At 40.0% G+C, this 288358-nt stretch overlaps 1 protein-coding gene and 1 long non-coding RNA gene across 2 annotated transcripts; one reads left to right on the top strand and one right to left on the bottom strand.

Annotated features, from left to right (window-relative positions):
• The first annotated feature begins 49184 nt into the window (after window positions 1-49184).
• Window positions 49185-278524, top strand: ARHGAP42 (Rho GTPase activating protein 42). Its single transcript, XM_084894676.1, has 24 exons — window positions 49185-49802; window positions 110514-110609; window positions 133487-133548; window positions 187781-187852; window positions 217515-217616; window positions 222728-222838; window positions 230547-230651; window positions 233044-233173; window positions 238434-238534; window positions 241365-241474; window positions 243700-243778; window positions 244728-244767; window positions 256301-256363; window positions 257316-257390; window positions 258039-258123; window positions 258958-259016; window positions 260863-260968; window positions 265873-266032; window positions 267592-267736; window positions 269014-269394; window positions 269778-269934; window positions 271905-271967; window positions 277854-277933; window positions 278282-278524. Exons 1-24 carry the CDS (start codon window positions 49649-49651, stop codon window positions 278368-278370), a joined length of 2625 nt encoding a protein of 874 aa, XP_084750802.1. The 5' UTR covers window positions 49185-49648; the 3' UTR covers window positions 278371-278524.
• LOC311627944 lies at window positions 187871-189098 on the bottom strand. Its single transcript, XR_014795953.1, has 3 exons — window positions 188930-189098; window positions 188219-188327; window positions 187871-188081 (listed from the first exon to the last, which is right to left on the bottom strand). It is a non-coding gene; the product is annotated as an uncharacterized lncRNA (long non-coding RNA).
• Window positions 278525-288358: the final 9834 nt, after the last annotated feature.

Here is a 288358-nt window from a genome sequence, read left to right as displayed (position 1 = left end):
AACATCGGGGGGATTATAAAATAATTTAATAGTGTGTCTTTTATTCAAAATCTGTAAGTACCTTCTGAACTTGTGATATTGTGTTCATCAAATAATTCTACATCAGCACAAAATCCATGCCTCTTCAGAAGACGTAACAAATAGAAATTAAGTATAGTTGCCAACCGCCATTTGTCCAAATCTATATGACCAACGTGTACTTGAATATATGCACTTTCACAAATAAGTTATCAATGCTGTTTGTTTTTTCAAATGCAGCATGTTAAGATATGGTATCAGTATGCTTTTGGTTGCAAATAAAGGAAAACAAGACACAACTTAAATAATATAGAAATTGTATTATATCACTTGAATGATAAATAACAAGGCTCCATAGTTGGAATATTCTGGGCTTGATAACATTACCAAAGACTTGAGTTCTACTCTGCCATCCTCAGAGATTGGCTTTGTCCTCAGTCAAGCTCAGTCAAAATAGCTGCCACATTTTCAGGAGTGAGGAAACTTCATATAGATATAAAATTATTTTATATTTCACACACACACACACACACACACACACACACACAATGAATAAATCTCATTATTTAAAAACCCAGTATTATTGCCTTTTATATTTAACTGGTCACAATTATTTCACTTCCCTATTCCTAAAATAAATATTTTGCAAGGAGAATAGAGTAGCAAACTGGCTTAGAGTAATTAGGATTTAGTATCATCTTCCTGGAGCAAAATCTTGATTTCATTAATAAAAACAAAAATTGAAAAAAAGAATGTGTCAGCTACTAGTGTCTTGACACATCGTTTGAGACCATCAAAATACCTAACAAGTTGAGAGTCTCGAAGCAGCTTGGTTTGTTTCCTTGACATTATTTATTTAGTAATAATGATTGAATGGCTACTTTGTGCCATACTCTCAAATTAGCCATCTGACCTAACAATCTGACTGCATTAAAATAAACCAATCTGACTGCATTAAAATAAACCTTATGGTTACATGTAGAAATAGAAGGGGAGATTACATCTTGATTCAGTCTTTTTTCACATCAGGTGTAAGTATCCCATGCAGAAATCACAGGAAAAGCTGTGAGCATGACGTCAAGAAAGCTAGAAATAGAGTCTTTCAAAACCCTTCGTCTCTAAAAAAAAAAACCTCTCGAAACGTCTTTTTGTTTCTTTCTTCGCGGTTTCCATATCTGTGGCAAGTGAACCGCCTTCTGTTTCAACCAAAAGCTTCCCATTTCTTATCATCAGGTGGTTAAGTTGGACTAATTCATGTGGGTTGGCGAATCTTGTAAAACATTTTTGCCAAAAACCTCAGACAAATCACAGCACTGGCTAAGATGGACTGCGCTTGACTGCAGGCTCCAGGAGGCAGCCTTCGGGGCAGGGAAGGGAGAAGTGCTGTATAAGGGCAGGAATCTAGTGAGAGCCTGTGCTCACTGGCCTTCTCCTGCAAGAGGAGAAAGAACATCCCAGAGCTTCTTGCAAAGCTCTTTCCTACAATTAAACACACTCTGTAACTCCCACAATTAGACTTGGCATGCTTCTTTTTCAACTATGAGGTCAGAATCATGGAATTCCTGAGATCATCTGGAAAACACAAATTATAAAAGAAAAGATATGAAAAAATGCTCTTTATCTTCAAAATAAACATATCACATGTAAACAATTCTAGAGGGGAAAACACACAAGCTGGCTCCAAGCGTGCACAAACATCTGACAGTTTAACTGAGAATAAACACTGTCAGATTACATATTATAGAAAGATATTAATACTTCTGAGGCGATTTACAATTTACCGACACAATTTGGAGAATACCAAATTCAATTCATGTAGTGGAAATCTACAGAATGTAAAAAGATCAAGAAAGCTCTTTCTGTTCTTGATATAAAAAGGTCTCTGAAATATATAGATAAATGGAGATGAAGGGGGAAAGAATCAGTAAAAAAAAAATAAAAGAGGTATACAAAACAATATGTATTTATCATTTCCCTATATATGCATAAACAAAGTTTGAAAAATTAATTTTTAATAAAAAATGAAACTATGGAGGCAAAGTAAAAATAAAATAGAAGACTTGCTCTGAATATATAAATAGTTACATTAAACATTAATTGTCTAAATATACCCATTAAAAGACAGAGGTTGGGAAATTAGGTTTCAGAGGGAAAAAAACAAAACAAAACATAACCCAACTTGTTATCTACAAGAAACTCACTTCATAGACATGGATTTATTTCTAGGTTTTCTATTATGTTCTATTGGTCTAAGTGTCTGTTTTCATGACAGTATTATACTGTTTTGATTATAATAGCTTTGTAACATAGTCTGAAATTTGGCAGTGTGATGTCTCCAGCTTCATTTTTTCAGTGTATTGTTAGGCAGAGGTTCTCAAAGTGTGATTCACCAGCATTAGCCTTATTAGAATGGCAAATTCCCTAGCCCCTTGCCAGACCTATTGCATCAGAAATCCTGGGGCGGAGGCCCAGCCATCGTGGGTTAACAAATCTTCCAGGTGGTTCTGATACATGTTAACATTTGAGAACCACTATCCTAATGGATGGGGAACAGACCCCCTGCTTCAAAATCATTGGGGTTAGTGGGATAGATGGATTTCTAGACCCTGTCCTAAACCCACTGAGTCAGATCTCTGAGGTCAGGGGCAGAAACTCCAAGATATTCTCATTCCCGCTGACATCTGAAAATATGTACTCTGTACCCTCTCTCTCAGAGACCTACTGAGAGGGCATCAGTTATAATTTCTCCACAAATGGCCCCTAACGGTCCAGGCATGTTCAGAGAGTTAAATAGTGTGATCATTACTTCTCTTCTCCTTCCCTCAAAGACTTGTGACTTTTTATTTCTTTTCTCAGTCATTCTGGCCTAACTCTCATTAACCAGGCATTCTCTTTGTTAAATATAATTCCTCCTTTTATCACAAATCTAAATGGTCCTATTGATGTTTGATTCATAACTTTTCTAAAATATCTTTTTGCTTTCTATGGAGGCTACTATTACTCTATTTCTTGGCTAGAAATGACATCACACATTCTGTTAAAAAATCTTTTCTGGGAAAACAGTACAAATAATGCTAAGATGTTGTGTCATGAGTCAATTGGACTTGGGCATAAACCATGAATTATTGGATCCAGGGCTGGAATGCAGATCTCAGCTTCCAATCCCAGTTTCTTTGCAGTAAGCCATGTCCTGTTATATGTCTAAGTTTTGGATGGCTGCTCTTTCACTATTTGATGCAGAACAGAGTCTGGTATAAAACAAACCTATCTTGGACCACACCCATGCATATTCAGTAACTGTAATACTGATTCAACCTCAGAATATTCTTCCACAAGAAATGTTAGCATATATTATGAGTGGCTAGAGCAACCTTTTTGGCATTCGCATGTGTGCTATTCAATGTCACTTAGGACACTTTCAGTGTTGTGCAACCATCACTTCAATCTAGTTCCAGAAGGAAACTAAAAGGGGAAAGCAACAACCCAGAACCTATTAAACTATCACTCCTCCCTCCCCTTGCTCTTCCCTCCACACATGCCCCTCGCTCTGGAAACCACTACTCTGTTTTCTGTCTCTTATAAATTTGTCTATGATGGACATTTTCTAGAAATAGAACTATTCAATATGCTGCTTCTTGTGTCTGTTTTCTTTCACTCGGCATAAAGTTTTCAAAATTCATCCATGCTGGAGCATGGGTCTGTACTCCCTACCTTTTTATGGCTGAATAATATTCCCTTGTCTGGAGACACCCCATTTTGTTTATCCAGTCATCTGTTGGAGGGCATTTATGTGGGTTGCTTTCACCTTTTGGCTATTGTGAATAGAGCTGCTCTGAACATTTGTGTACAAGTATTTGTTTGAATACCTGTTTTCGATGCTTTGGGGTATATACCTAGGAGTGGAATTGCTGAATCCAATGGTAATTTTATGCTTAACGTTTTGAAGAAACTTCCAGCACTTTTGAGCAGAGTAGGTCTCTCCTTACTCTAACTGAAACCTGCTGTTGGCACCGAAAATGCTTCCTCATCTAGAGCCAGTCTCTGGCAGCCCTGCCTTCGGGGGTGGCAGGCCAAGTGACTGGGCTGGGGAAGAAAGCCAGGATGCTACGCTATGCTGCTCGGCTGTCATAACAAAGCACCACAGACTGGGTCGCTTAAACACCAGAAATTTGTTTTCTCACAATTCTGGATCAAGGCTCTCTCCTTGGCTTGTAGATGGCTGTCTTCTCCCACTGTCTCCAGATGGTCTCCCTTCCGTGCTTGTCTGGGTTCTGATCTCTTCTTATAAAGGACACAGTCATATTGGATTGGGGCCCATTCATACCATTAATAGAGCAGCCTTGTGCATGGTGATTAGAGGGGGGGACGGGGGCGGAGTAAACTGCTTCGTTGATGAACAGTTTTTTGAGGTGATGGGGAGAAAAAATCTCCTCAAGATATAAGAAAACATATTCTTGACATCCATTGATGCATTCATGACATCACTGTAGCATTACCACAAAAGCACTTCGTATTTTTGGATAGCTTTCTTTTAAATACCCTTCTCTGCTGTTATTAAAATAATTACATTCCATGTTTCTTAGAGTCACAAATGTTTTGATGAAGGAAACATAGGGTAAGGAAGGTAAAAGGACTTGAGGTAGTGCAGCTAGTTAGTGACAGCGCAGAGATTATAAAAACCCAGTCTCCTGCCTGTCAGCCTTCTGCTTTATTGCTCGACCTTCTTGAACAGGCAGGAAAGATGACAAGCCCTAGAGACAGAGAGGCATGGGTGAAGCTGCAAGGCCTAGTGAAGGACTGGACACTTAGAGCAAGGGAGAAAGGAAATGGCGTTGCTTACGTCAAGTATAAGAATATAATTTGAGGGTGGGCAATACCTAAGTCTTCAATAGGTCTGCATTCAATTTCACAAAGTCAACAGACAAGACAACAAACCCAAATTACATGCCTTTTGCACATTGAAAAGCTTTCTTTGCAATATTTGAACTTCACCCTAAAAATAAGTAAAGGCATTCCTTCACAGGATATGAGTGGGTATTTCATAGCCAGCGATGACTGCCACCAACCCTCAGCTCCGTGCTGTGACCAACAGACTAAAATTAGATCAATGACTCGACCTTTCACAAACGGCCTCAGGGGTGATTGCAGGTCGGCCAGGAAATAATGTATTTCGTGGAAAGATTATAATTAGAGTTCCTCATAAACAACATGTTCTTTTTAAGTCTACAATTATGCCTAGAGTAACATCATATAATCAATCACTAGATACTTTATTTTATTTTCCCCAGGTGTCCACAGGTTTTATTTTGCAAGGTTCTTTAGATTCCCAAATTGGATCCCTAGGGCAACTGTCTTTATCTTTCTCTCTGTGCTTTCTATAATCTCCCTTCAGTACAAAAAATATACAGGAGACTCTTGCTCCATGTCCCTCTGCAAATACTGTCAATAGCAAACAGGGACCCTAACTGGTTTGGCTCAGTGGATAGAGCATCAATCTGTGGACTGAAAGGTCCCAGGTTCGATTCCGGTCAAGGGCATGTATCTTGGTTGTGGGCACATCCCCAATAGGAGGTGTGCAGAAGGCAGCTGATTGATATTGTTGTCATTGATGTTTCTAACTCTCTATCCCTCTTCCTTCCTCTCTGTAAAAAATCAATAAAATATATTTTAAAAATAGCAACAGGGTTCAGATTTTCAGTATCTCTGCCTATTCAATGCCGCACATACACACTCACACACACTTGCCAATAAATATATTGCAACTGAAAATCTCTTCAGACATTGTATGGGTTCTACACGTACAAGCCTGGACACCCTCTGAAGGCAAGTGTCTCAGGTGTTATTCCACTGATCCTCTGCTCTATGTGCTATACGATGGTAGACCCAGGAGCAGCATTATACTCACCATTTGTCTTTCTACAGTTCATTACATGTTGCCTGGGAATTAATCATTCCCATCCTGGTATTGTGAAGGAACATTGTGAGGCAAAGTGCAGAGGAAGGAAATTTGAAGGAATATTCAGTTGCTTTACTGGTCTTCAACCACCTATAATCCATTTTTTAATTTGCCATTGAAGTTGGCTGCCTAAAATACAAATCTAGACTAACCAGTTTGGCTTGGTGGATGGAGTGTTGGCCTGTGGACTGAAGGGTCCCACCTTGGTTGCGGGCACATACCCAGTAGGGGGTGTGCAGGAGGCAGCTGATTGATGTGTTTCTCTCTCATCAATGTTTCTGACTCTATATCCCTCTCCCTTCCTCTCTGTAAAAAATCAATAAAATATATTTTTTAAAAAATAAAATAAAATGAAGATCTAATCAACTGTCATTTCCAAGCTCAAAAACTCTCAATACTTACAGGATGAAATTCCACCTCCTTACACATCAGTTTAGGTCCTAACATGAGTTCTTATCTCACAAAATTCCCACCAGTGTTCTCCCCACACCCACTATTTTCTCATTCACTCAACACACACGCACTCCTTTGCTTCTGCCCACACCTCACACATATTATCTCCTCCATTTTCACCTGTGGGAGTCCTCTTCCTGCATGAGCTATCCCACCAGTTGGAAGTCATCTCATCCTTATACATACTTCCAAACTATGCCTAAGAGCTTAGCGTTTCTCAGGTGACACACTTTTTTCTAACATGCCAGTGTGTGCAGCTGAGTCTGGGGAGCCCAGAGCAGGAGTACGCAGACCTCCGACTTGTGGGCTGAGATGTCCAGACACACATGTGAGGTACCTCGGAGCATGGGATGGACCCAACAGTGCAAAGAACGTGCAACTATTTTTCTTCCCATGAAGGGTTTATTTTAAATGTTTAGGCACCTGGTATGTGGGCCTCTTATTCTGGGCTACCAAAATATGAAGGCAGGCACAAACAGAATTGGGAGTTCTGAAAAAATTAGCCAATTCCCTGCTTCTGTGAGCACAGAATAGGCAACCGCTAAGCTGGATTGTTCTCTTTCTTCTTTGTCTTCTCCTTCGAACTTTTTCAAATATAGCTTCATGGGGGCATGAAAAGTCAGGTTGGAATGTGGCATTCTCACACTCCTCTGTAGGTCATGCTGGATACGGCAGGCAGCATGAGACTTGGGCCCTGGCTCCAGGCCCCTGGCTGTGGCTTTCCCTTAGTCACTTTTCCCTCTTGGCACTATCCCACACAATGTAAGTGTCCCGTATATATGTGCTCAATATTGAAAATTTCACCTGCGCATAAAAAATACTTATAAATTCATCATTCTTGAAGATTTACATACACGAAACTTTAAGTTTGTTTCTCACAGTGCAACATTGGAAACAACTAAATAATTATTGATGGGTAGTTAAAGGAAGCATGTTATATTAGTAGCCATCCAATGGAATGCTATGTTATAATTTTAACTGTATATTTGATATAAAAATGTTCACATTATATTTACATTCAATTAAAATTTTGGTTAAATGTATCATGCATACTATAATCCTGCAGGGGTCCAGAACAAGTCCCCACAAGATGTGCCTGCGTGCTGTGTGGATTGTTTTGAGCAAAAGCAACTTTAGCCACGGGCTCAGGAGGAACCTCCCCTAAACTTTTATTTACCATCCATCAGCTCTGATCATGCTGAAATGACCCTTTGAAGCACGCAAGGCATCTGACCTCGTCCCTAACTCAGAATGTCTTATACACCCATGTTCCCCTTCTGTCTCTGAACCTCTCATGCATGTGGGACCTCTGGCTTTTTCATGTATGGGGGGTTCCCATACATAAGCATGTATTATCTTTGGTTATTTTTCTCTTGCTAAGCTGTCTCATGTGCATTTGATTATTAGGCCAGCCCGAATGACCTTGAAGGTAAAGAAAAGTTTGTTCCTCCCCCACAACCCAATGCTTATAAAATATATACTTAACATTAAAAATAGTCACATTACATTGTTAAATTTAAAAGCTGTGTAGTATGCACAATGTGCCCACATGGCTGTGTATGGTGCAGTGATAAAGGCACAGGCTTTAGAATTCATCAAACTTCCTTGGTTTCCCCCAGTTAACTATCTATGTAGGACCCTCTAAGTAAGTTTATTTATCTGTGAAATGAGTGTAGTCGTATTTACTCCAGAAACCTTTATGAATACTTAAGGAGATTATATAATATAGATAGATAGATAGATAGATAGATAGATAGATAGATAGATAGATAGACTGCCTAGCATAGTACCTGAAAGATCAGTTATTGTATGTGGATTTTATTTAACTTGATATTCTCTCTCTCTCTCTCTCTCTCTCTCTCTCTCACACACACACACACACACACACACACACACACACACATTCAAAGTACCTGAAATAAGATTGACTACAGGGTTAACAAAGAGCATGATTCTAGGCAGTAGAATTTTGAGGTTATTTTGAACTTTTGTTTGTTTTTGCTTAATATATTTTTAAATGTTTAATAATAAACTATTTTGGGTATTTACAAAATATGTGTTTTTAAATAAATTAAAAATCATCATACACAGAGACTACTATGATTGTTTAGATGTGGGGTCATGAATGTTTGATCTAAGACTGTGGCAGTGGGAATGGAAAATGAGGGTAAAATGTGAAAGATACATGGCTTAGAAGTGAGTGAGTATGAAAGGAAGGAACAAAGATGAAGCTAAGAGTAGTGGAAGAATTAACTTGGGAAAGCAAGTGATGTGAGAGTGGTGAAAATGCCAGATTTGGTTATGAATACTGCATACTGGTTTGATTGAATGACAGAGAACCAGGAGGAAATGTGTAGTATGACTTGGCTGAACATTGGAAACAGTGAGTTACTGAGAAGAATCAAAATAATATTCTGTCAGAGAGAGAATCCGGTGGAATTTTCTAGAGAAAAGAATAGCTTGTTCCCAGTGGTCTTTATATATTCTCATTTGTCTGAAAACCCAGAATTATTTCTTTTAGAAAATGTAAATTGGCATTAATGTAGGAGAATATATGTAATAAGTGATGCATACATATACATATATTAACATTATTACAATATTAAGGGCTTTTAGTTGCTTCATTATTGTTTTTTATGCCACAAAGAATTAACAATTTAATGTTATCCCTCAGAGCAGGGATGGGGAAATCTGGCCCTCAAAATCATTTGGTCTAGTCCTGCCAAGGCATTAATTAAATGTTGAGTTAATTAAATGTTGACCAAATATAGCAGGCTAACTTTTAAGCTGATAATTTTGTATGGCCTGTGAATGATGTTATAAGTACCCAAATGTCCCTTGGCAGGAAAAAGAAAAAGAAAAAGAAAAAAAAAAGAAAAAGGTTCCCCACCCCTGCCTGAGAGCATTAATAGTAACTTCACAGATTGAATATATTAAACTTTGAAAGTGCCAGCTTAGTCCTGTTGAGCAATTTATGCAATGGGAAAATCTGAAAGAAGGCAGCTCTGTAAGGGGTTAGACTCTGCTTTACGGATTACTTCCTTGGAGCCAGGATCATTATTTAGCTTTTATCTTCTCCGGTGTTCTCACTGGCTTATTCTTATTGGTATTCACAACCCACTAGGCATTAAAAATGGGTGGAGGTGGGGGTGGGGAAGGATGGGGGGTTTAGGTTGCTATCAAGGGAGGCCTTTATTTTAGAACTGAAACTGTTATCGTCATACTTAGCCACTTAATATTAATTATAGGAAGAGAGCAAAGGGAGGCCAGACATTCTAAGCATGGTCATCTGGCCAGCTTCACCAGGGAGCTGCTGCTTCCGGCTCCTCAGGAAACCTCTGCTTCATTCCCTGTGATCCCTGGGGGAATGGATCCAACCAAGGGAGGGATGGGTGAACCTGGGGTGACGCAGGGAAGGTGCTTGTCTAGCCAGGGGACCAATGGATTGGTTAGAGAGGGTGGACCCCATCAGAAGCATGCCAAATCTTGGAAGGGTACAAATCCTCAGACAAAAAGTTCCCTCTCTCTTGCTCCCTTACTCTCTCTCGCTCTGTAACCCACACTCACCAGTGCTTTCATGTGTCCTCTCTCCATGTGGCCTTAAGCAGCCCCATTGCCCATGGCCATGCGGACCCCATACATAATGGACTGCAGCTGGGAACACAAGCTAAGCCAACCAGATGCTGGACTGGATTTTCGTATGGAACAGAAACTCTGGGCAGCGGCCTTAATGATGGCCCTGCTGAAGACAAGACTGGGCTTTGTCCATGGCGGGACAGAAGGAGAAAGGGCCTTGGAAGGGAACCCCCTTCATGTTAGACCACCAGCAAAGCTTCCCATGATACCTCAGTCCCCCGTGGGGGCCTCAGGAAATTCTTTTCCTTGAGGCACCCCAAGAACTCCACTTCCATCAATAACAGAACAATCCCATTTCCTGGCTGGCATTCCAATCAATCTACACAGCTCCTTAAAAGGTGGTTAAACGCGGCAAGCCGAGGGCAGCAGAGACTCACTGGCTTGGTGGTGTGGCACGATGTTCCCGTAGCCAAAGTGGGCTGAGCTCTCACTGAAGCCCAGCTTTGCTCCTCCGCCAAGTCTCCGCTGGACTCAAGGAGGAGGATCAGAGCCACTGGCCCTGTTTTCCTCAGACCACAGCTCCACTGTCGCCCCAGATTGACCTGCCACATGGTGCAGGGGCCGCTCACCCAGTCCCCAGAGGGTTGCCATGGAGACTGTGTGCTGGCTATCGGCCCAACCTCACCAAAAGGAACATTTAGGACAGGAATGCACAGTTTCCAGAGACAAAGGGGAACTTTTTAGCATGCAAGATATTCCTTACACCAAAATACTAATTTTAAAAACAACAACAACAACAACAACAATCTTCTGCTGCTCTTGCAAGGCATTCAAAAACATCAACAGCCCTAGCTGGTTTGGCTCTGTGGATACAGCATTAGCCTGTGGATTGAAGGGTCCTGGATTTGATTCCAATTAAGGGCACATGCCTGGGTTGCATGTTCGATCCCCAGTAGGGGGTGTGCAGGAGGCAGCCCATCAATGATTCTCTCTCAACATTGATGTTTCTATCTCTCTTTCCTCTCTGAAATCAATAAAAATATATTTAACAAACAAACAAACAACAACAGCAACAAAAAAATCAACAGAGTATCAACAAACTGTGTAATTCTGACCGATTCATTAGCTGGCTGAGAAACACTGGTTGTTCAGCCACATTATTTTTATACATATTATACCAACATGACATGATCTATATTACATATAACAAAATATAATAAGTGCATGACTATGCAACTGCCATATAGGTAGATAGATATTTAAATGTTTGCCTAGTTATTTTAGAGTTTACAAATCCCTGGTTTAATGCCATAAAATTCCATTTAAAAAAAAAAGGAAGCTGTCCACTCAGAATACACAGAGGACCCAAAAATAGGTGTTAAAAAACATCAAAATGCAACCCAGAATAAATACTCTGCCATACATAAACCACTGTTTTACAAAAGTATGGGTTCCATTAACATGCCAAGAAAGTATACATTTATTTAAAAGCACTGCTGATATCATAGTAGGTCTGTGTCCATTGTATAGTTTTCCAATCAACATACACAGAATGCAAGTATTTTGTGGAAAAATCCGCAAAATGTTTCTACATGAGGAGGGGTTTGTAAAATGAGGGAAATAAAGGTGATTTCAGTTTCCTTCTTTATGCTTACCTTAATTCCCCAAGTTTTCTAAAATAAGCATGAAATACACTTGTTATACTGAAAAACCATTTTTGCTAAAACAAAAAAACAACTTGGAAGTCCATGTGACAGGTATCAGGACTCAGGTGATGAAGCACATCAGGTGAAAAGATAGTTTGACTTGAAGGTGAGCACATGGCCCAGCCCCAGAAACAAATCACCAAGACCCGGGGAGGAGGTAAGGCTTCAGAGGAGTGTGTAAGGGAGGGAACAGCTTAGCAACAGGAGAGTGAGAAGAGAGCATTCTCGGGAGATGAGGCAACATGCACAAGGAGGGTCTGCCTGGTGGCCCAGGGGCCCAGTGGAAATGGCAGCGCACATGTGCTCCTGTAGGAAAATAACACACACCGCTCAGGAATGTCCCGGCTCAGAGCCGGGAGTGCACTCACTCCCAACATAGCTTTTAGAGAATGGACATCCTTTAGAAATGCTTTGACCCAGACAGTGGCATATATTCATACTGAAAGGTCAATGGGATGAGAAAAAAGACAGCAAACAGCTCTAGGCTGGCCAGTGCTTCTCAGAGGGGAGAGGTGCGGCAGACCTTAACCTACATGACTAAATGAAGTCCTCACAGGAAATTCCCGGGCACTTTGAGGTAAACTATACAGCCTCTTGTTCTGCCTAAGGCCCCTCCCCTTGCCAGAGCCACCCAAGGCCAGTTTCACCCACCGGAGCAGGCAGTTCGGGGAGCTCTCTGCAGAGCAGAGGCCCGGAAGGTGCTCCAAGCTGGTGGTCCAGCCTGGAAAACAGATCAGGAAGGCAAGTGGGTATTACTGTGTCTCCGACAATAAACTCTGAGCCGACACTCTGAAAGAGAGCCAACTTTTCATTAGTGGTGGAGGAGGAAGTGGGGGTGGGGGCAGGGGAAACGGGCTTGGGATGAAATCATTTAAATCCAGCAACGGCCACTAAACCACCGAAGAGCCCGGCCAGTGTCACTCAGGGGTTTAACATCGACCCATAAACCAAGAGGGCACTGGTTTGATTCCAGGTGAGGGCACGTGCCCAAGTTGTGGGTTCAATCCCCAATAGGGGGCACGGTGGATGATGTTTCTTTCCCATCAATGCTTCTGTCCCTCTATCCTTCTCCCTTCCTCTTTCCCTAAAAATCAATAAAAACGTATTTTTTAAAAAACACACCAAAAACCAAAGTTATCCAATATCTATTTTCCACCACCTTCTCTTTTATCTTTATTCTCTTATTCATTCACACATTCAGAACGCATTTATTAAATATTCAATGTCACCCACATGATACAGACCACTAGCTGGTCATGGGAATGGCTAATGAGAGAGATGCCTAGAAATAGTACTCCTGAATGACTTTATTTGTTATTTCTACTCCTTTCTCTATAGTGGCAGTTCTCTCACATAGACCAAAAAATTGCATCTCTGCTGGAATGCTTAAACGGTATAATGAACATTAAAAAATGAAGTGAGACTCACACAGATTGATCACATATAGTGATGAAGTTAGGCACTGCTTCAGTTTGCAATGAGGGAGAGGAGGAAGAGGAGGAGGAGGAGGAGGAGAGAGAAACCAAGTGAACAACCAAGTGAACAAAACAGTTTAATAAGAGTCCCATTCACATCACAGTCTATGTGTCCGAGTCAGGAAGTGCACAGTCTGCAAAATCCACCATGAAAACGTTACTGAGAGAGGAAGTTGGATATCTGATTGAACCACAAAGGATTCAAGGTAGAGTCCAAAAAGAGGAGCAAAGTACTGCACTTGGTACTTCTTAATGAAAGAGAGCTTTCCTTTTTCCTTGCATTAAGCACTTCGCACCTGGTAGGCCTTCAGATATTGGTTAAATAAAGAGGCCATCTACCAAATGCATTGCATTACTTACGCCCCAAGGAACTCAGGTGCAAGCAAAGGAAAGGAAATGCGAGACCCCCAAACTGACCAACATTAAGTTCCTGCCATTAGGGGGAATGGAGCTTGCAATGAAAAAATACAGTGAATTTCTTACCCCCTGACATTTGATTCGGAGAGTACATCTGCTATAACGTTCTCCCACCGATCACTTCATTCACTCTTCACAGGAGCCCTGTGAGAAAAGGATGACAGCTGTGATTACCACAGAAGAAAAGGGAAGTTCTAGGATTCAAAACCAGAACTTGAACCCTTGTTTCCTTCTAGCTGGTGCCTGTTTGTCTTCTAGTCTTCCGCTTCCTCCAGGAGCCCCGCCTTCCAGGCACAGTTTCCTCCTTGTGAATGTATGCTTTCCTCTCCCCCGCCTTGCCCAAGGTCTCAGCTTAAACCCCGGCTCTGGAAGAGAAACATGCTCTGCATTGTTTTGACTTGGCGCGGCTCCAGAGGTGGCCCTGTCCTAAGCAGGAAGGATTAGCTGTGAGCCATCTTGGAAAGTAAGTACCATGGCCTGAAGGAGAGGCAAGAAGCCCCAGGAAACTGGAGGTTGGATACACCATAAAACTAATTATGGGGTACAAAGAGGCATGGTGAACTTGCCCTTGATTCTACATGCTATCCATGTCCCTGGAGATTCATTCTGCAGAGCAGACCACAGCAGCCAACATCTCTAGGCAGTGGGACGGACAGAAGGCATGCAGGCTGCAGCATCAGAGTTTAAGAGATCCTGTTGGAAAGCAGGACCCCAGCCAGAACCAGCAGGTGGAAAGAGCGAGATTAGGGTCCAGCCAGGGAAATAAGACAACTGCTCGGAGCTTAGCATCCTGCCAGGTCCCCAGACACGTACATTGATATTCAGGGCAGTGCTGCCGCTTAAGAGAATGCAAGGGGACTCAGTCGGGATAAAGAAGCCTGGACTGCATCCACACACTGTTCTTGACACGTGACCTTGGTCTTTCAACAGCAGAATTCAAGTTACAAGATGAAAAACAGTGGCCAAAGCACACAAAAAGAAACACAGAAAAACTATTGAGGAGATGGGGCGCAAAAGTGGGAAAACTGTAAGAACCAAGACAGAAAATAATTAGATATTGTCAAAAAGTGATAAATCGGAGATTAGGAATATATTGTATATATTCCTAAATATATATATTCTAAATACAGAGGTGTTTCTAAATACAGAAGTGAATACCAGAAAAAACAAACAAACAAACAAACAAAAAACAACAACAACAACAACAACAAAAACAGTACCAATGGTTACCCCAGGGCATGGAACTGGAACATGGGAGATACATGGAATAAAACTGCTAGCTTTTATTATGTGCCTTACAATATTATTTTTTAATTGTGGTAAAATATACATAACATAAAAATGACCATTTTTAGTGTACAATTCTTCTCTCTAAAATCAGTAAAAAAAACATATCCTTAGGTGAGAATTGAAAAAATAAAAATAAAGAATGCACTTGTTGGCAAGGGCATGGTAATTCACTGCGTGAACAAAGTAAGTCTCTCCTATGAGAACTGTTGGTTCCGGAGGCTGCAGGTCTGAGATCAGGTGCCAGCATAGTGGGCTCTGGCGAGGCCCCTTCCAGGCTGCAGATGGCCTTCCTGGTTGCATCCTCTAGATCACTGGCTCATTGTGAAAGGATACCGCTCGCAAACAGCCAGAGGAAGAGGTACATCGGACAAGGAATGTGGAAAGGGCAGGAAGCTTCCATGTCCTCTCAGCACCACTCTCCCCACGCCTCCATGTGGTCACCAACCCAGCAGAGTGCCTCAGAGTTCATTTCTGCTGCATATATCAGAGTTTCATTCCTCTTTATCTTACTTAATAATAAACACAAACATGTAAATTGACTGTACCTCCACTACGCCACCAGCCAATCAGGAGTGATATGCAAATTAACCCAACAAAGATGTCAGTTAATTTGCATACACATGCTCCCAGTGACTGGGGGACTGGATGCTTGTGTCATTGCCATGGCAACATTGTGTCATTGTGTCATTGCCAAGGCAGACATTCTGCCCCACCCCCAGTCTCTCAGGGTCTCTGGGCAACGTGGGAAGGAGAGGCCTGAGTGGAAAGGGGCTGTGCTGGAGTGGAAAGGCGGTGCCAGCAGCCAGGGAAAGGAAAGCCCATTCTAGCACGAATCTTCATGCATCGGGCTTCTAGTAGCTACATAATATTCCACTGTATCTACACATTTGATTTATTCATCTGTTGATGGGCATTTGGATTGCTCCCACCTTTCAGCTAATGTGAATGATGCTGGTGTACAAGTATCATCGAGTCCCAGCTTTCATTCCTTTTGTTAACATGTATAAACATTCCTTCATTAAAAATTTTTTTTCAAAGAATAGTTAAGAAATGGAGGAAGGAGCTAAGGAATAAAGAAATAATAAAGATCCCTAGTCGGTTTGGCTCAGTGGATAGAGAGTTGGCCTGTGGACTGAAGAATTCCGGGTTCGATTCCAGTCAAGGGCACATGCCTGGGTTGTGGGCTCTATCCCAGTGTGGGGTGTGCAGGAGGCAGCCAATCAATGATTCTCTCTCATCATTGATGTTTCTATCTCTCTCCCTCTCCCTTCCTTTCTGAAATCAATAAAAATATATTTAAAAAAAAAAAGAAATAATAAAGAAAGAAATTAATGGGCTGAACCTTTAAGTGAAGAACCCAGGTTACCAGGTGAGGAGAGGCGGCAATGGTGACTCACACTCCTCACGGCCACAGCCCCTGACCTACACCCAGAGTAAGCTGCTGACACAAAGAATGGGATAGGCTGTCTTGGTTCTGCATCCAGACTAATAAGCATATCTGCCAATTACTTAACCTCTATCACACTCAAGTTTCTTATTTGGTAATGTTTGAGTATCTTTCCCTCCTTCCTCCCTCCCTCCCTTCCTTCCTTCCTTCCCTCCTTCCTTCTTTCCTTCCTTTCTTTCTTTTTTCTTTCTTTTTTTCTTTTGCCAAGCCTGCATTCAGCCCTCTTTGATATCTGTTACTTTCAATATCAACAAACATGAAGAAACTCAGTAGGCCTTTAAAATGCCTAGGTTCTAGAGATAAAGAAATGAATAAACATGATCCATAACATTCACGAGGTTTACCCTTGGGGGAGGGGGGAAGATGACCTTGGGTAACGATAAGTATCGATACAAGAATATGCATGCTGGGTTTAGTGGGCACATCACACAGGATGGTCTGATGTTCTCAGGGCCGACATATATTACAATGAACATCAAGTTGTTTCTATCAGTGTCTGTTCTGATGGGTTAGTGCCCATGCTGCCCACATTAACTTCTGTATTTTGAATACCACAGATTTCACCAGAATATTATTTTTTAATATATTTTATTGATTTTTTTACAGAGAGGAAGGGAGAGGGATAGAGAGTTAGAAACATCAATGAGAGAGAAATATCGACCAGATGCCACCTGCACACCCCTGACCAGGGATGTGCCTGCAGCCCTTGACAGGAATCGAACCTGGGACCTTTCAGTCCGCAGACCGACGCTCTATCCACTGAGCCAAACCGGTTTCGGCTCACCAGAATATTATTAAGAAAGATATCAGAGAAGGAACACGTGAGCAGAGTGTTGAAAGATCAGTGTCATTAGCCAGACGGGGGAAGTCTGGGATGGTGATGGTGTTCTATGTGATTGAACACAGGGTCCAGAAACCAGGCTCATCCAACAAGGAGCTTAGAGAGATAAGTAAGGGCCAAGGGTCCATTATGAACTACCTCATATGCCAAGAACTGACTATTTTTTTTTTAGAAAGTGCAGAGAGGCTTCACAAGTCGTGGACTGCAAGTTATGGAACATCTGATGAAAGAAGAAGCCAACCAGACCTGCAGCAGGAGTTCAGGTGAGAGATGAGGAAATGATATCACCACCAGAGAAGCAGCAATGATGGAAGCAATCAAAGAATGTAAAGTGCAGCGGGCCTGGTCATTGCAAAGTCATTTTGTACATTGGCCATTGGTGAGGTGGAATACGTATCACTGAAGGCTGAAGATTAAATGGCTTAAGGCCCATACCATAATATTCAACCCTGGGTCTCTTCTACTCTTAAGAAACCTGGGAGTACCTTACATGTTTCCCAGTAACCTTTAATTCTGAAGACCTTCTTGGGTTGAATTAGTTCAATTTATAGATCTTTTCACTATTCTGTGCACACTTTCACACGGAACCAAACTTCCACTCTCAATAAATTATCCTTTAACTTACTCCCCTGCAAGACATTCCCAAAGCTCTGTCGAGGTGATGTGTTTCCTTACTGTGCTAAGCATTAAAATCAACCTAGTCTTATCCACAGGTTGTGTTAGGGACATTAGGGACCAAGAATTTGAGCAGCCATATAACTCAGATCTTTTCCTTATTCACATACACACATCATTAGTATGTGGCATTTATGTATGTAAATAGCTGGCACCACTAGGTTTTAGTTATATGTTATAATACTGCTCAGATCTCCTCTACAGCAAAAGCCTTTGATTTCACACTTATCCTGGACTCCTATAGGCAGGCTTCACTCACACTCAATTTGACTACCAAAAGCAAAGCAATGGAACTCACCACAACCCTTGTCACCTGTCTCAAATTCTACCTTTGCCAATCCAGGGAGCTTCCTATCAAGAACCCTGGCAACCAGCTGACCTCAACCCTTTAATAGCTTGGATCATCTGTCAAGGGTCTTGAAATTTCTGCCCTGGGCTTCCTTACATAGGAAAAAGAATAGCATGAGTATTTATTTTCCTATTCAGATCTAACAATTTCAGTGAAGGTCCTTAGGCACAAGTGGCTACAAGTCATTTTAAGCTTTAAATTATGAATTTGAGATTTTTTTCTGTTATAAAATATAATTGTTCTAATGGATGCGTGTACACGCTCAAAGGAGCATTAAAGAAGCTATGCAAGTCGGCTGTGCAAACCTGGACAAGCTGCCCGAGGAGCTAAGACTGAAAGTGAATTGGCCATTTATAGCAGAGGCAGCAGCAGTCAAGGGATTAGAGTTGAAATCATCATCGTCACCTCTAACACTCACAGAGCACTCCGTGGCTGCCCTGTTCCAAGCATTTTCCTAGAGTTCAAACTACTTAATCCTCTCAACCACCATCGGAAGGCAGTACTATTTCATCATCCTCATTTAACAGATGGGGAAATGGAGAGGCAAAAGTGTTCTGCAGCTAGCTCATGGTCACCTATGCCATTTCTAGAGTTCAGGATTCAAATCTAGGCAATGAGAGTCCATTGAATCACAATTAGTTCTTCCTCCTAGAACAAGATGATTGGGGGCTAGGATGGGGGAGGAGAGTGCTGCCGGGGGGCGGGGGATGAGGGATTGCTAAAGGGGCTGGAGAGTCAATAATGATTATTATTATAAATATTATTATTTATATTTATTATTATAAATATTATTATTTCAAAGGCACAGAGAAATAATAAAGGAAGATGAAGCTTTATAGATTTATCTTTATCTTTGCGGTGTTGTCATGCATAGGCTTCTTAGATTTTTTTTATTTATTTTTTTTTTTTGTGAGTCTTCTCAATTGTTTTAGAAAAAGAAAAGAGCATAGTTCAGGATGGACATGTAATGCTAGCATGGAAAAGGGTTCCTGTCCCAAGTTGAGACCAGCCTGAGACTGGTATGGTGTGGAAGGATGACTGCTGGATGGGAGTTAGAAGACTCAGTGTTGAGACACAGAGCAAGCTCTGCCTTCTGGAGAATCTCCTAAATCTCTGGCCCCCATTTTCCTCAAACAAAAAGTAAGAGTTTATAAAACCAACATTTTAACTCCCATGGCTGACACTCTTTTTTAAAGGAAGTGTTTATTGGGCCAATCACAGGGAAGGGTGGGGAGACACAGGGTCCTGGGGCATAACATCGAAACCACCATAAAATCTAAAGCACCAGGTGGAAAAGGCAACATACCCACCCTTGAGGAGTTGGCCAACACTGTTTACACATCATATTTGGGGGATGGGTTGTAAGTTGTTCTGAAAGAATTCACAAGTGCTGCAGATAAAGGGGGTGGGGGGAGATGAGGCGGGAGTGCTGGGTGAGGTGCAGAGTCCACAGGGAGGAAGTGTTTGCTGCTCCTTTGGATTGGTGGGGGGGCAAGTTCATGTTTAAACAAAGAGGGGAGGCCCCTGGGGTTTGCTGGCGCCTGGCTGTTCTCTCTTTCAGATAATAGAGGAAAGAGCCACTGGAAGTTAACTCAAAGTTCCAACAGACATGCAGCAATGTGACCCCCAACTATTAGTATCCTCACTGCTCTCTTTCTCTCACTCTCCGGCCCACTGTGATTTAATCAAGAACATCTCAGAAATTTTATCCTTGTCAGGTTGGAACTCAGTGGTCTCTGAAATCCCACCAAGTTCCATGTTCATGATGTCTCTTCCAGCTTGTCCTTGCATCTCTCTCCTTGCCTGCTGCCTGCTGTGTCTCCCATGTTTGTCCCTTTCTCCTCCTCCTCCTCCTTCTCCTCCTTTTTCTCCTCTTCCTTCTCCTTCTCCTCATCTTCCTCTTCCTCCTCCTCCTCTTCCTTCTCTTCCACCTCCTCTTCCTCTTCCTCCTCGCCCTCTTGCAATCTCCCACTGTTCTGGCACCATCTGTTGTTTTCAGATGTCCTGATAGCTCAAGAATGTTTTTACATGGGAAGTTTCTTCCACATGGAATCAAGCTCTTCACAGGAAAGACACTTTATTAATAATAAAAAATATATAAATGAATTCTTCCATCATGGTACTTTTTCTCTTCAATCTCAATTTTTCTTCTTTATGGTGTTTATGGTATTAGGAATAAACATATGTATTATAGAAAGATTATAGATTAAACAAGCCAAAGCAATGCACATACCTTTCTAGACTCACATATATTAACTATCTTTTATTTTCAAGTCCCAATTCCTGACAAATTTTCTAAAATCCTGTATTAATGGTAAGCAGAGTTGCTTCTATAAAATTACAAGAGTTAAAAAGAGAAAGCAGACAGGTAGAAGAAATGAGCAAACTAGAGGATAAATTTATTTTGAAAGGGGGCAGATCAAATTTTGGTTTTAGGAACTTATGCCTCACTTTATTCCATATTCATTTTAGTCTTGTAAAAAATTAAAACTGCAATGTAATTATGCATGAATACCCCATCCCACTTCCAAGAAATGCACACAGTACAGTATAGATACAATCCCATTCCCTGTTTGGAAGTGCTGTGTTCTCCACCTCAGAGGCGTGCTCCTAAACTCAAAGTCATCAAACCTGTTATTGCCCTAACCCTTTTTACAATTTGGGATTAGAAGGAACCTAGGATTCTATTGTCTCTATCGGTATTTCTCTGTGGCTAACATAACCCTGAGTCTATAGTATCTCTCTCTTGAGGGAAAAACATTCATCAGAACTACAAGAAACAGATCACAAAAACATTCCAATTTTATTCCTGTCTCATGGAATTCAGGGGAAGCCCTGAATGTGAATGTCAGTAAGACATTCCTAGGCCCTTAGTGGAGAAGTGTTAGGTCAACATGTTTTCAGCTGAGCCTGAGAAATGTGTTTACGTAGAAACTTCCTATTCAATTCTGACTGCTTTCCAGGAAGCAGGCTCCCTCTCACCACAGGGCTCTCTCCAGGGCCTGCCTGGCCTTGTCTCTCAGCTGTCTCAACATGTGAGCCCCTCTGCGAGAAGGTCGTTTGGTAATGTTGGGATGCATCATCCATTTCCCACTGGAAAGGCGGCCCTGCTCTCATGTGAAGCAGAGACTGCTGAGCAGCCTCTGACCTACAAGTCCACACGGTGTCCTCTCCTCTCCCCAACACCTCCTCCATGGAGCATTTGCTTTTTTTTTTTTTTTACTTCCTGTCTTGCCTTCTCTCCTGGTGCTTATTTTTTCTTTAGTCCGAAATGTCTCTACTGCTTCTCTCTGCTTTATCCAACTTCAATCATGATATCAAGAGACCACCCCACTTCTTACGGTTAAAAGGAGCAAAAATGAAGTCTCCCCAGGTTCTTGTATTTGTCTTATTTCCTCAGCCTTTCCACTCCCCCACCCCCAACCAAAAAGAAAATGTATAAAGCTTCTCAAGGCCAGAAACAATGAATAAGCCCTCATTTAGCTTTACATCCCAGAAGCTCTTAGCACAATGACCTGCAAGTAATAACTTGTACTTAATTAGCTGTTGGATTGACTGTGGAGGCATTGGTTTGGGCAAATAATAAAATTCACAATAAACATCATGCTATCTATATATATAAAAGCCTAAGCAGGCTTTGTGGGGCAACCAGGCTGGCAGAGGTGGCAGCTAGGTGTGACCAGGCCGGCAGGGGGCAGGCAGTGAGGGGCAATCAGGCAGGCAGGCAAGTGAGCAGTTAGGAGCCAGTGGTCCTGGATTGTGAGAGGGATGTCCAACTGCCGGTTGGATGGACCTAAACCAGCAATCAGACATCCCCCAAGGGATCCCAGGTTGGACAGAGTGCAGGCTGGGCTGAGGGGTCCTCCCTCCCCCATACATGAATTTCATGCACCAAGCCTCTAGTATGTTATAATCTAGTCCCTTATAGTTCTACTCTTTCCTTAGTTATAACTGTCATTTGTACATAATATAGCATTTCCTAGGCTCCACTGCTGAAAATAGCCATTTATACACTAAGAGGCCAAAGGATTTAATGGTCATTTAGAAGGCTGGAATTTTCTACCAGTTGGATGCCCACAATGTCTTTAACATTAAAAAGCATAAAGTCACCAGATATCCACAATACCCACACACATCTTTCACAATTTAGCATTTCTAAAATTGTGGTAAATTTTATAATTGATGCAGATTTATTGTGGTAGTAGTTGAATTTGTCACTCTACCCAGTGAATACTGACGACAGCAGTAAGAGTATGCTTGCTAATCCTTGATTAATTTATTCCAAAGAATGAAATTACATGTTACTGCATCATAAAATAATGCATCTTCCATTTAGTGCCAACAATTGTTTTCTGCATTTTCTAATTTTCTGAACTGTGTTGTGAACTGATATCTATTTTTAGGGCACTTGCCAAGTTGAGTTCCTCCCAGAGCTACATTTAATATCTTACTTAATTTAGGGGTTGATCAAATGCCAGCAGCTCCGGCCTGTGACTACCTGTAACACTGAAACTAATTTAGCTAGAATCAATATCTTCTGCTTTTCATTCCCTAGAGAACTGTCCAAATTACGGGCATTCTACAAGTATATTAAGGTATTAAGACCTTGTTTTAGCCTCCCTGATATGAAATAGATATCGTGGTACCTAGAATATTAAATTAAAAACTGGTATAATTTTTAAATGGTTTAAATATTTTATTTTTGAATTTAGAAATGCATCTATTAAAAGACATTCTATTATCTTACTTGATAATGCAAATTGTTAAGAAAATTATGAATATTTTTTCAAAGAAAGAGAGACATGACAAGAATTCACCAGAGAAATATAATTGGCCAATATATATAGAAAGAGAAAAGTACAATATCGCTATTAATCGAAAGCCAGTTGACACGCTGCCGTTTTTCTTTTATTGATCAAGTTTTCGAATAATTTTTTTAAATAATAGCTTTATTGAGAGATAAAGGTCACCATTTTAAAGTGCACAATTCAGTGGTTTCAGTATATTCATGGTGTTCTAAAACCAGCACCACGATCTAATTTTAGTCCATTTCCATTGTCCCTAAGGAAGCCACCTGCCCATTAGCAGTCACTCTTCATTCCTCATTCCCCACAACTCCAGGCCATAACTAATTTACATTCTGTCTCCATGCATTTGCCTGTTTTGGACATTTCATATAAATGGAATCATACTGTTACCAGATAGGGACCAGCCTGGAGTGGGTCTGTCTCAGGCCGGCCCGTAGTGTGTGTAGGAAAGATTTCACAATATGGGTCCAGGTGATTTTTGAGAGTCATTTATGGATGTGAAAAAGAAACAGTGATTGGTTGCCTCCCACAGGTACCTGTTGGGTCTGGGGATCAAACCTGCAACCTAGGTACATGCCATTGACTAGAAATTGAACCTGAGACCCTTCAGTGTGTGGGCCATGCTCTAACCGCTGAGCACACTGACAGGACTTGCGGTCTTTTTTTTTCTTTTTCTTTTTCTTTTTTTGACATTTACAGTTCCTTCCAACCTAGAGAGTCTATGATTTCATGAGTTACTTTTGGATTACCTGAAAATTACTTTTAACCCTTTAATTTATTAAACAAATGAACCATAGCGATCAGTTCTACTGACATAATGACTTTTCCTGATTATTGTACAGTGGACAGTTACCGTACTATAAATCTCATTAAGTTACTGAAAAGTACACTGTGCTGTGATAATCGCAAATTAAGAGCATTAATTGCGGGACAGAGGATAACTTTAACTTTATTTTTTCTTATCATAAAAGTAAAAAGAAAAATTCTTATTGGAAAAGAAATCAGAAATGCAGACTATTATAAAGGAGAAAATAAAAATCAACCATAATTCCACTGCTAGAAATAACCTCCCAACATTGCATCTAATACCAATGCAAAAAAAGGTATGTATATATGGGTATATTATGTAGATATTTATTGTGGTATAATCATAGTAAAAATTTGAAAAATACCCCGTATCTGGGGGACTGGTTAAATAAATCATGTGCCATCCACGTAAGGGACCAACATGTTAGAAAGTGTAAGGCATTTCCTTGAATTGGCATTTAATCACAATCAACTGCCTAGCATACCTTAATTGTGATGGAACTTGGCATTGCATTCAAGATTAAAGATGTGGTTTAGCCAATCTCAAATTCCATCTTTATGAGGTTGGCGGGGGCACTTTTGTTACTAAGTATAGAATCAATCTGAGTTTAAACAAGAAAATGAAAACCCCAGTAGGCATTTCAACAGAAATTTTCATTAATTTATCTGTTGGAATTGGTGAAATAGTTATTTGAACATTGATAACGTGGAAAGAGGACACGGAGGTACCACAGAGGTAACAATTTCAGGAAGGCCCATCACTTCAATGTCAAGTGGAACAAAGAGAAAAGGTTGGAGTCATTGGCACCTAAAGCTTGGAAGCAAGGACCCACTGAGCTGGAACTGAGGTCTCAGAGAAGAAAATACTACCCAACTGGTGATGGGAACTCAGGAGCTCAAAGAAAGGGCCTATGAAGGGAGAACATTAATGCTTGTTGTTATTGTTTTTTAATTTTATACAGTTCTTGTGTTGATTAAATGAGATTACACATGTGAAGCTCTTAGCTATTATTGGTGGGAGATAATGTAGGCCAGTAATTAAGTCAGACTGCCTGGGTTCAAATCTAATTTCTAAGCATTACTAGCTATCATAAAAGTATCTTTGCTTTCTTGTTATCATGATGACTGTAAAATTTATTGGAATTTGCTAAATCCTACTAGACTATCAAACTGTAATATTTATGAGAAAATGGCTATACATTCTTCAAACAACCCTAAAATGTAAGTGGTATTCTTTTTATCATTTCACAAACTAGGAAACTGATGTATTGTGAGATCTAATAATTTTCCTAAGACTACATAGCTCATAAGTGGTAGAACTTGTGTTGAATCAGGATCCTCAATAGCACATCACCATCTAGCACATTAAATATTTTGACTATCCCCCCCTGCCCACTAGGATATATCCTCATGAGAAAGGCTATTTATTTGTTTGTTTATTTGCTCACTACTATTTCCCTGCTCTTTGAAGAAAGCATGGCACATAATAGGCATTGAATAAATATTTGTTGAATGAATATGAACCAAGCCCAGAGGAACAACTATACATACATCTCACTTTATAATGGCCACAATGTTAAGAAATGATAGAGTAGGTATTATTTTGCCTGCATTTGGTACAGAAGACAATTTTGAAGAGATAAAATAATTCCTTAAGTCACATACATGGAAAGCCCTTGGACTCTGGATTATCTGCCCACTGCTCTATTCTATACTTTTCATTTGGGACAAAAGATCAAAAGAGAGAATCAGAGACTGTGAAACAGAGGAGACACGCTCATGATACTTCGTTGTGAGCTCAGCATACCTGTGGGCCAGTCAGAGTTTGATGTCCTATAGGCTGACTGCTATGGAAAATGCTGTAGCGGGAATGATGCAGCAGAGCAAAGGTCACCCTAGCTTCATCGCTGATCTGAATAGTCTTAAAGATGCAGTTTCAATTTTAAGTCAAAATTACTTAGTCACATTTCCTGTGGTTCTTCCCAGAAATCGTGAATAAAAACTTTATTTAAAAACCATGGGAACAAGACAAAAATGAGTGTACTCAGATTTCCCAGATAGCAACAGGAGTGTAATTACTAGTTAAATAGTCAAAAACTTCAAAGCAGCATTTAGAGAAATAAGTGGTTCAACACAACCCGGCTAGGCTATTGTACTTGGCACTTCACATGGGTTTTGGAAAATCTCAATTAATGAGTGTTTATAAGCTAGCATGAGGTCATTGGGTAAATAGTAGGTAATAATAATTAAGCATTATTACGCAAAATACATTATTACATATAAACTCTCATGAAAATTGCTAAAATAGAAAAAGAAGCCAAGTGGCAAAGCCCATGAAAAGAATTTTAACACGTATATAGCTTCCTTAGTCTGAGCTCTGAAAGAAGTTTGAATTGGTTAGCTGCCAAGAAACATTGAAATATCTGGGAGGGGGGATAAGATAGAAGCTCAAAGAGATACAGAGGACAGCTAGAAATAAACATCCTTTTCCTTGATGCCGATCTTTTACGTTCATCTGGAGCAAAGACTCCAGAATCATAATTGAGGCAAGAGGGACCTACCAAACCAGACAATAAAGAAACGAGTTTGTAGCCGTTGAAAGATCTAGTTGATAGCAAAAGGCATGCGTTTTGTTTGCAAAAACTAGCAGGCGCTTGTTCTTAAAATAGCTGCCTCCCCTGGGAAAGAAGTCAGTCACTTTGTTTTCACCTAAGTTGGAAACAAATGTCAGTGCCAGCATGTTTGTTTGAGCCGTGAGCTGGAAGGGTTTTCCAGCTTTCTAAAATTGAGTGCAATCTTCCGGGTGTAGCTCTAAAAGGGTGTAGAGAGTGGATCGGGATGGTATGGCTGTCACACAACTGCCCAGTTCCTCAAACAATCCTCATGCCACACAAGTTCTTCTCCTTGCGTCCCTTAGGAAATAGACAACCGCCTCTATTTTCAAACAGGTGAAATACCAAGAAGCGTAGGAGAGTTTATTGTTTGTTAGTCCACAGCGATTTGTTCAAATTTGTCCAAAAGCTGGCCAACACGGTGTTCCCACAGGGTTCAGGAGCCTTCTTTTCTTACCTCAAAACATGTGCTTTGAAGGTTTGTACATAGAGGGAAGCCCTGAGCCACAGGTGAGCATAGTGTCAGGTCCCTCTGCTAATGCTTTCCCTTCAGCCCTTTCCAGGCCGCCACTTGCTGTATCCATCAGCCAGTTAGTTCCTCGGTGCCTGACTGAGCAGTCCGGCTTTAGGCAGCAAGCAAGTCTCTGGTTGTAAGAATGTGAGTAACTTTCTGGAGGTAAGAATAGAGGAATGCAACTGAGAATTCAAAACTGAAATTGAAGTGATAAACTTTTTAACCTTTGTCGCTGTTGGTTTTTCTCCCTTCTGATATTGAAAACAAAGGTTGACCTGAGCCTGGCTGGTGTGACTCAGTGGTTGAATGTCAACCTCTGAACCAGGAGGTCATGGTTTGATTCCTGGTCAAGACGCATGCCTGGGTTTCAGGCTCGACCCCCCAGTAGGGGGTGTGCAAGAGGCAGCTGATCAATGATTCTCTCTCATCATTGATGTTTCTCTCTTTCCCTCTCTCTTCCTCTCTGAAATCAACAAAAATAGATTTTTTAAAAATTGACTTGATTTCCACAAACAGAGTTGTCATAGACTACCATTAGCTACTGAAAAGTAAGATATGTTAGAAGTATTTTGGAAACACTGATAAAAGATAAAATAACCAAGATTAGTATAAAAAGCCCACTCCTTACGTAAAGTTAAGTTATATTCATGGAGATTTTGAAAACATTTAAACTAACACTCCTATTACTTATTGTTGAACATAAATTGGCATCTCTGCACACAGCATGGGATCCATGGATTTCTCCCGCCCCACCCCCAAAGGACTGTTAAAACTGAGTTTACTTTAAACACATGCCACAGTTTTAAATTCTCACGATCCTGTTTTTCTTAACACCAAAAACATCGTCCCATCTTCACAGTAAAAAGCCACAAGGCTATTTTAAGTACTAGGCTATCTTTTTGAGAAGCCTCTTAATTATATGGTTAAAAATCTTTTATTGCTTTATGGAATATTTCTAAGTTATGGTCATTTTTTTCCCCTAAGTCAGACCTCAAGATATATGATACATGAATTTGCTTCACTAAAACTATATACTTACAATTGTTCTTAGTCTGATTATTTGATAAGGTTTTCCGTAAAAAGTCTACCTCCTGTTTCAACATTGTAAGCCCACTTCAGGCAGTTGCTTTCTCTCTCTCTCTCTCTCTCTCTCTCTCTCTCTCTCTCTCTCTCTTCTCAGTCCAATCTAATACTGGTGTCCTTGTCTATTATTTTCTTCAGAAAACTATCAGTGACTTTCTCAGTTGTTACTCAAATGCATTATAAATTTTTGAAGTGGTGTCTTTTTAAAAAAATATCTTTTTTATTGATTTTTTTTTTACGGAGAAGAAGGGAGAGGGATAGAGAGTCAGAAACATCAATGAGAGAGAAACATCAATCAGCTGCCTCCTGCACACCTCCTGCTGGGGATGTGCCCGCAACCAAGGTGCATGCCCTTGACCGGAATAGAACCTGGAATCCTTGAATCTGCAGGCCGACACTCTATCCACTGAGTCAAACTGGTTAGGGCTGAAGATGTATCTTGATGCTTCTGAAGCTTGTTAAAAATCTTTATAAAGCAAAAAAAGTTAATTATGAGATTATATCATGATCAAGATGTTAAATTTGAATATTTAAATAGTTCTTGATAATTAGGCGTTGGAGATCCTAAGATTTGGGGGAGAACAAGCCACTGTGTTATTTCTCGTCTCTAGGAACAGAGAATACAAGTCAGGTGCATACACTTAGGTTTTTGACAAGACACTGCTTGACTGCTTGCCTTCTGAGCTTCCCCTATGACCAGACCTGCCTGAAGCTATCTTTTAACAGAGAGCAGCTTTCTTACCCTGGCTCTGCCCTTTTTCATGTGTCATTGTGACCCAACTTTCTGCCATCCCACCTAGATATCCTGGAAGAATATAAATGGGAAAGTGAAGTCAATGCAATAGTACTTTTTTAAAAGCAATGTACTATATTTTAAGGAGGTTTATTTTTATTTTCTGGTGGTGTTACTGTTCAATTTTGTTATAAAATGATACCAACAGGCCCTAGCTGTTTTGGCTTAGTGGGTAGAGCATCCACCTGTGGACTGCAGGGTCCTGGGTTCAATTCTGTTCAAGGGCACATGCCTGGGTTGCGGGCTCCGGCCCCAGTGGGGGGCATATAGGAAGCAGCCAATCAATGATTCCCTCTCATTATTGATGTTAATATCTTTTCCTTTCTCTCTCTTCATCTCTGAAATAAATAAGAATATATTTTAAAAATAAAATAAAATGATACCAACAATTATAATTATTTTTTTTACAGAAGATTTATAGTAACCAGAAAAGTTGCAACAAAATAGTTCTACATTTTGGTGTTTCTTTTCTACAGTGTTGTTCTATATTTAAAATGAGGTTTGTTGTCATTTTTAACTACTTGAAAATGTTCCAGATTTCTTCCTACGTCATAAAGTGAACCAAATTACTCTTTTACTTTGAGATGTTAAGTTTATGCCAACTATGTGTCCCTTCTAAAGAGAAGGAAGAATTTTTTAAGTGGTTAATGTGTTTCTGTATCTGAAGATTAGCAAAAGGAACAAAATAGATTAGACTTAGTGCAGCTGTTTACTAGCAGTATGAGTTTTGGCAAAACAATCCTCCTGAGCCTACAAAATAGGAAAAACAATACTTCTTACAGAGTTTATGATACCAGAGGGAACATCTATTGTCAAATTCCCAGTCATTCATTTATTCCCTCAGGGAACTGAACCTCCCTATCCATATAGCTCCAACACACTGCTTATTTCTGAGAGACTCGCCAGACTCTAGACCACAACCTTTAGCAAGTGAGAATAACCTGGCCAATGAGAGTATCACACCCCTCTCTCACTGTGATTGGTCCCAGAGATGGGCACATGATCCACAAAGGGTCAATTGGAGTCCTTACAATTTATCTTGGCTTGATATTTAATAAGGTTTTCGGTAAAATCTAACTCACTGACACACAGAGAACTCTCCTCTAAGGCAGCAATCACTAAGGAATATGTGAAGTCAAAGCTAACTCCCTTTGAGCTCTCAGAGAGAAAGGTGAACTGAGAACTATAGAGTTAGAGATAGACATAGTAAACACCTTAACCCTGCCATGTTTAAAGCCATCTCTATCCCTGAAGTTTACAATTAAGTTCTCTCACCCTCTAAAAAAAAATATATTCCCCTTTTCTGCTTACACTAGTTCAGGTTGATTTTTGTCACTTGCAACTGAAAGGTTTCTGACTATACAGAGGATAAAGTGTGACAAAATATACAAAGTCTAAAGAGCTGTATATTAAGATTTAGCTATCCCTCAAGGAATACAATGCCAGCTCCCAAAATTATGAGTAAAATTGGTATCAGAGAAATACAGTCAGGACTGCACCCGGTGGAGTCGCTTGATAAATGTGAATATATTAATTACATGACCTTCAAGCAGATCCCATAACCAAAAGTAACAGGAGCACGTTCCTCTGCAGGATACTTCCGAGTTTCTGGCAATAACACATGGGTAAAGACAATGCAAGCTGAGCTCTGATAAACCACACTACACGATGAAATTTCAAAAGCTGCCTGAAATAGCAATCATTTAGATATACTGTCTACCACAAAATTGCTCCTATTCCCTCAAATAATGTTGTATAAACATGGTTTAGTTTTCAGTGTGAATGTGGAAAGAACACAAACTGCTCTGATATTTTGTATTTTTGTCTCTTCTCTGACTATGATGGCTTCCCGTGCCTTCAAGTATTAAGTTGGGTTGCTACCTTAAAAGGCAAAAATTGGTGACTATATTTGTCCCTGTTGAAACAGGGAATAAACAAACAGCTGTGGTTAGTGCGTAGGACTTTAAGATGTTCAGAATGCAGCTTGTGGTTTAGATATCTATCTCAAAAATGGGATTCCCAGGAGAGGAATCCATTTAGTAATGAGCACAGCTTACAGGTAGAGCAAGGACATCAAGGAAAATTAGCGGGGAGGTAGCTCAATTCCTTTGTAAGTACAATGTAGGCAGTAAATACATGATGATGTTAAATATCATCATGTTGATGTCCAACCCTCTGACATGTTGGTTGGACAATTTTCTGACACATCAAAAAATAAATAGGGCAAATCTGGTTTTAGTCTGTGTGTTTTCCTCTTTATCAAGTGGAAAATAACCTTCAATTTTGTCCCAAGGTCCTGTGTGTGAAACACAGAAGATGGTATTGACGCAATAACAATAATGTCATGATTAATGTAGTTCAATAGAATGAATATTTGAACACACATTCATTGTGACAGTGGCTAGGTGAGAGAGTAAGCATGCAAACCGATTAATACTCTATTCTAGGGGTGTCGAACTCAATCAGAGAAGGGGCCAAAATCTAAAATCCAGCCTAAATCGCGGGCCGAATGGTTTACTGAACAGTCATAAACTGACAATGTCATAAACTGACAGCAGAGTGCAGTGATGACAGCGCGGTGTGGGCCACATTGCAAGGCCTGGCGGGCTGGATTTGGCCCGCGGGCCTTGTGTTTGACACATGTGCTCTATTTCCAATGAGAAAAATCAACTGTGGAAACCTAAAATATAAAATGTATAGAAGAGAAGTTTCTCTACTTGGCCATGTGGAGAAGGAGGGCTCTGATACAACACATTTTGACTCCTAATCAAGCACTCTTTCCACTGTGGCATGAATTTCATATTGCACGTGTCTAAATTTATCCATTCCTTCCCTGATGAGATCAGATCAGCAAACAGAATGTTGTGTATTACCTACCTCCATGAGGTCCATACAAGATATAAAGCTTGCTGAGAGGAAATAGTAGGTACCTCTCCCTGGGAATGGCTGGGAAATTTTCTGAAGGAAGTAATTCTGGGTAGGGTTTTGAACAATGATTTTTTTTTTTTTCTTGGATGGTGTATTAGGATTCTCCAGAGAAACAGTACCAATAAGATACAGATGGAGATTTATTATGGGAATAGGCTCATGTGATTGGGAGGCTGAGAAGTCCTGAATTTGTCTCACAGTGTACATTTTATAAGCTGGGAAGCCAGATGAGCCTGTGATGTCATTCAGTCTGGTTCCAGAGCCTGAAAGTGGGGGAGGGATGAAGGGTGAGGAAGGGAGCAATGGTGTAATTCTCAACAGAGTCCAAGGGCAGGAGAAGATGAATGTCCCAGCTCAAACTGAGAGAGCAGGTCCACCCTCCTCCAATTTTTTTTCTTCTATTTAAGTCTTCTGTAGATTAGATGATGTCCACCCACACTGGGCAGGGCCATCTGCTTTTCTCAGTTTTCCCATTTAAATGCCAATTTCTTCCCGAAACACCCTCACAGACACACCCATAACTATATTTTACCAGCTCTCTCAGCATTGTAGCTCCACCAAGTTGACATAAAATTAGCCATCACAGACAGAAATGGGCATTCCAGGAAGAGGGGTCTAGGAAGAATAATAAAACCATGAGTTTGGCATATGGTTTCATGCTGCTAGAGAGTAAAATAAGTAACTCTGAAGGGGGTGGAAGAGAAATTGCCTTCTTAGATTGTTTATTCTAAGTAGAGAAATGCTCAATTGGAGCCATAAATGAGTTAATTTTTCTCCAAAATCACTGAGCTATTCAAAAATCTATGGCTTTTGCCAAAACCAGTTTGGCACAGTGGATAGAGCATCGGTCTGCAGACTGAAAGGTCCCAGGTTCGATTCTGGTCAAGGGCATGTATGTTGGTTGCGGGCACATCCCCAATGGGGGGTGTGCAGGAGGCAACTGGTCAATGTTTCTCTCTCACCGATGTTTCTAGCTCTCTATCCCTATCCCTTCCTCTCTGTGAAAAATCAATAAAATATATTAAAAATAAAACAAAAATCTATGGCTTTTGGGGTGAAAAGAATCTTGTTCTGATAATGCACGTGAAATAAAAATCTAGTTCTGTACTTTGCCAGCCCACTTTTGTTCCATCAGAGCTATTCTCTCTAACAGTATTTGTGTAGTGCTACCGTCATATTGGTACATCAGGGACAGATTGGATAGAACCCATTCTGTGCGCCCAGCTCCTCATCTTAGCCCCAGCCCCACACTACCCATCACCCTGGTTAGTTCAATGAGGGGCTATACATAGGCCAGAAAGTCAGTCTCATTGTCAAAACAAGCCAAATGTACTTCAGGCTTCCTCCTCTTCATAAGGGCAAAGAACTTCACTCCAGTAAAGGTGCTAACCGAAACCCAAAGGCAAAACCAAAACACGAAGACTCTCTGGGCTACAGAATTTATCCTGCATAACCCCAAGTTGAAAGTTAGCCACAACCCCAATTCACCCACAATGCTGAACCATACTTTGGCTGGGGGTTTGAGTAAAGGTTTTTCAGTTTTCCATTTTATTTTTAGTCCCGATGATGCATCCACCAAAATGTAACCACAATGTTCTTTCATGTTGTTTGAAAACTCTCTAAGCTTTGACCTCAACAATTAGATCTCTGGAAAATTAGCAAAAACACAGACTTCAACAAATTCTCTAGAAGACAAATAAGGCTTTTGAATTACCATACCGAAATCAAATTACATGTAGACGAATACTACAATTATTTTATACTCTGAGCTTTTTTTCAAGCACGAATGTGAACACGTGTTATGTTGATAGACTCTTTCTGCCTAGGAACCAAGCTTTACATCATTCCTACATTCAGAAAACATTTATTGAGCAGCAATGTTATGCCAAGCACTGACCAAGTACAAAGAAGGCCTTTGACCTCAGAAGAGAAGAGGCAGTGAACAAAGTAAGCAAACACACACACTCAAGTGTCAGCGAAGTGTTAAAAGATCTTATGAAAGAAATGAGTGTAATACACAGTTTTAGTATAAAGTTGACCATGGGTATCTGACAAGGAGCCGTAGGGGAAAGTAGCCATTTGCTAAGTGGACATGGCAGGGTGGTAAGGGTGACAAAGGATTGAGGAAGGTTACTCCAGGCAGAGGTGACAACAGGAGCGAAGGCAAAGAGACATAACTTGGCTTAGTCCAGTGTTTCTCAAAACTGTGTCGTATTTAGACCTACTATAAAGGGATACATTCCTCTTATACCCTAGGGTTTATAAAATAGTTTTCTTAACTATGTAGAAACATAATGCTAAGGGTAAATCCTAATGTTTATAGCTATTATATAATTATAAACCCAAAATAGATGGACAGAATAATTTCAAAATATATGCAAACTTGATATCATTCCAAATAACAAGATCAATTTAATGGCATGAGTAATACATCTTGCTGAAATCACATTGCCGTGATTGCTATGAATCTTTTGAGTTTATCATGCCTATACTCTTTTGTACTAAATAATGGTTCAATTTTTTTAACCCTCACCTGAGGATAAATTTTTAGAAAGGAGGAAAGGTGTGTGAGAGAGGAGCATCAATGTGAGAGAGAAACATTGATTTGCAACCCAGGTATGTTCCCTGACCTGTTGGTGCATGGGACAATGCTCCAACCACTGAGCCACCAGGGCAGGGTTATTGATTCTTTCACACTTTCTTTTTTTTTTTTTTTTTTTTTTTTGCTAGAACCATTTCCAGATCTTTATTCATAAAGCAAGCTGTGACATCACTTGGTCTTCATTTGTAATGCATATATTATTTAAAATATTAAGTCTGCCTCTTTCCTTTATTTGTTCATCCTGGGCAATGGGACAATTTTGTGATAATACTCAATCAGAAAGTGATCATTCTAATCTTTATTGCACAAAATGTGGTGCACAGAATAGCAGCACTGCCATCACCTAGGAGCTTATTAGAAATGCCTTGGTCTCAAACAGGACTTTCTGAACAGAGTCAGCCCCTTAAGATCTCTAGAAGATTCTTATGTGTACCCAAGTTTGAAAACCACTTATCCAAATGATTCAAAATATAGTTGTAGTATTTTTTTTTTTAATAATCAAAATTAAAACAGAAAACTCATCTAGACCTCTTGAACTTCTGATGATCCATCTCACTAGCCCATTAGGGGAATTTAAAGAAATTGAGCTTGACTCAAGCATAATCTTGGGAGCAAAAGACCTGAAAATCAATAAGATTGGAGAGATAACAAAAACTGGTTTGACAAACTAAGGAGTTTGGACACTATCCATTAATCAATGAGGAAACACTGAAGGATTTTAAGCCCTGGAGAGAATGATGAGACTTGTTTTTTTCCAGAAAGATTACTCTGGCCCCAATCATGGATTAGAGAATGGCTGACTGGAGCCATGGAGACAAGTTAAGAGCTTATTTTAATTGCCAGGCAATGAGAGCTGACTTATTGCTGAAGCTGGGGCTGGACAGGAGAGGGTGGACACCAGAGATAACAGGGATGTGTCTGGGTGACTGATTGCATATTTTTCTCAGCTAACTAAGGCAGAAATTGCAATTTGAAGAGCAGGTTTAGGAAAAAGGATGAACTGTAGCAAAGTATATAGGTTGACCTTGTAGTACAAGCATGTCAAACTCAAAAGCTAACATGGGCCAAATAAACAAGGCATGTGGCCCGCGGCCCACTAGTTTGACGTGCTTGGTGTAGTACCTTTGGGATAGCCATTGTAGAGAGATCTAGAGGGCAGCAACGACAAGGGATTGCTTGGAGATGTAGATTTGGGAGCAGTGAAAACAATCACAAGAAGAATCAGCAGGGAATGGCTTCTGGAAAAGATATAGAAATTTATTTATTTATTTATTTATTTATTTATTTATTTATATCGGTTACACAATGTTTAAACAGATATAGAATTTTAAATGAGTGCCTTACGTTGCCATATAATGAACACCTTTAAATGGGTTATTGGTGTTGTTTATGAAATATCTACTTCAGTTTTATTCTCTTGACCAAAACTGTTAATAGCAAGAAGCACGAAATGTTACTGGCAAAGTTAGACTTCAGCCTCATGAGTTCAACTAAGAAATAATTTGGAGCCAAGAACTCAAGTACTAGCCAAAGTTTACTTAGAAAGTCACAGAAGTAGAGGAAGTCAGCCAGCTGGGCTGCATGGACTCAGGAAACAAGTTACAGGGGCAAAGGAAGGACCCTTGGAGTTGGGAGAAAGAAAGGGGGAGAAAAGACAAGGGCATACTCACAGCTCCCACTGGGTCCTTCTTCTACAGGTTTTTATCTGTTTCCTAAAGGTGGGGACTTTTAGCAGAGGTCTCAGGTGAGGATCTCAATATAATATTCATCAGCTTTCCAGGTGTGTCCTTTCAGGGTCACAGATGGCACTTGGGTAGGTGTCAGTCATCCCAGCTGGTTCTAATGTCCAGCCATGGTATTGTCCTCCTCCCGGCCCCCCCTTCCCCCTCCCCCCCCCCCGACCTTGCTGCTTTTCTGGGTCTGGTGCTGAAACACAACCAAGGCCAAATGTTATCTCTAATTTGACAAAAACTCTATCTCTGTGGTCAACAGACCTGAAGCTTTGTTATACGATTATATGATGCTCATCAGAACCTCATTGTCCTGAGGGCCTAGTGCTTAAAAGAGTTGGTAGTGCAAAGGCTTGCATGGAAGTCATGTAAGGTTCCTCTCTGGCCCCCCTGATCCTCCTTTAGAGGGTCTCTTAGGGGTGTCGAACTCAATCAGAGAAGGGGCCAAAATCTAAAATCCAGCCTAAATCGCGGGCCGAATGGTTTACTGAACAGTCATAAACTGACAATGTCATAAACTGACAGCGGAGTGCAGTGATGACAGCGCGGTGCAGGCCACATTACAAGGCCCGGCGGGCTGGATTTGGCCCGCGGGCCTTGTGTTTGACACATGTGGTCTACATGCTAGGGTAGGAAACATCAGGGAGGGTCCGAACCACATGATCAGCAATATGAAAGGTCAGGGGGTCTAAACTGCATGACTAGTGATATGCTAGGAGAGGAAAGGTCACCCTAGAGGCAAGGTCCCCCCTATAATACTTGTGCTCCCAGTTTTGCCCTTTGCAAGGCACCCAAGGCTTTCCACCTTGATGACCTGTAACTGGCCTGTTGTTCCTTCTTGGCTCATGTCTAGCTAACTGCCTCCTACATAGAAAACTACATGGTACTTTCCATGTTGTCACAGTTAGGAGTCCTGCCTCCCACACTAACAGGATTAATCAAATTTTTTAAAGAAACGATTTAGCTACTGATTGTTTTTACTCATCTTTGAAGGTGATCTGAAACAGCTTAGAAGAGAACTGTGATTTTTTTTTCTTGCTTGAGAAGAAAATATTCTAATGTTAGGTGTCACTTTGGCCTACTTTAGAGAAGCCTCATCAATAACAGTCTCCTTTGTATATAACTAAGCTCTCTGGAAGGGCAGAAAACAATTATGGTAATATCTCACCAGGAGGTCCAGAGGCCTGTCCCTAGCTTCTGATTATGCTACGAAACAGTCTTTCATGTTTTGATGAGTCATCATCAGTCCCTTGGAATCCACCTGAGACAGAAGAATACCGGGAAGTCCCTCTCTGTTTTTCCTCTTTTTGTCAAACATGACCTTTCACTATTCTGCTCCTTGTTTCATTCCCTCTTCAGCTGTCCCAGTCCCAGCATGAAAGGCAAGTCAGGTCATGTAAGTCCTGAGTTATCCCTCCTCCTTCTGAGTTATTCCTCCTCCTTCTAATAGACAAGATTCCCAAACACTTGTTTCATGCTGATACCCAGTGGTCGGCAAACCTCGGCTTGCGAGCCACATGCGGCTATTTAGTCCCTTGAGTGTGGCTCTTCCACAAAATACCACAGCCTGGGCAAGTCTATTTTGAAAAAGTGGCATTAGAAGAAGCTTAAATTTAAAAAATTTGGCTCTCAAAAGAAATGTCAATCGTTGTACTGTTGATATTTGGCTCTGTAGACTAATGAGTTTGCCGACCACTGCTGATACCTACCTTAAAACATGACACTAGGGAGTCATTGTTACAATAAAGGTTTTTCCTTCCCTGTGTTACCCAAGTTTCCCTCTCAAAGGAAAAATATGGGTGGGGAAAAGCAATACATCTATCACCCATCTACATCTGTGATTCTTATGTAGCCCCAATCCCATCTTCTCTGTGTCTTGCTGAACTCAACTGGACAGCATAGCAGATGCATCCGTGAGTGGTCTCCTATTTTGTCACACAAGTAGCCTGTGAGCACCGGAGGGAGCCCCTGCCTGTGTTTAAGGAACAACTAAGGGCACCGTAAGTGATACTTTGGATACTATCCTGACCGAGAACAATTCCTCGCCTTGCTTCCCTCCAGCCCTTACCCTCCATTAGAGAACTACCTTGCATTACGGAAGCTGAATAAGCCATATCCCTCCTGCCTGTTCCACTTCCCAGGATTTAACCTGATTCCTGCCAGCCTGACTCAGCTAAACAGATTTTTATTTATTTTTTATTTTTTGGATGACCTGGTTACTTTCCCAGAATGGGTACTCACACAGTCTCCAAAATCAAGCGCTGTATGGTTTTAAAATAGTCTTTTCAATGATCATTGCAAGTTATACTAGCCTTCATGAAGTATCCACAATTCAATTAGATATTAAAAAAAAAAAAGTATTCCTTAGAGTTTTAAACCCCAAAATATAGGAAAATTCAAATCCTATTAAGTTAATTTTTGCATTTACGAGTATATGTATTTAATATAGTCGATCTATTAAAGCTCAGGTTGTCATTAAAAAAATACCATAGATGAAGTGGTTTAAACAAGAGAAATGTATTTCCCTACAGTCTGGAAATTGAAAAGGCCAAGGTTAAAGTTCCTGCAGAGTTAGGCTTTGGTGAGAGTTCTCTTCCCAGCTTGCACACAGAGCCTCGCTGTGTCCTCACATGGTGGGAAGAGAGAGTCTCTGGGCTGTCTCTTCCTCCTTTATAAAGGCACTCGTTTTATAGGATTGAGATTCCACTCTTATTACCTCATTGAACCTTAATCACCTCCTGAAAAGTCCTGTTTTTGACACAGTCACAAGGGAGGTTAGGATTTCCATGTTTGGATTTTGAGGTGACAAAATTTAGTCCATAACAGAGTTCTAAGAGGCAAGTTCCATTTAAATGATCACTCTGGAAGGCTTCTTCGAATCCATTAAGGAAATGAAGCTTCACAAATGGGAAATTTCCTTATCAATGTATCATGGAACCTATTTTGTGGGTTGGAACTGGAATTGTTAAGTTGGACCGAGATAGAGAGAGATGATAGATAGATAGATAGATAGATAGATAGATAGATAGATAGATAGATAAATAAATAGATAGATGATAGATAAATCTGCATTGTACAAAATGAATTAATTTCTTTCTATATGTGTTGAGAAAAATAGTATGTACTATTTTTATGAATTCAGATTCAGGGCTCATAACCATCTACTTGACTAATGAAACAAAGCAGAGTGACTATGAAAAAAATCATTCAATGGGTCTCCTTCAAGTTATGAACAAAAAAATAGCATCATGACAGAACTATCTGGTCTAAGTAACCTCAGACAACTGACATAATAACAGTGTTCCTTAAGTGGTGAATATATATTTTAAGCTCAGGGAGATTTAGAATGCAGCACATGGAAATGATTTAAAGGAATCAAAACTATAGTGTTGATTTTTGGACATACACAAGGCCAAGAGACATATGAAAACATGCTCAAAGTCACTAATCATCCAAGAGATGCAAATCAAAACAACAATGAGATTCCATCTCACACCTGTCAGAATGGCTATCATCTACAAATCAACAAACGACAAGTGCTGGTGAGGATATGGAGAAAAAGGAACCCTCTTGTACTGTTGGTGGGAATGCAGACTGGTGCAGCGACTGTGGAGAACAGTATGGAGTTTCCTCAAAAAACTGAATATGGAACTCCCATTTGACCCAGTAATCCCACTCCTAGGAATATATCCTAAGAAACTAGAAACACCAATCACAAAGGATATATGCACCCCTATGTTCATAGCAGCACAATTTACAATAGTTAAGATTTGGAAATAGCCTAGGTGCCCATCAGCAGATGAGTGGATTAAAAAACAGTGGTACATCTACACAATGGAATACTATGCTGCTGTAAAAAGGAAAGAACTCTTACCATAACAACAGCATGGATTGAACTGGAGAGCATTATGCTAAGTAAAATAAGCCAGTCAGAGAAAGATAAATATCACATGATCTCACTTATTTGTGGAATATAATAAACAATATAAACTGATGAACAAAAATAGATTCAGAGACATAGAAGCATCAAACAGACCATCAAACTTCAGTGGGAAGGCAGGGGATGGGGGTGGGGCAAGATATTAATCAAAGGACTTGTATGCATGCATATAAACATAACCCATGGACACAGACATGGAAGGTGAGGGCATGTGTGTGGGGGGTGCTGCTGGGGAGAGGTCAAGGGGGGAAAGGGAGACATATAATACTATTACTTTAAACAATAAAGAATAAAAAACTATAGTGTTAAATGTTTAGATAAAAATAATTTGTTTTATATTTTATGTTCTTATAATGATTATGAGAGTTTGTTATTTTAAATGACTCCAATTAAAAAGCTTTAGTTGTTTGACTTGCAGAGTTAAGTTGAACTTTTTAAAAATTTGGGAGAATATTTAAGAAAACTTATGATTGACCACTTTGTAAGTTTGCTACCAAATTTGTAAGAGTGTTTATCACTTAGAAAGATTTTGCTTAGATTTTGAAAAGAAAAAAAAGTAAATGTTAGATATTTAAATGTTGGCCAATTAAAAGGATGTTAATTGGAAGGGGGTTTAAATTTGTAAATGAGACTAATTATTCTTCAAAATTTCTTTAAGAATGATTTAATAGTTGCTATACTTATAGATAGAAAAATATTATTTGTGAGTTGAATCAAGGAGGCTATGGTAAACCAACTTTTTAAAATAATTTTTATGCATCGGTTATTAAAATTAAGAAATAAAACATTCTGATAGTCTGTTCTGTGAATAAATGCTATTTTTAAAAAATATATTTTATTGATTTTTGTACAGAGAGGAAGGGAGAGAGATAGAGAGTTAGAAACATCGATGAGAGAGAGTCATAGATCAGCTGCCTCTTGCACACCCCCTACTGGGGATATGCCCGCAACCAAGGTACATGCCCTTGACCGGAATCGAACCCGGGGCCCTTCAGTCCCCAAGCCTATCCATTGAGCCAAACCGGTCCAGGCAATAAATGCCATTTTAAATGCACCAAAAATAAACCCCAAAACTCATGTCAACAATGAGAGTAAGGGCAAAAGCCATCCCATAAAAATAATTACAAACAATGTAGTTAAAAGGTGGCTCCTTTATTTATCAGTTCCCATTGGAGGCCCTGACTGCAGGTGACCACCTTCAGCATTGGAGTCTAGATAAGCATGTGCTCACCATTTCCCTTACCTTTTCTCCCCTTGCCTCATCTTAAAACTATGTCCTCCACACCCTTTTACCCTTTTTTTTAAGACCCCATTTCCATCTTAACTCCTTCCAGGAATTGTTCTAGCTCAGCTGTTCTCAAACCTTAGCCAGCCTCAGGATCACCTGGATGGCTTGTTAAAGCACAACTGCTAGGTCTCCTCTGGAGAGTGGGGGTCCAAGAATGTGTATTTCTAGTTAGTTCCCAGGTGATGCTGATGCTCTTTGTCCTTATGTATCTGGTATTTCATTCATTGATTTAGTAAAATTATATTTACTGACCACACACTCTATATGTCAGACCGAGCCCCCCAGCCTCCCAGGACCAGTCTGAGGGCAGGCAAGTCTTGGATGGCAGCTGCCCAGCCGCCCAGGGCCACCTGAGGCTCAGGTAACTAGGGCTGGCCAAGACTTGCACTGCTGGCAGTGGCAGAGTAGAGGTGTGATGGGGTGTCACTTTCCTTTGATTGCCAGGTTGTCTCCTGCCTCTGAGGGCTCCCAGACTGTGAGAGGGGGCAGGCCAGGCTGAGGGATCCCCACTCCAGTATATGAATTTTCATGCACCAGGCCTCTAGTAAATAAATAAAATAAATCTTAAAAGAAGAAAAACACTTAGAGACCTCCATTCCAACCCTTCCTGTGCTCCCCTACACATCTTCCCAGATGCCTCTACCATAGAAATAAAGAAACAATTTTTAGAAGACTATATATAAGGCATTCATGCATTCAAAGCATATACTAGATATCTTCTGTGGGCGAATGGTGTGTAAGAGGTATAGAAGGGTGTAAGGGATACAGAGAACAAGACATGGTCTAAAAGGTTGGAGTCTAAATGCGAAGGGTATAAATATGGAAAAAAGAGCTATGCAAAATGTATCATAAATATGCATGTGTCCTAACAGAGACATTCATTGCGCTATGGTCTGGGAATCAGAGCAGGTGTGCTATGTGGCACTGAGTTGGCTCTAACTTCTGACGGTCTTTTGAATAAGTGATGTCCACAATGTCCTGTCCTCAACAGTCCTGTTTGGCTTCTGTAGACATGTGCCTAAGGCTTCTCTTATGGGGCCAATCATCTCACATTTGATCTTCCTCTCTGACTACTGCCTCCTATTTTTTTTCTAGTAGGATTGTCTTTTCCAAAGAGCCCATCCTCTCCATGATATTTCTGAATTAGTACAGCTTCATTTTTGTCCCTTTTGCCTTCAGTAATGTTTCAGGCTTAATTTACTTTGGGACCTACTGATTCATCTTTCCCATAGCCTGGGATAGCTATAGACAGCTCCAACACCATATTTCAAAAGAATCATTCTTTTCCTTATCAGCCTTCTTTGTTGTGCACCTTTCACACTTGTACAGAATAACTGGAGTCAGAGTCAGCAGTGTTTATCTGAGAGGTTTTGTTGTGAGTATTTGTGTGTGTGTGTGTGTGTGTGTGTGTGTATGTGTCCTTATCCTCATAAAATTCCTACTTCCAGGGTTTGAGTGAGGAATAGCAGCTAAGTGGGATCAGGAGTACTGCAGTTGCTCAACGAAAGCTTGCCTCCCTCCTGTGTGCCCTCGGTTGCTATGGAATCCAACAGAGGCCACCCCTCAAAAGGTTTCAGTAAGAGATAAGGAGGTACAAACTTCCTCTTCAAAGGCAGCTGCATGTCTCTAAGCACACATGGCCGAAGTATCAAAAACATTGCCTACAAGTGAGTCTCACTGTCAGTGTGGAAGAGTGTTCTCATGCTGAGTCAAAGAGGCACAGCCATGTGTCATGCAGAGAGCCAGAAGGGACCTAAGTGAAGTCATGAATGTAAAGAACGTAGGACTGTGTCCGGCACACCCAAGCATTTAATAGGGGATAATAGACATTACAACTATCATCCCTAATTTTATAAATGGGGAAGCCAGAAAGCCTGAAAGGTAAAGCTTCTAAAACACACAGCTAATAAAAATGGCCTTTGTGTGACTATTTGATTAATGTCTCTACTCAGACTCACTAGACTGAAATTTAATTAGAGCAGGAATGAGGTAAGCTTTTGTTAATCCAAATATTCTCAGCATCTACCATGGAATAGGCATGATATATATATATCCTATCTAATAAAAGAGTATATGCAAATTAGCCATCACTCTGCTCAATCCACACCCACCAGCCACGCCCACCAGCCAATCAGAGCAAGTATGCAAATTAACCCCAACCAAGATGGCTACAGCCACAGAGAGCAGTTGAGAGGCTTGGGTTTCACCAGCAATAGAGGAAGCCAAGCTTTCCACACACCCTGGCCAGCCCAGGCCTCCACTCCAGGCTACAAAGTTTCAATTATAGACAGTAAACAAATCCAAACAGAAATGGTGGCAGCCATGGAGGAGGCCAAAGGCTTGGCTCTGCTCGAGGCTACAAAGTTTCAATTGTAGAAGATAAATAAATTCCAGATACCAGGCCCTCTGCTTGGGTGGCAGGGGGCGTGGCCAGCCTGCAAACCACCACAGGACCCTCACCCAGGCCATCCCATGCCCCAACAGAACCCCCACCCTGATCCTGAAGACCCTTCAGGGCAAACCAGCTGACCCCCACCCATGCACCAGGCCTCTATCCTATCTAATAAAAGAGTAATATGCAGATTGACCATCACTCCAACACACAAGATGGCTGCTCCCATGTGGTCAAAGATCCTGCCCCCCATGTGGACACAAGATGGCCACCACAGGATGGCCAGCAAGGGAGGGCAGTTGGGAGGCACCAGGCTTGCAAGGGAGGGCAGTTGAGAGGGACCAGGCCTGCAAGGAATGGCAATTGGGGGTGATCAAACCTGCAGCAGAGGGCAGTTAGGGGTGACCAAGCTGGCAGAGAAGGGAAGTTGGGGCAAACAGGCTGGCAGGGGAGCAGTTAGACATCAATCAGGCTGGCAGACAGAAGCAGTTAGGGGCAGTCAGGAAGGCAGGCAGGCAAGCAGTTGAAAGCCAGCAGTCCTGGATTCTGAGAGAGTAGTCAGACATCCCTTGAGGGGTCCCAGATTGGAGAGAATTCAGGCTGTGCTGAGGGACACCGCCCCCCCCCCCCCCGCCCCCATGCGTGAATTTCATGCACTGGGCCTCCTGTGTGTGTGTGTGTGTGTGTGTGTGTGTGTGTGTGTGTGTGTGTGTATGGTAGATAAATACAATATATATCATGTTTTAATGCATTTTATTTTCTCCAATTATGACCCAGGCTACAAAGACTGGGATAGAAAACTCAATTCCAGTACCTTCTAGCTATGTAAATTCAAGCAAGTTAACCATTTGAATCATAATCTCCCCCTTTCCCCCATCCCACACCACCACTGAAAATGGCAGTAATTCATACTTATTCACAGGATTGTGGAGAAGCTTAGATGAGGCGACTTACATAAGCATTCTGTCATGCCCAGCACAGGAGGTGCTCAGAAAATTTCAGTCTCTATCTTTTGCTGTTAGCTTTAAGGTTTTCCATCAGAGTTAGCAAACATTGTGGTTTGCCACAAGAGGGCAATGTGAAATGGAAATAAAAATCTATGCCTAAACAACAAAAATCCCAAACCCCAAAACTATTCCTAATTCTATGTCTATGTCTATCTCTATGTAGCTCTAGCTCTAGCTTAATCTCCTTTTCTTCTTTGGGTAAACATAGTTAGTTGATGAGGATTTCATGCTTAGAATTCTGTTTTCTTTCTTCATCCTGTTCTTCAGAAATCTGTCATCATCATAAAATCTTAGCTCTAGAAGGGACTTCAGAAGTCATATTGTCACCTGGAACAGATCCACACTCTGTAGTTATTCCAGCTCTTCCTTGGTGATCTCTACCCGCTGCTCTCATGGCCCTTCTGGGAAGCTGCACCCTACACCTCGAGTGTTAATGATGCACATCTCTCCCCCAGACACCTCTTAGTGACACTAACTGTACCTCCAGCTTAGCATGGGAAACTAAGCCTATTGCATTCATTCTAGAAAACACTTCTGAGTCATACAGGCTCAAACAATGGAGAATTACTTACGTTGGATTCATGGCAACAGTGGAAAGGAAGATGGGAAGAGTTGTATGCGTTTGAGGGGAGTTCTTTATTTTATTTTTAGCTGCAAAAAATGTTAGCAGGTCACATAGACTGCTGTCACTAGTGATATGACATGTATACTATCCCATCAGAGAATGCAACATCATACATCAACCAATCTGACATGAATTGTGTGGGACCAATAGATATATAGATAGATAGATAGATAGATAGATAGATAGATAGATAGATAGATAATGCCTTAGGATAAGGCAGAATAAACAATACTGCTACGAATGGGCTCTATTCGAATTTCCTTTTTCTGTTAGCAGAAGGCTATCTTAGAAAAATCTCTTGATTAAAAACTTTATGTAGGCCCAAATGGTTTTAAAAACAATCAGATTCTTATGTTTTCTTTGCTTCTCTCTGTTTAAAATATGCTTTTATTGATTTCAGAGAGAGGAAGGGAGAGGGAGAGAGAAAGAAACATCAATGATGAGAGAAAACTATTGTTCGGTTGCCTTCTGCACAACTCATACTGGGGGATCAACCCGGCCCTGACTGGGAATCAAACTGCAACCTCCAGGGTCGATACTCAAACAGTGGGCCACACTGGCCAGTTTCTTTGCTTCTCTTATTAGTAATTAAATCATCTAAATGAAATAAGTCAGGCACAAAGTTACAGATATTGTATGATCCTATTTATATGAGGTACCTAGAGTAGTCAAATTCATAGAGACAGAAGGTAGAATAGTGGTTACCGAGAAGGGTATTGGAAGTTGTTATTTAATGGCCACAGAGTTTCAGTTAGAGAAGATAAACCCAATCTAGAAATGAATGGTGGTGATGGTTGCGCAACAGATGGTTGCAGTCTCAGAATCTGAGTCTGGGAAGCCCAAGTCTACAAAACTAAAAAATAATAATAACCCAAGAACTTATATGCATATATGCATAACCCATGGACAGATAGTAGTGAGGTACAGGCCTGGGAAGGAGGCAGGAGCAGGGTGTAGGGGGTTAATTGGGGGGAATTGGGGCATCTGTAATACTTTCAACAATAAAGATAAATTAAAAAGTAATAACAACAACCCAAGAATAACACTTATGGAGCATATGTTGAGCACCAGGCTTAAGTGCTAGGTGTGATCTAGGTCAAGGAAAAGGTTTGAGGCAGGTTTACAAATATCATATATTGGTTTACTTTCCCCAAATCACCATTTTGCTCTTTACAGGAAACAAACAAAGCCCCACACATCCCACTTCAGAATTAAGAAAACAAACAGAGACATTTCTCTGTGCCTGTCACCAAGCCAAAGAGCGTGTCAGCCAATAGTATTTGTGAAACTCACTGTGCGGCTGGCAGGGCCACGTATTATAAAGTGGAAATTTTCTGGAGAGGCTACATTTCAATCCATTAAAAAAAAAACGTTTGCCTTTGTAGACACTCTTTTGTTTAGAAAGCCTATTTTCAGAAAGAATCTGGCTCAGTTATTATGGTGGGAAAAATCATACATGAAAACAACAGTTCAAAACTGACCATAAATCTACCTCAAAGCAAAACTATTTCTGGTGTCTCTCAAGTAGCTGAGTTAATGTGGCCTAAGACAAAGCCTGACAAGCAGGTATAATTAAAGGATGAATCACAGGGCTAAGTCATGGGTAACTCTGAAAGTGCCTACAGGGAAAACAGTTCATTATAACACAGTAAACTTTAGAGGTTAAAGGATGAAGGGTAGGAGGAAAAATCCTTTTTTCCACGTGAATGCAATGATAGGCTCCAGTGGGGACATATTGATAATGGCATCAGCACATTATTGGTGCATTATTGGTGCAGAGACTATTCTGCCTCGTGTGACATGGGTATTCTTTCTCTCTGTTTTCTCTTCCGAGAATTGCTAGGGGTCAGGCACCAGGCTTTGCTTTATTCATTTTCCCATATTCTCTGCCCAGAGCCTAAAAAGGTAGACAGTAGGTATAAAACACGCAATTACACACATGAATGGGTAAAGGATTACCCATTCCTTAGAATCCAGAATAAACCTGTCCTACACTTTTAAAGAAAAATGAAAATTGAGAAGCAACCTAGTCAATGGCGCTTACCAAAGACTTGCTTTTTCAAAGAATTAATCACAGGACTTTTATTTAATGAAAAACGGGAAGGGGTTATTATATTTTATCCAGTTTCATATCGCAGCCACTGGCATTGGATTCAGTTTCTTGGAACGGCAACATGGCAAAAGTTGAAAGGAAACTATTTATTTGGCCTGACTGCTGTTTTGTCTTTTGGCTATATGATGACTAGATGTAAAAACTCAGGTGGGAACTGGCCCCTCTGCTTCTGTAGCTCCAGTAACTGACGAATACCAGCATGGTTACTCTCCCCCACCCCCACCCCAGCACATACCAGATAAGGGGGGTTTAACTGACAGACACAAGTTAGACCTTTAGCATGAAAGTGGCCATTCTCCCAATAATTTCAGGTCTAACCATCCAGGAAGGTCTTTAAGTCTAATTTTTTTCCTGGCTCAGAAAAGTTTAACTCAACTATACTGTTTACATCATCTTATCTCTTAGTTTAAGGTTTATGTGCTACTTTTAATGTTTATGTGTACTTAAAAAAAAACAAAAACTATTTGGAACTCAAGTCTTGACAGTCTCTGAAACTTAATTGGGAAAAATGTCAAGCACTTTAATGGAATTTTTCCCATGATCTGCAGAAGAGTTCTGTGTTTTTTGTTTTTTTTCAACAGATGGTTCAAATGGACAAAGCAGCAAAGACAGAAATTAAAAGCAGATTCTTAAGAAAAATAACTGGTTCTCAGAAATCCTAGAGATGATGGCAGGACTAGAGGTAACACAGCAGTCTCTCTAGCTGTCAAGCTCTGGAGAGAACAGATATTTATTAGGTGAGCCCCTACCAGAGGAGGGGGAGCGGCCTCTCGGTGGGAATTAGCTCTTCATTTAGAACTCTGGCCAACTTCAACAATTCCAAAGTCTTCACGCTCTGGGGCAGTTTCATCCCATCCAGGTGTCCACACAAGCTATAGTGTTAGGAGGCAAATAGGTTTTCTCTTGAGATGGGGCCATCTAAGTCCCAGGTGGCTCTTCGGGGTATGGGGGAAGACCTATTATAAAATCTTCCCACCTTCTCAACAACTTGGAAAAACAACTATACACAGCCCCGGGCTTCTTCTGAAGCTTTCGTTTTGAATAGAAAAGCCCTGATTTTTCTTGGATCAACGAAGTGTGCGGTGGGAAAGGGACAGGAAAACGTTTCAATTTCTGGTGTCTATGCATTCGTCTACCAGTGTTTCCCAAACTTTTGACATATGTGTACCCCTTCTATAATATTCGTAACGCCGAGTGCCCCTCGTACTCATGAGAACGTAGAATTAGGCGCAGCTAATCACGGTGCAGCGCATATCCCCACCAAACTCCGGTGCAACGCGTACCCCACCAAACTCCTGTACCCCTGGGGGTACACGTACCACACTTTGGGAACACACTGAACCAATGCTTTCAAGTAGCATCTTCCAACTAGGCTTCCCCATGTTCTCTCCAACTTTGGGGACAGGGAATGCTGGTTTGTATCCCCGAGGAGGAGTCCAGGGAGAAGGTGGGGGGGGAACCGAGGGGTAGAAGAGAGCTACGCTGGGGGTTTGAGAACCTACTGTGGAGTGGGGGACCCCGAAGAACTGTCACCACGGAGACTGCCAGGAGCCCATCGGCGGGTGTGGGGCAGGGTGACCGCCCAGGGCGCAGGCTGGGAGCGCCGTGCGGGCGGGGCGGGGGCAGGAGGGTGAGCGGGAGGAGAAGGGGCGGGGTGGCGGGGTGGGAGCGCGGAAGCGGGGGAGGGTCCCGGAGCCCGGGTCCCATTCGCCGCGAGCGCTCCGAGCCTGCGTCCGCGGAGGCGGGGAGGGCTGGCCCGGCGGCGCTCCCGGCTCTCAGCGCACACACGCCCTCCGTCCCGGGAGCGGGGAGCGGGGATCGGAGCTGCCGGAAGTGTGTGCGGGCCCGAGGCAACTTTCCTGCTCCCGCCGCGGCCCGGAGCCTCCTGCCTCGCAGCAGCAGCGACCATGCGCCGCCAGGGCGACACCCTGAGCGGACCCGCGCCTCGGCCCACCCCCGGCGCCGCCCGCGCCCGCCTCGCCCCCGGGGCGCACTGAGTCCCCCCCTCTGCCCCCCGCGATCGCGCGCCACGGGAGCCCGGCGCCCACGGCGGGGCGCGCGGGGCCCGCTTCCTCCGCGCAGTCCCCCCGCGTCCCGGCGCGGCCCCCGCCCGGCCCGCCGGCCCCGGTCCCCGCCTGCCCCCGCCCTGAGCGCCGGGGGACAGTCCGTCCGGTCCCCCGCGGCCGCGGGCAGCGCCGGGGCCATGGGGCTGCCCACCCTGGAGTTCAGCGACTCCTACTTGGACAGCCCGGACTTCAGGGAGCGCCTGCAGTGCCACGAGATCGAGCTGGAGCGGACCAACAAGTTCATCAAAGAGCTGATCAAGGACGGCTCCCTGCTCATCGGGGCGCTGCGGAGTGAGTGCGGCGGGCGCGGGAGGGCGGGGAGGGCCGGGGGTCCGGGCGGACCCCGCGGGGCGCGGGTCCGCGGAGCTGGGAAGGAGGAGACGGGGCTTCTTTTGTTTGAATGGGTTTGGGGACAAAAGCTGAAGAGCTCCCCTGCTGGTGGCCGACAAAGTTTGTTCTGGACTTCCCTCCAGGCCGCAGAGAAGGGACAGCTCTCACCTGGACACTGGGATGGATCCGGAGTGAAGTTGTGCAAAAGCCAGCTTTTTGTATAACGGGCTGGGGGGAAAAAGTTGGGGACTGTTGGCCTTTTAAAAGAAAGTATTATTATTATTATTATTATTATTATTATTATTATTATTAATTTGAGCACTTTAACAATAATCCTTAAGGAAGGATTCAAGAGTTTGTCTTAAGGCTGAGCAGAGCTCATCTGTTTAGTGGTATTCAAAGAATAGGATTCATTCCCTATGTATATCAGTGGCTCTTCACTGGGCACCATCTTTTTGAGTTGGCTTTAAAAAAAACACACACATGCATTTGTAGAGTTTGTGGCGATACTGGTGTGAACAGACCTACAGCGCTACTGGTCCTATAAAAGGGAGATGATGGAAGACCGCATGGGCCAGTGGATTTTATCTCATGACAAGTTTTTACAAGCATCCCAATGTGGGGTTTGCATTGTAAATCCGGTGATGGTGGAGTCGCTGAAGGCCAGTCAGAATCTCTGATCCTCCAAAAGAGTAAAGCATGCCCTCAGGGGCTTCTGCCACCTCCCATCCCACACCCAGGAACTGGATCTGCACTTTGAATTACTAGGACCTTAGGAAAAGAAACTCATAGTTACATCTTAATAGAAGCTTCTGAGAGCCTTAGCCAATGAGCAGAAGTACTGGTATCTCTGGCCTCTGATGGCTGGCGAAGTGTTTTCATCAAGTGGGGAGGCCTGTGGGTGACCCAGCAATCCCTAAGACAAATATAGGGGAAGCATCATTGTATAGGTCAAGTACAAAGTCAGTCACAACCTGGGGGAGGTGTATGTGTGTCAGAAAAAGGCAACACTAGTATCTGATCTGTATTGTGAAGCACGTGTTAATAATCCCAAGGATGGAGTTCAGCAAAATGTATTGAAATTAGCCCGCCTCGGGGTGGCTCAGTGGTTGAGCGTAGACCTATGAACCATAGGGTCACAGCTCAATTCCGGGTCAGGGCACATGCCAGGGGTTGCAGGCTCCATCCCCAGTGGGGGGGCATGCAGGAGGCAGCTGATCACTGACTCTCATTATTGATGTTTTTATCTCTCCCTCTCTTTCTGAAATCAATAAGAATATATTTTCAAAATTTATTGAAACCACTGTGCTTCCAAATCCTTTTTTCCTTTCATCATCCCAAATGCTAGCACATTTACTTATCACTTACGTTACTTAATCGGGTAAGAGAAATATGTTTTATGCCCACATTCATTCAATTTCTGAAGCTGAGTCTACTGCTGGTAACAATATTTACTGGTTTGTGAAAAATATAACTTATCTGCGTTCTTCCCATTCTGCGTATAGACAAATGCGAGCCCTCCCCCCCTTCCTTTGGGTTTTCGAATCCTGCTGGAGTTCTTGGGACTAGCCTCCTTGTCGCTTAGCAGTGGTTCTCAACCTTTCCAATGCCGCTACCCTTTAATACAGTTCCTCATGTTGTGGTGACCCCCCAACCATAAAATTATTTTCGTTGCTACTTCATAACTGTAATTTTGCTACTTTTAATGAATCATAAATATCTGTGTTTTCCGATGATCTTAGGTGACCTTGCCAGTGATTCATTAAATCTGTATTAAAGGGTCCTGGCATGAGGAAGGTTGAGGACCACGGCTCTTTAGAGAGCGTGATGCCTCTTCAAAAACGTTTCCCCACCTCAGAGTGCTAAAAGCTGGGCCAACTCTCCTGGAGGTGCCAAAGGATCTACAAATGACATTTCAATTCACTGCTGGAGATCAGTGTGAGTGTTTCAAAAGTTGACAATCCTTATATTACTGCGGTTACTAGTTAATTTCCTAGTAACATTGTATGCTTTATTATGATTTTTGAGTCTAGCCTTGCAGAAACCAGGTGATTTCCATTCTTCCAGATCCGTTCTTCCCTTCCTAAGGGAAGAAATCTTGAGTGCAAGTTTCAAGAACGAATAGACCCTGCCTTGTGACTTTGGCCTTACGTACTCAACTATACAACCTGCTGTCTTTCTAGGATCCGTAGATTTGTGGTGGGAGTGCATTATAGTCATGTGCTGTACAGCAGCATTTCGGACAGCCGCAGTGGGGCCAGAGGTTATAAAGGAGCTGGAAAATTCCTATGGTTGGTGACGTAAAGTTGTAGCGTGGCGCATTCCTTGCGTGTTTGGGGATACTGGTGCGAACAAACCTACTGCGCTGCTGGTCCTATACAAGGATAGCACAAATAATTATGTGCAGGACATAGTACATGATAATAAATGACTGCATTACAAGTCATGGATTTACTACACAATAGCTTTTGTCCTATTTCAGACTGTACCCTTTGTACTTAAATGAAAATTTGCTGCAAAATAGAATGCCACGTAGCACCAGCTTCATGTAGCTCCTGTTCTCTGGAGTGCATATTGTCTCTTGTACTTGATTTAATCTCACATGGCTTTATAAATTTAGTGCAGCTTAAGAGTACAATGCTTGTAGTCTGTGGTGGTGTAATGTCCCCAGCTTCTCATTCACTTACCACTCACTGACCCACCCGAAGTGATTTTCAGTCCTGTAGGCTCCATTCATGGTAAGTGCCCTATACATATGTACCATATTTTATCTTTTTTAAAATCCTCACCCAAGGATATGTGTTTATTGATTTTAGAGAGAAAGGAAGGGAGAGAGAAAGAAACATTGATGCCAGAGAGAAATATCGGTGCCAGAGAGAAACATCCATTAGCTGCCTCTTACACTTTCGGGATCGAACCCGAGACCTGGGTATGTACCCTGAGCAGGAATCAAACCCATGACCCTTTGGTTCATGGGCAATGCTCCAACCAACTGAACCACACTGGCCAGGACCCATATTTTATCTTTTATACCATATTTCTACTGTACTTTTCTGTGGTTAGATAAACACATAAAGTGTTCAAATTGCCCACAGCATTTAATACAGCAACATGCTGTACTGGTTTGTAGCCTAGAAGCAACTGGCTATATTATATAGATTAGGTGTATTGTAGGCCATACAATCTAGGTTTGTGTGAGTACAGATGCTCACACAATCTATAATAATAAGAGCATAATATGCTAATTAGACCAGACATCCTTCTGGATGACCTTCTGGATGACTTTCCGGATGAAGCCGGGGCTGCAGGTGGTGGGAGGGAAGCCTGGGTCCTGGGTGCTGGGGGAAGGAAGGTCTACTCCTGCACGAATTTCGTGCATCGGGCCTCTAGTAATCAAATAAAAATCTAATGATGCATTTCTCAGAATATTTCTTTGTCGTTAAGCAAAGCATGGCTGCCGTGTAACATTTGATTATTCCTTCTCTCATTGTGGAAGGAAAGCATTTTATTCCCTGGTAATAGAATTCCCAGCCTCAGCTGCCAAATAGGAAAGATTTGGAGCAGAGGAACCCTTGAAGTCACATGATGGCACTGGTTTTTTCCCACCGAGCCACCTTCTGGCCCCAGGATGCTCTGAGGCTGGGCTGCAGCTGCTGACTGCCTGCTGTCTGGAGTGGCCAAGTCAGTGCAGCCTGCTTAGGAGGGAGCCCTCCTCCCCCCAGCCTGCCCACTCTGACTGTTTTCCCTTTCTGTCTCAGAAAGCCTTCACCTTCTCTATCTTGAAACCAAGCCTTTCCTTCTCTATACCTACTGATTCAGTAATGTTTCCATGATCCTTTTCAGGTTTTTGTTTTGTTTTGTTTTTAAAGTACTTTGCTGTTGTTTTCATTAACAATTAATGGTTTCTTACTATAACTTTCTTGTACAATCAGCACATTTCTAGGCATCTGCTATTATTTTCATCTTAGTTAATAACTTTTCTGGTGAGAATGTTGGCATGCACTTTTGATTAATTCATGCGTGACTGCTCCAGTAGGAGTTATATATGCTCCTTGATCTCTGATTCATGATGTAAGGTGTCTTTGGTGGAGTATTTACAAGGATCCTTATAAGTGTAGACCTTTAGAAGATGATTGCCATTTCAAATATATCTAAGATACTTGACATATTTTCAAGTGAGTGATTGCATTTCATATTCACATCTGGTCTTGGGGAAATGGATGACAGTTTATTCAGTGGATTGACATAGGCCTGAGTTTAAGTTCTGGTGCTGTCCAATGCTGTGTGATAATTAGTAAGTAACTTATCTTCTCTGGGTCCTACCTTTTCTGTAAAATGAGGGAACATCTATAAAAATCTTACCGCTAAGATTATTTGTTCATTTTATTACAAGTCACATGACCATTTGGTGAGTGATATGAGAACATTTGATACTGAGTGAACTGGGTTTTAGTTCATGCTGTATGACTCAAAATCTCCACCCTTTTCCAAATGTTATTCCACAAACTTTGTTCTTTATTAGGTACTAGTCTTTTTTGTTTGTTTGTTTTTTAATATATTTTTATTGATTTTAGAGAGGAAGGGAGAGGGAGAGAGAGGTACAAACGTCCCATCAATAATGAGAGAGAATCATTGATCTGCTGCCTCCTGCATGCCCCACAATGGGGATTGAGCTTGCAACCTGGTCATATGCTCTGACTACGAATCGAACTGTGACTGCCTGGCTCATAGGTCAGTGCTCAGCCACTGAGTCATGCCAGCTTGGCAACAGGTGCTAGTCTTAAAATTTGAGTTGTGAAATCATAGGCTAGTTTTCTTTATTTATTTTCTCTTTTCATGTTTCAAAGAAACATTTCAAAATGGTTATTTTATATATTTCCCCTTTTCTCTTTCTTTATACTTTTGAATTCAAAGAACCATAAGTCGAGCTTTGTTATTGCAAAAATAGACACTCTCCCTTACACCCCCACCCACCCCCCCAAAAAACACAAACAAACAAACAAAACCAAAGAAGAAAGAGAGAGAGAGAGAAAGAGAGAGAGAGAGAGAGAGAGAGAGAGAGAGAGAGAGAGAGAGAGAGGAGAGAAAGGATGACAGAAATGGAATTTGACTCTTTGGAATTGAATTGCATGGATGGGGAGGATGTATCAACGAGAGAGAGAGAGAGAGAGAGAGAGAGAGAGAGAGAGAGAGAGAGAGAGAGAGAGAGAGAGAGAGAATATGACAGAAATAGAATTGGACTCTTTGGAATTGAATTGCATGGGTGGGGAGGATGTATCAACATTCTTTACTCCACCCTGTCCTACAGCATCTGGGCCATCTCTCCTTATCAGTCTCCTTCCTCTAATTGCCTTAGGTGGAATCAGCCAGCCTTTTCCTCTGCCTTTAGGATACTGTTTCTCAAACTTGTATGTCTGTGCTGCTTTTAAAGAAAAAAAAAAAAGTTAATGGATTCTAAGATAGATTACATTTATTATGATCAATAAATATATACAATATGAAACTATAATTTTTATGCATATTCGTACAATCTTATTCAAAGTTAATGACTTTACAAATTAAATGTAAATAATACTGTGAAATCAATAAACACCTTTTCAACTACATTTAATTAATCTCATGGATGATGTTTTGCTGAATCAAAATTTCGTGTCATATAAATACTGCTGATAATATCTTGTGTGTCGATGATTCACTTTCTCGCTATTTTCACTGATTGAAACTGTGGTTCTCTAAAATCTTCTTGGCCTAATAAGGACTACCTTCTCTCTATCACAAACTTTATTTATTTATTGGTCATATTGCCTCGGTTCTTAAAGCTTAGTTCCTGGTGCTAGTGATCCGTGACACAATAACACGGTCACCTAAGTTGAGTGGCAGAAGTCGGTTGCTTAGAAGTTATGTAGAATAAGCAGTTGACACACCAGTAAGAGCTAAGCACACAATTTCTTAAGGGTGTCTTCCTTAGTGTCCACAGACCTCAGTTTAAAGCACTCTGCTATGTGCCCTTATAACCTGGGGGTTAAATAGCTGTTTATAGTAAAAGAGGACCCTACATGGAAAGGCTACATTGAAATATCTTAGAAAGGGTTAGGTAGGTACCCCTGCCTTCCTTCTGCTGTGTTTCACAAACTCACCTTTAGCCAGGTATATCACCTGGTTTTTTTTGTGTGTTTTTTCCCCCACTCTAAGCAGGTCTCTGTTTTGTGTGTATGTTTGAGGTCCTCTTTGCTACCAGTTTTTGGTGGTACAGTGAAGGGGTTAAATGAAGGTAAGAAAAAAGACAAGTTTAAGACATTTGACAGACATTTCTTTTTAAATACAGTGGTGCCTCACACAACGAACTTAATTCGTTCCAGGAGCAAGTTTGTTATGCGAAAAGTTCGTTATGTGAAACGTGTTTTCCCATAACAATACATGTTAAAAAAATAATTCGTTCTGTAGCATAAAATATGCTAAGATGACATAAAAAAGATAATTTTTTTGTTATTATTTTTATTTATGTAGATACATCTAAAAACATAATTTTTTTTTAAAAAAACACACTTTTTTTTAATTTTAAGACAGACTAAGTAGAGTCTACCGAATCTTGCACATCTTCATCCATTTTCTGCTTTTTGGCCGATGGTTTCATGAAAAACCTGTCCAAAGTCGTTTGTTTTTCTCTTTTCTCCAACATCTGCTGGAAATAACGGACAAGAGTATCGGAGTAAAGATCGTTGATCCTGTTTGCTTCAGCTGAATCCGGATAGTGGGCATTGGTAAACTCCTGAACTGCTTTCCATTTGACCAGGATGTTCTTGATGTCAGCAGTTGGGATTGGTTGATTGTTTGATTGTTGCTCCTCGTTATCAGATGACGCTTCCCTTTGAGCATTGTCCTGTTGCTGGACCAGAAGTGCTTGGAGCTCTTCAGTTGTCAGCTCTTCTTCGTGTTCCTCGGGCGAAGCAGTCGTGGAAGCTCGGGCAAAGCGGTCGTGGAAGCTCGGGCGACTTCGTTGTGTGAAACGAAGTTCGTTGTATGAATCCTGAAATGAAGTTCGTTGTGTGCAGCGTTCGCTGTGCGAGGCGTTCTTTATGCGAGGCACCACTGTATATTTTTATTGATTTCAGAGAGCAATCAAGAGGGAGGGTGAGATAGAAACATCAGTGATGAGAAAGAATCACTGATTGCCTGCCTCCTGCACATCTCCTACTGGGATTGAGCCTGCAACCTGGGCATGTGCCCTTGACCGGAATCGAACTCAGGACTCTTCAGTCCACACGCTGACACTCTATCCACTGTGCCAAACTGGGGAGGGCATGAAAAAATTTCTATAGTTATTGCGCTATTTACTTGGTCATCCTTCAACTTTCAGTGAGAACTGCCATTGTTTTAGGCTAGTTTTGGTATTTAAATTTGCACCTCGGTCTTTGTTTTTCTTTAGCTTAAGTGGAACTCATGGATCATTGTTTACCCTGTAAGACCTATTGCAGCTTATTCCACCAGGGCCCTTTTGCTTGCTTAGTTGGCCATCCTACTCAAAGGTGTGGATGTGGAGTTGCTACATCCATTCATTTGGTTCTTACAGTCATGAGAATTTGAGTTCAGTGAGCAGAAGTTACTGTGTTCTTCACATGAACTGCACTGAATTTTAGGAACTGCTGGATTAGGAGTGTGGTACTTTAAGGGCGCTGCTTCAGAGACATGGACAAGTTAAAGCAGTTATACTCGTCCTAACGTTTAAAATGGGAGCCTTGGGGCTCATCAAAGTGGAGTTAAATGGAGCAGGCTGAGTACTTTCCTCTACCCCTCTTACTGATTCTCACCAAGAGCTTAGTAGGTGCCCTTTAAAAGTGTGTATCTTTATTTCCATTGATTTCCTTTTTCAGAAGGTAGTCCTTGAGGGGCTGTCCTGTTGGATGGCCAGGGGAGGGGTTGCTGGGAGAACAGAAAACGTTTCTCGCTTTTAGTGGAGAAGAATGACTCACCAAGAACCACCTTTTACACCCCTCCTATGAGTTAAGATCCAGGTACTCTGAAAGTGCAAAAACTCAGGTAACTGCTAAACTTTTAAGTCAGGGAAAAGCTGCTTTAACAAATATCCTTTCAACTATTAACATTTTTTAGAATGAAATAACTCTGTTGTTGCATAAGTATTGCTCATGATTATATAAGAAAAACGATAATAAAGTTTATGTTCAGCGTTGCTTTGATGCCAAGTGCAATTTTATTCAAGAGGTCTGTGCATAGAGAGGAGCAACTCTTCTCTAGATTCGCAAAGAGAGAGATTAGATTAACATATTAGAGTATTAAGCTACATTCAGTAAATATTATGCAACAAGATATGTTTCCTGTGGACAGATGAGATGGGGTGAAGGAAAGGGGGTTATTTAGTCTTGAATCTCTTTCATGAATATTGTTTCTTGTCAGAGTTGATGGCTCCCTGTTCTGGCCCCAGCTGTTCTGGAGGGCAATTTCCACTCATTTCAGCTTCCAGGCAGGTGCCAGCCTCCCCAGTTCCACTTGCCACCCACCAGTTTCAGCTTGCAGCTCTGCCCGCCTTCCATTTCCCTCTAACTGGCCGAACATCTGCCAGCATCTAATTTCCTGATAGTGTATCCTCAGTGGATCTGGCCTCATCAACCAAGGTCTTGCTACCTGCTTCTCACGGACTTTCATCCTGAAAATTAAAACCAGTTGCTGAGCATCTGGCTCTTAGGAGCATGGAATCTGTGCTTCATCTTTGCAGCTGCTATATTTCGACTTTAATGGCTGGGTTTTGTATAAATGCAGCAACTTCCCTAATAACTGCCCTTAGAGCAAAGGAAAAGAAGCAGGATGCTTACAGGATAAGTCAGTGGCTATGTAGTTATTTTAACAGCTTTGCCTTTGACCAGGTGAATTTCAACGTCGGCCTGGATATTACTGACAATTTGGTTCCTTCTCTGTGGGATTGCCTCTAACTGGAATGCTTTGATTATTCGGAATACACCATTGGTCCTATCTACAGTATTCTGATTTTATTATCAAGAATGCAGTTGTAATGCTGAAGAAAGTGTTATGGCAAAACACACATGTACAACACTCTGTGTAAGGAATGTGATGTGCTTTAGAATAAAGTGAATTGTGGAATAGTAAGATACTTTTGAGGGGCTAAAAATCTCCATATTTTCCAACCTTTTTCCTTTGTTGCAGAAGCATACAAGAAGAAAAAATAAGCCCTAATTTTTCTATGGATTTGAGTCTTTCATTTGAGAGTAATTTGTCTAATTGTAATTTTTACATGGTGGGAAAAGGTAGGAGAAGACTAATAATGAACTCTTCGTAGATTATTTTATATTAATATAGATTTTTTATTTTTTTGGCCATGCCTGCTCTTTTAAAAAATTTATTTTATTTTATTGTTGACAGGAATATAGATTTCTCCAATCTTTTCCTGCTTTCCCCCCCTTAACCTAGCCACTGCTCCAATCCAGGCCTTCACCACACTATTGTCTGTGTCTGTTGGTTATGCATATACTTATGTGAGTTCTTTGGTTAATCTCTTCCTGTCTCTTCCCCAGTCCCCTCTGAGCTATATCAGTCTATTTCATGCCTCCATGTCTCTGAACCTATATCAATTGTCAGTTTATAATGTTCATTAGATTTCACTTACAGATGAGATCATGTGATATTTCTCTTTCTCTGGCTGGCTTATTTCACTCAGCACAATACCCTCCAGGTCACTCCATGCTATTACAAAGGGTAAGAGATCCTTTTTTACAGCTGTGTAATGTTCCATGCTGTAAAATGTACTACAGCTTTTGATCCACTTGTCTCCTGATGGGCACTTGGGCTGTTTCCAGATCTTAGCTATTGTACATTGTGCTGCTGTAAACATAGGGCTCTATCTATTCTTTCTGATTGGTGTTTCTGTTTTCTTAGGATGTATTCCTAGAAGTGGTATTGCTGGGTCAAGTGAGAGTTCCATTTAATTTTTTTTTAAATTTAAATTTTTATTTTTTTACTTTTAGTAAATTCCTTACTATTTTCCATAGTGGCTGCACCAATCTGCATTCCCACAAACAGATTTAACATTTTTGAATTCTGTGATACAAGTCTCATTCCTGATGGTATTTTAAAAGTGCCAAACCATGACTTTTTTAAATGTTGTTGGCTTATCTGATTAGGATGATTATTGGTGTGATGGAGAGGTATTTTATGAGCGACAGAGACCATCCTGGCCTAGTTGTCAATGTCAGGTGAAATGAAAAAAAAAACCACAAAAAACAAAAAACAACAACAACAAAAAACCTGGGAAAAATGCAGCATGTACATGACTTTGCCGCATTACTAGCACTCTCCCAGACCTCGGTTTTACTCTGGGGGAAAACAATGGGTAGACACAAAATGACCCTTTTGATTTGGAAGTCAGATTCATTTCTCACTATGAGGATGAGTATGTCTATGATATTTCCTCACACAATTCTAAAAAAGCAATACTGCTTGTGAGCTTACAGAAATCAAACCCAGTAGTATCCCCTTGTGTGCAAACATATATTGGAGCTGATCCAAATGAAAGACCCAGCTCCATTTCTCTCTTTGCTTCACCGGAAAAGTGATGATTTAATTCAGAGCTCTGGTATGTGCTCCTGTGTGGAGGGGAGTGATAAGCGGCTCACAGAAATGAGCGCCCTGTATAGTGTGTTATCATTTCGCAAATGGAAGCTGTGTAAATTGATTTTTACTTTGCCATGGTGAGAATTTCCTCCTTTTCATTTAAGTAATTTTCTTATTCCTTAAAATGTCTGAATGAAAGATTTGCGCACGCCCCCCCCCCCCCCCCCATACACCCTGAAGCTCAAATAAAAGGAATGGGGGTGCTGGTGGGAGAGATTAAGAAGCAGAAGCAAATTAAAATTACTTGAGAAGACAATTTAAGTATTACCGTTTTGGAACTTCTACTAGACTTTGTGTGCCTTCCGTGAAAAAGTTATTACGAGACACAGGAGAATCAAAGGCATAAAAGATTCACCTGCTGGTGAGGTGCGAGGAACCCGGGCGCTCCTGACGTCTCAGCTGTAGCGCGTTAGGATCCGCCGCGGGGCCCACTCTGTGCCTCCGGAGGGTGACCTGTATGCGGTACATCCACAGGCTTCCTTCTCTCCTGCTTCCAGTCTAGTTGGCCATTGAAGAACCCAGCAGGTCTGAGATCTGAGCCCCAGAAAACCTGGTCACAGCAGGAGAAGGAATACCACATAACCAGACATCCTGAAAAGAGAGGCCATGGGGAGATAAAAACATAGTCCGCAAGTGAAAGAAAAGCAGGCATCACCAGAAAAGGAAGTAAACGAGTCATAAGCAAGCAGCCTACCGGAGCAAGAATTCAGAGTAATGATCATAGGATGGCTAAAAAGAATGGAAGAGAAATTTGACAATAGCCAAGAAGAAATGAGGAAGAACCATGAGGAACTGAAGAAGAGCCATGAGGAACTGAAGAAGAACCAAAAGATTCACCTGCTGACTGTTTCAAAAGTTGGTGGAAAATGTGCGGACAGTGAAAAATTGTCTACGTAAGAGACAATAGGGGTGACTTTTTAAAGGGCCCACATTTGGAGAAGGCCTGGGAAAGCTCTGTACTCAAGAAAAAATGATGTCAACATGGGAGGCAATAGGCAGAGACGTTAAAGGCTTGTACTGACTGCTTGTATATCCCGGTTTTCCTTAAGTAACCGTTTCTAACACTATTATTACTTCCTTTGGATCCCAGCTCCATCACTGTCCCTTTTTCTCAGGGTGTGATGCTCTTGAATTCCCCTCCATTTTCAGTCATTTCCTCTGCCCCCTGAGATGGAGGTGGTGTGCAAGGATTCCTTCCCAGCCCTTTTCCTGTCTGCTTTTCTTGTGTGATAACATCTGCTCCCAGCTCCCAGCCCAGACCTCCTTCTGCTGAGCCCTGGCTCTGCTTTTCACCTGTCTGCTGCCTGTCTCCCCCTGGCAGGCTCAGGCACCGTGTGCCAGACTCTGTGCGTCAAAACCAAGTGCTTCTTCTCCTCCAGCTCGTTCTCTTTGTGTTCTCATTTGTTCAGCCATAGCCTCACCCTCCTGGTCATCTCAGAGAAGCATCTGAGTCCTTCCAACTCTTCCCATCTCTCCAGGTTTTGAGGTTTTGTTTGTTCCTTCGATTTGAGAGAGAAGAGAGAGAGAGAGAGAGAGAGAGAGAGAGAGAGAGAGAGAGAGAGAGAGAGAGAGAGAGAGAGGTATATTTGTTGTTCTACTTATTTATGCACTCATTGGTTGATTCTTGTATGTACCCTGATGGGAGATTTGAACCACAGCCTTGGCCTACTCCAGTTTTAAATTGGAGTTTTTTCACTCCACCCAGATCCACATATTGTGTTAGTGCTACAATTCTGTATCATCTTACATTTGATTTTCTCTGCCTGCATAATACTCCTTCTCTGTGTGTGGTGAATGAGAGAGAGAAATAACCTTTTTTCAAAGCTGAGAGAGAGAGAGAGAAAGAGAAAGAGAGATAGATAGAGAGAGAGAGAGAGAGAGAGAGAGAGAGAGAGAGAAATAATTAAAAAAATATATATTTTATTTATTTTTTACAGAGAGGAAGGGAGAGAGAGAGCTAGAAACATTGATGAGAGAGAAACATCGATCAGCCATCTCCTGCACCCCCCCCACAGGAGATGTGTTCGAAACCAAAATACATGCCCTTGACCAGAATCGAACCCAGGGCCCCTCAGTCCGCAGGCCGACGCTCTATCCACTGAGCCAAACCGGTTTCGGCAGATATAAATGATTTTTCCCCCCTAACTTAGAACAACAGAAATGTCCTAGCATTCTCTCACAGTTTTGGAGGCCGGAAGTGAAAAATCAAGGTGTGGGCAGGTCCATGCTCCCTCTGCAGGGTCTGTCCTTGCCTCCGCTAGCTTCTGCTGTCGCTGATAACTGATATTCCTCGCATGGATCACTCCAATCTATGCCCCTGTAGTCACGCGGCATTCTCTTAGTGTGTCTCCGTTGATCTGATTTTACTTGGTCTTTGGATATAAGCTTCTAAAATGCCAAGGATATCTGGATTCCCATCGGTGCTGACTACACTGTGGATGCTCAGTAATTGCTAAACATGAATCAGTTTGTGTTTTTACTAAGAGGAGCATGGTGTGGAGGAGGGTTTTAAATGTCTCTGGGGTGAATAAGCCAGGGAGTGGGGACTGTAAGTTTGCTCTTTAATTTTACTTCCTCCTGCCCAGCCAGTGTGGTTAAGCGGTTGAGTATCAACCTCTGAACCACGAAGTCACAGTTTGATTCCCAGTCAGGCACATGCCCAGGTTTTGGGCCAGTCAATGACTTCTCATCATTGATGCTTCCATCTCTCTCTCTCTCTCCCTTCCTCTCTGACATCAATGCTAATATACTTTTAAAAATAATATTGCATTCTCTAGGCTTCCTATGTCACTGCTCTGGCCTGGCTGTACTATTAGGACTGGCTAACTCAGGACAGCAGCGAGCACCAGGACTAGAATTTTGTACTAAGTAGTGGCATGGGTGCTAGTCGTTTGTCCTAGACCAAGTTTTCATCAAAAAATGGAAATAGCATTTGCCCCATATTCCTTTTAGGGTTTTTGTGTGGACCCGTGGAAAAAATGCATAATGACATTTTATAAAAACATACTATTTTGGTTTACTTTAGGCAGGATCATTGTAATCCTAATGATTTCAGCTTTCTTCAAGACTTCGCTTTATCAGGTTTTTTAAACAAATATTTTTAGCATTCTGTATAAACAAGATTATTGAAGTGGAAATGCTTTAATTGAATGGTAAAGCCTGGGCTTGTTTGTCCCCCAAATTAAATCAGTTTGGTAGGAAATGCTTATAAAATGTGGCATGGTTTTGATTTAGCCTTTTTTCTATTAAACAAATGAATAATTATCTACTGTGATCTGGGAACCAAGAAAGTATTAGTTTAGGCTGGAATTTAAGAATTAGGAACAGGCAGAATAGGCTTGGAGACTTTATGGACATAGCTGCTGATGCTTTAGTTCTGCCTAAACTTTTATAGTCTTATTGGTCTATAAAAGTTATTAAAAATGATGGTTACAACTTGCACTTGTCAGAAGTGGGAAGTTTCACCAAATGTAACTGGCCAAACTGCAGGAGAGGTCTTTTTCTTCCACGTTGGCTTCTGCCGTGAAAGCAGACAGCGACTCAGAAAAAGCGCTGTCCCAGGTGTATCTTGGGCTGCACAGATGTTTAGTGAATGCAAATTATGTTTGAGGTGAGACCATCCCAGCGGTTATTAGCGAGAAAAGGAAATGATGACATTGATAGGGCTGGAGGGACTGGGAGCAGGGGAATTTCGGGGGGAGAAAGAGAACATTTAATTAAGAATTGAAGACTCATTTGGCTCAGTGCAGAAATTGAATTGAGCCTGTTAGCGAGTTGATCCAGGAAAGGTGGTATTGTTACGGGATAATGGTGAGGATTGCCATGTCCTTTGCTAGTGGGAGGGGGGTTCTTGGGGTACCGCTGGGATTTCTGGAGGCTCCCATGGGAGGATGAGATGTGGTAGAAAGCTTTATTTGTGTGGAATTACACCCTGAGCTGGGATTCAGCAGAGCTGGAAGCAAAGCCAGTGTCCAGAGTTTCTGTTCCATGGCGGAGCTGGGTCCAGTCCAGCATCAAGCTAGTTCCACCCTGTCAGTCCATCGGGTGTGGGGTCCACATGGCTGTGGGCCATGTGGGTGAATACAGAGCTGAGAGCCCCACACACCAGGAGTCAGGCACAGCAGTAAGAGAGGAAACGCCTTGTAAAGGAGCTTGTATATCTCAGATTTTGTGGCCTTGCAGTGGCCACACCCTCCTGGTTGATGACCTGTTCTCAGGTGTGACTGACAGTTAAGTACCTTCCCTGTGTCACCCAGACTTTACTGGGCATGCCTATAATATCTACCTTCCCTTTCATCCTTTCCAGTTAATTAACAACTGGGTTACACACAACAATAGATATCATTGTGATTGGATTGGTTTCAGAATCACCAAGAGAGGACAAACAGATTTTTATTATTTTAAAAATATGTCCTGAGGCCTCTGTGAGCTTCAGGGGAGTTCTGCCCTGGGGCTAGGGGAACAGGATGCAGTGAACAGGAAGTCTGGTCTTGTGGGACAGCTTGGAAAGTGAGGCAAGGGCTGGGAAAGGCCAGGGTCAGGGGTTAAAGAAAGAAAACACAGATCTTGGATAATCTTGAACAAGGAATACCCTGTTTCCCCGAAAATAAGACAGTGTCTTATATTAATTTTTGCTCCCAAAGATGCGCTAGACCTTATTTTCAGGGGATGTCTTATTTTTCCATGAAGAAGAATTCGGTACACATTTATTGTTAAATGAAAATAAAGGAAATTTATTACCTGTGTATGGTACGGTAGTACGGTAGTTGTCAACACAAACCAGACAAACTGTGAATCCTATAGTATCAAGAATTTACTCATTTATTCAATGACAATCATGTCATCATCTTCTGGAACATCATCATAACAATCCAATTCCTGAATTTCCTGGTGAATTTCTTGTGACTCCATTTCTTTCAGAATCAGTGGACCAAATCTCTCATGTTTAGCAATAGCATTCTGAGACAGAGCCTAGGGGTGGGGGGGGCCTTATTTTTTGGGGGGATGCCTTATATTTCACTCAGAAGGAAACCTGAAGGTAGGTCTTATTTTCGGGGAAATACGGTAGTAATGAGTGAATGAATGCTTCCAGGATTGTCAGGGTGCATGTCCTTTTCTTCCCATAATTGCCTTGGTTCCTCTGACTACTCTAAGGAAATTAGAATCCTGTAGGCATTCCTGGCTGGCTGACTGTGATGCTTGGGCACATCCACTGAAGAGAGGGAGGAAGAGGAGGAAACAATGATTCAGAACCCACCATGTCATTTGCAAGACACTCTTCCCTCTTTTAAGTCCTTAGTGTGTGTGTGTGTGTGTGTGTGTGTGTGTGTGTGTGTTTTGCACGTCTGTCAGAATATATTTTAAACGGATCTCTACTTATTCAAATAATATGAACATTAAATCTGCCTAGAACCGTGGTTGGCAAACTGCGGCTCATGAGCCACATGCAGCTCTTTGACTACTTGAGGGTGGCTCTTCCACAAAATATCACGGCCTGGGGGAGTCTATTTTGAAGAAGTGGTGTTAGAAGAAGTTTAAGTTTAAAAAATTTGGCTCTCAAAAGAAATTTCAATCGTTGTACTGTTGATATGTGGCTCTGTTGACTAATGAGTTTGCTGACCACTGGAACTAGAAGAAAAAGGGGTCGCTTTTTAGCCAAGCTTAGCATTGTCACTCACACATGTGCAGTGCTAATAACGTTTAATCTTTAGTCATTGGAACATTTTAGGGTTACATAGGTTTCTTGAAGATTTAACATGAACAGCAATCAGCCTAATAGTAGAAAGAGCCTGGGCTTTACAATCAGAGCAATTCGTTTCAAGGCCAGTTCTGCCACTTACTCGCCACATGGCTGTGAGCTAGTTAGTCTCTTGGCTTTTGTGAGGTTTTCCTCCTCTGTAACATGGGAGCGATACTCATTTCACCAGCATATTTGCAGGATTAAACAAGGTAACAAAGTATCTAGCACAATGTGGGGTACTTGGTAACAAATATTAATTTGAGACTAGAAAGAAAAATTAGATTGGAGTTAGAAACAACAATCACCGCTGGGTTTAATTCGAAAAAGAGTAAGAGGTGGCTTTCCCCAGGGGAACCTTTACCTCACCTGGGCAAATGCATGCTACGTAGAGATGATGTAGACCATACAGGAATGCTTGGCATTATGAACGTGGCTGGAAGTGAAAGCAAGCCATCGCTTCTGTGGAATACTTTAGCTATCTTTTTAAGGATCTTTCCACATCTGAGATTTCATGGTTTTGTAAAAAACATGATGTTCATCATATTTTATTTAGATGATATGCTTATTTTGATATAGAAGACGATTATATAGGCATGAGTAAAGAAGGAATGATAGGCCAGGTACAGGTCACCAGTGTGGAAAGCAAAATTGGAACACAAATATTGTAGGGTAAGTGACCTCACCTCCAGGGTGACCTTTCCTCCCCTCGTCTATTGCTGGATCCTGTTGAGACCCCCTGACCTTTCATATCGCTGGTCATGCAGTTTGGATCCTCCCCTAGCATATTTCTAATCAGGTGATAGACCCTCCCTTGGAGGAGGAACACAGGAGCCAGAGAATAGTCCCCTATAGCTCTCAGACAATCCCTTGTATGACCACTCCCTTAAGCATTAAGCTTTCAGGACAATGAGGGTCTGGCCCTCATCAAATAATATTAAGAACAACGTCCCAGGCCTGTTTACCACACAGACAGAGTTTTGGTCAAACTGGAGATGACATTTGCTGGGAGGCCTCGGCTGTGTTTCAGCTGCAGGCGTAGAGAGGCAGCAAGGCCCGGTGGAGCCATGCCATGGTGACATCAGGACCAGCTTGATAATCGATGACCCCCTGCCCTGGCACCGACCAATCAGTAGAGATCACAACCCTGAGGAGACTTACCTGGAAAAGCTGATGAATATTGGATAGCAGTTCTCTCCAGAGACCTCAGATAGAAGCCCTTAGGAAGGAGGACCCGGGGATGCTCGCTCTGTCTGGAGCAGCCTGCACCTTTCCCACCTACCCTTTCCCCAGGCGTGTTCTCTTGGTCTTTCTTGCTCCTGAGCTCCAAGGGCCCTTCTCTTGCCTCTGTAACTTGTTTCCTGCGTCCACACAGCCTTTTACGCTCACTTCCTCTATCTCTATGACTTTCTAAATAAACTTTCCTTTGTATTTGAATCTTGGCTCTGAATTCTTCCTTAGCCAGAACGCAGGAACCAAGGTCTAACTTTCTGGTACCATTCATCCTTAAACGGTTTGCCCGTTTTTCTCCCTAGCAAGTTGGCTTTCTAGGAGTTGGCACCAAATCTTGGGCTGGGTATGTGAAACACTTTTCATACATGTCCGTTAAATGACTGGACTTACAGGAAGTGTGTCAAACTAATATTTGGAGATGCAGAAGTCCACAGGTTGTCACTGGCCACTTAATGTTGGCACCAATTCTGAAACTTTGTATACAAAGACAAATATCTTAGTGAAAAAGTTGGTGGCATATTATATATATTTACCAGAATGAGATTAATTACAGCAGGCTTATTCAAGGAATTGATATCAGCATTAGAGAATGAGTTTTCTCTTCATCAGTGACAATAATATGTATTAATTCAAATTCAGGAGATATTGCCAAGAAAGTGAAACTGTGCACATGATTTATGTTGTTTACTATTTGTTAAAAAGCATTGTATATGTTATTTTGAGAATATTAGTCCAGAATGCTAATTTTCATTGTATGGGAATGCCTTCCATTAAAATGCCATTTGTTATGTTATTAAAACAGCATTATTGAGGTATAGTTCACTACCATAACATTAATCTTTTTTATAATTTGTAATTCAGTGATTTTTCATGTTTACAGGGCTGTGCATCTAATTTTAATTTTAAAACATTTTTAAGCTTTATTGAGGTATGACTGACAAATAGAATTGACAGATATTTAAAGTGTACATTATCATGATTTGATATACAAATACATTGTGAAAGCATTCCTGCCAAATCCTTAATTAACACAGCCATCACCTCACATTTCATCTTTTCTTTTGGGTGTGGGAACATTTAAGTTCAAATTTTAGCAAATTTAAATAATATAAATCAGTGTTATCAACTATAGTGACTATGTTTTATGTTAGATCCTCATACCTTATTCATCTTATAGCTGGAAGTTTGTACCTTTAGCAACCTTTCCCTATTTCTCTTACCTTCAGCCCTGGCAACTATCAATCTACTTCCTGTTTCAATGAGTTTGACCTTTGAGTCTTTTTTTTTTTTTAAGATTTCATCCAGTATTTGCCTTTCTCTGTTTCTCTGTCTGGTTTATTCCCTCATGGTCCATCTATGTTGTTACAAATGGCAGGATTTCCTTCTTTCTCATCACTGAATAAAGTTTTATACATACATGTGCATGCCACATCGTCTTCATCCATTTACCTGTTGATGAACACTTAGATTGTTTCCATATCTTGGCTATTGTAATTTTGCAGTGGACATGGGAGTGCAGATCTCTTCAATATCCTGTTTTCGTTTCCTTTGGATATACCGTATATCCAGAAATGGGATTGTTGGATTACTTGGTAGTTCTATTTTTAAATTTTTGAATAAGTTTCCATACTGTTTTCCATAATGGCCGAAGCAATTAATATTCCCAACAGCAGTGCACAAGGGTTTCCTTTTCTCCATATCTATGCCAACACTTGTTATCCCTTATTTTTTTGATGCTAATCATTCTAACAGATGTGAGGAGATATCTCATTGTGGTTTTGATTTCCATTTCTCTGATGATTGGTGATGTTGAGCATTTTTTGCTGCACCTGTTGGCCATTTGTGTGTTTTCTTGAGAAAAATGTCTATTTGGGTCCTCTGCCCATTTTTAAAACTTATTGTTCGGACTTTTTTTTTTTTTTTTTTTTTTTCCTATTTCATTATGAGTTCTTTATGTATTTTGGAAACAGTATCTAATTTTAGGCTAGTTTCATAGACCTAAAAATTAATCCCATACCCAATAGTAGTTACTTCTCATTCTTTCTCTTCTTTAGCCACTGGAAACTATTACTAATACACTTTGTTTCTATAGATCTGCCTCTTCTGGAATTTCTGGATAAATGGAATTATACAATTTGTGGACTTTTGTAACTGACATCTTTCACTTAGCATATTTTCAAGGTTAATCTATACTTTAGCATATATTGGTACTTTATTTCTTTTTATTGTCAAATATTAAAGTATATGGATATGCCACCACATTTTATTATCCATTTATGAGTTTATGGACATTTTGGTTATTTCCTTTGTTTTTGCTATTATGAATAATGCTATAACCATTTCATGTATCTGGTTTTGTGTGGCCATATGCTTTCATTCTCTTGAGCATTTCCCTCAGAATGGAATTGCTAGGTCATATGATAACTCTGTATTGGAACTCACCATTATAAACAGAAATTTAATAGGTTTATAAGCATGTATATTACATTTTTTAAATTATGGGAAGCATATGAGAGTTAAATGTAAATTTAAAGCAAAGTTTTAACTTCCCATAACAAATTAAGATATAGCCTTTGTATTTGCTGGGAAAAACAGAATCACCTGTTGGATATTTAAGGAGGAAACATTTCCATGTAATGTTAAAATTTCATAATGTGAATATAGGATAAAAGCAATTTTTACGTATATGTAAAGAGTGGCAAGATGAGTGGAGAGGGAAAAAACACGGCGTTAATGCAAGGAACAAAGTGCCATGAGCCAGGAGGATGTGAAGAAAAAGAAGGGAAGCTTTCCTGGTGTATTCATTCTGCACACTCATTTTGCTGTACGTCAGATACTGGTCTGGGCCTTGGAAATACAGAACAAACAGAGGCCCTGCTCTTCTGGATTCCCGTTCGCAGAGGGCACGCTGCTGATACTGCATGGTGTGTGTTACTGCTTGGCGGTAAGACTTGGTAGGTGCCATGCTCACTCTTTATCTCCTGGGCAGCCTTTCTCTGTTTCCCAGAGTAACGTGTGCATACCTCCATGTTGGCAGTCAACACAGCTTAGGGGTCTCATGTGAGAATGCGAATGTCCATTTTTTATCCACTCAGCTCTATTCAGGAAATTGGGGATCACCTACTGCACTTGGGGCACTGTACTAGATGCTGAGTGTGTGTGTGGCTAAGTGGCCCAGTGAGTCACTCTCTTTAAGCTCTGGTTTTCTCATTTTCACAACGGGGATAATAATAATAATAATAATAATAATAATAATACTGACTATTTTTCATTAAGATTAAGTCTCTTGAGATATACCTAGCAGAGTGCCTGGTACATAGAAACGAGCAAATGGTCAATATTATAATCATACTGTATCTTTTAACAACAACAATAAGAACAACAGAAGTAACCTTAATATTAAAAATGCTCAAAATGGAAAACATTTTCTATGTCTTCCTATGATGACAAACCTTATTTTATTTTTCATTTACTCTTCCATGTCCACATGAACACATTTAAAATATTAAATACAATAACACATACCATTTATATAGTATACATTTATACCTTTACGAGTACACCAAATATTTCCCTTTCTTTGGCACATTTTTCATTATTAGCATACTTAGAGTTAAAAGTTCTCAGGTTGAAGGTGATACTTATGGGTAAGTAATTTAAAGCAGCCTACATATGAAATGGAAGTGAAGCCAGAGAGGGTTGCGTTTTGAGTGAAGAAACATCTGCAGTTTGCTACAGTCACCAAAAGGAAATTGGATCATGTGTCAGCTATGTGATTGAATAAGACTTTCATCTCTTAAAGAATTTTTTCTGCCTAAAATCCACATTCATCCATTATTTGAAATGAAGCTTGCAGTGCATACATTATGACACAGAGTTTGGGGACCCTCAACATGCGCTGTTATTGGTGAACTTAACTGGAAATCAGAAATAATGATTTTTAAAGCTTCTTCAGGCTCACACATTTAGATTGCTTCATTTTCGCAACACGGACAATTTAGTCAATTCTTTCATGATCTTTTCAGACTCTAAATTATTAGTTTTTAGGAATTATAAATCACTTCATCTTTTATATATTACGAACAATGTACTTTTTTTTTTTAATTACTTATTAAGCTAGTCAGAGAGAAGAGACTTAGCTTTAGGCTCTCAGTTTTCTTTATCTCTGCTGCTCCAGCCCCTCACATTATATGTACCCATGCCTTGCCCAAGCATCTCAAGCTCAAAGGTTAACACGGGCCAAATAAACAAGGTTTAAGTTTATGTGGGCTACAAAAAACCCCAGAAGTTTCAGTTTTTATAGAAACAGGTTTATTTCCATAGAGACATGCTGAATACAAAGGGCTGAAATAAATGATTCATCATTAACAAAATAATAGAACATTTTAATAAAAATTACTATTTTTTCTTGAACATTAACTTACCAGACACTGAATAACTGCACAAACTAATAAGCGTAACGCCAAATAAACCTATTTTTTTTTTTTTTTGTTCTCTAAAAGTGAAATATTTCCTGTTGTGCACACCAAACAAGTCAGTATGAGACTAATGATGTGGCAATAGGCTGCTAAAATATTCTCTGCTAGTATTAGTGGAGAGAAATTGTGGGCCTGCGTGTAAGGTGCATAAGGTAAATGAATGGAACATAGTTGTAGTAATCAGTCATTAGCGAATGTTGTAGTTCATTATTAATATTATGTATAGCAGGCTGTTATAAAAATTGAGTTACAAATATTTTTTTAAACATTTCTTATAATCGTTGTACTGGATGGGCTTCAAAATATTTGTTGTGGGCCGCGAGTTTGACAAGCTTGCTGTACGCTATTGTTTGGGTCTCTTTTTTTGTCTAGTACTCTGCCATGAACATATTTATTGCCATGCAGCTGTTGAATACATGACTGTGTTGTGTTTGTGAAAATTTAGCACAGAGATATTCTAGAGCTTAGGACTCTAAGTGACTACTTGTCAAATCCAAAGGACACTGTAGTCATCAATTTACTGGACTCTGTGTATTTGACCGTTAACCACTCCTTGCTTCCTGAAGTTTCTTGTTCCTTGGCTTCTGTGGAGCTACATTCTCTTACCAATTTAAAAATATTTATTTATTTATTTATTTATTTATTTATTTATTTATTTATTTATTTTACAGAGAGGGAGGGACAGGGATAGAGAGCTAGAAACATCAATGAGAGAGAAACATCGACCAGCTGCCTCCTGCACACTCCCCACTGGGGGTGTGCCCACAACCAAGGTACATGCCCTTGACGGGAATCAAACCTTGGACCCTTCAGTCTGCTGAGCCAAACCGGTTAGGGCTTTTACCAATCTTTTCACCAACTTTCCCACATTTTCCTCACAGTCTTACAGAATTCCGTTACCTCTTCCTTCCTCTGGAATGTAGGTGTTTGTGTTGTCCAGTGAGGACCTTTTCTCAACAGATATAAGCTGCTGCTGATATTTATCCACAACCAAAAGATTAGCATCTGTAAGATAATGGGGGAAGAAGAAGAGTAGGTAAGTGAGCTTTCAACACAGGGCAGTTGATTAACCAAAGGAAAAATAGAGCTGTTAACCTTTACCCAGGAATCAGAGAAATGCAAATGAATATAGAAGTAGGCTATCCAGTTTTTAACTAATAATTACCTAAAATATTTTTTTAAATGTCTTTTGCTAATTAGGGTCTACTAAGCCTCTTACTTTTACTATGCTGCTGATAGGATTGTAAATTAGTGATGTTTCAAAAACCTTAGAGGGTTTATTGGTACTGAACAGTGATCCCAATTATGGTCCTTTTTTCTACACCAGGTAATACTGATTTCCTATTCAGCGTTCTGTGTCCTTTCATCCTTTCCATAAGAACTTGGAGTTTGTCCAGGAATAGAACCCTCCCCCAAATCAGGAGTAACTCCTGATTAGGTGAGTCACTGAAGGTAACCCATTTCCTTAAGTTGGTGACTCATTTCTAACCAAGGAGATATGAAGGATGTCAGCTGTGCTTCTCTTTATTTTTTTTTTAAATTTATTTTATTGATTTTTCATAGAGAGGAAGAGAGAGGGTTAGAGAGTCAGAAACATCAATGAGAGAGAATCATGGATCAGCTGCCTCTTGCACACCTCCCACTGGGGATGTGCCCGCATCCAAGGTACATGCCCTTGCCCGGAATCGAACCCAGCACCTTTCAGTATGCAGGCCGACGCTTTATCCACTGAGCCAAACCGGTCCCGGCTGTTTCTCTCTATTTTTAATAACTAACAGCATCCCTCTGAATTTGTTGTGGTGCTAAATACAGTTTGTGAATTGTGGTCCCAACCTATATATAAATAATTAAAATTAAACTTAGAAAATAATAGAGATGACTTAACTAATTTAGTAAACTTTAACAGTAGTTACTTATCTAATCAATTAAATATAGCTCTTATGATATAAATCTACGAGAAAGGCAAGGTACAGAATTGTGTACATGCTTTTGTCATTCTGTGAGGAAAAATATGCCTGGGGAAAAACATAGTGAAATCTACCAAAAAAAAAAAAAAAAAAAAAAAATGCTGTATGTAAATACACTAGGGTGGCACTCTTACAAAGATACTCCTCCCATGCCGGCCTGGTTAGTCTTCACTCTTTAAGAACATTTCTTTCCAGACCATTAATAATTCTCTGTAAATAATTTGCTAGCTATTTCATTAATAATCTTCAAATCCTTTATCTACTTTCCCTTGCCTTCCCTCTAATTTCGGTCTATTTAATTTGCTTTCTCTTCTTTTATCCAGCTCTCTTGAGCACTTTATCTCTTCAGTTTTTTAGAAATGGCACATCAAGGCTATCAAAATACACAAATATGGGTCTGGGCTGTTTTGTTCGGTTGCAGTAAGCACACCATTTTCATGGACAAATTAATCATACCTGGTGTTCTGTTAAAATATAACACTTCAAAGGATGGATACCGAATCGAGTTTTATTTTCACTTGTAATTAAACTTACAAATTGTTGTATGTATTTTTTTGTGTGTGTGATATTTGAGATAATTTACTGCCATCTGAAGCAGCCATTCCTACGAACCCCTACTTCTAGAGTTGATGGGGTCCCTTATGTTTCTTCCACCACCAGCTGGAAAGGGAATTCTAAAATTCTGGTGTGAAAGGAATTTTGTTGAGCAGATGAGACAGCTTCTAACACCTGGAGATGGCTGTTGGGCCTGATGAAGGGTTAGTAACATTAATAACAGTTCTCCTGGGAGCCAGATTTATGTTGAGAATAGATTTCTGTCAAGGGTTAAGACACAGAAACTTGTCGTGAGTTTGATTTCCTTTGTAATGTTTTAAAACTATCAGAAGCAAATCTAGCTCCTGTGAAAATTCCTCATAGGAAAATATGACCTTATCTTTTCGGTAACAGATACTGAAGCAGATGGGTCAGAGTTAAAAGGAGAAGGCTTGAGACTCAGAGATCATGAAATGGGAGTTCTACCATCTAATAAGAGTCAGCATCAGCTAGACCTGTGGTCGGCAAACTGCGGCTCTCGAGCCACATGCGGCTCTTTGGCCCCTTGAGTGTGGCTCTTCCACAAAATACCATGGCCAGGGCGAGTCTATTTTGAAGAAGTGGTGTTACAAAAATTTTAAGTTTTAAAAAATTGGCTCTCAAAAGAAATTTCAATTGTACTGTTGATATTTGGCTCTGTTGACTAATATGTTTGCCGACCATTGAGCTAGGCCAACCTGGGAATTGATCCTGACTATGTGATTCAATATACAACCTTGGGCAACTCTTTAGATTTCTCTGAGGCATGTTTCTCTACTTTAAATTTAGGATAGCCATTTTCCCACATAGATTTATTATAATAATTAAATCCATTCATTTGTCAGATGATCATTAGTCACCTACTGTGTGGATCAAGCATTGTGCTAGGAACATAGTATTTTTAAGTAAAAGATTAAATAAAGTGCTAATTGGGCTTCTCTTTAATTTCTGCTCCAAATACTTGCAAATTTTAAATCATTTAGTTGAAAGGAATTTGGTATAAAACAAAGTATCAGGTACTTATTGGCTATACTTCAGGGATTTCTATAGGGAGTCTGCAAAAGTGTGTTCCTTTGGATGTATTACTGTAAATGGTGTGTCTGTATTCACTGCCTTTCTGTGTCAAGCTTAAATTTGAGCAAATTATGTTCTATTCTGTTTATTTTGATAATCTATGGTTTTGTGTTTTGAATGTGGTTTATATTTTATTGTATTTATTATCCATCCTTTCTAACAAAATTGTTATGCTACAATTTAAAGAAAAAGAAAGAATAATCTAAGCCAAGAATTTTACTGATGGGCTCTGACCAGGTATGGTTTTGTAATATGGTATCAGTAACCTGCACTTTCTGTTATTTAAATCATGAGTAACAATAGTGGGCAGAATGATGCAAAGGTTCCCGAAATCCTGTTTTTGTGGAAATAGGCACAATCTATCTAGCAGAGTTTTTAAGTGATCTAGAGACTATGAAATGCATTGCTTAAAAAAGGTTAAGTTGTATTTACCTGTGAAGCCAATTCTTTAAAGGTGCAGTGTGAATAGTCCTAATTCTGCTAAACATTATACAAACACTTCAAAGGATGAACACTGAATCGAATTTTATATTCACTTGTAATTAAACTTACAAATTGTTGTATGTGGTTTTTTTTTTGTGTGATATTTGAGATAATTTACTGCCATCTGAAGCAGCCATTCCCACGAACCCCTACTTCTAGAGTTGATGGGGTCCCTTATGTTTCTTCCACCACCAGCTGGAAAGGGAATTCTAAAATTCTGGTGTGAAAGGAATTTTGTTGAGCAGATGGGACAGCTTCTAACACCTGGAGATGGCTTTTGGGCCTGATGAAGGGTTAGTAAACATCAGTCAGAGAAGAGAAGAGATACCTGGCTGGGCCTGTCCGATTCCTTTTTCCTGGTCTGGTTGAACTGAAGCAGATGGACCTAAAGAATTCTTATTTAATGTTTACTTTGGATCCCAAACTCATAATATGCTTGTGCACTCTTGTTAACTCTTGTCTCCACTTGGAGATTAGGGGAAACTAATTTCCTCTCTCTGTCTTTACTTGTGTAAGCCCAGGACAAGACTTAAAACATGGTGGAAGCAATAATCTGCCTTGGAGGGGACTTCCCCGTCCCCATTTCATTTCCTGTTGTATTTAAGTTGCTTCGTGGGAATATATTTCTCCCAAGATGGTAACGAGAAAGAATTACCAGAGCAGTTCCTGATGGCTGTCCAGCATTTATTAGATAATTGCTTCATTTTCACGACTACTGGCCATGCTAAAATGCATTCTTTCCTTTTTATTAAAACCAGAATTGAAAGGGCTAATGAAATGTCAACACAAAGAAAGCTAAAAGTCAACAGGGTTTACCTAATATCTACCAGGAAAAATACCAGTTGTATAGCGGTATTACAAGAGTCAGGATGTAGTGATTCTTATTTTGGAAAAGCGTACAAACTAAACAGAACACAAATATGTGAAAAGGACTAACGTGGGTGGTTTTAGAAGGGTGAGAGGTCACTAGAGGAATTGCAGTTAGTGCATCTTGCAGGGTGATGTCCACGACTGGACTAGTATCTTGGAGAGACAGACTAGCAGTACAGGACAGCATGGGCAAAAGCATTGAAGCAGAAATGAGTTATCCTGTAACAGGGCTGACACATTGATTGCTTATAATTTACTGAAGCTGATAGCAAGTGAGAAGTGAGAAGAGACCTGGAAAATGGGTACCTCTGAAAGTAGTATGGGTATCTTTGAAAGTTAACCTAAACTGACAGTCCATTAGATACAAGCTGGGAAAATGTGCCTGTTCTGTATTTTGATTCACTGTGGTTCCTGTCTCTTGAATTGAGCTGGGTCCATGGGCAGTATGGAGTCATTGTGTGTTGACTAAGGGCCACCAGTGCAGCATAGAGCAGTGTGTGCATTTTATTAAAATAAAGCTTTCTCTTTGTGTGCATTTTAGTTGAAGACTATTTGTAGTCTCTTGTAAGGGATGTTCTAAGCTCAGATAATTGAAACACCAGAATTTAATTATATTTAAGTTAAAAGTGTTTGTGGATCCTGGGTCAATGGAGTTCTCTAGGCAATTAATGAAAATAATGAAATAAAATGCATAACTCAAGAAATACACCAATAGACGTTTTCTAGTTATTGAGTTTACTAATTGTTGACTTCTGAAGCATCGGGTTTTTCTCTTGACTTACTTACATGTCTATTATATGAAATAGAACTGTATTTTTGTGGTTTCATATCCTTTGGGGTTAAAGCATGTTTTCATTAGGGGGGAAGATAATATTATTAGAAAGTGACTAGAGTTTCTTTATAAAAATGCACCAGCCCTAACTAGTATGGCTCAGTGGACAGAGCATTGAAGAATACCAGGTTCGATTCCGGTCAAAGGCATGTACCAAGATTGTGGGCACATCCCCAATAGGGAATGTGCAGGAGGCAGCTGATTGATTTTTCTCTCTCATTAATGTTTCTAACTCTCTGTCCCTCTCCCTTCCTCCCTTCCTCTTTGTAGAAAATCAATAAAATATATTTTAAAAAATGCACCAAAAAAAATAGAAATCTAGCAAACAATTTCTTTTCTTTTTCTTTCTTTCTTTTTTTTTTGGTAGAAGAAAGTTACTAAATTTTTTTTTTTTTTTTTTTTTTTTGGTTAGATAAGTCTTGTGAGAAATTTCAGGAAGGATAAGAAAGCCCTCCCCCCGCCCTCCATATTTAACTTAACTGTTTCCGGGTTATTCTGACAGTGTATGTGTTTAGTTGTGTAAAAAGAAATACTGAATAATCAGAGAAAGACAGTGGACATTGGTACAGAGCTCCTGAACTGAAGGAGGGCTAGAGAAGGAGGAAAATATCAGGATGAGGTCTAGAGGTATTTAATTCTATAGAATTAAGTATTCAGAGGGGATTTCAGCAGCTTAGACATCTGTTGAATACCAAATATCACTACATATTTATCATCTGAGGATGATTTTGGGTTACGTAGAGGACAAGTTCAAAAACAGAAACCATGGAGATGCAGTCCTGGTTTTGTTTCATGCAAGAAGGGAAGGAAAACTCATTTGGATTTGATGTGGATTTAGCATGTACTGTTCACATGTGCTATTTTGGCACTCAAGGTCATTCATACAGGGTATTACATATTCAAATATCCCAATGGTTTTCAAACTGTGGGTTGTGATCCTAGAGGGTTCTTGAAATCAATTTAATGAGTTGAAATAGTATTAGGGAAAAAAATAGAATAAAAACGATAACATAGTGAGTATATTAAGAGAAATACTATTTAATGAAACCTGTTTCTGTGCTATTAGTACACATGAATGAGTAGATAATGTTGGATTGCAAAATACAGTCCTTACTGTGAATCATGGTCAAGAATGTAAAAGAAATAATCAAAATGCCTTGACAAAAAATGAAAAATCTAAGAGGTGCCGTATTTCATGAGTTAAGTCATGTCTGTCTAGCTGGCATGTATGTGGTGAAGCGTAGGTAAGTTTTCTTTGGGAAGGTGAGTGGGCAGACAACTTGGTGAAGAAGGGTAGTTCTCAGGTGTCACAGAGATGTTTGAGGTCATAGAGTTCTTGTCTTGTCCTTTATGGGTCCTGTCAGCTCTTCAAAGCAGATCCTGGTCAACTTGTCTGTACTTAGTTCTTGAAAGTGGTCAGAGCCACTGTGTCCAGCAACTGACAGTAAGGTCAAGAAAGAGAATTTACCTAGTTCTTGAAAGCAGATATTTTCTCTGCTGGCTCCTACACTCTTTAAGGAAATTATGTCTTTTTATTTTGTTCTACTGAGAGTATTTCAGAGTTTTGGAGGAGCATTGCTTGGTTGTTAGGAAAAGGAGAATGTAGCTTAAAGTGAGCAAGTTTGAAACAGAGCTAAAGGTCATCAGATAAGGTTTGCAGATGACTATTAATAAATTTCTCAGTTAGGGATATGCTTATACAGGGTGGGCAAAAGTAGATTTACCATTGTGAGTATACAAAGCAGAGTTCATTCTTGTATTATTCTTTATTAATTATCATTACTTATTTGTTTTACAACTATAAACCTATTTTTGCCCACACTGTATATTCAGTGCACAGATTATCTAAAAAATGTAAACTAATATTGAATCCTACATTTGGTAAAGGATTATGTAAATTAGTTTTTTGGGAAAGTAATGGCTCAATATTTTATTTAATATAACATTTCAATGTGCCTTGAATTTAATTGACATTATGATACTTGATTAAACCTTTAAATAATTATGTAATGGACTAGAGGTCCGGTGCACGTAATTTGTGCATGAAGTGTGTGTCCCTCAGCCCAGCCTGTACCCACTCCAATCTGGGACCCCTGAAGGAATATCCGACTACCCATTTAGGCCCTATCCTATTGGGATGGGGCCTAAAAGAGCAGTCGGACTTCTCTCTCACAATCCAGGACTGTTGGCTTCCAACTCCTTGCCTGCCTGCCCTCCTGATTGCCCCTTACCACTTCTGCCTGCCAGCCTAATCACCCCCTAATCACTCCCCTGCCGGGCTGATTAATGCCTAACTGCCTTCCCCTGCAGGCCTGGTCACCCCTAACTACCCTCCCCTGCAGCCCTCCCCAACTTCTCTCTCCTGCTGGCCTGGGTCCCCCCCAAACTGCCCTTCCCTCTGGCCTAGTTGCCCCCAACTTCCCTGGTCACCCCCAACTGCCCCCTCTGCAGGCTTGATCACCCCCAACTGCCCTCCCTTGCAGGCCTGGTTCCTCCTAACTTCTCTCCCTGCTGGCCATCTTGTGTCCACATGGGGGCAGCCATTTTGTGTGTTGGAGTGATGATTAATTTGCATATTACTCTTTTATTAGATAGTATAGAGGCCTGGTGCATGGGTGGGGGCCAGTTGGTTTGCCCTGAAGGTTGTGCTGGATCAGGGTGGGGAGTCCCTTGGGGTGTGGGGCAGCCTGGGTGAAGGTTCTGTGGTGGTTTGCAGACCGAGTATGCCCGCCCCCCCCCCCCCCCCCCCCCCCCCCCGCCTCTCCCTCGTGACCCAAGTGGAGGCCCTGGTATCTGGGATTTATTTATCTTCTATAACTGAAACTTTGTAGCCTTCAGCGAAGGCTAGGGCAGGCCAGGAACTTGGCTTCCTCCATCGCTGGGGAAACCCAACCCGCCTGTTCACTCCAGCTCCATGGCCACAGCCTCCTTGATTGAGTTAATTTGCATACTCACTCCTGATTGGCTGGTGGCCTTGGCTTGTGGTTGTAGTGGAGGTATGGTCAATTGCATATTATTCTTTTATTAGTTAGGATGGTGTTCTTGATGGAGAAAGATGGAAGTTCTGTTGCTTCACTACTAGTACACATTTTTTTATTTTTGTGATTCATTGAATAGTGATTCTTTAATAGATTGAGAGAACTATATGTATATCTTTCAAAGAAAACTGATATTACTGTAAAGGTATTGGTAAGACTCTTGGACTAATTGAAAAACTAAGAATAAGTGCTTGGTGCTGGATAAACTTTAAAAATGTCATAACACAGCTGAATAAATTCAGATTTCTTGCTTCCCAAACTAGTTCTCTAGCCACCACTCAATATTGTTTTTTATTTTTGCTGGAATATTGGCCATGTTGAAGATTGCCAGAAAACAATTGAATTTTCAATGTTCATGTTAGTCAGGTACAGATTTTATTGCCGACTAATGACTGCAGGATGTATCCACTTTGAGCTCAGTTGGAACTTTTGGCCATGATCATTATTTAACATCAGTCTCCCTGGCAACAAGTAGAAAATTATAAGCAAACAAACAGATGGGTTCAGAACTTAAGTGATCATCAGTCCTAGGAGTAAGCAGCTGGCTTTCTCTGGGAGGCGTAATATCATTTCCTTACCTTGTGTGTCTGCCTGCCCTCCTCAGCAGGCTGGAGGTCAGAGCAGGGCTGCAAATAGGGCTATTTGCCTCCAGGTTCCGGTATCTGCTAATAGCGAGCCTCATCCATATCTCTGCCTCCTTCTCTCCTTTCCTTCTCCTTTCTCCTCTTTTTATTCTCTGTGTGTATGTGGGTGTTTGAGCCATACCAGCCCTGCCTGTCATTCAGACATTGCACATCCTAAGCCTTTTATTTTTCAAAGAAAAATGAAGCCATGTGTCAAATTCACAGAGACAGGTGCTTGAAAAGAGAGAGAAGCAGAGAAAGCCCATCAGCAAAGCTATTTATTACATTATCCCAGGCACAACTCCAGGTTGTAGTTTCACCCACAGCCTTGCCTCTAAAGATGAATTTGGCGGGTGCAGTTCCTGCTGTTGGCTGAGTCATCATGCCCCACTTGGCCTGGCCTGTTAGTCAATGTTTATAGCCTTGGAACCATTGTTCCTTTGGAGCAAGATCACTATTCCTCATCTGTCTTTCTGTGGGGGAAGTGGTCTCTGTGCTTTGGTTGAAATGGGCTCTATGGCATGGTTTTCCTAAATTGGGAATCTGCTGGGGCTGGGAACCTACCCCAGAGGTCACACCATGGTTGTTGTCCACATGGTAAGATGACCTGGTGTATGTGAGACTGTGATATTCAAACAAATCATCTCTTCATTCAGTTCACCAGCTTTTTACTGAGTGCTCAGAAACCAGATGATCTGCAAAACTAAATGGATTATTTGGCTTAAGACTTAAAATGAATGGAGATTTAGGTTGGCCTCAAGGGATTCCATGTTTAAATTGTTTTTGTTAACAGTTGTTAATAATGCTACAAAAATATTGAAGGATAAGTCATGCAAATGATTCTTCTGGTGTTGGGAATTTAGTGATTTTTGTTTTTGCCTCCATTGTTCTCTAATTAGAATCAATATCCTATATAACAGCCCTACCCAGTTTGGTTGTGCATAGAGTGTCAGCCTGTAGCCTGAAGAGTCCCGGTTTCAATTCCCACCAATGGCACATGCCCAGGTTGTGTGCTCGATCTCCCGAGCACAGTGTGGGTGTTCAGGAGGCAGCTGATCAATGATTCTCTCTCATCTTGATGTTTCTATCTCTCTATTCCTCTACCTTCCTCTCTGAAATCAATAAAGAAATATATTTAAAAATAAATAAAAGACTAATATGCAAATCAACTGAACAGTTGAACGACTGGTTGCTATGATGTGCACTGATCATCAGGGGGCAGACACTCAATGCAGCAACTGCCCCCTAGTGGACAGTGTGCTCCCACAGGGAGAGCACCACTCAGGCAGAAGCCCTGAGCTGGGCTCATGGCTGGCGAGCGTGCAGGCTGGAGCCTCTCCCACCTCGGCAGCAGCGCTAAGGATGTCTGGCCGCTGGCTTACTTCAATCGGACATCCCCCAAAGGCTGCAGACTGTGAGATGGACTCCCTTAAGTGCATGAATATCTTGCATGGGGCCTCTAGTTATGTAATAATAGTAATAGTTTTTAATAACACAACTAGCTTTGTTCTCATGAGGAAAAAGCCCAAGATGAAAATTCCAGATTTCATAAAAGTAAAAACATGCCTAGATTCTTAATCTTATAGAATTTTTTAAAAACAAACAAACAAAACCAAAAAAAAACTTTAAAATGAGAACTTTTTGTTTTAATTTTATTTAACTATATTGTTTGAGTTAACCTTGTTTATTTTTTAAAAGTTTATTTTATTTTATTATTTTATTTTTTTACAGAGAGGGAGAGTATAGAAAATTAAAAATATCTCTGAGAGAGAATCATCAATCAGCTGCCTCTTGCACCCTCCCTACTGGGGATGTGCCCACAACCAAGATACATTCCCTTGACCAGAATCAAGACCACTTTCAGTCTGCAGGAGGGCTCCAGGATATGTGGGGGCCCTCTCACTCAGTCCCAATTAGCCAGATCCCAGCAGCAAGCTAACCTACTGGTCAGAGCATCTGTTCCCTGTTGGTCAGTGCACGTCATAGCAACTGGTCAACTGGTCAACTCTCTGTCCCCTGGTGGTCAGTGCATGTCATAGCAGGTGAATAAGTGGCCTTAGCATATTATTAGCATATTATGCTTTGTGAACGGACGACCAGACACTTAGCATACTAGGATTTTATTATATAGGTCTAGAGACTTGGTGCACAAAATTCCTGCACTGGGGAGGGGTGTCCCTCAGCCCAGCCTGCACTTTCTCTAATCTGGGACCCCTCAGGGGATGTCCGATTGCTGGTTTAGGCCTGATCCCTGTGGGTTAGGGAAGTTTTCTGCCATTATTTCTTGAAACATGTTCTCTCTCCCTTTCTCCCTTTTTGCCTCTTCTGGCACACCTGCTATCAAATATTGTTTTGTTTCATGTCCCACAGCTCCCTTAAGCTGTCCTCCTATTTTTTAATTGTTTTTCCTTTTTGGTCTCTGATTATATGATTTTTTTTTCAACCTGATTTGGTCTTCAGCTATCCCTAATCTGTTGCGTATTCCTTCCAATGTCTTCTTTATTTGTGTTATGCCATTCTTTATTTCCAACTGTTCTTTTTTTCATAGTTCTATATCTTTTTTTCATGCTTTTGAGCCTCTTTACCATCATTACTCTGAACTCCGTTTTAGATAAATTTCTTATCTCCATTTCATTTATTTCCTCTTCTACAGAATTCTCTTGTTCTTTCATTTGTGGGTTGTTTCTTTGTTTTCTCATTTTGGTTGCCTGTTTGGATTTGTGACTGTGTATTAGGTAGATCTGCCATGTCTCTCAATCTCTAGTGTAGGACAGTGTCAAATGCTGTTTTGACTAATTAAATCAGGCAAGGACTAAAAGCCTCCAGAGACCACCTCTGGCTGTAAACTGATAGGATTACTCTTGATCTGCCCTCAGGCCAATTGTCCACTGTTATGACAAGAGTTGTTTTTCAACATGATGGGGTAATTGTTTTTGCCTGGAGGCTAATTTTATTCTCAGTCTCTTAAGGGGCAAGGCATTTTCCAATAGTGTGGGTCAGCTGTCTTCCCCCAGGCAATATGTCCCTATTGCAATTGTCTGTGTGAGAAAGATTATCCCTGCACCATGAAAGGAATGGCTCAGCACAAGAAACTAGGGTGTCTGCCTTCTGAGCTCTAACCCCAGAGCCCTCAATATTGGCTTCTGTTCACGCAGCTCCAGCCCACTCTGCTATTCCTCTGTCAGAGCACAAGTTGGGTGGCTCCACAGGGAATTTTATGCATTGGCCCTTTAAGAGGGTGCCTGAATTTCCTGCTGTCTCTCCCTGGCAGACAGCTACCCTGCTGCTTTTCACAGCCAGATATTATGTGGGCACTCTTCTCAGTTCTGGTGCTCTCTGCTGATGGGCCCAGCTTGGGGATTAGACCCTAGAGTTCTCAGTGGCAACACCCCATAGCTGAGATATCTTTCTGGTATTTCAGCTGCTATCTGTGGGAGTCTGGTCAACCCTTTTGCACCTTCGTCCCTCCTACCAGTCTCTATGGGATCTCCAGTTTTGGTCCTCAGTTATCAGGGTTCTCTCCAGCTAGTCTTCCATTGGTTATTCATTAAGTTTTTCTGTATTTTAGTTGTATTTTCTGTTTGGACCAGGGAGCATGTCCATGCCAAAAAGTAGTACTTTTAAAAGCACTTTTGAAATGAGTTACTTATATTCATCTGGTCTACAGCAGGCTCCACTGGATGTTTAGGATCTCTGTTCTCCATGCCTGGTGCCAGCATCATGAACCTCAGTGACACCATTTCACACTGTTAGGCAGCAAAGGTCTTGGGAAGTACGTTACTGGGGACACTTGCCCTGAGCTTCGGAGCCCAATCTAGTTCCTCCAGCCATTGCAGCCATTGCTTCTTTCTTTCTTTCTTTCTTTCTTTCTTTCTTTCTTTCTTTCTTCCTTTCTTTTTTTTTTTTTTCTTTTCTTTTTGTTTGTTTGTTTGTTTAGAGATTGCTCTCTTGACTTGGGTTGACCTTCTCATACTGTAGAAAAAAGTGCAGAGTTTGCTTTTTATTGACTGGTAATCCACAGGTAGAGATATTTTAGAGTAAATGCCAGGAGTTTTTTCAATTGGCATTTTATTGAGATTCACTTTTCCCCTTCCTCTCATTATACAACTAGAAGCCTAGTGCACAAAATCCATTTATGGGGAGAGTCCCTAGGCTTGGCTGGCAATCAGGGCTGATGGGGCCTTCCAGCTGCTGGCCGGGGCCTTCCTTCATTCTGTGCTGTCCCCTGATGGTCAGCGCACATCATAATGAGTAATCGAACTTCCGGTCTCCCAGTCGAACTCCCATTGGGACACTTTGCATATTAGCCTTTTATATATACTAGATAGATAGATAGATAGATAGATAGGTGATGGAGGTAGCTTTTACGTTATGAGAACTGTACTAATCATTAATATTTGTTAAATTTTAAGATTCAGGGTTTATAAAGCCTACAGAGTCTCTGATTAGTAAGTTTGAAATCTAAATCTCAAGTCAGATTAATTTGACCTAATACACACGTTTATTAGTTTTCTGCTTGGGGAAGTTTTGCTGTGCTGTGGATTGCGTAGTTACATTTTCCATCTGGGCGCCATGATCTCCTTCCTCAAGCACACAGCAGGAGAGGCATTGAAGCACGTCATTGGTTTGACATGCTCTCGACCAGATCATCTTTCTGCTCTCTGATCAGCTTGGCAGCTGAGCTCTCTTTAAGAGAAAGTCAGTTGTCTTACATTTGACCTCGGTGGTACGCATGGCAGTTAAACCTCATGTATCAAGGTTGTCTGGGTGGGGATGAGGGAAGAGCTCGCCTCTGACCGAGGATGGCCTCCTTCAGCTGGAATTTAATTATGGCTGGAAAGCCAGTGCTGCTTTCTTACAATGAGATTTTTAGTTGGAAACACTGAATATGAACATCAAAGCTTGAGTTCCCTTCCTGTCAAGGACTGTCAGAATGGCATATGTCTTTGATTAAGCCTCATGCAAATGATGTAGGCCATGTCAAATAAATTGGAAAGTTTGAATTGCATTTTTTCCTTGAAGTGGGCTGCTTAAATAATAGTTTGCTTTTATTCTTTCTCTCTCTCTTACTCTCTCTCTCTCTCTCTCTCTCTCTTTCTCTCTCTCTCTCTCTCTCTCTCTCTCTCTCTCTCTCTCTCTCTCTCTCTCATTTTCTGGTTTTGAAGTAGCAGGCCTCAATACATTTGAAGATCTTAAAAAGGTGGATATAATTTCTCTCTGTGTCTCCTCTCTTTATGTGTGTCTGTCTGCCTGCCTCTCCCCCATTTGCCTTATATACATACATGATCAAGGCAGCCTTTATTTTTTAAAACATCAAATTCCACGAGTTATTCCCACTATTATACAAATACTAAAGGTCCAGTACATGGGATTTGTGCACTGGTGGAGGACGTGGCCTGCAGGGATTGGCCCACTGTGGGAGCGTAGCTCATCCTGGTTGACCGAACGGCTGTGGACCCGCCTTCTGAGTGGCTGCTCCCTGTTCCAGAGCCGATGTATTTCTGAAAAAGGTTACCTTCTTCAGATACTGCACATAAACACACACAAGCAAATATCAGGACTCACTGGGAAAAATAAGGGTAAGGGCAGATAATTTAAAACCTCTGCAGTTTTAGAATATATATATTTAAAAAAAATCCAAACACCGGTTTTGATAAAAAGACCAGTAGGTGAAAATGCCAGTCATTTGTACCCAGCACCAGGAGATCCCATGCAGCCTTAAACTCCAGGGCTCTGCGTCCCTCAGAAAAATCTCTACGGTGTTGACTTTTTAATTATTTTGTTTTTAATATAAATACTCAGGGCCTGCACGTGCAGCTATACCAAATAGCTTAAAGCTGTGGGAAGAGTAGTGGATGTTGAATCCATTAAGTCAGCATGGATTTTCAGCTCTTAAGACGTAAGACATGTTTGAGCTGTGAAAAGGCTTATCCGTGGTGGCTTCAGAATGTCAGCATGTTGGACAAAAACATCGCACGTGAACCACGGCGACTTTCATATCTACTAACGAGTGACTCAACTCACATTACCTACAGAGAGACAGTTTTGGAGAATAGACTGACGCTTTCAGTTTTCTAATTTTTGCAGGTTTCTTCTATGGATGCTATGAAACCAAAGATAGAAGCTTTTCATTGGACGCATTGAGTTCATGAGTAGAAAGACAAAGAGGGAGTCGGCTCCAGTGATGAAAGAGACAGAATTGAAATGTGGAAGTTCATATTAAGGGCAGTGGGAAAGACTTTTTTAAAGAAGCCAGCGGACCTGACACTTTCCTCTTCTCCTCACTGTGAGGTGGAGGGGTAGACCTGCCAAACAGTCTCCCATCTCCCGTCTGATTTTCTCCTGTAAATATTTTTTATGGTCCCTTTCGTTTGTTGTGTTCAGAGTTTAATGCTAAGCTCGTGCCAGGTCAGAGGAATTTCTGCCCTTCCATTTCAGTTTCCCTTAGTGAGTGGAATCCCCCTGTCAGTGGCCTCCTTCTCAAGAGGCTTGCTAATCTCTGGAAGAGGAAATGCCCAAAATGACTCTACTAGCCAGGTCACTGCCCGTCATTTTATCTTTTATTGCTTACTTGGGAAATGACCTGCATGAATTCCAGTGGCTCAGGGTTTTAAGGGCCAGGAACTGGTAAAGGTCAGTGACAGGACAACATTTTACTTACACTATTTAAGTGTTGTTTGAAATACTGTTGAGGACGCTGTCTCTGCGTACCTAGGTAATGTGGAAGGGCCATCCGCACAGAGCTCAGAAATCAGAACAGTGAAGGAAAGCAGTAGGAAGGAGGGGTTAGCTCTCAGACCTGTGACTTGTCTTTCAGAAAAGCCAGGGCCCTCCTGTTTCCCACTGGGAACCATGTAGAATGGGGCAGTGGAGAGGAGGTGCTGCAGTCAACCCACAGATGGCTTTTTTAAAGCCTGAAGCCTTGGTGGGCTTGAGAAAGGAGTAGGGCTAGGGAGCTGTCACTATTTTGTGCACCTTTGTGAGCTTTTTTTGTTCTGGTACTTCTCCGTTTTCCACAGTCGCCTCAGCTTTTCCTCCTGTGGATCCCTGCCGAGGGTCACTTGAGGATGACTCTGGAGAGAGGGAAGACTTGGTGGGAATCCCCCCGCACTGCCTTCCGGGAATAAACCTGGGTTGGGAAATCATGGGGTGCACAGAGAATGCCTGGCAGGCAGGTCATGAAATTGTTCCCATCTTAGTAAATGTGACAAACTGGACTGGATTGTAGACAGCTTGTAGCCCTGCTGTATGTGTTTTTCTGAACACGTATTTTCTCAGTTGATTAACAAAGCAAAACAAAATAAAAAACCCACCCAGCCTGTGTGGCTCAGAGGTTGAACGTTAACCTATGAACCAGGAGGTAGCAGTTTGATTTCCAATCAGGGCACATGCCTGGGTTGTGGGCTCGATCCCCAGTGGGGGTTATGCAGGAGACAGCCCATTAGTGATTCTTTCTCATCGATGTTTCTCTCTCTCTTCCTCTCCCATCCTCTCTGAAATCAATAAAAATATATTTAAAAAGCACACACACACCAACAAACTAGTAACAACTTTTGTAGGATTAGAATGATTCTAAACCAGTTAGGGCCAGTTCTCTAAATTTTTTTTTTTAAAATATATATTTTATTGATTTTTTTATAGAGAGGAAGGGAGAGAGATAGAGAGCTAGAAACGTCTATGAGAGAGAATCATCGACCAGCTGCCTCTTGCACACCCCCTACTGGGGATGTGCCCGCAACCAATGTACATGCCCCTGACCGGAATCGAACCTGGGACCTTTCAGTCCGCAGACCGATGCTCTACCGCTGAGCCAAACCGGTTTCGGCCCAGTTCTTTAAATTTTGTCTGACTCTTGAATTTAGTAACAAGCATAGAGGCAAGGAGGAGGCAATTCTCATTGGTAAATTTAAAGGAAGTATGTACTTTCGAACTTAAGAGACAGCTGTTTGCTAAGCCTAGACCTAGTTTGAGATCTTTTTGGAAAGTGTTTATAATTTTCTAAAATGCCAAAATTAAGACAAGGAAACACAAAATAAAAATAGCAGTGACTTTTTTTCTCTTTTAAGTTGGATTATCTTAGAGTCCTCTTTTTTTAAAAAAAGGGGTAGCTTTTATTACTTGTATCAATATAATTTTAGATTCGTTAACTGGGTTATGTTTTGTCTCTGAATTTTAGCAAAGTAATTAAAAAAACTAGGAACTACTGACCTTTGATAGCTAAAATGTTCTTGGATTTTATGTCAAATCCAGGATACTTAAACAACCTTGTTTGAACATGAAAAACTCTAGATTTGAAAGTTTGGAATCCTGAGAAATACATTTTTTTATGACTTAAAAATAACTTCAAATTGCATTTTTTCCCCTGAGAAGGATAAAATAGATACATTATGACTGTTTTCTTTCCTAATTGAGTTTCATTCGCGTGATAGACTTTAATAAAAATACTGTAACCTAACTCAATTTATTAAAGCTGTAAAGATTAAATATTTGGCACAACAAAGTATGCTATACAGATCTTTTAAACTATTTCTAGAGCTGTTAAAGACTTCAAAGGTGTAATTAATAAAGATTTAAAAAGTATATCTAGTGTATAGTCTGAGCGTGTCTATGTGGGGTGCCCCTGCAGCCCCTCACTTTGTAAGCCCCTCTTCTCTTGTTCCATGTTGTAAACATGAGTTGCTGTGGCTGATGCACTGAAAACGCTGCCAGGAAGTAGGGTGAGCAAAACTTCTTTTCCCATGACCCTCACTCTAATGTTGTTACTTAGAAATGCCTTGATAACCACATTCATTCCTGACACACCCCACCCCCAACACACACACAACTGCTCTTGCATTTGACCCGTAGTCCAGCTGCAGCCTTTGAAAGCACTGGTGGGGAAGGCTTTTACCTAAAGCAGTGACTGTCTATGAAAAGATTTCGTGTGTGGTGTTTTTTTTGTTTTTTTTTAAGGTTTCATCCTGAAAGCTAAAAGTTGATTTCTGTTGTGTTTTTCTTTTAATTTGGGACTAACTAAAGCTAGTATGTATGTGTGTGTGTTCATTCTTTTTGTATGATTTTTGGAACTGTTACTCTGACAATGAAATCTAAAATTATAAAAAAATACTTTAGATTACCTTGTCCCATGATTTTATCATGAATATTATTTATTATTTTTATTTATTTATTTATTTTTGTTCATTCTCACCAGAGGAAGATAATTATTTTCATACACACACACACACACACACACACACACACACACACACACTAGTGGCCAGTCAGATGGCCAGACACTTAGCATATTAGCCATATATATATATATATATATATATATATATATATATATATCTTTTTTTTTTTTTAAGAGAGAGAGAGGAAGGGAGGGAGAGGGAGAGACACTGATTGGTTGCCTTCTGCATGCTCTTGACTGGGAATCGAACCTGTGACTCTTTGGTGCGTGGGTCTGTATTATAACCACTGAGAAACACTGGCCAGGGCTTGAATATGAAATTTTTAAAAGACCACGTTATGCTGGTCACCATCCATCCTCACCCCCTTCCATTTTTATATGGTGCACCTAATATTTTCCTTTGGGACAGAGTGGGAGAGGGATATCTACTTAATAAACACTGGGCTCTGAATTTCTCTAATTTCCCAACAGTAATTTCCTGTGCAGTAAGCAGTGGCATTCTTTTATCTAGAGAGAAAATTGAAACTGTGAGAAAGAGTTTAAGAAATTTGCTCAAGGTAACACAATGCTAGTCGGTCATGGGACTAGGATTGAAGCCCATCTCCTCTTTGCTACTTAATGGTATTTCTGTTCAAGAGGTGAACATTATCCTGAGCTGTAAATTGGCAGCAGGGGGGGGGGGGGGGGGGGCGGGGTGAGGGAGAGGAGGGGAGGAGAGAATGGTGGGTGGGGAGGAAAAGTGCCTAGGAGGCAGAGTTTTAGATGGATGGTTTCTGAAAGAGGAGGCCAGGGCCAGAAAGTGGAGATAAGGGGTAGGGTAGATACACTGCTCCTGGTAGCTGCCCCATCTGCTTATTCCTGTGTTCCAGTGTCTCACTTTGCTGCCCAAGGGAAGATTCTGCCACTGCTATAAACTGACACAGGGCTGGGGAAGCTTTGGGGGAACCTTTACTTACCTGGGGTATTAAAAAATATATGTAGACCAACATAAATTGGTGGACAAAAATAGATCCAGAGACATAGAAGCATCAAACAGACCATCAAGCCAAAACTGGTTTGGCTCAGTGGATAGAGCATAGGTCTGCGGACTGAAAGGTCCCAAGTTCGATTCCGGTCAGGGGCATGTACATTGGTTGTGGGCACATTCCCGGTAAGGGGTGTGCAGGAGGCAGATGGCTCTCTCTCATAGATGTTTCTAGCTCTCTATCCCTCTCCCTTCCTCTCTGTGGAAAAATCAATAAAATATATTAAAACAAACAAACAAACAACAGACCATCAAACCTCAGAGGGAAGCCAGGGTGAGCAAAAGGGGAAAGAGAGATCAACCATAGGACTTCTATGCCTGCATATAAGCATAACCAGTGGACACAGACAGTAGGGGGTGAGGGCCTTTGCTACGGGGACAGGAGCAGGCTGGGAGAGGTCAATGGGGTGGGGGGGGGGTGTGGGGGAAAGGAGATATATGTAATACTTACAACAGTAAGGAATTTAAAAAAAGGAAGAAAGTAGAGTAAATGGGGTACTTGTCTTAAACTTCATTTCCACTGTCCAGAGGAGACAAAAGCTGACAGGGTTATGTATGAAGTATAGTTATTTCTGGAGTAAGGACATGAGGCCTCCTTCTAATCCTGTGGGCTTGGGTTGAAAAGCAGAAAAAGCCACTGGCCAGGTAGCTCATTTAGAGTATCACCCTAATACATCAAGGTTTCAGTTTTGATCCCCACACCATTAGGGCACATATAGGAATCAACCAATGAATGCATAAATAAGTTGAACAAATTGATGTTTTCTCTCTCTTCCATCCTTAATGTAAAATCAACCAATCAATAAAAAAAACAAGTTAAAAAAATTAAAAAGCAGAAAGATTTGACTGGAAGGTTACTTTGCAGACTATATGACTATGAGAGAAGTAAAGGAGAAACATTTTTTTTAAATTAAAATTAAAAAAAAATTATAGTTTACACACAATATTATTTTATATTAGTCTCAGGTACACAGAATAGAGGTTAGACAATCATATACTTTACAAAGTGTCCCTCTTGGTACTTCCAGTTCCCAGATGGCACCTTACATAATTATCACAATATTATCCTATATAATAAAAAGCTAATATGAAAATTGTTTAGAACTACTTGTTATCACATGATAAAATGAATATAAATAAAAGTTAAACTGGTAAATTTGGGTGACTTTAAAACATTTTTTCCCCTCACTGAATTGGTAAGATTCCTGGAGCACTTCACCACATGCATAAATATATGTTTTCATTAATCATTGTAAGCAGGGGCAGTAGTAGTTTATGGTGGAGCAGGAAAGAACTATTGCTCAGTTTGGAATTGAAATATTGAGTGCTAACCTAGCAATCAGACATATGGAAGAGCTTTAGTGGGGAAGGAAAGAGATTTAAATAAAAGATCTTCCATGTAACAAGTGCTAACTGTGATTTTAAAAAGGTGCAGCCTGTGGAGCATGGCCTCATTTCCTCTGAGGAAGGAGCGGTATTTAAGTAGCTTTGAGTTTAGGCCATGTTCATCTTTAGGCCGATTCCTCAGCAGCTCTCTTCTCCTTGGCTGGGTTCTAATCCATACTTGTAAGCAATTAACTGTGAAAACTCTAGTCTTTGATTACTTGATTCAGGTTAGCTTCTTATTGCTTCACTGGGAAATGCATACATGGGAAACACTGATTTATTTTCCACTGTATAAAAAATGAGATTGTTTCTGTTGATGATCTTTTAGTTCTAGCATATTACTTCCCATACGTTCCCACAAAATTACCCCTGGAGGAGAGGAGAGGAGAGAAAACACATTGCATTCTAAACACCCATTCTGTCCCCATAGCACTATTTACTGTAGAGCTCCATCCTGCCTATTGCAAGCCAACATTTCTTTTAAGTTATTTTAAAATGTATTCCATAATCTGGTATTCTATATGTATATTTTTTAATTTATTTAATACTAGTAATAAAACGTGCTCAGGCTATGATTCCACTGGACGATACACATATTGTATTTTAAGAAGGCCACTATTAGAGGGTGTTACTCTATGCTTTTAGTCTTATCTGTTTATGCAAACTAATAAAGGCCTTATATGTATCAGGTCCAGATCTGATTGTTGAACAGTGATAAAAATAGGCAAAAAATTGTGTTTTCATAGAAATTATATTCTAATTGGCAGAAACAAAGTGAGTAATAGATGTCATAGGATCACATGATTATGCATGCTACTGAGAAAGATGAATGAAGGAGGTTATGTGTAAGAGAGAGAGAGAGACTTGAAAGAACTGAGGGAGTGAGTCTATATTTAGATAATTTAAGTACCAAATTCTTCTTAACTTGAGGAAAAAGCATTTCATTTTGAGCGAATTCTCATTTATTTCAGTGCTTTTTAACTAGTGGGTATATTATCAGCATTTATTTTGCACTGCCTTTGAGTAATCTGGAGTTAATCTAAATTAGAAAGTTTAATAAATTGACAAATTCTCCTCATATCTAATTGATTGGGTTGAGAGATGGTACTGTCTTCAATGTCTTCAATTCTGCAAAGTTCACTTTTCTTTAGCAGTCAAGTTATCTGACATTCCCAGTTCACTCCGGTTTCTCACTTTCTAAAGTGTCTCAGTGATAGGAAGTGGATCTTTGTAGGCAGAGCCATGTCAAATTGCATATTGAGTAAATGAACCTATGTGGGAAAGTTTTGATAAAAGGAATTACTTTGTTAATATTTCAGTAAACTCATTAATTTGTACTTACCTGTTTTAGGATTTGTGGCAGTTGCAACTGATACAGGGTTGAATTTTACCCTTGCTTAATCAAATTATTCTCCACAGGTAGTGCAAGTTTATAGCACAAAGCTTTCTTTGCAGAGTAATAGTCAAGATATTTAGGAAGAAAATCTCTCAAGTATTTTAGGAACTAGCATTTATATGTAAGTGGTATGTATGTTGATTACATATCAGCTTTATTACTCAATAAAGCTGAAAACCCAAGGACTTAAATTTGGTCAAGACTTCTTGGTTCAAGGGGCTGTGATTAAAGAAATTCATTATTTCATTAATAATTTAGATGTTAAATAATTCTGATATCCACTGAAACTTTTTGTAATGCTGCTATTGTAGTGGTTATTAGTCACTCAATAGGCATGATTTCTAGGGATTCTCATAGGGAAGTCTAGACAATACCCTTCACTATTCTGACGTAACATAGGTTACTAAATTAATTAGCTGAAGATAGTACGTAGCCCCACACCTAGAACACGGGCCTATGGCAACTAGCGCACAAACTATTTTATTTGTCATAAAGGTCACTGACCTTGAATCGGTGGCTGGCTCTTACACTGCACAACCTCAGGACTGCCTATGACTCTTGGATTTTAGAGAATTTTCTAGACTTAAAAAGTTACCATCAAGGGAGCCTGTGGAGCAAACAATACACACAGTTTCATCTCTCAGCTATACATCTCTTCTCATGAATCTTCGTCCTGAACATACAGAAGACCCCAGTACCTTGTTCATTATCTGGGGAGCCCTTGTTCACATGCTGTTCAGGAACCCACTGTCTGGGCATCTCTAGGGGACGCGGGTGGCTTACGTAAGCACACAGCTGCGGGAGCTCCCCAGGGCTCTCCTTTCACACTGCACTGAAGTCTCTGCCAGAAACCAGGCCAGGGCACTGGGTGGCCTGGAGGCTTCAGGCCATTTGGATGCCCAAGACTGAGAAGCTAAGCCAGGGAGAACTAATTTCTCATTTCACACTCTGAGGTCAAATATTTCCCAAACGGGCCGTTGAGGGGGTTAGGTTTCTGTGACGTTCAAAGAGAGGACAAGGCGATTGAGGATTGTGTGCTGTTGGTTTCATTCGGTTACTAGCTCCTTGAGATTAGTGATAATTCTTCCTTGACAATGTCAGATGTCCCAAAAGATGCCATTGTTCAGTATGAGTGAAGTATAAAATATGAAGTTTCATGGAGCCCAAGTTGTACACTATTTTTTTTTTTTTATTGATTTTTTACAGAGAGGAAGGGAGAGGGATAGAGAGTTAGAAACATCAGTGAGAGAGAACCATTGATCTGCTGCCTCCTGCACACCCCCTACTGGGGATGTGCCAGCAACCAAGGTACATGGCCTTGACCGGAATCAAACCCTGGACCCTTCAGTCCCCTTTGTCCACTGAGCTAAACCAGTTTCGGCTGTACAGTATTTTTATTTTGATATCTCTAAAATTGGGTTAGGGGGTCTTTCTTACCATTTAACATTTTTGAATGTATGGGCTATGGTAAATGAAAATTATAATTAAAAATGTATTAGTTGAGAAACTAATATTAATAGGCTTTGAAGTAAGCCGTAAATACCAAATAAGGAGAACTGAAAACCACATAAACTTTAAGTGTTTTAATTGAATGGTGACTTAATCACGGGCTGGCTACGTTCTGTCAAATAAAAGCCTTCATTGTGTGTGTCATTTATATAAAAAGTCCCGTGATTTGTAGCAATAAAATAATTAGAGACAACATGCTTTCCAGAGTGTGGGAAGCTTTCGAGCCAGACTTAGTTGCATGAGTTGACACAGTTGGATTTCCTCAGTTCTGGCTGTTACATGAGAACCTTAGCCTTTCAGAATCCCAGCAGGCAGCTGCTGACCGTAGAGGTCCCTGAAGTATGTGCAATTGGCGCTCAAGCAGCATGGCGTTTATGTGAATGAATTTTCGTTTTTTGGAATAGAAGATTGAGATTTATTTTTTGTTTTCTGAAGTCTATATTTAATTACCCCCAAATGAAAAATAACCCTTTAATCATATGATATGTATCTTCTTTAAAGCCACTTAAGTATTTTTATAGTGACCATTCATGAAAATCTACACTGAGCGGCCAGATTATTATACTCTCTGAACGCATAATAATCTGGCCACTCAGTGTATATCCTATATAATAAAAGGCTAATATGCAAATTGTTCCCTCGACCAGGAGTTCGACCAGCAGGCAGCCTGGCCAACCTCCCATGTCCCCTGGACCTGGCCAGGCTGGATCTCACCCTCCCCCCCCCGCCACCCCACCCCACACACACACACACACACACTGAGTGGCCAGATTATTATGCACTCAGAGATCATAATAATCTGGCCACTCAGAGTATAATACACAGGAAATTAAAATGGTTACATGATTGAGATATAAGAACCATAAAAAGGAAGGATTTTATTTTTAAAGTGATAACATGGTAAATAAGAAAAGGAAGATTATAAACGACCTGGTAAAAACTATTTACTACGGAGCTAAGCCCAGTGTGCTAGAATTGTAGATATAAGAGGGATATTTATTTAAAGTGGTATAGAAAGAAGGTTGATGTGACACGGAAGCTTAGGATTCCAGCCCTGGTTCTGTTGCTGGGACGAATCACTTAACCTTGGCTTCCTCGTCTGTAAAATGGAGATAATTACCTACTCAGGCCTGTTTCCCCTGTGGGGGTTCCAGTGAGGGTCAGGGGTATAAATTTGATTAGAAAAATCTCATCATGTGTATTTAAAGTGGTAAGATGGCCTCAGTGAGTCAATTTATTAAAAACAGACCACTTGGAATTAAAATTAGATAAAAAAGTAATAAAGTGTATCTCACTAAAAATCATCAGCTCTATTGTGACAGAGCTGATGGGGTGAGGGGTTGGCTATGGAGACATATGAGTGAAATCTACCACGTTAAAATGCGGTTTTCCTGAAATCTCAAAAACCGCTTCAGTGTTTCAAAATGGGATCGGATAGCAGAAGAATGAACTCTGTCAACATGTAGGATAAGAAGTTTATTGAAAACAACTTACAAAAAGCATTGTGTTAATGGAGAATTATGATCTTTGTGCCCCTGCTTCCCGGGCAGCCCAGGCTTGACCGTTTTACAGTGTCGTTTTTTCTTTTCGGAAAAACGGGGCATGATGCCAGCATGCTTCTCATGTCGTCCAAGACAGAGGCTTATGTATTCGCCTTTCAATTACTATTCATTATAAACTGTTTCCAGTCTTTAAGAGGATGTTAGTCATATGAAAAAAATCTTTGCAATAACCATCGTGGTCACGGATGGCCATGACGCTGCATGACACCATACTTTTGTATTTGGCTAAAGAAAATAAGCGAAAACACAACAGTAAAAACCCAAGTATTACCATCACAACAAACACAGAAAAAGCTGTACTCGCATTTTAACTTGTCATTCTGTTTAAATCATGCTTAGAAAATTGTTGGAGGTTGCCAAAACCGGTTTGGCTCAGTGGATAGAGCATCTGCCTGCGGACTGAAGGGTCCAGGGTTCGATTCCGGTCAAGGGCATGTACCTTGGTTGCAGGCACATTCCCAGTGGGAGGTGTGCAAGAGGCAGCTGATCGGTGATTCTCTCTCATCTATGTTTCTAACTCTCTATCCCTCTCCCTTCCTCTCTGTAAAAAAAGATCAATAAAATATATTTTAAAAAAGAAAGAACATTGTTGGAGGTTCATGTGCGTTAGCTTGCTAAGCTTGTTTCTTTGGCTGGTTAAAGATTTCATTATGGGATCTCGGAATGTTTTAAGGAATGCTGGAATGCAGATATCTAGCATTCTTGAGATGATTCTTGAGAGTTTTCATATCTCAACTATTGGCGACAATATGAGTGTTGTAGCCCTTGAGTGTTGCATGTTGCTAAACAGCCCATGGGAAAATGCACTTAAGTAAATGGTAAACTGACCTTTTGGAATGGAGGCAATTGACTGTGATGATGTTTGTTGTCACTTGAGTGTTGGTGGGCAGGCACAGAGAGGGAAGCTTAATGCAGGCCTAGTAACTCAGAGCGAAGAATGTCATGTCTTTTTAGTCCATGGTTTCCTCCTGAAAAATAATAGTAGTTACAAGGTGATGGTTTATCCAGCTCTCATTAGGTGCTGTGCTGGTTTCATGTGGTAATCACAATTGTATGAAGTAGGCATGTTAATATTATCTTCAAGCCCTAACCGGTTTGGTTCAGTGGCTAGAGCGTCGACCTGCGGACTCAGGGATCCCAGGTTCAATTCCTGTCAAGGGCATGTACCTTGGTTGTGGGCACATGCCCAGTAGGAGGTGTGCAGGAGGCAGCTGATTGATGTTTCTAACTCTCCGTCCCTCTCCCTTCCTCTTTGTAAAAAAAAATCAATAAAATATATTTAAAATTTATTATCTTCATTTTACAGATAGGTACATTGTAACTTGAAGAGCCCAAGTAACTTAACTTGTCCGCAGAGCAACATCATTGTCTAACTAGTAGTCTCACACCAAAATCCTCGCTCTTATATTTTAGGGGGACCTCTTTGTATTAGAAAATGATGCAAAGAAATAAAAATCTTTACTTGCTCTCTTCTCTAATGACTGAAGTTTGCGGAATTAAAAGCAAACAAACTGGTAACTAACTGTTGTCCCCTTCTAACTTAGTTGGACCACCAGAATCACTTTTGGAGGAGGGTTTCTTCTAAAGCAACACGGGCTGAGATTTCCGGGCAGCACCTGAAATAGCTGGGCTGCTTCTGTCAGTTTCCACGTCTTTGCTTTTTGCCAAAGATCTTAAAAGGAAAGAGCCATTTGATTTGATCTCATCTTTAGAGCTCATTGATTTGATTTGATTTGATGTCCAGATGGTTAGGCGTGTGTTGGCGGGCTCCGGTTTTCCATTGCTCCTCTTAGCATCTTTTATGGCTGGAGGCAAGTCTGCCTCTAATCACCTGGCTTCTTATCTCTAATTGCTCTTTGCCAGTCCTGGAAATGCCTTAGTTTACCTTTCCTAAAGACAGCCTGTAATTCCTGCTGCTGCTGTCAATGGACAGCGTCCTATGCTGGATGCAGTAAAGACTGGAGAGGTTTTGTTGTCCTCCGTGGGCTTTCATGTTCCATGAGTGTTATGGGATGTAGGTACAAGTAAGTAAAATAATATAAAAAATTGTAGGGTATGTCAATAGATATTCAAAGAGGAGTTAAGTCATAGTACTATAGTACTTCTCAAAATTTTCTATCAGCCGAGGGTAGAATAGACATGGCTTGGCTCAATCTAGTTGTCTCAATGGGAGGAACAAGATATAAGATAATTCATATAAATTCTGCTTTACCCACATATGTGCATTTAAAAAATGTAAAACAGTATACAACTACTTAGCTTCCCCTCCTCTCCCCCCCCCCCCCCCCCCCCCAGTTTTCTAATAAAAGTTGTGGCACCAGGAAGATACACTAGCAGTACCCATGGCTTTCTGAACCCCTGGCCACTGCTGTGCATGTTAAGGTGTGCCCGTATTCAGTATCTGAAAATCAGCACATGCCCTGGTGTTATTTTTGTTTTAGGGTGGATTTCAGGTCAGTTAATGTAGGGAGGCAGGGCTTAAAGGCTCCTTAAGAGGACGAAAGGCAGCTACCTGCATCATCTTCAGGTATAGCCAGCGGCTCTTGTAAGGTCTGATGCGTCTTCTCGGTGCTGCTGTGAGTACCGTACACGATACTTCTTTAATTGAAGACATGAAAAGGTCACAGCAGGGTCAAGTGCTGTGTCCAACATGAAGAGTGACTAAGTGGATGCTGAGAGAATTCAAGTTTAGCTTGATTTGTTTGGCTGGAATACTGAGGGTGCAAAGAACAGTTTGAGAAAAAAGAGATGGCCCTAAGAACAGGGGAAAGACGATATGCTTACATTGCCTAGCAGGGATCAACTTAGTGTGGTACTTTTTAAAAAGGAAATTAAGCTAGTAAACTAGTCAAATTATGGTTTAACCTCAAATGTATTTGGTATATGATACCAAGAAGGGGCTGATGATGGAAAAAAGGAAATCAGTTTTGAGAGTTGGCACTAGGCTGATATGAAAGATAAGGTAAATATCAAGTACTCTTCCAGAGTTGCCAGCTTGGGTAGACTTCAAGTAGTCCAGAGAGAAGTGGGCTGGAATTGAGGTACAACACTAAAACACTTTCCATCACCAAATCCTGTCTAATAAAAGAATAATATGCAGCCGAAACCAGTTTGGCTCAGTGGTAGAGCATCGGTCTGTGGACTGAGAGGTCCCAGGTTCGATTCCAGTCAAGGGCATGTACATTGGTTGCAGGCACATCCCCAGTAGGAGGTGTGCAGGAGGTGGCTGGTCGATGTTTCTCTCTCATCGACGTTTCTGGTTCTCTATCTCTCTCCTTTCCTCTCTGTAAAAAATCAATTAAAAAAAAAAGAATAATATGCAAATCGACCATCACTCCAACACACAAGATGGCTGCCCCTATGTTGACACAAGATGGCCACCACAAGATGGCCAGCAGGGGAGGGTATTTGGGAGGGACCAGACCTTAAAGGGAGGGCAGTTGGGGGTGATCAAACCTACAAGGGAGGGCAGTTAAGGGTGATCAGGCTGGCAGGCAGAAGTGATTAGGGGCAAACAGGAAGGAAGGCAGGCAGGCAAGCTGTTGGGAGCCAGCAGTCCTGGATTGTAAGAGGGATCCCAGATTGGAGAAGGTGCAGGTTGGGTTGAGGGCTCACCCTCCCCCGTGCACTAATTTCGTGCACTGGGCCTCTAGTCTGTTAATAAGACTAAGCTGTGAATTCCTGGCAAACGGGGAAATGAGAGATTAGACTGGGAAGAGGTCTTGGGTGGGCAGGGAGACCACGAAGCCCAGGTCATGTGGCAGGCCATCTCTGTGTTGCCAGGAAGCTTAGGAAAACTTCAGTCCTCCTTTGCGTTGGGTAACGCTATTCTCCAGTTAAATCAAAACAAGGCAAGGATGTATTTTAGGAAATTCCAGCATCCAAACTGAAAGGACCACTTAGGAGTTAACCCACATACAGATACCAATAATACTATTTAAAAGAGAACAAATATTGAGGTACAGCAAGGTGGCTAAAGACAAACCCTTGGAAAAGAGTGTGAGGAAGAGAAATCTCAAGGGAGGCAGAGAAGGACTGAGGCCGGAAGAGAATCCTGAGAAACTGCATTCTGCTATTGTTTTCTCACTGTCTCCCCCCCCCCCCCCCCCCCCCCCCCGCCCTCTTCCCACTCCCTCCCCACCCCATCCCTCCTTCAAGTTGTTTCCCCAGGGTAGGAAGACTGGTAGTTTATTTCATGCTTTGAACTTTCTATTTTTAACTTGGATTGTAGCAATAGTGAAGTCTTTGTGGTTTTTTGTTTTTAATTTTCATGGAATTTGTAGCTTTAAAGAAACTGTGGATAAAATCTGGCCAAGTGTTGGTTCCTGTTTGTTGTTTTTAGGCCAGAATCTTCTGGAACTGCTTGCCAGACACATATCATATGGGGTTGCAGACTGTTTGGTTTTCAGGAGAAGCCAACCCACTATTTTCACTGAAGCTCTCCTGAAGATGGTAACTTAATGCACAGATTAAATATGGTGTGCTCACCGTCAAGATATTTCATATTCTGCATTTGCCATCATAACAAAGAGCGGTTTAGTAGTAGTGAACATTTGTTGAGAATCAGCATTTCAAGTTTCCCTTCCATACCAGACACCGTGCTAAGCCAATTTCATGTAATATTCATGACAATCTTGCAAGGGATTAGTATCTTCCTTTGGTACACGAGGAGCCTGGGATTCAGAGAAGCTAAGCGCTTGCTCTAGCAGTAAGTGGTGGTCCCTAGATTGATGTACCTGTCTGACTTCTGTGCACACTCGGTCCACGACATGAAATAAAGATTGATTCCAAAGAGGGACTTCTTCCCAGATCTGAGCACATTCATCGCGGAGGATTTCAGTTTATCACCAAACACAGATGCTTTGATTTATACTGCCTGCTGGAAGGGTGGATGTATCCACTGCAAAGCAGGATGCAGAGAGAAGACCCTGCATCCGTATCTGGTGTAGAACTTAATGAGGCCATGTAAGCGAGGCTAATTTGTTTCACCAACTTGACAGTGACAAAACAACCATGTCGTTCCACCCACAGTACAGCAAGTTCACTTAGTGGCTTAGAGTAGTCTTTGCCTTTTGTATTTCCAGGGGCAGGAAGAACAACATTGGAATCACTGGCCTCTGATGGTCTCCCTTGACCTCCTGTGGACATGGCTATTGCTCCATGGCAGTTTTTCTCATGGCCTTTAAGGAAAGAGAATTCCTGACTGTTTCATTCCTATAAGTCACTCGATTCACTTCACTTCAGCTCAACACAGATTTACTGAGTGATGATTAGTAACAAGCTTTGTCTTTAGCCTTCTTTATAAACACTCTTCTTTAATTGTTAATACTGGACAACAAAGATTTTGTAGTCATTTATGTAAAATAGAAGATAAAGTAGGCATTTAAAAACTTGGTTCAAGTCAGAGCTCTAGAAATGATTTTTATTGACAAGTAGTTCTCGTTGTGTTTTTCTTATACTTTGCCACATACATGATTCTTTTCATCTCACTTTTTTTTCCATCTAGGAATCTGATATTAGTAGTTCCCTTAGAGAACTCTAAGAACATAACTAAAAAACCCACAACTTATTAGTAATTCCTTGATGTATTTTGCTGTGTATAATATATATATTTGTATTAAGTTAATGCTTGCCATTGCACTCATGTGTGTTCCCAGTACCATAATCATTTCTGTAACTTATCTATAGTGGAACCTTACATTATGAAGGCCTTGGTAGTTGATGTACACTTTTCTCTTTCTCTCTGCTCTCTGCTCCTTCTGATCTCTTTTGTGTATTGAACGAACTCAGAACAAGTCTGTAAGCTTTGCTAGAAATATATGATAAGATATTTAATTCAAGGGTCTTGGAGTTTGCAAACTGGGAACACAGCTAGGCAAAATTCCAGGAATGTTCCAAAGAAGAAAGAAAAGTTACACGTTCTGATAGCTAAAAGTACCTTCTTGAGAATTATCATTTCTGCATTCTTAGCCCTAGATTGTCCAAGATGGTTATCAGTCAGATGTCAGGCAGTCAGGATGATGGGTATCAGGAGGTCTGATCACGTTCCAGTGATGTGGACGTCAGATAGACGTACACGTGAGCCCTTCAGGGAATCACTGGAAGGTTACCTGGAAGCCAGATGTATGTATATCCAGGCATTCATGCGGGACTGGAAAGTTCAAAAAATTCAAGTTCCCAAGCCAGTTAGAACAAGAATGGAGTCTTTCCTCATGCTGTAACCTACATAATGTTAATAATTTTAGCAGTTTGGTTAAAATGACTCTTTTATATATTTCTTGTCTTTTCTCTTTCCTCATATGTTTGCTTTCTATTGGGCACTAAGGACAAAGAGACATGAAGAATATATACTTACCTTCAGGAAACGTAACACCTAGAACATTTTCCAGCTATTTTGTGGGGTTAGAAAGCATTCTCTTTGACTTTCAGCATGCTGTTTTGTAATTACCATTTAATATATGCTTGCCCTAGCTCATTGCATGCTATCAAGCCCTCTCTAATAATCCAAAAAATGGAGTCTTACTATCTTAGAATTTCTACAGCAGGTAAAGGATAAGGTAGATGCTGTCCAAAGGCCACACCTTCCTTGGTTTTAATGCCCCTTGGTTTTGGGGAATTAATATGGTATGCTTTAGGAAGCATAGAATTTGGGAAGCATCAGATCTCTCCAGGTTGGAGTAGTACAGGTCTTAGATTCTGGGCAAGGTAAGTTATTTAAGTTTTCAGAGCTTCAGCCCTGATAGCGTTGTGTGAGAATTTAAGAAAATATTTAATAATTTTGAAATGGCAAAACATCTTACCAGCACTATTGCTATCATTGTAAATGTATATCAAAGCTACTTGTAAATAGTAAAACATCTCTGTTGTTATTATTGTTTTGGAAAGTGGATAACCCATATATAATATTACAAGGGGCTGAAAAAATTCACATTAGGGTCTTACCCAGAGTGTGATTGGGAAGAAGGAAAGGTGAAAGGCACTTGGAAGGATGGAGTATTTGCCCTCCTTTCAGAAATACAAGGTTTCAACGACTGAGCTCTTGTATATAAGATATGGTGTGTGGAATACTTGGCAGTATTCACAGAGGGTACAGTCTCCTTTAATACGTTATTTAAATAAGGTGGATAAATCGTATTTATGGATAACTGGATGAAAGGTGAAATAGAGAAAGCACAGCAGGGGAGTCACAGCATATAGCGGGAAGTGTAAAGGAGATTAAGGAAGGCTTTTGGAGGAAATGGAGTCGTGAGAGAGATGTTGAAAGAGAGCACGGGAAAAGAGTATAACTCAAGAAGGTGGAATAACCATGTAAACAGAGGTACAAGAGACTGGATGGTTTGTTTGTGGTAATAACCAGTAGCCCCGCCAGGTGTGAGTCTTGGTAGATGTGGTTGGACAGTTAGGATATGCCTTTTTGAATATACTGGACATTTTCTTAATGTGTCTTTGTCTAGTGCATTGTCACCTCTTTAGTCCCATTTCCATTAATTCCTTTGAGTAGCCTTGCCCGGTGCACTCAAGCAGATCGGATTGTGACTTTATTTGCTGTCTCTGTGCAGTGTGGTTCCATGGGGATTCTGGGCCAGGTTCCCCGGGTTGAAATTCCGACTCTGTTGTTTACTAGCTTGTGCAGCCTTGGTGAAGTTATTTAACCTCTGTGCCTCAGTTTCTTCATCTGTAAAATGGGAGCGATGATATCTAATTTGTGTGGCTGTTGTGAATATTAATGGCTTAATTTACATTAAGCGGGTGGAAAGCATCAGGCACATATTACTATCTGTGGTGGTGGTATTATTAACCTCTAGTGGCGATGTTATCAATTGATCTGTGATAAGATATCATGTCCCTACTGGGTTCTGTCTTTTTGGAAGGAAGGTTATATCCTGTTTTTACTTTGAATTCCCTTGCCTCTTACTGTCTGCCTTCTGCATGAATGTGTGAAGGTGATAATTCTACATGAAGTCTCTGTGAGTCTTGCTTAAATCCAATCCCAGGGCAATTAGATTTCAAGAAGGACTGCTTATACCGGTGGACTGGCTGGTTGTACTTGTTCTGACATAAATATAGCTCACTTCCATAGCTCACATTGTAAAAGTAACTCTATTAGCAATTCTGACATAACAGATAGACTCCAGCTCTTAAGTCTGTGAATAAAGGAGAGCTATAATTAAAATTTACTGCTTTATATATCTCTAATGAAATGAAGTTTTAGTGTTTCATTAGCATCATATAAACATGTGTGCTACAGGTTAACCCTTTGATATAAAAACATTGCAGACCAAAGCCCAGTTTCATTTTTTCCAAGTTATAATATGAATGCATATGAAGACATCTTCTTTTTACATTGCAGATGAGGCAAATGCAAAGGATGTAGTGTGAGTGGTACTTGTAGCATCTTTACTTGTACAATCTTACGCTCTAGTAAATGTTATTCCTTTACCTTCGCCATAGAATGGGGCCATGGTGGTTCTGACTGGGATATTTCTTGTGTTTGTCCTCAATTTCTAATAACTGTGTAGAAATAGGGAGAGACATGTTTACTTAAACTAGATTTCTTGCTTTGATGACTTAGTCACTTGATCTTTTTTTTTTTTTTTGCATTTAAGATAAAATGTCAATTCTATCATTACACAATTTGATACTTTAATATTCAACAGCAAACTTTAAAAAACTTAATTTTTAAATTCAAGGTCTATATAATCACATGTGATTTGATTTTATTTAAATGGTTTTAGAACCAAAACATTGGTTTTATATATCTGATCCATGCTTAGAAACTTTAGATTTAGGAAGTAGTTGCTCCATGTGGTTTTTAAACCAATTAAAGGTGTTGGGTTTTCCAGGCCAGAATCGCACACAGTAGGAGCCACGATGAAAAGCATGAGCTGGATGCCTCATTTTGCAGCTTGGCCAATATTGCTGCCGGAAAATATTATAAGGTTCTTTACCTTGATAATGTTTTTGATCTCATCAAATTTGTTTCGCTTTAAAAAAAAAAAAAAGAAAATGAGAAAAATTAAAGGTAAATCAAGAAAGAACATACTTTGAAGTTGAAAAAAAATTTTATTTTGAATTTTCCTTTTATTTTTGGAATTATCATCTGAACTAGTTACTAAACATGTTTTCTTACATAATTCTTTCTCATTATGCTTTTGAAAGGACTGTGAAAGGATCATTCATGCATTCTTGATTCCATCCAGGATTGAAATAGACACCCACCTCTTACATAGAAATATTGACTACTAATCAGATTATCGCTGTTACAACATGACTGTAGTGCACCAAGATGGAATTAGAAACTGCTATCATTAGACTGTTTTCTTGATCACTTTCCCCTTGAAGCCATTTATCTAAGGTCTAATAGCTCTCATCTTCATTTCTGAAATTTTATCTTGCTTGCTTTTTTTTTTTCCCCTGAGGTGTTTGACATGGAAATAACCAAAATGTTTTAAATGCTTAACTGTGTGTAACTGTTCTAAATACTTCATCTATTGATATTTACTCATTTATTTACCTCTCATAATAACTTGAAGAGCCCTGGCCAGTTTGGCTCAGTGGATAGAGCGTTGGCCTGTGAACTGAAGGGTCTTGGGTTCGATTAAGGTCAAGGGATGTTCCTTGGTGGCAGGCACAACCCCGGTGGGGGGTGTGCAGGAGGAAGTTGATGTTTATCTCTCATCAATGTTTCTGATTCTCTATCCCTCTCCCTTCCTCTCTATAAAAAAATCAATAAAATATATTAAAAAAATAATTTCTATTCCCTGAACAGATAAGGACACCAAAGTCCAGAGAGGTTATGACACTTGCCCACAGTCTTGCCACTGATTGGTAGAAGCAGGAAGCTAACCGGGGTAATCTGCCACTGGAGCTCCGACTCTCCATCCCTTGCCCATATTGACAAGGATCGCTCACAGTGTGGGCTGCTGTGTTCTTGTTTGGGGACGGGAATTACTATGGTGGATTCTCGGATGTTTTGAGATCTCTGTGAAAGGACAAAGCAGCTTGCTTTTCTTAGTCAAGGAACAAGGCTTGGGAAGCAAAGAACAGTCTAGGAAGAAATGGGCAGTCATTGGGGTTTGTTAGTTAAGAGTTCCCTAGGACAAAGCTTAAAAGGGAACTCAGAGAGCCTGTGGGGGGAGGAGAGAGAAGAAGGACATCTGCTACTGGGTTCCTAAGCATCCTGATCTACTCATGTAACTCCCTCCCCCTTCTCAAGTCTGCTGTGTAGGAATTCCATCTGTATTGTACATAGAAACATAAAGGGATGTTATATAGAACTAGAGGCCCGATGCACGGAATTTGTGAAAGGGGCTTAGCCCTCGCAGCTCCAGCTTTGTCTGGAAGGTCGTCTGGCTCTCTGGTCTAATTAGCATATTATGCTTTTATTTATAGATGCTTTTTCCAAGTCTTGGGAGAGTGCCCACATACAGCTTGGCTTACAGTTATCCTACAAGTCTGCTTTCTTTCTTTGTCTTCTTATAATGTCTGATACAGGTGTTATGACTTCTCTACCCTTAGCCAGAGGTGTGTGCTGTCAGATAAATGCATGTGCTTGCACAGTGCCCTTCTCTCTGGAAGGCCAGTTAGCATTTCCACTCTCATGGGCTGGATTTGAATGATCATAATGGAAGCCATTTGCTGAGTTGCCTCAAGAGTACCAGGCACATCCTCATTTAGTCTTTATAACAACCCCTTGGGCTAAGTATTAGTTCCCTGTAGTATAGATAAGAAAAATGGGTCTCAGGAAGGATGACTGATTGTCCCAGGCTTCATGGCTAATTGGTGAAGTCTAGTTCTGATGGAGCCTTTGTTTTTCTCCTTGACTGATAATTCACTAGGAGGCTCTCTTTTCATCGTTCATCCTGACAGTAGAAAGCAGAGCCATTCTTAGGTTGATAGACTTTTCTAATCTCTTACATTGAAAGTACCTCTCAAGTAGAATGTGAGCTGGTCCCCAAATTTGACCCTTTTTGTGGAAAGAGGTGTTAACCTACAATAGCATCTTTTTTCCACAGCATGATTTAGTTCCTCAAACAAACAAGATTTAGAAAATAAAAACAAAAAAAACCCAGTCTCTTGTGTGTGTGTGATTATATTTGTTGTTGTTGTTTTATAAAAGCCCCTCTGAGACTCGAGGCCCCTGTCTTCAGAATTGTTCGTGGTGTGAGGGTGTTGGTGAGTTGTTGGATCACATTGGCGCCGAAAGTGACCTTCCTATTTGGAGACCTATTTGTGTGTGAGTGCTGCGTACTTTGATAGGTCCTTAGGCTCGGAGTTTCATGAATGGTGATTACCATAGTAAGTCATGGGGCCATGTGTAGGCATGGGGCCATAATTGTTCTCTTAAAGAAAAAAAAAAATCTGACACTTGTTGAAAGGGTAAGGAAGACTTTATTCAGGACTGTTGTTACAGATACCAAGTGTCACAGTAGGGGAGAGAGAACAGGTTCAACTCTTCAACTCTAGCAGGTGGGGGAGGGGGGGCGTGTTGTGGGTGGAAAATTACTAAGAGAAGGTATCAAGGACAGGAAGATTCTTGGTGAAGGCAGGCCAAGAACTTATTCATCAAAGGTGGGAGATGAGGAATTTGATCAGATACCAGCTATCCAGGCTGCGGGTTCTCTCTAAATTGACTTGGCAAGATTCTTGTTAAGACGGGGGCTAAGTAGGCCCAGCAAAGAAGGTGAGCCAAGATAGAGGCCTCGTCAAGAAAGGGCTCAGCCAAAACCGGTTTGGATCAGTGGATAGAGTGTCAGTCTGTGGACTGCAAGGTCCCAGGTTTGATTCCGGTCAAGGGCATGTTTATTGGTGGTGGGCACATTCCCCGTGGGGGGTATGCAGGAGGCAGCTGGTCCATGTTTCTCTCTCATTGATGTTTCTAGCTCTCTATCCCTCTCCCTTCCTCTCTGTAAAAATCAATAAAATATATTTAAAAAAAAAAAAGAAGAAGAAGAAGAAGAAGAGGGCTCAGAGGAGACTGTGACGATTGGGCAGAGAGAGTCTTTGTCAGGCCACAGAGATGAATTAAATATGAGGGTTCGGGTATTGGACTCGAACCATTCAATGACATTCTGATAAATGTCTTCTCTCGGTTGCAAACTTCAGGGACCTTTCAGGCTTCTGCGATGCTGCCCTGCCAGACTGATTTATTTTAAATTTTATTTAACAAACTTAAACAGTGCTTAAGTGCCAGGCTCTGTTCTAAACCTTTTGCAAATATTAGCTTAATCCTTAAAACAACTCTATGAGGTGGCTGTACCGTTGCCATTCACTTTTTACAGATGAGAAGCAGGCCCACAGGAGTTAAGTAACTTGTCCAAGGTCATGTCAGCGGTGGGACTTGGATTTCAACCCAGGCAGCCTGGCTCCAGAGGCTGCGTTCCTATTCAGTCCGTTAGGTTGCATTCCAGGCTTTTCCTCTGAGGGATTTACTTCTCATTATTCTGGACTTTTCTTTATTCTCTTCAGGAATAAAGAGTAATTCCTCTTCTGGAGATAGCCACACTCTGGGCTCTGTTCAGCTTGAAGTCAGATTGAAGAGTATGTGTAGTTGGAGGTCTCCTGTAAATCACAAGATTATTTGTAAACAACCTTTCAGGTGACCTTTCACCTTAGAAGAAGATCAAATCCAGTAGTTCATTGGTAAAAATGTATTCCCTACCTGCTTCCCAGTCTGTGTAGAATAACATCAATGACCCTTTCGAATCAAAGGTCGGCTGCCCCCCTCCCTTTTTTTCCCCCCATCAGCAACCTCAGTAGCATTCTTTATTTTTTTTAAATAAATGCTCCATTTATAGGGAATGGATGATAATTCTTTAATAAAGTCTTTGGGAAATTGGCCTCCAAATAATACATAACTGGCACCAAAACTTTCTTTAAGGGGCAGATCTCCTTTGAGCAGAGCAGATCCAGTTCCTAAAATATTTCTTTAGTAGTCTCTTTAAATTCTGCTTGCATTTGTCAAGTTGGTATTTTAAAAGGCTCTGGTTAATATAGTATTAACATCAAAGATCTATGTGGAAAATAGTATTCCATGGTAACTTCAATTTATGACTTTTAAACTTTTAATTACAGATCTGTCTATGGCAGTACAGAAATTTTCCCAGTCACTGCAAGACTTCCAGTTTGAATGTATTGGTGATGCTGAAACAGATGATGAAATTAGTATTGGTGAGTACTATTGTTCTTCAATATCCTAAGTAATAATTATTCTGAGTTTTTGTTTCATTTTATTGTTGATAGTATTATAGATGTCCCCCAATTCTCTCCTCCCCGACACTGTGTCCCCCCTCCTCCTAGCCCCTGCCCCACCCCAGGCTTTCACCACACTATTGTCTGTGTCCATTGGTTATGCATATATGTATATGTGTTCTTTGGTTAATCTCTTCCCTTATCTCCTCCCCTCAACTCCCTCTCCCGACTCCTTTTTATTTCCTAAATAATAATTTTAAAAGCCCTACTTATGATACTGATTTATTGAAACCAAACAGATTCACACACCCAAATATTAAACATGTAAGACATTCTGACTTTGATAAAGGTAAAGGACAATTTTTGGGGACCCTTATCAGTTATTATACGCCAGATATTCAAGGCCAATCTGAGCGTGGGAATCCTAATCAGGATGTTGAAGGCCAAGTTGCCATAGGCAGGTGCAAGGACTAGATACACTGAGCAAGCGTGCCCTTCTGTAACCCAAAACTGATGTCACTATTTGGCAAGAAACCTGTTTTGCTTAAGTTCGTATAAAGCTTGTTACTGAGCAGCCAGTGGGGGGCTGCTGTTCTGTGAGTCTGTTTTACTAGGAGGGCTGCTGTGTTAGCAGTCCTTGCTTTACTGGACTGCTTTGTCCAATGGCTACATGGTAGCAATGGCTACTTGAACTGCAATAAAGACTCTCTTCTACGCCTACAACTTCTTAACGTCTTCTCCGTCCGATACCAAGGAGGTCCAGTTCTGGCAGGGGAACTGAGGCCCAGTAGTTGGCTTGGTGAAGCAGTAGTCAAGGAGTGAGAACTCCAACATCTGGCGCAGTGAACAGGGTCGAGAAGAAGCTTACTCCCCATCAGTATTAGACATTGTTTTAAAACTGCGCTCTGTGGTTTCTTCCATAAGGAAACTACTTAAGTCATTCTATGCGTCAGCTCTGCCCTTTGAGACGATGTGGATAACAATGCTCATCTCTGCCTCAAAGTCAATCATTCATTCAAACTAATACATACTGGGTGTCTCTTATTAAATGACAGGGTATTGGCTTAAAGATTTCTTTTTTAACTTAATACAGATTTCTCTTTTATTATGAGTATATAGGGGAAAGAATCAGGCATGATGTATTACACCAGTATTATTAAGGACACAGGACATTACTGAGGTTTCAGGTGACTTGAACCCTAATACAACTTTGCCACAGTAATTGAGCAATCTGATCCTGGAGTCACATGGTTTCATTTCCCACAGAGTGAATAGGTTGGGTAATGTGATCTCTGAATTTTTTTCTGTATCGGAGTTCACTGTTTGGAGATCAGGTTCAAGTAGCATTCTTTCTCCCACATTTTAACAATCCCTCCTTGTCCGTGTGTAGACGTGGGGTCCATTCGTAGGCTAGGTTAGAGACATGGCCACATAGTCAGAAGACCTGATAAAACATGTGTACATTTTAGAGCACATGTGTCAAACACACGGCCCGCGGGCAAAATCCAGCCCGCCAGGCCTTGCAATGTGGCCCTCACCGCGCTGTCATCACTGCACTCCGCTGTCAGTTTATGACATTATCAGTTTATGACTGTTCAGTAAACCATTCGGCCCGCGATTTAGGCTGGATTTTAGATTTTGGCCCCTTCTCTGATTGAGTTCGACACCCCTATTTTAGAGAATAATACTAAGTGTACTCATCGTCCAGGTATAAAAATAGAATATTACATGTACCTGGAACAGCGGCTTCCAAGTTTTTATGTGTGTATAAAACATGAGGAGATCTTATTAAATGCAGATTCTGATTCGGAAGGTCCCAGGTTGGGTTCTGGCTCTGCATTTCCATCAGACTTGAAAGTGAGGCGGACGCCGCTGGTGCATGGACCACACGTTGAGTAGCAGAGATTTATGATCCCTGACATGCCTTTCCACAGTCACATTCCTCTCTTTCCTCTGCTGTTTCTTCTGTAGTTTTCCCAGTTACATGCATTTTAAAATAATACGTTTTTATTATGTTTTAAACCTGTGTAGCAAGTCCCAGCCTAGGACAGCGCAATGTCATGTCCACGAAAGAAAGGTTTTCTGGGGAAGATCAGCTGATGGAGTGTCTGATTCATTGTATGACTTTAGCTGCTTACATTCAGGAGCGTTTCTCCCGGAAAAGTCACTGGGCAGAGTGCAGAGTCCATAGACAAGCCCTGTCTGCACGTAAGGCTTAAATCATGCATGTATTGTCATGGTCAAGTTGGCAGTCTTTCAGAGGAGCTGTGCCAGGCACTCACTTTCTTAGCTGAGTGTTAGTGACTCTGAGGGGGTGTGGAGGTGGCTGGGCCTTTGGTATCAGAGATGGCTTCTTCTGCTGTCAGATCTCTAAGGAGAGGTGGCTGAGCCATGCCTGCTCTTGGCTGAGGGGTACTTAGAAGCCTCTAGGAAGAAGGGAGAGGATCAACAGGGAAAGGACATCAGTGATCATACACCACTGACATTTGGAGCAAGAGTTATCATTTCATGTACCACTTCTTGACACTTTTCCTAAATATCTATCCCCCAATGCAGGCTGTGTAACATACATCTAACCAGAAAAAAAGCCTAAATTATATTACTAAAATATTAACATAGTACTAGCATTATTATGTAGAAAAAAGAAAGAATACCCCTAGGCTCTCATAACTACAAATATTTTGACTTAGAAATGACACCTATAAATTCTAAGAAGGCAGAGAGTTCAGATCTCTTTTATTTTTAAAGAAAGAACAAAAAAACATTTTAGCTTTAGCTCCTGACCTAGAGCTTGACTCATAGTAGCACCTCTGTTAAATTGTTTAATAAGTGACAATTTTCCTTATAATACTTAATTTTTTCAAGAATGTGTATGCTTTTTAATGGCATTATATGTCTATAATTTAGAAATTATATATATCCATATATATATTTCTTTTTTTCTTTATAAAGAGGATTATAGCAATTACTCCTGAGTTTTTGTAGGTATAATTTTAAATAATTTCATAGCTTTAAAATATTCCATCAGTTTCATATACTTGAATTTATGAAGTCTCTAGAGTACATTCCCGCTGACTATAGTTGGTCTTTTACTGGTTATTAGCAGTATAGTAAACATTTCTCTTAATTTCCATGGTGCTTCTTACTTAAAACACCTTCTTGAAGGCACACTTGTGACTGCAGAGGCAGGTTTTATGTCACTATGCCATGTGACCTTCCTGGCAGATGTCAAGTGATTTTCTCAGGTTGTGGTGGATTTGATATCTCCACATTGGTCTGTCTTTTTCCACTTTGGCTAATGGATGTTGTTGTGGCTCTTGCAGATTAGATTGAAGGGTGGGAATTGATCAGTAGGGAAAGGCTTATTATATGCAACAAATATTAAATTTAATTCTAATGCTTAGAGGGCTTTGAGGAGTTTGACCAAGGTGAATAGAGTTAGACCAAGGTGAATACTATATAGGAGTAGGTGTGATATTGCTTGCTACTTTTATATCAGGAGACGTTTTTAGTTCCTATTGCAGAGAGTCTGACTTAAACACCAATGTTTTGTTAGGAAAACCAAACTTAGAATAAAAATATTTATAAACATACATTATTTCTGAAACAAGGAATGTAAAAATGTAGATATGTTCCCATGTCCTCTCCATCTAACACTTTTTATCCTTTTACTAAGTCCCATGTGCAGTCTGAACAGTTAAAAAAAAAAAAAAAAGGAACTATGTACAGAATAAAGAAATAGTAGACTTTCAGGAATCATCCCTAACACGAGGGCTTATGTACCAAGGACAGGCATCCAGGAATGCATCGCTGGGACTAATGGGGGCTGGCGTGGGTGGAGTGCAAGAACCGTCCGGTCCTCACCCCCTTTGTCACGCTCAGTTCTACGTGGGAAAGGACAGAGCGGCAGTTGTCTGTAACATAGCTTGTTGAAGCCCCGGCTTCAGCTTCTTTATTCCTCTGATTTAATAAAAGAGGAATGAAGTAGGGACAGCTGTGACTCTTAGCTTTTTGTAATAGCCACGGCCCTCCCCGCCAGAGTAGTCTTGAGACTTAACCAAGGACGTGACCACTAAATGTGATGACTTACCAGAAATGTTCGTTTTTTTTGTAAGTGAGCACTATCTGTAGCAAAATAACTCATAAAATCAGGACGTTTGCAGACTTTCTGTAAGTTATGGTGCTGGGAATGGATGGGAGGGCATTGGAAGGTGAGGAAGATGTCTGCTTTCCATGTGCTTACAGTGGGATAGGGTGGGAAACAGGTTTTGAACAAAGTCAGGGAAAGAAGGTGCTGTTTCTATGTCAGGATCATTACCTAATTAGTGGAAGCTGTTCCAGGACATTTTTGTAGGCTGGCAGGCCTGTGTTTGGCCTGGAAATTGCCCCCACTCTTCAGCTGCCCCCTCCTGCTCCCACCATTCTGGCCTGTGCTTGCTGGCTTTTCAGTTTGTTTGTTTTGGTATCAGTTGAGACGGTGTTGGCATGGAAGGAAGCAAAATGGGAATTGTGGTCTGGGACGCAGTGGGGAATTCCTGTGGCTCAGAGAGCAGGTTAGTTGTTTCCAGGATTAAAGTCCCAAGCAGGGCAGCATCGCACACTCTCCTTTTAGCATCTTCCTTTCCATTCAAGAGCAGCCAGAGGTCATGCATCCTCCCTTTTCTAAGGATGAATGAGCTGCAGGTGAGCTTTGATGGCGCCCTTTTATCTGCCCACCGCAGAGCTGGCCTGGTGGGAAGCAGCGTACTGAGTCCATCCAACTTCACTTCCCACGGCTGCTCTAACGGCCCACTTTCTGTACTGCTTTAGTGTTTTGAACTCAGTAAAGACACTTAGATCAGGAGTAAGTTAGGAGTTGAGCAGCTGAATACTTGGGGCTTGGAAATTTGTGGTGAAGGGGAGAGGAGGGGTTATAAAGAAGTAAAGATTCAGTCCTCCTCAAATAATGATATGGATAGACTAGATACAAAATGTATCGTAGTTTAACTATGGTTGCACAGTAATATGTATGTAAATGCCGAAAGACAGTACTAACTGCTTCAGTCCTGGAACATGTACCTCCATGGACATCAATTGCCAAAGTGAGTCAGTGCCTCGCCTGAAAGCCTTACTAGAAAGAAATAAAAGGCTATCTCCACACAAAATAAAATGCTATTCCTTTGAAAACAGTCTACCCCGGTTCATTTAAACCAGTAGACGCTCAAAGATATTACTGTGAATCAGCATAGCAGGCAGGTTGTTTTTCTATGTTAACTAAGCACATGAGAGTATCCTATATAATAAATAGGTAATGTGCAAATTGACCCTCACACCCTCACAAGATGGCTCTCTAATGACCAGGTTGGCAGGGGGGTTAGCGAGGGACTACCAAACAACTGAACAAGCAGGCTGTGTGGGGCAACTAGGCCAGCAGGGGGGTTAGTGAGGGATGGCCAAACAACTGAACAGCAGGCTGTGTGGGGCAACCAGGCTGGCGGGGGGATGGGAGGGGCAGTTGGGGGTGACCAGGCCGGGGGGGGGGACAGTTGGGGGCGATTAGGCTGGCAGGAGAGGCAGTGAGGGGTGACTAGGTCGGTGGGGGAGCAGTTAGGACCAACCAGGCCTCATGGGAGGGGGCAGTTGGGGGCTACCTGACCGACAGGGGCGGGCAGTTAGGGGTGATCAGGCCAGCATGCAGAGGCAGTGAGGGGTGATCATGTCAGCACGGGGAGAGCAGTTGGGGAGCCAATAGGCCGGCAGTGGGGGGCAATTAGGCTGGCACACAGAGGGGGGCAGTTAGGGACAACCAGGCAGGCAGGTAAGTAAGGGATTAGGAGTCAACGATCCAGGATTGTGAGAGGGATATCCCAACTACCAGTTTAGGCACATTCCCCCAAGGGATCCCGGATTGAAGAGGATACAGGTTGGGTTGAGGGGACTCTCTCCCCTTGTGCATGAATTTCGTGCACCGGGCCTCTGGTAGGATAATAAAAAGCTGTAAATCATAGTATACTACTTCAGGATTTATGTCCACACCAAAGGTGAGCTATGCAAGTTGCTGTATTTTGTTCCTGTATTTAGTGACTATAACTTGAAATCACTTTAAACCAAAGCCTTATTAAAAATGGGTACTAGTGCCGGGACCGGTTTGGCTCAATGGATAGAGCGTCGGCTTGGGGACTGAAAGGTCCCGGGTTCGATTCCGGTCAAGGGCATGTACCTTGGTTGCGGGCATATCCCCAGTAGGGGGTGTGCAAGAGGCAGCTGATCGATGACTCTCTCTCATCGATGTTTCTAACTCTCTATCTCTCTCCCTTCCTCTCTGTACAAAACCAATAAAATATATTTTTTTTTAAAAAAATGGGTACTAGTAAAAAATGTCTAGATTTTTAAAATATCAGATATTGTTAGTCAAGCTGAACTGGTACCCATAAAAATACTAGTATGAGTCATCAATAAAAGGCAAAGCTTGCTCATTCTATGTAATCTTGGAGACCAGTGGAAAGTCCAGCTGCAATTGTGTGTAAACAGCCCGTGTAGTAGCTGGTGTTAATTCTCATGCAAGTCTTGGACAACGTGAACCTTGCACTCAAGAGATTAAACATTTACCAAGAAGGAGAGTCTGTTTGCTAGTAAATATTTTAGGTGGGGACTTCATTCCTTCAGACACACCTAAACAGAACATTCCTGTGGGAGAGACACACAGCACACAACCCCTTGTCAACTAAGGTTATGGCTCCCAACACTGAGTGGAGAAATATGGCCATCAGTTAGGTAATTTAAATCAAAATATGTTTTGTAATAATTGCGCAGGTATTTCTAAAATAACGAATGTATTCTTATTCAGGTATTTGCTTTGTTTGAATACAGATATGCAGATATGGGAATACTGATGATTGGTACCTAAGAGTTCTTGGAGTGATGAGCATATTACATCCTAAAAAACACTTTTATGCCTTGGCCTGTGTTGCTGCTCTGTTATTAAAGTGTCTGCCACACTGGTCAAGGGCACATAGTACTTGGGTGGTTACAGATTCCTAGTTAGGTGCATGTTGGAGGCAACCAGTTGATGCCTCTTTTTCTCTCTCTTTTTTTCTCTCTCTCTCCCTCCATCCTTCTCTTCCACTTTCCCGAAAATCAATGGAAAAAAATATCTTCCAGTGAGGACACCCACACACACACACACACACACACACCCACACACACACACGGAGAAAAAACCCCCACCACTTTTATAGGGAAATCTATGTACAAATTGTATGTGTGCAGAGTGATGGAAAGTTGAACCCAGTCCAAGTTTTGAATCCTACTGCATTATCTGGAACGTGCCATGCATTTTGGATTCTTTTCTGTTCCGTCTTTTGGAGATTATGTTGAAAGGTGACACTACAAGAGACAGATTTTAAATAGTTACATTTTAAGTCACAGGGCCTTTGTTGTTTGTTTTTGAGCTAGTAGAGCTTTGCAAATATTTGTTGTTGATCACCTCTCTGAGGCTGGGTGTGCGTTAGTGTGATACAGTGGTAAAGGGACTTCACCCTGGGCCGGAAATCATCTAGCGGTATTGACAGAAGCCTGGAGTGATCAGGGATGCCTGCTCAGAGGGTGTGAAGTGAAAGGCATTTTTTAAAGGGAGGAGTTGGAAAATTTTCCTTCATTTTCTGTGTTAGAGAAATTACTGTGGGAAAATGCTAAATCTTATGCCACATAATTCCGTTCACTGTGAGGATGCATCTGTGAGGTACAACGGAAAGGTGTTGTTTGTTTGATCCAGTTTTCCAAGTTATAAATTAGGAATATACTCCAGGACGGGAAGCATTGCAGTTTGCTTTGTGTGTTTTTAAAGGATTTATAGCATAAAAAACGCTTTTTGTTTCAGGTTAAAACAAAACAAAACTGCTATAGTCATAAGCCCAGGAAATATACTTAAAAGATCATAAGTGAATTTAGCTAAAAGAGAGCCTATTGTATTCAATTTAAGCTAATAAAATGCAACTATCAGCTACTAAGCTATTAAATTATTAAAAGCTTCTGTAAAGATTTTCTTCAAAATTTAGTTATGAGCTACACATACTCACCCATACTGATTACTACTCATCATTGTCTGACGCTGTTGTGATGCATTAGATTGGGACTGGCCATGGAGCTCTTCTTAGGCAATTTTTTTTGGGAAAGTTTGCAACCCAAAAACAATGACCATTACTAATCACGACTGAAGTCTTCAAAAAGAGACCTGTGATTTTTATTAAATTCTAGGGAAACATATTACCTTCTCAGAGGCTGAATCAAAAGAAAATGCATCAGTTATTACAGATCCTCATTACAACCCACTTGAAATTGTCGGTTATATAAATCAGGAAGTCCTCTCACAGTGGAACCTTCCCAAATGCCTAGGTTGTTTATACAAATAACATTTTCTTTTGAACTCTGCAGAGGAAGCGTGTTTTATTTTTAACGACTCTCAGCTGGGTAATTGAAATATTATTTTCCATTTCTTTACCACCCTTCTTTTTGCACCCACACAGAAACCACCCGCAAGCCAGGACTGGAACAGCTGGGGAGGTTGTGTGCTTCAGGTGGAGCTCTTCTCTTAAAAAAAACATGCCACTTATGAGGTGTTTTCATTATATTAGCTCTGTATTTTAAAGAACATAACTTGATTTAATTTGAAGTCCACAGGCTCAGATTTTTTCATGTCCGGCTCTGAGAAAACAATATGAATCTTATGCCACTAGCCACATGTCTCAAAGAAAAAAACTGACTTAATTTACTAACATCCAGTATTCCCCTGAAACCCATTTTTATTTTTTTTATTTTTTGTGATTTGTTCTGGTGAACAAAAAATAGTTTGGTCTTTTCCATAGAGAACTCAGTCTCTTATCTCCTTCAGCAAACATTATGCTCCCTGAGGTTAAAAAGTTTCTCTCCCATTTCTATTCCTGCATAATACTTTAGCGCTTTGCTTGTAGCAGAGGCTTAGTAAGTAGTTGTTGAATAAAAAAGATCTCCCTGGAAAACCTTGGGAACCTTTATATAGAAATAAAGCACATTAATGTACATAAATATTCCAGGTAGACCAGGCCTCGGTGTGTGAGTGGGGAGATGAAGGAAGGCCACTCTGAGGAAGAGGTTGTTTCAGTCGGTCATGGAGAAGTGGTCCGTGAAGAGGGAATAGGAACTTTCCAGACACAGGGAGAGATGAATGTAGGCTCTGAGGAGGAAAGGAGAAAGCCAAAGGGAAAATGGCATGTGTGAGCAGGTATACAAGACCTAATAGGCCAAGTTAGGAATGTGGAGTTTTAACCTAAAGGCAAGGAGAAGAAGACATTGCTGGGCATTCATCAGAGAAGTGATGTTGTATTTGCATTTAAAAAAGGTTAATCTGATCTCCTCCTGGAAGACTTAAGAACGCTGCTCCAGATGAGCTTTCCTTAAAATGTTTCACTTGGCTGTTTCTTTGTGTTTGTGCTCAGGAGGAAATGGGATTTGGGTAGTCTGACTTTATAATGTAACTTATGGATGCCTGTGTTGGTTTTAATGCACTTGCATTGAACAACAGAATCACAGTTGGAGTACATCTCTTTATTGATGTATGGATAGAATGGCCTTAGTAAAACTGGAATTTTGTGATTGGCTTGTGATGTCAAGCCTAAGCCATGACATATTCTTGACCCTTTTTGTCATAATTTTTGGCATAGTAACAGGAATATGTCTTCATTGCCTATTGGTCAACATCAAACACCAAAAAGGTGAAGTGGTGGCCTGTGTGGGGTCAGGTGAACTTTTGTCAGTAATGTCCTGGTTTGCTTAGAGGAATTTCTCCACACGTGTGGAAGATCATGTAAATTCAGCATCTGCTTTGAAAATAGCTTAGGAAGCTGGTGTTAGGTCACAGTGGAAGTGTTTTTACCATTGGCCTGGAATTTATATCTTGCTATTTGGGAACTGCGTTTCTTAGGGGGTAATTCTCATACTTTGTGTACAGGTGGGCATGAGGAGTGACTCAGGTTATTGTTTTTTGTTTGTTTGTTTTGTTTTGTTTCTTTTGAATTATTAGAAAGTACTACTTCTGGTTAGTATCTTAAGACACAGGTGAATCGATTTTCTAAAGTCACACCAGTAGGAGAAACCTGTTCGCCCGACTCCTCGGTCCTGAACTTGGAGTTTACTTGTTCATTCATTCAATAAAGCTGTATCAAGTACCTGTGATTTGTCAGAAACCATTTTGGGTACCGACACATCCGTGTGCAGAACAGGGCGGGGGGGGGGGGGGGTTGGAAGGGAGGAGGAATCCCCACCCTAATGGGCTTGCATTTGTTCGAGGAGTTAGATGATAAAATATTTTAAGTTTATTATATGCTAAGTTAGGTTGTGATAAATATTTATAGATAAACAAAAAGAAGGGACATTTAAAAATTTTTTTGAGTATTCCATATACATATGTTATTTTAAGATAGTGGTATTAGTACAAAGTGCTTATAATTAGAACATTGATTTATCCTTTATTCTCTGTGTAATCAATCAAATTTACTTGACCATGTAAACATTGACCCTTTTTCTGTATTGAAACCATTTGATATAAAAAGACATAAAAATGGCCAATACTTCTCAGGCCTGCTGGCTGTGACAGCCCTAGATTTTTTTTCCTGAAGTCTTTAGGATATTAAAGCATTTATCTGGTTCTGTATTTAAGCACTGCTTCCCTCTGCTCCAGACCACTACACTTCTTCCTTTGCTTGGGCATATTTAGCCTGATTATTCGCTTGAACATTCATTGTCTTGATTTGTGCAATATTAAAGAAAGCTAAAGTGTAATATCCTCTTAGCTGGAGCACAAAGATTGAAACCCAGAGCGTAATTATAGAGAGCTTTGCCATGTAGTGTAAAGTTTTATGCGCATGCTCTCGGGAGACACTCAAGGCTTTTGATTGGAGTTGCTCTTTAGGAGGTTTATTCTGGCATCAGTATGTGTGACGAATAACAGCGCTGAAATGTTTGCCAGTTCAGAGTGAGTTAGAAATTGCCTTCATCACCACATACTTTATGAAACAAGAGAGAACATTTTAAAATGTGAATGAAATAATAAAAATTCAGTTTCACTTTTGACATAAAATGTTTGGACCAGAAAGGCAATAATAGTCCTGGAAACTGTGTCTGAAATAAGTGAGTTAGGATGCAGGACATGGATACCCAGGGGTTAATGGAAAGCTTATTGGCCAAAGGCAAGGGCCAGCATATGAGCAATGAAGAGAGACTATGGGATGAGAGGCCAAATATAGAGGGAGAAGGTGGGAGGAAGCAAGAGTTGAATAATAGGCCTAAAAAAATAAAAAGAGGAGCCTTGGATAGTTATCTAGGAATATGTGCCTGTGAGAAAAAGGCTAATTCCAAGTAATTCTCTGTTAGAGATAAAATTCAGGATAGTTGTTGTGGGCTATGGAGAGAACTTCAGGGTTATTCTTGATTCTTCTTGATTCTTGAGACTCAGATAATATGTTATTTCCTCCATTACCACAAGGGTCAATTGTACTACTTCTGCCATTGAAAGCACACATGACTTTCAAGCAAGGTGGTAGAGATGATCCTTACAAACTTTATTAAAATACATACTGTTTTCTGCCTGGCCAGTGTGACTCAGCGGTTGAGTGTTGACCTATGAACCAGGAGGTCCTAGTGTGATTCCCTATCAGGGCACATGCCCAGGTTACAGGTTCAATCCCTAGTGGGGTCAGGGGTGTGTTCAGGAGGCAGCGGAGCAGTGGTTATCTCTCATCATTGATGTTTCTGTCTCTTCCTTCCTTGTCCTTTCTGAAATAAATACAAATATATTAAAAATATATATACATACTGTTTTCCTTTTAAATGTAGTTTGAATTCTTAATTATTTACACAAAGCATACATCCCTTCCTTTCCTCCTCCCAAACTGCCTACAATCAGAATCAAGTATGAGAATCTTAAAAATACGATTCCCAGGCCCCATCCTCAGACCTGAACTGAGGTGGGATCCACTGGGTGGAGACCTTAGTAGCCTGTAATTTCATGGATATTATTGGTGTCTGATGCAGCTTGTGAGAAACCACTACTCTAAACAATATACTTGTGGTTTGTACCGAAGTAGACACATTGGGGAGGCCATTTATTGCCTCATTATTTTTTCACAGCCTGCAAAGAGGTTTTGGTTTATGCAGAACAAGTTGATATATACCCTGATTATGAGAGATGGTATTAATGGGCCAGTGAAGGTGCTGCACAAATCTGCCAGGGATGAAAAAAAAAAAAAATCAGTTGTTAAAGTCACATACTAGTGTAAGGTGTGACTTAGTTCATGCTGGTATAGACTTTGGAGTCTCTAGAATTCTCTGCCAATAATGAGTATCTTTTGAGTACAAAGAACTTTATGGGTAATTTAGAACATGCAAACATGAGTAAAGTATTCTTGTATCCTTATTAGGCTTATAAAATACAAGGGAGTAACAAAGGAGCTTTATGATACAATCACTGTAATACTAAGGAGAATGTGATGAGTGCTGTAGCATAGTAAGACCAAAAATGCTATGAGAACACCAATGCTGGGATCAGAAGATGCTCTCACAGAAGAGGTTATTCATGCTGAGTCCTAATGGTTAGGAAGGAAGGATAACCCATTACTTGGTGTTAAGAGCCCATTTATCAGTATATATGTGGCCTGAGTACTTCAACAGAATTATGGGTTAAGATTTGAGACATGTGCCGAAACCGGTTTGGCTCAGTGGTAGAGCTTCGGCCTGCGGACTGAAAGGTCCCAGGTTGGATTCCGGTCACGGGCACGTACCTGAGTTGCGGGCACATCTCCAGTAGGCGGTGTGCAAGAGGCAGCTGGTCCATGTTTCTCTCTCATTGACGTTTCTATCTCTCTATAACTCTCCCTGCCTCTCTGTGAAAAATCAATTAAATATATTTTTTAAAAAAAAGATTTGAGACATGTTAAGTTTCGAGATGCAGATAAAGCCCCTTGTAGAAATTCGAAGGAGGTGACTGTATTTGTTAAATTTAGAATAGTGAGTTGGGGAGGTGGGATTATGCCTGGAGCAGTGGGAAAGTGTTTTCTTTTCAGGTGACTTCATTTGGGTTCAAAGAGTAGCTCTGCAAATCATTAGCTCTATGACCTCACGTCTTGTTTATTCTCTGTATTTCAGTTTCATTATTTAAAAAATAGGAGAATGGTGAGAGGAGATTTGGGTGTTTGACTTGTGACCCCCTTGTGGTGTATTGTGAAGATTAAGAAGCTGTGCACAGCGCTGCATGTATCAGTGAGCCTCCTTCCCCCACCCATGTCTTCCTGCCCTTCCTTTATGGCAAACGAGTTCACTGGAATAAGTTCATAGACTGAGGGGAAGGACAAATAGCTTGTGAGGAGAGAAAAGTGATGATAGAAACGAGAGGGAGAGAAACAGAAAAATGTAGCTGAAGATGGGAGAGGGTGAGATTAGAAGCTTCACAGCACTTCGTTAGCTTTGAGAGGAAGAGGACCCCTTTCCCGAGACAGGCAAGTTTGAAGAGGATGAATAGAGACAGTGTTGATCAGAGGGTCTTGAACTTCTCTCAGAGAAGCAGAAGGCTAGGCCATCTGGTATGAGGAGGGGAAGTGTGGGGCTGGGTTCTTGAGAAAGGAGAAAATTCTTTTTAGATAACCACTGTGGGAAATAAGATTAGGAGTAAACTAGAGTTGAATGAAAGGATTGCCAAAAAGCAAAAGCCAAGGGTTAGATAGCTTGAACTCTTGGTGTCCTTGTGGGTGTATGAAATTTCAGAGGGGAAGGTCATGGAGGTTAAGAGGTTGTGGAAAAGAGAAGCTGGAAATTGGACACGGAAGCGGATGTTGAAGTTTCAGGAGGGTGGTGGCAGGAGAATTGGGTGCAGAGGAGGAGCATGAACGGGTGCTTTAGTCTTTGTGGAATGTGAAGGAGTGCTGGGAAGTCTGTTCCTGATGGTAGTGAGAACGGGGTGGGGGGTGGGGTGATACTTGGTGTAAGTGGTTGTTTGTCAGCCACTTACAGATTATTTCCTTCAAGGCAGAATACTTGGCGCCCGATTGCCATTGGAGCACAAACAGCTCTGTCACTGGTTGCCTTTAAAAATGATAAGCCTGTTCTTTCCTGTAATGTAGCAGGATAGTAGGCTGGCACTGCGCTCCTCCCCGCCCCACCCCCACAATAATGGTTTGCTGGAAGAAATTAGACTTCTCTATAAAACAATCAAAGAATTACCTGCTTTTCTTTTCCTGCTTTTAAGATTCCTTCTTTGCCTTTAATTTTTTGTATTTTAATTATGTTGTATGGGCACGGGCTCATTTTGTTTGGGACTCTCTGTGCTTCCAGGACTTGTATGCTCATTTCCTTCACCAGAATAGGGAAGTTTTCTCATTATTTTTTTCAAATAAGTTTTCAATTCCTTACTTTCTCTTCTCATGGAACTTACATGATGCGAGTATTGGTACATTTTAAGTTGTCCCAGAGGATCCTTACACTATTCTCATTTTTAAATTCTTCTTTTCTTTTTGCTGTTCTGATTGAGTGTTTTTTTGCTTCTTTATATTCCAGATTGGTGTTTTGTTTCTCGGCTTCATCTATTCTACATTTGATTCCCTGTAAATTTTGTGTATCCATTATTTCTTACTGTTTTTTGTTTTTTTTTTGTATGGTTTCCATATCCTTTTTTTATGCTATTGTAGATCTCTCTCCAAGTTAATCTCTCTTTCCCTAAGTTCATTGAGCATCCATATAACCATTGTTTAGAACTTTGTATCTAGTATTATTTTGTTTAGTTCTTTTCCTGGAGTTTTGTTCAGTTATTCCATTTGGGACATGTTTCTCTGTCTCCTCACTTTGTCAGCCTCCCTGTTTTTGTTTCTATGTATTAGGTAAACTGCTATGTCTCCTGGGCTTGTTGGTATGTCACGGGAGGGATTTATCCCAAGGCCCATCAGTTGCAAGGACTAACTGTGATCACTGTGGAAAATGAGCTGTGGTGGGACCGAACCCATGGATCATAACTTACTTCATTGGGGCTCCAGTGCTTCTGAGTCCACCCCTTGAACATTTTACCCATGGAGGAGGTAGGATGGTCCTTCAGCATTGTCTGAAACTAACTATCTACCAGATGCACTGGCTCTGGCACCTCCTGGGAGGTGCAGACCAAGGTCAGCTGTTGCTTGTGTTCTGCCTGGGGCCACCTATCATGAGCTACAAAGGATCTGCAGAAGGCTGCTGCTTGTGCTATGGTTGGCAGTACTCAAGAGAGGCCAACCTGTTAACCAAAGCAGGCTGCCATTTTTGCTGGCCTTAGGGCCACCTAGTGAGAGGTATGGGACACACTGAGACCAGATGCTGCTGGTTTGAGAGATTTTAGGAAAATGAGAAGTATGAGCCAAGACAGGCTATTATTATGGGAAAGCCACTGGATACAGCTTGGGTGAGCCTGCAAGTTGGATGTGGCAGAGTCTCAAGGAATCACCGGGGCTGGGTGAACAGTGTGTGAGACAGGTTGATGGAGACTGAAATCTGGCACGGGCCTACTGGCTCTGTCAGATAGTATAGTTCCTCCCAGTATGTCCCTGGTGCCTTTCAAGCTGGTACTCCTGCTCTGGAGCTCAGAGGAAATGAGTCTGAGTACATACATGTGTGGGCCCTTTAAGAGGAATGCCTGGGACTCTAGCAGACTTCTGTCTCACTGGCTGCTTCTCACAGTCGGAAATTATGGCGCTGGAATCCTTGGTTAGGGAGGCTGGCTTAGGGATGGGACTCTCACTCCTTAAAGGAGACCTCAACAGCTGAGATATCCATCCCAATTTTTATCCACCACATATGTGTGTGGGACCAGCCTCTTCTTTGTCCCTACCCCTCCCACCGGTCTACATGTGGCTTTTTCTTTATATCCTTAGTTGTAGGACTTCCATTCAGCTAGATTTCAGGTGGTTATGATGATGGTTGTTCTATAGTTTAGTTGTCATTTTGATGTAGTTGTAGGAGGATACAAGTACTGCATTTACATAAGCCATCATCTTGATTGGAAGCAAAATAACTTGTCATTGCTAAAATAATACATAATATGCTCTTCCATTTTGGAACATCTCATTATTGTTGAAACCTAGTTCATCTGAATGCAAGGTAGTCCAACAGATGGATGCATTGGTAGGCTATAGAAGAAGACTTTAAATGCAAGTAGTCAGGGTCTTGTCTTCAAGATTAATATATATATATATATATATTTTTTTTTTAATTTTTAAAATTTTATTTTTCAATTACTGTATGCATATGATATTTTGTATTTGTTTCAGGTGTACAGCATAGTGGTTAGACAGTTATACTCTCTTTGATTTGTATTTGGTGATTTAAAAAAATCTAACCACCAGGAGGAGATTGTGGAGAACGTAGTTTAGATGCCTCAAAGATAATTACATTTCTGTGTGTTTTTCTTACAATCCCAGATTCCATGTGGCTATGAAGTGTTGGAAAGATGACATCTCTTTCTACTAGAGTGGTATCACAGTGCTCTGCCAGCCTTAGTGCCTTGTGACTTATTTTTTTGTGGGTTTAGGAAGCAATTTATTGGCTTTGCATCTAGGCATCTATGGAGCTTGAAGCCACAAATGGAGTGGAAAATCTTATTTGATGTTGCGGTTCTCAGAAAGTAATAAGTAGAGTTTGTGGTTGCAAATGATGGCAGTTTTGCAGACACAGTGGACTGACCATTAGTGCGGTTGTTGTTACCAGTGACACAGTATCTGTTGAAAGTTTTGGTGTCAGTTTTTATGTTACTTAGTCTGTTTTGTTTTGTTTTTTCCAGATACAGTATTTATTATTCTGGCATACCACAGGTTGATTGTGTTTCTTGCTTTATTTATGGGTTATAAACTGTTCCTGAACCAAAACTTTCCCTTGGATAGTTCAACCAATATGTAGTCAGTATGCAACCTTTGATCTTTTAAATGCTCAAAGAATTAAAATTCCAGGGTCGTTCCAGGCATAAGCTGCTGATGTGACACCTGCTAGATCATTGCTTGTAGTGCAATGCTGATGTGACATTGCTTGTAGTGCAATGCTGATGCCACTTGGCTATGGCTGTAGATTCTACTTTTATTTTTCTCCATATGGCTAGATCTAAAAGGATATGACAAATTTACTCTCTCTGGTTCATTTTCTTATTTCAGTGTTGATGTTTTATTATAGGGGTGGACAAAGTAGGTTAAATTATCAGCCATCATTACCTAAAAGATAAATCATAAGTAAGGATGTGAAATAATAGTAATAATAAGAAGAAAACAGATACTACAAATAAATGACATAATAACTAATAAATAATGATCTAATAATAAACTCTGTTTGGTATACTCACAACTGTAAATCTAGTTTTGCCAACCTTCTACTCTTCATGAAAAAATCAGTGCAGAAAGGATACTACAAAAGACCTCAGCAGAGCCTACATCTCACACCCAAATAGAAAAGTGACCGTTGGGCCATCATCTGGGTTTATAAAATATGACTCATTGGTTTAAACTGATTTTTATAAGTTTTCTACTGATATTTAACCAAGTCTAAGGCCTACTGCTAACCCAGTTCTCCCTATTTTTTTTAGCATAGCTGAACGTCAAAAGTGATATTTGTTCACTCTAATAAAGTGAAAACTTGGGTTGTTGACATAACATTCTATATTTATGAATTTGTGACCTCTATTTTGTTTGAGTATGTGTTTATGCTATTTGGGTTTGAGGAAAGACTCTGGGAGAAATATTTAATACCTCATTGTCTGATTATGATATAAATGTTGGTTGGATGCAAGAGGGACATGCTTTCTCAATTCTTCTAGTTGCAGAATCTGTAAAGACCAAGTTGATCAATTGTTGAAACAATTAATAGTATAATGGTTAGTAGTTAAGGTAGTGGAGTTATGTTAACAATGAACAGGGAGTTGTTGTTCTTTTTCCTCTCTCATGGCTACTCCCAGATCCTAAACAGGTTTTCCACATTCAAAAATAGTAGTGTGGCCTGGCCGGTGTGGCTCAGTGATCGAATGTTGATCTATGAATCAGGAGGTCACAGTTCCGGAGCAGGGCACATACCTGGGTTGCGGGTGTGTGTGCAAGAGACAGCTGATCAATGATTCTCTCTCATTATTGATGTTTCTATTTCTCTCCCTCTCCCTTCCTCTCTGGAAAAAAAAAAAAATAGTATGATGAATTTAAGCCGGTTGAAAAGATTGTTAGGAAATAAATATTTTATTTATTTCTTTTTATGATCCTTTTTTTTTTTTTTAATTGTTGACACTGTTACAGATGTCCTCCACTTCCCCTCCCTTTGCCCACCTCACTGTTCCTCCCCTGGCCTTCCCCACACTGTTATCTGTACCCATGGGCTATGCATGTGTAAGTTCCGGAATGTTTTGGACTTTAGTAGTATAATATTGGTAAATAGGAAAGCCGTTATCATACTTCTCACGCTGTAAATATAATCTGACTCTTGGCTTTGTGAATATTTGTACTCTCAGGACCTGCCATAAATACACCTGAATAATTGATTCCTTTTTGTTCCGAAAGTGTTTTTCCAATATCACATTGTGGCGATAAAAAGGAAAGCCTATAGCAATATTCTTGACCTCAGTAATTTGTTGGGAAGTTAACATTTATATGTGAAATTATATTTTGGTTGCTCTCCAGTAATCTCGTGGTCCAGATGGTCAGGAAGGGGAAAGATTATTACTGGTGAATGCAGCCAGGAAAGTTTTGTGCAGGTGGCAAGAATGTGGATAGCTAACATAATTTTCCATAGCTAACATAATATTCCTTTCAGAGTATTTTATGAAGACCAGAATAAGGGTTTTATGTTTCTCATAGAGCAAACAGGCTGTGGAAATGTATTGTTAATTTCATGAATTCATGTAACGACCAACTATTGTAAGCCCATTGTGTTGTAAGTATTGTTTTGGGAATATTGTTCTCATGAAATCAAGCTCCTGTAATGCCACCTATAATTGCAGGATCAGCTGTTAATATTTGAAGTTAGTGTGGACCTCCAAAATCAGACAATGAAATGGTTATTTATGTAAATATTAATATTGATAAATAAAATAGGGAGTATCACAAATAGTAGCTTATAAAAGAAGTACTTGGGTATTAGGAATTTGCATGTAATAAATATTTTATGAAGAAATGGCCCAAGCAGTCACAGCATCAATAGCTGTTTGCATATGGCACCGTGATGGTGCTGAGGGGGTCATTTTGTATGTATTTTCTGCCCAAGTTCTGGGGAGAATAGATTCCCTCCGGTTTTCATAGTCTTGAGGGCATTTGTGGGTCCCTGACACCAGAGATTCTAATATTGTCTTCTCATTATGTTAGAAGTTCCTGCTACTTGGAGGGTGGAGGAGGCAGGGAGGGGAATGCCTATTCTTCAGCCGTTAATCCTAAAACCCACATTGAATCATTTTATATCTGCTTCACCGCACTGTTAATTACTATTTTCTTTCTGTTACCCTGTGCTTAGTAAACTATTAATGCAGTACTTTAACATCATTATAAATGAAAAAGATTAGGAGGAAACATTAATATGGGTTTTAAAAGTTAATAGGCCACTGTCACTAATTCATGAAATATTTACTGTTCCTTTTTTTTAGAACAAATGACAAACACGACTATCTTCATTTAGACCCAGGAACATATACTTTCATGGAACTGAGACTTCAAATACACTTTTAATATTTAAAGAGAACAATCTTTTTTTCCAAGTAATTTTCCTGAAAAAATAAAAAGAGGGAACAAAACTTGTTAATTTGGGGAACACTCACAAAATTGCTGGAAGGAGACTAGTTTATGTTGTGAGGAAGCAGACTTGATTGCTTTTGCATGTCAACATTTTTTTCCTTCGACATTGCCATTATAATCAACTTCTAGGTACTGAGTCTATAAATCGTATTAATATTGGAAAGAGACCAGAATCAAGTAAAGCAGAAGTATCAATTTTTGGACAAAGAAGTTCAACAGTGCAATGAGAACCCGAGCTTCCTTAGTTGTAATCAAAATCGGATTTAAGGCAACTACACAGTTTACTCAGAGTAATGGTTACCTGGGGAAGCCTGTGGACTTTCGGTCTCTCCACCACTTAATTCCCCATAAAGACCATTTTGAACTTTTAGTCATTTCTCCCATTTCTGTAAAGATCATAAGTATCTTGCTACTTCTTTATTTTTTTGGTATTGATGATTTTTTTTTTTTCAGAGAGAGAGGGTAAGAGAGAGAGAGAGAGAGAGAGAGAGAGAGAGAGAGAGAGAGATTTGCTTTCTACTTATTTATGCATTCTTTGGTTGTCTCTTATATGTGATCTGCAGATCCTCTCTTGGCCCTTTGTACAACTATTGTCCTGGACTATACAGCTGTGTTGTCTTGAGAATTCCATTTGCTTCTTTTCTATATTGGACTTAGTAACTTTAGATTCCATAACCTTTTCTCTTGGCCCATCCTTTATTAGAGTATGTCATCCATACTCTAACAAAGCATTAATTATTGCCAATAAAAGGAAGGATGTGCTGGTAAGGGTTTCTTTTCCTTAAGTAGTTTGTGAGGAACTGAGAGAAATGTGGGGTTAAAGTGTTTCTTTACTTTCAACTATCTATCTGTATCTCCTCTTGTTTTCTCACATTCAAGAGTACCAGCTGCCTCCAGTTCCTGTAGCCCAAACCGACTTACCTCTTAGATCCTTTCCCCCTAGGCATGTTAATGTTGTCTTCTCTCACCCAAAGTTTGGTTGAGATTTCTTTCAGATTCACCAAAAGAGATCTTCAGCAGCAGTAGATAGCTGCCAGAATGATGATGGAATGTTGTCTTTACCCATAGATGCCAATAGAACAAAAGTAGAATATGTTATTATGCCCTCCAGTTAAAATCCATATATTTGAAAAATGTTTTCATTTTACTGTTTTCAAAACTGGGTTCCATTGGTAGAGTTATTTTTGCAGAAATTAAAACTTTTAAAAAAGTAATCATTACTCTAAGGCCACTAATGTGTTTAAAAGAGTGATCTGATTCCCAGGTAATCCTTTGATTTCTATTTTGGTAACTGAATAAAACCTGCTGTGAAGTAATGGGTAGGGACAGCATTTCAAACCAGCTTAGTTTACTGTAAACCTAGCATTTCTGAAAAGAAGAAGAAAAAATAAATCCTAGATTGGACTTTTAAAATTATTATTATTATTTTTAAATGTATTTGGGTGTTCCTACATTGGCTGAATATATGTTTACCAGAATTATATCCTCTTTGTGGTATTGATCCCTTTAGTATTATGAAGTGGCCTGCCTATCTCTTGTTATGGCCTTCATTTTGAGGTTTCTTTCGTCAGATATAAGTATTGCTATTCCAGATTTTTATTCATTTCCATTTGCCTAAAAATTATTTTCCCATCCCTTCACTTTTAATCTGTATAAGTCCTTGTTCTGAGGTGGGTGTCTTGTAGACAGGACACATTTTCTTATAGATTCAGCCATTTGATGTCTTTTGATTGGAGCATTTAGTCCATTTACATTTAAGGTTACATTTAAGGTTACCCTGCAGGCCTGGTCCCCGTGCCAACTGCCTTCCCCTGAAGGCCTGGTCACCTCTAATTGCCCTCCCCTGCAGGCCTGGTCCCCCCCCCCCCCCCCCAAGTGCCCTCCCTTGCAGGCCTGGTCCCTCCCAACTATTCTCTCCTGCTGGCCATCTTGTGGCAGCCATCTTGTGACCACACCGGGGCAACCATCTTGTGTGTTGGAGAGACAGTCAATTTGCATATTACTCTTTTATTAGATAGAATAAGGTATAAAAATTGATATGGATAAATTACTTCTCACAATTGCCATTTGGAACTATGCATTTTAAAAGAATAGGCTACTGTAAGTTCCTATTTATTTACTTTTGGTTTATTTTTTTAAAGTTTCTGAATACTTGTTTTTTCCCCCAGTTTAGGGCACTATAGATCCTATAATTTTCTAAAGCAGTGCATGCAAACAGGTCACCTGGGGATTTTGATAAAGTGCAGATTCTGGGGTTGTGCCTGAGAGTCTGTATTTTTAATAAATTCCCAAATGCTGATGCTGGTGGTCATTTCACAACACTGACTAGCAAAGGTTTAAAATATTGTAGATATAGCCAAAATCAGTTTGGCTTAGTGGATAGAGAGTTGGCCTGCGGACTGGAAGGTCCCAGGTTCGATTCTGGTCAAGGGCATGTACCTTGGTTGCAGGCACATCCCCAGTAGGGTGTGTGCAAGAGGCAGCTGATCAATGATTCTCTCTCATCAATATTTCTAACTCTTTATCCCTCTCTCTTCCTCTCTGTGAAAAATCAATAACATATATTTTAAAAAATAAAATAAAATATTGTAGATATCGGAAGAATACAAAATTTGTTGAACTTCTAGAAAGATGCAGTGGGAGCCCTTGTATTACTGGCTGCTACTAAGTCATCTAAATAGTACTGGATTTATTGCTTCTTATAGATTTAACATGCTTTTCATTATTTTTAATATTCTATTTAGAGGTGATTCCAGGACTATATTTCTATTTATTAATGTGAGAGTTTTATATACTGTATTAAGTATATAAACTATATTCCCCTAGTGTCTTTAAAGAAAAAAAAATATTGTACTTGCTGTGTGCTTAACTTTGATTTGTGGCATACAAACATCTTATCTATAGCTGCTATTCATTGAGATTCTATTGTATTGTATATACTGTGTTATCGTTATAAAACCATAAAACCATACAATAAATATAAATTTATAACTAGTTTCATTATAATGTTTGTTCCTGTACAGTTATATATTAGCAATGAAATGAGGTTAATACTTCTTTTAAAATTTGTCTTCTCAATAGCTCAGTCGCTAAAAGAATTTGCAAGACTACTCATCACAGTAGAAGAAGAAAGGAGACGACTGGTAAGTCTGTTACTCATTTCTTAAGAATAATGCTCTGTTTGGATTTTTTAAAAAAGAATAGATCTTTTTAGTTAGGCTTAACCATAGCAGACCTTATAATATGATGTGTGTACTAAATGTTAAAAGAAAAATGTTGTATGATGATCAAATGTTGCTAATAAGCTATTTCTACTTATTTCAGCTTATGTATATTATATGTATATTTTGTTTTCCAGTTAATTTTCCTAATAATTAAAACATTGAATCAACTGCCATTATGAAATCCATTCTAATTGAACAAATTTCTACATAACCTTAGTGTTATAATAAAGACACATTACAAGTATTAAAGGCCATTCATGAATTGGGTGTTGAAGGCTGGATGATTTTGCTGGGCTGGGAAAAAAAGGGAATGCATTCCAGGTTGACGGATTAATCTATGTGACAGTATCAATGCTTGGTTATTAGTAATATGTTTATCTGTTTACAAGTATAATTCATATCCATTGTGTTCAAATTTCTGTGAAGGCCCCTGTCTATGACCCAGTCTTTCTATATGTATATGGAAAAAATAGTATGATTTACTCCAAGGATTGTTGTAAAGTAATACCTGGCAAGTAATAAATATTAATGGTGCTGAAGATGTTGATTGTCAGTTACAGTGAGGGCTACACACTTCTTTAAGACATCACCTTTGATATCACTGTACTTCAGCATCTTGTTGCGGAATTATAGGTAAACATAAGTAAACTCAAATGTGCACTAAATGTGCTAGAAATGCAGCACAGTTTGGTGTCATTTGCTAAATGGATAAGGAAGAGCAATGGCTAGAAATTTTTGAACAGCAAATCAGAAGACCAGTATGGAATTTAGGAGAGATACATTTGGTGGCCATGTTGACAAAGAGATGAGGTGGGGAAGAACTATCAGGGAGAAGGGGTAACCATATTTTCTTAGAAAACATCAGCTTGCGTCTGATCTCAGTATCAGAGAAAGAGCCATACAGTGTGATCTGGACCACAAGTGGAGGTGACTTTGATTGGAGTCATGAGGCTAACTAGGATACCTTTATGTACTTTATACATAATCCTCACTCCAGCTGTCTGTGGTTATGTAATAGAAATCAAATTTCCGTGGGGAGATGGGGGTAGTGAGTGCACTATGAGCCAAAAGAACAGATGCTGATGGAAACAGGGAAAGAATGGTTAGAGATATGTGTAAATAAAGAGTTGAAAATGGCATGGAAGCCAGGGGAATATTCAGTTCTGGGTGAGTGAGGTTGTGATTCAGATCCTGTACAAGTGATGCAGAAGAGCGATAAACCAACTAGCACGAGCTATCATTTTAGAAAATGTATTAGTTGAAGATTGTGAGAAAGTGTATTGTAGTTTGCATTGGAGAAAAGAGCCAAGGGAATGTTCTTATAGCATTGAGGAGACCTAGAGGCACCTGGGGAAATCTCTTCCTCTGAGCGGGGAGAAAAGGAAGAGAGGATTGGTTGAAAAGGAGACCTTCGGACAGTTGTTTGGGCAGATGGAAAAGAGTGCTAGGAAGGAGTGGTCATTTGCTCTGAGAGGAATTTGTAGAAATAGTTTAGAACAGTCTCTGTCTCTCTCCCTCTCATTTTCTTTCCCTCTAAAAATCAATCAAATATATTTGGGGTGGAGGGAAAGAAAGCAGAGAGGACAAATATTACTAGTTATTAATGCTGAAGTTTCACTATTGACAGAGGAGAAGATTTTGAGAGAGGACAAGGAAGTTGTTATCAGGAGTAGGAGTTGAAACATACTGAACTTGGAAATGGAGCTGATCTAGATAATGAAGTTAAGATGTAGCTGAGTGGGAAGTCAGACCTCTGAGCTCAGAGATTTGGATGTTTTATGTGCAGGATTTTGAGACATCCAATATGATGACCAATATGATCACAGGATAAAAGACACAGACTGAAGAGAAGAAATGCTGAGGATTGGGGTAGATTGTCTTAGAAGTCATGGAGATGGGGATTAGATCAACTCTGGTGCTTCAGAATTCATCATTGTTGCCTTCAGTCATATTTCTCTTGTTGGGGCAAGGAAGAAATTCTTTGTTAATGAGTGAAGTCATATTGTGGTTTTTCTTGCTTTTCCTGTTGTTTCAGAGAAGGTCTGAAATAAAGAATGCAAAATAATGAGGAAAAACCTCTACAGATAAAAGCCTAGTTATGTTTCCACAAAGAGTCTATTAAAGTAATCAATAACACACGAATCTAAATACTAGAGTGATTAATCAACACTTTTAGTCACATGATGTTAGTACAACTGAAGGAATAGCTGGTAGAAGATCTTGTAGGATTTGTGTTTTAAAAATTAGTGATTCCTTTTAGAAGTAGGATATTTTAAGAATATATACTAATGAAGTGTAAAGGAGTTTTGTAATTCATTACAAAGCCTATGTTTTTCAGTGATAAATCATGACTTATATGATTGAATTTGACCAAAACCTAAGTATGTCAGAACAGTGACAAAACAAAAATAAAAGCTCAAGAAGATGAAAGAAGACACTTAACAGTTTGAACAAATTCTCATGTCACCAATGAATTACCATAATTAGATAAATATGTCATCTGGGTGATCGAAAAAGGCTAGTTGCCGAAAAAAGGAGACCAAAGAAAATATTGATCTTTTTAAAGAAATGGAACCTTTCCGCTTTTTATTAACTTGAGTTTCTTTAAAAAAAAAAAAAAATCTGCTAAAGCCAACTAAAAATACGTAGTTGTAACACAACAAAAAAGTGAATCAGGTAAAGTAATAGGAAAATAATTTGTTTCAGTTACTAACATACCAATAGAACCACCTAAGGAAGCAGGAAGTCTTAGTTGAGTCTTTCTGGAAGAGGTCTCTGTTACCTCTTGTTATTTGTATTGAAATGCTGAATTTGACTTGATTGCCTCCTGGCCTTCGAACTTGACATTTTCTTTCCCTGAATTCCTGGAACCTTACTCTCTCCCCCTTCCTCCTTTCTCAGTAGTCTCCCTCTGGTTCACTGTTCTCCAGTCGAAGGGGCTTTAGTTTCTCCTCATGTGTCCCTACAAGCTTCTTTGGGACTTAGACCTTTGTATTTGTCCTGTCATCTCCGTGAACATCCTGATCATATCCTCCCATTGGCTTCATCTTATCATTCAGACTTCACCCCATAGATCACTTCTGGGGCCTGCGTTTCTCCATACAGCCTAAATTAGTTCCCTGAAGCCCTCATATATTGTGACAGAAATAACTGTTCGTGCAGCTTGCATTCTCCTGGGGAGAAATAGGCATTAAACACATTATGTCTGATGGTGGTAAGTACTAAAATGAAAAAATAATGCAGCTGGTAGATGTTGCCATTTATAGAGATGAGGAAGGAGAGGGGAAAGAAATAGTGAAAAGTTTGAATCTATTTAGATGCCTCCTGGGTATCTAAGTAACCTTGCCTAGAGAGCAGCTGATTATGAGTCCAGAGAGGTCGGGGGTAGCAGATGGGACTAGAGGTATAAATTTAGAAGTTGACAACATGTAGAGGGTATTTAAAGCTATGGGATGTATGAGATCACCCAATCTGTGAGTGTGCAGACAGAAGAGAAAATGTGGGAGAATTGAACCCTGAGGTGATTGAGTCCAGAGTTTGATCAGATGAGGTAAAATCAACAAAGGAGATTTAGATCAGTAGGAGAATCAGGAGAATGCTGTTGGACAGCTTGCTTAATCCCATTTATTTATTCACTTTGCTACAATAGGGTTGTGGAAAGATACTAACTAGAAACTTACAGGATGTGGATTCAGTGATTCTAGCTGTTCTTCAGGATAGAGGGTCCAAGTTATCTGACCCGCTCTGTGCTACTCCTCTACCCCTGCCTGGAGGCCTTTACTTTGTGGGTACTTTTAATCCCTAACTTTGGCAAGTTGTGTGTGTGTGTGTGTGTGTGTGTGTGTGTGAGAGAGAGAGAGAGAGAGAGAGAGAGAGAGAGAGAGAGAGAGAGAGCGCACGTGCCCACAGTGAAATAGTTTTTTTTTAAAGATATATCTTTATCACCAATTGAGGAAGCCTCAACTTCAGAATATTTTAGCATATGTTAATTTGAAGAATTTATACAGATGTAGTTATTTCTTATAGTTTTCATTTTGATGAATATAAGAAACTTTTTTTTTAAAAAAAAACCATGATCATTTCCAGCCTTTAGCACTCAAATTTGACCTTCGACGTGTAAGTTTACAAATTTTCTTTAGGTTTGCCAGGATTTAAATTCTTTCTATTTAGTGCCAGATTACTTTTTTTTTTTTTTTTTTTTTTTTTTTTTTAATTCTTGGGTAATGAAAATACTTTTCCTGAAATGGGCATTACTTTTAAACAAACAAACAAACAAACATTATGAGAGGCTGGGAGGGAAACTTATAACCTTAACATTCACTTTATAAGAGAATTATAACTACTATTTTCCTTTTTAAAGCATAAGCAGGTCAAGGGAAGGGTTAATAGGAAGTAGACTCAAAATAGTTTTAGATCTAATGTAAGTTACTTGAGTTATTGGCACAAGATTTTGAGCTCTTATTAGTCTCAAGAGATTAAAAAAAAATGTATCTGAGATACTCCGTATGTTAGACACTAGTCATAGGAAGGTACAAGAACCTGAAATGTGTTAGAAATATAATTCAAGTCAAGTAAATCATTATTGGGAAGCACTGTTGTAGATAACAGCTGACCCTGAGCGTTTTCAAGGTACCAGGCACTGCTATGGTAATTGCTTTATATTTTAAACCAATTTAATCTGCATAGCACCTCTCTGAGGTGACATTATTAATACAACCCCTTTTTTAAATAAAAAACAAAAACATTCTTATTGAGTTTTAGAGAGAGAGGAAGGAAGAGAGAGAGAGAGAGAGAGAGAGAGAGAGAGAGAGAGAGAGAGAGACATTGATGTGAGCGTGAATCAGCCATTGGCTGCCTCCTGCACACCTCCTACTGGGGAACAAGTCCTCAATCCAGGCAGGTACCCTGACCAAGAATTGAACTGACAACCTTTTGGTGCACTAAATGGCACATCACCAATAGAACCACACCAGCCAGGGCTAATACACCCGTTTTAAAGAAGAGCAAACTCAAAGAATACAGTTAGTAAATGGTATGCCACAGTTTACACCCAGGTTTTGGGCTCCAGAGACTTCACATATCCAAAATGTTCCAAACTAAAACTGTTTTCATTAAAAACTGGAGAACAATAATAGCAAACATGTACTATTAATATATTGATAGTATGTGAGGTGCTCTATTACTAGTACCAGTAAGTGCTTTAGGTGTATTATTTCAGTGTCTTACAAAAATTAAGGAAGAATGCAGACATTTTAAGTCCTGAAATTGGATTACTTTTCAAGTTCTTTATCATATTTAAACAGGCACATATTTCAGCAAAAACTTAATCCATTAATCCAGTGACAGTTCCCATATCAAATTTTGGCACATGAGAACCAAAAACGTTGAGTAAATCTATTTTAAGTCTTTCTTACCCCTTCTGTGAACCAAGGATTCATGAACTTGGAGAATATCGTAAATGTTGAGAAAACTGCATGTTCCTATTTCCCCTGATGAAAGATTTTTGCTTAGTCTTTGCCATCCATTTTTGCATTGCTCGTATGCCCTCAGTAAGTGCTATTGATTAATCTGTGTTTTTAGCATTAATATTGTTATAAACTGAAGTCCAATGATCTGTGAATAATTATTATCTGAGACTCATGAAGCATGATCTATTAACACTCCACATGCATGAGTATGGGTTATATTTCTGGTATGTCTTAGGTGACATTTTATTAGATATAAACTTTAGGTATGCTGGCCTGCATACCGACTTTTTTTTTTTTATACAGTGATTTCACCTGAAACGTATAAAAGAAACATCTCATGTCCATAGTTCTGATTTTCACGTTTACTGACTGATGGAGGCTTTCCATGACTCCCCTGATTCCCAGTTATCTGATGAAATACTGAGTTAGCAGGCCACATCGCCACCATAGTGGATTTTCTTTTTATCCGTAATTGTCCTGGTACTTATTTGTCTTTTTAAAAAAAGTTTGCAAAGTGCTTTTATGTATCTTTTTAAAAAAATCCTTACAGCAGTCGGAACCTGAGTTCAGACTGTACATGAATGACTCAAGATAACAGATATCACTAATAAGCAGCAGAAGACGTAGGACTCAGGGTCTGGTCTTTGGACTGGAATTTCAGCTCTGCTTTGTTATATCCTGTGTCTTCCCTTTTGTATATGAATTTTAGACTTAAAGAGGCAGAGGCCTGAGTCCTGATCTAGTTGTACTTCCCCCAACCCCTGCCCACCCCTGTCATAGTTTCTTATTTACCACTTCTCAGATTATTTGACTTAATTCATTATGTGTAAGTCTGATAGAGAAATAAACTTTAAGTAAAAAGTCAATTTAATGTGAAGGACTTGAATAGGGTGCTTGCTAGGATTTCAGAAAACACATCAGTGTTCATTTGGGGCGAATTTTTGTCTTTTGCTTCTCTGACTGGAAAAGGACTCTTGATAAAAACTAGGAATTCCGTCAAAACTCTAAAAATATCTCAGAATAGATTTGACATAGTGGTCAGACCGTGGAGGCTATCCTGGCAGCTTGCCTTTTAGTCATTTTGCTGCTCGTTAACACTTCTACCCCAGAGTATAAGAAAGGGGATGAAAAGAGATAAAACCAAGACCCTTACGCTTCTTATTAGCTCTTGAAAAGCACACTTGGAAAGGAGCCTGCACTTTCCCCAGTACAATTAAGGTTTGTGTGCTATTGGCAGTTGTGGTCATAACTAGCTGTCAGCCGAGGGAGCTGAGTGAGAGCTCATTTTTAAAGTCTGTATTTTAGAATGCCATTTTCCTTACCATTTGGATATGAATCTTTTTCTTGTGACTGACACCATTCTCACAGCTGGTATTTCATGAGTATATATCAAACTGCTAGATTTCAAGATTTGAATGAGTACGTGACAGTAAGCATCCAAATCTTTATATTTTCCTGTTTCCCAAGACCCCTTTATTTTTTTAACATTAACCTTGACTGTATGGAAGGATTTAACGGGAATGTTTCCACCAGATAGTACTATTTTAAAAGCAATAAATTTAAAATAGGATCCTGGAATGAAGGACTGTCACATTCTTTTCATGTCTTTTTCCTGTCAAGAAATAAACTGACCTGAAGATGTCATTTTCAGTTTGTTACTCGGGCATAAATCTTTGCGTGTTAGGTGTTTGCCACTTAAGGCTGTTAGTATTGATATGAGCAGCAGTAGCCAACTGGACATACCTTCCTGCCTCCCATCTCTTTCCTCCCATCTCTAGTTCTTTTCCTTCCTCTTTCTGCCTTTGCCCTTTATCTCAGGTGTATAGGTTTTACTTTGGAGTCAAAATTGTACATCATATTGAAATATTTCCATTTTTACCTCCGAACTTCCAAAAATACATTTACCCTATGGCGTCAAGCCATCATTTTTCATTGGTACAGTTGGGGATGTGCTAGGTCTGTAATAAATTTATAAGCCATGCTTTGATGATGGTGTGTGTGTGTGTTTTGATAGTAAGCAAAAAAGATGCTTTGATATAAAACGTAAATACAGTATACATAAACTCATTTTTTAACCATTCCCTGAAAGACTTTTAAGACCTAGATGGGACACTTAAGTTGAAAGGGTGGAGAAAATAAACCAAAGTAGACATAGAGTAGACTAGAAAACAGCTAGGTATTATGAAGGGAAATTTTAAATAATGTTAACAAAGCAGTGGATGATTGGGAAATATCAGTTGACCAACCAAAATAAGACATTGAGGTATTCAGTGAGCAAAAGGTTTTTGTCTTTGTTTATGATTAAACCATTCACTATCAAAGGAATTGGAAAATTTAGTTACTACTAAGATAAGAGAATTATAGCTCTCTTAATTAAACTTTTATATTTTGAGATCATTATAAATTCACAAACAATTTTAAGGAATCCTGTGTATTGTTTGCCCGATTTCTCCCAATGGTATAGTTTTGTAAAACTATAGTACAATTGTTTATTACATTTTACTTTAGTTATAATACTGATTTAAAATAATAAATTATTCATAAACTTGCTATTTGTCTTAGAATCAAATTCTTACAGGGCAAAAGTCTGCTCTTAGTGGATTCTTATCAAGATGCCTTGTATTATTGCTCAATGAAGATTTGTTCGGTGTGTGTCACCCAGGACATTAACTTGCAAGACAAACGGGCTTGGTTGGGAAGACACTGAGGCATCTCCTTTATCTGAGGGAAGGGTCATACTGTATGTGGGATTCCGGAACAGCAAGAATCATGAACTCAGGCCTCTACCAGGCTTTTTTTCTTTCTTTTTTTTTTTTTTTTAATCTGTGCCTTTCATTTGCTTATCAGCTTCATTCTCTTAGTTGGCATTTCTACATGGCAAGTCATAAACATTGCCACCAGTCTGGACTGGGCAGAAATTGTTTTTTGGGGCGGGCTGAAGGGCTGTCTAGTTTCCCATGGTAACCTTAAAAAAAGAAAAGTTTTCGAAGGCCTCTGCATGTGTTTCTCTGAACATCAGCACTTTTTTCAAAAACAAGGGGATTATTGTGATTTGGATAATTACCCAACTGTTGTTTATTACAGTATGTTAGTGGCCTAAGAATTTCCAGTTAACATTGTCATTTGAACAGAATATGATGGTAGTGAACTCTCTGAAATTTTGTAGGGGTTAAGAAACATTATATTCATTCATCTATACATTAAAAAACTTCACTTTGCAAAACAGGAACCAGACAAGGATGTGTACCATTACTTGAATTCAGTATTGTTTTGGAGGCCCCCTGATCTGGGGAGTAAATAAAATCAAGGGCATAAAACATCTAAGACTTAATTTTGTTTCTCCCATATAAAATCCTAAATTATCTGCAGAAAACTTATTAGAAATAATCAGAGCCTAGCCAGGTCGATAGATATAAATAAAATTATGTATTCCACCACAAAAATTTGCTACAAAAGAATAAGATACGAATAACTCAAGAAAGGATGTGCAAGACTTTTATATGTAAGATTACAATGCCTTATCCTATCTAATAAAGCCAGAATATACAAATTGACCATAACTCCACGACAAAGATGGCAGCACCCACAGCCAATAAGGTGGGAAAATGCAAATGGACACGACAAGGTGAGAGGCAGAAGGCGGCTCTGGCAGGAGTGAAGGCAGTGCCGGCAGCCAGGGGAAGGAAGGACCATTCTTGCACGGATCTTTGTGCATCAGGCCTCTAGTTTTAAGATATTAAAGGAGAACTAAGTAGAGAAACAATAGAGTGAGTCTGTGAAAAAGGATGATTTTAACCAACATTCTTTTTTTCTCCCAACTATTGTATACTAGGCAAGAGAATTTACTATAACACTCTAACTTAACAACCACCTGATTAACTTTTTACTAATGTAGTGGTAAACCACAGGCCAGCCCTGAAGATAATGTATTTTCACTTTTTACTTGGAAAATATGGTCACCTTATGAATATTTTATTTGAACCATATTCCCACACTTCTTGCCAATCCTTTGGATCTTTAAGGTATTTTCAACAGAAACACTGCTGTTTGAAAAACGGATGTACTTTTCAATGTATAACTACCTTGGTGGCAGAAAAGTGCACCCCGTAATAATTTCTATATTTCTATTTTAAGTCTCCCATGGCAAAATAAATTATCCTCACTGATCTGTTACTTTTAATTCTGTTCTCTTTATATTTTACCCACAGTATAATTTCTGCTCGTCACACATAACAGAACACTATTTAAGGGATGTAAACAAAATGTATTTTCCATAGTCAGCATGAAACCAGAACACAAAGTTGGGGAAGTCTTGATTCCAATCAATTGTTGACAACAAGTGAAGCACTAAGCCCCTTGGGATTCTATTTTCTTTTTATAAATGCAGTGTTCTGTGTTTCTGAGACCTTTTGGGCCAGATCAGTTTTTGTATTGGATGTCTGTCTTGTGCATTGCATTGTAGGATGTTTACTGACATCCATGGCCTCTGTGTTCTTGAATTACCCTTCCCCTCCCCGCTACATTATTACAACCAAAAATGGCTTCAGACGTTTTGCCCTCTCAGAGGACATCCACATATAGAGGGTATTTAAATCCACTCTTGAGGTGGGATGAGGCTGTGTAGGAATGAAAGTAAATAAAGTGATGAGGATAATTGACAAAACTGTAAATATGTAGAGAATTTTGAGTTAATAATTCCAAGAAGAGGGAAGATCTAAATGTCATCAATTTTGAGATTTTAAAATCATGCTAAAATACATATCTACACTAATAAAAGAGAAAGATGCAAATTGACCGTACCTCTGCTACACCCACCAGCCAATCAGGAGTGAGTATGCAAATTAAGCCAACAAAGCTGGCTGGTTAATTTGCATACGCAGGCACAGAGAAAAGACTAAGGCTCCGTCCAAGCGAAGACTGAAGACTGAAGGCTCCTCCCACAGCCAGGGAGAAGCCTGAAGGCTGCAGGATTGGCTCCACTACAGCCCCGGTCCTGGGTGCCGGAGGAAAACCAGTGTTGGCAGTCAGGGGAAGGAATGCCTATTGCATGAATCTTTGTGCAATGGGCCTCTAATATAACTTCTAATCAAATCCACAAATCTGAAATTTTATGCCCATTAAACAACTCCCAATTTCCCTCCCAATGGCCCATGGCAACTTCTGTTTCTAATGTATTTGCCTATTCTAGATTCTTCACACAAGTGGTATTATGCAGTATTTATCTTTTTGTGACTGGCTTTTATCACTTATAATGTCCTTAATGTTTGTCCATGTTGTAACGTGTATCAGAATAACTTATTTCCTTTTCAGTGCTGAATAATAATTCACTGTATGTATATTGCACATTTTGTTTATCCAGTTTGTCGATGGATGTGTGGGTTGCTTCCACCTTTTGGCTATTGTGAATAATGCTGCTATAAATACAGGTGTGTAAATACCTCTTTGAGACCTGGTTTAAATTCTTTTCACTCCCCCCCCCAATCCCCCCAGTTTTTTTATGAACCCATGTACTGTTTTCCATAGTGGCTGCACATTTCCATCAAAGGTGCATAAGGGTTCCAGTTTCTCTCCATTCTATGTAACATCTACTCTACCCTTTATTGTTTTCTGTTTTTGTGACAGTAGCCATCCTAATGGGTATGACAACTTTGGGGTTTAAGTTTGTTTTCTGATATGGTTGGAGTGTGCAAGGATATATGCTTTACATCTCTGGATTCACAAGGTTAACAGACAGTGAATGTTTTAATGCAACAGGAAATGCTGACTGTTTCAGAAGATACTGAGGCTGAGTATGCTTTGTTGCAGGGCAGACAATGTGAAAACATAAACACAAACACTTTTTTACCACGTGTTTTAAGTTATTAAATGACCAAGAACAATGACTACTGTGGAAACAAGAGTCTATTCTAAAGTATGTTTATAACAATGGATGATTCAGTCATTTGAAGATTCATTATTTTAATTGGCAACAGTTAGGTAATAGGAATTTCCTTTACCTTTTAGTGTTCTCAGGCAGAGTTTCACTGCCGGCTCCAGAGAAGCAGATTACAACAATAAGAACAGTTTGATATTTTCATGCAAACCTCTCTTTGTGTTGTGACTGGAGCTTGAGTGGGGGTGAGATGAGTCACAGTGGAGGGTTCAGGCAGCTACTTAGGGTCTTATCCTGGCCCCGTCCACATGTGGGAACAAGTGGAAGGTTGGGCCTAGAACAAAAGGAGGAGGAACAGCCATTAGGAACACGAGCAGAGTTCCACACTGCAAAAGCCTCAGGAGGCCCATCTCATCAGAAGTGCATCGGGGCCGTGGGGAGAGACATGGGGCCTGTCATTCAGAGCAGAGTCACTTACAGCTGGAGGAGAGCAGGGATTCTTGGCTTGTCACTACTGACACATTGGGCCGAGTGAGTCCTAATTGTGGAGGACTCTCTTGTGGTGCCTTGTAGGATTTCTGTCTACCCACAGAAGTAAGGATATCTATTATGTTGTCGCAGCATAAATGGATCTTTGCTAGAATTAATTGACAGAGTTGTATTTGAAGGTCTGAAGATTTGCATATTGGGAATCGCTACCAGGTGACACCCAGAATATTCTGAAACAAAGGGAAAAGTGGAGAATTCTTAAAGTAAAAGGATCATGTTTGAGGAGAATCAGTTCTGCATTCTTAGCTTCTGGATTGGTCTGAAATGGAAAACGTCCAGATATCTGGTGGCCTGGACACATGGATATTTCCCCCTAAGTTTTCAGATGGGTTATCTGTAGGATATATATCTCCAGGCATTGATGCACAATGGGAAAAATTTAAAGTTTAAGTTCTTAGGCTAGTTAAAGTAAAATGAAACATATTCCTCATGTTTCAGACAGTTATTATTTAAGTGGTTTTGTTAGCTTGACTATAGTGACTCCATTTTATTTCTTCATTCCTTTATGAATTACTTTTGTTAAATAATCATTAAGACTGTATAATTATTTGTTAAACAATGTCAAATTACCACAGAGCTTTACAACTCTGTATCCAAATATGGAATAATGAAGCAGATTAAGGTTAGATCCCAAATGACTTGATTTTTAAGTCATGGAACTACATCTTTTCCTGATTCTCAGGAATTCTTAATTTACAAATGTTCCTTTTTAGTTTAGTTGCACAGTACTGTTTTTCTATCCTTGGCATTTTTCATTTGTTTTTGCATATTAATATTTGGATATTTCTATATGATTTTTCACATTTTCCTTGATAATAATTTGGGGCAGGATTTCAACCTGCTCATACTCCCATGATTTTTTCCGGCAGTAGATATTGAAAAGTACGTAAAGCTACATTAAAGTCTTGAGTTCTTGTTCACATTGCTGATCCTTAGGAAACACCTATTTTCCAAAGGATTGTAGTTGTAGTTACTTTCTCTAATTTTGCAGATAACTCTGAATTTTTAAAGACCACTTTCACTCCAACTTCTAGGCTACCATTGAGCTTATTTGGTAGTTGTGAAGTGGGGAGAGTTAAAGAGAGAGGAAGACTAAAGTCACAGTATGATGTCTTAAAGGCATTTCAAGGCTGCAGCGGTCATAGTTGCCCATTGGAGATGCCAGTTGGAGAACATTGTTCTCATCTGTAGAAGGACTTTTGGACCTTTTTTGTTGCTATTGGGAATGATAATGATAAGGCATTTGTTCAAATTTCCCTGGAAAGTTTTAAAGAGGCTTTAAAAAGATATGAAGGCAACTTGAACCTACATCATTCTTTAAAAAAGAATCTCCATTTGAAGAAGGAAAGCAACTTGTTAATGATTGATATAGCTGATGGGTTAGTTTGTGCTCAGTCAAATTTATGATATTGCCAAGTAGTATGTTGGTATTACTTTAATCCATCCATGCTTCATAATTGTACATCAGGATGCCCAGTGTACATATAGACAAATATTTGGGATTTAGAGCAGAGTTAGGCTTTTTAGTTTTAGCAATGTGGAGGTTGAAAGTGGTTACTTACTACTTTTGTGATATATTGTTGATTACAGCTTCAGTTTTTAAGTATGACTATAACTGTTAATTTTCATATTGGTCCAGTGCATAAAAGTTTACTGTATGGTTGCCAGGAATAATTTGTAATAACCACATGGTGTTTTAGAACTACTTTTCATTAGCTGTCAGTCATCAGATTTTTAAAAAATCGTTATTATTAATTGCTTCCCTTTTCAACTGTCTGGGAGATAGATGTAAGAAAGGGTCTGACTTCACCTTGGAGTAAGGCCTACTGTCTAGTTCCATAAAAAGCTTCACATAAACCTGAAACATTTAGAAAACATTTAGAGCCAGGTCAGGAGTCCATTAGTCAGTGCAGCTGGTCCTGAGGTCCGCTGCGGGGTCTGGACTACTTGTCTGGACTACTGGTTTGTTGAATTGGGATGGAAATACAAAGGGGATCTTGGAGGTGGAGAGAGGTGGGTATGGAGGGAGGTAACCAGACCTTGTGGTGACTGTCAGGACAGTTTGCTTTGAAAAAAAAAAAAAAAAAAGCAGGCAGATGCTAGGCCCTTTCAGGTGGCAGATCCAAAGCCCTGACTATGCAGGGAACTTGATGTGAAGAGACTAGCCCCTGGAGCCAAGTGTGGCCCAGGGAAGGAGACGGGAGTGGGCGTAGAGCAAGGCTTCTTTGTTATGTAGTTTGGAAATACCAGCATTTCCCAGTTTCCACAGAATTAAATTTTGAGTACTAGTGAACTGTTGGGTGGAGACAGAGGGAGGATGGTTTTTGGCAGGCTGTTCAAAACGAAAGAATCATCTCATTGTTTGATCAGTGTCAGTAAAATGTAGCCAAAAACACAGTGCTTGTATGCATGGGCAAGTTAGATTCCCCCTCCCGCAAGAATAGCAAAAAAGGAAAAGAAAAAACAAAGAAGCAGCAGACATATTCTCCCCCTTTTGTTGACTTCTTTTCAATCAACATTCTTTTTTGCCATCTTATTTTTCTACTTAATATTCTTTCCCTATATATTTATGTTTCTTTTACTTCCAATGCAGTTTGAAGCAACACTTTGTTATGACAACTGAAATGTCTTGAGCAATGTTTGTGTATTCATTCTTATTTTACCTTGATCAAAGCCACATTCTTCAGTGGCAAATGATGGGCTTATTTCCAGTGACTCTAGATTTAAATCATTTCAGAGCAGGAACTGTATTTTTTTTATCTTGATTTCTTCATCTCGCTAGGTGCTGCCCCTCATTAGTTTCTCTGCATTCTTGGTGACGGTCCTCGAAGTAGTCTCCTAGGGAAACTAATGAGTAAAACATCTGTCTGTGTGAAGTCATTTTGCCATTTGTCTAGAAGATACTCCTTCTGTTGGCGGGGGCATGAATGGCACAAGGTGTTAGGCCTGTGGCGTCAGACCTGACCTGGGTTCAGCAACTGGGTATTTGAGTTCTAGCTAGGAAAGAATTCAGAGCCGGGAATCAAAATAGAAGAGAAAGCTTATTTAGAAAGTCAGAGGTAGAAAAAATGAGTGGTAGAAGAAATGGTCTTAGGAAACAAGTTACAGGGGCAAAAGAAGGCACTCTTGGAGCTGAGGAGAGGGAAGGGGAAAGGTAACACAGGTTTGGGGGGTGAAGGGAAAGGGAATAGATGTGGGCATGCCCCAGGGGAGGGAGAATGTGCTGGGTCCTCCATTCTAAAAGCTTTAAAGGATGGAGAATTTAGGGGAGGTTCCAGGAGAGGATCTCAGTAGAAAATTCATCAGCTTTCCAGGTGGGGGTCTTTCAGGGCCGTGGTCTCCACTGATTGGTCAGAGCCAGGTCAGGAGTCCATTAGTCAGTGCAGCTGGTCCTGAGGTCCGCTGCAGGGTCTGGACTACTTGTCTGGTTTGTCTGCTTTGCCAGGCCTGAGCTGAAACACAACTCAGGCCTAGATGTTATCCCTGCTTGGGGAGGAAAGGTTACCCCTGGGGCAAGATCCTTGTTTTCCCGGATTTTCCCATTGCTGGGCACCCGCCCAGGGCTTTCTGCCCTGATGGTCTTCTGTATCTGGCCCATCATCCGTGCTCTGCTCATGTCGAACTGCTTACCACATTTCCACAGGACTAGGAACTATCTGGCAGGTAGCATTTGGTTCTCTTGAGTTGATGCTACCAAATTCACTACTTGTCCAGAACACAAATATTTTTAGTAATTTAGCTCTGGAATAAAATTTGGAATTTCCTCAAAGTATAACCGTAATTCATTCTGAATTCACTTGCAAATTGTAGTTTGTATCTTTGGAAAAACCTAAGCATTTCTGATAGATGAGTATTTCTTAGTGTTTTTTTGTTCTTTGTTTTTCTATCATCGTTGCCCAGATAAGTTTCTGTTGAATCATTGGGGAATTATGAGATTGGCTAGGAGCTGGATGCATGAAGTTTTGGTCTCCTCTTATAGTAGTAATGAATAAAACAGATTTCTATTTCATTGTCATTTTTCACAACTCATTAATTGCCTTTTTTTTTTTTTTTTTTTTTTTTTTTTAAAATACTATCATTATAAAACTAGAGGCCCAGTGCACAAAATTTGTGCACAGGTAGAGTCCCTAGGCCTGGACAGTGATCAGGGCCAATCTGTGGGCAACCAGGGGGGCACCAACTGGCACCCATCTTGGCTAGCCTGGTGCTGCCCACTCGTCAGCTCCGCTCCCCACTGCTGTTGCTGGTCTCGTTCCTCTGCAGGGCGATCAGGGGGCCCCCTGCTGGCACCCACCTTGGCTGGCTTGGGGCTTGTGGGCTGGGGGCAGCTCCTGCATTGAGCGTCTGCTCCCTGGTGGCCAATACCCATCATAGTGACCAGTCATTCCACCTTTTGGTTGATTTGCATATTAGGCTTTTATTATATAGGATGCTTTGTCCTGTGCGCATGTGAACTGTGTGGAAAAGGGTACACTATTTTCCTTTTCCCAGAGCAGAAAGTTTTACAGTTAACAAATGTAATCATTTATGACCAAGAGTTGGAAATCTTTGGATAATTTGGTAGCAACAGGAACTAACTTTTAAGAATGAATAAACAAGAACTTATATGCATATATGCATAACCCATGGACACAGACAATAGTGTGGTGAAGGCTTGGGAGGGCAGGAGTGAGGTGGAGGGGGTCAATGGGGGAAAATGGGGAAGGATATAAGTATTACTTTAAAAAATAAAGATTGAAAAATCAAACTTCTGATTCTTTGATTTTTATGTATGATCTGATGGAAAAAAAGAAGGAATGAATGAATGAAGAAATCCATGCCTAACAGTCTGATACAAAAACTATAAATTTGCTTGGTTAGCCAAACGTGAATGAAGGTTAAAGATGATTTTAGAAGTGGCCCTGGCCAGGTTCTCAGTTGGTTAGAGCATTGTCCTGATACGCCAGGGTTGTGGGTGTGATCCCCAGTCAAGGCACATACAAGAATCAACCAATGAGAGCATAAATAAGTGGAAAAAGAAATTGATCTCTGTCTTTCTCAAAAATGAATGAATGAAGAATGAATGAATGAATGATTTAGAAGTGGAGTGCTTGCTGGTACTCTCATTCAATAGAGGAGGGGCCTGGTGCACACATAGGTGACAGTGACACAGGCAGGGGTCCTCAAACTTTTTAAAGTGGGGGCCAGATCACGGTCCCTCAAAGAACTGGAGGGCCGGACTATATGAACTACTAATTCCTACTGTAACACCTCGGCTGCGCTCACTGCCCAAAAAACCTGGCGGGCCGGATCAGACTCCTCTGCGGGCCGCATGTGGCCCGCGGGCCGTAGTTTGAAGACCCCTGGAAAGCCATGGCTAGGGCCCCCCAGTTTTCCAGCTCTTTCACTCCGGTTACCTTCCCACTGGACTACTCTACAGTCTCAAAGCTGTATTTTTCTTGCCAGCAAACTGGATTGTGGCAAATTCATTTTAGATATTGAGCTTGGAAGCCCACATTGTGGGTACGCTCACGCTGGAATAAGAAAGAATTAGAAGCCAACATTCCATTTAGGTCAAGGAGCGCCGTTTGCTTCGTTTAATTTGGTTTGTTTTACTATAAAACTTACATAAGCTTTATATAACCCCAAGAGGCAGCATGCAGGGTTGCCTGTTTGGTTTTCGCTTCACCCCAGGCTCCTCTGAGTCGCCGCGGGACCACCGCTAGCTTCACAGGCTCCTCTGGGAAAGGATGCTTCAGCGCTGTCGTAGCAGCTGAAGTCAGCGCAGGCAGTGTGACAATAGGTTTTCTTCCTTGGTTGGCTTCCCTCCATCAGATTGATGTGATTGAGAAACTACCACCACATATGGTTCAGCTTTATATTCCAGAGGCCGGGTCTGGTTGGGCCCTGCGAGTTCCCTAGGGTCTCAATTGGCCAAAACACCCAAATCACCATTTTAATCCAAGTATTACTAGAGGGGATATTTTCTTTGGAGCGTCTGCAAGCCCTTGAACTAAGCAGCAGCCAGTGAAGACAGAGATATTTTTCTAACTGGAAAAAGCCTCTGTTTCATTAACCCTTAACTCATGAATCTCGTAGTAGACTGTCCGTTGAAAATATTGAGATCATTAGGTTACAGAATACACACCATTATCTGTTTGTCTTCATAAGCCCCACCCTCTTTTTAGAAGCTCTCCTTTTAGTCCTATGAGCTGTCTCTAATAATGCTTACCTCCCTCCTAAACCCAAACCCACATTTAAAGGTTATAAATGTTATTTTTTTTGCGGGTATTTGAACAGAATGTGTTTATTCTGATGGTGATTTCAAAAGCAACATTCTAAAGCAAAGATGAAAATCTGTAAGCAAAGCATTGCAGAAAAACATAAGGGCATAATCTGGCCAAGAATTAACCACTAGTTTGTTAAGAGCCCATTTGTTGTAATTAAAACAACGTTTGTGCTTCTCCACACTAAGCATTTCTGGAGGTGGGCGGGAATGGGGGGTGGGAGGAGAGGGAGCCTCGGAGCCTTTGGAAATAAAACTACAGGGCTGTTTGTGAGAAGTTTCCCAGGCTAGCACACAGCTATTACTCAGTTGTTAGGTGGCCACATCTTTGCCGCACATGCTCACATAGTTGTGTGGTCTGCCCTTGGCCCTTTTTTTCCGAGTTAAAGTTTAATGGTGCTTACTTTAAGCTTGCCCTCACTGTTTTCATTCATAGACTGCTAATGACTCAAATCCTTCCTACCAGACGGGGATGACAAGGGAGGTTATGAGAGACAGTTGAGAAATGAGAACGAAAGGACAGAGTCATTAACATTTCAGAGGGTCAGAGCATAGAGGACTGTTGCGCGCGCTGCTTGGAGTGGAATCCTGAATGCAGATCTGGGAAGGACCCGGATTCAGGAACTAGTTGTGTGCACGATGGTGACTTAGTCAGGTTTCTAGAAACTGGGAAAAGCAGCTTAGTGCAGAGAAAAGATGAGGGGCTTACCTTCTCTTAGCTGAGACTGCAGTGAATCCGTTGTATCATTTGGGATGATGGATTTAATTTTGAAGTCCACACTCTGGATTATTCGGATTTTAAATAAATCTTCTCCCTACTCCATGAGTTATTTATACACTTAAAGAGTGTCTATGAGAACAGCTTGAAATACGAGTTTTTAATAACTGGTGCCTCTGTTGCACGTTTTGCAGTCATTGCTTATTTATTTGTTTCCCATTGAAAGCTATGGGCTCCTTGAGGCGGCATTGCTTGTTTCAGGGGACTCAGTATTCAGCACAGCTGGGTTTAATCATTATTATGAGTGAATGTTTGTATAAATGAATTAATAGAGAAACAAAGCAAAAACAGTTAATAGGATTGGGGGTATGGCACATTAATCATGAGAAATAATGTTGTAATTCTGAGTATAACACTAAGAGAAGTGCTTGCTGGAAAAATTTTGGAGAAGTGATTTTATGATAAAATTCAAAGTGGATGGCTCCTGGGAACTTGAAGTAATTTGTAATTAAGCAGCTGGTATACACTAGCTCTTCTGATTTAGTAATTGTTAAATAGATTTCAAATACTTTGTATTCATATTATATTCTATGTTTCTCATACATACCTTGCTTCTAATCCAGTTGGATGTTAATTCTGATCATATAAAGGGTTATTAACACAACGGTAATTTAACTTTTTTTAAAAAATTAATTTTTAAAAAATTAATTTTTATTGATTTCAGAGAGGAAGGGAGAGGGAGTGAGAGTCAGAAACATCAATGATGAGAGAGAATCATTGGCTGCCTCCTACAACCTCCTAGTTCATAGGTCCATGCTCAACCACTGAGCCAGACAGGCCGGGCTATAATTTACATAGGGCAATTGACAAAACCCATTTAGTATCTGGAAATGTTAACTCTAAAACCATGAAGTGAATGGGATTGAAGTTCATATTAGCTATACAAATAAAAACAACAAAATTTTTATTATATCAGAAAAAGCGCTTTTACTGTTAAATTTAGTGACTAATTTGTTTGTAAAGATGTTTGGATTGTGGGGTCTGGCTTGTGTCAGCTCAGATAGAGAAAATGTGAATGGCGCTTCCTCTTCTCCAGTGCTCTGCTGGCTGCTGGGCAGTCCTTTCGGCTGGGATGCGATGAGGATGCTCTGTATGCATTATACTGCAGGGCCCTTACATCTCTCTGGAAGTGCCCCTCCCCGATTTCTCCTTCTGTTTTTCATTCTTTGGTTGCAGTCTTTACAAGCCCAGCCTGTGTGGGCACGCACCCTCGTTCAATGTGCATGTGTTTTGCGGCTTCAATTTAGGCAGCTATTTTTGAAAACAGAGCCCTCTGTGTATATTTATTTGTTTTGAAATGCTCCATGTCTCTAGAGAGCTCTTCAGATAATAGGAGGAGGAAAGCCATGCGGTGACTGAGATCCGTTTTTTGTCAAATGTTTCACTTCACTAGAGTCTTTGATCTCTACTGTAGACACTTACATTCTGGATTAAGGAGTCCAGGTTGATGGATGAGCTATTTTTTTTTATTCTATTGGTTGTTTTTCTTTACTCTCTTTCTCCCTTTCCTTTCCTTTCCTTTTTTGGCTTTCCCTCTCTCCCTCCCTCCGTTTCCTCTCCCTCCATCCCTTCCTTTCTCCCTTTTTTTTTTATTCTTGAGGATGTGATGTTGAAGGAATCCGTGTAACATTTATGCCAGAGTTTTGCTGATTCTGTGTAGAGCATTTTAAGTAAATCTTGCGGCTTGGGGTAGAATACATTCTATAATTTCCTGTTGGGGAAATGCATGAATCAGATTGTTATTAAATATGTATGGTATCCATTTTGTGGCCTGTCTATAGTTTGATTTTGAAACCCTAAATTGACCACCCCTGCAACTCAGGATGCTTCTGGATAGGTTTCCTCCCTCCGGACTCCTGTGCCTCCCACTTAGAGGTGTATATTCTGGATAAGCAAGGTAACCTCAGCGTTTTCCAGGGGCAGTACCATTAGAATGTGAGAATTACACTGAGTTACTTAATGCATTTGAAGAGCAGATATATATAACTTTGAACAATTTGTGGCCTTCATTGATGAGCATAATTGAGCATTTGTTGTCATACTTTATTAAACTGAATATATATTAATCTTATCAGCCCTGGAGTATTAATGAAGTTGTATTAAAGGTAACAGCTCGTGTTTTACTGCCCCACGCCTCAGATCAAATGCTTTCCAGACTCCCAGCTAGATCCCTGTTCTTACCTAGCAATTTTTGGAAATCCTCAGGGACTGTCTCATTCCCTCTCAGAAAAATTCCTTCTGCTGATGTCACTTCTGCCTGTCTGAAGCACTCCATTCCTTTTACTGCTCGACTGGGGAAAATGTTTTCCCACTGACTGTGCAGACGTGAGATACCAGAACGCTATACAGATTTTCAAAGAATGACACAGTGCTCGTATTCCACGTGGATAAGCCGTGGTGGTTATGGATTGATTCTGTGAGAAGGATTTTTTCCGGGAGCCCTGCTGTCTTGCATGTGGAACTGCTGGTCTTGGTGTAAGTTTCCTGCAGCCCTGGGCACAGCAGTAGGACTCCCCCTGGTACCTAGGAAGCTGATGGAACCTGTGGCATGTGGAGTAGGCAGCCGAGCTCCTCGGGCAGTGAGCACATTCCTAGCTGAAGGCAGGTCAAGGCTGCATGGATACCAAGGACCTGTTGGGCAACTCAGGGTGGAAATTTTACCTGGAGCCATTTAGAAACAGGAATCATGCCGAGAGGGAAGGGAACGCCATGAGTAAGAGGCCATGACACAGAGCCCTGGTCAGGAGTGGCTAAGCCAGAGCAGAGAGACACGGACTGCCCACATAAGAGAAGTCGTGGGTGGAGGGACCCTTAGGGAATGGAGTCCCTAAGGAAGCTGTGAAAATACCCACAAGACAGGGGTGGCCTTAGTCATCTCCATGGCCAGAAAGCAAGGAGGCTTTGTTTTTCAGTGTTGAGCAAGGACTTGCTGTGAGTTAGCTCACAGCAATCCTGGAAAAGTTTAGTAACAAAAAGAATGGGAGATGTGGTTTGTTTGAAGGAAAAGAAGTCAGCTAGAACCCACCTTTCACAGATCATCGATTCTCCCATACACCAGGTGGGAGTGGGGATGGGGGAGATGGGGTTGGTGGGAGATTTAGAGGTTTTCCTTTCCCAAATGTCCAGAGAAGTCCTGGGGACCATCTGCTGTCTCCTCCTGAGAGCAGGTGAAGGACTGCTCCCGCTGAGCAGATGCAGAGGGAGAATGGGAGGTGAAGGTCACCTGTCTTCACATGGCATTCCCGGAGCCCAGCTGTTTGGGGTCCCTGTTCTGTTTGACACTATCCATCCCCAGGTTTGTTTTTGATCAAAGCTGATACATAATCAGTGGCAAAGCATGAGGGTAATACCTTTCTCCCTGTGTTACACGCTGTAAGAGGATCCCAAAGCATTTTTTTAAAAAAAATGTCTTCAGTGCTTTGCAAAGTTCAATGGAAGAGTTTCTACAGGCTTTCCTTAGTGCGTCTTCTTTCCAGATCCTGCAAAGCTGAGCCAGGAACAGGCTTGAGAAATTGCTGTCCTACAGACTGTGCTGGTACGAACATGTTTTATACTAGAGAGTACATCTCAAGTTTAAATATGCTTGTGCACTGTGTCTCACCAAGAGGAGGACATAGTGAGTTACATTTCCCAGGCTTGACCAGCGTTATGCCCAATGGCCTTTCAAAAACACTGTCCATGACACAGCAGCACATTCAGGGGAGTGGAAAATGAAATGCTATTTTGATAGTACCAGTTTAGGAAAGGATACTAAATATTTATAATCAATACCAGAGGCCAGGAGAACAACATTTGTGCACTCCTGGGTCCCGGCCTTCATCCCCCCCCCCCCCAGCCCAGGAGCCCTCGGGGGATGTCCGATGGTGGAAGAGGCTCCCGCCACTGTGCTCGCCAGTTGTGAGCCCAGCTTCTGGCTGAGTGGTGCTCTCCCTGTGGGAGTGCACTGACCACCAGGGGGCATTTCCTGCATTGAGCGTCTGCCCTCTGGTGGTCAGTGCACGACATAGCGACCAGTCTTTCCGCCCTTTGGTCCACTTGCATATTAGCCTTTTTATTATATAGGATTGGCAACCTGTGGCTATAATCTGAGTGTTTTGTTTGCTGCTGTCATTTGCAGAATACAGGTGTCTCTTCTTTTGCCATGAACTGAATGGTTGCTACTGAAAGTGTGCACCGTGAAGCAGCAGCATCAGAATCAAATGATCACCTGTTAGAAATGCAGAAGTTCAGGCTTTGCCCAGTCCTGGGAACCCACATCAGAATGAGATCCCAGGTCTGTCCTGTGCATCTTAAAGTCTGAGAAGCCCTGATCTGGAGATAACATCTCAAGTCATCTCTTATACCGACATTCTTGTCCGATTGTTGCTTGGGCAGGATTTCAGCTTTGGGTGCACAGAGAATGAGCTAGTTATCTACTTGGCTCAGTGCCAACTATAATAATAATCATGTCAGACAGTGGGGCTGCCATCTGGCATGGTTGGGAAATGGTGCACAGACAGACAATTTGTCATCCCTCGCAAGGTCAGCATCCTGCCCAGAGCAACCTCTGAGGGCACCACAGGTTACTATTTCAGAACCAAAGGGAAAAAAGCAGAGGGAAACATTTTTCTTGGAACATAATTTTTTTTCCCCCCTTCTCAAAATACTGTGAGTAATGAATGTATGGGGCAAAGGAAATATGTATGGGGCAAGGGAAATGTGGGAGGCCCTGATTTCTAAAAGTGCTTTTTTAAGTTCTTCTTGTTGGGATCTTCTGTGCGGGCCTTTTGGAGTCATATCTGCTATCGCAGGATTCTTTGGCCCCTGCATTCCAACCATCTGAACTCCGGCACATTGTCCAAGTGCTAGAGCCTGAGTTTCCCACGTGTGTGAACTGAGGTCAGTATACCCTGCCCACAAGGCTATTTCGAGGATTAAACAGGCTGTGTCCTCTAAGGCATGGTTCTGTTGACTGTCATCGGTGTGTGCTGGTGAAAACCATTAGGCTATTAAAGAAGGGTTTTATTTAGTTAGTTAGCTTTTACTTATTTTATTTTATTTAAAAAATATATTTTATTATTCAATCTCTGATTTTTTACAGGGAGAAAGGGAGAGGGATAGAGAGTTAGAAACATTGATGAGAGAGAAACATCAATCAGCTGCCCCCTGCACACCTCCTACTGGGGGTGTGCCCGCAACCAAGGTATATGCCATTGACTGGAATCGAACCTGGGACCTTTCAGTCCACAGGCTGATGCTCTATCCACCGAGCCAAACCAGTTAGGGCAGTTTTTACTTACTTTTAAAAAATTTATCCAATGTTGGAAGTATGACAGCTGCTCCACCCCCCACGCCCTCCTTTTTTTTTTTACTCTATGGATTTTTGAGTTCCTAAAAAGAAATGCAGCAATTCAAGGACAATGTACATAAATATTAATGACCAAGAACACAGAGCTGACTTAATTTAAAAGGGATCATCCACATTATTAGGACATTATAGCATTGCATTAGAAAAACCTGTGTGTTTTTGTGTGTGTGGAGAAAATACCAGACAGAACATTGCTGTACTGTGACTCATGCGTGTTTCCTAAGCACAGATGGACATGGGGAAGCTCAGGCTCCTGCCCCGCTGAGCTGCTGCTACTGGGAAGGCCTCGGTCCTTCCGTCGGTGCTGCCCCCTCCCTGTGAAGAATTCTGCTTCTGCCCCTCGCTGCCAGGGCACCAGCGCCTATAGGTGGTTTTTGCTTTTTCCGCTCCACTGGGAAAGGATGGGGAGAGGCATTCTCAGCCTAAATATCTCAACTATAAATAGTGTGAATGTACCAAGAGCTAATTTGGGCACATGGCAAATACATTCCTCACTGGGAAAATGCACTCCATGCCTCCTATGCCCTAATTATTTTAAGATAAAAACTGACATAAGCCAAGGCCGGTTTGGCTCAGTGGATAGAGCGTAGGCCTGCAGACTGAAAGGTCCCGGGTTCAATTCCGGTCAAAGGCATGTACATTGGTTGCGGGCACATCCCCAGTGGTGGGTGTGCAAGAGGCAGCTGGTCGATGTTTCTCTCTCATTGACATTTCTATCTCTCTATCTCTCTCAATTCCTCTCTGTGTAAAATCAATTATATACATATATATATATATATACTGACATAAAGGTGAACTTTTAGAACAAAATCCACTTGGAAAGTGAGGAATTTCTTCTTTTCTTCTTCTCATTAACCAAATAGACCACTCAATGGGTGATTTGCTTTTTAGTGGACCTGGAACTTGGTCTCCGGCCTCCATTCAGCCCATTTCCCCTCCGGCAGCCTGAGCTCTAAGCCCATCTGAGTAACCTGGTTCTCTTGTCACAAGGCTTTGGGAGTCCATGACCAGCCACTCAGCGTAGTACTGGACTCCCTGGTAGGCACAGGGCTCAGCCCGTACGCTTAGGCACACAGTTAGGGTTTAGGGTTTCTGTGTGGGCAGAGGCAATCTGTGTTCTCTGCCAGGGCTAGACTGGAAGGACATAGATGTCCGACGGCTCTCCCGCCAGGAGCTGTGGGATGAGGCTGACATGTTGGTCAGCAGCTTGGAGACTGAAAGAACCTATTTTTTTTTTTTTTTATGCTTTCTTTGAATTTCTGGGTCATCCAAACCTGAAGTTTGGCGTACTCCTAATTCTTCTGTTACGTGGATTGATATGTTTCTGTCTCATTTAAACCACATCAAAGTGGGTTTTCTACTCCTTGCCATTGAAACCTCCTAACTAATACAAGAATTAAAATAAAGCTCACTGAACACAAGGTGCAGACAAAATCTTTTAGGATCTTGTCAGAGTAAGAGCCATGAATTCTCTTAGGAATAAAAGTTCAGTTAAGGGATGTTTGCTAGAATCTCTGACAAGCATTTATTGAATGCTAGAGGAGTGGTGCACGAAAATCGAAGTCCGGGAGCCCTGGGGAGATATCTGACTGCTGGCTTAGGCCCGTTTCCGAGCAGAGTGGGCCTACACTGTCAGTCATACATCCTTGGTGCTGTCATGGAGGTGGGAGCCCCTGCTGTGCTTGCCAGCTGTGAGCCCGGCTTCTGGTTGAGCGGTGCTCACCCTGTGGGAGCGCACTGACCACCAGGGAGCAGCTCCTGCATTGAGTGTCTGCCCCCTGGTGGTTGGTGCACATCATAGTGACTGATCATTTGCCTTTTGGTGGGTTTGCATATTAGCCTTTTATTATATTGGATTGCAGCTAACTCCAGCTGGGTTCCTCACAAATAATTGATTATGTTTTCTTACTGGTACTCTTCCTTTCCTCTCCTCTTCTACGCTATCCTGAAAAGGTTAGCTTGGTCAGATGTGGTACCCTGCAGGGGCACAGTATATGGGATGGAAGGAAGCATGCCTGCTGTAAATAAATTTATTTCACTAAAAAAAAAAAAAAAAAGGCTGACCCTGAATCCAAGTAATTGATTTGGACATATGGACTGGAAGATTCTGAATTGATATGCTGAGCAGCAAGCTGGATTCCTTTTCAGTTTACCAGAAACGAAGTGTGTGCTTGCCATCACAACCGACTACAATGTGGGTTTTATATCCTATAAGTACAGGATGCTGACAAAAATCTAACCCCTCCCCCCCCCCTTTTTTTTCTTCATATTTCTATACCTAATTGTCTTAATACCTATTGTTTTTTTGTTTTTTGTTTTTTTGCCAAAGGTAATTTTGACTCTTAATGTTTTGTCTCTGCTGTAAAATTGAACATTGAAAATCAAGTTATCCACAGCAGAAATTGAGGTTTGTACATTGTGATAAAAACAAACAGGACCAACCTGTTGCTAAAATTTGTCAGCCTTTGGGAGTTTTAATGCTTTCTTAGAGACTGTTACTTTGTTCCCTCTACTCTGTTTTCCAATACTTAAGAATATATGGATATGCCGAAACCGGTTTGGCTCAGTGGTAGAGCGTCGGTCTGCGGACTGAAAGGTCCCAGGTTCGATTCCGGTCAAGGGCATGTACATTGGTTGCGGGCACATCCCTGGTAGGGGGTGTGCAAGAGGCAGCTGATCGATGTTTCTCTCTCATCGACGTTTCTAGCTCTCTATTCCTCTCTCTTCCTCTCTGTAAAAAATCAATAAAATATATTATATAAAAAAAAAGAATATATGGATAAGCTGATAGTCTGTTTTTCCAATCCTGTGTAACAAACCAACTCAAATGTTGGTGGCTTGAAATGACATCATTTACTTTGCCTGTGGAATTGTAGTTTGGACATGCTTAGTGGGGACAGCTCATCGCTGTTCCTCTGGTAACCTGGCTGGCCTGGGGACTCAGGGCTTCAGTTGTCTGAAGGCTCATTCACGTGTCTTCTGGTTGATGCTGGAAAGACTCAACCAATTGGAGGCTGGCATTGGGTTCCTTGGACATTTTTCTCCATGTGTTCTCTTCAGCAAGGTACTGTAGACTAGTCAGACTTCTTGCATGTAGAATCAGGACTCCCAGAGGTCATGTCCCAAGAGAAAAGAGAGCCAGGCAGAGCTGTTCTGCCTTGTTTGACCTCATCTCTGAAGTCACACAACCACTGCCTCCTACACAGAGAAGTGAGTCACAGACCAGCCCTTGTTCAAGAGGTGGGGAACTGGCTTCCACTGTTTTTGTTTGTTTGTTTAAAGTTTTCCTGTGTGTGTTTTTTTAAAATGTGAATATTTTACTATATATTAAGTTTGTTTGAGTATGGGGGCTATATCACAGTGCTTTAGCCAGACTTTGAATGCAGTAGGCATGGGATAAACTTTATTTTGGACAGTGTATGCAGTGTACACTTTTACAACTTTTATGGGAGTATAATGTACATACCATAAAAATGCATTCATTTAAAATAGGTAATGCAATGGATTTTAGTGAATTTACAGAGTTGTTCAGGCATCAATATGTTCAGTTTTAGAACATTTTCATCATAGTGAAACCTCATGCCCTTTTACAGTCAGTCTGTAGTCCCACGCCACGACTACTCTACACTCCGTCTGTCGAGATTTGCTTTTTTGGAATATTTCATATAAATAGAATTATACATTATGTATTTTATTTTTGGCCTTTTTTTGCTTAGCATAATGTTTTTGAGGTTTATCCATGTTGTAGCAAGTACTTTATTCCTTTTTATTGCAGAATAATATTTCATTGTCCAGACAAAACAATATTATTTAACCATTTACCAGTTGATGGACATTTGAATTAATTGTACTTTTTGGCTAACATGAATAATATTGTTGTGGACATATGTATACATGTTTTTATGTGGACATATGTGTTCATGTTTGTTGGGTAGACACCTAGGTGTGAGGTTGCTGTGTTGAATGGAAAATGTATGTAACTTTTTAAAGAAAATGCCTAACAGTTTTGTGTTTTTTTGTTTGTTTGTTTGTTTGTTTGTTTGTTTGTTTTTAAGTATGTCCACTATCTGCATTCCTGCCAGCAGCTTATGAAGGTGCTTGTTGAAATAAATCTTTTAAAAGTGCTTTAAGGTATTTTCTGGATCAAATGAGAGCAGATTTGTGGATTAATTTAGTTTGTGGGCAAGTATATCTCTTGCCATTTTCAGGAACAAGTGGGTGAGGGTGGCCACCTTCGCAAGCAAGATGAAACAGAAAAGGAAGAAAAATAAAGGGGGAAGGAGCAACACCCCATCCTTCATCCTTTGAGCAACCACTATTTCATTTTTGTTGTTTTTGATGATGTTTTTAGTTAACACAGGTTTTCTTTTAAATTTGAGATAATTGGCGTATTCAGAGGTGTATAACATGACTTGATATTTGCATATGTTGCCAAGTGGTCAACACAATATATCTAATTACTGCACATAATTATAACTTTTTTCTTGTAAAGAGAACTTTTAAGATATCCCCTAGCAACTTTCAAACATCCAGTGCAGTATTATTAACCATAGTCATAATGCTACACATTAATTACATTCCTAGGACTTACTTTATAACTGAAAGTTGGTACCTTTTGACAGACTGACTCATTCTTCCCAACTCCGCCTCTGGCAACCACCTGTTTCTTCAACTTAGCATAATGTCCCCAAGGTACATCCATGTTATTGCAAATAGTAGGATCTCTCTCTCTCTCTCTCTCTCTCTCTCTCACCTTTATTGATTCATCCATCAATGGACATTTAGGTTGTTAGGTTGTTTCCATATCCTGGCTATTATAAATAAAGAACTTGGGAGTGTAGACACCTTTTCAAGTTAGTCTTTTCATTTCTTTTGGATACATACCCGGAAGTGGGGTTGCTGGATCTTACAGTAGTTCTATTTTTAAAAATGTTGAGGGACCTTCATGCTGTTCTCCATAGTGACTACACCAGTTTGCATTTCCACCAAGAGTGCACAACACCAGGCTCCCATTTCTCCACATTCTCTCCATCACTTGTTATGTCTTATCTGTTTTTATAATAATCATTTTAACAGGTGTGAAGTGATAAGGTTTTGATTGCCAGTTTTGATTGCCATTTCCCTGATGACTATTGATGATGAGCTTTTTTCCATGCACCAGTTGGCCACCCATATGTTTTCTTTGAAACTGTGGATTCAGATCCTGGGCCAGTACTTTAATGGCATTGTTCGTTTTCCTGCTGTTGAAATGTAAAGGTTTTATATATTTGGGATACTAACCCCTTGTCAGATATATGATCTATAATTTTTTTCTCCCATTTTGCTGACAGTTTCCTTTGCTATGCATACATGTTTTTGTTTGTTTGTTTGTTTTTTAGTTTGATGTAATTCTGATACTGTTGTAATTAACCTAGTTATTAATAACAGGAAAGGAGCAAAGGGAAGGCCAAATATTATAGGCATGCCATTTGGGCATCTTTACCAGGAAGCTAAAGCTTTACACTCCCCAGGATTCACCAGTCTATTCTTGGCCTGCAGGCGGCTGGGGGAAGGGACTGGGAAGAAAAGATAGACACATGCTCAGTAAAGATGGGGTGATGTCAGGAAGGTACTTGTCAGTCACACCTGGCAACTGGTCATTGGCCAGAATAGGCGTGGCCACTGCAATGGTATGAACTTTGGGATATTTAATCCCCAGAAGAAAGTTATCGTTCTCTTGGGACTCTTGTAGTAGGGGGCATGCTTTCTTGGCTCCCCTTCATTCATCCACATAGCCCACAGTCATGTTGACCCCACACACACCGGACTAATGGACTGCAACTAGCTTGATGCTGAACCGGGCCCAGCTGTGATATGGAACAGAAACTTTGGGCATTGCCTTTGCTTGTAGTTCTGCTGAAATCCCAGCTATGCTTTCTCTACAATTGGACCCAGGGAAATGGGACTTTGGAAACCCTGGGATGAAATTTCACAAAAATAAAAGCCACTCATTCTTGTCGTGCAAGTCTCAGAAAATTATTTTTCTCGAGATAATATAAGGACTCCACTCCCCTCCACCCCCACACTCAGTTGGAAAAGGGATACCCCAATTTCCCCGATAACAGTTTCATTTGTTTACTCTTGCTTTTGGTGTCAAATTGAAAAAAAATCATTACCAAGACTGATGTCAATGAGCTTATGCTGTTTGTTTGTTTACAGGAGTTTCAGTTCTCATGTTCAAGTCTTTTCATCCATTTTGACTGATGCTTGTGTACGGCATAAAATAGGGGTCCAGCTTCATTCTTTTATGTGGGGCTGTGGGTTTCACCTTTGATGGGAGAAGTGTTAATGAATTTGAAGATAGATTTAAAATGAGGTAGATTTTTAAAAATATATATATTTTATTGATTTTTACACAGAGAGGAATTGAGAGGGATAGAAAGTTAGAAACGTTGATGAGAGATATACATCGACCAGCTACCTCTTGCACACCCCCCCACTGGGGATGTGCCCGCAACCAAGGTATGTGCCCTTGACCGGAATCGAACCTGGGACCCTTCAGTCTGCAGGCCTACGCTCTATCCACTGAGCCAAACCGGTTTCGGCTAAAAATATTTTACACATCATTAGGAAATTGTGATAATTTGTTGCATATGATGCTGTATCAAGGGCTCAAAATCTTAGATTTGGAAAAATAAAATTACATATTCAATTTTTAATAGTTGGCTAGGTCAGTGCTTTCTATATGGTAGAAAATTTTTACAATTACAATTAGCATTTTACAATTACTCTCATTTAAACCTCTCAAGTTATAGTTTTATATTCTGTATATACACTCCCTTTAGTCACAGTTATACCTGAACACTATAATCTAATTCAATCCTTAAAGATCCTTTTGTACCACACCTTAATAAGGCTAAGGTGATCTTCACTTTGTGCCTCATATTCTTGCATGGGTTTTCTGATGGCGGTGCTTGTTATTCTTAAACATTGCTTTACATTATGTCTCTCATTAAGATCAAGTTTAAGATTCTCAGATACAATGATGTTGATATGGAATCTCATAATAACAGTATGTATAACAAACGTAGTATAAATTACATTACATATATATGAGAAAGACTATACAGTAGGGATGTGATTTAGATATGTACTTATATATATTCTATATTATTTTTATATATTTGATTGAATTTCCAGTTGATAACATGAGCTTAATTGCTCTTTCCTGCTTTTGTCTTCCTCGTTGGTTTGAATCTGCATTTGTCAAAAATAAATCTGACTTTGACTTTCAACAGTATATTTGAATGTTTCTCATCATATATGTTTAGTTGTGTAGTTCCAGGCCTACTCTATGCCTGTAATTACATAGTTAGTGTGAATTACTCTATGCCTGTAATTACATAGTTAGTGTCAATTACATAGTAAATGACCCAAAATCTCATAAAGGAATTCTTCTATGCAGCCAAAAGAAGAATTCCTTTATGAGATTTTGGGTCATTTATGAAAACTAAGACAAAATAGTAGATGAGAGCATACTTAAAGAGTGACAGATCATTAGGGCTTTGAAAATGACTTGTGAGAAATCAGTCAAATCTTACTCTTTTTTTTTTAAAAAAAAATCTTCATCTGAGGATATTTTTCCATTGACTTTTAGAGAAAGTGGAAGAGAGACAGAAAAACAAAGAGAAATATTGATGTGAGAGCAACACATCAATTGGTTGCCTCCCACATGTGCCCTGATCAGGACCCAGGCCAGAGTTGCCTGCAACCAATGTACATACCCTTGACCAGAATCAAATCTGGGACTCTTAAGTCTGCAGGCCAGCGCTCTATCCACTGAGTCAACCTGGATTAAATCTCATTCTTTACAAATGAAAAAACGGGTGTCAGAAAGGTCTAGAGACTTTCCTAAGATTATTCAGCCAGTTATTAGTAAAATTTAATAGTCTAATTTCATAACCCAGATTTTCTTTCTAAAATATTCACAGGTCATCTTTTAGTTTTTTATGCTAATGAAATTTTATATTGATAGGTAGTGTAAAGCTATGAATTAAAACTTGCTATTGGCTCCTGAGAAAAGGTTAGAATGTTACATTATTTAGGCCTTTAAAGGTAGAACACAAAACTTTCTGTCACGGAGTATCAGCCCTTTGCTAGGTTAAATGTCAATTTTTAGGTCTGAAATTCATTCTGCAATATTTATGATGTTAGGAGAACTTTGAATTATATTAGAAATGTGAAGAATAGTTGGAAAATATCACTTTTAAATTAGTAGGAATTTATGTTCCATTTTTCACTCTGCCTTTCCCAGTTATTTAAATTTACAGGTAAATTTTGCTGTAAATGGTGCATAAATACATACTTTATTGTTTATTGTAGAATGGTTTGGGTTTTCTTTTAAATATAAAACCTGATTGAGACATCTAAGTGTCCTTTAAGTTCAACTAAATGAGAAACCTCAAAATAAACATACATTTTTAAAAAAAATGCACCAACTATGTGACTTTTAGAACTTAAAACACTATGCTATTATTTTCAGCCTATCACTTGTGTACAACTTGAATGTTACTGATTGCTTTCTATTTTCTATTCTTTGGAGGTAGATATATCATAACTAAGTATTAGTTCTGGTAAAATACTTTTGGTTTTGAGTTTCTCATATTCATGAGAAAATTTATGGCTCTAGCTAGGTTGGCTAGAATGTTGGCTGGCGGACTGAAGGGTCCTAGGTTCAATTCCAGTCAAGGGCATGTACCTCGGTTGCAGGCTTGATCCCCAGCACTGTTCAGGGTACCCGTGGGAGGCAATCAATCAATGATGTTTTTCTCTGTCTCTCCCCCTTCCTTCCATTCTCCCTAAAAATCAATGGAAAACTATCATTGGGTGAGGATTAACAAAATAAAAAACAAGAAAGAAAATTTTTAAAAAAGGTTAACCTTATTTTGAAATAATTTAACTTAATTTAATTTAATTTAGCTTAGTATTTGATGCTTTTAAAAAAAAAACACCCTTTGACTTTATATGTTAATTTTAGAACATTTGAAAAAAAAATTGATCAGGGTCATATCTACCCCTTGGCCCCCATATACTGCCACTTGGAATGGTTTTTTAAAAAGGTCAGGAGAGTATTTTAAAGCAGAAGAGCGGAGGCATTCATCTTTTAGGATTGCCATATATATATATATATATATATATATATATATATATATATATATATGTAGAATTTGTGTAAAGCTATCTAATGAAGTGCCTAATTGTTTCTTGATAATGCAGAAGAGTATTTAAAGTTATCTTTAAAGCTGTATTGAATTAAGGAGAAATTTAGTTTATTCCAATTCAACTAGATACAAAGCACTAAGTTCCTGTTGGTTCTGCTATTATTTATTTGGACAACTTTAAGCTCTTTGGGCTTTAATCTCCTTATTCCTAGAAGGGACAGTCTTAGGTACGGTTAGCTCAGTGCTTCTCCTTAGCCCTACATTATTTTCTATCTAGTTTAGCATTGACCAGTGAAAAATAGGTTCAGTTTGTAGATATGCCATAAAATAGTCTCCTGACAACTCAGAACATACACACCTTTTGTGTGCACATTTACTTTATAATTAGATGACATTGGATGTGATCAATGGAGGTCACCACTCAGGTTAAGTCAGGTACAAAAATCCCCTTTTCTTGGCACCGTAGAAAGTAGTTGCTTTAACTTTGTAAGCTCTTGTCGGTGTACAGTTGTAGATAAGATCTGTGAGTATTTGGATTTATTTGATAGGAAGTTCTTAGCAGTTAATACCAAAGGGTTTTTCCATAGTTCTTCTTTATTGTTTTTTTCATTTGTGCAGCAGTTGAGTTCAACTGAGGGGCAGAACTTCCCTTCAACTCTCAGTGGATTTCACTCTTCTTTGCAGTGACAGTGGCTTTAAAAACCCCAAGAGGTACAGCTCTTCCATGAGTGGTAATGGCATGTGGTGCAAATGTGAAGTCTGTTGACACTATAACTTGCATTCCTTTGTCATTATCACATTCTGTATTTCTACAACGGTGAACATAGAGTAAAATCTATAAAGTTCATAACATGCTCTTGAAGGCTTTCCATGCTCTGGACTCTTCTTTAATCTCAGGCCATTCTCTATGCTTTAGACATGCTGGCCTTCTTTTCCTCCTACCATGACCACGTCAAGCATGTTTGTGCCCGGGGATGTTTACATTCGCTGTTCTCTCTGCCTGAAAGTGGCATATGGGAGAGGCAGAGAGTTCTTTATAATTCATGACTCATTTCCCAGGTACCTCTTTATGGAGCCCTTTGCTGACCACACAATTTAAATTAGTATCCCTGCTGCCGTCAACATTTGTTTTCTTCACTATCTGGTATTATCTTGTATAATTTTTGCCTATTTGACAGTCTTTCTAGTAGCGTTATCAGAGCAGGTCCTTTGCATTCCAGGATACATATTTGCTTAAACTTTTAATTATTGCCTACTGGTTGAAATATTCTAAACTAAATCATTGGAAATTTCTAGGTTTGGTTTATAAGCTATTCACTTGTGGTTAATTTTAAACTTTCACCTGAAAAGTTATGAAGAATAGACTATGTTGCTTCTGGTTGGACAATATCCTTCCCTGGGTATGTACCTATTAATCCTGCATTCACTGTCAACTACATATGTACACTGAGACTGAAGGCGTTAGTACCATGGTGTGCTTGATATGAACCTGATCTAGAATAACGTTGTCATTCGTTTTAACAAGATCCTATTCACATTTGACACACATGGAGATATAGTAGGCAACTATTTTTTTTTTTTTTTTTTTTTTTTACCAACCCCATTCTCTTGCTCCTTGGATGACCCATGACACTGAAATCCTCGTCATTGGATTGTCCTGCTATTTTACAGTCCCAAGGGCAGACAGCTTTTAGACTGCAAGAAGCAGCTGAGCATTTGTCAGTAAATCACCTTTACTAGTTGTTAGGAAGCTTGGAGAAAGGTCTTAATGAAAGAAAGAAACCATAAAAGTAATATTTTACTGGTGGACCAAAGACTATGGTAACGATTGAAAATATTTAGGATTCAGGTCCCCTGGGAGCATAGTCCTTGGCGAGAGGTCCTAAGCGGAGAGACCAGGTGGTGCTACGTGGCCTAAATACACTCACTGGGAGAAAAAAGGCCAAACAGAGCCTACGTAGGGGTAACTGAAGAGTTAGAAGTTTCTGAAACTGCTTTAATATATATATATATATATATATATATATATATATATATATATATATATATAATTTTACAGAGAGGAAGGGAGAGAGAGAGAGAAACATCAATCAGCTGCCTCCTGCACCCCCCCCCCCACTGGGGATGTGCTCACAACCAAGGTACATGCCCTTGACCAGAATCGAACCTGGGGCCCTTCAGGCTGCAGGCCGATGCTCTATCGACTGAGCCAAACCAGTTTTGGTTGAAACTGCTTTTTAATTTGACCTATGCTTGCCCTTGTTTTTGCCTTTTGGCCCAAGTGCTCTCATTGTTCCACAGTAATGTAATTTAGTACCTTAGTAATGTAGATAGTATGTTCCCTGGCTGGTGAGCTCAAACACCCTGAGAAGCTGTTTTTTTCATTCCTCATTCTTCCAAGAGTGTTTATAAGCCTAATTGAAGTTTTGGCACAGGGTAGCGAGGCATCTTCCAGTGATAAGACAGCAAGCTATTGCTTATTCATCCCTAATAAATATCTTGGGATAGGCTGTTTTGCCAAATAGCGCTTAGCTTGCCCATTCGCCCTACCCTATCCCCAGTGCTTATTTCAAAATTCATTTCCAAAATTATAACTAGAGTTGATAAAGAAGCCTAATAATTTCCAGAAGTTAATCTCATCCATTCATCTTTTAAAAAGTAGAAATTGAAAATTTAGTGATATTAATAATCTTTTATTTGCATGGAGAGTGAAAATCTATAACCTGGTCTACATTTAGTGTCTGTTAAATCCTCGCTTTCCCAAAAGAGGTAAGGTGGGGAGATCTTACTGTTGAAAATCCATACACTTTGGTGTTTTTCTCTTCCTCAGTGGTTTCAGAATACTTCACATCCAACTAGCACGTGAATGAATGGACTATTGTTTCCAACAGAAACCAGTATATGAATAGGAAAATGACATTCAGTTTGCATGAATGCAAAGTCCAGTATTGTCCATTTTATTCCAGTGATTTTGGCATATTTTTTTTATTTCCTAACTTCCCTTCCAACTCCTTCTCACTTGCACCCTCCACCCCACTTTCAGCCAATGGGTGTGTGCCAAGAAATGTTTTTTTTGGCTTGTAGTGGTTTGCCTCAGTTTCTGCTTTAAGCCCTGTAGGGTACAGAAAGGAAAGCTGGAGACATAGGTGTTTTCTCAGAGGTGCTCATAATTTGGTTGGAAAGGCACAATGTGGCCTCAGAGTTCTCTGACCTGCTGTGATAGTGGTCAGACTACAGTCCTGTGGGACTTGAAGAAGATTCTTTAAAACCTGCCTTGGGAACATTTGGAAAGGTGACACTTGGGCTGAGGTTTAAAGGATAACTTACTAGGTGTATCAGTTAATAATGGCAGGTTTTGTAATCAAAGAAAACACGATAATTTCAAGAAAAACATCACAAGTGCTTTATTCAAAATAATGTCCATCTCTAGCTACACATTTCCCCCATCTTTTAAGTAATTTGTAGATACTGTCCCAATAGAACTTTTGTTTTGAGGCAAACCATTCAGAGACCCAATTTTCCACTCCTTCTTATGTTTTGAAGTGCTGCTCAGAAAGTACGTGTGCCATGGATCGGAACAAGTGATAATCTGAAGGAGCAAGGCCTGGGGAATATGGCGAGTGGGTTAATACTTCCCAGGCAGTATCTTTTAACTTGTCTTTAACTGGTTTTGAAGTGTGTGATGGTACATTATCATGAAGCAAAATTAATTTTCTGTGTCTTCTGGACCGTTCTGGTTGTTTCCCAATTAAAGCGTGATTCAAATTGATTATTTGTTTTAAGTAGAGATCAGTATTAGTGGTTTCACCTGGTTTTAGAAGCTCATAATACACCACACCTTCCTGATCCCACCAAACGCAGAGCATTGTCTTCTTTCTGAAGCGATTTGGCCTTGCGGTCGATATTGATGGTTGACCTGGATTAACTCATGATTTTGTGCATTTTGGATTCTCAAAATAAATCCACTTTTCATCACCAGTCACAATTCGATGCAAAAAAGACTTTCGTGCTGTTGAAGCAACATTTACTGATGACTTTTTGTTTTTTCGTTCAGTTGATGTGGCACCCATTTTCCTTCCTTTAAGATCTTTCCCATTGCTTGTAAACGATTGGAAATTGCTGAGCAATGTTTAATCTTTCTGCAAGTTGTTTTTGAGTTGGACACTTTAGTAATGCTTATAATTTTTCATCTTCAAGCTTTTTCGGTTGACCTGGACATTCTTTGTTTTTCACATGGAAATCATTACTTTTAAAGCATTTAAATCAGTGTTCACAGGTATCTTGAGATGGAGCATGTTCACATAAGCTTCTTGAACTATATGATAACTTTTTCTTAAAAATAAAGTAATGAATTAAAACTTCCTGCAAATGCTCTTTTTTGGCCCAGAATTCGACATTTTTAAGCGTAAAAATATCTATGATGTTAGCACCTTCAGCAAATTTGACATATGAAGTTTTGAAGCTTGTTGTCAATAACAACAAAATAACATATATATCAAGTCATATATATATATATATATATATATACCCCCTTAACTCCATCTATTGGAAAAAAAAATTCGCATTATTCCCTGGTACACCCAGTAGATGAGGAATGGAACAAGTGAACCAGGCAGGGAAAACTATGGGAAGGTGACAGTGGGCTCTAGGGCTTTTAAGTCCTGTTATATGGTCAGAGAGAAGACTTCCTGTGTGTTAATGGCAGCAAGAAAGGTTGGTGGGAGGAAGGGCGGGGACCCTTCCTTAAGGATCTTGGGAGACTGGGCTAAGGAAAGGTTCTGGAGAGGTGATAAAATCTGGGAAGTGTTTCTCTGCTGTATAGAGTCCATTCTGGCAGCTGTGTGGCAAATGAAATACCGGTGGGCTGGGAAAGTGGATGCTGAGAGGTGTGCAAGGTGATGTTGCCATCATCCTGGGTGCGGTGATGGGGTACAAGGTTAGGCAATGGGCAGATTGTGGGTTGGTTTGTGAAAGACCAAGGCGAGGTGTAGTCCGGGGTGTGGGGCAGTTGGCTGAATTTGGTGTCCTTCACTGACAGAAGGAGACAAATTGAGAGATTGGAGAAGGCAGGGACCTTCGTGTTTATAAGATGCCTGTGGGAATGGGACAGACTCTTGGCTTATAGACAGGGCGCTTAGCAGGTCTGGGCAGGAGACACTATTTGTACGCCATCACTTCACCTGATAGCCAAAGCATGAGACTCCGTAGGTCACCCGTGGATGGGGGTGTAGAGCTTTCTCTTATCTGAAATGTAACAGAAAGGTAAGCTAGCTGAGTCTGCTTTTGCCTCTTTTACTCAGCAAGAAGAGAATTCTTGAATGCCTATTAGATCAAAAGGCCCCTGGGAAGTGTCCAGATAAGGAGTAGGCTTCTCAGCAGCAAGTCTCCCTGAGCATGTCAGCGGGGCATCCGAGGAGCTAACTTTTTTTCTCCACTAAACATAGCTTCCCTTAATGTTTAAAGGAGAAGCATACACAGAGAGAAGAGCTTGTTTCTCCATACGTTTCCTAATCATATATGGGCGCCCCAGAGCAAGGCACTGCCGCTTGGCTTTCTATCTGGTCTTGTGCATCCTAACGAATGCGCCAGCGTCGGATCGGGTCTCCGGCTGCCTGCTGCTGTCAGGAGGAGCAGAGTTTCCAAACTTTATTTTCTGGGCAAGAATCTCAAACATTCTTTTAGGCAGTTCTATGACCTGAAAGTAATACAAGCCATCGCCTGAGCGTAGAACCGAAGAGGTCGGATGTTAACGATTTATTATTCAATGATTATATTTTCTGTTGGGACCTACTTTTCATAGATCAGAAAAAGCGTCCTGCTATGTTGTATGCCATGCATTGTACAAAGAACGTCGCTCGTATGGACAGCACTCATTGCACGTGATACAAGACCTCGCAGAAAGGGCGGAGGAGAGGGTCTTTGCTTCGCTTTGCTTTTGACAGCTGCTCAGTGTGGAAAAGTGGCCCGTGGTTTATGAGCAGACCTGGCTTTGGAAACGACCAAGGCCAAGAGTTATAACATATGGAACTTATTTGAGAAGTAATTCCTGGCTATGACGAATGGCCTGTGCTCGAATTCCTGGGAAAGTTTCAAAGGAAAGCTTTGCAAAATAAATCATATCTCTAGTTTGCTAAAGGGTAGGACTTAGATAACTTGGGGGAACTCGTGGACTTCTGTAATTTTATATGAAAGCTCTGACGTTTTTCTTTTAATTATTTTTTTTCCTGGTTTTATTTTTAACAGCCCTGTGATTCAGTTTGTTGGTTTATTCCATTAAGGGATTATTTATTTCAAAAAGATTATTTTTCCTTCCCCTAGCCCCCAGAGGTCCTTAAGATACTCACATTAAGCATTCACTACAGGGGTAGTTTATAGGAAAGATATACTTTGTGTGTGTATTAGCTTCTGGTACAGTGTTGGTTTTTTGTTTTTTTAACTATATGACTTCCAATTACAATGTTTCCTGTGTTTATTTATATCAAGATAGTATGTGACATATACAGCTGAGGAAGTGTTGTACCAGGGAAGTAGACTAGAAAAACAGTACTGCTATGGATATGTTTCAGAAAGAATACCCTCTTTTTTTTTTTTTTTTTTTTTTTTTTTTTTTTTCATTCCCAAACTTTAATTGGGTAGAATTATGTGGGGGAGATGCTCTTATTTTAGTTAATAGTTGCAGTAATCTCTTTCTAAACTCTTTGTGTCCATGCTGATTCTTACCTCACCATTACATTTTTTACAACTAAGCATTTTATAAGCCAAGAAAAGTCATCATTACTTAACTCAGCTTGTCTTTTTTTATCACACGTAAATACAGCATTAGCACACAGTGAAACTGTTTGGGGACTCTATCAAAAGTGCATATCACTTTTCAAAAAAATGTTTACAGTAGGGAAATATCTACATTTCCAGGTTTAGAAATTAGAAAATAAAAAGAATCTCATCACTAATGCTATAGCTTTTTACTTATTTGTTTACATGTTATTATACTTTGTTTTTACTCTTTTTAATGATAACCATACTCACATTTCCTATGACTTTATTTGGGTGCAAGACTCATTTTTGGGCCTGCAGTGTATTCTTTATTATCTGAGAGGGGTGCCATTGGTATAGTAGATCACTGGGAATACGGACTGAAAGTCAGGCTGCCTGACTTCATGTTTATGATTTTGGGCCAATTACTTAGCTTCTTTGGGTTTCCCCTTCCTTATCTGAAAATTAGTACCTTTTCCATAGAGCTGCTGTAAGAGTTGAAGGAGAACTCTCAATAATCATTGTGATGTGCCTGCTACTCTGTAACTTATTTCCCCACTTCCCTGATGGGGTGGCCTGTTCACTTTTCTCCTCCGTGCTTTTAGGCGTGCTAGTCTGTAATGTACTCTCCTACCCTTTCCTGGTTTCCACCGAAAATCCATATTATTTTGGATAATATGGATTTTAACATAATTCATATTATTTTGTCTTCAAGGTTTTAGCTCAGCACATCAGTGAAATCAACCTTTAAAGAAGTGGTTAAAAAAATAAAATAAAAGAAGTAAGGAGAATTTGGAAGAGATTGGTATTTCTTGCTTTCCAGGGTTATGGCTCTTCTCATTTTAATGGCCATTTGTATGACAGTGGTCAGCCTTCTGAAGTTTCATATATATATATATATATATATATATATATATATATATATATATATATATATATAATTGATTTTTATCAATTATATATATATATATATATATATATATATAATTGATTTTTTACAGAGAGGAAGGGAGAGAGATAGAGAGCTAGAAACGTTGATGAGAGAGAAACGTCGACCAGCTGCCTCCTGCACACCCCCCACAGGGGATGTACCCGCAACCAATGTACATGCCCCTGACAGGAATCAAACCTGGGACCTTTCAGTCCGCAGACCGATGCTCTACCACTGAGCCAAACCGGTTTTGGCTGAAGTTTGATTTTGAGTGCAATAGTGTGTGTGTGTGTGTGTGTGTGTGTGTGTGTGTGTGTGTGTGTGTATTAGAGGCCCAGCACACGAAATTTGTATGAATCATCTCTAGGCCTGGCCTGTGATCAGAGTCATCCTTCCCACAGCTCCCCACAGCTGGCCCTGCCACCCACTGTCACCCACCCCTGGTTCCCCAATTGCCATCGGGTGATTGATGCCTGACGGCTGAGGGAAGGGACGAGAGGTGGTCAGTGCGCCCCACAGTGATTGATCGAGCAGTCGTTCTGGTCATTCTGCCATTAGGGTGAATTTGTATATTACCCTTTTATTATATAGGACTAGAGGCCCAGTGCATGAAATTTGTGCATGGGGGTGTGTGTCCCTCAGCCCAGCCTACACCCTTTCCAATCTGGGACATCCCTTTGAGGGATGTCCAATTGCCCGTTTAGGCCTGATCCTACCAGGACTGCTGGTTCCCAACTGCTCGCCTGCCTGCCTTCCTGATTGCACCTAACCATTTTTGCCTGCCAGCCTGACACCCCCTTCCTAACCACTCCCCTGCGAGCCTGATTGATACCTAACTGCTCCACTGCCAGCCTGATTGCCCCTAACTGCCCTCCCTGCAAGCCTGGTCACCCCTAACTGCCCTCCCCTGCTGGCCATCTTGTGTCCACTTGGGATAGCCATCTTTGACCACATGGGGGCAGCCATTTTGTATGTTGGAGTGATGGCCAATTTGCATATTACTCTTTTATTATATAGGATAACTTTTCCAAAACCAGTTTATAAATAAAGAATCTTGTGTGAATATATGTCATAACTTATTGTTTTTTATGATTGAATTTTTCCTAAAGATAATATCAATGAGCTTAGCTTCATATTGCTACTCATATAGATATAGATTGCTACCTATATTATATCACATGTATCAAAGTATATGTTATAGGAATACTTTCCTTATTTAGAAACATATTTAGCTTCCTACAGGTTTCTTGCCATGCTCAGTAATATTAGGAATAACACTGTTTATTATAATAACTCATTGCAGGTACCAATTATGGCTATCAGAAATGACTTTATTCATCAATTTAGCAATGCTCTGTTGCTGTATGTATGGCAATGCCTATTTAAAAAAAATCATCGGCTGGAAGGATAGATATGTAAATAATTAACATGCAGCATGAGTATTGTCACTCTATGTAGCAAGAGATGTTTATAGCCAACATTTGGTGATCTTTCCTCAATGTCCAGATTCAGCTTCAGAATCATCCTCAACCCAGCAGCACAGAGACCTGCTGTTCCTCCGGTGGCCTCGTGAGGCTGACATTGTTTGTCACCAGGGGCATGGTACAACTTTGTTCAGCGTGTTGCTGTAGAAGGCCAGAAATCCAAAATCCTTGCTCTGTGTAGAAGCAAGTTTCAGTGTAAAAAAGTAGAAATGAGTTTCATTCTTTGGGTGCTAGGAAAGACATAATAAACTGGAAATGTGATAAGCCCACAGATACATGTTTAAAGAGATGCTTTCATAGTGAGGTAAGAGGAATCTTGTAAAGTGAGCACTTTTTTTTTTTTAAACTATAGTTTGTAGTTTAATATCTGTGTCTTCTAAATATGGCTTAGCTCTCTAAGCAGTGATGTGCTGGTGAAATATCACCTGCCATCAAGTACTCAGGTGTGTGTGTGTGTGTGTGTGTGTGTGTGTGTGTGTCTCCCTGATTTGCAATGCTTGCTGATTTTCATGGTGTAAATATTCCCCCTCAGTTGATTTTCCCCCGGCTCACTGAAGGCAGGTGGGAAGAGATGCTCACCGTGGTTCCAGAGCCTCTATGAGGCAGCCCAGCCCACTGCTAGGTCCCAGCCCATCTAACTGCCCGAATCAACAGGTCCCCCTCCTCTAGTGTAGGTGCATCCCCATCCTACACCGTTCCTTCCTCCCTTCTCTCCTCTCCCCTCGCTTCCTCTTTCCTTTCGTCCCATCCTTGTAAAATTTAAGAAATTGCTTATACATTGGGATATTTAAAATTTTCTTATGATTTTAACAATCTGCATTACATAAATATTGAGTAATAATGATTCAAATATGATACATTAACGTTCAGCTCCTAAAATGTAATGGCTGTAAAATTTAATGGATTTTCATTTCTTTTATTAACGCGCAGAGACTATTAGATGTTTCCTTAAATTCACAAATGAAGAATGTAAAACAGATGAGTGATTTAGTTTCTCTCCAAAGATAGCTTTAGTACTCGAATACAAAGGAGGGTACAGAGATAATAGTAAAACGAAATAGCATTAAAAGGTAGGGGGAGTAAACACTGAATTGCATAAATTATCAATTTGTTGAAGGTCCGGCCCCCTGTCCACAGACATTGACTCACTTTGATTCCTCTAAGTTAGAAGATAAGACCTGGGGGAAAAATCTTGCAGCTGTAATTTGCTCAGCTCAGAATATATAGTGTTTCTGAATTTTAAGGTTTGGGAAGAGGGAGAGGAGTTATATTTTCATCTGAATGAGTACATTGGTACACACAGGACAGCTGTGCTACGGGAAAATCTTCGACCATCTCTTAAAGTGCTAACGAACGTGAGAGCGGCATTGGGACCTACTAGCAGTGACCCAGATCTGGGGTTTCGTGAGAATGTCAAAAGGCACAGGGTTGGATGAAATAACCTCACCAGTGTCGTTGCAAAAAGCAGGAGTAGCTAATTAATCTGCTGAAAGAACTGAGCTTATAACATTTATTTTATCTTTTGGAGCCTATATTTTCAAAGGTCAATTTAACTCCCAACATTTTCCTTGTATGACCTTTGAAGTCTAATGTAGCCACACATTCTACAGAAGTGCTTTGCTAAATATAAACTTTTTGGTTAAAATCAATAGAAAAGTATTTGTTACAGGAACGTATGTGCAGGATGTTGGGGAGTGAGTAATTCCAGTAGCTTTTAAGATGTCAATTCTAATTTGAACCTTTATATATCTTCTTTATAGCTAAAAAAGCAGTTTGGCCCTTTTTGCTGATCTTTAAAAAGACTTTATTATTGTAAAGTATAAATGAACAAGTTGTAATAAGAATGGCCATAAGTAGATACAGGTTTTTGAGGAGGCTGCGTTATGGTTATAGCTGGTGTTTATGAATGTTTTCCACAATGCTTGAATGCATTACACTATGCCTAGTTTAACCTCCCATTAGAGATCGCCAGGTAGGATGAATGAAGCACAAGTAGTTTCAGAATAGCAAACAAGCTAAAATAAGTAACTTATCTTTCTGGTTCAAATAACAGTATGGAGAGAATTTCATTTGGTGCAACCTAGAGTTATGACATTATTAGATCAGAGTGGATTATATGAAATTTTGTAACTTACTCCTCTCTCAGATCGATTCTGTGAAAATGGTCAATTCTGTCTTGGATGAATGCTTTTCTACTCGCTTATCTGGTGTGCGTAGATGGTTTTATTAAGAAATAGCAAAATTTTTATTCAGGACAGTCGTAAGTGCTGGAAGCAGAGGGTTGCTTGCTATTCTTTGCCCTGGGACCTCCTTGTTCCATTGAGGAAAGCTTGACATCCGGTATGTGCTGGGGAGGTTCCACTCCCTCACACTGCACAACTCCAGCTGCAACTCCGTAGGCATCTTACAAAATGATATTTGCATTAATAGTGGCCTGTTCAGAAGAACAAGTTAAATAAGAAGCAAGTATCACTTTATATTAATAAGCTCTTATGATCACTATCTATAAAATATAAATTTTAATCTTTGTAAACAGGCTATGAGATAAATGCATATCATCACCTTCATTATATAGAAAGGGAAACTGAGACTTGGGGAGTCTGAATAACTCGACCAGGATTGCACAGTTGTGAAGAGTTAAGTACAAGCTAGTGCACTCTCCTGGAGATGCACTCCACACATTCATCTCCTGGAATGAAGGGGGATTCATATAGCACCCTTCTTCAAAAACATAAATCTCTTTTCCTATTCTGTTCTTATAAGAGAAGTGTTATTACTTATATGGGAGAAAAAAAGATGAAAGTAATATTAAATTTAAGTTGGATCTAAACCTATGTGGTCCAATGGGGTGGGAATCATACTGGAGCACTAGATTAATAAGTAGAGCAAAAACATTCATTATGGAAGCAGCAAGCGGCATTCAAGGTAGAATTTAATGGGTGACTGTGGTACCCAGATAACCTTACATAGCACTTAATTTTTTTTTTGGGGGGGGGGAGTATAATTTTTAAATAAAGACTTTTTAAAAGTAATTTGCTCATACTAAATGATTTAAAGTAAAATGTACTTAATCTTGGATCTCCCATTGTTATATGAAGGTCTTGGTCATGTGCCCATCCTCCACAGCTGATGTGAGTTTGGGAGTTCTAGTTCAGAGAAGCTGTGGGTGTACTGACCTGGTGAGGGAATGTCTCTTGCAAAGCTGTGGAGTGTTAACGTGACCAGAGTCCAGGAATGAGCTGCTACCCAGCCCTAGACCACATGCCAGAGCTTCATCCCGGGAAGCTGTCTGGTAGGAAGGGACGGGACAGGGGTTGGAACAAGGCAGAGATACTTGCCTGTGATTCCCAAATTAGGACTCTGATCCGATGTTCCCAGTTGCAGAAAACAATGGGAAAATGAGCTGTTCTTACCTCAGAGACTGTTTATAGGTCGGTTCCTTCACTCTATTACATACCTTTGCGATCTCTCTACTTAGTGAATTGGCTGCAAAGACATCTCAACAAGAAATTACTTTTGCGATGAACTATACCATCTGTATCGCTGTGTAAATTGCATGGTCTGTTGTAGCCTCTCAAACAGTTGCTTTAGATAGCACTACGGAGTGGCATTAAGTCTTCTCTTCAAAACCTTAGGTAGAGCCTTTCAGTGCTTTGAAAGTTTGGGGTACAGAGCTGTAGGCTTAACATCCTGGCACTGTTGAGTCTGTTGCCCGCTAATGGGACCCTGTAGCCATTGATTGGCGGTGAGCTCTGACTGGCACCAGATTGGAGCCCACGCCTGGGAAGGGGGAGAAGTAACAGTGGGAGGAGAGGTACGTTCAGATTTCTCCTGGTGCATCGCCACTCACTTCGTTGGCCAAACACTTTGTGCTAACCTTCTCAGCAGGGAGCAGCAGGCGCTGAAAGTTCCTGTAGGATAGCACTTGGAAACCCATGGTTTAGAGAAAATAGTAATTCGTGTATACCTAGAGAAATAAAACCCCAAACATGTTTGGACAATCATCCGTCTGACCACATAAAAACATTGCTAGCCATTGCTTTTGAGTAATTTATGAGCATTCCCTCGTGGCTGTTTATTAAAACCACTTGAAATAGCAAAAGAAAAGTGGCAGGAAACTGAGTTGCCTGGCTCCACGTAACGCGCCCACAGTGAAAGTGTGTCTGTGAGCTAGCGTGGTATTGAAAACCATTATCCAGTATCAGCTTTGCTTCTCTGCTAGACAAAATAAGTGAAATAAGCTGGTCATTATTTTTTAATATAAAATGGACCACTGTCCATAATACATAGTTTCAACCCAAGGTTTGGGTAATGATTAAAAATTAAAAAGCAAACCGTTTAATAAGTTAATTGTATCTTAATTACTGAAACAAGACCTCTTCGAGAATTTACAGGATCAATATCTAGGGAATGTCGTACTGAAATTGCTTTTGTATTTTCCCTTAAAGGGGCTTTCTCAGTAAGGTCATGCAAAGTAACACATTCCACAAATATTATGGGATCTTGAATCTCTTGAACTCTGTGACTTGATTTTCCCCCTAGAGTTACCTTCTGGAAGGAGTTGCATCAAGCCTCTTGAGTAAATCTGGAGAGAAAGAGTTCTGTGAGAGCCAAGATAGTGCATTTCTCTAGATTTTTAACAAAGAAATCCTTGGGGATGTTGAATCATCAGGGTTGCTCCCTGATTCCATTTTTTAATGATGGTTTTCCACCATTTTGTATATCATTTTCTTTTATTTTTCAGTTAGCAACAGTAAACCTTTGTAACCTACCAAAATGTAAAACACCTCTTTCACGTTACACTTGGATTACTTCAGAATGGAAGTATCCCGCCCACAGGATGGGACAGTGTGTGGGGACTTACGGGATGCTTTTACTGGGGATGTAGAGACCTGAGGGTCAGAGGCAGCCACATTGGGTTTTAAATCCACTTTGTGCCTGAAAGTTGTTGGCATTTCCATCTTGATCTCTTGAATTCAGACTCACATATTGTGAGCAGCACCCCACTGACTGCATACAAAAGAAGCATCATAGTTCAGATGTAAGAACACAAACGCTAGAATGGCTTTTGGAAACATCTGGCCCCTTCTTATCTACTATTGTCCATGGTATTCTGGATTGGCACTGTTCTGTTACATTAACTTGGATTTTTCTTTCCTACCTTTGAGTAATCACATTTTAAATCCTCTTGGAACGTTCTCAGGCTGCTTACAGTATTCTGGACACACAGCAGATAGGTATTGGGAATTCTGTGAAGAAGCGAACATTTATTGAAAGGCTGTAATATGCCAAGTCTATGCTTGTTATTGATAAGATATATATTTTTCTTTAATTTTTATAAAAACTTTAAGAGATATAGGGATGAAGATACTGAGTGGTTTTGGTGCCCAAATTCCAATGGAACTCTGGCTGACTTGAACACTCGCATTCTTAATACATTCCAGATGATTTTTAGATTTCAAAAGCCATTTCTCACATAAAATTGACTTTAATCTCCATATTGTGAATACCTTTGCATAGTACTTGGTATATAGTAAATAGTCAATAAATCATGTATCTATTGCTATCACTCTTAAATGTTCCCTCCCTTCCTCATTTTGCCTGTTTATTGCCCCCAGAACTTTATTTTTTTAAAAAAATCTTTCAGTTTCAGATTAATAGAACGATAAGAGGAGAAAGAAAGAGAAAAAATATGAGCAGGTCCAAAAACAACAGAAAAAAATAAAGAAATACGGAATAGAGATAGGGAATAATACTTGCTCACAGGATGGTTAGGTAATGATCGCATTTACTTTGTTATATCTCCTCAGGTTTTGTTTTAGTCTCAGGTTGTATGTAGATAACAGCAACATGAGGAGTTTGTCAAAGATTGAAACCACTGGATTTGAATACGGGTGCCAGTGTCTTAGTATACCCCTCCCCCCAATCCCTCCCATCCCAACAAAGAACATTTCATTCATGTTGATTAGTTGTACTAGTGCTATTTTGAGGTTGAATACTCTGCCAAAGTAGTTCTTTGAGTCTTCCCATAGCACAGAACTTAATAGTTCCAAAGTGAAATTCATTGTCTTAATTCTACTCCACTAAACATATTCCCTCTCTCTCTTTTTTTTTTAATCCTCATCCAAGGACATGCTTAGAGAGAGAAATGGTAGGGGGTGGGGTGGGGGGAGGGGGGCAGAAAAAAAAGCATTGATGTAAACCTTATGTCACTTTTATTTATTTTTTATTTATTTATTTTAAATATATTTTATTGATTTTTTTACAGAGAGGGAGAGGGATAGAGAGTTATAAACATCGATAAGAGAATCATTGATCAGCTGCCTCTTGGACACCCCCTACTGGGGTTGTGCCTGTAACCAAGGTACATGCCCTTGCCCGGAATCGAACCTGGGACCTTTCAGTCTGCAGGCCAACGCTCTATCCACTGAGCCAAACCGGTTTCGGCAACCTTATGTCACTTTTAATTCTTCTCCCTTTGTTTTCCAAAAAACTGTCTCGTCAGTTCCCTAGTACTCATCTGTCAGTACAGCAGGCACCTGCTCTGATTCCTCACCACTTCTAGCTTGAGCTCCTCTCTCAGCCTTTAGTTGGCATATTATACCTTTATCTCTTCATTTTCAGAGTACCCCATATATTACTGACTTGGCTTCTTAGAACAAGTTTTCTTAACATTAAAAAAATATCCTCTTGCCATCTGTCTGTACATTTTGCAGAAGTGTCTGTTTGTCTTTTGCCCACTTTTAAATTGGATTACTGCCAAGGAACATATAAAAACATTCTCAAAGTCACTGATCATCAGATAGATGCAAATTAAAACGACCATGAGGTATCACCTCACACCTGTCAGAATGGCTACCATCAACAAATCGACAAATGACAATGTTGTGTGGATCTGGAGAAAAGGGAACCCTTGTGCACTGCTGCTGGGAATGCAGACTGGTGCAGCCACTGTGGAGAACAGTATGGAGTTTCCTCAAGAAATTTAAAATGAACTGGCCATTTGACCCAGTGATCCCATTTCTAGGAATATATCTTAAGAAACCTGAAATGCCAATCAGAAGGAATACTGTATATGCTCCCTTATTTTCATAGTGGTGCAATTTGTAATAGCTAAAATCTGGAAACAGCCCAAGTGCCCATCAGTAGACGAGTGGATAAAAAAGCGGTGGTACATCTACACAATGGAATGCTATGCGGCAGTACAAAAGGAGGATCTCTTACCGTTTGAGGTAGCATGGAAGGACCTGGAGAGCATTATACTCAGCGAAATAAGCCAGTCAGAGAAAGACAAGTGTCACGTGATCTCACTCATATGTGGAGTCTAATGAAAAAAATAAACTGATCAACAAAATAGACACAGAGACATAGAAGCATAGAACAGACGGACAAATCTCAGAGGAAAGGCAGGTGTAGTTAGGTGGGTAGATGAATGGGGAAAGATTAACCAAATAATTTATATGCATATATGTATCAGCCATGGACACATACAATAGTGTAGTGAAGGCCTGGGGGAGGGGTGGGTGTGGGGTTTGAATCAAGGAGCAGAAAAAGGAAACATCTGTAATACTTTGAATAATAGAGATACATTTTTTAAAAAAAATCCTCTGTTCCGAAGCCAACAGTCATTTTAATGTTCAGGCTGCTTTCCCTAATTACGGGTGAAATTCACCCTTTCCATACTTATTCCGATTGAGTGAATTACTAATAATGTATACTCTTTTCTACCATTAGAGAATGTTCTCATTCATTCATAATAATGACATATCGCTGCTTTGGAGCCTGCTGTGTGCCAGAACTGTTGGAAAATCCTTCACATTCATTCTGCTACTCCCAATTGTAATAAGTAAAATGAGGGCTCTAACAGGGTCCGTGCTCTCACAAGTAAGATCGACTCTTAACAAGTGCGTAATACATGCTCTCTTCTCCTGCGCTGCCCTCCGCTTCCCACATGCGGTGCTTAGTGCCACCCTTTGCCTTTGTACGTGGTGTTCTCGCTTCCTACAATATTTCTTCCTTTTGGTGTATCCAGTTCATATTCACTACCCAAACACTGCCTCCACTCATTCTGTTCTCGTGGATCTTTCCTACTGTCAGAACACTAATCTTACCTAATAACAGACAAACATGTAAATTGACCATACGTCTGCTATACCACCAGCGAATCAGGAGTGATATGCAAATTAACACAACCAAGATGGCAGTTAATTTGTACACTTAGCCGCCTAGTGATGGGGCGGGGGGGGGGGGGGGGGGCGGGGGGAGGAGGGGAAGAAACGCAGGTGTTCTGCCCCACCCCCAGTCTCTCAGGGCCTCTGACAGCATGGGAAGGTGGGGCCGGAGCGGAAAAGTGCTGGGCCGGCAGCCAGGGAAAGGAAAGCCCATTCTAGCAGGAATCTTCATGCATCAGGCTTTTAGTGTATGATAAGGAGTTTGACATGGTTTGCCTTGTAACTCCCTTTAATCTCTCACTTTTTCTAAAAATTTTAATAGTGCTTTACTGGCATCAAATACTTGTTGAATGAATACATTCTCCCCTTCTCAAGTTGACATTAGCTCTCTGGAAGGGTTAGCCCAGTCCTTAATTTCTTCTTATCCCCTCAGATCTCAGCAATGTGGGGGAGCACAAGCCATCTGTCATTTGGAACTTTCATGGGAAAATACTTTTTTAATACCATGCATATACATACACTTCAATGAAGAGGGGCAAAAAAAGATTCAGAGATAGAAGTCTGAGAAGTAGGTAAATTCAGAATGAGTTTCATCATTCACATGTTTTGGGAGATATTGAAAGCTGTAAATTCTGAGCGGGTATTATAGGTGAAACACTGAGCTAAGTGTTTTACATTCATCATCTTAGTTCTTAGAACCAAATTGTTGGGTGGATGCTTCTGCAGATGCTCAGAAGGGTTCCCTAGCAGCTTGTAAGCAACAGAACCCGGTTTAAACCAGGTAGTTTTTACTCTAAATATGCGTCTTTCAGCCCTATTCCATATATCATCCTATTCAGCCTCATTGCTGGAGTTTTCAGCCCCTGAGAAATACCTCCCTGTTGACGTTCACCGAGTTTAAATACATTAGATCATGCTTTTGTTTCCAGCATAAACAGTCAGTATGTGTCAGCCTTTATTTTCTGCCATTTTCCAATTTACACCGAACTGTTCATGACATTGTCTTCCCCTTACGCAAGCTTCTCTTTAAAGGCAGAATCAGCTGTTTATTCTGTCTGCAAGCTCTGGATATGCATGCGTGTGTTTATATGTGTTTGGGCGTCCATGAGGGCGCTGAGGATTTAGAGAGTGAGAATGAAAAGTGAGCTGCTTTGCTACTGTTTTCCATCAGCTCTCTCGTTGGAGTGTATCTGCAGGGATGCCTGCCTGAGTTCACAGGGGGAAGCAGGTGATGGATGGGTCCAGACCCTCAGTGTCTCAGAAAGAATCTTGAGTATTGATCTATTTTGTGTGTTTTCACAGCACAGGATTTTAGGCAGTGTTTTTAAGATCTCTCATTTCATTTTTCTGCAAATTGGAGAATGACGGAACCGTGGAAGGAGTTGGCACTCTAGTTTTTATTTTTGTGTATACTATCCAGTGCATTTAAGAAGTAAGACTTGACTAAAGAATAACCAGTTTAGTGAGAATAAGTAAAACCCTTTTGTTGGAAGTTAAAACTTTTTATATAGTTTCAGACATACAGAAAAGTTATAAGAATAATACAAGGAACTCCTGTATACCCTTAACCTATTTTAAAATAGAGTAATGCATGAAAAATTTTTATTTATTTAATGTTTGCATTTTCTAATTATACTAGACGCCCAGTGCATGAGATTCCTGCACTGGGGGGGAGGGAGGCATCTCAGTCCTGCCTATGCCCTGTCACAGTCTGGGAGCCCTTGGGGGATGCCCCCTGATGGCTTAGGCCCACTCCTTGGGGGAGCTGGCTTAGGGCTTCAGGCTGAGTGGTGCTCCCCCTGTGGGAGCACAATGACCACCAGGGGCCAGCTCCTGCATTGAGCATCTGCCCCCTGGTGGTCAGTGCACATCATAGCAACTGGTTGTTCTGCCATTCGGTCAATTTGCGTATTAGCCTTTTATTATATAGGATAATAGAGCATGTTGTTACCACAGTGGTAGAAAAAGATTTTGTTAGCTAGGCCTGCTCCCTGCCACCAGGTTTCATCCTATATAATAAAAGCTTAGTATGCTAAGTGTCTGGTCGGCCATTCAACCAATCAAAGCGTAATATGCTAATGATACACTAAAGCCACTCAACTGCTTGCTGTGACATGCACTGACCACCGGGGGCATACAGCTCACCAGTTGACCAGTCACTATGATGTGCACTGACCACAAGGGAAAGATGCTCCAACTGGTAGGTTAGCTTGCTGCTGGGGTCCAGCCGATTGGGACTGAACAAGACAGGCCCAACATGCCCTGGAGCCCTCCCGTGACCCCTCCCCAGCTGGCCAACATCGCACGTCCTTCCTGGACACTGATCATGCATCTTTGGCCTGGCCTGTGCCCTCTCACAATCTGAGCCGAAGGTCACACCCCTCCCCCAAGTGCATGAATTTCATACACTGAGCCTCTAGTTGATATATAAATGACATATTACACTATAAACTCAAGATGTACACGTTGATTTGATACATTTTATATTGCAAAATGATTGCCACCATGGCCATAGCTAACACTTTCACCCTATCACATAATTAACATTTTTGTGGTGAGACATTTAAGATCCTATGCTTAATTTTAATGCCTCCTAAAGGTTTTTTTAAATGGAGATTTCCTTCAAGCATAATGTTACTGTCAGAAATGTTTGTCTACTGGCATTCAGTCCCTGGCCCTCATACTTTGAACCCTCTCACAATATTCTTACAGATCAATATTAAAAGATTCATGTTTTAAAGTTTTAGGGGAATTCCAATTTGGAGTTTGAGGCTAAACTACTATTCATTGAAAATAAATCAAATACTATTTTAGTAGGGTTGGAAATATGAGAACATTCCAGCAAATCCCAAGTGTAAGAATTCTACTGAAATAGGAATGAAAAGTGAGCCTCATTTTATTTTGCAGTTGTAGAACTATAATATTCTAGTGGCAAAATGGAAGAGTTTTTTTTTATGGTTCAGTTTTAAAATGATGCTTGAGCTAACTGCATTAAAACAGTGTAATTAAAAGTATTTGTAAATTTACTATCCAATATGCTGTTTCTTAGTGTGTCTTAGAATAAGGAAGTTAAATATTTAACTAAGATTTTACCACATGTACTTGTTTTCATATTATTTAGATTATGTTAGAACCAAATTACATAATTTGTGAGAACAATTTAATTATAATATAAAGTTGAAAAATACATGCAAGGTATTTTTATTTCATTTATAGACGTGAACAAGAGAAAAAAAAGCTGTTTATTTAAATAAGGTGAATCAATGAGCCATCTTTTATCAATATTTGCATGAAATTATACATAATCTAATTAATTTGCATTTTCAATTTCAGATTCAAAACGCTAACGATGTATTAATTGCTCCGCTTGAGAAATTTCGAAAAGAACAGATAGGTGCAGCAAAAGTAAGTGTTCTGTTTTATTATTCCTCAGATATTCTCCTGGTAATTAAAGATGACATAATTTCAGATGTTAACATTTTGATATTAGAATGACCTTTTAAAAATTCTGTACGCCATTTTTAACTTTTGCACTGAGCCTATTACAAAGACCGGCATTTCTTTAAACATAAAAGACCTTCTTCTACTGAACAGAGAAAAAGTCAGCTTCAGTGAGTTCCTTCCATTACCGCAGCTGGAGAGAAGCATTTGAAGAGGGGTGAAGTTAGGGCAGAATTACGAGCTTTGCTCCTAACATCTATAAAATAAAAATTAGGCAGAGGGTATATTGAACATTCAGGCAGTTATTATCAAAAAACTTTTATTACTTACTAGAGGCCTGATGTACCAAATTCTTAAAAGGGTAGACCTTCCTTCCCCTGGCTGCTGGCACCGGGGACCCAGGCGTCACTCGCAGCCCTGGCTTCATCCGGAAGGTTGTCTGGGATGATGTCCAGTCTAATTAGCAAATTACACTTTTATTATTATAGATTGTGTTTTTTCACTATTAAATAAAACGTGTTTGTGGGGGAAAAAAATCTTGGACATGTTTATCAAGCCTTTCCAATGATCTTTAGTTGATTATGTCCCAATTAATAAAATTTCCCTGAGCTTAATATTTTTGAAATTTACTCGCACCTGTTTTCTTAGATCTACATTTTAACTACCTGCACAACATTATGTAAGGACATAAACTTTAGGGTTTCCAAAAACAGAACTCATCACTTCACCCATTCTTTCTCAAAATGTTTTGGTTTTCCATGTAGTCGGTGACATAGCCCTTTCCCATGCGGGCAGAACTCTCCATTCTAATGCAGAATTATTTTTTCTCCTTTCCACCTTCTCTTCCGTCTGAAATATTGAGATAGCTTACTCTTTGGTCTCCACACGCACATCCCAATCTGTCATCTACCTTCCTGTCTGTCATTCTTGGATAGTGATCTCTCTGAGAGACAGTTTTCTCCTGATAAGGAACGCACTCCACACTGCACCCATCTGCTGCGTTCATCATACCTCCCTCCTCTGGCACAGTTGCCTGCTCACCAGTCTCTGTCCATGGATTTGCCCAACCTTCCTCTCTCCCCGGAACATTCCTTCCCTGGTTGAGGTCATGCTGACTCTCCATGACTGATCACCCAGCACCAGAAAGAAGCCTCCCATATACAGGCCTCATTCGTTCCTCTCCCAGAATTGATATTCCCCCCTCATAGCATCCAGTAGTCCTAATGCTTGTTTCCTGTAAAAAGCTATCACAGTCTGCCCTCATTTAGTTTTTCATACATTTCTTCACTATTTATGGAAAATTATCAAGTCCAGGAGTAAGCAGGAACTATTTTTGCGTTAATTAATGCAGCAAATGTTTATCAATGTCCTGGCTGGCCTCCTTGCGACCATCCTGGTGTTTGAGATGAAGGGATTGCAACTGTACACAAGACAGGCATGCTCCCTGCACTCGTGTCCCTAATTATCTTTTGTGGAAAACAGACACCAAAGGAATTGCAAAGGCACTGATGTACAAGTGCAGGGTGCTTTCTGAGAGGGTAATGAATGGGACTGACCTTGTCCTGAGAACCAGGACATGCTTTCTGGAGGAGGGACTGGTTAAGCAGAGAAATACAGAAAGGAAGAGAAAGAAATAGCCAGCTGTGGGCATACAGGGGTGGGAAGGGGACAACCTTCCATACCTTCCTGAAGAAGGAACAAGGTGGTGGGGATGAATCGAGGCCCCGAAGGAGGAGAGAGGCCGGCATTTTAAAGGAAAAAGATCCAGTGTGTTCGGAATGTAGAGGACCATGGGAAGAATGGAGGACGGGTGCATTTTTAAATATTACTCTAGTTTCATGTCACGCATGGATTGGAGGAGGCGAGACTGCTTTTGTGAAAATCACTGTATGTCAGTGGCTTTAGATTCAGAAGGAGATAGTAGCGGTGGAGACCAGGGGCATATTTCAGGGGTACAATGGAAAGGGGGTAGGAAACAGGTTACACAGTTAGAAGTGAGGGACAGGGCGTTTCCGAGGTACCTCCCAGGGGTCTGGGTTGCACACTCCTGTGGTTTCGCAGCTACTTAGGGAGACAGGCAACGCTGATGTTTGGATGGCAGGATGGTGATTTGGGTGATTTTAGACATGACTTCGAGGTTCCTCTGAGACATCTCCACGTGGAGACATTGAGTTGTCAGGTGTGTAATCGGATTTGAATTAGAGATACACCTTTGGGAGTTATTGTTTTCTAGGTGGTAATTAAAGTCATTGGGGGTAGAATAGATCTCACTGGGAAAGAACAGAGTGAGAAGAGGACCTACAGTCTGTATAATCTGAAAACTCTCAACGTTAATGTTTGGAGAGAGAAAACTCTACGGTGAAAGGAAGGGACAGATGAAGGAAGAAAATAACAAGAATGTGGTATTCCAGATCAAGGAAGACTCTTTTCAGGAATAAAAGTAGCTGATCTCTATTGACACTTACATTGTAGTGATTTTCACTGAACTATTACGTCTGCAGCCTAATTAAATCCTCAAAGCAACTGTGTGTTACTCCTGTTTTACTGTAAGGAAAATGATGAGTGAGATTATGGATCTAAAGTCAAGCCTTTTTACTTCACAGCCTTGATTTACAATATTTCATTTCATTAATTTTTATAAAGCTTTATGAAAGAGCTTTGTGAAAAATCCTTTTTATAGTGCAGAATATTCCAAGTTTTCTGACCCACCTAAACAGTGTATTTCATTTGTGTATGGATCATTCTTTTTGTTGTTGCTGTTGTTTTTGTTGATCCTTACCCCAGGATATTTTTCCATTGATTTTTAGAGAGAGTGGAAGAGAGAAGGAGAGACAGAGAGAAACATCGATGTGAGAGAGAAGCATTGATTGGTTGCCTCCCGCATGCACCCCGATCAGGGCTAGGGATCCTGCAACCAAAATACGTGCCCTAGACTGGAATCAAACCTGGGACCCTTCAGTCTGCAGGCTGATGCTCTATCCACTGAGCCAAACCAGCTAGGGCTGGATTATTCTTATATGAATGTTTACATTAGCTATAGTTGTAGTTGAGTGAGCAATTACACCCATTTTATTTTTAAAACATCTTACTTCCTGGACAGACCAACTGAGAACACACAGTAGTGTACTATGCCTTTGCCCACTCATGAGAAGGTTAAACCTGTGGTTAAATGAATTCAAATGAGCATAAAGATTATGATTCATGGTCCTTTGGTGATGGCGATTCTGTGTATTTTATCTGGTGCTCTTAATGCTCAATTCTTTCTAAGCTGCTAAGTAGTTGTGCTTTAGTAAAGTGAATAAAGCAGAGGCATTTTCTTCAGACATATATGTTTGAGTCCTTTTCGTTTGGTATTGCAAAAACTTTGTGGTAGAAGTAGAAATCCTTGCAGAAAAAAAAAAAATTTTTTTTATATTGCTTTGCTCCCTGTTTTACTTAGGTATTTTCTCACTTGGTAAATAAAGCTAATTCTACAAGTGACACTCCGCTGCTTTCCACAGTCTTTAGAGCAAAGGTTCCCACAGCATGCTCAGGCCCACGAGCCAGCTGGAAGACAAGAGTGTCTATTAAGTTAAGTGTAGAATCTTCCACTGCAGTCAGCAACCTCCTTCGCTTGGTCCAAGTGGAAAACGCTGAGTCAAAGTGGCCCTCTCCTCGCAACCAGATGATCCCATTTAACTGGAGTGGATCAAGGCCATGCACCACAAAACGTTTCCTTTGTAGTGTGTTCTGCGGAGCTTTGAGACACCTGATACTTTGCTGTGGAGGCCCTGAGTGCGTTCCAGTGGAGCGGGAAAAGCACCAGGCATCTGTGAGAGGCATTAGGAAAGGTTAATGATGGGGTCGTGGAACTCAAGGACAGAGGCGGTGGGCCTGCTTTGTGAGCAGCTAAAGATTAGAAGAATGATCTATAAACAGTTGTCAAGAATGTATTTGTTTAAGCGTTCTGAGTCTATTGGTATTCGCAGAATGGAACTGCATTGCAGGCCTGGCCATTGCATGTGTCAGAGTGTGGGATGGAATGTTCGGTTTCTTTAATTTGGCCGAACTGAATTCTAGAAATGAGTGGAAGTGGAAGTGGGTATTCAGAGCTGTTAATTTCACAACTTTTCACAATATGAGTATATTGAGAGCAGCATTATAATAGAGCAGGATGAATTATTTCTTTCCCCACTTTTTGTATAAATTTCATTGATTATATGGGAATTCTCCTCCTTGCTCCCAGAGAGAATCAATTGTAAGTCCTATCTGCATTTTCCACACTTGTTTCATCACAAATTAACTCTTACCAACCAAAGACAAATCCATTATAGGTGTGTGTGTAAACATATATAGTTTCTCAAAAATGGCCCTAGCCAGTTTGGCTCAGTGGATAGAACATCAGCCTGCAGACTGAAGAGTCCAAGGTTTGATCCTAGCCAAGGGCACATGCCTGGTTACAGGCTCAATCCCCAATAGGGGACATGCTGGAGGCAGCTGATCAATGATTCTCTCTCATCAATGATGTTTCTCCCCCTTTTCCTTCCTCTCTGAAATCAATAAAGAATATATATATATATATATATATATATATATATATATATATATATATTAATGTATACACACACTTTTAATAATTCTAAAGGCAGTGCTTATTAAAATGCATTTCAGCCTTCCCTGGTTTGGCTCAGTGATTAGAGCGTCAGCTGGCAGACTGAAGGGTTGTGGGTTTGATTCCAGTCAAGGGCATATACTTCAGTTGCAGGCTCAATCCTGGATTCTGGGAGAGGCAACCAATTCATGTGTTTCTCTCACATCCATGTTTATATCTCTCTGTCTCTACCCCTCCCTTTCATTCTCTCTAAAAATGGGATAAATATTCTCAAGTGAAGATTAACAACAAAAAATGCATTTCATTTTCAAAACTGAGGTCTCAGCTAGTAAAGTATTTATGCATTTTGGGGGGACTCCCTGTACAAACCAGAAGACTAGGTATTTTAAGAGATAGAACTGACTTTCAGGAGACCAATGCTCATGTTCCATGTATAGATAGACTGGGCATGTGGGTGGCACAGTGAGGGCTAGAATGTAATTCCTCAGACCAGTGTCAACCTAAGAATGTTCAAATCTGCAGAAAATTTTTAAAAGAGTTTATTGAGCCAAATCGATGACATGCCAGAAATCAAGATCTCAAATGCTTCCCATAGTGACAGTTTGTAGTTTCTTTTATATATTTGGAATTAAGGCAGGAATGTAAGGCAGATTACATGAAGTTGGGTAAAGGCAAAGCAGAAAAATCTCTATGATAGGATTACAGGACAGTTAGCAGGATTTTTTGAGGGTGGTTATATTTCTGAGGGGTCTGAAAATGGCTTTTCAAAGGCATAGAAACAATGGACAGGGCAAGCTTAAGATGAAGATAGCCTTTTTATAGGCGTTGGGTGTGACTGCCCACCATGACTTGCCTCGTTAAGAATTTATGCCCAGCTTATCCTGTGAGGTTACTTTGGGTCACACAGCACCCAGTTTTCACCCACACCAGCAGTCTTTCACCTCCTCCAGGCTGTTCTTTAGAGTACTCCTTTGTTCTTTTTTGTTGTTAATCCTCTGCCAAAGATATTTTTCCATCGAGTTTTAAAAAGAGTGAAAGGGATGGGGAGAGACAGAGAGAAAAACATGGATGTGAGAGAGACACATCGATTGGTTGCCTCCTACTTGTACCCCGATGGGGGCCAGGGATCCAGCCTGCAACCAAGGTATGTGTCCTTGACCAGGAATGGAATCTGAGACCCTTCAGTCTGCAGTCTGATACTCTAATCACTAAGTCAAACTGCCTAGGGCCATTTTCTTTACATTTAGCAAAAAATGATTTAGTGTGAAATTTTTAAATTATAAAAAATTTTCAAATTTGTTCATACTTGCCCACTTTGAATCAAGTGAGGTTAGCATAGTACCGTTGATTTAAAAATTCCCACCACTCAGTAGGCTCTCACGACTGGTTTCATTAGAGATAAAAGAGGCTTGAGAAATACTGCCCATAAAAGTTAAAGGATACATTTTTATTTCTATGGGAAATGTTTTTCGAGACTGGTTTTCATCTTTAATTAGATCTCAAAAGAATCATATGAACATTCTTCTATATATTTTTTTTTGTGTGTGTGTGTGTTTAATCCTCACCCAAAGATATTTTTCCATTGAGTTATTATCATTATTATTATTTTAGAATGAGTGGAAGAGAGATGAAAGACAGAGAAATATTGATGTAAGAGAAACATATCAATTGGTTGCCTCCTGTATGAGCCCAGACAGGAGCCTGAGCGGGGGAGGTGCTGCCACCGAGATACATGCCCTTTACTGGAATCGAACCTAGGGCCCTTCGGTCTGCAGGCCGACACTCTACCCCCTGAGCCAAATTGGCTATGGCCCTTTATGGTTTTAATACAAAACTAAACAATATAATATTATTCGTTTCAGAATAGAACTTGATTCTCTTTACATTGATTTCATATTGAAGACTGTAATGGAACCTGATGATTTTTGTCTTTCTTTTTTTTTTCTTTCTGTCTATAGTAGAGTTTGGTTCTGTCTTTGAACATTTATTATTTTAAAACGTAATTTAGTATTTAGTATCTTAAAAAGTCTATGAAGCATTGTCACAGTTAATTTTTGGTATAGCCTTAGATTTCTTCATGTGCTAAGTGGCTGCACTCTAATTTGTTGTCTGAAACCTACAGATAATTTAGAGAGAACCTTGAAGGATTACAGATGTTTTACTTATTTCAAATGATAGCATTTTTGTCACTGAACTGAGTTAGTTACTTAATTTAATGGATAATACTTTGGATTCACCATCAGAACATTCAAAATAACATGGTTTGTAGGGTCAGCGTATGGAATGGTCACCATACTTTTCCTCCTGTTGGCAACAAGTCCTAAGAGAATAGTCAGGATTGGTTTTTCATGTGCTGCTGATGGGCACTGAGCTGAGTCTGTGTCTCCTGGACAGCTGCTGTCTAGCAAGGACTGTATTTGGGACTGAATTCTTTGGGCAAACTATAAGCTATTTAGTAGTTGTTTTGAAGCTGCTTGTTATTCCCTTTATTGTACATCCGGTCAATAGACCCTATTATGTTATACAGGGTTGCAGATTACTGATTTTTGTCATATGATTTTTTTAAACAATAATAATACTGCCCTTTATAATAGTTAACCAAGTACTGCCCTAAACATTTTACATGTAAATTCATTTAATCCTCATAACCAACATATCAGATAAGAAAACTGTTAAATTCACTTGGTAGATAGGACCAGAGACAAAGAAGCATTTCTATTAAGTGGGTCTGAGCTCTCCACAAAATTGTATCTTTTTTTTTTTTTAAGATTTACTTCTGTCCTTTTCAGGCTGGAGAGACTAATGTTCCCATCTGTGAATTCAGCTGTTACTGAGTTCCAAAGGAAGATGGCACAGGAGAGAGGGAATCCACTGACCTGTGTGGTAGTAATAGTTTGAGCACCAGCACCAGCTCAGAGCATGCAGTTCAGTAAAGGACCTAGGTGACCTTTCTCTTTTTCCTCAGAATGGCTTTCCACACTGCACAGTGGAAGGCATCCTTTGTTTCTTGAGCTGAGAATGTTCATTTCTCCGTTTTAAGACCAGGATCCGCAAACTGGAGGTCCACCATGTTTAGAAAAGAAAAGACTGTAGACTCTCCTGTCTTCTCCTATTATTCCTGTCTCAGGTTTGGCTTTTCAGGAAGTTACCTGTTTTTGTGTGGCCCATGAACTATGAATGGTTTTTACATTTCTTAGTTATGAGTGTTGATGACTTGCCTTCCTACATTGGGAAATTACAGAATTTATAGTAAGATTAAGTTGGCTGTGACCTTGAACAGATTGATAGCTGAAAGTCATACTTGTAACATAAACACCAAAATTTTTTATGTCCAATATTTGTATCTTCATGGAAATCTTTTACCTTTGAAGCCAATGATATTCTCAGTTTAGGGCTATGGTTTTGCAAACAAGAAGTTTAGAAGAAGGGGATACACACACACACACACACACACACACACACACACACACACCTCTTAAGCAGACTATAAGTATCTATTTAAGACAAGGTCACATAAAAACCACTTTCCAATTAAATGCTTTTGTTTAGGTTTCAAATTGCACCATGAACTCCAAAATGTGGACAGCCCAACAATATTAATTTAAATAAGAATGTGCTACATCTCATCATAGATTTCCCTTTCTTTTGTCCGTGTGCCATGGTTTCTACACTATAAAAGCAATCAATTAATAAAGGAAAAATTACTTTGTTGGTTTTTTTTTTTTTTTTTTTTTTAGAAAGTGTAGATGACTCATTTGTTAGCCAACATTATTGAAATTTGTGGATGATTGCATAGACTAAGTGCTAGATCACTAGAAGTACGTTTGAAAAGTCTATTGAGAGAAGTAAGGTAACTCTGCCATTTTTATTCACAAGAGTAAACATCTCTCATTTGCCTTATTAATATAATAGGTTTGGCTTAACACAGCATCTTACCCTATGGCCATTAGAGTACATTTTTCATCCTTCTCTTTTACATGTACTCAGTAATAATCCGAAGCCAAACTGAATGCTCTCTGGAGACCATACAGCCCACGTCTCCATTGAGTGCCTGGTGATTTACTGACTCTGAATTAGAGAGATGACCTCTACAATTACTGTAGAAAACCCAGGAAGAAGTGAAGTGAGCTCACTGTAGAAAGATTTCAAGCGTTGAAAAAACTTGCCTTATTTGGTAAATGTGGTTTAACTGGTCCCAGCTGGTAATGCTGGTCAAGTCATTGTGAGTGTGGTACTGTCTCTTTAAGCCAAATTCTGGTATTTTTTTATCCATTAGAATTAGTGTTAAATGGCATTTGTTTAGATTTTCTTGCTGTTTCATGGACTAAATAAAATCTGAAAGGACAGTATTCCATTTTGAAAATTAAAGCTCAAATGCATTGACATGAAAAACGTTCTGTTTGTATTTTCTGGTTTATTATGTTGTTTATTCGATTTAACCTTTGGGGGATTTGGGGTTAATTTATTCCTTGAAGAACAAGACTACTTTGGAAAGCACACTCATACTTACTTTTTAGCTTTTATATAGTTTTATTTATGCTTTCATAAGTTTACTCTGTACATTAGAATTTTAGAATAGAATCTGTTAATGACATTTTGTTATTGCTAAGTTGCACTTCATGTTGTTGATGAGAGAATGTTTAAACCTATAAAAAAAAATGTTAGTTTATTTGAGCCAAATTTTGAGGACATACCAGAGGCAAGATCTCATGGATTGAGAAAATGTTCCAGAGAATGGCAGTTTCGCGGTTTCTTTTATACATTTAGAATCAAAGAAGAAAACAGGTAAGATACATGAAATTCATTGATAAGGAGGTGAGAGAGAGCAAACTGGGGACATTTGTAGGGGTGGATAAAAAGCAAAATGGAGAGGCACTTAGTTTCCATTGGTAGGTATAGGACAGTTAACATTTACAGTAAATAGAGCTGGTATGTGAGCAACAAGATAACCATGAATAGTTTTTAGGTCTCCCGTTCTGGTGGTCTTGTGCTGGTGGTTATGCCTCCAAGAGTTCTGGGGAAGAGATTACTCTGACATTTCAAAGGTATGCTCTCCTAGCTGTGTAAGGACAGCAGACAGACAGGGCTCTCTTAGCCCAGATTGACATTTGCTAAGGAAACCATAGGCGTGGGGCATGACTACCCACCGTGACCTGCCCAGGCAGGAATTTGTGGTCAGACCATCCTCTGTGGTTACTGAGTTTGTCCAGCCTGCCAGTTAGCCCCCTGAGCTTTTCAGGTTTGCTTCATAGCCCCTTTTTTCGTCCTTCATGTTTGGAAAAGAAAAGACTGGAGACTCTCATGGCTTCTCCTATTATTCCTGTCTCAGGTTTGGCTTTTCAGAGAGTCGCCTGTTTTTGGAGGCTTTCCAGTCCAACAGGCTTTGGTCTGCCAGTGAGAGCTTGATGACTTCAGGATAGTTCCTTAACTTTCATTACAGTGAGCAGGTGACAATGTGTGCTTTGCGAGAGTAAACATATGTGTGTGAAAGTGCCCAGTGCAAACGATAATAAATGTCAATTTTCCATTCATTCACTTCCAACAGTAGACAAATTCCAGCTTTTCCTTAGCCCTGCTTTTGGAATATATTTAGGTAACCGGCTTGATCCTCTCTGTCCCTGTCATCAGTTTTTCTTGTGGTAGCAGGAGAGAAGGATCCTCCATATTCTTTTTTTAATTTTTATTTTTTTAAATATACTTTATTGATATTTTTTACAGAGAGGAAGGCAGAGAAATAGAGAGCTAGAAACATCCATGAGAGAGAAACATCAATCAGCTGCCTCTTGCACCCTCCCTACTAGGAATGTGCCCGCAACCAAGGTACATGCCCTTGACCGGAATCAAACCTGGGACCCTTCAATCCACAGGTCGAGGCTCTATCCACTAAGCCAAACTGGTTTTTGGCAGGTCCTCCATATTCTTATTATTTGAAACAAACTCCTGCAGCATCAACTAGGAACTTATTTGAAATGCAGCCTCTTTGGTCCCACCCCAGACTTACTGAGTCCATTGCTTCATTTTCTCCAGAGACCTGATCAATTCAGATGCACAATAAAGCTTGAAAAGCACTGTTCTGTATCACTTTCTTGGATCCACAGCTCTGAGGGGGACTGTGGGGGATCATCCCTGGGTGGTACTTGCCTGACTCCGGAGGGGTGACTCGTGATGACTGCTCTCTTTATCTGTGCTTAACTGTCAGGCAGTTCCCCACAGATGGGACCTTCTCTGCCTATGCCATGGTCCTCTCTGAGTGGGTTGTAACTCCTCAGAAATAGTCATTGCTCCTCAGTGTTGCTGTGGGTTTCTTCCTGGGATGGAGAATACAGAATTTAGTATCACAAGCAATACAGTATAATGTTGGAATTAACATTTCCTGTCTGTTTGCTCATTAATAGCAAAACTCTGAAGACTGGATGCCTTATTTTGAAAAAAATACATGAAAAATTTGTTAATAAAAATACTTTTTCATGCCGAAACTGGTTTGGCTCAGTGGATAGAGCGTCGGCCTGCGGACTGAATGGTCCCAGGTTCAATTCCGGTCAAGGGCATGTACCTTGGTTGTGGGGTGTGCAAGAGGCAGCTGATCGATGTTTCTCTCTCATTGATGTTTCTAATTCTCTATTCCTCTTTCTTCCTCTCTGTGAAAAATCAATAAGATATATTTAAAAAAAACAAAACAAAAAAAACCTTTTCAGCCTTGGCTGGTTTGGCTCAGTGGATAGAGCGTCGGCCTGTGAACTGAAGGGTTCTAGGTTCGATTCTGGTCAGGGGCACATGCCTGAGTTGCAGGCTCGATCACCAGTAGGGGGCGTGCAGGAAGCAGTTGATCAATGATTCTCTCTCATCATTGATGTTTCTATCCCTCTTTCTCCATTGCCCTTCTTTTCTAAAATCAATAAAAAATATTTTTTAAAAATACTTATTCAGGCTGGAAGAAGGGGATCTCTCTGAGAAGGAAGGGGAGAGCCCCCGGTGGATCTTAATGGCGTGCATGACTAACCCCAGAGCTGCGTCTTCTCAGAATGCAGTGTGTTCTTAGGAGCTAATATCCAGGATAGTGCATCACGTATGGACAATACTGAACATTTTGATGCGAACAATTTAACACTGTGACAATAGTGTATGTGCATGGTTTTCATTCATAAAATGCATCTCATCAGTAATGTTACCTTAGGTATCACCAGGCTGAGGACTTGGATGGTAGATATTTCCATCCCTGCACTTCCCCTTTTGTTTTATTCACTTCTAGTATGTGGCCATGCCATTCTATGTGGTCTTTGCACTATCCTCATTGTAGACTAAAAGGGATGGTTTACTTTCTTGATCAGAACATAAAAACCGACCCCCCTGGGGTTTGTATTAGTTGGTTTTCTCTAGTTACTATAAATTGTTCCAGTTACCATTTCAGGAAAACATAAAACAATAGTAAAATTAAAACTTCAAACTAGTTTTCAAAGCAGTGACGCTTTTGTTGTTAATGGCTGTGGTTTAACATAAGCCACATCAGTCCTTTTACTCCTTACTATCCCCAAATCCAGCCCAAGGCCCTGGTGCCGCGTTCTTTCTTCCACTCTTTCGTGTTTATTTTCAAGGGATCAACATTTAGGAGCTAGGAATTCATTTTCATAAACAACCTAATAAGCCTCATCAACTCAGAAGACGTTGAAAAAAATAATTTAATGCTAGCTCGCAAATTGTTACAAAAATGTCAGATGGGAGCCAGAATGGAATCGCTTGATGGTGAAGCCACAAGGATGAGAATGTCACCGGTGAAGGGAAACAGAGCTGCTGGGCTTTGCAGTTTCTGCCCCCCTGTTTGACCTCCCTCAGTTTTTCTTCACCCATGATGCCTTTACTGTAGTGACATGTATTGTTCACATTTCAGAGCACTTCTAAATCCTTCCTAGGCACTCTCCTCTAGAGAAGTAATCATGAGACAAAACAATTTCTGAGTTGGGGAGAGAGTTGGAGTTTTGCTATGGATACAAAGGGAGCTGAATTCAACTGCAAGGCCCGTCCCAGAAAGAAGGCTAAACAACAATCACTCTTGAAAACGCCAGAGTAGGTAGAGAGTATGGGTGGCCACATCAGGGAAAAGTAGGAAATTTGGGGATTACGTATCCTGATAAGTGTCATTGCACATCCCAGTTCTTCCTGTCTGCTCCTGCCTGGCCATGAGCCTGAGATGTGGGTGCAGGTGTGGCTTACCTTGGGAACATTTACTACTTCATTGAGTCTGTGGCACATACCCAGTTGCCCTATGAGATCTGGCAGCACTCAAAGATGGCTTGGTTTGGTCATACATGAGGGAGAATTTATCTGATACCGGCGCTTTTCCTCTTCTATAGCCATTTTCCTTTATGCCTGACAAGACACAGGGCAAGTCAAGGTGAGCAGCCCAAAGATTGGCTTATTGCATTTCATTACCTCGATTGCCACCAGAGAGTTTCGGGAGCCACATGTATTGGTTATGCTGTACTGAGTTGATTTCCTATAGAATCTTACAGGACCTTTAATGACAATAGTTTTCTTGGGTTACTTATATAGCACTTGTCCTGCTGTCTGAAACTTGTAGAAAGCAAGAGTTCAATTCCATTTATCATGGAATTGGTTTGAATGAATCACATTATTTTCACTACAATATCAGGAACCTTTATTCTGTCTTCCACTTTATTGTCCTTTTTTTAATTTAAAAATACTCTTTATTTGCTTTTGAGCCTCTATTTAAATTTGAAATTGGCTCTGAAGTCCAATTTACAATTTTATTTATTTATTTATTTTTTTGGCATAACTACATTTCTAAAAACTTGCCTTAGCCGGTTTTGCTCAGTGGATAGAGTGTCGGCCTGCAGATTGAAGGGTCCCAGGTTCTATTTCTGTCAAAGGCAGATACCTCGGTTGCAGGCTCCTACGTGGCTCAGGCCCTGGTCAGGGCACATGCAGGAGGCAATCAATAGATACCTTTCTCTCACATCCGTTTTTCTCTGTCTTTCCGGCCCTCATCCATTCTCTTTAAAAATCAATGAAAAAATATCATCAGGTGAAGATTAAAAACTTATTTAAAACGGTTTTGTTATAGACTTATCCTATATAAATGCTTGGATCAATTTTAAGAGAAAAAGGTCTCATTGTTTTAAAACTGTCATTGCCAGTTTTAAAAATAATTTTGTTGCACTTGCATAAATGAAACTGAGATCATTAATAAACAATTTTAAAATAGGATTGACTTGAATGAAAATTAAATTGTAAGTGTCCGTAGACATGATTCTAATTTTAAAATGTAAATACTTTTCAAATTGGACAAAAAGAACTAAGTTAGCGCTTTGGGGAAATAAGTACTGCTTCTCTCTGAAAGCATCTTGCATTGAGCTTACCCTCAGTGGAATAAGTTTAAATCCAAAAGGATAACTTAGCCTTTATTACTTCTTCAGTGGGTGGTATCTCTTGCATGTATTCAGATCCTTAGAAGTTTGAGCTCTGCATTTTTCATTCTAAGACTTGGTAGCTGGGTAACTTTGGACAAGCCAGTGTTAAAGTTATAGTTCTAGCCATCTCTTTGTATTTTGAAAGAATCCAATGAAATTCTAATGTAAAATGTGTTATGAAATCTGAAGTGCTATCCAATTGTTATTTTTTTCCCCTTTAAAATGAACTTATTTCCAGCTTGTCTATTTTCAAAACAGGCATTTTTTTTTTTTTTTTTTTTAATTTGCTTTCTTCTAAGTAGCATAGCTACCCTAAAGGGAATAGGCTTCCTTGAAAAGTGGTAAGGAAAAAAAATTCCTGCAGGGGCTGACTAATATCTGCGGGGAATATAGAACAACATTCCTTCATAGAGTTGGACCGAATGACCTCTTCGGTTTCTTTAAACTCTAGGGTTCTTTGATTGCTTAATTTCTAGTTATTGAGAAAGATCTTTCGTTTTGCTGTTCTTTGGCTTGGAAATTATCAGAGGACTTCTGAAAGTAGCTCTTTATCCCTTATTGTTTTTCTAATGATAATCACAAAGAAATCCCTTTTGTATCTGGACTCATTTTACTTAGCACAATGAAATTCATGTCACTGTTTGGAGTTTACATATTATTTCAATAGTTATATGTGAAATGACTGTTCATCATTGTATATCCTCACTAGATAACCCACCTAAAGCCAAATTAACAAGAGACACCAGTATTTGCAGGAGTGCAGTGATGGTTTAACTTCGTTGAGAAGAAATAAAAAATAGTGGGCAGAACACTAAATTAGACTTAGGCTTCATGTTGACTGTCCTTGATTTTAAATGAAGGTTATCTCTCTCTGTGCAGTGTTAAATTGGATAGTTTAAAAAGAAAAGCACTCGTTAGAAATAAAGAAGCCTGGGGGTTATGACCCTGAAGTCCAAATACCTGCCTGACATGTAAAGCCCTTTCCAAACCCTCTGTTTAACAGTCACCCGGCTTGTATTTAGGCCAGTGAGACAGAAACTACCTCCGAGGCCAGGCACTTCATCTGTTCACAGCTCTGTGTTAAAGTGCTTCCTTATGGAACCTGCCATCCCTATTACAGCGCCAACACTGTGCTGAGTATTGGACATGCATTGCCGATAACATGCATTGTTCTTGTCCTCATTCTTCTGTTCAGTCCAGGCTCAGATGAAGCTCAGCTCATTTAGAGCTGATAGAGTCTAATGCTGTTGCCCATGATGTCCTATCAGATTTGTAGATTCTCTTCTAACCTTTATTCGAACTCTTTGAAACCTTTCATCTTTGTTTTCTACTTTTTGAAATGAGGAGATTAGATATTTTTTCTGAGCCTATCTAGCTCAAAATTCCCTATGGTTCTTATGTGGTGATCTTAACTTTTTCATTGTGAGCTAGGATGCAATATAATTGTGTGATAGACAGAGATGCCCCACCCTTGTAGCTTTGGAAAACTATTCTTGTAGAATGTGATAGTAAGAACTGCATTAAGAACTGCATTGCAGATTATTCCAACTGAAGTATGAACAATGAATGAGGAGAAGGTAGGTGTTAATTAAATAGTTTAGCTGAGAGCCATCAAAGCCCTAAACTATCGCAGTGGTTTTTGAAACATAGATGTGGAAGAAAGATTTGAAATATATTGTGGAAGCAAAATCATGGGGAGAACCTCTGGGTGTCAATGTTTGGGGAAAGGGAAGAGTCTGAAAGAATGACACGTTTCCCTAGTTCATAGAATAACCCTAAAAATGTTCCTGTTTCTTGTTTTCTAACTAGAAGCCTTTGTCATCCTTCACACCAGTTGTTCCCCCTCATGGCCATATAGTCACCAAGTCATGAGCCATTTCATGAATCGGTACCTTTGTACCTCCCCTCAAATATTTCCAAAGAAATCTCTGTTAAAATAAATCTGATCTTTCTCTGTCCCTCAACCTTCCTCTCAGTAAAAACCAAACAACTTCTGAGTTGCCTAAATATAAAGTTATAGGGCCTAGTCCTTAAACTTTTTAAGATGCACAGTAATGTTATTCTTTGACAACATACATTTATTTCCCAAATTGCCTTTTTGAACTTGGAACTAATGATTTTTTTTACCTTGTCTTATACATTGATCATGAGCTGATCGCTGCTGCCTGAATGATGCATTTTATTGTGTTTTTTGGCTAACTTTGTGTCTTTCCCCCACCAGACTGTGAGGACCTCCAGCATAGGCAGTATGTCTTATTCTTGTCCGTGTCTCAATGTTCTGAGTGTTCAGTACTCATCAAATGAATAAATCAGGGTGTTTGGGGGAGAAGGGTAGCTTTCTTAGATCACCCCCAGAGAAAAGCATTAAAGGAAACACACATAGTACAGTGCCCTTGAACCAAAAACCCCAAGTAATTTGGGCAGCCACTAGACAAGTTGGAACAATCTAAGCATCTGAGAGATAGGCCTTCCACATTATATATTTTGGAACTAGTACTGTTGGGCAGGTTATCTGTGTCCTAGGAATACTCTCTTGTTCAGAAAACATATATAGTAAGTCAGTCCTCTCTTGACATTGTCAATAGATTCTTGAAATTGTGGTGAAAAAGCAAACACATATAATGAAACCAACTTTACGATAGGCTAACTCAGTGGTTGGCAAACCGTGGCTTGCGAGTAACATGCAGCTCTTTGGCCCCTTGAGTGTGGTTCTTCCACAGAATACCACAGCCTGGGTGAGTCTATTTTGAAGAAGTGGTGTTCGAAGAAGTTTAAGTTTAAAAATTTTGGCTCTCAAAAGAAATTTCAATCTTTGTACTGTTGATTAATGAGTTTGCGGGTCACTGTGCTAACTGGCATAAATAAGAGTTAAGCTCCTACAGCATCTTGTCGGTGTTATAATGAAACAACATTGAGCAAAACTATGTTATTCAAGGACCTGCTGTACTTTAGTGGCTCCTGATCTGTATCAGATCATAACCAATAGCCGTTTGCTTCTTGAATATTCTGTTTGCTAATTAATTAGTTATATTGATACACGTTTAAAAAGTGGTGCTGTAGGCTTATTTAATTCACAGTGTAAAATCTGCTCTTTAGGCCTGTGACTAGAAATGTGACAAAAAGAAGCTATTCTCATAAATACAAATGGACTGATTATATGTGATATCTGTCTAAGACAAAGTAGAGAAGAAAATGACTTCATGAAGAAGGCCTTATAGATGCTTCTAGAAAGACTTAAAATGTCAAGTTACTGGTCGGTTATTATAATTCCCGAAGACTGTCAAGTTAGCCATTGACTTATGTCTTCCCTTAAAACAGAAGCACATTTTACTTGTTTTTTTTGTTTGTTTGTTTGTTTGTTTTGTTTTTAATATATTTTATTGATTTTTTACAGAGAGGAAAGGAGAGGGATAGAGAGCTAGAAACATCGATCAGCTGCCTCCTGCACACACCCTACTGGGGATGTGCCACAACCAAGGTACATGCCCTTGACCAGAATCGAACCTGGGACTCTTCAGTCCGCAGGCCGAAGTTCTATCCACTGAGTCAAACCGATTTCTGCATCTGGTTTTCCATATACATCTTCTGGCTGAGCTCTAGAAAGGAAAGATTCCTGGCTTACTTGATCATATCATATTACTTAACTGTTATTACCTCATGTCTCCTGGCATAGTCAGGTATACCAAGGAGTTTAAAAATTCTTCCCTGGGACTAACCTAAATATCTCAGATTCAGTCCATTTCCTTCTGCTGTTTCCTCAACTGGAGAAGGGAACAGGTGGTCGCCATGTGACACACTTGGATTTTACAAGCAACGAAAATATCTTGTAAGTTATTGACTTCACCTCATATTTCCCTCCTGGTGCTTATCATATGCACATCGGAATGCCAGGAGCATTTGAATAACAAGATTTCCATGGAGAGTTGAGGGATCATGTTATGAGAAAAGAAAAATCCTTATTCAGGCAACATGGCTCTTAGAGGAATATTTAGGCTGTGTGTGCATGCTTGTATGTGCATGTGCCTGTGTGTGTATCTATGGGATTGAAATAGAGATTTTGAGTCTTGGGGTTTTAAATTTCACCTTTGTTATTGTAAATTAATTTTATTCAGATGTTCCAATTCATTGGTTGAAGTTGTACTTGGTGATACGGAAAAAGACTATTTGGACTTTAAAAAAAGAAGAAATAGATTGCCCCCATTAGCTTTTGCATTAAAATGAACTTTCTAATTAACTCTAGAATTTTGTTGATAATATGCAAAATAGATATAAGTTGGGCCCAAACTTTCCTTTTAAGGTTATTTAAGATGACCTCAGTTAATGATCAAAAGGCCATATATAAAAAATGAAAGTGAGGAAAACTTAGAATCACAAATAATTGGCAAACAGTATAGATGGTTTCTCTATTCAGTTTAATTGACTGGAAGAAAATTAATATAATTCTTTAGTATGAAATTTAACTACCTTTGAAAAAACCAGTGTTTTGGGGGATTAATTAAACCTGTGCAAATGACAGTACGTAAAATTTATTTATATTGATTGTGTATTAATAGTTGGAAGGAAGAATAATACAAAGTATTAGTAATAATTAATTTTGATTTTGTGTGTGTGTGTGACCACAGAACTAAGCTTTTAAAGAATTACTTTTTGCTAATTCTAGTTGGTAAATTCCATAGTAAAGAATAACTCTATTTTTTCAGTGGTATACATACTTACTGGAAAAATTTATTTTAGCTTTTCTCCATTATTCATTTTCATGACATAGTTGTTTTTAGTCTCATAATTCGATTAGATTGTCAAAAAAAAAATATTTTTAAGTGTTTTTTGGGAAATGGTGAATCACTCCATGCCTTACAACGTAAGCCCACATTTTACTAACCAAAGGCTATTTTGTTTTTCTCTGGTATTCTTTGGTAATATAAGAAAGAATTCAACATTATTTGTGAGTGACAGTTTTGAATTGTAAAATGGTTGTATTCCGGTGAAAATAAAGGAGACTTTTCCCAGTCATCCACTCTTACATGCTGAACAATTGTGTAAATGTGTCCTGCCAAATAGTTTGTTCAGGGTAATTCAGTTTAATAGGGTTAGGTGTGACCAGCCCTCACTAGTTGGCATAATTATAAACATAGTCTAGACTGTCGTGCTCTGCATGGATTGGTAAATTCACAGGATGCAAGGTAGAGACGCTAGACAACACAGACCACATTTCACAAGCATTCTCACCGCATTCACGTGATACAACAAAGGGGCTTCTTGATTATAAAGCAACAGTGACATGTACCCATTCACACTTCTGGTACAAACCACAGTGAACACTGAGAGATCCCCAACAGTGTATTTTTGTGAATGAAAATTAAGATTTGTTTCTAGATGTGTGGTCTAGGCCCTATGACTTGAAAGTGGCCCAGTGGCGGCAATACCATTCATCCTCACACTAACTCCCAAGAGGACGATTTTAGATGCCAGCGACCGGTGACATTTTCTCTCCTTTATTTGTGCTCTTCATTGTTTGCGCTCCCAGGAAAAACTTTTGTAGAGAAATGGCCTTGTTTGTGCTTGAAGTAGCCAGCTACTTCCTCGTACTCTACTTGCTTCCAGAATGTTTGAGCAGAAGTCATTGACTCTACTGGTAACTGTTTGACCCTGGCCCGTGTGTGGTTAAGTTTCCCAGGTAATACAACTGGTGATAAGACCCAGAAGGACAAGTATGACTGCTTGACAGTGTTTATAAAATTGGCTAAGTATCACGATTCACTCAGCATTTGTGCATTGAGCCTTTTTTAAGGGGGAAATACCATGTTAGCTCTAGTCTGGCCCAGGACTTCTCGGCCTCTGAAGTATTCCCGTGATTGGATGGAATCATTCCATCAAAATCAATGTCTCTTTAGGCCTCTCTGATACATCCACACTCTCCCTGTCGTATTTTTTCCTGGTTCCACAAATTAGAACTTAGAACCTGCAATAGTGATTTCCCCCCCGCCCCCCCTGGAAACTGCAGTGGGAGTTATGGCAGCTCTGGGTCACAGGTTCCACGGCTCCTACCATTACAGCTAGACTCTTGTTTTGTTATGAATCCTCACCTAAGGATATTTTCCCAGATTTTTTTAGAGAGAGTGGGAGTGAGGGAAAGAGAGAGAAACATCGATGTGTGTGAGAGAGACATGCACACATTGGTTGGCTACTTTACACACACACACACACACACATACACACACACACACACACACCCCGTGCCCAGACCAGGGCCTGGGGTTGAGCCTGCAAGCAAGGTACCTGCCTTTGACCAGGATTGAACCCGGGATCTTCCAGTCCTCCGGCTATCACTCTACCCACTGAGACAAACCGGGTAGGGCATCGCCTAGACTCCTGATGGAGTAACATCCTGAACTCTGTCCTCTCCCACAACTGCTGGAGGGGGCTGGATGACAGTCTGAAGTGCCAGAGAGTTTGCATCCCATGAACTGAACTTTTTGACCAAGGGTTGGCAGAAACATCTTGCTTTCTCCTTGCTTACCCAATGCAATGTCCCGAGGCGTGCTGGTTTTGTCAAACCTGAATGGAGATGTGCCATACACCTGAGCAACTGGCTGTTTTCCCTCCTACTTCTGCGGTCAGTTCAGTAATGAACGCTTGCATTTGCCTTTCCTCCTGGTCTTTTCTTCCCATTTTCACTCACACTTGCTCCCTAAGGATTGTAAGCAAACTTTGGCAGACAAGCCTTGCTTCAGGTGGGGTTTTTTTTTGTTTTGTTTTTTTAAAGGAATTTTGGACTAAAATATTGTATCTAATATAATATATAAAATTAATTTTCACTTGGTATTGCTTTCACCCTCAGAGTTAAGGGGGGAAAAATACCTCCACTGTTTCAGTGAGATACAGTAGTTGTCATATGTGGTCTTATACTTCCACGTTTGTTCTGAGAACAGAAAAACAAAATTCTCTCTGTATTTCAAATGGTTACTTTTTAAAGTAGTTACCTTTCCTCCTACACCTGCAGGAAGCAGGAGGGGAATTTTCTTTCATCTTCACTGTGAGAACTGCAAAGAGCTCCTGGAGGTAAAACCAACCAAATGGTTAGGGGGCTGTGTAAGAGGGGCTCCCTGGAGTTTTTATCACTCAGACTTATCCACACTCAGCCTCCTGCAATTCTCCAATTAAGTTCAGGTTTTTCTAGCCCAGTACAGATTCCTGAGGGGATTTCTGCTCCAGGAAATTGTAATTCTCGGCATCTGCCTAGTCGGCGCTTGAATTTTAGGGGCAATGGTTTGCCCTGTGACCTCATACTCTGATGGGTCTTTGTTAATCTTTCAGTTTGCTCAGCTTTTCACTTGTTGGGAAAGGATAGCCAGAAACCAGAATTCCCCTCTAGTCTCTTTGTTTCCTTCATACCCCCACCCCCTGCTTTTGTTTTTAAGGTGTGGGAGGAGGGAGTTAAAATGAAGTGCTATAGTTTTAGTTTTCTGCTTCTTCAGGTTATGTTTTACTGTACAAATAGCATGAGCTTTGAAATGAGGCAATTGATTTTGGCTATCCACTTTGTCCATGATAAGTTCTCTGATTTTATTCAGACTACTTTTCTTCTTTGATAATACTTTTATCAAAATGAGGATAATTATTCTCCACTTGTAGGATTTCTATATAGATACTAGTGACCCAATGCACAAAATCATGCACATTAAAAGGGAATTAATTAGAGGAAATACTTTAACATTGCCATTTGCCCTTTATAATAGAAGTGTTGAGATGAAAGAAAATTAGTAAAATGAATATGAAAACCTTTCCCCTGTCAGAGTTTGGAGCACGCCACAGGAACTAGAGTCAAGTCCCCGCCCACTCACATCCACCTCAAAATCCCTTGAGAACCAGCCCCAGCCAGCCCCAACCCCATTGGGCTAGATCCAGACCCTGATGGCCCCACTCCAGTCAAGCCCTGCCAGGGCAGGTGGCACAGCCTGAGGTTCTCTGTCAAGCCCCACCAGACAGGGGGCACAGCCTCAGGTCCCCTGCCCCGGCCCAATGCCATGCAGCTTCCGGTCCCTGCTGATTATTCCTTAAGGCTCATTACAGGAACTCGGCCTCTGCTTTGGGCGTAGCCATCTTTGTTACGGCACTATCGTCAATTTGCATATTCCCTCTTTATTAGATAGGATCTCATATGCAAAATAATTTATAGCCACTTAAGAAAGATTGGTTCCTACTTTCAGTTTTACCCTCAGTCTTAGTTAGCCCAGGCAGCAGTACTAGTCTCAGAATGATCATTTGATAATGGCTAAAATTAATGATAGATCACATAAAATACTAATTTGTGGGTAAGCTGTCAGAATACCCTTAGAAGACTTCTTCTTTCCTGTAATCTAATTTCTGTTCTCTTCTTGGTATTCTTCTAACTTTTGTATTTCTTGTTCTCTTTATACACAGCTCATCTCTTTAACCGATTTCTATTTTCCTCTCCCACTTTTGGACTGAATTTAATTTTTATTGAAGACATACACTAGTGTAGTTTTTTAAAATTAAAAAAACTAATCATCTCTCTACTCCCACTTGCTCCTCCAAAGTTCTGCTCACCAAAGGCAACCACTTGTAATACTTGAAGCTGTTTCAAATTTGCCTCAATTTTGCTAAATAATATACTCTCATTTTTCTTTCTTCAGTTTTAATTAAGTTAACATACATACTATAGAACATGAATACTCAGCACTCTTTTCACACCACAACCAATACTTACTTTGTATGTATGTCCCCTCCTGCCATCCTCCATTTTAAAAAATCAGTGGCCAGCGTTCACATAATTATTGTTCGTAGATGAGCCATGCTAGGTTATATTGGTTGCATTTTCTTGCTCACATGTTTGTATTTCCTGAGTTAATATCTGTTTTACTTTTAAAATTTGCATACAATTCTCTGTTCCTAAATATATGGATATAAGCACAAACACATCTTAATGTGTTCAAACACATTAGATATCTTCTTCATTTTACTTTTATTGTTTTTTTTAAGAGGACTTCCTCTTGGAACTCTCATCTAAACCAATTGCTTGAAAGATCATAGGTTTTCCCGGCCAGTGAGGTTCGATGGTTGATTGTAGACCTATGAGCCAGGAGATCACAGTTTGATTCCCAATCAGGGTACATGCCCGAGTTGCAGGCTCCATCCCCCCCGGGGGGAGGGGAGGGGCGTGCTGAAGGCAGCCAATCAATGATTTCCTCTCATCATTGATGTTTCTACCATTCTCTTCCTCTCCCATCCTCTCTGAAATCCATAAAAATATATTTTAAAAAATAAGTAAAGTTCATAGGCTTACTAGTCCACCTGCTTTTGTGGAAGTTTTATTACATGGCATGTGCTCAAAATATCCCGGGAGATCTCTCTGCCTCCTTGAATTGATGTTTTTCTAGGTCCCATGTCTTACTTTTTGGGTTATTTCTTCATTATAGTGGAGCACCTCTTCAGAATCTCCCTGAGAAATGATACATAGCTGGTAAAACTTTTGAGGCCATCTGTTTATAAATATTTTTATTCTACCCTCAGTCCATGCTGACAGTTTGACTGGATGTGGAAATGATTCCCCCTTTGTTTTAAACTTCCTGGGAATCTGTTGTTGACTCATTCCTGTTCTGATTTCTGATGATTTTTATTTGACCTCTGCTTATAATTTTCCATTTTTATCCATAGATTTGTAATATTTTATATATTTTAGGTATTTCCTTATTTATTGTGCTTTGCACATATTATGCCATTTTAATGTGGAAACTTAAAAAAAAAAATCAGTTCTGGGAATTCTCATGTATCGATATGTTTTAGATAATTCCTTCCCTATGTTTAATTCTATTAGTCAGACATTGAGCTTTCTGATTAATCTCCTAATTGTCTTATCTTTAAAAAAATTTTTTTCTTCTTTAGTTTACAGCCCTCTCTTGTGTTTTATTAATTTTTATCATACCTCATTTACATGTTTCTCACATAGCAACCATTCTTATAAGTTTCATGTGTATATTTTTATTTTATGTTTCTACAAAATTGGTATCATTTTGTATGCATGGCTTTTTTTAAAAAAATTTTTATTGATTTTTTACAGAGAGGAGAGAGAGGGATAGAGAGTTAGAAACATCTATGAGAGAGAGTCATCGATCAGTTGCCTCTTGCACACCCCCTACTGGAAATGTGCCCACAACCAAGGTACATGTCCTTGACCAGAATCGAACCCGGGACCCTTCAGTCCACAGACCGACGCTCTACCACTGAGCCAAACCTGTTTCAGCTGTATGCATGGCTTTTTAACTTACATAAATAATTTTATTTTTTCTTTTCACCTCACAATTGTGTTTTAAGATCCATCCACTTGTAATGTTTTCTTCTAACTTCTGCATAGCATCACATGGCATACATCTAATTCATTTTATGTCTACTAATGAATACCCCATCTCTTCTTCCCACAGATGCATAGCCTCATTCCTGTTTCCTTACAGGCTTTTTGTAAGGATCTTTTTGGAATGTACACAGGAGTTGGTTCTTAGGGCACACATTTTGCTACTTAGTAGTGTAACATTTCTTTTTAGAAAGGTTGCACCCTCCTACAGTAACATTCCACTCTACATGTAGTGTTATTCAGTATTCTAACTCTTGCCAATATCTGATAGATATGTTGTGATAACTTAATATTTAAATTTGCTTTTCTCTTACTACTTATGAGTTTGAAAATCTCTTCATATGCTTGCCACCCTTTTGGCTTTCCTCTTCTGTGTATTGTTTCTTCATATCCTTCACACATCTATTTCTCATGGTTTTTCTGTGTATAGTCTGTAGGAGATCCTTGTGAAATCCTTACCAAATATGAAACCTTTGTTTCTTATGAATATGATCACCTGTTGTGGCAGCGGTGAGGTCATTGGGAACGGGAGGGATGTGTGAATTATGCTCGGGGAAACTCAGCTGGAAGGAGTCCTTTGGAATGTCTATATCTGAGCAGATTGAGGAGGAGGGTCTGGGTGGAGAACGGGTTGGGGAGATGGAGGATGGTTGGGTACAGTCACCCACAGGGCAGTATTGCTGGGTAAGCTGTACTAAGATTATCAACAACTTGGGTTTCTGGGTACCAGGAATCAGTTGGGCCTCAGGAAACTCCTACACAATATGTGGTTGGGATATCCTTGCATCTGGCCCTTCCGAGGCTCAGAAGTGTGATGTCACCCTGGGCTGCTGTTCTGGGCAGTGGGTAAATCTCACCACCAGGAGCGGAAGCAGGCTAGCCAGGATGGATATAGTCAGCGCTCTATCATATCCTCTCAATGTCCACCGCAGTGCCAATTACGAGAATTCCACATATTTTTCAAAATAGGAATGTAGCTGTTGGTATTTAGCACTCTTCATGTTACTTTTTCTACTACTGTGCAGTCTCCTGAAGGAGTTTTCAAAATATACTAGTACACATAGTTCTTACTTAGCTAATGGTTATTACACTAACGTGATAGCATATTTGTATAGGAAATTTTTCAGTATCCTGTGTGGCCATCTTAACATTAGGATTGTCTCAAAAAGTCTGAAGCATGAATCCTAAATATGTGCTCCATTATTTAAAAGAAAAAGAAAAAATAATTTTTACTTTCTTCATTTTAAAAATGTATATCCTGATAACATTAAAATAAAGGTTGCAAAGGCAATTGTTTAAACAAAACTGTGCAGTAGTCTTTTATAGAAAAAAAAAAGTGCAATTAAATAACTTTTAGAATTTCTGTTTGTGATTTTCTAAATGTTGTGGTTGAATCTATTCTTTATCTTTGGTACCCTCTTGTGGTTAGTGAAGGCATTGGTTTGGTCTTTTTTTCTTTTTAACAATTGTGGATAATTTAATATTTTTATATGTAATATGCTGTAGCTATAACCACTTGATAATTTTTATTATATATAATAACTCTAAAACTAAAATTGGCACTTGCAATCTGTGCTGTAATGATTTCCTCTCCTTCCTCTCTTCAGTGCGTGTGACGTCACCACAGTTGCTAAGCTTAAAAGCTCAGTAATCGTATGATCACTGTGCTCAGAATAAATCAGCGTAGTTTGGAAAACAGAATGTAGACCCAGAACTTATCTTATATAATACTTTCTTCAATTCTAGTTAGGCTTGGGGACTAATTTGTCCTTTATGATGATCTATATTTAAATAATTTATCTTATACATACTTATCACACATACATGCCTATATATGTCTTCATTTTTAATGATTACCTAGTTCAAATACAGTTACCATTGATTTATAGAAAGTGTACCATTATAATATAGCATTTTATGAATCATTCCAAAACAATAAGACGTGATAGGCCCTAGATGGTGTGTTTCAGTTAGTTGCAGCTTCATCCATACACCAAAAGGTTGCTGGTTTTGAGTTTTGGTTAGGGCACTTACCCAGGTTATGAGTTTGATCCCTAGTGGGGGCATGGGTGGGAGGCAACCAACAGATGTTTCTCTCTCACTCTCACTCTCCCTTACCCTCCCTTTCCTTTCCTCCCTTCTTCTAAGATCAATAAAATAAAAATACAAAGTCAGTGATCATGCACAGCATTTAGTAAAGATTCATGGATTATTTTTCCCTTCTCTCTATAGCACTGGTTTCAGAGAAAATTCTTAGCTTGATATTCACAACAAGTGAACAGACAAGAGGTAGTTATGTAGTTATGTCCAAATAGACTTGGCTTACAAGAGCAATAAATCATGACTTTTTAGGGGAGATGTGACTTGCAAGAAGCGTTCTTTGTTTTCAGAAACATGCTTCCTTAGATTATAGTTGTCCTTCATGTGGCCTGCTATGCTAACACAACTCTTTAATTTTATGCTCCAGCTGAGTGAGTTTTTGTTGTCTATATCTTTGAGTAGATCTTTTTTGCTGGCCGGATGGTGTGAAGGGTTAGGGTTTGAATAAGAGTCCAGGAAGTGCTTTTGGGAATAACTTGTATATTGCCAGGAATTCTGATGTGTTAGCCCTGAATTAACATTTCCAAAAATGCCATCAAACACTGACTGAAAACAAAGATGCAAGTGTAGCCACCGCAGCTGTGTTCTCTTCTCCTTCAATCAGTTTCCTCTTTTATGTACAGTGAGAAATTTTAAGCCCGCATTGTAAGATAAAAGTGAATCAAGTTTTATGTACTATACCATTATGCAGCTGGTTGACCCCAAATGAGAATGTGCAATTGGGTTTGAGTTAACGCCATTTCTGCAGAATATTCCCTTGTAACATGGCTATTGACTTTTTTGAGCAAGTGGAATATCAATGAGGGACTATTGTGGCCAGTGCTATAAGAGGAAGAATTTAATCTTTTCATTAAATATTTCTTAAGCTCTCTCTGAGATATTCAATTTTAAGGAGGATAGGGTATATGTAAAGGTCTGTGCTGCAATGTAGAGCATGAACACCATAAGAAACCCATGTGTACAGCTGTATGAGCATTCACAACGGGGAGAGAGAGTTGGTAGAGGGGACTTGTCAATGATGTCTATTTGAGCTGGATACTAAATGTAGATATAACTCAAATAGGTTGAAATTGGAAGAAATGAGCATTTATGTCAAAGGAGAGATCGCCTGGGGAGAAACAAGAAAAGGATAGGAGTTCAAAAGGGGCCAGTGAGAGAGACTTTGGAGAAGTAGATTGGGCAGGTGAATTGTGGGCATGAAGCACCAGTTTAAGAGAAACATCGCTGAGCAGAAGATGCGATGCTCACCCAGGTGTCTGTCCCCTCAGGGGAGCGGACACGCTTCTCCTGTCTGAGCCTTGGGCTTCCTCGCTTCCTTTCGGTTCTGCTCATTTTGGTATGTAAGTTCCTCAGCAGATCTCTTTTGGAGTTATTTTCAAGTGTGTTTCTCTTAGTAGGACCACATTTTCTCTTTAGGTAATAAGAATCCTTGGAGGATATATATACTCGCCCCCCTCATTCACAGGTATAGTGCTATAAAGTGCAAACCTACCAGTGCTTCTTAAATGGCCTAAAAGGGATTTGAATTTCTATAGCAGAAGCCTACTTGCTCTTTCCATTCAATGCAAGCTTTCCCCTCCATTCTTCCCTTTTTCCCATCCTTGCCCCATCCATCCATCCATCCATTCATCCATCTAGCCATCCATCCATTGTTTGTTTGTTTTTTAAAATCTTTATTGTTGAAAGTATTACATATGTCACCCCCGCCCCTTTTTTTTTTTTTTTTTTTTTTTTTTTTTTGCTGGAAGAGGTTAATGGGGGTGGTTAGGGGATATCCATTATTCTTAATTTACCTTTTCCAAATCCTTATGCAAATAATGAAGCAAAACATTATGCATAATAATTGTGGAGATTGATTTGTAAAAATTTATTTTTGACGTGGCTCAATGGTTGAGTGTTGCCCTCTGAACCAGGAGGTCACAGTTCGATTCCCGATCAGAGCACAGTCTCTCTGAAATCAATTTAAAAAATACATTCTTAAAATTTTTATTTTTTAATTACAGTTGACACACAAGCTCCTATTAGTTGAAGGTGTACAATATAGTAAAGGCTGTGAAAAATAACAGTGCGTGAATCTCTGCATGGGAGAAATAGGAACCTGCATTTTGAATAGGCTTAAAGCTACCCGACTCTGATTGAAGTGGCTCAGAGACTGTCTCTCCAGAAACACTGAAATAAAAGTAAAGAGCAGTATTACTCTGGCCCATGAAATTTGAGTGTGGATACCTAGTACTTATTTCAGAGGGTCTCATGAATGGATAAAACATGTGTATTTATGGTTGGAGAAGATTATATGCCCAGGCACGTCCTGTTCCTGTTAGGATTTTATTGCATTTGCATTTCGATAGAAGCATGTGATAGAATGAAAGGTGCTAGTAAAGTTATACTCCTCCTCAAAAGGCCCTCCTGGTTACAGCCACCTCTTCAAAACAAAAACATAATTTTTAGACGTAAGCAAAGGACAGTTATTACTCTGTTTCCCCGAAAATAAGACTGTCTTATATTAATTTTTTCTCCCAAAGTTGCGCTAGGTCTTATTTTTAGGGGATGTCTTATCTTTCCATGCGCTAGATCTTATTTTCGGAGGATGTCTTATTTTCGGGGAAACACAGGTAGTTATGTTGAGTATATGATACAGTGCTGCTAACCCCTTTGTTTTGACTTTAAGCTGTCTGATTTAATGATTCTATGCTTTTAAAAGTCTGTTTTCTTCCTTGTTAAGAATGAGTTGTTTGAAGTATCAAGTATCTTTTTGTGGCTGGGAAATAATGATTTCTGGAAAAGGCTCTGTGCCCGAGGTTCTCTACGCTGGCTATATATTATCTCAACCGAATCACTAAAAAGCCTAAAGGAGATATTTTCTTTATTTGAGAATCAATTTTACAGTGCTCCAAGGGATTCTACTACAGCCAGTCTGGCCCCTCCATAAGAGAGAGTTCCATGACACCCTCTGGGAGGATACATATGCCAATGACTGTTGTTTCATGTCCTTCTTTCTACTCTGCTTCCTATAGTTTTGCCTGTATTTGGAGTTCACTAATCCTTAATTTATTTGATGTTTGATGGGAGTGGTGAAAATTGAGGTTTTCTTAAAGCTCTAATTTGAATGTTTATGGGTGTGTTCTTTTTTGTTATTCCCAGGATGGGAAGAAGAAGTTTGACAAGGAGAGTGAAAAATACTATTCTATTCTTGACAAACATTTAAATTTGTCTGCGAAGAAAAAGGAGTCTCATTTGCAAGAGGTAAGCTTTTCCCAGAGGAAAAGGGGGCGTTAGCATTAAGTCCTGTGAAATCCCGATGTCCAAAGGTAGCAGTACCTCAGAATCTGCTCTTCTTTAGTTTTAAAAAGTAGATAGTTTCCTGAGCATTTACTATGGACGGGCCCTGTGCTGAATGTTTTTCATGCCTTATGGCATTTAATATTAACAGTTCCAAATGAAAAAATAGTGTTTTCTTCAACAGTACAAAAAAATGAAACATACCTTTTTCATTTTCTTCTGTTGGGCATATTTTAATGGCAGAACCTACCAAATACCTGTTATAGTTTTTATGTTAAGTTGAAAATATCTGTTTTTAAAGTGTTGCCTCAACATTGTGGTGGGGGAAGAAATTTAATTATTTTACATCATTTTTCTAAAGAACAGGCAACAGAAATATTTTACTAACCTGTATGCATATAAGCAGTCCAATTATTCCTTCTTTCTGAAATATCTGTCTTTTTCATTGGTAGTGTTTTAACTATAATTACGGTAGTAAAATCTTGTAGTCCTTTTACCAAGGCATAATGCAGGTTTAGTTCTGCTGATGGGAGGTGGGTTTTTTGTTTTGTTCTGTTTTTTTAAATGGACTTTCTTGTCATTTTCATCCTAAGAACAACAATAACAACAAATCTTGACAGTCCACCACGCTTTTCCCTGGATCTATCGTGGTTATCTCAGAGCGGCAAGAAGGGAGTCAAGTGGTCGCCCCCTGAGCTCCACATGTTCACAGGGAATCATAGGAGACTGCCGCTCTGCTTGGAGTCTCCCAGTCTCTTCTCCCTCCTCTCTCCGTACTTGGAGCTGTCACTGTCCAGAACCGCTTCTGGATGCCTCATCCTGATCCAGCAAGGCCAATGAGTGCTTTTCCAACTCACCCTGGTCCTCTGCTCTCTGTATTCTTTCTTCCGTTTCTCTTACCTCCACATTCAGCCACGGGAGGGCTATTTTGCTTTTGATTCCTTTTTTCTATACTTTCATTGAGGGAATTTAATTTCTTCATTTAAATATATTTCACATTGGGAAGTTCTGTTATTTAAACATGAATTCATTATAACCTATATTGTGTTACTAGCATCTTCTATTATAAAAGGATAATTGAACATATAATTGTGTGCCCATGAAAAGGTTTTGTAGCTAAATGACATGAGGAAGAAAAAAACTGTCATTAAGAAAAATGAATATTTTAAATTTTCAATGGCATATTTAATTTTATGAGGTATTATATTTATAATTTAATATTCCGTTGACATGTCCCATACTACTACTGCTACTACTACTACTTCCCCTCCATTCTACCCCTCAGGCCCCCCTTAGTTTCTACCCTTATGCTGCAATTCATATCTTTAATTTTGTGTCTCCAACATCTCTTCCATTTCCATACTGTCCTTATAACATCCTGATGAGCATCTCAGGGTGTGATTTCATCATGTTGACCAACTTCATGCTCAGGACTTGACCATTTCTTAATGACACATTGAAATCACACATATTACCATTTTCTCAAATTTGTTCCTACTTCTCATTTCTTTAATTCTGTTAATGCTAGTGTTTCTCACATTAAAATTATTTTTTACTTTTTTTCCCTCCTTTCTCACACCCATGTCCTTATTTCTCAAATCCTTCATCTTTTCTTTCTTACTTAGGTATACCAAACATCTTCACTCCTACTAAATAAGGGGTCTCCCTACAGTCACAGACACTCAGCCGCACCATTGAATCAGTATATTCTCTACTGTCCTCACGTTAATCTTCCTGGAATTCTACTTTGATCTCATCAACACTTTTCTCAAGCTTTTGTAGTGTCTATGGATAAAGTTTGCACACATTCTCTCTTTTCTGCCTTAACTCTCATTTCTGACTAAACTCTTTGATCAACCAAAACATAACTTTTCTGGACAAGAATAAACTACTGTTTGTACCTGCTCCCTCACTCAGATTCTTCTCCTTTTATCTCTACTTACTCTAAACTCCCTATTCTTCAGTCCAGCTTAAATCATTTTTCCTCTGAGAATGAGGATGTGTGTGTGTTTTTCTCTATTTTGATTGCTTATTGTACATGGGGAGTAATTTAGGTTTCTGCAGAACTATATGGTTTTCTTATGTAATTAACTTGTTTTCTTACCCGGATGACTTTATTGTCCTTTTTTGCTTTGTAAACAATAGTTTATACCTGTTGTTCCGGCATAATTATTACTGGTGCTCCCTTTTTGTTTAAAAACTTTGGACAGTAAATTATATGGTTATCCCATTTATCCAGGACAGAATACAAAGCAACAGTTGCCAATGGGTTTATAAGCAACTGTCTGCTAGTGAATAACACACTATATGAGTTGTAGTACTAAAGGGATTCATAGCAAGTAAAGAATGTCTTTCAAAAACATATTGCACTGAAGAGAAATGATATTCTCTATGCACTGTACATTCTAGATGACCTTTCAAAGCAGGCTTGGTACAACAAATGCATCTAGATTGGAGGTGATGGGAAATACCAATAATTGGCAGATAGCAAGAGTCATCCTTTCTCTTTTATCCTTCTTGGTGCCCCATGTCCTTTGATGAGATGGACTTGTGCAAGGCAAACGAGTTTCTCAGGAAATCACTTACTACCCCCAGATTTCATGATTTGCTAGGACTCATGGCTATGGTTCCCTGCAATGAAAAGATGTGAAGGAAACTCAGCAAAGGACGCATAGGATGAAGTCTGGGCACGAGCTTCCAAGAGTCCTTTCCCAGTGGAGACATTACAGGACACACTTAATCCACCAGTAATAAGCTGTGAAGAAAACATGTGAAAGGTTGTCTATTAGAAACTTAATATAGACCGAGCACCCATGGTTTTTACTGGGAGGTGGTCACTTAGGCACCTTCTGCTTGCCATGGTCCCACATTCCAGAGTCCCGGAGGAAATGCAGGTGTCTAAAATAAACCATATTGTTTGCACAGATTGTTTTGACACAGTGAACTGCTCTTATCAATAGGGCTGGTGGGAACGCTCCCAACATCAACATTCCCAGATGCAGCCCAGGGCCAGCCCCGGGAGCAGGCCTCCCAGCACGGCATCTGCGCCTGCTGTGCGATCTGCTTCACAGCTTTGTTGACCAGAAATAATCACACATGTCATCAAGGTGGCCTGACATTCTAGTTTGTTCCCATGCGCTCGTCAGCACAGTCCATGCCGTTATCTTTTCAAGAGCAAGACCTTCAGACGTCACCTGTGGCACAGAATGCTATCGTGGAGACTAAAAAATTCTTGTGGCCTTTCCACCAGTGGTGTCCTGGAGCTCTCTTTTGGAGAGCCGATTTTTCTCATCTTTCTCGCTCCCTCATCCACTGATGTTGGGTTTGTGGTTTGGAACTGGCTGTGGGGGAATATTTACACCACAGAAACCAGCCAGTACCGCAAATCCGGCTTTCCCCACTCTCCCCGCCGCAAGAGCCAGCTGCTAAACATTTATTAGCATACCACTAACTACACCTCCTTACCCTTCCTTCTATAAATAGTGAGCTCTTGTAAGCTGTGGTAAAAAAAACGCCTGATTTGTGTAGAATGCTGATTGCGTTTGTGTTGATGTGTGTATCTTTTCTTGTTTAGAAATTATCTTTGGGAGCTTGGAAGCTTCTGGTTCACATTTCCTACCTGGTTTATATGTTCTTTTTGTATATTCGTTTAGAAAGTTGGAATGCTCTGCTTTTTAAAAAAAAAAAACAACAACTCCCTATTGAGCTGCTTATCATACTGGGTAATTTTTAATTATATGAATAAATGCATAGTAAGTATATATAATTATTTTTGAAGGCATTTCAAGTTGAAGTTTTAAGATGCTGTGATGTCCAAGCCAGTAAACCTAATTTTATCTTTTTTTTTTTTAAAAAAAAAAAAGCTTCTTTTTGTGAAATTGTCATTATAAAATAGCTCCAAAGTTATATTCTATTCCCAAATTGTTGTTGGCAGATACTTTGTATTCCCTTTTCTTTTTCACCTGTTTTTAGTAATCTCAACTGGCAACGGGGAGTATGTAACGGCATGAAAAATAAAATCACGGCTCTCTCTTTTGTTTACTAATTTGATTTTTTTAGAGAGGGGGGAGGAAGAAGAGAGAGAGAAACATCAATGTGAGAGAGATACATCATTAGTTGCCTCCCTTACTCTCCCTGACCAGGGTTTGAACCAGCTGTGGTATGTGCCCTGACAGAATCAAACCCAGGACCTTCCATTGCATGGGGGCCAGGGCATGCCTTTCTGTTGAAAACCAGCTTTAAAAAGGGCATGTGAGGGTGGCACTGGGCATGGAAGAGGGAAGAGAGGTGACATAAAAAGAAAATGAAATTACCTCAATAACCGTTTTTCTTACACTCTATCCATCGAACCTTACTGTGTTCACGAAGAATAAATGTGCAAGGCATTGATGGAGTATGAATCACTAGGTTAGAATTCTGCTGTCAGTATTATCTTTCTAAGGGATTACCTAATGATGTGGCTTGCTGCTTAATATTCTCAGATAATTTGTTCTCAGTAAATCCACATTTGCTATGCAGTGTTTAAGGTATTCGACAATGTGATGCTAATCTTACTTCTCCTTCTTTCCCTCCGCTTCTTTACTCTGTTGGCAATTGCTGTCAAACTCATTCATGGTTCTTTACTTTTTTATGGGAGTGACTCTTTAAAAAAAAAAAAAAAAGACCTTTGATTACTCACTGCCAGTTGTTCATCTTAAAAATCAACTCAAACCCCACCATTTCCTCCCAGAACTTAAAGCTCTTTTTTTTTTTCATGATCCTGTAGATTTTCAAATACTTTTATATACCTCTTGTACATTATTTTTTTTTTAAATGATCTGACTGTTGTATGCTTACTCTGTTGTTGTTTTTCCCCTCCCACCCCATATACTATAGTTCTTGTGGACAAGAGCTATGTTTTCCTAATCTCTGTATTCCCAGGACATCATAATAATAATGATTGCTGTATTAAAACTTTTGGCAGGCCTTCATTTTTAATAAAGATTTCAGAATGGAACAGGATTTGAGCTCCTCTCTAACACGGAACCATTAATAATTACTCCTTGTGTCATGGTTTGCCTTGTTGCACTTTTTAGGCAGATACACAAATCGACCGAGAACATCAAAACTTCTATGAAGCATCCCTGGAATATGTCTTTAAGATTCAAGAAGTTCAAGAAAAAAAGAAGTTTGAGTTTGTCGAACCGGTAAGTTTTAATTTCCCTATAAAATATTAAGTCCAGTATATTCTGAGGAAAAATACCGCAGTGTTTTTCTGTTGAAACTTATGATTTTTAAAAATAAAAAGGAAGACAGGCAAAATAGGTGGGCACTTTTAGGGCAGGAAAAACTATTGTCTGGAACATTGATGGTGGACAGATGTCATTCCAGATTGATGAAAACCCATAGACTGTACAACACAGACTGAATCCCTGATGTAAACTACAGATTTCATTGATAATGAGGTGTCAGTACTGGATTGTCATTTGTAACAAGTTTTCCTCACTAATGCAAGATGTTCATGACAGAGAAACTGCTTGAATTGGGGCTAAGGGACTCTATGGGTACTCTAATTTTGCTCAGTGTTTCTATAAACTGAGCACTCTTTTAAAACAGCCCACTAATTTGAAAAAAAAAATTAAGAATAGAAGGGTGTTTTCAGCAAACACGCCTCACTACCAAAGTGATCCAGGGGCCAACGCTTGAGGTGGAGGGCAAAAGCATTGGCCACATGTCACCCTTTGTTCCTGCCACCGCCGCGCAGGGCTGGGACTTGCCTGGCTTTCCAATGAAGTCATTTGTTTTGCTAAGCCAGTGTGAAAAGTAATGGATTCCCTAACGCAAACCACATTACAGAAATGAACAGGTGGCTGGTCTTTATGGGGCTTACTTCATTTTCTTCCCAAGAAATACCCCCCTCTGTCGCAATATTGGCTACGTAGGCGTCTTCAGGAGAGAGCATCTGTGATGAATGAAGGTAAGTTCTACGGTCAGGATTGCCTTCCGTTAGTAGATGACACTCAACCCACCCCATGGGTTGAGAGGACAGTGATAGTAAAATATATTAAGTAATCAAATATACAGATAACGTAAGCCATACGTCCTATGTCAGTCATTTTGTGAGAAAATAAAAATCTACTTGTAATCAGAAAACACATTCTTCCTATTTTAGAGGAAGTGATAGGGAAAACGGAAGGAAAAACATACTTCAGGATATATTTGCCAAAATGTCTTTCCCGATGGAAACACTTCTTTGATGCCCTAAAAATGACAGACGGGACACTGGGACAGCGGAGGCCAGGCAGTGTCCAGTCCCTGTGTGGCTTCACGCCTCTCCTTCAGCTGGAGCCACCCATTTCCTGCTGTAAACTGGGCCCTGGACAAGCCTACAGGGCCAGCCCCTCAGCGAAAGGGGTGTAAGGAACTGGAAGCCACACGCAGGCTCAGGGAATTTACTTTGACCTCTTGTTTGAGAGAGCAGCCTTAGCCTCAAGTTCTGATTGCCAGACAGCTTAGTCCTCAAACCCTCTGGAATGAATGGGTAACCCTGTGTTTGGTAGATGCTCTGAGGATCTGATTCCACTTTTCGGTGGCCTTCTGAAGCTCAGCTGGGGTCCATGGGCAGCTGGGCAGCCTCGCAGCCCCTAGGCCTGGAAGACCGCCAGTACTTAGCGTTACTACTCCCTTCTCATGGACTACGTTCTGCCTCCGAATCCAACCAGGGTTTTGAAAGCCCCTCTACTCGCTAGAGGGCTTCCTCCTGGGGGTGGCCTCTTGGGGTTTTCGAATTTTAGCTCTTCTTAAGCAGTACCCCCTTCATTCTGATCATTTTCCTTCATGCTTCTTCCTTTCCTGTTCCCGTTGCCTTCACATCCTGTGCTCCTGTGCCGCACGGTCCTTCCTGGCCTGGAATGACCCCTTTGCACCTGCCCTCATCCTTGTGCACCTGGAATGCCTCTCCCGCTTCTGAGGGGCAGGCAGGAGCCCATGTTCCCTTCAGCTTCCTTTCATGGCCCACCTTGTCTGGGAGCAGTGAGCTAGACCATTCTGTCCCGTGACATCAGGTCTGTCAGGAGAAGGCTGTGAAAATGTGCGCTCACGGGTGACGGAAGGAATGGTGAGAATTTGTGAATTGCTGCGACAGTACACGTGGAGAAGTGGAAACTGTCCTCCGGTGGAGACGAGCTTTCTTTCTTCTCTACCGTTTCCCAAACCGGGACGGTCTGAAGCCTTCTATAATGCATGCCTTTCCCGTGACACCACAGTCAAAATTGACGTTTAAATCTGCCTTTCTTCCAAACTATTTTCTTGGCCGCTGTATTTTTCCTATTAGAATGTCTGGCCAAACCAAACAGTGCTGTCAGTTTAGTCTCGTTTTCATTTCTAGCTGCAAAGCCTCTTCCGTGGGGGTTTTACTTAATTTCCATTTCAATAAAGAGAAGAATAGGAACGGGAGCAATGAAACATGGGCATTTGCTCTTTAGGTTATGCATTTACAAATTAATTTGGAGGAAAGGAGTTTTTAAAATTTCAAAAAACAAAGTTCCCAGGAGTGATGAGCATAAAATCACCTGAGGATAATACTTAAGCATCTTTGCAATTTTTATTCTGCAGAAATCCAATTGCATCACTGTTCATATTGCACAAATCTCACAGTCTATTCCCAGTAGCCCAGATTTACTTACCAAGAATTAGAGTAAAGTAAAATACCCCAGGGATGTGTCTCATCTCAGAGATTGTAAGGTAACAAGTAGATAATATAAATACTCCTGATGATATGCATTAACTAAGTCTCTTTATGATGAGCATTTGAGATTATTTTACATTGTTTCAATTAATATCAAGACCCCACTACTTGTGATAAAACTTCTGCAGAATATATAAGTGTTATTAGAAATAAATATTTATGCAGGGCCATTATTTCAAGGGAAAGCTCGAGGAAAATGCCAAAACATGGGGAAAAATGGGACATTTACATATTTTTCACCTTTTGCACTCCGCTGTCTCCTCTCAGGGGACATTGGAATTCTAGCATATCACTCGGATGTCCCCTCTCAGGGGACATTGCAGTTTATTAGTGATTACGGGGAATTGAGTTATTTCAACGCACGTTTCCGCCGCAAAGTAGCATCGAGTAGCTGGTAGCCAATGTCCAGAATGGTTCGGAGTGCAAAGGGTTAAACAATGAACTACATCTGTAGGTTTGAAAGGTAAATCTTCTTGTGTTCCTTTTCAATATGTTTGGTTAGCTTTCATACAGAAAATTTAATTTAAAGGTAAATCAAAGTGAGCAAATTAGACAATGTCTTTTTTTTTTTTTTAAAAGCTCTGTAGGACTAAAGGTTAAATTGTGATCCTGATGAAAATCTAAGTGCATTCATCCTATAAAAATGAAACAACAAATGTCTCTTTAGATCACATACCTTAAAATAAGAAAAGATTTTATTAGACAGTTAAAAAAATTTTATTAGACAGTTAATAAAATTTTGGAAAAATAATTTTATTTGTTTAGCTGACTCATCCCCTTGAACTTCCTTTCAGAAATCAATCATGGGAAGGCTTGGTCTGAATGTAGCTTCTGCTGGGCTCTGACTACCCTGTTGCCTGCATTGCCTCCTTCATTCCTATTGAGCTAAAGAGATAAGCTGACTTATTGCTCAGTGCTTCTGTCCCTTTCCCACAGAAGTTGGTGTCAGGCCACTTCATCTGAATGCCATCCCTTTGAATGTGTAGAAATCACCTTCAGGAACTCCAATGGTTCTTCACTGCCACAACTTCAGAGGGTTTTAGCTTTTTACTTATTTTTATTTTTAAAAAATATATTTTATTGATTTTTTACAGAGAGGAAGGGAGAGGGATAGAGAGTTAAAAACATCTATGAAAGAGAAGAATCCATCAGCTGCCTCCTGCACAACCCCTACCGGGGATGTGCCCACAACCAAAGTGCAGGTCCTTGACCAGAATTGAACCTGGGACCCTTCAGTCCGCAGGCCAATGCTCTATCCACTGAACCAAACCGGTTAGGGTGAGTTTTAGCTTTTTTGATTGAATTGAGTCGGTTATATATCTGTTTGTTCATTTGTTCTTCCATCCTTCTTTCATCACTCTGCTTTAGACGTTGTCAGCCCAGGCCACAGCTGACCAAGCTCTTTCTAGCCGTGGCCCTCTTTTCTCTTCACATTTTCCCATTTATTTGGTTAGATTTTGGTACTCCCTCATTTCCACTCAATAAACTCCTCTGAACATGTACGTATTAGAGTTAAAGTGCTTCATAGTAATTTTGAGGCTATCCTCCAAGGTACTTCCCTCTAAGTTTCCTCTAAGTAAGGAGCAGCAGAGTCTGCAGGCTTAAGGAAAGGCCTGGCACTTGTGAGAATTTTGATGCCTTGCCTCTGCCCTACTTTCCCAACCTTCTCAGGAGTTGCAGTGGCCAAATGTAGAGGGCTACATATGATTTTTATTTCTTCTAGAGCATGCCGGTGCTTTGCGTATGGGAAGTGTTTATTTGATTTATTTTATTTTAAATCAGTGTGATAGGGGTGTAATTCACATAGCAGGCACACATTGTGCCCATTTTTAGTTCATGTTTATCGATGGGGTAAAGTGGGCAGCCAACTTCATTCTTTTACACTTGTCTACCACTAATTTGAAAAGACTGTTCTTTATTTATTGTTTTCATCTTCCTACCCTTATTGAAAATAAGTTGACTATAGATATGTGGGTTTATTTCTAGACTCTCTTTCAATTCACTTTCATTGTTTATAGGACCGTCATTGAGCTAGCATCGCACAGTTGCTTACTATTGCATTGCATTAAGTTCTGAAATAAACTACCTTTTTCATCCTTTCCAACATTAGTTTGACTGGTTTAGGTTTGTTGCTATTACGTAAGAATTTTAGACAGCTCATCCATCAGAAAGAAGTCAGCTGGGTTTCTGACGGGCATTTCATTCCATCCGCACACCAATTTGGGGAGTATTGCCATCTTAACAATATTGTCTTCCACTCCATGGACACGAAATATTTTTCTCTTATATAGCTTTTCTTTAATATCTTTCAACAGCATTTTGTACTTTGCAAATTATAAATTTTGTACTTCTTTGTAAATAATTTATTCCTAAGTAGTTTATCCTGTTTGAAGCTATTGTGAATGGGATTGTTTTTAAATTGCAGGTTCAGGTTATTCATTGCAAATGTCTACATATATAGTTGATTTTTGTATATTCATTTTGTATCCTGCAACTTTGCTGAACTTGTTTAATAATAGTTCTAGTTTATAATAAGTGAGTGTGTGTGTGTGTGTGTGTGTGTGTTAGTGGATTTGTTGGGATTTTCGGTGATCAGTTTATTAGGAAATGAAAAATGAATCACATCAGTATAAGAGCCTTTACATCCCACTTATTCTGCTCAGTTTGGGCAACAGTCCTCTGGAATTACTGCATCAGTTGTTTTGGGGTTCCTCCCTTCCCAACCCCTTTTCTCTGCCATTCATTGTATTAGTAGCCCCTGTGAGCCCTTAAGGCTTGAAACCTGATGATTAATGGACTGGGATATTTTGAATATTCATTCCTTTGCTGAGTTGTAAAGGGTTTTTCTAAATGATTACTGATCTATGTAATGGCAGTATCAATTTCCACATTTGGTTATTGGAGTAGCAAAATCTAATTTGATTCTAAAATTCTTGGGAATAATATAGTGCTATATGACTTTTTCCTGATGATAAAAGTGACTTTTTTAATATTAAAACATAATCTATCTAGTAATTTATACTTATTATTATTATTATTATTATTATTATTATATTAAAGGTCAGGATTAGTTTAAGGTAAGCTGAGACACAGTAGTCGTTTCCAAACAACTGTACCCATTCAGGCAGATTGAACAAAGAAAACGACACGTGGGAAATGCAATTCTTAAAGATTCAGCTGTCTTACAAAGTTCCCTTAACTTAGCATCATGGAATTTGTTTCAGTTAAAATGAACTAGTATACACTCAAACCTAAAAAAAAATGCTTAATTTTGCTACCATCTAGAGGCAGTTATTTCACACATGCTGCCTTTATCATATTTTCTCCAAACCTATTTCCAAAGTAGATATGAAACAAAAGGGAAAGGTGGGTGGTTCTTTGAATATAATTTTTCAGTACTTTTCTAAAGATTGTACATTCTCTAGTGGGTGTTATGCATGTATTGTGAGATTAAATTATATTTGTCTGCTACTTAGTGCATCTGAAATATGCTTGAAGATGGAAATAGAGTTATTTACTTAGATGGATACTGGGGAATTGGGTGCTCTATCGAAAAAATGTATTGCATATATTTTTAAAGTATCATTTTTATAAGTTTAGTTAAATTCTTTGTCCTTAGGATAATATTAGAATAGCATTTTAATTGAGCTGCATTCAGTTCATAGGACAGTTTAAATTTGGACTAATTATAAAACATGAAGAAACACTTCTTTTAGCAACTTCATTACCTATAATTTGGATATTTAGAACAGCAGTGTTTTCTTTATACTTCAAAAGTATTTTCTTATTTTGTCTCTGAAAACCTCTAAACCTACATATCCAAGCCCCCAATTCCCAATTAATTAAAGGTATTTTGTAGTCCCATTTCATAAGCTACAGTTCTTTTTAATTATTGGTTAATTTGAGAAATATTATATCATCTCTTTAATAAAGGATGATCTTTTGAGTATTTAGTTTTATTAATTTTCCATTGGTGTTAAATTGTTTTTTCCTTAATTTAAAGTAATAGCTTACAGACATACTGTGCTATTTGAATTAGAAAATCATTAGTCACTCCTCAAAAATATTGTATTTAAAAATTTTTAAGAAATATTTTATTGATTTAGAGAAGAGGAGAGGAAGGGAGGAAAGGAGAGAGGAAGAAGAAGAAGAGGGAGAGGGATAAAGAAGGAGGGAGGGAGGGAAAGGAGGGACAGTCAGACATCGATTTGTTGTTCCACTTATTGATGTATTCTTATATGGTTGCTTCTTATATGTGCCCTGACCTGGCAGCTAGCCCGCACGACCTTGGCATATGTGGACGATGCTCTAACCAACTGAGCTACTGGCTGGGGCTTCAAAAATATTTTTAATTTCATTGTTAGGAGAAGTTGAGGAAGAGATTGAATTGGTGGACAAGTGTGTGTGTGTGGGGGGGGGGGGAGACTGCGTGAATTAAATGGGGAAAAAATTGAATTATTTTTCAGTTATAACTTATCAACCATTGTGCCCTGTAATTGTATGGGAAGAGCCACTCTTCCTACAAGAGCATCAAAAATAAGCACATAAGAAGGCTGGGATCATAGAAGTTGTGCTTTTCTAGAGAGGACCTTTCTTTAGTTTTTATATGAAAGATCTGTATCTGTCTCCCCTGCCTTTGCTCCCCTCTTCCCTGGTCTGTCTTCTTCCCACGCCTTGTGAAAATGTCTGTTCAATACCTAATTCAGTACTGCCACCTTGTGAATTTTTCCTTAATTTCATCGGGCTCCCATTGGGTGTCTCTGATCTGTAACTCACCGCTTTGGTCTTCCTCACGTCTGCATGTTTCAGCTCCCCGCTTTGGTGAGAAGCTCTTCCTGAGCAGGAGCTTCGTGTCTTCGGTTTTTCTCCCATTAATGTCTCTCCTCCATAGCCAATGCATTGGAATATTCACGTAGTTAATATGACAGCTGTCCCTGACAAGACTGAAAAATTAAATCACTGTCTACTAAAAAGGGATTAAAAATTGTCTCTCGTGGTTTCTGTTTCACATCCATAATTGTAGTGTCGGCTTTGCCAGAGAGATTTGAGAATTTATTAGCTGAGGGTTTAGAATGAAATGTCATTTCCCCAGTGTATGGTGTTTGATGGTCATATGTTTTTTAAAACACGTTTTCATGGTTTCTTTTTTTATCTTCTTATTTTTGCAGCTTTTGTCGTTCCTTCAGGGCTTGTTTACTTTTTACCACGAGGGATATGAACTGGCCCAGGAATTCGCACCATATAAACAACAGCTGCAGTTCAACTTGCAGAACGTAAGGCTGTACCTGTTCTCACTGCCTCTTTAGTGAATCAGATGGTCAACTTGGGTTCAAACCAGGCCAAACCGGGGAGTCTTTCCAAACCTTATCTCATACAGCAAAACCTCATTGATTTAGAAAAGCCACGTTATACATTTATTTGAAAATGCTTTGATTTCTAACTACTGGTTGAAAGTACAGCAGGAGAGAGCCAATCTTAATATTAGGAAAATGTATACAAGAACATAGTTATTATAAAATTAGAGGCCGGGTGCACAAAATTCTTGCATGGGGCGGGGGGGCCGGGTGTGGGTCCCCTTAGCCCAGCCTGCATCCTCTCCAATCCAGGACCCCTTAGGGGATGTCCTACTGTTGGTTTAGGTCCAAACCTGGGGATTGGGCCTAAACCGGCAGTAGGACATCCCTCTCACAATCCAGGACCACTGACTACCTACTGCTCACCTGCCTACCTGCCTGATCGCCCCCAACTGCTCCCCCTGCCAGCCTGATCACCTCCAACTGCCCCCCCCTGCTGGCCTGGTTGGCCCTTTCTGCCCCCTTCCCCACCGGCCTGGTCTCCCCAAGCAGCCTGTTCGGTCATCCGTTTGGTTGTGATGGTCACTTGGGCTTTTATATATAAAGATAAATACTGCTGAGATATAGATGCCTGGGCATTTGGGAACTTTTGCCTATACCCAGCGTTATTACTTAACTGGGTGAACTTAGATATGTTGTATTTTCTGAGAGGACAGCATTTATTTATAAAAGGAAGGTTGTACTGTAGCATTCTGATGCCCCATCCATCTATGAAATTGCATATAATAAATCTGATATTTATTACTTTCAGATAATAAATTTGAACATGGTTTAAAATATTCAAAAGTAACTGTTTTAAAGCTTGAGTAAGAGTTATTTACAAACATCCTATCCATTTAATATTCAAAAATAATTGTTTTAAAGCTTAAGTAAGAATTATGTACAAACATCCTATCTATTTCTGTCAGGCTTTATTTTTGTAAAGTTGTGTAATCAATCCTTTTGATATCTGATTACAGAGTTATAGAATTACATAGCTGCTGAACACCACGTTAAAAAAAAATTAGCCAACACATTTTCTTATTGTCAAAGTCTGATAAATAATGACCTTCCAATTGTTCAGGGTTTTGTAGAAGTGAGAAGTTATTTCTAAAACCCTGTCTAGTGCTCTATAGCTAAAATAAATCTGAAAGCACTCACTTAATTTTTTATAAAAAAAAAAAAATTGGCCTTCACTGTTTATCTGAGTTTTGCCATTGTGAATATGTCCAATAAATAGAGCTATTGAGTTGGAGGGTCCCAGGAGCAATATGTAATTGGATTGGATTTATTCTACTTGTGTTTTGAGTGTTAGCTTTTTATTTAACCTAGATTTTCCTGCAGAATCGATCTCATATGCAATTCAGTCCATTGTTTTTCAATATGGAATGCATTTGGGCTTTTTCAGTAAACGTTAAAAGAGACGATTATTATAGTTTAAAGTATTTTTATGACTTATCTTAATATTAAGCGTCATTAACTTAAGATTCCTGGGATTTGGCAACAGGTAAGGAATAAGAAAAAAAAATGTGATCCTTACGTTGAAAAGAGAAAAGTAGCAAAAATGGCAATTAAGAAAATTCAATTATTTTATTATGGGCCATAGCAAAATCTTAAGTTAGGCAGTGATGATTTTTATGTTTTCAAATGTGTATTGTTGAGATAATAACACTGTGGCTTGATTACAAAACATATTTTACCTTAAGTAAATTTTCTGTAATGTGAATAAACTATTTCTTGCAAACTTATCCTTTTTTTATGAGTTAGTTTATATACTGACCTCATGATAACTATGTTAGGATTCCTGGAAACCAAGCTAAGCTATGTTTTTTTCAAAAGTATTTGAAACAAGGGCCATGTACTTTGTTTTAAATAAGTGCTACATATATAAAAATGTGTGAATTTAATTTGTTTTTATTCCCCCAAAACAAATATAAGTCCCTATGTATCTGCTTTTTAACCTCAGGCATTAGTGTTATAAAATTATATTGAGTAAATATTACATAATTTAAAATGCTATAATTGGCCACTATGTAGTAATATTAGAGTGGGACATGAGAAGAAGCACACAACATGCACACACATGTGCACACGCACACACACACACACACACACACACACACAGATTGAGATTGAGAAACATGCAGAAGTTTCACTAAAGCCATTGAGCATCAGCTGTAGGACTCAACATAGAGTGTCATGGAGTTGGGTGAGCAGTGCTGAAAGAATCAAGGTTATCCTTTGCACAATTTGCAGTTTTGAAACTTTAGGTTCTGAGTTCCTCAAAACAGGTAGGAAAGAAAACTGAATCTGTTGTTTTTATTTACTCAAGACGAGGAACAATTTTGAAAGTACTCGACAAGAGGTAGAGCGGTTGATGCAAAGGATGAAGTCTGCCAACCAAGATTACAGGCCGCCCAGCCAGTGGACGATGGAAGGCTACCTTTACGTCCAGGAGAAACGTGAGTCACAAAGACACAGCCTAATGTCTCTATGGTTAACATTCTGTTTCCACGAGGCATGACTTGGATAGTATTCCTTTACGTAGAGATGGAAACCCTTTACAGTTTATGGTATTTAGTCAGCGCAGCCACCATCACCACCAAAGAAAGGAAGCTTTTTCACATCTCTTGAGTTTATATTGTTGAACTTGGAACTTACTAAGACAACCTTTTGCTAATGATGGGGTAACTTGAACTCAGTTTTAGAATTTATTATGATATCTAGTCTCAACTTACAGTTTGGTGGAAAATGAAAAATCAAAGCCTTTTTCAGGATGAATCATCCTGGTGAGTGTGATAAGTGTTCCCTTCCAACCATATCGTTTCATTGACCTGTGCGTTTTCACAGTTTCCAGGAATAAAATTGGCAATTGTGTAATGTCAGACTGCACCGTTTGCTTCTTGAGGTTAGGAAATAAGCATCAGACCCAATAGAGCACGATTATAATTGCCTCACACTAAGAAAGTTTATCTCACAAAAATAAATACAAAGCCATTCAGAATTGTCTAACAAGGGTGCTTTCTGAATGATACTGGTCACTAAGTGGGACCAGTCTAAATTAACTATTTCAAATCACATATGCCCTAAAGCACCATTCTCATACTCTTCATGGTGAAGGAACATCCCCGTCTCCCCCCCTCCCCCCAATCCATCATGGACCAATGTCTTTGTAAAACACAAAATCATGTGATTGGATTTTGCAGAAATGTCAAATTGCTGTAAATAGCACGCACCACAAAACAAAAAAAAACCCTGAAATGCTTATTTTTACTTTCTGTATTTTTCACATTTATTGGGACCCACCAACCACATGAAATGGTGCTGTTCTAAAGTGCCCCTGTCTGTATACAAGAGGGTGATGGAATGTTTTGATTAGTAAGGTATTAAAGGGTTTGGGATGGGGACATTGGAGATATCACGTCAGTTATAAGTGTTTCGACACTAAAATGCAACCCCGTGTGTATTTGACATGCTCAGGCAATGCTCAGTGGCTGGCTGGTCGTATGCAAGAAAATAAGGATTTGATCTGACAGACATGGCCGACATTCATTGCTGTGTTAGATGGTAGAGGGCTGCTGGCTCAGGGGATCTGGGTTCTGAGAGTTCCTCTGATAGCTGTCTACTTTCAGATATTGGAATGATAACTCTAGTGCCCCTCCCGGGAAGGCCCCTAAGCAGGGTGGCCTTCCAGGCTCTAACAGTCAGACTCTCCTCTCTGTGTAGCATCCTGCTCTTTTATGTTGCCTTCTTGCCCCCAAGACACGTTCTCTCTCGATTTTCTCTGTTTCCCCTGCATTATCTTATCTAGACAGCTTCAGTGAAGTACAATGGACATATAATAAATCGCACATACTTAAAATCTACAGTTTGAAGTGTTTTGCCCTAAGTGTGTGCCTGTGAAACCATCACCACACTCCACCTTCAGAAGTGTTCTCCAGCCCCGGTATAATCCCTCTCTCCTTCTTTTTCCCATGGACCATCCTCCCTCTCTCCCCTTACCTAGGAATTTAAAAAGAAAAACTCATGGATTTATACGCCTTTGGAATTATTTCTTACCGAAGGGACCAATATTCAAAGCCCCTTTCCACTGGGAATCGTTGAAAGCATTTATAATACAAAAATTTGACCTGTCTGCGAAGACCTATCTATTGAGCTGTTGCTATCACAGAGGATAAGCCCTGTGGGGAACAGAAAATGAGATAAAGAAATGGCTTTGGGCTGTTTATTCTGTAGTGGAAGGCATGAGGCTCACCGAAGTCAGCAGCCAGTGATCAATAGTAGCTATCAGAGCTGTAAATGGAGTGACAAATAGAGGTGGCTGGGATGGAGGAGGGGCAGATCATGGCAGACAGGACACAGAGCTCCCGCTTGTCTGGAGATGCGGTTGCTAAGTTACCCACCTCTAGGCACACATTACGTTTCATTCTAATAGGCTTGAGGTTAGCCTGGGCTCCGCAGCCAGACGGAACTGTGCTGGAATGTCATGCCTGCCCACTGTTAACTAAAGATGCTGGGCGGACGGCTTTCTGAGCTCACTCTCCTTGTTTGTGAAAGAAGGAGATTTCTACTTACTTTGTAAGGGTGTTGCAGGATTTGGAGATAATGTATGTAAAATGTCTCTATTATCATCATCGACGGTGCATAATACGACTACTATGCATACCGGTATCTCTTACGGCTCCTTGCAATTTATGGTTTATCTCATTTATAATTCTTAAAATAACTCTTGAGAGATGGTATTCCCTAAAAAGAAAAACTCCCATCGAATGCCTTATTGATGAAGAAAGCAGTACCATCTGCAGTTCTAATGCTCCGTTCCCTTATATGTAAAATGGCACTATAATGTATCCCTTAAAAAGTTCTTAGGTCAAATTTTAGCACTTAAAAAGTATTCCATGAATGTTCATTTCCTCCCATCTTGTAAACATCCTCTCAGCAACCTCACATGATTCCTGGGTAAAATAATTAAACTTTTTTAGATTTTATTTTGCTACTTTAGAGCTATAATAAATTTTTATTTTCCAAGACTGTTTCTTAAGGACTTCAGAATTGCTGGTGTAACAACATCTGCCTGAGCCCGGGGCCAGGCAGACCTTAAAGGAAGTAGCACGTGTGTGCAGCAGTCTTGAAGGTTAAGTGCTTGAGATGCTGAACTTACGGTGGAGACAGGAAAGAAAAATTGAACTGAGGCCTCACATGTCAGCAGAGCATCACTGTGTCCATATTTTTAAAATATATATATATATATATATATATATATATATATATATATTATTGATTTTTTTCAGAGAGGAAGGGAAGAGGGACAGAGAATTAGAAACATCGATGAGAGAGAATCATCAATCAGCTGCCTCTTGCACACCCCCCACTGGGGATGTGCCCGCAACCAAGGTACATGCCCCTGACCGGAATCGAACCTGGGACTTTTCAGTCCGCAGGCCAACGCTCTATCCACTGAGCCAAACCGCTTTCGGCTGTGGCCAAACTTGATGGCTAATCCTGCCTCCTACGCCGCTGAGTAGTCAAGTCACTGTAAGGCTTTCCTTCCAGCCACTTCCCGGTCATCAGCTCTAAGCCTTTAAGTGTTTTACACCACACGGAACAGAATTCTCAGCAAGCATCGCTAAGTATTATAGTGTAAAATGCTCCCCAGACAGAACTGAAGTTAATTGCAAAAATCTTTTGTGATGACAAAGTGCACCGCCGAACCCCATCATTTCAAAATCTGTAGCCGCTGGAGCATTAACGCCACAGGACACCACGGGCAGTGTTATTGCAGAAAAAATAAATTCAAACGCTCGGCTCGTGCAGCCCTTTCCTCAAGAGGCGCACTTTCACACTCACATTTCTTGCTTTTGAATATACGGTTATGAGGCGAAGGGAGTAGTAATGCTGTGCATAATTGTTGCTGGAAAGATCCAGGTGTTAAGCAGGAGAGAAGCTGCCTAGAAATCAAGTTTCGTCTTCGAGGCCCGCGGCCCCTGTGACCTTTGGACACGGGATCATTGGCTTCCCTGTGGGAAAACCGAAGGTCGCCCACTTGGTCACAATGCATCCCTCCACCCTGGCCATGCAGCAACGTCCCCTTCCTTAAAGAGAACATAGGACTGTAACGGGGGTGCTGTGGGAAAGAGTTGCACAGTATTTACGGGGGGAAGGGAACACTATTCATACACAACGCGTTGTGCTATAAATAGTGAATGAAACATTTTCGTTTTTTTTAATACATATTTTTTAAATATATTTTATTGATTTTTTTTTACAGAGAGGAAGAGAGAGGGATAGAGAGTTAGAAACATTGCGATGAGAGAGAATCATCGATCAGCTGCCTCTTGCACACCCCCTACTGGGGATGTGCCCGCAACCAAGGTACATGCCCTTGACGGGAATCGAACCTGGGACCTTTCAGTCTGTAGGCCGTTGCACTATCCACTGTTGCCAAACCGGTTTCGGCCATTTTCATTTTAAGAAGTTATTTAAATTCACGTTTCCTTTTAAGATTAGTGGTAAGGGCAAATAACTCGACGGTCAATAAAGTCTTAGAGAAAGACGAGTGGTTCTTTCCTTTCCTTTCGTTTGTCAAATATTTATTGAGTGACATCTATGTATCTGGCCCTGCTCTACGGATTAAGAATGTACCAGTCAGCAGAGCATCATGCTTTCCTGCTCTGAGAGATTTAGAGTCTAGTGGCAGAGACAAGCAGTAAGTCGGATACATCAGTAGAATTTAGTGAAAACTTAGAAGAAGAAGATGAAAGCACAGCACATGTCAGGTGAGGGTGCTGCAGAGTGGGCTGTCTCAGGAAAGGCAGTATTACAGAGGAGGCATTTAGGAAAGGTCCTGAAGGAAGCCACAGTGCAGGCCGTGCTGATCTCTGAGGGGAAAGGAGTGCAGGCTGCTTCAGATGCCGAGTAGAAATGCATTCGCTGTGTTTAGGGACCAGCAAGGGGCCAGGGTAGCTGGAGCGGAGTGCATGAAGCACAGAGTAGTAAGATGTGAAGGGAGAGCCTTAGGGAGGGGCCTTGTGGGTTGTCACAGGATCTTTGCCGTTTCTCTGGGGTAATAAGGGAAACCACTAGAGGGTTTCCCACAGAGGGGTCACATGACCTTGCTAAATTTTTAGCAGTTTCAAGAACAGGGCAAGTAGGAGACCAGTGGTAGTAACTCAGACTGTTATTCCTATTTCTTCTTACTTTTATGGGATGTAAGTACCGCTTTTATAGATGAGACAACTGAAATCAGATCCAAAGAAACTCTTGAGTTTATAGTGAAAGCTTCAAGTAAGGCCTCGTTGCTCCATTTCAAGACACTCTACCCCACACCACTCTCTCCTCATACTTGCCCTTCTCACTGTCATTCAGTAAAAGTTCCACACTTACATGGTCTGTGGAAATATTTAATTGTATGTTGTAGCATCAAAAACTATAGCCCAGCTGGTGTGACTCAGTGGTTGAGCGTCTTCACCTATGAACTAGGAGGTCGCAGTTCGATTCCCAGTTAGCACATTCTGGGTTGTGGGCTCGATCCCCGGTGTGGGGCATGCAGGAGGCAGCCAGTTAATGATTCTTTCTCATCATTGATGTTTCTATCTCTCTCTCTCCCTCTCTCTTCCTCTCTGAAATCAATAAAAAGAAATATTTTTTTTAAAAAAGCAAAACTATGCAAACGTGAACACTAGTCACTTATTAACAGTCTGTAATATTTGTTTCCTTGCTTAGGACCACTTGGTTTTACATGGATTAAGCATTATTGCACATACGATAAAGGAAGCAAAACATTTACAATGAGTGTTTCAGAAATGAAATCCAGTGGGAAAATGGTGAGTTTTTGGTTTTATTTTTAACTGAAGTTATTATTTAAGAAATGGACAACATAAACTGATGAGCAAAAATAGACCCAGAAACACAGAAGCATCAAATAGACTGTCAAACCCAGAGGGAAGGTAGGGGAGGGTGGGTGGGTGGGAAGAGATCAACCAAAGAATTTGTATGCCTACATGTATAGCCCATGAATACCAATGATAGGGTGGGTGAAGGCCTGGGTTGGGGTGGGGGTTAGGGAGGAAGGGGTGGGCTGGGAGAGTTCAATGGGGGGAAAAGGGGACATATGTAATATTTTCAACAATAAAGAATTTTAAAAAATACAAAACAAGTTAGAAGTTTTAAAAAAAGAAAAGAAATGGAAGTAAGACAAACAAACAAAACCCACTCACTTTTCTAATAAACATGTGCACAGTTTTTAAAAATTGAAAAGCCAGAAAAGTTGCTCTCACTTTGGTGACCTTGCTGACTTAAGAAGAGTGGCCAGGATTTTCCTTTAGGGAGGCCACGGCATGTTTTAAGCAATTGAATCAAAGGCAGGGGCCCAGGCCGTCTCATAACCCTGGGAGTGGACTTGTTACTGTGCTGTTGCTTGGCCAGCAGCCCGGGAGGGGCTGCCAGTGGCTGGACCAGGCCCAGATCTGCATCTTTTCCCAGGTGCCTCTGGGGAGGCTGCCTCTACCCCGGGAACCTTTCATCCTCTGCCCCGTGGACTGTTGGCTGAACTGCTGGCCTAGCAAAGTTCCTAAGAAGAAATCGACCAATGCTCATTCCCCCCCAAAGTAAATTGGCCACTGAATGTCGCACATGGCTAGTGAACAATATGGAACATAGTGTACCTTTTTAAAGATCATTTAGTCTGGCCTTATTTTAACAGATTAGAAAATCAAGATGGTAGAAAGTAAGTGACTTGCCCAGCTAATTTGGGAGGGGCCGCGAGGGGACAGGTCATGGCAGGTAAATGTTGATCCTTGACACATGCTCAAATACATCAGTTGAAGTTTATTGTGCTTGGGCATTCATTAGAGTCTAATAATTCAAAGGGAGAGACATAAAATAAAGGACAACATACCAGAGGAAATGGATTCATAAGAAAAGCTATTGCCAGAAAGCTAGTTTATGTGGCAGCCAGTGAGCTAATATCAAATAGACCCCACCAAAATTCTGTTAGTAACTCTATGATATTCAATAGACAAAAGAATTATTTAGACATTAGGCAAACTGTTTTTGGGCGTGCCTAATCCATGCCCTATGCATGTTATAGGTGTTCTTATTAAGTTTATCTTCCTCTTCAAAAACTGTAATGGGCATGTAATTTTAGACTTATTCTTAAAATTGAATGGCAGGTCAGGTACATAAGAAAATGCTTATTTATTGAACCTATGTTGGATCCTATCCAAAGAGTTTTAGTGATAGTAGCAGAATAGCAATTGGTTACCAACAAAGCAATAACATGGTATCTATGATAACAATAGCATCATAGCAACTGTATACCTAAATTTTATTATTATAGTAGCTCTTTTGAGGTTTTCAGCCAGCTGTCGTTTAATGTTATAAGGCCCTACAATACTAATCTTTTAGCAATCTGGGAAACTTTTATTCAGAGCAACAGTGTAGTATCCTGACAAACATTCTGGATATCTAATTGTGACATAACTGTAACTGTAATTTCACACCTTTTATAAATTGAACTCCAAAGGCATGTGTATTAGAGTGCAATTTAACATTATAAATAAACTAGAGGCACAATGCACAAAATTCGTGCAAGGGTCTCAACACTTGCAACCCTGGCTTCATCTGGAAGGTCATCCAGAAAGATGTCCAGAAGATCATTTGGCTGTCTCATCTAATTAGCATATTATACTTTTGTAATTAAAGATACTAGAGGCCCAGTGCATGATTTTGTGCGCAGGTGGGGTCCAGCCAGATCGGGATGGGCCTGTTGGGAGGAGAAGATGGTGGGAGGTTGGCCAGCTGGCCTGCCCCGATTGGGCCTGATCAGGGTTGGGGGACTAGGGGAAGGGGCCACAGGTGACTGGCCAGTGGGTGCTGCCCCCAATAGGGTGGGGAACCAATTGGGGGTGGGGCCAGCCATGGGGAAGGGCTGTGGGGGTGCTGATGGGGGACCATGTACCATGGGTGGTTGGCTGGCTGGCCCTGCCCCTGGCCAGGGGAAAGACTGTGGGCCAATCAGGATGGTGGGGGCCATAAGGGAAGGGGCTGCAGGAAGTTGGCTGCCAGCCCCACCCTCTATTGGGGTGTGGGAGTGTGATCAGGGGCAGGCTGGCAGGGGGGAGGGCCTGCAGGCTTATGGTGGTGGGGTGGGCTGATGGGGAGCAGGGCTGGCTGGGGGGAAGGGAAGAGAGCATTTGGCCAGTGGCCCACTCTTGATTGGGGTGGGAGAGTCCAATCAGGACAGGTCGGCAGTGGGGAGGGGCCATGAGGTTGGCCGGCCAGTCCCACCCCCTGATTGGGCCGGTTCACTGGACACACTGGGCATCATAGCAATCAGTCATTAGAGTCATTATGGTCATTACGGTCACTGGCTTTTTATATATATAGATGTTGAGGTGGACTAGACAGCAGCCATGCCACAGGATCCTTTGAATGAAACACATATATTCAATGAACCTATTAATGAACAGTTTGGAATATTATAATTGGGCAGTTGACATTCGGCAGAAAGTCTTGTTTAGAGGACATGGTGTGATTATGGCCTTGATACATACTCTGTGCTCTAAGTTTACATATCAGTGCCGCATTTTTAGATTGAATGTTTTTCAGCTCGCCTCGTCATCGTGATAACCTGTGTTCCCCTTCTCGTTTCAGAACGGCCTTGTCACCAGCTCACCAGAGATGTTTAAATTAAAATCTTGTATCCGACGAAAGACAGATTCAATTGACAAACGGTTCTGCTTCGACATAGAAGTAGTTGAAAGGTCTGCGCTTTTCTTTTTTACTCTACATTTGCTTGTTCCTATGTTTAAATATAAATACAAAGCAGCATACAAGTGCTTGTTTTCCAATCTCTTTTTAAAAACAGTGTGCATATTTATTTCATTTTTTTTACGTATTCATTTGACAAATACATATTGCAGGATTCTTTAAAAAACATAATCAGACACAAAATGCTAGCAAAAAAGTAGCACAACTTAAAGCAGAATCTGGAAAATCAGTTTAAATGACAGCGTTAGGGGAAAGTGCATGCAGGGGATTTGGAGACCCTGTCACGCTGAAGGAGCCTAATAGCATGGTCCTGGCTCCTCAGTCAGCCTGTTTGTAGGCATCTGTGGAGCCTGGGGGCCTTGCTTCCAGGGAATAATAAGCTAGGAATGTCACGAGCTTTGTCAGCCAGTGAAAGGGAGGGTGTGCCCTGTGCAAAGCACTGTCCAGGACTCTCCACCACAGGATGAGGGGAGAGACATAAATGTTGTGCAACTGAGTTTATAATTTAGTGAGGATAGTTAGCTCTACCCCTTTCTTGGGTCAATACAAGCAGAAGAGACACAAAATGAAAAGGGGTGTGCTTTTTTATTTTTATTTTTTAACTATTCCACGGTCCATTTTTCTCCCCCTGCATTGCTATCATATTTTCTCAATACTCTAGTTTTGTGTGTGGGCTCTATATATACTATGACATACTATATATACTCCTACATACGATATATATGATAGCTTACGTGTACCATGGTTTATAACTATCTAGTAAGGCAAGACTCCCATTCTTATGCTTCTTTAACCTTGTGTTACCTATTGTGGCCCTGTGTTCTCATATGTTATAGATTTTCTTATTAAGTTTATCTTCCTCTTCAAAAAACTCCCTTGGGGTTTTTGACTGGAGTTAAGTTATTAAGTAACTGATGGAGAATTGAACTCTCCTTGAAGTTTTACATATTATTTTTTAGACTTATTCTTAGGTATTTTCCTTTTATTACACTTTTGGATAGAATTATTTTCATTAATTGAAACTTTTTTTCTAAATGGTTCAGACTACTGTCTAGAAAGACTATTATTTTTGTTTATATAATAATTGATAACCAGTGTAGTTGTTGAACTTATTGGTTTTAATAGTTGTGTGGTAGGAATTTCTTGATTTTCTATGTAGACAAATACCAACATGTTAGTGATTTCTCTTTTTTTATTTTTATTTTAGCCTTTTCTAGTTATATAACTATGGAGCACATGGTTAAACTATGCTTTAGTGGTCTCATGTAAAATAAAAATAATAATTACCCACCTCAAAGGAAACAACACAATGCCTGGCACATTCTAAATAGCAAATACTAATTATTGTTATTTTATTCTTTGTGTTGTTATACTGGTTCAAATATAAAATTACCTCAATTTTTATACATGTTTTTTCTTTTCCTGTGTAATGACCTATTTCCCTGTTTAAAGAAGAGATGTATGCATTTATCATAGTTTTAAGTCATTCAGGTTTTTAAACATACAATATTTAAATGAAATTTCCTCCTAACTAGGTTAATTCCCCTCATTTTGGATTTCATCTTTTTCTCTCTCAAATCAAATTCCTCCCTTCCTTTGCTCGCTCTGTCTCTCTTGAAGTACATCTTATTTCACAACTAGTTCTTGGGAGATAATTATTTTTAAATGAAATAATTTTAATATTGGGATCATGGTATAGATAAACCCTTTGGTTTTAGGATCTTAACAATTAACTAGTTATGATCTGAGGCTTTCCACATTGCTATATACTCACTGTAATTAATTTTAGTGACTGGATTGTACCACATTGAGGTCATAATCTAAGTTATCCTCATCTTGTAGAATATTTAGGTGGTTTTGAACTTGGTTGAATGTAGTTATCATCCTTTTTAGTCATTTCAGGGGAAATAATTTGAACTCCCTCCTTCAGACAGACTTGTACTTGGAACACTGAATTATTTTACTACCTCTGATCATTAGAATGAAAAATATCTGTGTGTTGGTGTGGTGGTATACAGTGATTTTTCTGAAAGATACATGTAGGTCAATTTTTTTCCTTTTTTCTCCTTTTTCTTTTCTCTTTTTTCTATTCCTTTTTTCTCTTCCCTGATTTTTCTTCAAATTTTACTTTTATAGCTAAGTAAGAATTTTAAACATTGCAAATGTGTAAAGACACAGCTGGAATAAATTGAAAATATAAAATATTTGTTTTCATTAGGCATGGGATCATCACATTGCAGGCCTTTTCAGAAGCAAATCGGAAACTCTGGCTCGAAGCCATGGATGGGAAAGAACCAGTAAGAATATAACACATTTTATTTAGGTTTTATTGTTCTAATAATTACAAAGTATGTCTGGGAAAAAATATACCTGCATTTTTTATTTGTCTGTATTATATTTGAAAACATTAAAATAGCAAATCTAAGGAGTAGAAGCTTACTATTTTCCTGGTGTCTTGCTCACTGACACACAGCACCAACTTTGTAATTTGTTTCTCAGGAGGACTTTCAGGACTAAAACCCTAAAATTATTTATTAAAAATTACTTCTAATAATTAATTTGGCTTCACTGATTGGATTATTCTCTTCAGTTAATCATTTTTGAATGCCCAGTATTTGCACTGTCTTTGTAATCGGCATGATAAACAAGTTGACTAACCCTCTAGTCTTATTTGGTAAAACTACCTGTGAGTTGACATTTTCTTCTCATCCATATCCTTATTTTTCTAATAGTTATTTTGATGTTGGCATGAAAACTTACAGTTATTAGGGAGTTCTCTATAAAAATAAATAAGTTATTATTTACTGTCTGTTTTCTTTATAAAGAACATGGCTTTAGATTAGTGGTTCTCACTTTTTTAATGAAGCGACCCTTCAGTACAGTTCCTCATGTTGTGGCGACCCACAACCATAAAATTATTTTCGTTGCTACTTCATAACTGTAATTTTGCTACTGTTATAAATCATAACGTAAATACCTGTGTTTTCCCATGGTCTTGGGTAAACCTGCTAGCGGTTCTCAACCTGTGGGTCACTGCTGTAGAGCCTAAGGGCACGATAGCCACGGATGAAAACGAATGGGAGGCATGGTTGGTTACAGGATGGGGAGATGGCACTGCGGACGCAGCAGTTGTAGGAACTTGAAATCAGAACACTCCTCTGCGGATCACTGCACGGTATCACCCCGGTAATTGCTTATACTGTGTCATTAACTGCAAGTAACGGATGGACTTCCCTTGTTTTTTAGATTTATACCCTGCCTGCCATTATGAGCAAGAAAGAAGAAAGTAAGTTGTTTTGATAAGTATTTAAATTTTTATCACAGTTATTTTTAATCACAAAGATATTATGTCATATTAAGAGTTAACTCTAGGAAAAAAATGATATTAATACATCTTTGATCAGATGGTAAATAAAATTCATTCAAAGAAGTTTCTCATGTTAAAATTACTAACAACTGATATTATAGTGACCAAAATTAAGTTTTCTTTCTTTATTGTTTACTTATAGGTATTTACCTTGTTCTATCCCAGAAAGAGATTTGAGGCAGTTGATAGTTAGCTTGTTTGATTTTGTTGTTGTTTTTAATGGCAGTCGGGGAGCTTATTTATCTTATTTTCTCTGGTCCAATTTATAAGACTAAAGACTTAAATACTTTATGCTAGTTTTAAGATATTGTGCTCAGGAATGTGGAATGCCAGGACATTGTCATAATACATGGGATATGTAAGAACATATGTTGTCACTGTATTGTTACTGAATCCTTAGCATCAAATCATTCTTAATAGATACACTGTATGTGTTTTCTATTACATTCTAAATCCTCTTTCATTACCTTCCACCTTTTGCCTTCTTTTACCATTGATTATTTTTATGTGTACTTTATGTCATTAGATTATTTGACATTTAAAACTAGTTTGTATATTTGTTTCGAAGGTTATTTGTATGTCTTTTAAAGCAATTTCAAGTTTTATTTCACTCAATTGACTTTCTCTCATGATGTCTAAATTTATTTTTAAAACGGACTTAATAATCTTGGCTTTTAAATTGCTGTTAAAATACAAGTAAGAGTGGAGTAAATATAAAAACTAGGGAAATGCTCATTTGAAAATCATAAATATTGAGTATCTAATCACAGAAACATTAACCAGTGGGTTAAGAGTTTTGTAAGTACTGAATGTTAGTTCTAAACAATTTCCTAAAAAGTAATTTATTGTATGATTTGCATTTGAGTAGAGTTTGAAAATGTGTTTTTTCTAACATTGGCTCATTGTATATCCATTATAAAGACAAATTATCTACTCAGGGATGAATCTTTCTTCAAAAACAACTGAACTTATATACGGTATTAAATAAGGCTTTTGAATGGAAAAACGGTCAAGTCAGAATATACTTGATACTTAATGTATCTCAGGAACTAGAGTTTCTGTCATAATTAGGAAATTTAAATAAGAAAGTTATCAAATATACTCATGCTGTGGTGGAGGGAGAAGGTACTTCTTCATGCCATGAAAACTTTTTCTTCAGGAAATCAGTTTTTCTATGGTCTTTGCCACCTGAAACATTACTGTGCCACCATCTATAATAATAAAAGGGTGATATGCTAATTAGACTGGACAGCAGAATAACCTTCCGGATGAAGCCAGGGCTGTGCTGTGACGGCTGAGGCCTAGGAGCCCCTTGCATGCATTTTGTGCACTGGGCCTCTAGTCTATATATTAAAGCATAAGTGACCAGCTGACGGCCAGTAGCAATGACATGCACTTATCACCAGGGGGGAGATGCTCAACACAGGAGCGGAAAGCACAGGCATGGAAACATAGAACAGACTGATGAATCTCAGAAGGAAGTGGGGGGGGAAGGTGGAAAGAGATTAACCAAAGATCTGATATGTATACTAGAAGTCTGGTGCATGAAAATTCATGCACTTGGGATCTCCAAGCCCAGCCTGCACCCTGTCGGGTTCCAGACCCCTCAGGGGATGTCTGACTGACAGCTTAGGCCTACTACCTGAGGGATCGGGCCTAAGCCAGCAGTCAGACATCGCTCTGGTGGGGAGTGCACCTAAGCCATTAGTCAGACATCCTTAGCGCTGGCGCAGAGGTGTAGAGGCTTCCGCCACCGACACTGCACTGGCCAACCATGAGCTGGCCTGTGGCTGAGTGGCACTCTCCCTGTGGAAACACACTGACCTCCAGGGGGAAGCTCCTACATTGAGCGTCTTCCCCCTGGTGGTCAGTGAGCATCATAGCAATCGGATATTCTGCCATTAGGATCAATTTGCATATTACCCTCTTATTATATAGGACTAGAGATCTGGTACACAGATTCATACACAAGTGGGGTCCCTCGGTCTGGCCTACGGGGATCAGGCCAAAACCAACTCTTCAATATCCCCTGAGGGGTTCCGTATTGCAAGAGGGTGCAGGCCAGGCCGAGGGACCCCACCGGTGCACGAATCTGTGCACCGGGCCTCCAGTTTGTAATTATAAGATGCTGTGTCCTGAAGTCTATGCATCTATATCATTTCCTATATTCTGGCTTTCGGTATGATGTATTAGTTTCCTATCCAGTTCTCTGGGCTTAGTGTGACAGAACCCATCTCTCCTTCTTAGAGTACTCAATACAGGCCCTCAGAGGGATGTGTGTTCAGCACACAATGGCTGTTATTCTTACTTTTAGTGCCAGTAGTCTTTGATTGCCAAGGAGAGATTTTGATCATAAAAAGGAATATTTCAATTCCCTTTGCTTTATTAATATATAGGGCTCAAAGTTATAAATCTTAACCTTAGTTGCAAGTTTTACTTTTATTATTTATCTGAAGCTATATTTTTTCTTTAAGCGTGTTTTTAATAACATACAGATCTTATTCAAATTATCAATGTACTAACTTTAAAAATAAGTTTATATTTAATTTTTTCATAAACTTCTATAGATCAAGCTATAATTATAAAACTAATGAATTTTATTCTCTAAATGCAAGACCCTAATAAGACAAATTTGTGATTCTGGCTAATATAATCTTCCTAAACACCTGGCAACTTCTGTAATCTAATAAATTGGCTGGTAATTGCAGAGATTAATATTCTTTTACACATTTTAAACATTCTAAATAAATCACACACAAAATTATGTAGTGATTTCAAAATGTTTTACTACATACCATAAAGCCTACATATTCAAAATTGCACTTGTTTTTACTTGTTTTTACACATTCTTAGAGATTCAAATGTTCTCACCCAAACAAAATACACCACTCGGTTGAAAAGTCAGGACTATGGTGTGTGCCACCAATTAAAGACACTCAGACTAATGGAGCCTCCTGTAGGTGGCGACTTGGGGCTTGCCAGCTTGCACAAGCAAGTCTTTCTCAGCATCTCTCAGTCCAGGCAGCAATGAGGAACCTTTCCCTAAGGTGACCTGCCTCTCAGACTGCCTCTTTTTCCAGATACTCAGAATTTAATTTCTTTTTGCATGTAATTGTGAGTAGTCTACTACATCAAGGTCTAAAATTGCCTGGCCGGTGTGGTTCAGTGGTTGAGCATTAACCTATGAACCAGGAGGTCACCGTTCGATTCCTGGTCAGGGCACACCCCAAGTTTGGGGCCAGGCACTTCCTGTCTGAAATCAACAAAAATATATATTTTTTAAAATTAAAAGACCTAAATGTATTAATGACACTGTGAATCTCTTACTCAGACTGCAATTTTACTCCTCTTCCCTTCTATCACTGTCTTATAGTAGATACTATTTTTCTAGTGATGTATCCTAGGATATCTAGTGATGACTCATAGGATATATCTGAACACTTGGAAGTATTCCAGACTCAAGAACATGGTCCTGTTTAAATTAAGAACAGCAGCATGTTTCCTTCCTTGCAACACATCCAGAATTTTACTTGTTTCAGATCAAAATTAGGTTCCAGGGATGGTGAGGATCTCAAACCTCTTTCTTTCTTCTTTTTTTTTAATCCTCACCTGAGAATATTTTTCTATTTATTTTTAGAGAGAGTGTTAAAACAGAGAGAGGGAAAGACAGAGAGAACTATTGATGTGAGAGAAAGACATCAATTGAGTGCCTCCTCACACACCCTGATCAGGGCCCAGGCTGGGGAAGAGTGTGCCCTTGACTAGAATTAAACCTGGGATCCTTCAGTCCACAGGCTGAGTGAGGCTCAGTCCACTGAATCAAACCAGCTAGGACTCAGACTTCTTTCTAAGTCTTGAATAAATCATGTGAGGTCATCATGGTATAAGTTCAGAGCAGCTTATATCTTTATGTTCGCCCTGTTTGTTGAGATCTCCATTTCCCCTTTTCATATTTGACCCCTTCGAAATGGCATTAGGTCAATTTCAGTATGTCAATGTCTCTCACAATTGGTATTTGAAACTGGATTAGCTTTGATTCATTTTCCACCTTGAGAAGTCCTTTTATGTAACCTTGTCATTCGGATGGATCCTATTTATCTTAAAATAATCTTGTTTTTCCTTTGAAAACTCAGTTTGGTATGGAATGTGTGTTTTGAACTGCTGGAGATAATTATGAAGCTTAGAATGACAAAATTGAAAACTCAGGTAAAAATTTGATTTCAATGTCAACCATTAAAAGTTTTCATAATGTCTGGGCTGAAAACCCCAAAAGCAACAGGTTAAGAATGATCTCCTATCCTAAAATACTGTGAATATACAGAGAACATATACCATGAAATGAATAATAAAACTAATGTTATAGAGGGATGAGTCTCTCTTTATAAGTCTAATATGGAAAAATCTCTCAACTTTGTGGTTACTCTTCACTTAGGTACTGTTTTCAGAGTCAAGACTTGAAATGGCTTTTTAGCTGGTCCTTCTACCATAAGCAAAACTAGTGTAATTTAACAGAATAGGAAAGTTTGACTCATCTTAATGAAAAAATGCATGACGTACAAAACCTAATATTAGTCAGTTATAGGATATGGAATCCACAAACACTTTCCTGGTTGTGAAATATATCACCACATCCTTTTCTTGGAATTATAAGACTGACAATTGATTTATATTGAGAACAGGAATGCCTGTCATTGACATTAAACAGGTGATATTGAGTTAAGGTGAGAACTAAACTGTTCCTCAAGCCATGCCAGTGGGGATATTTTGTTAAAGGACAGCTTACCATTAGTTCTTCACTATTCTGCTGAGCCCACCTTTCAAAGAAACAAATAATCATTGTTGGCACACCTTTCTGTCCCAAGACTTCCATCTTGGGACTAATTAATAGCAGGGATAGAGGCAGCTGACACACCTTTCTGTCCCAAGATTTCCATCTTGGGCAGGGACAGAGGCAGTTGTTGTTGTTTTTGTAAGCTTTTTCTCCCTGGCATTCCCTGTTGGTGCCCTGAGCCACGTTCCCAGTGGAACTTAAGGTTTGTGAGTTGGCTTTTTAGCTGGTCCTTCTACCATAGGATTGGTGAAGGTGAGAACTGTAAAAGAAAAGATTCTCATGCAATTCATTTCAGCAGCATTCCATTGTGTACCTACTTTATTCCAGTCATTGTGAATAGGTAAAAGGAACTCCTTTTATCTAAATGAAGTTTCTGCTGATAAAAGTCATAATAAAAGTATAATGACAGTCAACTAACATTCAGTACTCATGCTCAAAAATCAAAGGGATTGGGCCAGAAGACACTTGCAAAATTTCCCAATAGCTCTAAGTTTCTGCCATGGTGTGTTTCAGTGACTTCCCGTGAGTCCCTAGAAAGTGTGTCCGAGCAATAAACAGAAAGATTAAGCTCATTCTGGGTGTCCTAGGCAATTGACACCGTCACAAATGCTTTGAAGCTTCATACTTCTGTGTAGATGGTTGACTCTGGACATTCTCAGATGTCCCTTGGGTATAGCCTCCTCCTTCACCACATTCTCCTCCAGGTCCTTGAGCAAATGCAGTTCTGTTTCTATCACTGAGACCAGGAAGAGGGTCAGGTCCAAAGCGCTCCTCAGGAGCAGAGCCAGGAAGAGGGAAGACTCTGGGCCAAGGCTGTGGAGAGCCACCTGCTCCCCCTTTAGGGAGAGGAGAAAGAGTTCTTATCACACACACCCCAGTAAGTGCACTCATTTCTCTTTTCTGTTTCTTTCAAGCCCCAGGTAGTGTGGTTGTCTGTGATAAGGGGCCTTTTAATCTGAAATGGCAGGTTAGAGAAGTGAAGTAGAAACTAAAGACAAGTGTTGCTTTGTTTTGTCAACTCTGAGAATGTACTGTGAGGCCACGTAGATTGCATCGGTAAGGACATTCCGGGTTTTTAATTACTGGGAAATGGAAGGTACAAGGACTTTTGCTTTGTTAGTTGTATGGGACACTATTCTTTTTTTCGTCTCATGGTTGTTTGAATTCTGTTGAAATTAATAGCTTTTATGCTGCCAAGCTGCCTATAGAAACTTAATTTGTTTTCAATAAAAGCTTTAGCCCTGAACAGTTTCCAGAGGGAGCGAAACACACACACACACACACACACACACACAATGTGTACACTTAGCTTTCAATTGAATCAATGACTTTTTTTTTTTTTTTTTTTTTTTTAAGTTAGCCTGTCTTCTGCTTCTACCTCTGAAGGCCAGGTATCATCCCGTTTTATAGGATTCCCGTTCCAGGAATTTTGCACTTCCCTCTGGTCCTCTCTGGAGCAGGGAGATACAGGGCTGGGGTGGCGGCCCTGTGAGGAGGTGATAAAAGTAGGTCCTGCTCGCTGATAAGCTCTAACCCTTCTGGAAGCCGCAGAGAGGGCACTTGAGCAAGCCAGCAGCTACCAAGCAATCCATCAGGAAGCATAATTGGCTGTCTGCTCTGGCCAGCGCTGAGCCCTGATTCAGCAATCCATACTGAGCCTTCCTCTACTGTTGCAGCTGGAACACCCTGTCCTCCACTCAACGGGAATCACGGTAAATTGTAGCTCTGTCATAGGGTGAGGTGTGATTTGATTTATGAAGAACACTTTCCATGGGCATTTCATTGGAACACTAAGGAGTTGCCACTTTTTTCTTTCTTTCTGCGCTCTAGAGAATGTACTTGTGTTGAATTCTCATTCGCACTGGCATTAAGTCTACTAACCCCTTCATGGCTTTGGAAGGTTGCGTGTTTTCCTTCATGTAATTTGTGATTGCCCCTGACATCCCCCTGACTACTCCATGTGACCGGCTTCATGTCCGCCACTGGGAGACAGTGTGCCATAGCCTGTTTATGCCCTGTTACCCTCTTCTCAGCCCTCAGTAGGGAGTTCTGGGTGCTTGCATGAAGGTACTGTTGAGTAATAGTTGGCAAAGCAACCATGAATGGGCAGTGCCACTGCTGCCCTTTGCTGCCTTGTTACATGAATTGACCGGGCAGTAGCCGAGGGGAAAAATGGATGTAGGATTCCCGTTAAGCAAGGAAAAGTTAACTGTGGCATTGCCTTTATTTATTTAGTCCTTTTTGTCATAGCAAGCTGTGTAAGTTATACATTATTAAATCAGACTGGCCAGCTTCTGCTGTGGTAACAGATGATCCTCAAATCTCAGAGGCTTACCAAAGTGAGCTTCATTACTGATCATGATGTGGGTCCATCCCGGCCAGCCTTGGCTCCAGACCTGGGACACAGTGTCCACACAGGACCCCAAGCTCATGGAGTGGCCTCTCCCTGTCTTCTTGTTGATCTCATGCCAGAGGGAAAAAGAACCTGGCAGGCTACATATTGGTTCTCAGTGTCTGCTGGGTAATGACATGTGTCACTCCCCATTTATATTTCATTGGCTAATGCAGTGGTCGGCAAACTGTGGCTTGCAAGCCACATGTGGCTCTTTGGTCCCTTGAGTGTGGCTCTTCCACAAAATACCACGGCCTGGGCGAAGTCTGTTTTGAAGAAGTGACGTTAGAAGTTTAATTTTAAAAATTTGGCTCTCAAAAGAAATTTCAATCGTGTACTATTGATATTTGGCTCTGGTGACTAATGAGTTTGCCGACCACTGGGCTAGTGCATATCCCAGGGGCAAGCTGACTTGGAGGGAGCTGAATAATGTGATCTTCCTACAGAAAGGGGCAACATATATGGGTGGGCAGTAATTCCAGAGACTTCAGTCTATTCAGTTTTAATGAGTGGATATGTGTATTCATTGTGATTTGTTGAGTGTAATGAGTGTAGGGACATTTCTTAATATACAACTTATTTTTTCAGTGGCCAGCTAGATTCATGGGCTCGAATGGGTGATGCCTGATCTGTGTTTGTTTAAAGAAACAGCCCTAGTCGGTTTGGCTCAGTGGATACAGCATTGGCCTGTGGGCTGAAGGGTCCCGGGTTTGATTCTGGTCAAGGGCACATACCCAGGTTGCAGGTTCCATCCCCAGTAAGGGGCTTGCAGGAGACAACAGATCAATGGTTTTCTCTCATCATTGATTTTCTATCTCTCCCACTCCCTTCCTCTCTGAAATCAATAAAAATTTATTAAAAAAAAAAAAAAAGAAACAGATTATTGCTCTAGCCCCAAATACATTAGAATAAGTAATATGTATGCCTCTTTGGAAAATAACACTCCTGGAAGACAGTTCTTCAAGCCCCAGTGACTACAGCTACGCCCAGAAAATACCTTGTTCGTGTGTTTTACACATGTAGGTTTTTATATTCTCCCAATTCTCCCATAGCCAATAATGATGGTTATGGTGATAGCCAACACTTGTATAGCACTTACTATATTCCAAGCACTGTTCTCTCTATGACTTGTGCAAATGTTACTGTATTTCACTGAAGATTTACTGTTATTATCCTTACTGTATGTATAGAAGAGGAAACTGAGGCACAGAGCTGTTAACGCTATGCCAGTAACAATGGTTAAGTGGGAGAGTAAACACTTCCCCTTTCATCTGGTTAGAACTAATGACTGACATCTTTCATCATCTCTTCTGCTTTCATTCAGATAGCGGTGTTACGTGGATAGATGCACATGGAAAAGAAAACTAGCATTTAATTAGGTTAGGAGCTCTTCAGTGCTTTGTATGCTTTTATCTTTATCTTACTACAAACATTTAACCTGTAATATTATTTCTCTTATTTTATAAATAAAAGAACTAGAGTCCATAGAAGTTCATAGGCACACTCCCATTCATACAGTGAACTAGACCAGATCCAACCCAGGCTTCCCTGGCTCCAAGCAAAGCTGGGTGCCATCTCTACACAATGGAACCTCTCTGTACTCCTTTAGGTGGTAGTTGAGGATATAAAATAAACAACAACAAAAATGTTAAAGGGTCTTCTTTAAGAAGAAAGAGAAGGGGAAAACAGATTAAAATGTGAACAATAAGATGACAATGGAATCTAAAAATCAAAATAAACAAACAAAAAATCTAATGAACAAAATAAACTGATGAACAAATTGAAACCAGAGGCATGGAAACATGGAACAGATTGAGGAAATCTCAGAGGGAAGAGGGGAGAAGGGGACAGGAAGAGATTAACCAAAGAATATAAAGAATGAATATGCATGTATGCATTACCCATGGACACAAACCATAGGATGGTGAAGGCCTGGAGCTGGGTAGGATCTGGGTGAAGGAGGGCAATGTGGGAGGAAGGAAGGGTGGAAGGGAGACAGCTGTAATACTCTCAACAATAAAGATAATAAAAAAAAGCAAAAACAAAAAACACTGAAAAGAAACAAAAGAGAAATGCATGGTTATTTTTGCCAACATATGATATTCTTCCACATCTCTAAATTGATTGATAGCATTTTATTTACTGAAGTGAATAGAACTAAAGCACAAGACCCATGGACACATCACAACAGCAGTACCATGGAATGACATGGCAGGCGACTGAATATCTGTAAGACTGTATTCTTCATAATGAGCCTGTCAGGTCTGTGTGCTAGAACAGCCTGGGAGAATTGCTGCCAAACAGCCCAGTATACCTTCAAGATATGGCCTGGTTATTGCTTATTTTTCTCAAAATGGATACTTAAGTTCTGTTTTTATATATCACTATTATCTTCATTTATTTTGCCACGGCCAAGTTTTATTGAAAAAAAGTTTTTTTAATGCTTTTCTCTTTTAAAATTATTTTATTGAAAAGTTGAACAATGTGACCTCAAGAAACAAACATTATAAATGTCAGGAACTTGCAATTTTAATTGGCACAAAAATCCTCTGCATTATTTTTTCCTAAGCTTGCATTTTTGGAGCTCCATGTTTATTGTTAAAAATGAAAATTAGTCATTGATTTCTCATTTCTTTATTTATTTTATATTGGTTCCTCACCTCTCCATTCACTTGTTTTCCAATGTCCAATAACTACTTTAAAAATTTCACTATTTATAATGTATAAAATGCTTAACTTAGCATTTTGGATTATTGGAAACAAGCAATCACTATGTGGTGTTCAAAGGAGCTACCCTCGTGTGGGTAGTCAACTCTAATAGATGCTTGTTTCATGGCCATTCGTTCTTTGTGTTGAGTTCACCCAAAGCATTAACTGATTTCTATTCACTTGACTTTGGCACTGGGAACACAAAAATACCCTCATATTATTATATTTTAAGACATTGGGCCAACTCATGTGGTACTTATCTTTCTCTGTCTGGCTTAATTCACTTAGCATAATGTTCTCCAGGTCCATCTATGCTGTCGCAAAGGGTAACAAACTGAACTAACAAACAGAGACAGACTCATAGATAAAGAGCAGGCAGACTGCTCTGGTGTGTGTGAGGGGTTGGGGGCAGAGGGCAGAGGGTGTTGGAAAGGTGGAGGAATTGAGCAAGAAAGAAAAAAAAAGAGAAAGAACTTATGGACGCTGACAACAGTATGGTGATTGTTGGGGGATAGAGAGGTGTAGAGGAGATAGTTATGGAAAATAATAAAATAAAGAAACAATTAAAAAATAGAAAACAGAAGGGGGAAAAAAGAAATTGCCTCATATCATCCTGTTGATTACTTTTTTCACCTAATAACATATAATAAACATTCTTTCATGTCAGTACCTTGGGGGTTTTGTGGAGCCAAAGATTTCTCAAACCTTTCAGTAAATTCTCATTTCAGTGGCTTTCTATGTGCAGGATTTCTTCAAATGTTTTCCCTGTTGGTGGCACCCCTTCTTCTATATATAAATTTTTTTTTAGTTTTTCTTCTCAGTGTTACTTAGTATTATTAAATCCTTTTTGTTTAAACAAGTAATCTAATTTGATTAGGTCATAAAACCTTAAAACAAAAACCTGATTTAAAGAAAATCTAGCATAAAGCAATGAAAATAAATAGCTATTTCACAATGTAATAATAATCTTTGGGGGATTTTTAGTGGATTAAGGTTATTTTGAATTATTTTGAATATGGTACAAAATATAATAAGAAGGATTATTGGAGTTGGAATCAAGAGAAGTTTAGAATCCTGGCTCTAGAGCTTAGAACAAAGAAAATGAAGTTTCCAGCAATCCAGTGAATCATTTTAAAATTAAAGCTTTCTCTCTACATCATCATGTTGTTTTGAGAATCCCGTGTGACTGGCTTTGTAATAGAGTTCCTAACACACAATAAAAGTTCATTCTTATTACATTTTGCTTTTACCATCTGTGAAAACCTGTAGTGAAGGTTATTGCTAATTTTAGAGAAAATGGAAGAGATCGATGTAACATATTCACTGTCTGAAAGGATTTGTGTTTCTAATGAAGCAAGTTCATGTAATAACTGTGGTGAGTGCCAACCACCCTCCTCAGCTTCTACCACATGTGAAAATTCAGACTCTACCCAAAACCACCATTAAACCAACAGAGGCCAATGAAGGGGAAATATCAGTTCAGCATGAACACTGAAAATGATTTTCTTTTTCTTTTTCAGTGTACTTAAATGAAGCAGGGTTCAACTTCGTGAGAAAATGCATTCAAGCTGTGGAAACAAGAGGTCAGTACACCTGATGGTGTATCGCTGCTTTCCTGTGGTCCATTCTGATGTACAAATGCTCAGCAAATGAGATGCGTTTAGCCATTACCATGAGATTAATTTACGAAGTTCTGTGATTATATAAATACATAAAGACTTTTACTTGGACCTTCAGTTAATTAAAAAAATCATCCTATAAACATATTTGGTCACATCTTCCTACATAGCCTCAGTTTACTTCTTACTGGTACTGATGGACTCTAAATATTTATTATTGTAAGTACCACTTTAGTTGTTTGTTTGTTTGTTTGTTTGTTGGCTTGTTTTTCTGCTTTAGGGAAGTCAGTAAGATTCTTAACTAGCTTGTGTTCAGCCCCTCCTTCTCCCTATATGATTTCAGTCACTGTCAGGATTTCAGCACCTTCCGCACTCTAGTGGTGACCTCTCTCCTGAAGCCCACTCCAGTGGTCTGTTAGGCAATTACACTTCCAGGAAAACCTGTCTAAAGCAAAACTCCTATTGGGCTGTGGAGTTCTTTAAACTTAGATTCAAATTTTGGTGCTGCCACTTAGAAGTTCTGAGACATAAAATAGGTTTCTTGTATTCTTTGAATTTGTTTCCTTCACCGTTACAGCGAAGATAAAAAATGCCACAAAACTGTTCAACATGCAGAACTCCGTGACCGAAGAAATAGATGAGCAGTGCTATTTCATATTCATATTCAAGTCGTGGAGAATAGGCAGGTGCACTTCACTACTTTGAAGATCTTCAAAGACTTTCAAATCACTGCTCAGTGTCTGCTCTGAGAAATATATGTCTGGTGGGTGTTTCCAGGGGAGGTTTGCTAAAGTGAGACCACAAAACTGGATGAGCAGCTTTCAGATTCTGTGTAGGCATATGTCTGAGTTTTAAACATTCTGTACTTAGGAAGCTGTCTCAAGTCGTTTTCTTGTGATTTTTTCCTTCCCATTAGGCATCACAATTTTGGGCCTCTACCGAATAGGAGGAGTGAACTCCAAAGTTCAGAAACTCATGAACACCACATTTTGTAAGTTTTGGATGAAGCAGTTGCTTAATTTTTGTATTCTCACAGATAATCCAAATCATAGATTTTTGTTGTTGTTATTGTTTTTTGTTTTTCTATATGGCCTATTGCTTATCCTTGAGTTTTTTCAAGTAATATTTTGTATTCAGCTTTCAATGTCCAGTTATAATGAAAGAACAATAAGAATTTGAGCGGGGGGAGGGGTTATGATGTTGGACTTTCACTATAGCGTCCCTTGATTAGCTAGAGTTGAAATGAGATTTATGGTTGCTGGATTCAGATTGCCTGGCTTGGAATCCAGCTCAGCCACTTGAAAGCTTTGTGGTTGTGGGTAATTTGCTTAACCTTTCTGTGCCTCAGCCTCTTCATTTGTAAGCTGAGGATAATGATAGTGCCTGCTTCATTAAGAGCTGTGAGGACTGGAAATTTTAATTCACATGGAGTAGTTAGAAGCATGCCCAGTACATGGTGGACGCTCTGTGATGAGCCATCAGCAATAATTTGACTCGGGAAACTATTATTCCACAGGAAATAGTTGAGGTTTTAGTGGCCCTTTGTTTGGCCTACTTACTTTAGTGCCTGTTGTCTTAATGGTGCAAGTGGTATTTTTTTAATTGAACCATCTAAATATTTTCTTTTTATTCTCTTTAGCTCCCAAATCCCCTCCTGATATGGACATTGATATTGAACTATGGGATAACAAGACAATAACAAGTGGACTGAAAAACTACCTCAGGTGAGCAGGGTTAACTGCAGGCAGAGGTCACTCTGAATGACCTATCCCTGGCTCGGGCAGTCCCCTGGGGATGCCATGCCCCGGGTGTGGGCTCCACTCCTCAGCCCAGCCCCTTTGCTGAAAGGGTGCGAGGTGGTAATGTTTGTGTTTGGTGTTCTGGAACTTATCCTTGATTTCTCAAATAATAAACTTGTTATTTATCAAATAATACACTTATTATTTAAGTTTATTACTTAGTATCTCATGAATACTAAGTAATTTCTGTTTCATGGTAAATTTTTTAAAAAAATATATTTTTATTGATTTCAGAGAGGAAGGGAGAGAGAGAGAAATAGAAACATCAATGATGAGAGAGAATCATTGATCGGCTGCCTCCTGCATGCCCCCTACTGGAGACCATGCCCGCAACCCAGGCAAGTACCCTTGACCGGAATCGAACCTGCAACCTTTCAGTCTGCAGGCCAATGCTCTATCCACTGAGCCAAACTGGCCAGGGCTGTTTCATAGTAAATTTGAATGTAGGGTTCACATGTATTTCTTACAAAATAGGCTGAAATTGAAAGTTGTTTTTCTTAATATTATCCCCATATCTGAGAGGAGCTTTGCTCACAAAGTGAAAAAATGGTCCTTGGGCCTCTCTGTTGAACATCATAATTGTGGCGAGAAGTGCCAAGGGGCACTGGGTCTCTGAGGTCTTTGTTTTAGCACTGCCTGGAGCTCCCCTACTAGGACTTACCCTGCAATGCAGCCTGACACCGGTTCCCAGGAAGCACTGTACATCCGGGAAATAAAGAGATGCTGCCATTGCAAAGTATGCTTCCTTCTCTGTTGCAGGTGCCTTGCCGAACCACTAATGACTTACAAGTTGCACAAAGATTTTATTCTTGCTGTTAGTAAGTATGCTTCCGTTGATGTCGTCTTGTGCTGTATTACTTAGAGGTATAACTTTAAACCAGCTAGTTAAGACTTCTCTAGATATTAAGAAATTGTCAATGTGATACTTAATAGCTTACAATATGCTTTATTAACAAATGAAAAATTGCAGGATGAACTAAATATTTTGTCATTTAATAAGACCTCATTGGAGTGACATTCGGGTGTGATCAGCACAAGCTGTAAGGAATTATTCTAATTACATTTTACTTGATTAATGGATGTCATTTTTTTTACAAGAGCAACTTCGTGGTTAGATGTATAACACTACAGAAATGTACATTTATGCTACTGCCATACACATACTCACATACCATTCCCAAATCTGGAGGGGAAAAACTGTGTTCCCAAATCTGGAGAGAAGAATCAGATATTTTTGGCAGGCAAGAGGCTCTTCCCCCATATTATATTTGTAGTGTTGATGGTCACATATTTATGTCATCTCTTTAGATCAGTGACTGTTAAAATATGATGTGGATAGGTTTAATTCAAAACCTGAGGGGAGGGGGGGGGGGGTCTGTGAGAAACGTGTAACCGGAGGAGTTAGAAATACGTACTTTTAAAAATTGGCATCAGAGTGCCAGGGCGCCATCTGACAGCATCACAACGCTTTGTAACAATTAGGCGTTGGAATTTCATTTTTAAGATGTAGGAGGTGTGCCTGTAACAAGGGTTTTTTTCACAACCCAAGAAAGAAATCTTTGCATTATTTTATTACCACACATTGTAATGCCACAGGAAACGTTGTCTGCTGATATCAGTGTCAGATAAAGTTGAGTGGCCTGGGCTTTTAATCCAGCATACATGGCTGACCACATGATCGGTGAATAGATATGTTCAACTGTGCTACTGAGCTTCCTCCTGAAAGCTCCCCATCTGATGTTCTCTTTATGAAATCTACCTTTGGGAAATTGTTACAGAGAACCGGGATAATAATCAAACAATGCTGGAGAGCTTGGAGTCACACTTTATTAGGTGCCGGTCCAGAGGAAAATGTCTCTCAAGTTCTGGGCCCCCAAATGGAGGAATTTTCCCTATTTATATGTTTTTACCTTCCTTGTCTCCCAAATGTGGGGTGTTTCCGGCCCCCTTTGCAAAGAGCCCCTATGTTTTGAGGCCTTGAGACCTCAACCAAAGGCCTGGCCTGGCGCCAGCACTGATAATTTTGTCCGGGGAAGGTTTAATCGGCTCTCTGATGTGGGAGTAGTCTTATTTTCCTTAATATTTAAGCAAGCAAGCATTTATAGAAGCCAAATAACAGGGTTAAAATTTCAAACAGCAGTTTTTATATAAATGGACTGGGCCTCTGTTTGCACCATGATTCTGATTCCTCAGAAAAAGAATTCCTGGTTTTTGAATTTGTAAATGCCTGCTTCCGCTAGTTTGATGGAGTCACTGTAGGTTTCAGTATGATAAAGCGTCAGTCACAGTGCCTCACACATTAGGCAGTCTGTAACCCTGGCTGTGGTCACTCCCACCGCTGAAGGTTTGGTTCTGTCCTTGTGTAGCAAAGCCAAAGCAGGCCATGAGTTCCAGTTGTCTAGATGGATATAGTGTGTGGCTAAGAGCAGCGGCCGGTATTAAATAGACATGGGTTTGCTAACTTCTTTTCTCACTAACTCCATGGCCATGGACAAGTTACTGAGCCTCTCTCAGTCTTCGGGAGTGATATGTGATAATAGCCATTTGAAACAGCGCTTTTAGGACATGAAGGGGTGGGTGTGGTTGTGACGATGATTAATGTTTGTGTATATATTTTTAATGCAATTAAAACTTGAGCTTTGCAACCTTTTTTTTATGTTACAGAATCTGATGACCAAAACTACCGGGTGGAGGCTGTACATGCGTTGGTACACAAATTACCAGAGAAAAATAGAGAGATGCTGGACATCTTAATAAAGCACCTGGTCAAGTAATTCTCTGACTTCTGTTGTTCACTTTACTTGTTCAGCTGTTGAAGTTAGGCTTGTCCATGTCATCTTAAGTGTGTGATGGTGCTGGGACATTGGTGTTGTCATGAGAGTCTGTAGAATGTGCTTTAAAAATGAATGAAGAATTTTGAGACATATCTGTATGTACATGTGTATGCACCTAGGTATGAGTACAATATGAAAATAATTACATCCTTTGCAACGGTTAAGCTAATGATGAAAAACTTACGTGTCAACTCAAAAATATATGTGGAAGTATATAGTTTTCCCACAATTCTTTTAGATACATTTTGATCCTTAAGTTTGAAAATGAGTTCACCATATGAGTCCTTTCTTTGGACTCATAGTATCTCTTGGGTCTCTGAAGATGTTTTTGACTCTGCTGCTAGTCATTGGTATATTTAAAAATCTTGATAGATATCACAGTAGTTAGGTTTCTCCAGAGAAACAGAGTGAATAGGATGTTTGTGTTTATGTATACACATACTATATATACACTAGTGGCCCAGATTTGTGCACTGGTGGGATCCCTCGGCCTGGCCTGTGCTCTCTCGAAATCTGGGACCCCTCCAGGGATGTCAGATGGCCAGTTTTGGCCTGATCTATGCAGGCCCGATCCAGACAGGAGGGAGCCTGACCCCTGCATGCTGGAGACCCAGAAAGAGTTGATTTTGCAGCTGGAATCCAAGGCAGCCCTGAGACCGAATGCCTCTTTCTCAGGAGACCTCCTTTTCTTTTTAGACCTTCAACTAATTGGATAAAGCCCACCCAAATTGTGGAGGGTAATCTGCTTTACTCAGAGTCTACTGATTTAAATGTTAATGTTATCTAAGAAGAAAAATACCTTCACAGAAACAGCTGGAATTATGTTTTACCATATGTGTGGGCACTGTGGTGTCACAAATTTGGCCATAAAATTAAACATCACATATCTATCTTTGAGACTCTCTCTCTTTCTCTTTCTCTCTCAATCTCTCAATCCAGAAGTTTGTTTGCCATGCCACTGGAAACTAAACAAAAGTCCAAATTCACGATTTAAACTTATTTCAGAATCCCCTTACCGTTTCTTCCATTTTTTTCTAATTTATTTTTATTTAATTTATTTAATTTGTTTTGTTTCTATTCCTCATATAACCTCTTTCACCTCCCCCCTGCTCTCCCCTCAACCCCTCAGTCACCACAAGGTTATCTGTGTCCATGAATTATTTCTCTTTCTTTTTTACTCAATCGCTTCACATACACACCCAACTCCCAGTCACCACCACCAGAGCTGTCTGACTACTCTGTACCCATGAGTCTGTCTCTATTTTGCTTGTTAGTTCATTTTGTTCATTAGATTCCATATGAGTGAAGTCATATGGTACTTGTTTTTCTCTGATTGGCTTATTTCATTTAGCATAATGTTCTGCAGGTCCATTCACACTGTCACAAAAACTGTTAGACATTTTTCATCTTAATGAATACCATGATTCATAATCAAATAATTCATTCCTCCTTTGTTTGCTAGAGGTAGTAACCAAATTTATGCTAATTTTAGTCATGCACATTTGAAATAATACTACATAACCATTAATAACTCTCAATGTGCAGGCTTTGAGATAATATTAAATTCCCCCATAGGAATCCACTTGGAATGGCATAATTTTAAGTTTATTTTTAACTGTTGCCTATGGCAATACCTTTATTGCTAACAAACAAGGACTCATCCTTTGTTAGAATTAGTCTTAAATTATGTTTTTGAATTTGTGTAACCTCTTGATGAAATTTAAGCACATGTATTTATTGGTCATTCTCTTGTTGTATTCAAGCTGTTTTTCTAATAATGTGCTTTTTAAATTGGCATGAATGTTGTTTCTTAATTATCCGGAGTATTAGATGAACACAAGCTTCACCCTTAATTTGAAAGTGTGTTGTTTTGATAACAAGGAATAGCAGGACAGGGTATCTGGTCATATAAAAGTGCTTAAAATTCTCTTGTTCATCCTTCATCACCATTCCTGGCTCTTATCTTTTTTCTTTTTTTCTCCCTGTTGTTTGTTTACTGACTTTTTGAAGCTACTTTTTATAAAGTCTCTATTTAAAAAATATATATTTTATTCAATTAAAAAACAACAGTTCACACATTTTTCCCCACACCTGACCCCACATCCTCTTACAACCACCAATCTGTTTTCTATATCTGTGAGCTTGTTGTGTGTGTTGTTTTTCTTTTTGTTATTCTTTAACATTCCACATATGAGGGAGATCATATGGTGTTTGTCTTTCTCTGTCTGACTTGTTTAATTTTCAGCATAATGCTCTTGAGATCCTTCCATATTTTCATAAATGGCAAAGTTTCATTCTTTTTTACGTGTGGGTAATATTCCGTTGTTAATACATACCATCATTTATTTATTCGTCCATCCATTAGTGGACACTTAGGCTGTCTTCATGCCTTGGCTGTTGTAAATAGTGCACAGGAGAGCATGCATCTTTTCTAGTTATTTTGTTTGTTTGTTTGTTTGTTTTTTGTATAGTAGAATGTGTGCTCTAATGACTTAAGTAAATTATAAACAACTAATAACATTCTTAGTTCCTGGCAACCTTATGACTCAGGTAAACTATAAACAATTAACAACATTCTTGGTCCCTATCAACCTTATGTGGCTTAAAAAAAAAAAAAAAAAGAAAGAAAGAATTTAAGACCTGTGACCTGGATTACTCACTGGCCTAAAGAAACAACAACTTAATGACTAATTCCAAATCTCCATTAATTAGCTCTGAGATGTTATATAAATCACTAGATGTCTAGTGCATGAAATTCGAGCCCAGGTAGGATCCCTAGCAGCTGCTGGCTGACAGCCAGGACTCCCACACCCTCCCCACACTCCCCTGCTGCCTGCTGCTGACCAAGGCCTCCCTACCTGGGGTTGGCCAGCCGGTCCCACCCCCTGGTCAAACTCAGCAAGGGAACAATTTGCATATTAGGGTTTTATTATATAGGATTGCTTCCTTTCTGAGGATCCTTTATTTTTATTTATTTTTTTTTCTTCTTAAAACAAGGCCATCTGTGGTTCTTCTTTGATTCTAACTTTAAATATTCAGAACTGCAATTGGATATCTGTTACCTTTAGGAGTAGAGGGATTAAGGTGCAGAAATGGATGAAATGTGGGTGAGAAGCGTCTGTGTTAACTCAGGAACCCAGCAGATGGAAAATTCAGTGAAGAGTAAATTGGTCATCAAAATATTCTATCTCTTCTGACACAGTCATCAACTCTCTTTTTCTAAATAGAGCACACTTTTAGGATTTCTAAATGTATTTCCAGTGAGCTTTATGTTAATCATTGTCCAGTTTACTTACACTACCAAGAACTTTTATATTTTAGAAATCGTTCCTAAAGCCAATGTAATTACAGGAAGGATATTATTTTGAGATCTTATTTCACTTAATTTAATTGATTATTTCATTTTCTCAACCCTATAAGGGTTGCTATACTTACTAAATGAGGAAACTGAAGCCTAAAACTATTAAATGACTAGGCTGACTACACCCCACTTCCAAGTTGGATGGATTCATGCTTTGATTCCAGATAGACTCTGTCTTTCCAGACTACTTTCTTAGTACATTCTCTAATATATATTACCCACAATCAATATGTAATATTTGTTATACAAGAAGGAAACTTGGGATGAAACTCTTGTTAGTCTAACCAAGAGTCTTCTTAGATAGTTCTCTCTCGGGCACAGGGGACATTTCAGTCATTAGGACAGTCAGCATATCCTGTCCTGTACTAAGAATTGCATGGGTAACCCAACATCCTGGATTCCCCATAACATTTTACTTTGAGTTTTGGGATATAGTTAGTGATGCATGCTCAGATATAAATATAATCTTATGTGTTACACTCCTTCCTAGAATTTTCCATTCTAAAACCCGGCTGGAAGTAACAGAGAAAAGGCAGTGGTTAACTTAGGAGAGTGGTCAAAAGAATGAGGTTTCTTTTCCTCTGAAGAATATATCCAGTTTCTAAATTAGTTAATTAGTCAAAATCATCTTTGATAACTACCAAGATTACTTTGCTCAGGTCAATAACATCAGGCTTTTTGTTTCATTTCCAACACTGATTTCCTCTTCCTGTTTCCTTTTCTTCCTGTTTTTCAGCACAGTGGCCAGCACTTACAGAAGCATTCAGGGGAGGCTTAGAAAGATAAGGAAGGAAGGAAGGAAGGAAGGAAGGAAGGAAGGAAGGAAGGAAGGAAGGAAGGAAGGAAGGAAGGAAGGAAGAAACATGCATTGGCCAGTTGTCTTATGTGAGGAGCTCAAGGAAACCTTTGATTTGTACTCAGGAGACCTGAATTCAAATAGCATCTCTGTTCCTAATTTGCTGTGACCTCAAGTACATCATTTTTACTTGAGGAGCTTTGGTTTTTTACCTGTATAGTAGGAGAACCTGACTTCCTGGGAGGATTAAATGTAATAATATCTGAAAGTGCCTGGCAGTAGGTTTTCAACAATATGTTTAGTGAATCCAAATAAAATTACAACCAGCCTACTCTAAACCATCTGTTCTAAAAGAAGTATAGCACTGTAGAAGATACAAAAGGGTCTATAATCTGTCTCTTCAGGGTGATTGCACTCACTTTACGAAATCAAGATCTCCTCCCCCGCCCCCTTCAATATATTAACTTTTGTAATTATGTTTTACTTTGGCTATGTTAATTTCTTATGTCATTTTTGACTATACTCATTAATGCCAATTGGAAGTGACTGAACCTGATTACTTGGAAAAATTAGCCTGTAATGGGATGTTTTACATTTTATTTATGTCGCAAATTTGGTAGTTGAGAACATTGTATAATTACTAAACGTTTAACTTAAGATATGTTTGTTGCTCTTGTTTGCAGAGTATCACTACATAGCCAGCAGAATCTCATGACTGTCTCAAACCTCGGTGTCATATTTGGCCCAACTCTTATGAGAGCACAGGAAGAAACTGTGGCTGCTATGATGAATATTAAGTTTCAGAATATTGTCGTTGAAATTCTGATAGAGCACTATGAAAAGGTAGGCTGAATTTTCACGTGGGAGTATCAAATTTTGTACGTTGCATTCCTATCATCTCGATTTTTCATTTGCATCATCTGCGAGCTTCACATTGTGAAATCAGATTCATATAATGTTAGTCTTGTAAATTTTATATAAATCATGTCTTCGTGAGGACTCTGACTTTTCTTTTTCTTGTTCAATTTTTAAATCCTCCTCAAAACCTTCTGACCATGTGATCTCCTTTCCTTCTCCATCATTTTCCTTTACATATTTTCTTCTGCCCTAACCAGTTTGGCTCAGTGGATAGAGCGTTGGCCTGCAGACTGAAAGGTCCCAGTTCTATTCCAGTCAAGGGCATGTACCTTGGTTGTGGGCACATCCCCACAAGGCAGCTGATCTATGTTTCTAACTCTATCTCTCTCCCTTCCTCTCTATAAAAATCAATAAAATATATTTAAAAAATAAAGATTTTCTTCCCGAACACTTATATAATCAGATTTTTGCACATATTCAGATAATACTTTAGAATAACTTTGTGGTTAAGTTTCTTTTAACACTTTAATCTCTCTGGAATTAGACTCTAATTATACAGCAGAGGTGATATTCTAAATAAAACCAAGGAAAATATTCTGGAGCAGTCTTGAAGTCATCTCTAGCCAGTCCCCCAGGAGGGTGACTTTATAAGAATGGGATCTTAGAATAACTATGGAAATTGGAAATTGGGGAAGCCGAATTGATTGCATTATTAACAAATTCAACCACTGAAGGTCTAAACATTTTGTGATGCCTGTCAGATCTAGTCCTTGTAAGAGAATGACTGTGACTCCTTCTCCTCACAGCCAGGGAGCACGTGGCTGCCTCCTGTCGCTGTGCTCAGACCTGGCACTTTTCTTGACCATTCAGATGCAATGGCATGGCGGCTAAGAAATGAGCATTCTGCTGGGGAAATGGTACAACCAAAGGCTATGTTTAGCATGAAAGGGGGAAGACAGTTATCACACAAAAAGAATCAACGTGTCTCAACATTGACATTTGTTCCTATTTGAAACGTTTCTTAAAATGATTGGGGAATCTGAACTTCACTGTTGGGGAAGCATCAAAAGGAAAACCCAGCGGAAACCGATTTGGCTCAGTGGATAGAGCGTCGGTCTGCGGACTGAAAGGTCCCAGGTTCGATTCCAGTCAAGGGCACGCACATTGGTTGCAGGCACATCCCCGGTAGGGGGTGTGCAAGAGGCAGCTGGGTCGATGTTTCTCTCTCATCAACGTTTCTATCTCTCTATCTCTCTTCCTTCCTCTCTGTGGAAAATCAATAAAATATATATTTAAAAAAAAAAAGAAAAAAGAAAATCCAGAGAAGAAACATTCCTCGGTGTAAATGGGAAAGAAAGTTGTCATTATTCTGGGATTCACTTAATGTACCTATTTTTTGGTATTAAGTATCTCTTTCATACAACTGATGAAGCAGCATATAATTCTAAGATTACGTGGCATATAAGTCTCAAAGCTTCTTTTCTGATGATGAAAATGGCAATTTCACCCTTCTGTTGACCGTGGCCCATTGTTCCTCCGTGTAGATCTTTCACACTGCCCCGGACCCCAGCATCCCTCTTCCTCAGCCTCAGTCTCGGTCTGGGTCCCGAAGGACGCGAGCCATCTGCCTCTCCACTGGCTCCCGGAAGCCCAGAGGGAGGTACACTCCGTGCTTGGCAGAGCCTGACAGTAAGTGTGCCGGCCTTGGGGAGAGGCTTTCTCCATTCTTCAGTCCAGCCTTTCTCCCGCTAATTAGGTAGAAATAGAAGTGGTTCTCACTGATGCTATCACCCCAAACCTCCCCCACCTCTTACATTTGTATGTTCTCTGTCCGTATAGTGGCAAGGTACTTTGGACAAGCAAATGTATTACTGCTACAAAGGAAATAATTAGTTTGCTCAATGCCCCCCCACCACCACCACTTTTTCCCCCTGCAGCTGTGATTAAGTACATGAGGTGCTACTTTGTGGAAGCTTTTGTCCTATTGTCAAAGTGGTAGAGAGGAAAGCGAGAGAAAGACTGGCTGAGGCATTTTCTTTCTTTCTCTCACATTATGTTCTTAAAGCATCGTCTCTTGGGTATCAAAGTATCTCAAAGAGAGGGAAAAAAGAAATAAGAGGAACTATACCACGCATTATCACTAACTTAGTGTTCTCAGCCAGGCCCCAAGACGAGGTGGAGGCAGCTTGAGCCCATAAGATGTGTTAAACTGGCCATTTTCATTCTATTTCATACCCCTAAAACCCCCATTTTTTCCACAATCAATATTTAATAGAAACCATTACTTTTTTAATTGAGACATATTTGAACACTTTTTACAGTTTCTCTGATTTTTTTTTTTTCTTATACCTTACTTTTAGGAACATTAAAAAATACACCCAGTTAAGCAGCCAGTTTCTTACATTGCTATATTCTTAACAGGAAATGGAAAAAGCCCTCTCTTTTCCATTGAGAGCAGCTTGTGATTTGCAGCTGCATTTAATGGTCCCTTTGAATGGAGGAGGCCTGGGATGCATTGTAATTCAGAACCACCTAAGATGAGAAAAGTTAAAAAAAAAAAAAAAAAAAGTCAGAAATATGTCTTCCATATCCTTTTCATTGGTTTTTTTAGTAATATCATCATGGAATCATTTTTCTTACTTGTTCTTACTTGCGAGCCCTGTTTCAGAATTTTGTCTGAATTCAGGTCAGCCACTCATCCTGTCAGGAGTAGCATCGTTTCATAGGGCAGGGCACATATAAAATCCCCCTTGAATAGCACTGAAAAATGCATTCACCAAGTTCAAATGCATATCTTCAAGGCTGTCTCCAGGCCTGAGGACAGCTCTCCAGGCCAGGGGAAGGCCCATCACTTCAGTGGGATCAGGCGGCCACAGACGCTGTGTGAGGTGGAGAATGGAAGGGTTTTGGTTGGCGCTGTTCCCCACAGAGAGCCTCTGTCCTTCCTCTCCCCCGCCCCTGCCCAGGCGACTCCTACAGCAGCAGCCCCGCCAGCACACCCATGGGGAGCATTGAGTCCCTCTCCTCTCACTCCTCGGAACAAAACAGCACCACCAAGTCCACCTCCTGCCAGCCCCGGGAGAAGTCCGGAGGGATTCCCTGGATCGCATCCCCGTCACCTTCCAATGGACAGAAAAGTCTCGGTCTCTGGACAACCAGTCCCGAATCCAGTTCTAGAGAAGATGCAACCAAAACGGATGCAGAATCAGATTGCCAGAGCATGGCCTCCGTCACCAGCCCCGGGGACGTTTCCCCGCGCATAGACCTGGCCAAGAAAGGCTCTCATGGGACTTCGGGGCAGAAAAGAGCCTCGGCTACCTTCCTCAGGTCCATCGCTGCGGCTGAAGGTGAGCCGGAGTGGAGCTTATGCAAAATGTCATGAGCTCCGTGCAGCTTTGCCGGATTGTTCCGCGTGATTAATCAAGGGAGAAGTTAATGGGGCAGGGACGAATGATGCTTATCTAGTTTGTTCCTGAGCTGGGGTTTTCCAGACTCCTCTGCGCCCAGACTTTCTCCCTGGCTCTCCCTATTTCCGCGAGGTGCTGTCTTTGTAATTGCTGTCGATTCTGATCTCCCTGAGTGACGGGCGGCCGTGCTGGGGAACATTCTGTGCAGTCTTGTTTGGGCTCAGAGAAGAATGCTTCCTTTTGTGATGCGCGTGGACTGTGCTGTTGCTATTATTTGGTTAATAACACCTTGCCTGTTTTCTTGGGGGGGCTTTCTTTTCCAGGAAACAAGAGCTACAGTGGTTCCACTCAAAGCTTAACGTCCATCGGCTCCAAAGAGACGCCTAAAGGCCCGCCGAACCCAGACCTGCCCCCGAAGATGTGCAGGAGGTTAAGGCTAGACACGGCCTCCAGCAATGGCTACCAGCGTCCGGGCTCCATGTGAGTGAGGGGGGTTTGCCAGGTCTGAAGGGGGTGCATGGGGCTGAGGTGTCCAGGGTGCTCTTGGCACTTCCACCCCTGAATGCCTCATCTGGAGCGTGGACGTGGCCGACTTCTGTAGGACCGTACCGTCTCCTAAACGTGATGTGGAAGTGACAGAGGATAAGCTAACCTACCTCATGGGCAGGCACGCCAAGTGCTTTCCTCAGACGCAGAACGATGGCTTAAGGACATGCAAATAGGTGTATAATAGAGTAGCGATGGGCTCAGAAGCTGCAAACCTTCCTATCAAAGCTAAAACATCAGCTTGCCAGCTGAGGAGACTGGGTGCCAGGCCCAGATGACAGTCCCTCCTCCTCCCCCTGCCCAAACTTTTCTGTTAAAAATAAACTGCTTTCTGGCTCTGAAGGTTGGCCTTTTCTCCTCCTGGTCTCATGACTCCCCGTCTGAGAACTCAACTGGTTTAAACAAGTTCTTAGAGAACAAGGAACTTGACAAGCAAAAGAAGTCAGTCCTTCTCATCCAAAGAAACGACCCGGAAGTGTAGAGAATGAGAAGGTAGGGTGCATAGATGTGAGCAGAAAGGGGGGTCAAAGAGGAGAAAAATGGGAACTTTGCCTAAACAACTAAGCAAAACCCAAAGAGGCTTTTGCTGAGCCTTTCTGAGTGCTGTATCGGGTGTCACTAGACGTCCTGACACATGTTTTCATCCACTGCATCCAGTGGGTCCTATAAACCTCATTTGAGAAATTATGGGAATTGATACTCAAAATTCACAATATTGCACATTGAGTTAATTCAACTAAAAATACTAATAAAAAATTTTAAAGAGCATTTAATGAACCAATCTACAGACCCTCAGCTAGTACGTGTAGAGCTGGGGTAAATTAAATGTGCTCTACATACTGTGCCCATTTTCAATATCGTGGTATTCCTGACATTTAATTTTCCCTCAAAAGTCCAGTAAGACATTTTACTGAGATTGTTTCAATACAAAGTGTCTTAAATTCATTTCTTCCTTTATCTGACACAAATCTCTTGGTCTCAGAGTGTGTTTAATAAACATTGTCTCTCTGGGTCAGAAATTTAACTGCCATGATATAGACAAGTATATTGATAAATCTGTCTGCTCTCCAATATATGTGGTTCTAGCCACTAAGGAAATTAAATTTTAAACTAATATGTCAAGGGAGATGGGATAGGAAAAAGAGGAGAGCTTTTGTTTTGTTATTTTACTGATAGTAAAAGATGAGATTAAGGAGAGAGTGTATGTGTCAGGTTCTGAGAGAATTTTTCAAAGAAATAAAATAGATTTTAAAAATCTGCAATACTAAGGAATTTTATATCTCTTCTGGTATAGATAGAAACGTTTCTAATTACTGAAGGTGGCTTAGTTTTCATTTTTCTCATTCTCTACCTAATGTTATCATCTCTTTACAGACCATTCCCCTCACCCCCAAGATTTGAAACAAGATTTGAATCCACAAATTTATTTAATGGCCATATTTTCAGAGTTATCTCTTCCCATATTATGGGAACTGTGTTCAAATATTAAAGGATACGCAAAGTAGTTTTAGAATTAGTTTTGTCTTAGCTATCAGAATGAACAATTCTTTTGTCATGTAGATTTGATTTTTCTCTTGTGGATTCACAGCAGTCTATAATGTTGTTGCCAGGGGCAAAGTAGGGATAAAATGTTCCTTTTTACTGCTCCCACTTTTCTGAGGTAGAAAAAAATGAGGACAGCAAGATCCCCAGAGGGGGTAGCTTTAGGTTTATTACAGTCTGATACTCCTTGAACTGAAACTTTCTTCCACATTAAACCTTAAAACAATGAAAAGTCAGGTCAAATTTTGGGGACAGTTCTTAAGTAATCACTTTTGTTTAACTGATAAACTCCGAATTTCATTTTGAACTGAATGATTTTCTAATCGATTTAATGAAACTTGCATTGTCAAATTATTTTTCAGTGTGGCAGCGAAAGCCCAACTGTTTGAAAATGTTGGTTCGGTGAAGCCAGTTTCTTCTGGGCGGTAAGTCTTTAAAACAAAGTAAAAAATAAGTAAATCAGTGGTGAGGTTGTTGCCTTGTGTGGACATGGGGGGTCATCTTTGGCGGCTCTGCCCCCCATTCTGCAGATGGTCACGTCCAATTCACTGTCTCTTCACGGGGAAGAGGTAATGTGTGAGAGCACTATTTAGTGTCTTACACTGTGAGTGTGATGCTTCATCTGCTAAGATCTTCATAAAGGAAGAGTTCTTAAAAAACAAGTTTTCCAGAAGACACCAAAGACTCCTTTGGTGACAGTTTGTGGAAATTTCTCAAAAATACTTGACTTTAAAATTATAGAACTTTTTTCTAGAAGCAGTTTTATTGTTGTTGTTGTTCTTATTGTTGTTATTCTTTCCAAAGCCTAGAAAGGCCCTCACACATTAGTTCTTTAAACTTCCCCACCAGAGTTGGTATCTTTCAAGGATATTGGTTGGTGCATTGAGTTCATATGGCAGATTATAGACTGTTTGCATGGATCTTACCTCTGCTTAGCATCTTTAACTTCTTCCTTCTTTATCCAGGCATGGTGAAGACTAGGCACCGTGCCTGTCAGAGCCAATGTCATTTTTCTCTGAAACTGTCATTATTTTTAGGCCTTAGTGGGAGGGATTTAACCTTGCTACTTGTAGTCTGTGCAGCTACATGGTTGAATTGCTCCACTAGATGGAGCCCTTTTATTAGGAAGCTGGAAACAATTAACTCAAGTCCTGTTATCAGAGATGATCCCACAGGGCTTTAAAACAGCAAGCTGTGGAAGTAAATCAGAATGCTGTCATATCATAAGATATCCTCAAATGTTCAACAATCAGTCTGTGCATTTTTAATATGCTTTTATCAATACATTCTAAATACTGCTATAAATCAACTTCTTTTTATTTATTTATTGATTACGGTATTACATATTACATATGTGTCCTCATCCCCCTAACATCCCCCTAATCCTCTCCCCTCCACCCATACCCTCACCCCCCTGCTGCCTCTGTCCATTGGTTAGGCTTATACGCATGCATACAAGTCCTTTGGCTGATCTCTTCTGATGGCTGTCAGCAATTACGGTCTTTGTCAACAGCACTGTGGACCACGTTGTAACTTTTCATCCAGAGACAGGGACCTAGGGACACAGTGGACTTTTAGACGTTGTGGAGTTTGCCATTTGGGAAACTTCTCAGTTTCTCTGTGTAGATGAAGGTGGGGCTTGCTGAGTGTAAAGGAAAAATGCATGAGCATTGATTGGTCTTTGGGGAATGGTTTCATTTAGAGGTCTAGCAAAGAACAACATGAAGGAATGATCAGAAGCAACAGATATCAACGTGGTAGAAGCTGCAAAAAGTCAATTCAAAGGTTACCCTGAGATTCCTAGAAGGACCAGGAAATAAGCACTGTAGGACCTTAGTAAGGGAAATGGTGTCAACTTTCTGTTGTTCAGCTGTATTGCATGGTACCAAAAAGTATCAGGTAACTGTTGAAGAGTTAATGTGTAAGTATTGTTAATATGATAATTAGAAGCTTGAACACATTCAGTTCTTGGCCCCACCACTTCCTATGTGTATAACCTTGGAGTTACAGAAGAAATCTATTGTCTCTATAAAATGAAAGTGACAACTCTGTTTTCACCTAGTTGTTGTAAATTTCAAATACAAAGCAATCTATTTGGCAAGTTCTCCACAGATGATCTGTACAATAACAACTATATTGTTATAATAATTTTTATTGAAACTATTAAAGATATTCAAGCTTCTAATTATCATATTAACAATACTTACACATTAACTCTTCAACAGTTACCTGATACTTTTTGGTACCATGCAATACAGCTGAACAACAGAAAGTTGACACCATTTCCCTTACTAAGGTCCTACAGTGCTTATTTCCTGGTCCTTCTAGGAATCTCAGGGTAACCTTTGAATTGGACCTTGAAGAACACTAGAACCAGTAGTAAGTAGTAGGAAGACTAGTTATGTTTGTGGAAAAGACCAATAAGGAGATTCCAGTGCATGATCCTAAGTAACAGAAAAGTAACATCGCTGGGAGCCACCACAGGCATGCTGGGAGTCATTGAGCAGAGGGGTGATCTAATCAGTGATATACCCAACAGATCATTCCAAGTGGATTTTCTAGGAATTGTGAAGAGGAGAGTACAGTCAACCATGTTGGATGGAATTGGTGAGATTTAAAGGCCTTACATAAAGCAGTAACAAAAGCATGAAAAGCAACAAGGAGAGCTTTTTGGTAGGATCGGGATTTGGCAACTGCTTTGATACTGGAGTGAAAGACAGGTAATGAAGATTCCGAGTATCAGAAACAATTGCAGCTTAGTTTCTGGTCTCAGCCTATAATTAAACGGAAGAGAGGAAAGTTGTAGCCACAATGTTTGAGGAGCCTGATGAACACTGAGAGGCTTTTAGACGTTGTGGAGTTTGCCATTTGGGAAACTTCTCAGTTTCTCTGTGTAGATGAAGGTGGGGCTTGCTGAGTGTAAAGGAAAAATGCATGAGCATTGATTGGTCTTTGGGGAATGGTTTCATTTAGAGGTCTAGCAAAGAACAACGTGAAGGAATGATCAGAAGCAACAGATATCAACGTGGTAGAAGCTGCAAAAAGTCAATGCGACCATTAGAAGAGGACACTGTTTTCACCCCTCAGACATATCTTACTTCTTGGGATTTTAAAAGATATTATCTGTGTGCATGTCCACTTCCTTCAGCAGTGAAATTCTCAGCAACCAGAAAGTGTGAGGGAGTGCATGTGTGTGTGTGTTTATCATTGTTAAGTGATTCTCCAGAAAACTCTATCAGTTCCTTTTGGGTGACTTTTTTATTTTGCTTATAGTTTAGTAAGCATTGTGAATTTTGCACACTGACCCTATCAAACCTTTGTAAGTCTATTCATCAGCATTAGGCAGCATTTGGCATTGGGATGGGATTTGTGATCAGGTCACCTTCCGTAGGATGAGGGGAAAAATGACTCTCAGGACAGTAGGATGTTATTATCTTACTCTGCCATGCACTAAGAAGCAGGGATTTCAGAATCCTTTGCAAAGGATATCAGCCCCTTCTGAAGAGAGACTCAGTAGCTGGCGGTGTTCTTTCACGTCCTCTTCAGTGCACTGAGGCAGTAAAAGAGGCAGCATTAGCACCTGGAGAGAAAACTTCACTGTCACACAAGTCTGCATTAAATCATCAGAGCTCTCTGCTGAGTTAACACCTGCAGTTACGGAGCTCGGCAGAGAAAATTACACCTGTCTAGACACATGCACAGATAATTGAAAAGTCACGACAAGTATTTTTTGTACTGTGTATTTTTGACACAGTTAACAACATCCTTTTATTTCATGATACAATTATTCTGCTTGCCTTCTCCAGCCATGTAATCTTCTTATAAAATGGCTGAAATATTTTTTAAAAAAATAGTTTAGTTGCCTGTTACTTTCAAAAATTATAACATTGTAAGGATTGTTATACCTTAACTAGAGGCCCGGTGCATGAAATTTGTGCACAGGAGGTGGGGGGCAGGTCCCTCTGCCTGACATGCATCCTCTCCAATCCCGGACCCCTTGGGGGGTTGTCTGACTACCAGTTTAAGCCCGATCCCACATGCTCTCTCCTGCTGGCCTGATTGCCCCTAACTGCCTCTGCCTCAGCCCCCACCACTGTGGCTTTGTCCAGAAAAACATCCAGTAGATGTCTAGTCTAATTAGCATATTATCCTTTTATTAGTATATGTCATTTCTATAACTCTGGATATTGTTTCCCTATGCATCTCTTAATTTATTCTAAGGACTCAAAGCAATAAGATTTTGTTTATTAGAGGAAATTGCTACTGTTAGGAAGTTTGAATTCTTGTAAAATATTTACATATTTTTAAAGAAATGGCTCTGCAACCCTTAATTATATTAGATATCAGATCAAATGATTATATTTGACCTTCTTCTGATTCTTAGAAGTCTTAAGGACTTGGCAGCATCCTCTACCCCCACCTCCCACCCATGTCAGCCAATAGACCCATGTGTGTGCTGACACACATGCATACACACACACACACACACACACACACACAGCTCTTTAGGGTAAAGCCCTGTCTTCTCTGGGTGCCTGCATTCCTCAATTCTCCCTTAAGCCATGGTTCACTGGGATGTGGGCTAGTGGTCATTCCCCCGCCTGGCTGCTGTGGGATCCCCTAGCCAGCTTTCCAAAGTACAGCCTGAGCCTTACCTCTGATGAAGCCAATGCTGGGAGCAGGGCTGGAGCTTTCCTCCATAAGCTTTTCAGTCTTCAGATATCCACTTGGGAACCCTGGTCTCAATGACCTAGGCTCTGGAAGTATAGAGGTTAGACTCGGGGTCAGGCTCAACAGAGAAAAGAAATCATGTGATGCTGGTGCTTTAAGAGAACTGCTGATGCTTGTGTGCTGATGAAGTACTAGAGCCAAAGGAAAGAAAGACAGGGGCTTTGACTGTTTAAAAGGACTCATCATGTTTTTTTCTACTCATTTATTCAAGAAATATTTAATGAGTTTTACTACCAGGCTTCAGGCATTGTTCATGAATGTTACATTCTGATTAAAAGAGAAAACAACAGACTAATAGATACAGCTGCTATGCAGTCTTCGGAGGGTCTGACAATGGCCTGGGCAGCTGCTTTAGAGTGTGCGCAGGGAAGACATGACCTTCAGCAAAGTTCAGGAAATTTTAGATGAACAGAAGTGCACAGCACGTGAGGATCAAGAAGAAAACATCACAGGGCCAGGGCTCAGCGGGCCTGGGCGGGGATGAGATTGGCATGTTGCAGAAGGTGAAAGGGCAGAGGGGATGAGCCCAGCAGGTGAGCAGAGGCAGGAGAACTGACAGGCACCTGCTTGTGCATGGAATGGAGCTGGAGCTGGACACCATGAAAGGGCTGTTCTCTGGGAAATAGCATGATGCTCAGAACCTTTTCCAAACTGTCCTCTGGCTGCCCTGTAGAGGATGGATTGCAAGGCGACAGAATGGGAAGCCTAGAGGATTTGGGATGGTGGGAAGCCATTCAGTCAGTGAGTCGCGCCACACATGATGTTGGCATGGATACGGGTGGTAGAGATGCTGAGAAGTAGGTGGAGCCAGGAGGAGTTCCCATCTTACCACGGTAAAGGGATGTCGCAGAGTAAAGATGACTTGGCTGATGACTTGATTGGTGGCCTCAGATGATGGCCTATTAGTGCTGGCTCGAGTGCTTTTGAATAGAACTCATAGAAAACTCTGAAATGTTGGCTTCTCTTGGGAAACCAGAGTATCTGGCTGTCTGGAACCTGAATCCCCATAGGGCCCAGCTGTTGGGAGCTGAGGCTTGGCTTCCTTTCCTAAGAGACGGGTATGCTCCCTGATTTGCAAAGCCTCTATCTGTCCCCATCGCCCTGACAACGAGGCCACTGCTGTTGGCCATTCACCATCAACTTATCCATCAGGCTTACTTAACTCATTTACTATACTTTGTAGACCTTGTAATTTGGGGAATCTCACCTCTGCTAATCTGAAATGAAAGTGGAGGAGAAAAAAAAAAACTTTAGGGTACCTCTGACCCTCTGTATAGCTGCAAACACAGCCTATTTACCAACAATTAAACAGTGGCATTCTTTAAAACAAACGGGCTGTGGTTACATGTGGAGGTATTGCCTGCAAACACTAGATGAGATGTTGGTTTGCTTTCAATGTTTTCTGATGACGTACCAGTGTTCAGTTTGTGAAAAGTGCACTTTGCACACTTATGTGCCTTTTGTGTATATTATTCTCCAATTACAATCAGAACGTAATACCATTTTTAAGATCATTTGAGCTATGAATGTATTTATTTTTTGAGTTGTTGGTTTTTACAACTAGCCTTTTGCTCTTTCAGCCAAGCCAAAGCCATGTACTCCTGTCAGGCAGAGCACAGCCACGAGCTCTCCTTCCCACAGGGGGCGGTCTTTTCTAACGGTAAGTGCACCCAGTGCTTTCCTTTAAGGAAACAAAGGAACACATCAAATTCCTCTGGACCCCAGCTTCCTTCCCTGTGTATGTGTGTGAGAGTGTGTGTGTGTGTGTGTGTGTGTGTGTGTGTGTGTGTGTGTTGGGGAGGTGGAGTCTGGATTTAGGGTGGAGGGAAGATGGGAGAAATTGGCTGATTTATTATAAGAATGTAAAGGGCATCTCCATCTTTAAAGAAGCTGTGACATTGTTTTGTAGATTCATGCAGTCTGATGTGGGTGGATTCTTATTCATTAGTGTATATAATTATTTGAAGCTAATGCTGAGTGAGTCACATTAACTTTTTATTTTTTCCAGTGTATCCATCGGTGGAACCAGGGTGGTTGAAGGCAACTTATGAAGGCAAAACAGGACTAGTCCCAGAAAATTATGTTGTCTTCCTCTAATACTGTTTAGTGGATGGCAGTATCTTCATGGTATCCATGGTAACAAATAATACGTGCTATGATTTTATCTGACACAGATATGGCAATCAGCCCACTAAATGAAAACAGACAATTTCTATCAAGTCCTACACCAGCAGACTATGTAGCTCCCTATTAATGGAAAAGGAGAAAAAAAAATGTTCAAATTGTTTGCATTCTTTTTTTTTTTTTTTTTGTGGGTTTTTTTTTTTTTTCTGGTTTCTTATCTTAAAATATCTTTCCTTTTGATAAGTCTCCACAGTGACTCCATAATAATTGAGAATCTCAAATACTGTATAAGCACTAAATCCCAGAAATTTGAAAACTAGAAATTTGATTTAAGCATTTTGGGATCTGCCCTTCACTGTCTGGCATTCTCTGAGAAACCTTGAAATTGTTACTTAAGAATGTAATGTAAATTGCTCGTTTATGGTTTTTTTCTTTAAAAAAAAATACTGCTTTTATATATGATTGTTTTGCTGGTCCTAAACATTTCAAGGAAATAAGTTGTTTTTTCATGTAACTTTATTTTTGTTTACCAAGTAAGATGATAATACTCAAAAGCAACGATGTATATAATGCCTGTAAATGAAGCCAAAATAAGTCAGACACTGAGTCCATTGGAAACACTCCATCCAGCATTCCAGACGCCTTCCATAGGCTTTGAGGAGGGACCAGCAAACTATTTCTGTGAAGGCCTGATAGTGAATATCTTGTCTTTTGCAAGCCCTATAGTCTCCATCACAAAACATAATTGCCATCGTATGGCAGAAAGCAGCCATAGACAATAAGGAAACGGATCAGTGTGGCTGTGAGCCGACACGGCTTTATATATGGACCCTGCAACTTGACGATCACATAATAACCACGACACGAAATAGTCCTCTCTGGCCATTGTCAGCTGCTGGTTCATACAAAAACAGGCGGCAGGTCCTATGGGACTCATGGGTCATGGTTTGCTGAGCCCTGGTTTAGAGGATATGTAAAACTAGCTTTATTACTTGGGGATTTCTATGAAATGTTACTTCATTACATATAAATACCGATAAATTATATGCACATAGTAGCATCATAATAGCATCACAAAAGCATCATTACCATATGAGAAAGACAATGTAAAAGCGTAAGCATACAACTTAAATTCTACTAGTAGCATTGAAGTGTCAAAGAATTCTGTTGACACCTAATTTGGGCTAATGAGAAACTCTGCAAATGATCAAAAAATCTTTAAGATACTAGAAGAGAAGCTATGCCTTCTAAAGTCTATGCTCAGTTGAAACACAATGTAAGCATAAAGGTACAAGGATTCTTAAATTATTTTGAACCACAAAATTTTAAAATGGTTTTTATCATTTTTAGCAGGAATAACATGTGTACATGATTTTTAAAAATGCCATTCAATTTACAGTCTTTATTAGGAATTTCACTGAATTTATAGAGCATAGAAATTTACTGCCCATTTATATATATGCTGTCAACAGCTGGTCACGCATTTTTGTTATTTCAATAATTCTATTTCCGTAATTCTGATGTATCATTTCTATAAATACTTGTGTGTGGCAAAGAGCCTTTCTTCTCAAGATTTCAAAAAGCTGGTTACCTGTCATTTAACCTCCACAGCGCGGGCCCACTGGGCTGTGTTTTACTTGTTACTTCAGAGTTCTCCACTGTACAGACACTCTCAGGTATTGACTGTATAAAACTCTTTTTATGTGATATTATAATCTGTAATCTCAGTCTCTTCTACTTTAAATTAATGTCTCTAGAGTTAATAGAATATACACTCAACACATACACTTGTACGCACTATGCCTTGGAGCATGTATGCCTTTAACATTAAAAATGGAACACTAGAGTAGAATTTAAACGTAGAGAGAATAACAGTAGGTGGGGTCACGGCCAGAAATAAATATCAGTGCGTTGGAATGAAAAACTATTTAATGTTATAAAAGTTAGTAATATAATGAAGAAATCTGATGTTTCTCTCTCTCTCTCTCTTACTCTTTTTTTTTTTTCTCTTTCCTCCTGCTGTTCGTTTTTTGTACACGATAATTGGGTGTTTCTAGAGCTTCTTGATCTCTAGGCCCTTGGTGGCCTTGGTTAGTAATAATAGCTTTGCTGACACCCTGGACTACCCTCTGCTGGAACAGAAGGTTGTCTTTCCGAAGTACCTGCCAGTCCCTTAGTCTGTGCAGCGCTGTCACTGTGACCACCCCTGCCATCGCCTGACATCCTTCCCGATTAGAACCTCTGAAAGGCAAATTGATTTTCTTTTCAAAGACCAACCTGACTCGAGAAAGAGATTCAGAATTCTACTTCACTTGCTGCTGCATAAGGAAATCTCACCCTTCATTGTATTTTCACACAGACCAGAGTGTTCCTGCCTCTGAGTTGTCTGTGAGCTAATTCCCCCATGCTTGCTCATTCGGGAATTAGCCTTTGCTGTCTAGGATGTGGCTTGAAGCTCTTTCTCCTGGTGAGGCATGCCACGTGCTGTGGCCCTTTGTTTGAAACAAGCTACAAAAGTCCTTATTCGAATTGTGTTTTTGTTCGAAGTATTCATCTTACAGATTTTTGAGGATGATTATTTTCTTCATTGCCAAGTACATGTGTAAGCAAGTCATGGCTATATACAGGGTATCCTCCAAAAAAAAATGTGTGCACACTTTAATAGTTGATAGCTCAATTTTGAAAATGAATTGTATTTTAATGAACACTCCCTTTATAATTATTCAGAGTGTGTGTATACATTTTGGGGGATACCGTATATATCAGAGGTAGGCAACTGCTTTTCTCAAGAAATTAATTTCCTGCCAACACTGGTTTGGCTCAGTGGATAGAGCGTCGGTCTGTGGGCTGAAGGGTCCCAGGTTCGATTCTGGTCAAGGGCATGTACCTTGGTTGCAGGCACATCCCCAGTAGGGGGTGTGCAAGAGGCAGCTGGTCGATTTTTCTCTCTCATCAATGTTTCTGGCTCTCTATCCTTCTCCCTTCCTCTCTGTAAAAAATCAATAAAATATATATATTTTTAAAAAAAGAAATGAATTTCCAGCAGATAAGGTGTTTGTGAGCATAGGGAAAATCTAAACATGGGCTCTACGTCACCATATTAATTACACAAGAAGGTAATACCAAGCATTGGAAGATCACATCCCAACGTGTAACAGCATTTCAGTGATGAAACCTTAGCTTTTCAGAGACAAGGTGAAGTAGTTAGAATTGCTACATCCACACCCTCCAGGCACACATGCGGATTGTAATCACTGGTTACAGTATAATCAGTATGAAGGTGAGGTTGAGGAGTCTAAGCAGTCATCTTTTGTGTTGTATGAAAACATCCCCAAGGACACACATTTAGGTATTTAAAAGGTGACTCTTTTGGGGCCATAACTCCACCATGTTGAAAGAGACTAGTCCATCAGCTGAAGGCTTATGCTTCTATGTGAACACATACGTGTCTGAACAGTAAAATAAGGCTTGTATTCCTGTAGAGCCCACGAAGGATGAGGCAGTGCCATCCATTGCTCCTTGTTTGATGTGAGTGGTTTTGCTGACTGAGTCAGCACTCCGTGCTTTGTGATATGAATGAGTACAACCAGGTTCCTCAACAATAGCTCGATTGCTGGCTCTTTCAGGGATGGTGGAGGAGGAAAAACAGTACCTTACGGTACCATCCCCAGTGATCCGGGTTCCCAAAGAGAGAAAATAAAGGTACATAATGACTTTTATTCTTATTCTAGATATTTTGGTTTTACATTTTGTGGCATGCTTTCTAAATTCCCACCACGTTATAAGAAAAACAAACCTGCCACATTAATCCTGTGAGGGTATCCCTGTGTCTGATGTGAGAGAGGATGCCATCCATGTGGATGCTGGTGCAGAAGAGACCTGCAGAGCCTTTCTTCAAACACCTTCACTTTGTTAACGAACCCCTTGAATTAACATCTGAAGCCCCAATTTGATTTACACTTTATTGACTGAAGTTAGAGGCAGAGCAATTTAGGAGCAGATTTTTGTTCTTTGGTTTTAACATATATTTCTATGTTTGTAGCTATTACCGTACTCTGACCTGAAAACACTGAGTAGGACCAAAAAAATATATCTCCTGGTAAAGAGACTTAACCATTGTTATTTTGGACCATTGTCCGAAAGTTATTTTGCTCCCGACTAGAGATTTGTCAGTTAAGGTAGAAATTGCTGTTTAATTTTGCCTCTTATCTTCTAAAATCAAAACCTATTTTACCAATGAGGTTCATCTTTCCAAATAGTATATATTCCATCCTGGCGGTCTCCTGCTAATCCACAGTCTTAATATCAGGTATTTATTACCTTGTTTCACATCTCCTGAACACAGTCATCGTATCCATCACTGTCACCAATACCCTCCTGCTTCAGAGGTGCAGGTCCCACTTGGTGATAGCCTTGTACAAACCCGGATTTATGAATGACATGGACTTTTAGAGGATCCGATCAATAAAATAGGATGGGGAAAAAATGTGTAGGGCAGCTGCATCCACTGTTTTAAATAAGGAATCTCAAATAAGAATGATGACAGCACTCACATCAAGCCAGGCAGAAAACTGATCTTCATAGTCTACTCTAGACCAATGCTTAGAAGCAGCTGTATGAGATAGGGATCCAGTAGGTCATCACTCCTCCTCTGGCACTCATGAGAGAGATGCCAAGTACAAAGCCAAATATTTCTTGGTGCTTTAGGGAGAATTGGAGTCTGTGTGTTCACTGGGGAGTCCCAATGGGCAGGTGCCATTTACAATGATTACAGACACAGATACCCTCCATCGCCATAGATGTGCCTGTATAGGTCTGCATGAGGAATTTAAGTGCTGGAAGTGGGTGGGGGCTGAAAGTGCCAATATGGTGTTAATTAGAAGCCCATTTTCTCCCCCCTGTGTTTTACCTGCCACTTCTCAGCAGTGTTTTCCATGGTTTTTACCTTCCAGCGTTGAGAGCAGCCCAGCTTTGCCTTGAATCCACCCAGTATCTAAAATTGCAATGTGCATTGTTCTGTATGTGGCAGCACTGTTAGCGGTTTTATATCTGCCTCTGTATCTTCACTCACCTGTCTTTTACAGAGCATGCTGTTAAAATCTGAGGTATCCCCACGTATTGAGAGCCAGGATGTCAAGAGTCTTCTCGAACTCTGAGCTGAAACCTTTACAAATAAATAGGGAGTTTGTCAGGGAAGATGACTTTTTTTTTTTTTAAATTCAGAATCCTATTTATATACTGTTAAAATTTGAGGTACTATAGTTTATGTAAAAGTTGAATATTTAGATATTATATTTTAGTACTAGGAATTTCTTTGCATCCATTAACATGACAAGTTAAGTAATAAATATGTTGAAAAATGATTGTCAGTAAATTATCATATTGAATTTTTTGTTTATTTTGTAGTGTTTCTGTATTTATCTGCACTTTGTGTATATATATATATACATATATACACACATATACAAAACATGTAAATAACCTCATGTTATTTCTAATCTAATTTGCCACAATATCTTGGATGTATGTTTACACTGTATTTTAAATTTCTTTAAAAATAAACTATGTAAGCAAATTTTAATTTAGTCTTTGTACTTAAAGATCTACTGCATTGCAGAGCAGCAGTCTTGGATTCATATGGAGAGAAAGTTTCAGGAACTGTATGAATGGTTGTTGGGTGTGGCTGACTGGAAGATCAGCAGAACTGATAACTTTTTCTTGAAAATTGAAACATTTCTCAAAAAATTGGCATTATGAAAGATCAGGAAAATGTTAATGTTGGTGCCTGTTAATAATGCAGGTGTCTACAGGAGGAAGAAATAAACAGGCCATAAGCAAAATACCAATTATACTAGATATGCAGGCTTACCTGAAAATATGTTTGCAAACGTTTACAAGTATGCTATGGAAGAAGTATCAGCATACAAATACCCCCTTAGATTTTTATTAATGCTATGAAACTTTTGGTCACTATTTGATTTATAGCTCAATTTTGCACTTTCTTGTGTAAAAAACACACACAAAATGCATGTATTTTATGTTGCTCAATTGATTGAGTGCAGTAAATCACCTAGCAAAAACTAAGCCTGACAAGTTAATAATAGGACCACTGGGCATACAACCTGATTTTCTTTTTTTTTTTTCTTTTTTCTTTTTTTTTTTTTTAATATATTTTATTGATTTTTTTTTTTTGCCCCCCTCCCACCCTCCCGTACATACCCTCCCTCCCCAGAGTTTTATGTTCATTGATTGTACTTATATGGATGTACACAAGTCCTTCGTACAACCTGATTTTCTTAAGTGGATTGTAGTTTTCATTATTATCAGAGGAGAAACAATAAAATCATGATATAAGGATGTGGTCTCATTAAGCTGACAGTGTAGGTAAGTGGGTATTTGGATCCTCCCACAATCACATCAAAATTACAACTAAACTACTGAAATGCCTGAAACCTAGCTAAATAGAATTCCTATAACTTAAGATAAAAAGAAAAAGCCACATCAAGACTGGTAGGAGGAATGGAAATGGGCTGGTCCCCCACCCATGTGTGGCAGATAAAAATGGGGAGGGATATCTTGGATGCAGAGATCCTCCAGCCCAAGGCCCATAACTCAGGGTTCCAATAGGAGGAAGAGAAGACCCCATAACTTTTGGCTGAAAAAAGCAGCAGGGATTGAGGCTGAGTGAGACAGAGGGCTCTGAAGTCCCAGGCTTTCCTGTTAAAGGGCCCAAGTACAGACTTAATGCTCTGAGTTCCAGCACTGGGGGCAGCAGGGACAAATGGGGAGAAACTAAATTATCTGGCATCAGAGTGGAAGATGGAGAGAGAAGTGCTGGTAGAGGTCATTGTTTCTTTTCAACTCCCAACCCCAGCCCTCAAGCCAGCAGGTGGGTGCCATATCTACATCTCCATCAACTTGGCTAATACTGTTTGCCCCACCTGGGTGATTCCATGAGATTTTGCCACACCCAACTTGTGGACCCACCCAAGCAGATTCCAGTGACTTTTCCATACAAACAGACCACCTATGGCAATAGTTCCTGCTTTGGATTTGCCTAATATTTCTCAAACAAGCAGCATTTGGCCTTGGCATGCCTTATACTCCTTGCTAAGTGGCTTCAGCTTGATACTAGCAACAGCTGGCCTTGGTGCATAGCTTGGCCTCTCCTAGGCACCTCGAAGTCAAGCACAAATAGCAGCCATCTGTAGATCACTTTGTAGCTCAAACCACATGGCCCCAGGCAGGGCACAGGTAGTGGCTGACTTTGACTTCCAATTCCCAGGAGGCCCCTTAGAGCCAGCAAACTGGGTAAATAGCTTCAGACCACTCAAGTTCCTCCAAAAGGTACAAACTCAAGAGGTGGACTCAACAGACAAATTTAAGTTTTGCTCTGTGTGGTTCACCCCTGCACAGCTGATCCTCAATGGTGGTTGAAGCTAGACCTCACAGCTAATCAGCCTGGGGGGTAAATCCTTCCCATTGAGGAGCCAACAGCCAACAAGGCACAAATACAAAATAAGAAGATAGCCCACATGAGGGGCTCACTGGAGAGCCCAACTTGGTGATTGAGGAAGCTGTGCCACACCATATAGGACACCTACTAATCAGCCCATTTTACCAAGCCCAAGAGACATAGAAGTTTTATCTAGTTCATAGAAACAAACACAGTGAGTCAGCTAAAATGGGGAGACAAAGAAATGACCCAAGTGAAAAACAGAATAAAACCCCAGGAAAAGAACTAAACAAATGGAGAAAAGCAATCAACTAGATACAGATTGGTTATAAGGATGCTCAATGATCTTAGGGAAAAAGTGGATGAACTTAGAACTTCAACAAAGGAAATGAAAAAGGAGATTAAAAACATAATAACCAGTTAGAAATGAAGACTACATTATAGGCAGTCAGCAGTGGAATATATGAAGTCAAGGATCAAATCAGTGATTTGGAAGATAAGAAAGCAAAAAACACCCAATCAGAACAACAAAAAGAATTAAGCATCTTTAAAAATTATAAGGAGCCTCGGGAACAACTTCAAGCATACCCAACATTCACATCACGCGGGTGCCAGAGGGAGAAGAGAGAGAACAAAGAATTGAAAGCCTTGACTTACAAGTCCAGGAGACATACAAGTCCAGGAAGTGTGGGGTCCCCTACAAGATGAACCCAAAGAAGCCCACATCAAAACATAATTAAAGTGCCAAAAATTGAAGACAAAGAGAATCATAAAAGCAGCAAAAGAATAGCAGTTACCTACAAGGGAGCTCTTATAAGACTGTCAGCTGATTTGCAGGCCAGACAGAAATGGCAAGAAATATTCAAAGTAGTGGAAAACAAGGGCCCACAACCAAGATTGCCAAGCTATTTAGAATCAATAAGATAGCTTCCCAGACACGAAAAAACTAAAGGGGTTTTTACCAGTATAATAATAAATGTTAATGGGTCTTCTTTAAAAAGAAGAAAAAGATAAAAATATGAATAATAAAATGTCAATAAATACATAACTATGAACATTTACTTTAAATGCAAATGAATTAAATGCTATCAAAAGACATATGTAAGCTAAATGGATAACAAAGCAAGACCCTTACATATGCTGTCTACAAGCGACTCACATCAGATTGAAAGACACACACAGACTGAAAGTAAAGGGACAGAAAAAGATATTTCATGAAAATTAAAACAAACAAAAGCTGAGGTAGCATTACTTACACCAGACAAAATAAATCAAAAAACACAAAATAAATAAGCAGACTAAACAGACCCAAAGATACAGAGAACACTTTGAAGGTTGTCATATATGCGAGGGGAGGGAGAGAAGGGTGGAAATGGTGAAGGGAGTAAGAAGTACAACTTGATAGTTACAGAATAGTCTGGGGATGTATAGTATAGGGAATATAGTCAACAATGTTGTAATAACTATATGGTGTCAGATAGGTTCTGGAAATATTGAGGTGATCACTTACTTTTATAATGTCTAATAATTGTGTTGTCCACCTGAAACTAATATAATAGTATTTCAATTGCATTTGAGAAATTTCAAAATATTTAGAGAAAAAAAATTGCTCTGGCCAGATGGCTCAGTTGGTTGGAGCATCATCCTGTACACAAAAAGTTCTGGGTTCACTTCCTGCCAGGGCACATACCTAGGTTGCAGGTTTGATGCCTGGTAGAGGTGCATGCAGGAAGCAACCAATCAATGTTTCTCTCTCACATCAATGCTTCTCTCTTTTTCTCTCCCCTTGCTCTCTATCTAAAAATCAATAAGTATATCCAGAGGCAAGAATAAAAGAAATAATATTTTATAAATAAATAAAATAAAAATCATGACATAAAACTTGTTGAAATAAAAAGATTAATATGAATATTTTCCAGTATGATTAGGTAGGAAAGGACTGTTTGAGACTGTTGAGTTAAAAGGTATTGACCTAGATGAAACTTTATAACTACTATTTTTAGAAATAATAAAAGTGAACTAGCTCCCAATAGCCAAAGCTGGAATGATTTGAGCAAAACCATAATGTACTAGTGGGTAGTTGGATTATAACCCAAAATATAAAGTATACCTAAATCTACATTAATATAAATGGCGAATGTTTATATAAATAAATGTACAATAGGAGAGAAGACACAAATATTCTTTAGAGAAGAACTTAAAGTAATAATTGGAATTGCATTACTCTTCTGCTTAGGGCATAGAATTTCACCATCTCCATATGAAGATGGGTTAGACTCAGTGACTAACTTCAAAAAATAGAGAGTGGAAACATTAATGTTAACAATATCATGTAGTTATCTTGTAATCCATAATATGATGTGATAGTGGTAGAAGAGCACATTTTTTCCAAAACTTGTATCTTTAGTCTAATCATAAGAAAGGCAACAGACACACCACATGGGGGACATTCTACAGGACAGATCCTTGGCCAGTACTTCTCAAGAATGTCAAGATCATGAAAAA

This window comes from Pipistrellus hanaki (genome assembly GCF_964339955.1).
Source record: "Pipistrellus hanaki genome assembly, chromosome: 9".
Lineage (NCBI taxonomy): Eukaryota > Metazoa > Chordata > Mammalia > Chiroptera > Vespertilionidae > Pipistrellus > Pipistrellus hanaki.
This window is presented reverse-complemented; position numbering and strand designations above follow the sequence as displayed.

What these genes read in the sequence shown, in the direction of transcription:
- ARHGAP42 (XM_084894676.1), top strand. Translation starts at nt 49,649, where the DNA reads ATGGGGCTGCCCACCCTGGAGTTCAGCGACTCCTACTTGGACAGCCCG. An exon ending in GTCCATCGCTGCGGCTGAAG is followed by an intron (nt 269,395 to 269,777) that starts GTGAGCCGGAGT and finishes TTTCTTTTCCAG; the next exon opens with GAAACAAGAGCTACAGTGGT. An exon ending in AAGCCAGTTTCTTCTGGGCG is followed by an intron (nt 271,968 to 277,853) that starts GTAAGTCTTTAA and finishes TTGCTCTTTCAG; the next exon opens with CCAAGCCAAAGCCATGTACT.